The sequence below is a fragment of the Bubalus kerabau genome, chromosome X (assembly GCF_029407905.1).
Source record: "Bubalus kerabau isolate K-KA32 ecotype Philippines breed swamp buffalo chromosome X, PCC_UOA_SB_1v2, whole genome shotgun sequence".
In the NCBI taxonomy this organism is placed as follows: Eukaryota; Metazoa; Chordata; class Mammalia; order Artiodactyla; family Bovidae; genus Bubalus; species Bubalus kerabau.
In genome coordinates this window covers 21,077,394-21,317,770 of record NC_073647.1, presented here as the reverse complement: position 1 = coordinate 21,317,770, position 240,377 = coordinate 21,077,394, and the positions used below count along the sequence as shown (strand labels likewise).

Here is a 240,377-nt window from a genome sequence, read left to right as displayed (position 1 = left end):
AAGATGCTTACTCCTTGGAAGGAAAGTTATGTCTAACCTAGATAGCATATTGAAAAGCAGAGACATTACTTTGCCAACAAAGGTCCATCTAGTCAAGGCTATGGTTTTTCTAGTGGTCACGTATGGATGTGAGAGTTGGACTATGAAGAAAGCTGAGCGCTGAAGAATTGATGCTTTTGAACTGTGGTGTTGGAGAAGACTCTTGAGAGTCCCTTGGACTGCAAGGAGATCCAACCAGTCCATTCTGAAGGAGATCAGTCCTGGGTGTTCATGGGAAGGAATGATGCTGAAGCTGAAACTCCAGTACTTTGGCTACCTCATGCGAAGAGTTGACTCATTGGAAAAGATTCTGATGCTGGGAAGGATTGGGGGCATGAGGAGCAGGGGACGACAGAGGATGAGATGGCTGGATGGCATCACTGACTCGATGGACGTGAGTCTGGGTGAACTCCGGGAGTTGGTGATGGACAGGGAAGCCTGGTGTGCTGCGCTTCATGGGGTCGCAAAGAGTCAGACACGACTGAGTGACTGAACTGAACTGAACTGAACTGAAGCAATATAAAGTATGCCAGCGTTTTCATTATAGGAGTCTCTAAAGGAGAAGAGAGAAAAAGGTGAAAAATATACTTTATGAAATTGGAATGGAAGAAATAAAACTGTCACTATTTGCAGATGAACTGATACTACATATATAAAACCCTACCATAAAACTACACAAATCAGCCATAATTATACATATGGCTGATTTGTGTTTTTGTACAGAAGAAACCAATACGGCACTGTAAAGCAATTTTCCCCTGATTAAAAATAAATTTAAAAATAAATAAAAGTTGAGAAAAATAAAATTAACAGTTAACAAAAAAGAGAAAATCCTAAAGTCTTCACCAGAAAGAGAAATCAAAGAAAAAAAAAATCCTGTTTAAGACTACATCAAAAAGAGTAATCTACCTAGATATAAAATTAACCAAGGATGCAAAAGGCCTATTCTCTGAAAACTATAAAACACTGATGAAGGAAATTGAGGACAATACAAAGAAATGGAAAGATATACCCTGGGTTCACTGATTGGAAGAATTAATATTGTTAAAATGTCCATATGCCCAAAGCAATCTATAGACTTAATGCAATCCCTTTAAAAAAATTTTCATATTTTTCAGAATTACAAATAACCCTAAAATTTATACAGAACCACAAAAGAGCCAAGATTTCCAATGCAACCTTGAGAGGAAAAAAAAAACAACAACAACAAAACTGGACGTATCATGCTCCCTAACTTAGACTATACAACAAAGCTACAGTAATTAAAACAGCATGGTACTGGCATAAAAACAGACACATAGATCAGTGAAACCAATAACCCAAAAATAAATCGACTCATCTATGATCAATTAATCTACAACAAAGGAGGCAAGAATATACAAAGGGGAAAAGATAATTTCTTCAACAAGAAATTTCTTGAACAATTTCTACTGAGAAAACTGGACAGCCACATGTAAAACAATGAGATTCAAACATACTCTCATACCATATACAAAAATAAACTCAAAAGGCTTTAAAGACTTAAATGCAAGAGGGAAACCATAAAACTCCTAGAAGAGAACAGAGGCAGACTACTCATTGACATAAACTGTAGCAATATTTTCTTGGATCAGTCTCCTAAGGTAAAAGAAATAAAAGCAAAAATAAATAAATGGGACCTAATTAAACATTAAAGGTTTAGCACAGAAAAGGAAACCACTGACAATACAAAAAGACAACCTATGGAATGACAGAATATTTGCAGGTCATGTGATGAACAAGAAGTTAATATACAAAATATACAAATAGCACAGACAACTCAATATGTAAAAAAAAACACACACACTATCAAAAAATGGACAGAAGGCCCAAATAGACATTTTTCCAAAATAGACATACAGATGGCCAACAGACACATGAAAAAATGCTCAACATCACTAATTATTAGAGAAATGCAAATCCAAATCACAATGCGATATCACCTCACACCTGTCAGAATGGCTATCATCAAAAAGTCGACAAATAACAAATGTTGGAGAGGATGTGGAGAAAAGGGAATATTGATACACTACTGGTGGGGATGTAAATTGGTACAGCCACTATGGAAAATAGTATTTAATATGAAGGTTCCTCAAAATAATAAAAATAGAACTACCATAGGATCAAGCAATTCCAATCCTGGCAATATATACCCCCTAAAATGAAGACACTAATTTGAAAAGATAAATGCACCCCAATGTTCATTGCAGCATTATTCACCATAATCATGACATGGAAGCAATCCCTGCTCTCATGGGGATTCACATCTATTGGGGGAGACAAGAAATTACAACACAATATAAACATTAGAATAGAAGTATACACAGGATGTGAGGGAGAGCATAGAATGGGGAACATATTATGGTCAATGTCACTTTCTTCAAGGGATATAACCCTTGAAGAAAGTGTAGAAGAAAGCACAGAAATTTACATATGGCTGATTTGTGTTTTTGTGTGGAAGAAACCAATACGGCATTGTAAGGCAATTTTCCCCTGATTAAAAATGATGTAGAAACTGTAGAAATGCTCCAGATCACAGAGGAGACAGAGTGCCTTCGGCAGAGCAGTATGACACAGGTCCATAGTGGACCATGCACACAGCTATTGCATTATTGGCCATTGTGGGGCCCCGTGGGACTCCAGGGTGCATGCAAGGATGGGCACAATAAAGGACAGAAATGGTAGGAACCTAACAGAAGCAGAAGAGATTAAGAAGATATGGCAAGAATATACAGAACTGTACAAAAAAGGCCTTAATGACCTGGATAACCACGATGATGTGGTCACTCACCTAGAGCCAGACATTCTGGAGTGTAAAGTCAGATAGGCTATAAACAATGCTAGTGGAGGTGATAGAATTACAGCTGAGCTATTTAAAATCCTAAAAGATGATGTGTCAAAGTGAAAGGAAGTGAAGTCGCTCAGTCGTGTCTGACTCTTTGCGACCCCATGGACTGTAGCCTAGCAGGCTCCTCCATCTATGGGATCTTCCAGGCAAGAATACTGGTTGCCATTTCCTTCTCCAGGAGATCTTCCCGACCCAGGGGTTGAACCTGGGTCTCCCACATTGTAGGCAGATGCTTTGTTACACTAAACATGCCACCAAATTTGGAAAACTCAGCAGTGGCCACAGGACTGGAAAAGGTCAGTTTTCATTCCAATCCCAAAGAAAGACAATGCCAAAAAATGTTCAAACTACAACACAATTGTGCTTGTTTCACATGCTAGCAAGGTAATACTCAAAATCCTTCATGCTAGGCTTCAACAGTATGTGAACTGAGAACTTCCAGATGTATAAGCTGTGTTTAGGAAAAGCAGAGGAACCAGAGATAAAATTGCTAACATCTGCTGGATCCTAGACAAGGCAAAGGAATTCCCGAGAAACATCTACTTCTGTTTCATTGACTATGCTAAAGCCTTTGGCTGTGTGGATCACAACAAACTGTGGGAAATTATTCAAGAGATGGGAATACCAGACCACCTTACCTGCCTCCAAAAAAACCTGTATGCAGGTCAGGAAGCAACAGTTAGGACTGGACATGGAACAACAGACTGGTTCCAAAATGGGAAAGGAGTACGTCAAGGGTACATGTTGTCACCATGTTTATTTAACTTTTATGCAGCGTACATCATGTGAAATTCCAGGTTGGATGACTCACAAGCTGGAATCAAAATTGCTGGGAGAAATATCAACAAACTCAGATAAATAGATGATACAACTCTAATGGCAGAAAGTGAAGAGGAACTAAAGAGCCTCTTGATGAGGGTGAAATGAGAGTGAAAAGTTTGGCTTAAAATTCAACATTCAAAAACTAAAATCATGGCATCCGGTCTTATTACTTCATGGCAAATAGATGGGAAGGGGGGAAATGGAAACAGTGGCAGATTTTATTTTCTTGGGCTCCAAAATCACTGCAGATGGTGACTGCAACTATGAAATTAAAAGATGCTTGCTACTTGGAAGAAAAGGCATGACAAACCTAGACAGAGTATTAAAAAACAGAGATATCACTGCCAACAAAGGTCCGTATAGTCAAAGTTATGATTTTTCTAGTAGTCATGTATGGATGTGAGAGTTGGACCATAAAGAAGGCTGAGTGCCAAAGAATTGATCCTTTCAAACTGTGGTGCTCAAGAAGACTCTTGAGATTCCTTTGGACACCAAGGAGGTCAAACCAGTCAGTCCTAAAGGAAATTAACCCTGAATACTCATTGGAAGGACTGATGCTGAAGCTGAAGCTCCAATACTTCGGCCACCTGATGCGAAGAGCCAACTCATTGGAAACGACCCTGATGCTGGGAAAGATTGAAGGCAGGAGGAGAAGGGGACGACAGAGGATGAGATGGTTGATGGTATCTCCGACTCAATGGACATGAGTTTGAGCAAGCTCTGGGAGATAGTGAAGGACAGGGAAGCCTGGCGTGCTGCAGTCCGTGGGGCTGCATAGAGTCAGACGTGACTTAGTGACTGAACGACCCAGAGCACCACATAGTGGTTAGAAGCAATGAGAAGTATTCACAGCCAGCAGGATGAGTCTATCTCAAAAGCACAATATGGGCAAAAAAGCAAGACACCGAATGGACTATATCACATCTAACCTTTGCAATGAATGAAGATATATTCACAGAAGACAATACACATTTTACAAAAAAAGTACACACTAAAAAGCATACACTGAGCACGTTAGAATGGTTGCCTTTGTATGGAGGGGAGTGGGCTTTGGGAATAAAAAGGAATAAATAAGTCAAACGGAGCAAGAAAAAGAGCCTTGTCTTGACCAACTCTGATGATATACAGTGAACTGAGAAGGCTCTTGACATTCCCTTGGACTGCAAGGAGATCCAACCAGTCCATCCTAAAGGAGATCAGCCCTGGGATTTCTTTGGAAGGAATGATGCTGAAGCTGAAACTCCAGTACTTTGGCCACCTCATGCGAAGAGTTGACTCATTGGAAAAGACTCTGATGCTGGGAGGGATTGGGGGCAGGAGGAGAAGGGGACGGCAGAGGATGAGATGGCTGGATGGCATCCCTGACTCGATGGATGTGAGTCTGGGTGAACTCCGGGAGTTGGTGATGGACAGGGAGGCCTGGCGTGCTGCGATTCATGGGGTCGCAAAGAGTCGGACATGACTGAGCGACTGAACTGAACTGAACTGAGCAGTTATCTTTAACTCAACCTTTTGTACCAGAGGTCACAAACAAAACCAAACTTGAAGAAGAGAGGAAAAGAGGGAGGCTTAGAATTTTGGGAGAAACATCTTTTCTCCAAGGCCTGGCATAGAGTAGGTGCTCAGTAAATATATATTGAGAGAATGAACAAATGAGCAGTCCACACGTTCTACCTCAGGTCACTTGAAAGTATTGGCTAAGCAAATGCGCTTTCAATCATGTGGCGTGTGGAGATGATTCAGAAGTGACCCATAGAATCCCCAAAGTTTCAGTTTGAGACAATATATTTAAGAGCTCCTTCAGACAGATAATTATTGCTTTCTTTTGGGGTGAAAATCCTATTTCCAATACCCTTAGGCAATGGAACTGTAATACTTATTCTGCTTTATTAGAGTCTTGAACTCATAGAGATAGATGATGAACATTAACTCCCTCATTTTACCAATGTAGAAACGGAGGCCCAGAGAGGCTAGGGGACATGCATAAAGTCACACAGCAAGGTAAGTGCAAAGTCAGTACTGACTCAACCAGAGCCTCTCCCATCACATTATATATACCCTGTCACCTGGAAAGAGCAGAATTAACAAATGGTTACACTGGAGAGCTAGAGTCAAGGCTGAAGTTTCCTGAAATCTGTGTGCATACAGAGTTAGTTATACTGATCTTCATTTTGATCCTACTGTGAGTTTAAAAAAAAAAAATCTCTTATCTAACAAAACACATTGCCCTTCCAAATGAATGCGTTCAAGCCAGGGCCTGCTTCTAGACGCTTTGTGTTGCCCTTACAAATTGGAACCTGGGGTGCGGGAATTCCATCCTCCTCAGGAAGACTCCCTGGCACAACGGCTCCATTGTTCTCCTCTCTCACACTGTTTGGTTTCGTGCCTTTGCTGTAAGATGTTAGGTATTTATTTTGTTTTGTTGGCGCTTTTGTAATCAGTCTAGACATGGGCCTACATGGAACCATCCAGGAGGCAGATAAATCTCCCACGGTGGAATTGGGGAACCCCCTTGGTGCTGTTCTCTCAGGGAAGGAAGGGCAGCAGCTCCTGGTCACCCAGCTCCCCAGCCAAAAATTCATGAAAACGACCGCAGGATGGACTGAATTCACTAACAGAGGAGGTAGGAAGTGTTCCATCTCTGAAAATATTCCCAGTCCCGTAGTAACCCTCACTTAGTCCTTGGGATGAATTTGCTGCCCACATTTTTGTCTTAGCCAGAGCACTAAACACTGTTTCACTGGAGATGAAAAGTCTCTTTTTCCATGGATCACAGAGACTGTGTTCTTACATGTCTCCACAATGGAGGATCTCAAGATCTGACTTAACCCTAGATAAGCAAAGATACATATTAAGACAAAAATACAGGGGGAGGGCAAAGCTGACTCAGATTGAATAGAGGTGGGTTTTATTTCGACTCTCTTGATGCAAACTGCTTTGGATTCTTATACTATCACAGAACAAATAGAAGCATGACAACTGTTTCACAATTTACAGGGCTGACTACTTTTGCCATTAGGATACAGTGCTGATAGATAATAACAATTTTTTACCCTTCTGGAAATTAAAAAAATGTACACCCTTCTCCTATGGCCTCCCCCAACACCACACTGCCAACAGGAGAAGCTTCTAGAGAATTCCAAATAAAAATGTGTCTTAGGCTTGCAGTCAATAAAATCATTTAGCCTGGGATCTGCCACCGCACTGAGGTCCACCTCTTACACACGGCAGCACCGTAGATGTTTGTGGCATGAACATCAATTTGAGTGGCCAGATCCCTGGCAGATAACGTGGAAACTATTCACTTTCCCTCGGACAACAGTACCACAGATTCCCATGTTTATACAGCAAGGCCACCAAGCACCAGCCACATGGAACATTGACCATAAGCTTCAAGTCTGACCTGCTACTGATGGGTCCGTGTATCAGTAACCTAGGGCACACTTAACTTGGAATAATATTGTCTTGTGTTCTGCCCTTTTACCAACAAGAAAGTTTTATTCTCCCACAGTTTTCTAGAACTTGTTTATGGTTACAGTTGCAAAACTACTACAGGGCAAAAGTATTGTTTAGGAGCAACACCAAAAATATGGCTACTTCCAAATGGCCATGGGACTGTCTAAACTTCTCTTTATGCCCTATTTAGAGTGATCAGAGTCCTCAACCATCAAAGAGTCAATGCTTTCTCCATATGCCTTCCTTCAGTGTGTTTCACTGTATTTTAATTCTGGGAATATCAGGAAGCTGTGTATATACATACACAAAACAAAAATGGCATATTTAGTTTTGCCAAATCTATAATTATAAAGAGTTTACCACATTATAACTTGTTCAGTCTAGAAGCTGCTAGTTAAAGGTTGTCTTTCCATTATAATGAATATTTAAAACACAGTTCTGGCTCCCAACAAATTAGAATCTGTCCGAAATATATTGCCACACCCCTCCTTTCCAAGGGTAAACTTCCATCTCTTTAGTTCCTTAAATTTGCTGACAAACTTTGGTATTCCCTGTGCCATCAAAATGGTTATATCTAGTGTTGATGAGCTAAGTCCCTGTGATTTCAGATGCCCCTTTAGTCCTACCTCACTGGATCATATAAAATCTATGACTCCCCAGCATGGGTCCCTCACCTGGTTTTGAGAAACCTATAGAAAACTGAAGAAGTTTTAGTTAGCAACTTCTCACTGCCTATCATCAGGTCAGCCAAAGAGTATCAACAAAAACATTTTGGTAGATTTTTAAAGTTCTCATAAGGGACAAAAATGTAACTTTAGGAGCTGATGGATGTTATCTAAACGTATTGTGATCACTCATTTATTTACACATATATTCATCACGCTGTACACCTTAAACGTGGCCAATGTCATATGTCAACTAGAACTCAATAAAACTGGGCTAAAAAGAATAGTAATTATTACTTCAAGCCCTGTACTGCTTACTGCCAGGCTCGTCCTGAGGGTCACATAGGGAAATGGACAGGAAAGTCTTTTAAATGGCTTGACACATCCATCAGAGGTTTTTGAAAAAAGAACTACCACATTTTTGGTGGGAAGAGAGCACTATGGTTGCCCCATGACAGCAGGAAGCTGTCAGCTCTCTTAGGCCTTTGTAACTGCCTAGCGTCACCTGACTTACGCAGGCCCCTACCTGTCAGGATGAGAGCTCTCCTCGGCCTCAAATGGGCAGTGGTCCTCATATCAAAAGAATCTCTTAGAGACATCACTTGAAAAGGCTTACCGCTTCAGAACCTTTGCCCTCCTCATCCTCTTCCGAGCATTTCACACTTGAAGTTGAGAGGACACCTTCAGAAGGAAGAGAACAAGATGGATATGAAGAACTGAACACTCTGGCTTCTTTTGATCCCAAGAATCAATGTTCCTTTTGAAGGAAACATTATTGAAAACTCAGGAATGACCAAAGCCAAGAGCCTGTATGACCACTGCAAAACATTGTTCTTAATCAATCCTGCCTTATCTCTTGTTTTATTTCTCCTGAAAGAGCCTTTTTAAAGCCTCACCAGTGGTCTTATTCCACCTGACAATGCAGTAAAAATTCAGTCCCCTATCTTTTGTATTTAGGGGCTCAGGTCCTGCGAGGTATTTTCCAACATCTCTCTCACTGGTCACTCTTGTGTTACCCCCTAGCTAGGGCTGGAGGAAAGGCCCAAGGGGCTGCCTATCCATGACAGTCACCCGAAGGAGATAGGCAAATCCACTTGTCACCAGTCAACTCTAGTCATGGTCTAGGTTTTTCAGAATGCTTATGTTCATTATAAAGCCATCAACGGTTCAGGGATGTGTGTGTACAGCAGGACTTTGGGAGGGGAATGAGGAGCCTCTAAAGATAAGGTAAGAAAGAGCCAAACTGTGAGGAAAGCTTAGGCTTCCCAAGAATTGACTAGAACCGTTGAAGCCTGTGCTCTGAGATGGCCACAGACACAAGGACAAAGGTATTCATATTTTCCAAGTGCCTGTCAGATCTTCAGTTCAGTTCAGTTGCTCAGTAGTGTCTGACCCTTTGCGACCCCATGGACTGCAGCACGCAGGGTTCCCTGTCCATCACCAACTCCTGGAGTTTACTCAAACTCATGTTCATTGAGTCAGTGATGCCATCCAACCATCTCATCCTCAGTCATCCCCTTCTCCTCCCACTTTCAATCTTTCCCAGCATCAGGGTCTTTTCAAATGAGTCAGTTCTGCACATCAGGTGGCCAAACTATTGGACTTTCAGCTTCAACATCAGTCCTTCCAATGAATATTCAGGACTGATTTCCTTTAGCATGGACTGGTTGGATCTCCTTGCAGTCCAAGGGACTCTCAAGAGTCTTTTCCAACACCACACTTCAAAAGCATTAATTCTTCAGCACTCAGCTTTCTTTATGGTCCAACTCTCACATCCATACATGACTACTGGAAAAACCATAGCCTTGACTAGATGGACCTTTGTTGGCAAAGTAATATCTCTGCTTTTTAATATGCTGTCTAGGTTGGTGATAACTTTCCTTCCAAGGAGTAAGGGTCTTTTAATTTCATGGCTGCAATCACCATCTGCAGTGATTTTGGAGCCCAGAAAAATAAAGTCAGCCACTGTTTCCACTGTTTCCCCATCTATTTGCCATGAAGTGATAGGACCGGAGGCCATGATCTTAGTTTTCTGAATGTTGAGTTTTAAGCCAGCTTTTTCATTTTCATCAAGAGGCTCTTTAGTTCTTCTTCCCTTTCTGCCATAAGGGTGGTGTCATCTGCATATCTGAGGTTATTGATATTTCTCCCTGCAATCTTGATTCCAGCTTGTGCTTCATCCAGTCCAGCATTTCTCATGATGTACTCTGCATAGAAGTTAAATAAGCAGGGTGACAATATACAGCCTTGACGTACTCCTTTCCCAATTTGGAACCAGTCTGTTGTTCCATGTCCAGTTCTAACTCTTGCTTCTTGACCTGCATACAGATTTCTCAGGAGGCAGGCCAGGTGGTCTGGTATTCCCATCTCTTGAAGAATTTTCCACAGTTTATTGTGATCTACACAGTCAAAGGCTTTGGCATAGTCAATAAAGCAGAAGTAGATGTTTTTCTGGAACTCTCTTGCTTTTTGATGATCCAATGGATGTTGTCAATTTGATCTCTGGTTCCTCTGCCTTTTCTAAATTCAGCTTGAACATGTGGAAGCTCACAGTTCATGTACTACTGAAGCCTGGCTTGGAGAATTTTGAGCATTACTTTGCTAACGTGTGAGATGAGTGCAATTGTGCGGTAGTTTGAGCATTCTTTGGCATTGCCTTTCTTTGGGATTGGAATGAAAACTGACCTTTTCCAGTCCTGTGGCCACTGCTGAGTTTTCCAAATTTGCTGGCATACTGAGTGCAGCACTTTCACAGCATTATCTTTCAGGATTTGAAATAGCTCAGCTGGAATTCCATCACTTCCACTAGCTTTGTTCATAGTGATGCTTTCTAAGGCCCACTTGACTTCACATTCCAGGATATTTGGCTCTAGGAGAGTGATCACACCATCATGATTATCTGGGTCGTGAAGATCTTTTTTGTATAGTTCTGTGTATTCTTGCCACCTCTTCTTAATATCTTCTACTTCTGTTAGGTCCATACCATTTCTGTCCTTTATTGAGCCCATCTTTGCATGAAATGTTCCCTTGGTATCTCTACTTTTCTTGAAGAGATCTCTAGTCTTTCCCATTCTATTGTTTTCCTCTATTTCTTTGCATTGATCACTGAGGAAGGCTTTCTTATCTCTCCTTGCTATTCTTTGGAACTCTGCATTCAAATTGGTATATCTTTGCTTTTCTCCTTTGCCTTTTGCTTCTCTTCTTTTCATAGCTATTTGTAAGGCCTCCTCAGACAACCATTTTGCCTTTTTGCATTTCTTTTTCTTGGGGATGGTCTTGATCACTGCCTCCTGTACAATGTCACAAACCTCTGTCCATAGTTCATCAGGCACTCTATCAGCTCTTGTCCCTTAAATCTATTTCTCACTTCTACTGTATAATTGTAAGGGATTTGATTTAGGTCATACCTGAATGATCTAGTGGTTTTCCCTATTTCTTCAATTTAAGTCTGAATTTGGCAATAAGGAGTTCATGATCTGAGCCACAGCCATCTCCCGGTCTTGCTTTTGCTGACTGTATAGAGCTTCTCCATCTCTGGCTGCAAAGAATATAATCAATCTGATTTCAGTACTGACCATCTCATGTTGTCCATGTGTGGAGTGTTGTTGGAAGAAGGTGTTTGCAATGACCAGTGTGTTCTCTTGGCAGAACTCTATTAGCCTTTGCCCTGTTTCATTCTGTACTCCAAGGCCAAATTTGCCTGCTACTCCAGGTATTTCTTGACTTCCTACTTTGGAATTCCAGTCCCCTATAATGAAAACAATATCTTTTTTTTTTTTTTTTTTTTTGGTGTTTAGTTATAGAAGGTCTTGTAGGTCTTCATAGAACTGTTCAGCTTCTTCAGTGTTGCTGGTTGGGGCATAGACTTGGATTACTGTGATATTGAATGGCTTGCCTTGGAAACAAACAGAGATCATTCTGTCGTTTTTGCTATTGCACCCAAGTACTGCATTTTAGACTCTTTTGTTGACCATGATGGCTACTCCATTTCTTCTAAGGGATTCCTGCCCACAGCAGTAGATATAATGGTCATCTGAGTTAAATTCACCCATTCCAGTCCATTTGAGTTCGCTGATTCCTAGAATGTCGACGTTCACTCTTGCCATCTCCTGTTTGACCACTTCCAATTTGCCTTGATTCATGGACCTAACATTCCAGGTTCCTATGCAATATTACTCTTTACAACATCGGACCTTGCTTCCGTCACCAGTCACATCCACAACTGGGTGTTGTTTTTGCTTTGGCTCCATCTCTTCATTCTTTCTGGAGTTATTTCTCCACTGATCTCCAATAGCATATTGGGCATCTACCAACTGGGGATATTCATCTTTCAGTGCCCTATCTTTTTGCCTTTTCATACTGTTCATGGGGTTCTCAAGTAAGAATACTGAAGTGGTTTACCATTCCCTTCTCCAGTGGACCACGTTTTGTCAGAACTCTCCACCGTGACCTGTTCGTCTTGGGTGGCCCTACACGGCATGGCTCATAGTTTCATTGAGTTAGACAAGGCTGTGGTCCATGTGAGCAGATTGGTTAGTTTTCTGTGACTGTGGTTTTCAGTCTGTCTGCCCTTTGATGGAGAAGGATAAGAGGCTTGTAGAAGCTTCCTGGTGGGAGAGACTGACTGAGGGGGAAACTGGGTCTTGTTCTGATGGGCGGGGCCATGCTCAGTAAATCTTTAATCCAATTTTCTGTTGAAGGGTGGGGTTGTGTTCCTCTCTATTATTTGACCTGAGGCCAAACTATGGTGGAGGTAATTAAGATAATGGTGACCTCCTTCCAAAAGTCCCATGCAGGCACTGTTACACTCAGTGCCCCCAACCCTGCAGCAGGCCATTGCCGACTGAGGCCTCTGCCGAGACTCCTGGATACTCATGGCCAAGTCTGGGTCAGTCTCTTGTGGGGTCACTGCTCCTTTCTCCTGGGTCCTGGTGTACAGAAGGTTCTGTTTGTGCCCTCCAAGAGTCTGTTTCCCCAGTCCTCTGTAAGTTCTGGCGACTCTATGGTGGGGTTAATGGCAACCTCCTCCAAGAGGGCTTATGCCACACCCAAGTCTGCTGCACCCAGAGCCCCTGCCCCTGCAGCAGTCCACTGCTGACCCGTACCTCCGCAGGAGACACTCAAACATGGTTCTGTCTCAGTCTCTGTGAGGTCTCTGGGTCCGGGTGCACACAAGGTTTGTTTGAGCCCTCTGAGCGTCTCTGGGGCTATGGGGTTTGATTCTAAACATGATTTCGCCCCTCCTACCATCTTAATGGGGCTTCTCCTTTGCCCTTCAACATGGGGTATCTCCTCAAAGTCGCTCCAGCACTGCGCAGCTGCCATTCCAGCGCCTGCTGTCTTGCTGGGGCTTCTCTGCCTTTAGACCTGGGGTATCTCCTCACAGCCGCTCCAGTGCCATGCAGCTGCCACTCCAGCACCGCGCAGCCACTGCTCCAGGTCTAGCCACCCACTGAATTCAAATGATAGCTTCAGGTACAGAGTCGCTTTGCCCAGCAGTGAGGTAGGACATCCACCTGCCACCAGAAGGAGCCTGCAGCTCACACAACAAAGCTCCGTGGTGACTCCCTCCTCCCTGCTTGGCTCTGCTGATCGCTGGTTCCCCTTCCTGGCTGGCAGCCCATAGGCCCTGCCCCTGTGGCTTCAGAGAACACTTTTAGGCCTGGTCTGTGCCCTGAAGGAGGGATTCACAGATCTTCTCACATGGTCTGGCCCAGGCCCTTCCAGAAGCTATACTCCCAGGTGGGATGGAGTCCATCCACCAATGCAGCTCAGCCCAATGGTCTTCTGAGGGTCCCATTTTGCTTTTGACCTTAAGCTCTAAAAGGCAAGGTAGAGTACTAGAACCTGACATCCTCAGAGGCGCCATCCATCACGTCCCTGTAAGTCCAGATGAAACCGAAGTCTTTGGAGCCGGCAGCCAGCCAGGCTTGGTTTCATGTGCTTCCACATTCTTCTTCTCTAAGATGTTTCAGGAAGCTGCAGAGCTTAGTGTTTCTGATCCAAAAATCTTCTGGCATTTTTTATTTGTAATAATTCCAAACCCACTGAACATTCTTGTAACAACTGAGATTTGGGAGTGAGAGTGGAAAAAAAGGATCAGTGAAATGATGAGGGGCCTACTCACTGTTAGATGCTAGATTTCAAAGGGAAAGGAATTTGATGGCCCTGTTTGAGCTCCCAGGAAGTGTTGATCTCCTGCCTGAGGCCCCACAAGGGCTTTTTATTGTGGATCAGGGTAGCGGCAGGTATGGGACTCAGGGCTATGATCCAGCAAGTTTGGCAGGTCTGGGAGGAAGTGCCCGGATGTCTCTCAAACCTGGGTACCTTATTCTCAGCCTGTCCTCCTCTACACGTTGCAGCCAGGGGCAGAGCAGGCAGGCCCTTGAGGCCAACTAGTCCAGTCCCCTCAGCTAATAGAGGGGGAAAGTAAGGCCTTGGGGTGAGGGACCTTGGGATTGTTCTAGAGCCTAGGGCCTCCTGGCCCCAGTCCAAGGCTCTCTTGGTCCTAGCCCGTGAGTAGGATCAAAACCAAAATCACATCTGCCAAGTTACAGTCTAGAGCTTTCTCCATCTTACGAGTCCCTGACTTCTAATTTCTAACCCCTCCTATCACCAGTCCTTGTGACAAGAATCAGACCAATAAACACCTTGTAGAATCCTTAAATTGCCTGGAAACTGGAAGACAGGTGCAAGGGCAGTGAATAGAGAGCTTATTAGAATCGGTGTTTCCTACGAGTCCTAACAGACATGAATTTTCCTTAGAGAAACAGATGGAGATTCATTTCAAGGGCCATGAAGAAAAAAAACACATTTGCTCAAATGGCATGGTCTTTTTCTTCCGCAATGACTCAAGCTCATGCTCCTGCCCCATCCCCTGAGAGCTCACAAATGCGCATGTCTGTAGATCTGCCTTTCCCATTGCTCAGCCCTTATTATAGGGAGGGAGGATTCAACTGCTGATTCCAAAAACTATTTTCCAAGAATAACAGCATAGCTGGCCCAGCACAAGGCTTTCACTTCCACTTGCTGGCAAAATATGGAGGCTGGGCATTCCCTTTTATCCATCCCTGTCACTGAGGCTTGGCCCAGGCCCTTTGGAAATCTCAGCTCTAGGAGGGGTTCACACATTCAGTTCTTAGAACCAAAAGGAGAGGTTGACAAAAGCAGGGCAGTGTAAGTGAAGAGAAACCAATACCCTCCCTACAGTAGGAGCTAATTGGATTGGAAACATAACTCTGGCAAGACTAAGTCATGGAGCCACAAGGATTTGGCTCAACTAGGGCCTCAGGAAACCTTCTCCAGAGGCCTGCTGGCTCCTGGAGTATAGAGAAGCCTGCCTGAGAGGTTGTGGGGAGAAACTGAGCTCCTCCAGACACTGTAAAACCATCTGACCTAGGGCAATCTATATTTGCATCTTAAATGTATTGTCACAGAATACCACGGAGCTATCTACCAGGCCTTTCTGAGAGGTGAATTCCCATAGGGGGAACACATAATATTAGCAGCTCAGAAAATCTAATGGGTCTGGGGGGAGGGTGACGTGGAACAGACCTTGCAATCATTTCGCTTAAGTAAACTTTGAGTTTTTAATCCTACATGGGTCCCTTTCCTTACATTTCTTTAAACATGAGAAAGAGGTTAGATCTTATATTTAACTTTGAAATTTTGGAACAAAATCTCTTCCTTAGTCAAAATCTCCATTTCAGTTTCCTCCAAACTAGTTCTTTAACTGTCTAGGGGCAAGAGTGGGTGTTGAGGGTGGTATAAGACTTCTCTGCAAATCATATGAAGGCTTAGATTTCTCTATTAAAAAAATAGCATAGATACACTGTGATAGGCAACCTCTCTGATGGCTCCCTAATAATCCCTTGATAGTCACATCCTTCAGTAACTGTTTCCCCTTGAGTGGAGACTGAACTTAGTGATTTGTTTCTAATGAGTAGGATATGACAAAAGCGGTGGGATTAGGTTAGAAATAGATTGTGGCTTCCTTATATATATTTTCCCACAATAATAATAATAAAGGACTGTTGAGTCCATCTTCCTGCTCACTCTCTTGCTCACTCACTGAAGAAGCCAACTGCCATGTTGCAAGATACACTATGGAGAAATTCACATGGCAAAAAATGAATGTCTCTGGACAGTAGGTAGCAAAGAACTGAGACTTGCCAAAAATCATGTGAGTGACTGTAGAAGCAGACAAGCCTTGAGATGAATGCAGCACTGGCCAATACTTGGTTGCAGCCTATGAAAGAACCTAAGCCATGCCTGTGTTCCTGACACATAGAATCATGTGATAATAAACTGTTGATTTTTAAGCTGCTAAATATGAATATAGGGCTTCCCTGGTGGCTCAGCTGGTAAAGAATCTGCCTGCAAGTGGGAGACCTGGGTTCGATCCCTGGGTTGAGAAGATCCCCTGGAGGAGGGCATGGCAACCCACTCCAGTATCCTTGCCTAGAGAACTCCATGGACAGAAGAGCCTGGCAGGCTACAGTCCATGGGGTCGCAAAGAGTCAGACACGACTGAGCGACTAAGCATAGCACAAAACATGGATATTACTTGTTACACAGCAATAAATAGCTAATGCATAGCAATGCACAAAGATTTTGCACAGATGTTCAGGGGATTTCAGAACATCCTAAATCTCACGCCATGGCCCTTCTAAGTTAACTCCTTGTTAAGAACCCCTTGACCAGTGATGACCAACAGAAATGCAATACAACCCACACAGATATTTAAAATTTTCTAGGAGCCATGTTTAAAAAGTAAAAACAAATAGGTAAAAAAAATTTCAATAGCACATTTAGTTAAAACTAGTATGCCTCAAATATCATCATTTTAGCATATAATCAATATTATTAGTGAAGTTTTTTCCTTTTGTTCCAAATGTTTGAAATCAGATATGTCTCCTCAATTGGGACTAGCAACATTTCAAGTGCTCAGTAGCCACACGTGGTCAGTGGCTTCTGTAAATGGACAGTACAGCCCAGGACTAATATGAAATTCACATAATGAACAAATACTGGCCTCTTTGGTCATTACAGCACCTGCTGCCCTAAATGCCTGGCACTGATAGGGAAGTTAGCAGGGCTTACTGCTATTGAAAAAGCCCAAGGGGGTAAAAATGGAAATATTTTCCAAATTGCTCTATAGATCCAAAACAATTCTTGTCAAATTCCAGCTAGCCTTTTTTGGCAGAAATTAACAAGTTGATCTGAAAAATCATATGAAATCATGAGGACACATGATAGCTTAAAAATATTGAAAAAGAACAAAGCTGTATGAATCACATTTCCCCATTTTAAAACTGAAGATAAAGCAACCAAAATCAAGACAGTATAGTACTGGAATTGGAGTAACATATAAACTAATGGATACTGTTTGGTGGTGCAAGTGGTAAAGAATCCGCCTGCCAATGCAGGAGATGCAAGAGAGGTGGGTTCAATCCCTGGGTAGGAAAATCCCCTGGAGTAAGAAATGGCAACCTGCTCCAGTATTCTTGCCTGGAAAACTTCTATGGACAGAGGAGCCTGGCAGGCTACAGTCCATGGGGCTCACAAAGAGTTGGACACGACTGAACACATATAGACCAATGGAACAGAATTGAGAGTCCAGAAATCAACCTATACACTGATTTTTGACAAGAGTGCCAAGATCATTCAATGGGGAAAGAATAGTCTCTTTCAATAAAAGGTGCTAGGAAAGCTGGATAGCCACATGCACAAGGGTGAAGCTAGACCCTCCCCCCACCTTGCACCATATATAAAAATTAACTGAAAATAGATCAAAGACTTAAACATGAGAGCTAAAGTGAAAGTGAAGTCCCTCAGTCGTGTCTGACTCTTTGCAACTCCGTGGACTGTAGCCTACCAGGCTCCTCCGTCCATGGGATTTTCCAGGCAAGAATACTGGAGTGGGGTGCCATTTCCTTCTCCAGGAGATCTTCCCCACCCAGGGACTGAACCCGGGTCTCCCGCATTGTAGGCAGATGCTTTACCATCTGACCCATCAGGGAAGTCCTTAGAAGAAAACGTAAGAGTGAATCCTATGACATTTGATTTGGCAATTGTTACTTAGATACATCATCAAAAGCACATGCAACAACAACAACAAAAAAGATAAATCGGACATCACATCAAAATTTTAAAGATTGTACTTTAAAGGAAACCATTAAGAAAATGAAAAGGCAACTCACAGAATGGGAAAATAAATTTTCAAAACATATATCTCATAAGGGATATGTATCTAAAACATATAAAGAATTCTTACAACTCAATAAAAAAGGCAAACAACTCAATTTTTTAATGGGCAAAGGATCTGAATAAGCATTCCTTTAAAAATATACAAATGACCCATAAATTCTTTAAAAGATGCTCAATACCACCATTAGACATTAGGGAAATCCAAATCAAAACCACAATGACATCCTACTTCATGCCAATTAGGATGACTACAGTTTTTTTAAAAAAAAGGAAAAAAATAAGTGATGGCAAGAATGTAAAGAAATTGGAACTCCTCTACATTGCTGATGGGAATGTAAACTTGTGCAACTATTTTGGAAAACAATCTGGCAGTTCCTCAAAATGTTAAACATCATATGACTCAACAATTTGACTCTTAGGTATATAGCTAAGAAATTGAAAACATATGTCCACATAAAAAACTTGTTCATGATTTGGCAGTTTCTCAAAAGCCAAACATAGAATTACCATATAATCTAATCTAACAATTCCACTTCTGGGTATATATTCAAAAGAATTAAAAGTAGGGACACAACAGGTATTCGTACACCAATGTCTATTTCAGCATTATTCAGAACAGCCAAAAGGTGGGAACAATACATGCCCATCAGTGGATGAATGGATGAATGAAAATGGTATATCCATACAATGGAATATTATTCAGTCACAAAAAAGAATGAAGTAATGATATGTGCAATAACTTCAATAAACTTTAAAAGAAGTAAAGGCAGCCAGTCACAAAAGGTTATGTATTAGTTGATTCCATTTTAATAAAATGTCCAGAACCAGGGAAATCAAGACTGAAAGTAAATAGTTTAATTTTAAAAAATTTTTAACTTTTAACTTTTATTTAGTAAGCTAATATATGTTTCACATGTAAATGTTCAGATTCTTTTCCATGATAAGTTATTATAAGATATTGAATATAGTTCCCTGTGCTATACAGTAAAACCTTGCTGTTTAGCTACTTTATATACAGTAGTGTATATCTGTTAATCCTAAACTCCTGGTTTATCCCTCTCCCTCTCCTTTTCCCTTTGGTAATCATAAGTTTGTTTTCTATGTCTGTCTGTCTGTTTCTTTTTGTAAATAAGTTGATTTGTATTGTTTTAGATTCCATATATAAGTGACCTCATGTAATATTTATCTTTCTCTGACTTACTTCACTTAGTATGACAATCTCTAGGTCCATCCATGTTGGTGCAAATAGCATTATTTCATTCTCTTTTGTGGGTGATGCCCATGCCCTTCCATCTACACAAGGCAGAAGTGGGTTTTTCCCTGCCGGCTCTGCACACTCACATAAACACATCAAGTCTGCTCCTGAGAGACTGATTCCTCTTAGGGCCTTCCCCTGTGGCCCCTGGAAGCATGGACTAGAAAGAGGTACCATCCACTTATAGGCATTGCCTCCTCCCCTCTCCCTGCACAGAGCCCCATCTCCGTTTACAGAATTGTCTAGAACAAACTTGTTGGTCTTCACTTCTGACCTCCATTTAACTCTGTACCCTAGCTCTTCACCCAGCCTTTGACAACCTCTTTGGAATATACACCTATGCCAGCACCAGCTTACCCTCTCAGTGCCATCCTCTCTTGCCTTTAGGAGATACAGTAGGATGATGTATGGCCCCTTGAAAGATATCTGTATCCTAATCCCCAGAACCTGTGAATATATCCTTAGATGGAAACAGAATTTTGCTGGTATGGTTAAAGTAAAGGTTTTATAGATAAGCAACAAGGAATTTACTATATAGCACAGCAAACTATATTTGATAATCTGAAAAAAAAATATATATATATATAACTGAATCACTTTGCTTTATACCTGAAATTAACACAATATTGTAAATCAACTATACATCAATTTAAAAATAAAATAATAATAAAGTGAAACTTGTTCAGTTGTATCTGACTCTTTGTGACCCCATGGACTGTAGCCGCCAGGCTCCTCTGTACATAGAATTCTCCAGGCAGGAATACTGGAAAGGGTAGCCATTCCCTTCTCCAGGGGATCTTTCTGATCCAAGGATTGAACCTGGCTCTCCCACATTGCATGCAGAGTCTTTCCCATCTGAGCCACCAGGGGAAGGGTCCTAAAATAGGGAAATTATCTTGGATTATCTGAGTGGACTCTAAATGCAATTATAAGTGTCCTTAAGAAAGTGAGGAGACTTCCCTCGTGGTCCAGTGACGAAGACTCTGAGCTCCCAATACAAGGGGCGAAGATTCAATTCCTGGCCAGGGAGCTAGATCCCACATGCCTCAGCTAAAGATTCCTCATGCTGCTACTAAAAGATCTGGCATGCCACAATAAAGATTGAAGGTCATACAGACCCTGCACAGCCAAATACATAAGCAATAAATATTTTTTTAAAGAAGGAGATAAGTGAGATTTGATAGATGGAAGAGGAGGCAATGTGACCTACCAGAGAGGAAGATATTGGAATGATGCAGTCACAAGCCAAGGAATGCTGGCAGACACCAGAAGCAGAAAGAGGCTAGGAAGGAACTAGAGACTCTGGAGGTAGGACAGTGCTGCTGGCCCCTGATTTTGGACTTCTGGCTTCCAGAACTATGAAAGTAGAAATTGTGTGGCTTTCAACCACCAAGTTTATATTAACCTGCTGCAGCACACACAGGAAACTAATACAGGAGGGATGCGCCTCAGCTTCAGGCGAGACTCCTTCCTGCTTGAGGATGTCACTTGGCCCCTAAGGCAAAGTCTATTCCCTGTGTGACAAACCAAAGAGGGGAGACCAACAGGGCCAACACAGGCCTCGGTTCCTTCGAGTGAGATTTTGAGGCCCAGGAATCCTGGGGAAGCCCAGGGAAGAAAGTGGATTACTTTATTTCAAATCACAGAAATTTAGAGCTTACAGAGGACACAAGAGTGGTGAAATGCTTTGTAACAGCACTGAGAACTCCAAGCTAACTCACTGGCAAGGCCTAACTGTGGGGATCTTGGTTCTGATGCTTCCCAAATCTTCCTGGCAAGTGGTTCAGAAAGTGCTAACCAGAAAGTATTTTGCATAAACTTATTTATTAAATACAAACTCTTCCTCTTGGCCTTGGTTGTATCCTGGTGTCACCTGGGGAGCTGTGAAAAATCCCAACACACAAGTCACAACCTAAACCAACTAGATCAGAATCTCTGGGGATGAGACCCAGGAATCAGTATTATTAAAGCTCTCCAGATGGTGCCAACGTGCAGCCAAGGTTGAGGACTGCTGCCTAAGTCTTAACCTTCAGCCTGTTCCACCACCTTGTATAGTGCAACCCTGGGAGGTCAGGATAGAAGAAGACAAAGGCAAAGGCTCGTTGAAGATCTCACCTCCAACCTAGCTAGAAAGAGGGAGAGAGAGGCAAAAAGTAAGTGGAACCAAGAGATCTTCAGAGGCTCCTCCAAACACCTCTACACGAGAACCCCAGGACTGCCTGCAGACTGGAGAACCTCTCTCTCTGGGGGGCATTACAGAAGCATCTAATGGTTCCCTTGGATTGGAAGTGAACCTAGAGTCATGGGACTGGCTTGATTTAAGATGACACAAGCCCTAGACCAGATAGGGGCATCCCTGGGCTCATTTATCCTGATAGGAAGCTGCTGTAGGGTGTTGTCAGGGGCATGACTTACCTCCTCCAGCAGAAAAGACTAAAGACAACAAACTCTCCTTCCTTCTCTGTTTCCAGAGTTTTCTTCCTAGAATAATTATGGTGACTATACAGAATGAGTATTCACTGCCATTTCTGTGAGCTATCTATCATTTACACTTGGTTATAATGTCCTGTTCTTGCCTTGAGAATCCCAGGGACAGGGGAGCCTGGCGTGCTGCCGTCTCTGGGGTCACACCAAGTCGGACACAACTGAAGTGACTTAGCATAGCATAGCATAGATCATGTCCTGTAGAGCTGAGTGTAAAAACTGTCACATGATCTGCTTGGGTTGTGAGGTTTGATCAACACTAAACTTTGTTTGCATGCATGCTAAGTCACTTCAGTCATGTCTGGGACTCTTTGAGACCCCATGGACTGTAGCCTGCCAGGCTTCTCTGTCCATGGGGATTCTCTAGGCAAGAATACTGGAGTGGGTTGCCATTTCCTTTTCTTCCTGGCTCTTGGCTTTGTTGAGTAATGAATGCTATCCACTAAGTAACTGACGTTCATAGCAGAGTTTCATGCCTGAGAAATTTGTGACCTTGGCAAATACCAGTCTAGCTTCAGAGGTGAGGAAGATGAGCCCTTAAGGAGATCTATCTGAAAAAAAAAAACATGACCAAATCTGCTCCTTTCTTGTCTGTGTTTTATAGCTACCTGATCCACGGTACCAACAGCGCTGGTTTATCATGGAAAATATAAATGCAGTAGAGCAGCTTGGAGTCCAAATAATGAAAAGGTGGATTTGAGTCTTCTGTAGGCAGCCAAGAATAATGGAGCTGAAGCAGTCCTTGGAGAGAAAGGGGGCTCAGTCAGGAATGTGTGGGAAAATCAAACTCCTCTGTGTCTCTCCAGCCCAACTTGAGAGGAGAGAATGTGTCAGCAAAGACAAACGTTTCAGGACTCTCCCAGGGAGCTCAGTGCGAGCCAAGGGATCTGCTTGGAAGTCATTGACCAAGAAGGAACACCAGGGCTTTGAAGATGGAGAAAATCATAGGATCTGGCCTGGCTCCGTCCAGCTCCTGACTAGATACAGCAAGTACAGCCACCTTGGGCCCACTGCTGTGTCCTGGGAGACATGGATCAGAAAAAAAGGATCCCATGGGGGAGCAGGGGCAGGGGGAGGCTGGGGGTGATATCAGCAGGCAGAGAAGCAGAGCATGTAAGAAGCACTCATCTCTTTGGGTTACAACTTTCTGGCATTCCCCTCAGCTGAGGTAAGGGGCTTCATCTTAGAAGCAGATGAACAGCTCCTGGCATGTTTATACAACTAGCGATTTTGTTGTTGAAGAAAGTTTCTGTTAATCAAATGGAGTATATTTTGCTCAGAGTTTAGATCCTTTGGAAAATAAACATCTGATCTTATTTCACTAGAAATCCGCTGGTTGCTGTCTATGGGGAATCTCTTGGGAGTTTTTCTCTCTTTAAATGCCACATCAAATAGATTTTATTTGGGAATTTTTATCCTCTTCCCCAAAAACATTTCATTAAAAAAAAAATCCAAACTGCAGCCCCAAACCCTGAACTGAATGAGAATCGGGGGTTCATGTCTGCTGGTAGGACTCATTGGAGCTTTGGAGTCACATTATATTTGATCCCCATTATTTTTCCTCCTGAAACTTGAGGTTTGGGGAGCTTGACATACCACATTTCCTTTGAAATTCAAGGGTGTACACATTAACAGTAAATCTTTCCTCATGGACATAACCAATTTTAACTGATTTGTTTTGTACCCGTGAAAGAGAAATCAACTCAAAGTTCCCAGAACCTAAATAAATAGAAGTGGAATTGGTACATGCATTTTTCAAATGTTTCAAACACTTCAATAACTATGGAAATATCAACAATACAATTCAAAATAACAGTGAAGGAAAATATAATCTGAATAGGTTTGTGTTTAAACTAACAGAGCCCTAATACACCCGAGAGAAACATTATAATGAAGTTAATTAAGAATTACAGAAGTTTACTAACTAGCAATTAATAAAGCTCTCACAATGTGATACCTGACATTTAGTTCCATGATTTCTTTTTTCTGGTTCCAGATGTTTTTTAACTATAAAAACAGCACCAGCCTCATAAATGATGTTCCTCTCTCTTTTTAGCAGTCATTATTGATCAATGGGCATTTTCTCCCACTCTGTGACTCCTAGTAAATGTCATTTTTCTTATTCCTTTGATGTTTGCAGATACATTTACATTCAAACAAGTACACAAAATCCCAGAGATCACTACAGGAAGACATACTTCTTTGGGAATACGTATCAGCTGTGGGAGGTTTTCAAAAATGCTAACATGTAAGTCAGTCTAGCCTAACATGGAGCTTCATTCAGCCTCATATTCAGTCTTAGACATAAACATGGGGGCAACAAAATGCCTGGCTTGACTGCAGTGATCAGAGTTCCAAAACACAACAAATTAGTTTCACACCAAGGGAAAGGTCATTGCTTTAATCCATGTCTTTGGGGAATGTACACAAATGTCATTCTTCCCAACCTACGTAATTCAACAGTTTAACTGGTGTGGCCACTCACTGTTTATTTTCCCATTGGGTAATGGAAGGAGTTAGCATCACATGACAAGGAGAGGATACAGGCAGTTGCAAATGTGTTGATGATTCTCCCTCTCTTTCCCCATCTCTCCCTCTTTCTGTGCCAAGTGGCTTTCCTTCTCTCTAAGGAATCCAGAAAAGGCTTGCCTCAGCCCCCAGGGCAAGATTCAATATCATAGAGCCTCTTTGCCAGTGAGGATTGGCTGCCCTGGCTTTCTTACCCCCCTACCAGTGTGGCCGGCCACTGCATTTAGCTCTGTGACAATTGCTAAATTCACAAAGTCAGGCATCCTCCTAGATAGGGAACTATTCGGAACTCAACTGGGAGGTACAGCATATGGGAGGGTGGGGGAAGAAAACACAGGATTGGAGGTAAAATCCACTAGGGTGACAGTCATGACTCCAGCAGCATGTGACCTTGAAGACATTTTCATGCCCTTCGGAAGTCCATTTGCTGCATCTCTAACATGGGAATGGGTGGTGGTGGTGGTTTAGTCGCTCAGTCGTGTCTGACTCTTGCGACCCCGTGGACTGTAGCCCGCCGGGCTCCTCTGTCCATGGGATTTTCCAGGCAAGGATACTGGAGTGGGTTGCCATTTCCTTCTCCAGGGGATCTTCCCAACACAGGATCAAACCCAGGTCTCCTGCGTTGCAGGCAGATTACCGACTGAGCTACAAGCGAAGCCCAACATGGGAATAATAGTACCTAATTCATAGAGTAGCTGTACTGATTAAATGAGAGATCATACATGAAGTGTGCTTAGTACAGCCCTAACAGGAATGAAGTGCTCAATACATGGAAACTCTGTCTCTCTGTACAAAGGAAGATTCCAGTGGTTGCATTTTCACCGAAGGAGGGGCTGTGATTGGCACAGGGCGTGTGGAAAGACTTCTGGAGTGGTGGGCAAATTGCTGTTTTGTGTCCTAGGTGGTGGTGACAAGGCTACCAAATTTAGTAGCTACTCACTGAGCCATCCCTTCATTTTATGTGATTTTCTGTATCTGAGTTTCATTTCATAATAAAAAGATTATGATAAAGAGGAACAAATACTTGTTTTGAAAGGAAGGGAGGAAGGAAGAAAACCAACATGTGTGAGGAGAGGGAGATGGGAGAAAAAAATACAGGAAGGGAAAAGGAGTCTCACCACACCCACCTGAGGTCAAAGGGATGCACAGAGCCAGGCAGGTAGGCAGGATCAGAGGGCATCATAGTGGTCCGGCTGCCTGGGAACAGGCATGCAGAGCTCCCCAGTGAGCTGAGGGCCAAGGGCCAACATGGCAGGGATTGCCATGTCCCTGCCCCAATTCCCAAACAGTCCCCACCTTCCGGAACTCCTGTCTCTTATCCTGATGGAGACCTCACATCCACCCTGTAGGGTTCAAGACAGATGTCGCTGTTGTGGTACCAGCCCCTGAAGTCCCTTGAATGAGCCCTGTTCCCTGTTACACCAGATACCTCGCTGCTGCTGCCGCCAAGTCACTTCAGTCGTGGCCAACTCTGTGCGACTCCATAGACGGCAGCTTGCCAGGCTCCCCCGTCCCTGGGATTCTCCAGGCAGGAACCCTGGAGTGAGTTGCCATTTCCTTCTCCAATGCATGAAAGTGAACGTGAAGTTGCTCAGTCATGTCCGACTCTTAGCGACCCCATGGACTGCAGCCTACCAGGCTCCTCTGTCCATGGGATTTTCCAGGCAAGAGTACTGCACTGGGGTGCCATTGCCTTCTCCGATACCTCGCTGGTCCCATCCAAACCAGGTTCTAACGCCAACTGATAAGCTTGGTGCTCTCTTTCTCTTTGCCTAGCCTTCTACAGAACGAATGAGACATCCATCCCACAAAGAGGCACTCTCTGAGGTCAGAGGTCCTGCTGAGATGAGAAGATTATGGGGGACACTATTCAATGCCTTGACTACCTCTTAGTGCTGTGCATCTGGCCTCCACAGTCACAGACTTTAGCTCGGTTTATTCAGAAGGAGGAGAGAAGGGTGCTGTACTAGGGACATACTATCTATGGACACCAGCTGAAAGATGCTCACTCAGAAGAGTAATAGTGCTTCTGTTAAGGAAGATTCTACAGCTGTTACTGAGCAACACCATGGCTTACTGGCTGAAGGGTGATGGGAAAAACCAACAAATCCTAGACACGGCTCTCTTTAATTGTGCGCTACAAAGAGCCAGAGACTGTCTCGAATGCCAGTGGAATGACCAGAGAACCAAATCTGTATGTGGACCCATGTGACAATGGACTCTAGTCCAAGAGGCCCCAGCTCAGGACCCATCCTAAGATCCCATTTTTCTTAACTGTACAGCACCTACTACTAACCTCACACCCGTCCTTCTCGTTTCTGATCCCAGCTGTTCCAAAGTAACACGAGCCTACTCAGCTCTTCTCCCAGCCCTACGCCTGCCACCCACAACCCCTGCCAGGTTCTCTCTAGAACCTCAGACAAAAGAACCGAGACTTACTATTTTCTCTCCTCACTGATGTCTTCCCTTGACCTGTTGAATCGATGGATTTATTTTCGCTTTCCCCACCATCTGTTCTGCACCACCAAATGGCATCCCATCCACTTACTCACATAAACCAACCAAGGCATTATTCGACTGTGAACATTACTGCCATGAACATTCACTTCCAAGGTTTTGTTTGAATACCTGTTTTCAGTTGTCTCAGATGTATTCCTAGAAGAGGGATTGCTAGGTCCCATGGTAATTCTATGTTTACTTACTGAGGAACCAGGGAACTATATTCCATAATGGCCGCACCATTTTACATCCCAAGTGATACCTGAGGGTTCCAATGTCTTCCCAGCTTCACCAACACTTGTTAGTTTCCTATTTTAAAAATTGCAGCCATCCTAGCGGATGTAAAGTGGTACTTCACTGTGATTTTGAGTCACATTTTCCTGATGACTGATGCTACTAAGCATCTTTTCCAGTGCTTCTTGGCCATTAGTAGGCTTATTTCTCCACAAATCTGCCCTCTTCCTTTCTCTTTTTTTCCTCCTACCACTGTCTTGTTCCCCTTCCTCCCTGCTTCTTATTCCCCTTCTTAGTCTCCTTCATGGGCTCCTACCCTTCTGTCTGTCCACCTCTAAATCTGATCTTCCCTGGGGTTCCATCCCAAGTGCTTTTTCCTCCCCACTCCACCCACTGTGTTTGGGTGATTTCATCTGCCCATAGCTTCACCTCTGTCTCCACACTGACAACTTCCAGACCTTCCTCTAGAGCCTAGCCTCTTTCCTAGGCTCCAGGCCCATACCTCCAGCTGCTCCCCCAGTGGCTTCACTTGGACGTCTCACAGTACCTCACACACTTGACTTCTGCTCGGACAGCACTCACCCCATCCCCACCATTCCAGACCTGTTCCTCCTCCACTCAGTGCCGCGGGCCCAAGACCCTGCAGTCTTCTTAGGCTCTTGATCCCAAATTTCTCATCATGCATAACAGCCTATAGATTCAGTTTTGCAAATGTTTCCAAATAGACCAGAAGTCCAACAAAGACTTAAAACTTTGAATTATTTATTGACTTAGCACTCTAGCTGATAAAATACTCAAAGAGATCATGTTCAGAAAATGTTTCCAGTTCAAATGAGTAATTGACTTGCCTGAAATCTACCCCCTAGATCAGGTATGAGAGGTGAGGACCCAATTTCTGGGTTTGATATCACTTCTCTCCAGGCTAGCGACCCCTTCATCCCTGGTCTGGGCCCGCGCTGTCTCTCACCTAGACTATGGCAAGTCTCCTCACTGGTCTCCCCATCTCCAGAGCCCCCAATCCTGAAACTGATTCTCTACACTGACAACAGGGTAACCTTCCAGAAGCACCGCTCTGATGATGCTGCACCTGTTTGAAAGACTCTTCAGTGATTATCCTTTGACCGCACAAACAGGCTAAAATCTAAACTCACAGGCAAGCACTGAAGATGCTGTATGATTTGGTCCATCCTGAGTCTTCCAGACTCATTTACTGTCCCTGCAGCTGCCCCAAACCACCTGCCATGCCAAGAACATACTCGATGACAGCTTGACCCCTTGCACACATTCTGGTTCTGTCTGTCTAGGAGGAGCCAGGCCTCCCTTCTTCCCTTCCTGCTCCACTCCCTCAGCCACTGACCAACTTGGATTCTCCAAGATTCAGTATAAACATAATCTCCTCTGCAAAGCTTTGTTGAATCAGTCACTCGGTTCCATCTCATTCAGCTGACACGCACTCAGCTCCCATTACATGTTATACAGTGCGAGGCACAAGGATACAAAATGAGAACGTCTACAGGTCCTGCCCCAAAGGAACCCACAGAATGGCTAGGGAGGCCAGGTGAGGAAGTCATCACAGGACAGTGCAGTACATGCTGCGGGTTTGCACCAAGGGCCATAGAAACACCCAGGAGGCAGTCAGTAAACCTGCCTGGAGAGGTCAGGATGCAAGGAAACATGAGCTGTGTCTCAAAAGAGACTCCAATGTGAGACTGAAGATGCAGGAGAAGGGGGATCTCCCTGGTGGTCCAGTGATTAAGATTTGAAGCTTCCAGTGCAGGGGAAATGGGTTTGATTCCTAGTCAGGGAACTAAGAACCTGCATGCCACACAGCATGGCCAAAAAATAAAGATACCGAAAGAGTGCAATGAATTGAGTTTGATGTAGGATGTGTTGAGTTTAATGGACCTACAGACCACTCATCCAGGAGGGCATATCAAATGGGCACCTGGAAACACTAAGTGTCTGAAGGTCAGAGAAGAGTTGTGAGGTAGGGGGCGGGGACAGTTCTGGAAGATGTCAGCACTTAATGGTGGTAGATGCCTTGACATCGAATGGATGGTAAGTCTGGGAAGGAGACTGGTTGCAGATGATCCCTTTACCACAGACTGTTGTAGTCTCACCTCTCACTCCTTTAAAAAAATTTTTTTTTTAATTTTTTGGCCATACCAAGCAGCTTGCAGGATCTTAGTTCCCCAGCCAGGAATCGAACCCACGCCCCAGCAGTGAAAGCATGGAGTCCCAACCAGTGGGCCATCAGGAAACTCCCTCTCACCCCCTCTTTGTGTAGCTCAACTGCTAGGTTGAGCGCAACTCAAGGGTAGATGCTGATGTCTGCTTGTGTCAGCACCCCATCTCCCCACACCTACTTACTGCCTGGCATAGAGTAGGTGCCCGATACCTGGTTGTTGAATACTTGTCACTGAAATGAGGGGCAGGTGTCCAGTGACCACAGTCATGAGAGAGGGCTAACAAGACAATGAGACTGGTGGCTGTTTTCAGTGATGCTATTAAGGATCTCAGAGCCTTTGAGATGGGACACAGAATAGGCATGGGGGAAAGGGCAGCAGAGAGAAGAAGGCATCAAGAAACAGAGGTCAAAGTTCCTCCAAAAAGGCTTACAAACAATTAAGGCCAACACTGTCACCTTGTCACCAGCATCATGTTGGAATCAGTTCTGGCACAATCAGAGTGAACATGTTTCTGGAAAAGCATGACAAAACAGGATTTGGTAAATAACATGTGCATTTCACTTCTAGTTATTGGAGTACTGAAGCCGGGCAGGTGGCAAGGAGGGAGTACAGGGGAGATGCTGCTTCTGTGGTTGACATTTGGCTATCAGGTCAGGAGAAGACTGAGGAGACGTACCTGACCTTGCCCAAGCATCTCTCAACTTGTGTCCGATGCACTGGACCAATGGTTTTGACAAACACTGGGAAGCAAAGAGGTGCCCTGCCAGCTGGGTGAGGGCTGATGAGGACCCAGTGTCCTCTATCTTGGTTTGGGGACTCATCACCCAGTGCCTGAGTGAGATGGCAGTGAGGAGAAGACAAGACAGTGCCTCGATGTAAGTCTTAAACCCACCCAGGTGACAACTTCATTTTCAGTTAGTACTTTGCTGTATTTGCTTTCTATCCATTTACCTACCCCTCAATCCATCTTATCTTTTGGATTCACCTCATAATAAGCTGCAGACACGAGTACACTTTACTCCTAAACTCCTAGCATTCATAGCATTAACTAGAGTGTAAAATGTGTTTATTGTTCTTTCTTTGAGGTAAAATGTACACCCAGGAAATGCACAAAGCTTAAAAGAGCCACTTGATGGGTTCATTTTGATGAGTATACACCTATGTATCACAAGCTCCCATCATAGCGGAAAACTTGAGTTATTTCTGCTCCCTTTGGCAGACTCCTCTGTTGACTGTATTCTCAGGACATCTGATTGAGGAGCTAATATGTTTTTGAAGGATGCTAAGGTGACATTTGTAAATGTAGCAGACACCAGGGTGGAAAGAGCCGGTGAGCCTTATGGAGTACAATGGAATTCTAAATGCTCAACAGTGCACAATTTCCTTTAGGGTAGAAGGAACTTGCAGCTTCAGGAAACCTCAGAGGTTGGGGATTGGGAGTAGAGAAAGGGTCTGGGAGTAATCAGTTTGAAAGCATACAGAGTCGAGCTTCATTCCCACTCCAGTAAATCTAGAATTACAATAGTTTTGATAGGCTGTGTAAATGTTGACCTTTGGACTCTCAAGGGGAAAGTGGGGATGAGCCAGAAAAGAATGGCTAGCCATGTGGAGTGTCTCCAGAAGGGAGATCTCCAATCTGGGGACCCTCAGGACTTTGTGAAGCACTTGGTCCCCACCCTCCCAGTGCTGCTCATCCAGGATATGATCTCTGCCCCGAGTCTAACCACTGACTTCCAGAATGTTCTTCCTGCTGCTGCGGTTGTTGTTCAGTTGCTGTCATGTCCGATTCTTTGTGACCCCATGGACTGCAGCACATCAGGCTTCCCTGTCCTTCACTATCTCCTGGAGCTTGCTCAAACTGATGTCCATTGAGTTGGTAATGCCATCCAACCATCTAGTCCTCTGTTGCCCCTTCTCCTGCCCTCAATCTTTCCCATCATCAGGATCTTTTCTTGTGAGTTGGCTCTTTGCATCAGGTGGCCAAAATATTTGAGCTTCAGCTTCAGCATCAGTCCTTCCAATGAATATTTAGGGTTGATTTCCTTTAGGATTGAGTGGTTTGATCTCCTTACTGTCCAAGGGACTCTCAAGAGTCTTCTCCAGTACCACAGTTCAAAAACATCAATTCTTTGGCACTCAGCCTTCTTTAGAGTCCAGTTCTTACATCCATACATGACTACTGGAAAAACCAGAACTTTGACTATACGGACCTTTGTCAGCAAAGTGATGTCTCTCTTTTTTAATATGCTGTCTAGGTTGGTCATAGCTTTTCTTCCAAGGAGCAAGCATCTTTTAATTTCATGGCTGCAGTCACCATCTGCAGTGATTTTTGAATCCAAGAAAATAAAATCTGTCACTGTTTCCACTTGTTCCCCATCTATTTGCCATGAAGAGATGAGAACAGATGCCATGATCTTAGGTTTTTAAATGTTGAGTTTTAAATCATCTTTTTCTCTCTCCTCTTTCACGTTCATCAAGAGGCTCTTTAGCTCCTCTTTACTTTCTACCATTAGAGTGGTATCATCTGCATATCTGAGGTTGTTGATATTTCTCCCAGAAATCTTGATTCCAGCTTGTGAGTCATCCAGCTGGGCATTTCTCATGATGCACTCTGCATATAAGTTAAATAAGTAGGGTGACAATATACAGCCTTGGCGTACTCCTTTCCCAGTTTTGAACCAGTCTGTTGTTCCATGTCTGGTTCTAACAGTTGTTTCTTGATGAGGAGCTTCTAAAAAAGTAGCTGAAAGTATTTTTCAGAAAGTCTATGTACCCTTCCCCCCAAGTTTGAGTGATTCAGGAATTTCTGGGCATCATGGAAGGACTCTTGTCTTCATGAAAACTGAAAGCTGAGATGTGTAAGGCCAGTGCTTGATATAGCAAGCAAGGCACCCCTTCTCTTCTCACAGGTTCATCAAGTCCCAGGCTTCAAATGAGAGGCCCCCACCTGGTCCAGCTATCTTTAGCAATGCCCTGCTGATAGCCTGAGCTAACCAAGTGGGTCAGATGCCACAGTCAAGGGCAGGGAACCTCTCCTCCACGGTGGCTACTGACCCACAAAACCAATGTCGACTGTAGGTCACACACAGTTATCAAAGGCAACTCCTGTTTGCAGTGACTGCTTCTTAAGGAAGGGTAAGGTCCTGGGGCTCTGTTTTTATTTTCAAGCAACCCACAGCAGATAATTGAGAGAATGGACCATAGCACTCAATTCAACACTGAATTCTATTTTCCAAATATGCTTCATTCCTTCCGGTGGCTATTTAAGAAAAAGACAGAGGGCATGTAGGAGAATGGGAATAGCAGTACAGGAAGAAGACAGTTGGGAGGGACATGGAAGATAGAAGGCGACTGAAAACAATGATAAAAGGACGAGTCAGGGGTTGGCAGTGGGGGAGGGGAGTGCTGAGAAAAAGAAAAAAAAAGGCAAGTAGAAAGACAAATCTGTGTAGTACACAAAAGGGACAGAAAGATACAAAACGGGAGAGAAAATGAAATAGAAAATAGAAATAGTATCAGCCAGGCCAACTCCTTAATTTTATTGAGGGGAAAACTGAGGCCCAGAAAGGGGAAGTGATTTGGCCAAAGTTTTGCTGCCAGTTGATTCTTCAGCTGAGGCTAGGACTCCAGTCTCTAGACTCCCAGATCAGGAGCATGGCAGCCTAGGTACCAGGCTTTCTGGGAGAACCAGACATTGTTCACTCAATCAAGAAGTTACATGATGAATCTTAATCTAGGAAGGAAAACAGAAAGCCTCAGATCTCATAAGACCAAGTCAGGCAACTGACAGATCATCAGAACCGGAAGTCCCAGGTCCACAAGGTACTGAACAGTGCCGGGTGCCTAGAAGGGGCTCCTGGAACCACTGGGTTGACTGAGGCCAATGGGCCCAGTCCTCCTAAGTGGCCCGTGGATGGATTCCCTTAGCTACAAGGAGGAAACAAAACAGGCTGGATGTCTGTTCCTCCTCAGAGCTCATCTACATGTCCACTGCCAGTTCTGAGCACAGAGGTGGAAATCAAAAAAAAGTCAGAGGTTCCTGGGAAATTGGAGGCAAGATGGACTAAGTCTCCCCCAGGGCAAGCTGATCCTTGGCTCACTCTGGGCCAGACTCACTCAATCCACTCCACCAACTCTAGACTGAGAGAGATTCAGGCCAACTCCAGGTTTATCTTTCTGTTAGGGCCCCTCAAGGCTGATTGCTCCAGATAGTACTTCATGGTTGCCCCAGAGTACTTGGCAATTCACTAGCAAACTCAATCTAACCTGTCCCCCTCCCACAGATTTACAAACTTTTGACTGAATTTTGCCAGGGCTGGATATAATTAGGCATGGAACCAGAGGTTCCCAAAGTCTGCTATATGCCTACATAATATACCCATATGCATGTGTAGAAAATGCTTTTGATCCACAAATCTTATATAGAAAAGCAGCTTATGATGGAGTTTCTTAAAAACCCTCTTCTATGGAGCATTTATCCTCTTCAGGGATAAATCTGGATTTAATTCCCAGTTAGCCTCATCAAACCACACAGGCAAGTTTCCTCAGTCTTCTAGTGTTCTGGTTTAAAAACCCTATGGGTGTTCCTTTAGTTCCATTCTGTCACCTAGGCTTAGAGTGCGATGATCTGGGGAGGCTGTGGTGAACATGACAAAGAGGAAATGCTGTGAATCAGTAATGTCCTAGGCGGCAGAAATAGCTGAGTACAGTGACTAATACATAGTAGCTGCTCAATAAATATTGTTGCCAGAGTCCTTTGATACCAGCCGTGAAGTAAGTCAGAAAGAGAAAGACAAATACCATATGATTTCACTTATATGTGGAATCTAAAATATAACAAAAAGGAACATATCTATGAAAGAGAAACATTCACAGAGAGCAGACTTATGGTTAGCAATGGGTATTGGGGGTGGGGGAGGGAAGGATTGGGAGTTTGGGATTAGCAAACTACTATATATAGAATGAATAAACAACAAGGTCCTACTCTATAGGACAGAGAACAATATTCGACATCCTGTGATAAACCATAATGGAAAAGAATAGGAAAAAAAAATCTATGTATAACTGAATCTTTGCTGAACAGCAGAAATTAATGCAACATTGTAAATCAACCATCAGATCAGATCAGATCAGTCGCTCAGTCGTGTCTGACTCTTTGCGACCCCATGAATCGCAGCACGCCAGGCCTCCCTGTCCATCACCAACTCCCGGAGTTCACTCAGACTCACATCCATCGAGTCAGTGATGCCATCCAGCCATCTCTTCCTCTGTTGTCCCCTTCTCCTCCTGCCCCCAATCCCTCCCAGCATCAGAGTCTTTTCCACTGAGTCAACTCTTCACATGAGATGGCCAAAGTACTGGAGTTTCAGCTTTAGCATCATTCCTTCCAAAGAAATCCCAGGGCTGATCTCCTTTAGGATGGACTGGTTGGATCTCCTTGCAGTCCAAGGGACTCTCACGAGTCTTCTCCAACACCACAGTTCAAAAGCATCAATTCTTCGGTGCTCAGCCTTCTTCACAGTCCAACTCTCACATCCATACATGACCACAGGAAAAACCATAGCCTTGACTAGATGGACCTTTGCTGGCAAAGTAATGTCTCTGCTTTTGAATATGCTATCTAGGTTGGTCATAACTTTCCTTCCAAGAAGTAAGCGTCTTTTAATTTCATGGCTGCAGTCACCATCTGTAGTGATTTTGGAGCCCAGAAAAATAAAGTCTGACACTGTTTCCACTGTTTCCCCATCTATTTCCCATGAAGTGGTGGGACCGGATGCCATGATCTTCGTTTTCTGAGTGTTGAGCTTTAAATCAACTATACTTCAATAAAATTAAAAAATGTAAGTATTATTTATTCTTATCACTAAAAAAATAAAAGAAATTAGGATGTGGGAATTCCCCAGCCATCCAAGAGAGGTTAGGACTCGGCTCTTTCACTGCCAAGGGCCCAGGTTCAATCCCTGGTCAGGGAACTAAGATCACACAAGCCTCATGGAAGGGCAAAAAAATAAACAAATAGAACACTAAAGAATACATATATATAGTAACCTTCTAGAATCACAGTCTCTCAGAATGACCAGTGTGATCTCCCTGGAGCCAGCATCCAATGATAAGCTAAAAGTGCTCAGAATTACCACCCAGAGATTTTAATCCTGTCCCCTGGTACTACACAAAGCAGCCAAACCCTTCCACTTGATAAGGATTTGAAGACAGTCAATGGAGCCTCTGCAAATCCTTGGTTCCTTCAACCACCCTCCACGTGACACTCCTTCCACTCAGTAACTTCATTGCCCTCCTGTGGATTCACCGAAGTCCCTGTTATGTCCAGAAGTGGGTGCATCCTCTGGAGGGGACTTACTCTGCTCCTTCCTCTGGATGTTATGAGAGCGTGCTGCATCTCTCAGCACTCACATGGCACTGTTTGCCCTTCTTTAATCTGTGGTTAGCTCAGACCCACCCCCAAGATCTTTTTTATATGATCTCTTGTCAAACTGTCTCCTTCATCTGAAAAACGTACAACCAAATATTTATAAACTCTGTACTGCACTTCATGTGGGTCCCACTTTTTAAGGTCTGATTCCTGGAGGAAGATGCCATCAAATTCTTCTAGGCCAGAAAACCTAAGTCTAAATGGTAAACCTTCAGTGAAGTATTCTTCCACAACCTTAGTTTTTTCCTACCTCACATATTTTTATCTATGTGTGCAACCCCATGGACTATGGCCTGCCAGGCTCCTCTGTCCATGGAAATCTCCAGGCAAGAGTACTGGAGTGGGTTGCCATTTCCTCCTCCAGGGGATCTTCCCAACCCAGGGATTGAACCAGTGTCTCTTACATCTCCTGCATTAGCAGGCAGGTTTTTGTTTTATTTTATTTATTTATTTTTTTACCAGTAGCGCCTCATGGGAAGTCCATTTTCATCTACATAAAACTTAAATAAGGATCATTTCTACAAACTATTAGGCTTACTGGTTTAAAGATAGCATACATGTGTTCAGCAGAGTAACATTTATTTAGTGACTATCATGCACTGGACATTGTGAAGGGCTTTGTATACATTTAGCTCATTCCCTCTGACAGCTGGAGGATTGTTCTCCCAAGTTTATAGACAAGGAAACTGAAGCTCGAGAGACTCCACTGTTATTAAGGGGGAGAGGCATGACTTGAACCTAGTTCTGACTAATCCCAAAGACCATGTCCTTTCATTTAAGCCAGTGGCTCTTAACCATGGCTGCACATTAGAATCAGCTGGGGAGCACTCAAGCCTCCCAACACCCAGGCCCCACCCCAGCCAATTAAAGTGGAGTTCCTGGAGGTGGGCTCCAGGCAGGGGTAGGTTGTAAAGGCTCCCCAGGTGAATCTAATATACAGCAGTAAAACCACTGCTTTGTACCATGCTGTTTCCAAGGTATATTAGGCCAGCATAGATGTGAAAACAACTATTAGGCCCTCTGTATATTTGTAGCACTGGTTGCTTCAAAAAGCAAGTTATTTAAAGGCACTAACATCAAACGAATAGTGCTGGAGAGACAAAGCCTGCAGTCCCCTGTTCTGATGAGGGAATGAGGGTAGCCACCTATATTCCCTTGTAACTTCCCACCCCCTTGAAGTTTCCGCAGCTCGTTTTTCTGAGTCATGTGCTTTCCCTGTTCACTGCATTCAGTTCTAGAAGCCCGCCTATCTACTGGGTGAGCAGACTACAGGTGAGTCCTAAACATTCGTAGCTGTGGTGGGGCATTTCTGTGTCTCCTTAATGTATGAGGACAAAAGTCTTGGGTTTTCTGTTTTGCCTTTCCCTTTCTGAGTAGGTTGTCCGAAATGGTGCCTGAGAGGTTTGCCTGGGGAATCAAGACTCTATATTCCTTCCTGTTCCCCTCTGGTGGGTCCTTTTATGATGTTTGCAAAATTAGGAACGGACATGATGCGACGGGGAAAATAATTCGTACATTAGCCGGAGGTGCAAATCCCCAAAGAGCCCATTGCCAAACTAAGAAAACTCCAAGTTACTGGGAAGCTGTAAAACCTAGCACTGCGAGAACAAAGGGCCCAGGCATATGGAACAGCTTATCAGAGGCCGGGCAACAGAGCCCGTGTGAGAACAGCGCTGGCTCGAGAGAGAGACACCTAGGTCTGTTCAAGGAGAGGTCAGGAAGCGTTGGGGATGGAGAGAGGACTGAAAGATGTGATTAAAGTAAATCCTCCAAAGATGGAAAAGCTGGCCTCAATGGCTCCTTCCTGTACTTAATACACTTTCTCGTTTTCCGGGGGGTGGGCGTGGGCACTCTGGGCCATTTGCTTCTTGCTTGTGGCTCCCTGTCCTTCCTCCAGCACTGGAAGACATTCTTTGCAAATCCTGGGTGTGTGTTTCCCCTTTTACAAGCAGTCAGGGCTCTGGGAAGAAAATGGATCTCTCTTCAAAATCATAATACCATCGTATAGGCAAAAAGGGCCTCTTCTCATAGCCTTCCCAGAGACTCCATTGTAATAACCCCTAAGTAGAAAGGGCTTCTGGGACAGTTTCCACACACACACATTGAGCACTGAGGAGAATGAAAGCAGAGACCCAATTTAGGTCTCTAAATACACATGTTCCCATGGACTGTGACGAAAAATGGGACTGAGTGGTTTTTTTTTTTTTTTTCTCTCTTTATCCTGTCTTTCCTTTCCTTTTTATTTTTTTGCCTTGAAGAGTCAGGTAATCTAATCTCCACAGACCTCCATTTTTCCTCAGTTTGCCTGGGCAGCAGACACCACTGAAGAGAGTTTTGGAAGATAAACAGAATGTGTCAACACATCCAAAATGTTTCCCTCACATGGCTCTCAGCTCACACTTCTTTCGAGCATTGGAGCCATGCGACATTTCCATGCAAAGAAAGTCTCAAAATAGCAAGCAGTAAACAGAGCCAGGGAGCCTGATGTAGCCCTGCCCCGTGCCAGCCCTGGGCCCTGCTCCCATCCACAGGGAAGCCAACTCTTTCCCTCCTCAGACAGCCAAGCCAGGCTACACGGTCAGATAATCAATGACAGGTGTCACGCCCCATAATAAACTTGAAGGAAACAGACAGACACATATAGAAACTTCCAGGCTTGACTGCTGCAGGAGCAGCGTTGACTGGCACCTTACAAAGAAGCCCTACACGTGGGCCTGGATCATTCCATCCCAGGTGCCCTTGGATCAGCAAGGAAGGTGAGAGAGCGGAAGGGGCCCCAGGAACTGCTCGACTGGGGAGGCTCTAGCCAGCAGGGACTGGGCCGAGACACCGGCAATGTTTATTCAGCTTACAGCTTTCATTTATCCTAAGTCATTTCAATGAGTTCAAGGAAAGAAATCATTCTACTGGATTGAGTCCATCCCTAAATATTTGGGACACACGCTGAAAGGTTAGAAGCAAACTCCTGCAAAGAAATGATTGCTGGAATGAGGGAGTTGGCTACCAGAGGAGGCCTGGGACGAAGGCCAACCATGACCCGGGAGGGAATCAAGCGCAGTGAAACGATCCATGAAGTTTCTTGGCATTTTCAAGCACTCCTGGAAAGAGAGTGGCTCATCAACTTCACTGAAGAATCTCTGAACAAATAGCTCCACTGTCTCTGGGTTTCCTGGCCTCAGAAATGGGCTGGGCAACTTGACTGAACACTGGGAAATGAACATTTTGAGTCTGGCATCTGAGGCTTTCTACTGGGGTTCAGGGTGCTTCAAACAGCTTGCCGTGATCTTCAAGGTTACCCAAGTGCCAGGCAGAGCCCCAGGAGAACAGGTTTTCTCAGCCCTACCTGGACCTACATCTCTTGGCCTCTCTTGTTGTGTAGGGATGGATTTGAGTCAAGCATGTCCTTTGTCTTGAAAACAACAAAATGAAAAACCAAACCTATCAAAACTACTCCAACGAGGCGGTGAATAATTTTCCAACAAAAACCTTCCTGAGAAAAAGAGAGAAGGGACTAATAGAGTCAGCATCCTATTAGACTTAGGCTTCCCTGGTGGCTCAGATGGTAAAGAATCCACCTGCAATGCAGGCAGACCAGGGTTTGATCCCTGGGTCGGGAAGATCCCCTGGAGAAGGAAATGGCAACCCACTCAAGTACTCTTGCCTGGAGAATTCCATGGACAAAGGAGCCTGGTGGGCTACAGTCCATGGGGTCTTAAGGAGTCAGACATGACTGAGCAACTAACACACACATTGTTAGAATTAAGGGTCAAGAGCAAATTTCCTGTTTTGGAGAGCTTGGGCCACACTTTTGGGCTTCGTTTTCAGAAACTCAGCACCAGCAAGAGGAGGTGGTGAGTACTTGCCGTGGGAGCTCTCCGCCAACAATCAGGGACCCAGGCCCGGACCCTGGATCCAGTCCTGGAGGCCAAGGTGGAGCCTGCTACAAAGAATGGACTGGAGTTGCTACAAAGGGGAACAAAAAAGGGGGTTGGAGAACGAGGACAACCTGGATGCCCACCACAAACCAGGGTAGAGGCCAGGACGTGTGCGAGACACAAAGCTGGAGGGGCTCCACAGACACCGGGCCCTTCAGGCCTGGCTCTGCTTCCCAGGCCCCTGGCCCTGTCTGTGGAGAAAGGGTGCCGTGAAGGAAGGATGCACCCCTGGTGAAGACAGTCACATCACCCGCACATTATAGCACATTGTATTTTTTGAAGCATATACTCCTGCTTCCAAGAAAGAGATCACAGTTTCATTTGTGGGAGCAGTACCCCCAAAGTACCCAACAAAAGACCAGAAACGAAGAGGCAGGCACAAAGACCTCTCACCAACATTCCTTCGAGCAAAGCAAAGCATTACCACGGGGCTATTTTCATGGCAAGAGGCTCATACGCACCTTTAATCCTGAAGAAGCAAGATGAAACACCCTACAATCTCTGTTTCAAATCCATGTTTAAATTTTACTTTAAATGTTTTATGATAAGGGATACAAAGTCTTACTTAATGTACCTTCTAAGGATTTCTTGTCCTGAAGCAATTTGTAAATGTTGCAGGGTGTCAGAAGTCGGTTTCAGTGCAGAGAAGAAGCTGTGTTCTGAAATCCCAAGGGGCACAGGGCTAGGAGGAGGCCCTGGGGCCATCTGATGGGAAGAGGAGGTTTCTCATTGCCCTGGAGTCTCCCCAAGAGTTTATTACTTAAGATTGGGAAACCTTGGGCAACAGGGCTTTGGGATTTCATCTCAAAATCCTCTAGGCAGCAGATTGCTCACTTCGGGATGCTGCTGTGTGTTAACAAGGGATGGGTTAGAGCGTCTGCAGCAGATGCAGGGCGAAGCATGAGCAGGTCCTAGCCTCCTTAGAGGTAAGCTGAGAGTGCTGGGCCCAAATTGGAGTCAGCAAACTTTTTCTGGGAGGGACTAGCTAGTTAACAACAGGAAATATGGATCACATATGGTCCCTAGCATATTCTTTCTTTTCATTTTTTAAACAGCTTTACTGTGATATAATCTGCATATCATGCAATTCAGCCATTTAAAGTATATCATTTAGGGACTTCCCTGGTGGTCCAGTCATTAAGACTACATACTTCCACTGCAGATGGCATGGGTTCGATCCCTGGTCTGAGAACTAAGATCCCACATGCCATGGGGTGTGGCCAAAAATTTAAAAAACAACTATCATTTAGTGGTTTTCTGTGCATTCACTGTGTTGTACAATCATCACTATAATAATTTTCTTTTCATGTTTATCACCACAAAATGAAACAAACCTGTATCCATTAGCCATAATTCCCTTTTCCCCATCATCCTAAGCTCTAGATATGTTGGCCTATTCTGTTCATTTCAGACAAATGGAATCACAAAATATGTGTCTGGCAAATGGCTTCTCTCACATAGTATAGTGTTTCCAAGTTCATAAATGAGGAACATGTATCAGGAATTCATCCCTTTTTTTGACCAAATAATACTCTATTGTATGGATATTCCATACTTTGTAATTCTTTCCTCAATGGACACTTGGATTAGTCCCTCCTTTGGGTTGCTGCTAATAATGCTGCTACGACATTCCTATACAATGTCTGTATGGATCTGTGGATATGTGTATTCAATTCTTCTGGATATATACCTAGGGTTGGAATTGTTATGCCATAACAGTAACTTTATGTGTAATCTTTTGAGGAATTTCTGTATTTACGAATTGATGGCACCATTTTCCCATTGCACTAGCAATATATAAGAGTTCTGATTTATTCACAGTTCTCACCAGCACTTGCATTTGTCTTTTTGATCATTACCATCCTAGTGAGGGGCTTCCCTGGTGGCTCAGTTGGTAAAGAATCTGCCTGCAGTGCAGGAGGCCTGGGTTTGATTCTTGGGTTAGGAAGATCCCCTGGAGGAGGGCATGGCAACCCACCCCAGTATTCTTGCCTGGAGAATCCCCTTGGACAGAGGAGCCTGGCGGGCTGCAGTTCATGGGGTCAAAGAGTCGGATATGACTGAGCGAGTGAGTGTGAAGTATGATCTCGCTGTGGTTTTAATGTGTATTTTCCTAATGACTCTTGATGTCAAGCATCTTTTCAAGTTTTTTTTGCATCAACACTCTATCAAGAGAGTGTAAAAACTACAGCCATACCACCCTGAAGTCACTGAATTTCATCTGATCTACAAAGCTAAGCAGGGTTGGGCCTGGTTGGTACTTCAGTGGGAGACCACCTGAGAATTCCAGATGCTATAGGCTTAAAAAGCAAAACTAGACTTGGCATCTATCCCCAAGCTAATTTTAAAGAATTCTGGACGATCCCTGGTGACCTAGTGGTTAGAATTCTAGATTTTTTACTGTCGTGGCTCAGGTTCAAGCCCTGGTCATGGAACTGAGATCCAGCAAGCCATGTGGCATGGCAAAAAAAAAAGGTGCTCCAATAAGAAATCTGGAACTCTTGACATAAATGGAAAAATAGAAAGTTTCAGTGAAGAAAAAGAAGATGTAAAGAATGAAATAGACATTTAGGGGGGAAAAAAGTGTGGGAAAAAAATAACTCACATATGGGAGAAAACATTTGTAGATCATATATTTGATGAGGGTTTGATATCCTGAAGGATATTAAAACTAATACTCAACAAAAAGACAAACATCCTAATTGAAATGAGCAAAGGACTAGAATAGACATTTCTCCAAGGAAGATATATAAATGGGTTATAAGTACATGAAAAGATGCTCATCAATAGTCATCAGGGAAATGCAATTCAAAACCACAGAAGATACCACATCATACCCAGCAGGATGGCTATAATTTTTAAAATGGAAAATAATAAGTGTTGGCACAGATGTAGAGAAACTGAAACCCTCATAGATTGCTGGTGGGACTATAAAAAGATGGAGCCTCTGTGGAAAATAGTTTGCTGGTTCCTCTAAAGTAGTATTGCCATATGATCCAACAATTCCACTGCCAGGTATATACCCCCAAAGAACTGAAAACAGGAACTCAAACGTATATTTGTACACCCACATTCTTAACAGCATTGTTCGCCATAGCCCAAAGGTGGAAACAACCCAACTGTCCATCAGCAGGTGAATGAATAAAGAAAATCCATACAATGAAACATTGTTCAGTTTTATACAGCAATGAGGTTCTAAAACATAGCTGCAACTTTAGATGAACTTTGAAAACATTATAAATTATATAACCAGACATAAAAAGCTTATATGGTTCTGCTTATATGAAATATCTAGAATACATCAATTCATAGAGACAGATTAGTTTAGAGGTTACCAGGGACTGGAGGGAGTGGGGGATGGGGAGTTATTGCTTAATGGGTACAGAGTTTCTGTTTGGGGTGATGAGATATTTTTAAAATGATAGCTGTATAACCCTGTAAATGTGATTAATGCTATTGAATTGTACACTTAAAATGGCTAAAATGGCAGTCTATGTTATTTTGAATTGCAATAAAATATAGTAAAAAGAAGTACTATCTTTAACCCATATATAGTGAATATAATAGTAAAAATGATTTGGGGGGCTAAGAAGCAAGTCCTTGGGTCAATTGAAATAAGGATTTCCAAACAAAGAAAGGAGAGGAAAGTGACCCTAATTATCAGGAAAACAAGAACTCCATTTGCAGGAGGAGAGAACAGAAGCCTCCTGGCTTGTGTGGGACCCCTGAAGACCGTCAGTCAGGAGGAAATGCTTCAAGCACAAACATGCATGGGGTCTTTCAAGGGCACCCAGTCCGGTGTTTGGGGACCTTGCCCTCAGTCCTTTTGACAGAATGGCACTGCAAAACTTAAAAGTTAAAGCTACCAGGATGCCCAAACATGACTTGTGAGACCAGACCAGTAAAAGCTGGCTGAGAGCTGGCAGTAATCATGGTGGGGGCAGGAGGGGGAGGTTCCTGCTCTTAACTGATCTTAGGAGCTGCACAAGAAAGCATTCTCAGGAATACAGTAAGACAATGGAACTGCGGAGTACAACAAATCCCCATGGCCACACAAAGAGGAATTTGAACCTCTCAGGACCCCGGGACAGTCAGAAGTCCAGGGGTTAGAGATCCAGATCTGAGATTGGGTGGGACTCAGCCATATGCTCTAACCACGCATTGAGTCTATGTACTGGACGAGCCAGCACCTTTGCCAGTAGGCGTTTTGTGAACAAGGTTGGCACCTGGTTACCACTCAGGTCCTGGACTATCCCATAGTCTAAGGTGGCCTGGACAAACAAGAGTTTCTCTATTCATTTTCATCTGTCTCGGATAAAACGTGCACCTTTCCATTGGGCTCATCAGACCAAGTGAATCCGAGTCCGTGTGCTCCTCCCCCTGATCCCTTAGCTTTACCATCAGTCAGACTCCACCACTTAGATGCTCACACCTGTCTATTTTGGGCTGTGCATATCCTGGGGCCAGTTTTTGCAGTACCAATGGATATAAGGCACTTTTGGACAAAATTGATATTTGTTGTACATTCTCTAGGTCTTCTTTTCTTTTTTTTGGCCATGACATGCAGCTTGAAGGATCTTAGTTTCCCGACCAGGGATCAAACCCCAGGCTCTCAGCAGTCAAAGTACCAAGGCCCAACCACTCAACCACCAGGAAATCCCTAGGTCTCCTAATTTGAGTCTTATGCTTGCTGAGTCAAATGCTTGCCTGAATGAGTTCCTGACTTTCTCTCTTGTCCCTACCTTGTGGTCCCCAAGAACTACTTTCCATTTCCTTCTCCTTTTCATTTTGGGAAGGGTTCCAATATACCCCTCTGCTTTTTCTCATGGCTTACCCTCAGCACCAGACTGGTGTGGACCCTGACCCGGGCTCTCTGGGCTTTGCCCCACTGTACATGCTGTCCTGGGCATTTTGAACTCTAGTTCACCCCCCTGCTCCAGCAGCCCAGCTCCAATTCAACTGAAAGTCTGATCTTTCCCAACCCATTCAATGATCAGCAGTTGCCTATGGTCCTAGCTCTGAGAGAAGCTAGTCCGTGACCAGTGATTGAACCCAGGCCCCCTGCAGAGGAAGCACAGAGTCCTAACCACTGGACTGCCAAGGAATTCCCAGTACCTTCTTTCTCTTAATGGCAATGAGACCAAGCTGTAAGCTCAGTCCTTTTAAATAGAAAACAGTTCTCTTAAAGGTTGTTCCAGGAATTATAAAGTGATAATTAACATCCCAAGAACACATTTTACCCCCAGTTACTTTTGGAGCTAAACATGGTGACAAAATATTCATTGGCAACAGAAATGGTTTACCCAATAGACAAATTCATCCCATGCTTAGGGTTCCTATGAAGCTAGGCGCCCCCCAAAAAAGTAGCTGAAAGCATCTGAGGTTTGGTATTTCAGAAATAGAATTGAATTATATAATCATTATGGAAAAAACAACTTTGTTGGGCTTCCTTATACTTATTTTCAATTTAATATTATTTTTCAGTTGATTAACCTATAGCATCAGGAGACACTATAATCTCCTCCATACCTAGGGTCTCCAAACATTTTTATAAAACCCTAGGTGGCTATTTCATTACAGAGTTCTGTGGATTCCCCATAGTCCCTTCGGGACTACCTAGGCAACAGGGACAGGGGAGAAAAATGATTGAGTTCAGTAATGGGTGAGATCCAGGTTGGGACATTTGTTTCAGGCATTCTCTTGGGTACAGAGGCTGAATAATTGAAATTCAAAGCTAAAGCAAGGCTAAGACTAACAGACATCCAGATTCAGGTTTCAGCGAGTCAAGAAAGGCAACTTAAGTTCAAAGAACAGGCATTTGGCTCTATTTTTCCTTTTTATAAAGACCTCTTATGAAAAGAAAGTTAATTTCTGTGACTCATAAACAGAAGATCTCCAAAGCGCCATAAGGTTTCTATGCAATTATGTCAGAAGAACGTGATGAGAAAATAAATAATTCCATGCTTCCTGCCAGTATATCCATGTACACAATGTGCAGTCCATAAGAGCAAGGTTAAGGAATAGTGTTAGTTATCAAGGAAAGAAGAGGGTTCATTCTGGTTAATAACTACAGCCTCTCCATGTGCACCAGGGCACCCAAATTTGATTTTGTCTGTGATTGGCTGCTTAGCCACATGCCAAGAACATCTGTGATCTTGCCACACACCTGGGAAACAGTAGCTCACTCTCCAGCCCACTGGTACCAAGTGGGGTTGCTAAGCAATTACAGAAGTTAAGTTATCTGAGGGTTTCTGGGTTTGGAAAACCTAAGTGACCCTCTGCATCAGAAGCAGATGGGAACAGGTAGTACCCTCCAGGGACCTGACAGCACCAAGATAGAAAATGGAGAATCAGAAAAGAAGACTCAGGCACATGTCCAAGAAAGACTCTAGTATTTATGCACTATTTTACTTGTACGTGTTACTACACCATCACAAGGAAAAAAATCCCTTCTGCAAACATGAGAAATGTAACCTCCAAAGAAGATGTTAATTGTACTTATGGGTTCAAAGAACATACTAACTGCAGTATTCCCAGCACTTTATTCTTGTAAGTTATTTCTGAAATTGATGCCAATAGCCAGTGACCCCAAGGGAACCTCAGGCTGACTGCAACCAACCTGCCCTCCACCCAACTTTGGAGTCTAGCCTGCTCCTTCTTTCCCAGAGCTATAGGAAAAAGACAGTGAGAGGGGCCAAGAGGTGTGGAACTCTGAGCAGCCAAAGTAGTACAAGGAGCCTAGGACCTGAGGAAGACAAACCAATACAAGCCAAGGAAACAGCAAAGGAAGGGAGAATCTCAGCTTTGTCCAAAGATGCATCCTATACCTGATCCAGCTGCAGCCCTGAGAATGGAGTGAAGGAGATAGCTGGGGCCCTGCCTCCATGTAGCTGCCCAGACCCCTATCCTTTGCCAATTAAAGGTCAACTCAGGCCTATTCCATCAATTCCAAGTCCATCTATTCCACTGTCTACTCTACCTTTCCACTTAGATACCAGAGAAGTTTCTCAAATTCAACATGCCAAAACCCCAACATTTGACCTGTGTCTACTTCCTTCCTCAAACCCACTCACAACCTTCTCAATCTCTCTAATGCAACTCTGGTCCTCCAATTGCATAAACCCAAGTCCTGGGCATCATTTTTGATTCCTCCTTTTCTCTTAAGCCCTCAATCCAATCCATCAGCAAATGCTATTGGCTCTACCTTCAAACTCTATGGAGAAGGGAATGGCAGCCCACTCCAATATTCTTGCCTGGAGAATCCCATGAACAGAGGAGTCTGGTGGGCTTTAGTCCATCGGGTCACAAAGAGTTGGACGTGACTGTGTGACTAACATTTTCAACACTTTCAAACTCTATCTGGAATCTGACCACATCTCATCTCCTCCACCTCTGCCATCCTGGCCTGAGCTGCCATCATCTCTACCCCAGGACTATGTCAATAAGCCCCCCCCATGCTTCTACCTTTATTCTCCCACACTCTCATCTAAACGTAGCAGCCAATAATCAAAAAGTCTACAAATAATAAATGCTGGAGAGGGTGTGGAGAAAAGGGAACACTCCTACACTGTTGGTGGGAATGTAAATTGCTGCAGTCACTATGGAAAACAGTATGCAGCTCCTTAAAAAACTAGAGAAACCATGTGACTGAGCAATCTCCCTCCTGAGCATATAACCAGAAAAGATGAAAACTCTAATCTGAAAAGATCCATGCACCCCAATGTTCAGTGAAGCACTATTTACAATAGCCAAGACATGGAAGCAACCCAACTACCCACCAATAGACAACTGGCTTAAGAAGATGTGATACATCACACTACTGTATATATAGCACAGGGAACTCTGCTCAATGTTATGTGGCAGCCTGGATGGGAGGGGAGTTTGGGGGAGAATGGATACATGTATATGTAGCTGAGTCCCTTCTCTGTTCACCTGAAACTATCACAATCTTGTTAATTGGCTATAACCCAATATAAAAGAAGATGTGGTATAGATAGATGTAGATATATAGATATTCAATGGAATATTACTCAGCCATTAAAAAAGAATGAAAATTGCCATTTGCAGCAACATAGATGGACCTAGAGATTATCATACTTAGTGAAGTCAGAGAAAAACATACCATATGATTTCATTTATATGTGGTATCTAAAAAAGTGATACAAATGAACTTATTTGTAAAACATAAATAGACTCCCAGATATAGAAAACAAACTTATGGTTACCAAAGGGTAAGAGGGATGCATAAATTAGGGGTATGGGATTAACAGATACACACTACTACCTATAAACAATAAGGATTTAATTTACTATACAGCACAGAGAACTAGTCAATATCTTATAGTAACCTATAATGGAAAATAACCTGAAAAAATAAATATATATAAAACTGAATCACTTTACTATACACCTGAAACACAATATTGTAAATCAACTATACTTCAATTTTCTTTAAAAAAATAAAAGGAAACATAAAACACAGCATCCAGACTGAACTATTTCAATTGCAGATCAAACCATGTCATTCCTGCTCAACACTTTGCCACAGTTCTTCATTTTATCCCGAGTCAAAGCCAAAGTCTTAACCGTGGTCCACAAGGCCCCACGTGGTCTGGCTTCCCATCATGCCAGCGTATTCTGCTCCCCTCTCACACATTCTGCTCCAGCCACAACTTGTAGATTGTTTCTCAGAAATGCTGGGCACAAGGACTTCCCTGGTGGTCCAGTGGCTAAGACTCCATGCTCCCAATGAAGGGGGCCCAGTTTCAATCCATGGTCAGGGAACTAGATCCCACATGCCACAACTCAGACCTGGTACAGTAAAATAAATAAATAAAAATAAATTTTAAAAAAGATTCACTAATAAAAAGAAAATGCCAGGTACAATCTTACTTTAGAGTCTTTGCTCAGACTGTTCCATCTTTCTGGAATTCTCTCTCCCACCTGAGATCTACGTGGCTCACCTCCTCTCCTCCTTCAGTTTTCCACTGAAATGGAATCTTATTGAAATGACTCCCTGACTCCCCTGTGTAAATTGAGGGTCCTTCCCCCAACACTCCCCTTCCCTTTCCCCTGCTTGATTCCCCCTAGTGATTAGCATTCATCATTTAGTTAGTTTAGTTTTTACTTTCCCTAGTGTATTCGGATCTTGAGATGGGGAAAGTTAGGCTTTCTTCTCTGTGGGAGGCATTTCTGGCCACAGGAGACAGGGGCAGGAAACAGACTTTTCCCCCCAGAAATAGTCCTCAGTGTGAGGGGTCTCCTGTGCCTCCAGGTAGAACCGGCCCTGTCAAGGAGCTTGGGGTGGGATTGGCCCCACTATTCAGGGCAGATCACCACTGAGAAGGACTGAGATGAACAACTTCTGGGCTCCCATTTGGTGGGTTCCACAGGTTGGGTAGGTAAGCTTTGGACTATGGCTCTCCAGGCCCAGCCCCGAACCTCCTTTGTCACCTATTGCCATGAGTCTGTAAATTCTGTTGGAGAAGGGTCCCTCTCTTAATTTATTTGCTGCTGAATCACCAGCACCTAGATCGGGGCTTAGGACACAGTAGATGCTCAATAAATACTTGTTAGCTAAATGCATGAATGAATCAATGAAATGACCAAGTATACCAGGGAGAACTTGCTCCCTGCCAGCCTCCTAATCACTACTCTTTCTCTACCCTTCTCCCCTATCCTGTTGGCTGTCCCTGGCTTGGTTCCCCCAAGTCCTTTCTGTCTGTCTTCTCCCTCATACCACTCTTCTGCATTGCCTCCCTATTTCCAGCCCCTAACCCAAGCCTGCCTGGACCTGCAGCACAGTTGGCAGGGCCACTGACAGCCCTCATCTCCTGCTTGCTCGAGGGCCTACTATGTGCCCGGCATCATACTAAGTACATGCTACACACTTTCTTTATTCCACAGGATGACACATCTGTGACCAAAGCCAGCTATCATCCACCTGCCCTCAGATTGAGCCTCTTCCCTCAGACCAAGGGAAGGGGTGTTTCCCTGCCCTTCACACACTGAATGCTGAACTTGCCCACTGTCCTATCTCAGCCTTGCCTTCCACAGTCCTTCACGAGAAACCTCCCAGCGTCCACCTCACTCCACTCGTTGTAAGCCCCCAGGTCTGACTTCTCAGGATACCTCGCACTGAGGACACCTTGGGGATGACCTACAGAAGAACAAAGGCCTGGATTTCAGCTGCCAATAGTAGCTAATTTTCCCAGAACCTAAATTCTCATCCTGCTGATAATTATTATCATCTGCTGATAATCCAGCCCTAGGGACCCACATCACTATATAGTGCATTCTCTGTATATCTGATCTCTAACCAAAGATTGGAAAATCCTTGCCTGGGAATGGAGTGAAAAGCATTTTTGGAAATATTCAAAACATGCATCTCGGTTCCTCAATGAGAACCAAAGCTGAGGATGTGACGTTTATAGGACATGTCAGTGGAAAAGATTACTTTTCTTAAAATACATTTGTTAAATGATAGGTAAAACAGCAAACGGATGGGAACCTACAACTGGGAGACATCACAGGAAGAGGGAAATATGATTTTTATTATAAACATATGCATTTTATTATTTCTCCCAGTGAGGATCAGGATTGGGAATCTGCAGCTGTGAAAGGGCAAGGAGACAGCAGTATTTTTAGACCTGTCACTTTAAAATATACCTTCTTCTGCTTTGCCGCACTGTTTCTCTAAACAAGGCCCTCTTGCAGCCTGAGCACAGCGAAGATGAATATACATATGAAACAGATGACTAGAAGGCAGTTCCTCTTACCCTGGCAGACGCTGTCTGAAATGACTTGGCTTGCCACCACCCCCACCCAGAACCAGCTCATTCCCCAGGCTCAGGCATCTGGGCCACTGTCCCCCACCCCACCCCACTCCCGTCCCACCATCCCCCACAAGTCTAGTCCTAGCTGGTACCCAGTCCTGCTGGTTCTTTCTCAAAAAGTCTCTTCCAATGAGTATGAACATGTGAAGCCACTGCTTAATAGCCTGTGTGCTAGCGACATATTTCTTTGTATCTAGGCCATTTTCCCATGACGCAAGCAAGAGGGTTTTGCTCCAGCTTACAGAGAAGGAAACTGAGGCTCAAAGAGGTGAGGTTTGTTGCTCAAGTGGTGAATGGGCAGATTGGAACCCAGGTGTGTGGTTTAAGAGTTCTGGCCTATGCCATAGCCATGATGTCTTGCATCCTCCCTGCCTCCCCACCCCAGAGGAGGGAATGGCAACCCACTCCAGTATTCTTGCCTGGAGAATCCCATGGACGGAGGGGCCTGGCGGGCTGCAGTCCGTGGGGTCTCAAAGAGTCAGACACGACTGAAGTGACTTAGCACGCACTCGAGTCTTCCCAGCCCTCAGCCTAGGCTAAGCATTAACCGCTGCGTGGTTGCGATGTCCCCTTCCCACAACTCCAAGTCCTGCACACAGAGCCACAGGCATTTGCCACAAACAATTCTCTCTTTAGGAAGCCCCTGTCTTCCTAAAGAGAGGGCCCCAGGGCCCTCTATATTGCCCAGGTATCACATTCCAAAGGCCTCACTGTGGCACTGAATCCTCCCTGAGCCCAACTCTAACTCCAACCTGTCTCCAACCATTTCCCTCCCTCACTTCATCCTCATCGATCCTGCACATGCCTCATCATCTTTGCTCACACTCTAATCCTCCACTGGACCTCCTTCTACCCTCTTCATCTCCCTCACAAACCTTCACTGGTGACTCCATAAAGCTGTGAACCCTCTCCTGCAGTAAATTCCACTGCTTGGGTCTATGCCCGTCCTAACATTTTCTATGTGTACTGTGTGTCTCTCTTCTCCCCACAGTAAGCAGATGTACTACTTCTCCCCTGTCTGCCTGGCACCATATTGGGTACAGAATATGGGGCTTGTAGTTTCTGACCAGTTTTGACTTGAGTCTGTTTAGCGCCAAGCTAATGGGGTTTCCCCAAAGAGGCGGGCTTATGGGAAGGGATGTGACTCATATAGAAGCCACTACTTTGTCCACAGCGAGGGCCAGCATCTCAAAGACAGCCAGAGCTGGCTGTTCAGAGAGCTGAAAGCACTGGATCAGGCCTTTCAATCAATGGTTCTGTTTGTGCCATTAAGCAGTCCCTTCTTCCCTGTGGCATCCAGAACCAGAGGCCTGACGCAAGTGGGAGTGACAGGCACTTTATTACTGACATGTCATCACCTACATGGGACTGCTCTGCCAACAAGAAGGCGATTTCTCCAGCCACTTCACAAATGACTGAATTATGGGCTTACTCAGTCTTTCATGCTGCCAGGCTCAACATTTTCGTTTACTCCTCTCGTTACCCTTGGCATGGTTTCCACACTGGGGAAGGCAAAGCACTCCCAAGCTCGTGTCTCCTCAAGGACTCTTAAAAAATACGCTGCTTTAAACCGAAGATCTTCCTCAGTTCATAGAGATCGCTCTCCCTCCCTGCCCATGGGCCCAGGCCACTGTTGGGGTCTCAGGCCTGTGGAGAACAGTGGAGAACTTGTCCACCTTTTGGCCCTTGATTTCAAACCATTTCCTAGTGAAATACTGTCATTTTGGGAAACAAGTCTGTCAGGAAGTCATTTCAGGAAAAAATCAAATCCACAGCACTCCACACAAATAACAAACAGCCTGCAAAGCCCTTCAGTGGGACCCCAAGAACTGCCATTTGGAAGGGAGGTCAGGAAGTAGAGCATAAACATCTGGTGTTCCAAAGGGCTGGCCTGGGGGCTGCGTGCAGATGGGAGAAGCCCTGGGCCCTGGGCCTGGCCTCTCAGTACCTTCTCTTTGTTTTTTGTTTTTTTTTCCACAACTGATTTTTGGCCACCAAGGCACTGAGTCACCAGACCCCAATTAACACTGGAAATGCTACTCAAACAGACTGACTGTTTATCAAGGTGATGGGCCATTTTCACTGACTATTTCTAGTATTTATTTTTTAGTTAGCCAAAGTGCTAATTTGCTTACCATTTCTTGGCATCAATTGTCCTGAGAGGTCTTTGAATCTTCAGAGGGTCCCTTTTGTCCTTCATTTCCAAGTCATGCTGGCTCCTTGGGCATTTTGCAGAAATGGATTAACTTGGTCCAATCCTGAAATTAGTGCAAAAACACTCTGACTTCTGGAGTGTCTCAAAAAGAAGACAATGTTAACAATAGTAGACTCTTCTCAAACCACCTTGCATTGAAAAAGCACGACATGTTTCACAAATGTTAACTACTTAAATCACCCAACACACCTGCATCCTGAATAAGAGCCATCCAGATAGCTCTCCCTGGATGAAATGTAGTCCCATCTAGAGTAAAAATTCCCATGTGGAAGCTATAATTGCTGGAGTTGCAAGTTGATGGACAGTTTTTGGTTAACATCCAACATTTTGCTAACACTGTAATGGGATCTTCATTGGAGGTCCCATTGGATCAAGAGCTCCACCCCTCATCTAACTGGAAAGATGATGCCTCTAGGCCTGTGTTTCTCAAGTGTAACCTATGGTCTGTAAGTTGCCTTCACTTTTGCACTAGCTGGTTTAAAATCTAAGAACAGGATGTGCTGATGGCTGGGTGAGAATTCCAGGCAGCACAAAAAGCAAAGACAAGGTGGAGGCAAAGGCTGACTGAATTCATTCTGGCTTGATGGCCCCAAATTCCCCAGGTGTCAACTAAGAAAATTGGGAGTGCTACTATCGGGTTGGCCAAAAAGTTTGCTTGGGAAAACCCTGCACGAATTTTTGGCCAACCGAGTACCTCACTGCTGGCTGCCACCAGGGATGGGCACAAAGGTACGCAGCTGGATCTCAAGACTTAAAGCAAGGTAAGGGAATCCAGCCACAGGCAGGAGAGAGAAGTGACCAGAGCAGAGACAGATGAGAAACCTAGCAGAAAGATATCACACCAGACAGGGCCTCATTTCCTCTTCCCATCACTCAATGACATGTTGAGAATTTCCCCCAGTCCACCTTAATCTCCACTAAAAGCCACTTCTCCTGATACCCCTTCAGCAAAATGGAAGAGTCCTGAAGCTCAGCAGAAAGTGGATTCCTAGGGTGTTGGCCCCAGGAGGGTTATTTGCTTGTTTTTAACCAAGACTCTCCCTGAGTTGGGGAACCTTGACTTACATGGTAGCTGACCTTGTAAAGACTTCAAGGCTACTCTGCAATCTTATTGTTGATAGGAGTCCTCTGTACCTCCCATTCACCACAATGACTAATCCAAACTTTCAGTTCAGTCGCTCAGTCGTGTCCAACTCTTTGTGACCCCATGAACGACAGCACAGTCCATCACCGACTGCCGGAGTCTACACAAATCCATGTCCATTGAGCCGGTGATGCCATCCAACCATCTCATCCTCTGTCACCCCCTTCTTCTCCTGCCCTCAATCTTTCCCAGCATCAGGGTCTTTTCAAATGAGTCAGCTCTTCGCATCAGGTGGCCAAAGTATTGGAGTTTCAGCTTCAACATCAGTCCTTCCAATATAACACCCAGGACTGATCTCCTTTAGGATGGACTGGTTGGATCTCCTTGCAGTCCAAGGGACTCTCAAGAATCTTCTCCAACACCACAGTTCAAAAGCATCAATTCCTCAGTGCTCAGCTTTCTTTATAGTCCAACTCTCACATCCATACATGACTACTGGAAAAACCATAGCCTTGACTAGACGGACCTTTGTTGACAAAATAATGTCTCTGCTTTTTAATATGCTGTCTAGGTTGGTCATAACTTTCCTTCCAAGGAGTAAGCGTCTTTTAATTTCATGGCTGCAATCACCATCTGCAGTGATTTTGGAGCCCTCAAAAATAGTCAGCCACTGTTTCCACTGTTTCCCCATCTATTTGCCATGAAGTGATGGGACCGGATGCCATGATCTTAGTTTTCTGAATGTTGAGTTTTAAGCCAACTTTTTCACTCTCCTCTTTCACTTTCATCAAGAGACTCTTTAGTTTTTCTTCACTTTCTGCCATAATGGTGGTGTCATCTGCATATCTGAGGTTATTGATATTTCTCCTGGCAATCTTGATTCCAGCTTGTGCTTCCTCCAGCCCAGCGTTTCTCATGATGTACTCTGCATATAAGTTAAATAAGCAGGGTGACAATATATAGCCTTGACATACTCCTTTTCCTATTTGGAATCAGTCTGTTGTTCCATGTCCAGTTCTAACTGTTGCTTCCTGACCTGCATACAGGTTTCTCAAGAGGCAGGTCTTAGCACTCCTCAAATCCCAGGCCCCAGCTCTGCCGCCTTCACTCTTAGCAGGACACTGGGCAGATGTCCTCACCAAGATACACGCCATAATGTATGAACTTTTTATTCCTTCCCTTGTCTTCAAACTTATTTATAGGTACATGTTTCCAAACCTACCCTTTCTTCATTTCTTCCCCAGGGTCAGCAACAGGTGTCCCTCCCCACTTCTGAGTCATTGCTCATCATGTCTCCTTCCTGTGTCTTCAGCCTTTCCCTCTGTGCTTGCTTCCTGTCCCCAACCTAGAAGTATGCAGAAGCCTCAATTTGGAGAAGGTCATCTTCTACCATTTGCCTTTTAAAGGTGAGATTCCACAGGGTTCTGTCCTAAGCTTGCTCACAATCTCCCTGTTGATCTCATGCATTCCCATGGTTCAGATACTCCAAAACACCAAATATCCCTCAAATAATATCCACAGCACAGGACTTCCCTGGTGGCCCAGTGGCTAAGACTCTGTCCTCCCAATGCAGGGGGCCCAGATTTGATCCTTGGTCAGGGTGTTCTTGCCTGGAGAATCCCAGGGACGGGGGATCCTGGTGGGCTGCCGTCTATGGGGGTCACACAGAGTCGGACATGACTAAAGTGACTTAGCAGCAGTAGCAGGGACCTAGATCCCACATGCAGCAACTAAAAGTCTCCACATGGGCAATTAAAAAGAAAAAAAAAAAAGATTCCACATGCCACAACTAAGACCCAGTGCAGCCAAGTAAATAATGTTCAAAAATATCCACAGTTCTCTCCCATCACTTTCTTATGAGCTCCAAGCCCCTATGTCCAAATGCCTACTGATGATAGCTCCACCTAGACAGCCCACAGGCCTTTCAAACTCGGCATGTCCAAACTGAAGATATCTTTCCCACCTCCCACTCTCAAGCTCTTTCTTTACCTATAACAATAGCATCCACTCAGACACCTGGATCCAAAACCTGGAGTCGCCATTGATAAGTTTCTGATTTTCCACATTGCACGGGATGTCTCCCTGTCCATTCTGCTTCCTTAATATCACTGTCTGTTAATTCCATCCCCTATTCATTTTTTGAAAGTTGCTCAGTCGTATCTAACTCTTTGCGACCCCATGGACTGTAGCCTACCAGGCTCCTCTGTCTGTGGGATTCTCCAGGCAAGAATGAAGTGAAGTGAAGTGAAAGTCACTCAGTCGTGTCTGATCTTTTGCGACCCCATGGACTATACAGTCCATGGAATTCTCCAGGCCAGAATATTGGAGTGGGTAGCCTTTCCCTTCTCCAGGGGATCTTCCCAACCCAGGGATGGAACCCAGGTCTTCCGCATTGCAGGCCGATTCTTTACCAGCTGAGCCACCAGGAAAGCCCAAGAATACTGGAGTGGGTAGCCTATCCCTTCTCCAGCGGATCTTCCCAACCCAGGAATCAAACTGGGGTCTCCTGCATTGTGGGTGGATTCTTTACCAACTGAGCTATCAGGGAAGCCCCTCCAGGCAAGAATCCTGGAGTGGGTTACCATTTCCTTATCCAGGGGATCTTCCTGACCCAGGGATTGAACCCGGGTCACCTGTGTTACAGGTAGATTCTTTACCTTCTGAGCCACCAGGCAAGCCCATGTCTTAGTAGTCATTTATTTAGTCATGTCATGTCAATTCTAACTACTTGACAGTTCCAGTGGCTTTGTTTTTTTATTCACCTCCCAGTTGTTCTATTTTAATAGTCAACTAACTTGTATCCTTCTTTCTTCTAGGCCCCTCCAGTCTGGGCCTCCAACTGTGAACACAGCCAACTACTTCCTCTATACTAACAAAACACATTATCTTGCCTCCACCCTGGTACTTACAATAGCACATATTTTATGTTGCAATTATTTGTTTACATGTCAGGGAGTCTCCCACTGGATTGAGAGCTGCTTGAGGACAGGCTCTCACTTTAATTTGACTCACTTTTAATTCAGAGCAAATGAATACATTTGATGCTGCTTGGTTGTCTCTAGTAAAAGGGCAGCAAAAGACACTATCAGAATAGCTAAAATTTTAAAAGGCAGATAAGACAAACACCAAGGACCTACTGCACAGCACAGGGAACTGCACTCAATATTTTGTGATAATCTATAAGGGAAAAGAATCTGAAAAAAAGAATATATATTTTTATATAACTGAATCACTGCGCTATACATCTGAAAGTAACACAATATTGTAAATCAACTATAGGTCAATAAAAAATAAAATATTTTAAAAATAAAGATAATTAGATAATATTGGTTTCAATTTTTAAAATTTATTTTTAATTGCAGGATTCTTGCTTTACAATGTTGTGTCAGCTTCTGCCATACTCAGCTGTTTAAATTGGTGGTCCAATGGTTAGGACTTGGCATTTCCACTGCAGAGGCACAAGTTTGATCCCTGGTTGAGGATCTAAGATCCACATGCCACACTGTGTGGCTAAAATAAAATAAAAGGTAGATAATACCAAGTGTTGGAACTGGAATTCTCTTACATTGCTAGGCAGAGTATAAATTGGTACAAATACATTGGATAAGTATATGGCAGTATCATAAATATAGATATATATTGTCCTATGAAACAAGCAAAATTCACTCCTAAATATATTCCTAACATAAATGTATAGACACATGTACCAAAAAGACATATACAAGCATGTTCATATAGCACTATTCATAATAGTTTCCAGTTGGAAACATAAATAATTATAAGCAATAGATTAAATTCTATGTAGCACTGAGAACGGAGAAGGCAATGGCACCCCACTCCAGTACTCTTGCCTGGAAAATCCCATGGACGGAGGAGCCTGATAGGCTGCAGTCTATGAGGTTGCTAAGAGTTGGACACGACTGGGCAACTTCACTTTCACTTTTCACTTTCATGCATTGGAGAAGGAAATGACAACCCACTCCAGTGTTCTTGCCTGGAGAATCCCAGGGACCGGGGAGCCTGGTGGGCTGCCGTCTATGGGGTCGCACAGAATTGGACACGACTGAAGCGACTTAGCAGCAGCACTGAGAAGCAAAGAACTATTTCTATTAAAACAACAACAGCAACACATGTATAAATCTCACCAAAAAAATACTGTTGCATGCAAGAAGCCAGACAAAATAATCTACCCTATAGAATTTCATTTATATGAAGTTAAAAGACAGACAAAATTATTCTATGGCATTAGTTAATGCCAAGGTTAATGACTAACCTTGGAGGGGGACTAAATTACTGGAAGGGGACATTAAGGGGGCTTCTATGGTGCTGGTTATGCGCCGTTTCTTGATCTGGGTAATAGTTACAGAGGTGTGTTCAGATTGTGATAGTTCATCAAGATGACACTTCACTTTTCATGTGTATACTATACTTTCTTTAAAAATGTACTTTAAATAAGTATATCTTGAACTACATTAACCATCTTTTCAACTTTTAAGAGTTCTTCTGGTTTTGAAAATGTTTACATATTTCATTTATGAGTTGCCTCTTGAAATCCTCTCCTCCATGTCACAGTTTCTATTCTCATCTCTTTTGTAGTCTTTTGCTGTTTTCTAAACTGGACTCTCTGCCTTACATCTGTCTCTCCTCCCACCACACATACACGGAGTTCTTTTACATACTATTAATAAAGCCCACAGCTCATCACATCCTACCCTCTACTGAAAAGACTTTAGTGGCTCCACTTCAAGAAATCAAAGTCATTGAGATGCAGCAACTGATTGGAAGATGGAAGCCTGGGAGAGAGGGAAGAGTTAGCAAAGATTCTTGGCAACTGGGTGACCTATGGGTAGTGTCCTAAACAAAAATAGGAAACCCAATAAGCTGAAGGGAAATGATGAGCTCAGATTAGAATACAGTGAGTTTGAAGTCAGTGGCTAACAAAATTGAGTGGAGCTCTGACAATCTAATGAAAAATGGATAAGCAGTGAAGAGTAGTGAGTATCTCAGGTCAAATCGATACAAAGGGAGACTGATTCTAAAGAACAAGGAGTAGATTCTCATCGGATAATTTGAATCTGAAGGAAGTCCACCTCAGCTATAGTTGATAACACCTGAAAATTCTAATCAATGCAGCAAATGTTAGCTCAGCTCCACTAACTCAGAGCCCCACTCCTCATCTCCTCCATGTGCAGTTAGTACTGCATGGTCAGGACCTGCAGCTGGACAGGCCACCCAGGAACTGCGGTGGCTCCCAGTGTCCTACAGATCTGCCTGTGTGGCCTGCCTAATCCACCACAAACTCTAGGGCTGGGACTTCCTCCCATCAGTCTCTAACAGCCAGGAGTCAGCAGAAGAAACCACAGCCCTATCCCAAATCCTCAGCCCCTCCCCAGGTACTTAGGGTTGAGAAAAGACACTGTTCCCTCTATACTATTATGCCTGCAAGGACAGGGTCTTGAGACCCTTCTGTGGACCTCATCCTCAAAAGGTACCACCTCTCAGCACCATGCCCTTTTAGATCAAAGTTCTCATTTTTCAATCTGTCTTCAGTAAGCTCACCAACTCTTTATTCTTAAACCCTAAACAGCTCTTTTTCAGTGTTTATTATATATTGCTATATTGGTTTGGGAGGAGAAGCAGGTTATAATATATCTATAGTATGTTCCTGTTTTAGTTATAAGAAATATACATATTTCTATGCTTAAATAAGCACATTGGATATATATACACATTAAAAAAAACTGGAAGGAAATATACCAAAATGTTAACAGTAGGTTTACTTTCTTCTTTGTGTTTTTCTATGTCATGTCATTTTTAAATGCATGTATATTAATTTTTTAACTAGAGGTAAATTTTCCAATGTCCTTTTTTATTCAAAAATTGAAAAGTTTCCACTTCCAGTATGGTAGAATAAGTCATTAACAGAACCACCTCCCTGAAGATATCAACTATAAACTCTGAGGAAAATGACCAAGAAAAAGAAAAAAAAGAAATCTAGAGATTCTAGAGAGAGAAAAAAGGGGCATATTCTGGATGGAAGCTGAAAAGGAAAGCCTGGGATATGGGGTGAGTTTCCATCTTTACAGCTTGACCTTGAGCACAGACTTCATCAGAAACTCTGCCATCTTTCTGCCCTGAAAAACCAGATGATGTCAGAACCCAGGGTAACTATAGCCATCTGAAAATGCCATGGGAACCCTACAAATTAGAGAAGCAGAATAGGAAGTCCCCATATTCCATGCATAAACTCAGCCAAGGTTTCTGGCTGAACCCTGGGCCTTTGAACCATGCATTCCTGGGGGTAGACTCAAGTCTTTTCACAGTTAAGGCTAAAAGATTTGAACTGCTAATTGAGCTGATAACCTCCATAGGTGAGGCAGAGTTTGCAGTCTGAGGCTAACTAAGTTAATTGCTTACTAAAACAAAAAAGTGTCAACCCTTTTTGGAGGAATATAGTATAATCCAGAGTATCCACAAGCTAACAATTACAATGCGTGGTATACAATATGAAATTACACAACATACAAAAAAAAAAAAAAAAAAAAAAAACCAGGAAAATGTGACCCATTGATTCTCAAGAGAAAAGATAACCCATTGAGTTCAACACAGAGATGACCTAGATGCTGAAATTATCAGACAAGAACTTTAAAAGAGCTATTTTAACTACAGTCAATGGGGTAAAGGAAAATATGTTCATGAGTGAGGAAAAGAAGGAAATCAAGAAAGAAAATAGAAACTATGTTTTTTAATCTAAGAAATTCTAAAACTGAAACTAGAAAGAAACCTCAATGCACTCAAAAGCAGAATGGAAAGACAGAGAAAGAGTCAGTGAATGGGAAGATTAGGAGAAATTCTCCAATCCAAAGGAGAATAAAGGTCAGAAAATAAAATGAGCAAAGCCTCAGGGATCTGTGGGACATTATCAAAAGATCTAATATACAGGTAATTAGCCCAGGAGAGAAGAAAAAAATTTAGTAATGACCAGAAACTTCCAATTTGGTGAATCTCAAACAGAATAAATATGAAGAAACTTATGTCTAATCCAGCATAATCAAGTGGATGAAAGCCAAGGATAAAAAGTAAATCTTATGTGTAGCCAGAGAGAAACAAAATATTATATATGGGGGAATAATTATTCAAACGACCATGGTCTTATCAGAAATCATGAAGGCCAGAAGGCAGTGGCACAACATCTTTAAAGTGCTAAAGACAAAATATTGTCAACCCAGAATTCTGTAACCAGTGAAAGGATCCTTCAAGAGTGAAGATGAGGGACTTCCCTGGTGGTCCAGTGACTTGAGACTCCATGCTCCCAGTGCAAGGGGCCCAGATTCGATCCCATATGCTGCAACTAAGACCCAGAGCAGCCAAATGAAAAAATAAATATTAAAAAAAAGTGAAGAGTGTGAATTACATGAAAGTAGTAAAGTAGTATAGTCACTCAGTCATGTCTGACCCTCTGCGACCCCATGGACTATAGCCAGCCAGGCTCCTCTGTCCATAGAATTCTCCAGGCAAGAATACTGGACTGGATTGCCACTCCCTTCTCCAGGGATCGAACCCAGGTCTCCTGCACTGCAGGCAGATTCCTTACCATCAGAGCTACCAGGGAAGCTCTGAATTACATATAGAACTCAAATTAAATGTACACATTAAATTTTATTGAAATGGGATGGACAAAATGAAAAATGAGATAATATTTGAAAACAATTACAAACATAATTTTAAAACAATACTAAAATAAAAAACCACAATGCTGACAAAATTGTGGTTAAAATTGTCACCTCCATACAAAGTGAATGCAAATTGGTTTAACCTCCTTGAGAAGCAACATGTTACCAAGAACTAAAAAGAAATGTTGATCTCAGTCTTGGAAATTTCATTCACTGCAAAAACTAACAGGTGTATAAAGGTATTCGATTCAGTGTAATTATGAACAGTGTGAGGCTGAAAGCAACCATTGCCATTAACAGGGCAATGATTAGCAAATGACTGTCCATTAATGGAATAGAAAGGACTATTAGGAAACTATTAAAGTATATTATGTGAAAAATAAACAATGTACAAATGTGTACTGTGATGTTAAGAAAAGCAAATTATAAAATTACATGTTTATCATGAGTATGCACATACATGTATTAATTGCTTTGAGAACACTTATTGAACACTTAATATGTCCCAGGTATAGTGCTTTTCACAAAGGGGAAAAGACATGATCCCCTACTTTCAAGGAGATTCAGTCTAAGTGGAAATTTTACAAACAAACTGAAAGGTGTTGTAATTCGTAAAATGCTTTTGTGAGGGGAAAGGAATGTGAAAGCCTGATGAAGAAATAAGGAAATACTTCACAAAGTGGCTAAGACGTTTATAGACCATGACAAAAGAGAACATGAAGAAAAGAAACCACTTGTATTAGGGCAGAGAAATTGGGAGGCATTTATCTCTGTACTTCAAATTTTCTTATGTTAAATGTTTCAATATTTATAGAATTGAAAAAAATTGAAGATATAAAAAGTGAAGCCTTCTATATTTGGCTACTGTGGGAAAGGTTTATGTGAAATAAACCACAAATACATTGTAAAAATAAAGAAAGTAAATTTTTAAAGAAAATAAAAAGACTCTCTGGTCATTTTCCCCCATTCTCACTTTCCTTAGGGACAGGCCACGCAAATCCCCTGAGTGGGCAGCAGCATCTCCTGGCCCCCACCCAAGTTGACACCATACTTAAAATATCCACCCCAGATGGTCATCAACTTACCTCCTTGCACTGGGTTGATTATTAATAGTCTGGAGTCTTTGTGAGGCAGTTTTGTTTGGTTTGTTTTTCTTTTAACCTGAAGTTAGGAAGTGGCCATGCCAGAACTTCTCAGATTCCCATGGCAGAATTCCACAGTAGTGGGTTGAACGGTTCCCCCCGCCTCCAAATATACATCCATGTCCTAACATCCAGAAATTGTGATTGTGACCTTATTTGGAAAAAGGGTCTTTGCAGATGTAATTAGGCTAAGGATCTTGAGATGAATGCATCCCGTATCTAGGAGGAGCCCTCAGTTCAGTGACAGGTGGCCTTATGACAGAGGGAGATTTGGGACACATAGGGGAGAAAGCCATGTGAAGATAGAGGCAGAGATTGGAGCCATGCAGACAAAAGACAATGAATGCTTGAAGCCACCAGAAGCTAGAAGAGGCCAGGAAGGTGTGACAGTTAATTTCATGTGTCAGCTTGGCTGGGCCATGTGATACTCAGATATTTAGCCAAACATTATTCTGGGTATTTTTGTAAGGGTGTTTTGGGTGAGATTAATATGTAAATTGGTGGAATTAGAATAAAACAAGTTGCCTTCCATACTCTAGATGGGCTTCATTTAATCAGCTGAAGGTCTGAATACAGAACAAAAAGACTAGACTCCCTTAACCAAAAGACAGTTCTCTAGGAGATGGCCTTCTGATTTGATCCGAGACCCTGGATCTTCCTGGTTCTAGAGAAGACTGTCTTCAGACTCAAAACTGGGACATTAGCTCTCCTGGGTCTTCAGCTTGCTAGCCCACTTAGCAGACTTTGGACTTGCCAGCCTCCATATTCCTTATAATTAATTGATTGATACAGCAATGGATCAACAGGTCCTATTGGTTCTGTTTCTCTGGAGAACCCCAACACAGGATCTTCCCCAAGAAGCTTCAGAAGGAACATGGCCTTGCTGACACCATGATTTCAGACCCTTGGCCTCCAGAACTGTGAGAAAATACATTTCCATAAAAAAAATGTTGTTTTAAGATATCCAGTTTATAGGAATTTTTTTTATCACAGCCGTAAGACTTCAAGACAGTTACTGTGGCCTCTGACTTTTTAAGGACCTGGGTCAGGGGAACTTTGGAACATTTGCAGAAACATAGACTTCCCTTTTGATATTTTTAAGCCCAACACATGAGTCAGGGGCATGTGAAGAAGTAAGAAAAGCATAGTGTCACAGAATCACACAGACTAGAATTCAAATTCTGGTTCTAGCACTTAATACCTGAATGGATTCAAGAACCTCACGTATTTTACATATAATAGTGTGTGTATGTTAATTCCAAGCTCCTAATTTATCCCTCCCCCCCACCACATTTCCACTTTGGTAATCATAAGTTTGGTTTTCAATATCTGTGAGTCTTTCTGTTTTGTAAATAAGTTCATTTATTATCATTTTTAAAAAATTGAATCCACATATGAGTGATATCCTATGATATTTGTCTTTCTGACTTAGCTTAGTATGATTATCTCTAGTTGCATCCATATTGATGCAAATGGTATTATTTCGTTCTTTATGACTGAGTAGTATTCCATTGTGGGGCTTCCCAGCCAGGGAAACTGACGCTAGTGGTAAAGAACCTCCCAGCCAATGCAAGAGATGTAAGAGACACTGGTTCAATCCCTGGGTCAGGAAGATCCCCTGGAGGAGGAAATGGCAACCCACTCCAGTATTCTTGCCTACAGAATCCCATGGACAGAGGAGCCTGGTGGGCTACAGTCTATAGGGTCACAAAGAGTCAGACACGACTGAAAAAACAGCACAGCAGTATTCCATTGTATATATGTACCACAGGAAAAGAATCAATATATGTATAACTGAGTCACTATGTTGTACACTTGAAACTAACACAACATTGTAAATCAATTACACTCCAATGAAATTTAAAAGAAAAGAAAGTACCTCACTAACCTCTATGAAGCTATTTCCTCATCAAAGCAATACCTCCTATCTTTCTGGGGTCCTATGAGGAATAGAGAAACCCTTGGTAAAGCACCTGGCCCAGAGTACTAATTATAAATTGTTTTTCTTCTCCTATCCACCTCCTTCCTTCCTTCTCTAATTTGAAAGCTCTGCAGACAACGCTTCTTCCAATCCCACCTGGCCTGACATCCCATGACTACAAGGAAAATGCCTTGATCCGATTTTCCCAGCATTCCCCATGAGCCCCCCTCCCCATTCCTGTCTCAGTGCTTTGCGTGCCTTTGCCCCACTTACCAAAATCCTCTTCCTCCTGAAAGGCACAGCTCAAGCTCTCCTACTCTAGGAAGTTTTCTGTCAACACCCAGCCCATGGTCCTCCCTCCCTCCTCCGAACTCCTCTGACTCTCAGTGAGGAATCACTTCACACACTGAGCTTCCTCCCTGTGTAGCCAGTTCCCACATGCCATCAGGCACTGCGGGAATTGAAAAGCATTTCCCATGGAAACGACATTACAGATAGTAGCCAGACTAGCAAAGGCGTGCACAGTACCCTACTGGGCTTTGCGCTTCTGGAAAGCAGGCCCCACATACATTCCAAGTATTATAATTATGATCCATTAGGCATAAAGAGATGTAGTATAGACGGTGCCCCTCTGTTCTGACTGCACCAATCCTCCAGCACCGCCTCCTGGGCTTGTATCCATCCATTCCATCCCAGGAAGGCTGCCTGTCCACCAGGGCCTGCTGCCAGGCCTGCTGTCTGGGACCGGACCACCCTGACAGGTGACGACAGGTGTCCAGAGAGAGGCCACCAGCACAGCTGGGCACCTGGCACAGAGGTGAACTGGCCCGACAGGAAGGAAGTGCTTCCTAGACCCAACAGGGAAGAGGGCGTCCCCGTGCCCTGGTCTGTGGCTAGTGGCAGGGGCTGCAGGGGGCAGAGGCCTGGAGGAAGGGCGGGCCTGGCCCACACAGAGGCCACAGGGAGCCTGGTGGCTTTCCTGGGACACGGCTGCCTTTTTAGCCCCAATCAAAGCCAGACCTAAGTCAACTGCTTGCTTTTCAGTGGGGTGAGGCTCAGAGATGGGCCGTCCCTCCCTCTGGCTGCAGTTCAGCTCTAAGGGGTGCTTCCTTGGGCCCACAGGGAAGTCGAGAGATGCTCACCACTTTGCCTGGGGCTGGAAGGACAAAACTGAGGGCTAGGCAAGCTCATTTAACTCCTTCGTGTCTTCTACCCAATCTGAAACTAACTAGATCAGCATCACCTGGGAACTTATTAGAAATGCAGACTGTCAGCTCCCACCCCTCCACCTACGCATTCAAAATCTGCATTTTAATAAGATCCCCAGGTGATTCCTCCCCACGTCAAAGCTTGAGAAGTACTGCCTTAATTGTTCAAGGCAGAAGGGCAGGAAACCTAGATTTGCAATTTGATGACTGAGGACAGCAATGGTGGATTTCAGCCTTGACCCAAGCAGAAAAACTTGAGTAGTAAGGCTGGTGTGGATAAAAGCCAAATTGCCTACAGCCCAGCCCAGCCTTCCAAAACTCCAGACATGGAGATTCCAGCTGAGATACAGAAGGGACTTGTGATTGTGATGAGTGTCCATAAACCAGTGACTGCCAGTATTTGTATTTGTTTTTTATTTGCATTTCTCATCGTCTCAACTAGACTACAAGGGCTAAAAGGTCAGGAATCACATTGTATGAGTGTGTACATCAGGAGAAAAGTGATATATCATTAATGAGCACAAACTCTAAATTAGGCAGACCTGCCTTGTGGGCTCAGAATTTCCAGTAATTTACAATGTGGTCTTAGCCATAACAAGCCCTTTCAGAGACCTTCAGTGACTTGGTTTCCTCATCTGTAGTACTGAAGTGAAAGTCACTCAGTCCTGTCCAACTCTTTGCTACCCCATGGACTATATAGTCCATGGAATTCTCCAGGCCAGAATACCGGAGTGGGTAACCTTTCCATTCTCTAGGGGATCTTCCCAACCCAGGGATGGAACCCAGGTCTTCCAGTACTAGTGAAAACCTACCTCCCAGGATTCTTGGAGGATGAAAAATTGTACCCAGTAAATAACTGGTCCTCCAGGAAACAGTCACGCCTTCCCCTTTGAATCTCCCTACCCCCAGTGCCTAGCTCCAAGCCATCACATTTTAAATGCTAAATTAAAAAAATGTTAGGTGATTGATCACCCCAATGTTCCTGAATAAAATGCATTTTCAATAAATAACTCTTGCTGTTTTCTTACTGTTTTGCCAAATTTCAAAGCAAATTATCCTTGTTTTGGAAATTTGGGCAAAACACAGGAAGGTCTTAATGAGAAGTCTAGCTCTTTTCCCTACCACCCTCAGTCACCCGAAGGCTCCAGTGAGTTCAAGATTTGGCTCCCCTAGAAACCCAGAGCCATGGCTTTACAAGGGGTGCTGAAGACTGTCCCGTTGGGGATGGCCTAGCAAATGGAATTCAAGAAACTGCTAAAGCCTCCTTTTGTGAGCTTGCATCCAACTGGGATGAGCCTGTGTCTGTCAGCTGATGGAGGCCCTTTGTGCTGAACACCAAAGCAGCCTAATTAAGGCTGCTGAGGACAAGTAACTAGGGGATTGGGTAGACCTGTGTAAAACTGACAAGAGGCAAACCCACCTGGAGTAGCTGGTTGCCGTCGTGTGGTAGTTAAGGACTTGAGCAGAGTTTCAGGCCAAGGATGACGTCAAGGGGGAGAACTTCAAATGCAAGAAATGAACAAATAACAAACTTGGCTTTTGTTCCTTAAAAAAAAAAAAAAAAAAAAAGGAAGAATTTTGCTGTAATACCACCACCCAGCAACGTAACATGTTGATGCTAACATTTTGGAGTATTTCCTTTCAGATACAGAATGAATATGAAGGTCATAATAATTATCTGTTATTTCTGTTGTCTTACACAAAAGTTTGTTGTCTCTGAAGACAATGGGCAAGCTGGATTTCCTTCCTTGCTGAGATGTGGGGGTTCTCGAAACACAGACCTTGAAAGCAGCCCAACTAAGACATTTCCCTGGTCCCATGGCTCGCCTCTGTCACTCAGATCACCAAGTGATATGTGTTGCACAATCATACTTTCAAAGACTCTGTGCACAATAGAAAGTCATGAAATAAAGCTGGGCAGTTTCCACTTTAATTCAGAGAGAGAGGAGGTACTTGAAATTGAGCAGTAGACATTCTCTCACTGATCTAGTGGAGTGGAGAGCCTATTAGGCAAACAAGAATCCTTGCAATCTCACTGGTCCAAAGAGTAGCTGGCATCCCAAATGAGGCAGTGACAAAGCTCTAAGGCACCTGGCCTTCAAATAACTGAGGATTTGGAAATCAGAAGTCTTGTTCAGCCTTGCTCAGTGGCCACCAGGGCCAACGTACTCAGATGCAGCCTGGGATTCTGACAGCTCTGAGCCCCTACTCCTCAAAGAATTTGGAGATGTGAGCCTGACCCCCAGGCTTTCATGATCTGGATAAATGCTGTTTCTCTTCCCTCCTTTGTCCAAATCTTATTCATGATCCTGAAGGAATTAGGTTTGATGTGGAAAGGCATGCTTTCAAACCCTGATTTTGGTCACTCGTAAAATATATGAGGCCTTGGCTGCTGCACTGAACCCCTCAGATCCTCAGTTTCCATATCTGTAAAATGAAGCTAGTGATATGACTTCTCTCCTTGGTTTAGTGTGAGGAGTCATTGAGACAGCTTCTAGAAAGTTCCCTGGGCTCAGGGAATGCGTTCAATCAATGAGAGAGTGGGGGATTCCCTCCTCTCTGTACCTGAGAGACTCCATTATTTCTTCAACTAGTCCAAAATATACTTCTCTTTCATTTCTTCGCCAAATCCTTGATGCTGATTTCATGTCTGGAGTCCAGCCTCTTTTGCTTTCCATTGGTCCAAACCACTGCTACTAACGGAGAAGGCAATGGCACCCCACTCCAGTATTCTTGCCTGGAAAATCCCATGGACAGAGGAGCCTCGTAGGCTGCAGTCCATGAGGTCGCGAAGAGTCAGACACGACTGAGCGACTTCACTTTCACTTTTCACTTTCATGCATTGGAGAAGGAAATGGCAACCCACTCCAGTGTTCTTGCCTGGAGAATCCCAGGGACCGGGGAGCCTGGTGGGCTGCTGTCTATGGGGTCGCACAGAGTCGGACATGACTGAAGCGACTTAGCAGCAGCAGCAGCAGCTGCTACTAAACCGGGTACATCTTTCTCCCACCTGCGGCTAGGACCTGGCTCCACTGTACAGCCCCTCCCAAACTCATGCCTGACTTCCCTGTCCTTTCCTTTCCATGGAGAACTTTCATTCACTTCGCCATTTCTCCTTTAACATCATTACTGGGACAACCTCCCAGTTTCTATTCACTAAGCCATCTTTCTTCATTTAAATCCCACTCACTTCAGAAGGCTTGCTTGAAAAATAAAACCAGAAAAAAACCTAGTAATCAAACTCAAGCGGATTCTTTACCGGCTGAGCCAGGAGGGAAGTCCAGTCAAACTCAAGGGGTAAGGAAGAAAGTGTTTTTTCCTCTCACTGTCAATCAGAGCATAGTTACCCTGAAAAAAAAAAAATCAACATTTTTTTTTAAAAGCTGATAGCCTGTGCTGGGAAGGGTGTGATGAAAAAACTATCACGTGCTGTAGGTCAGAGTATATTATCAGCTCAACCCTTTGGAAAGCAACTGCGCAAGATTTATGGAACCATAAACATGTTCCTGCTCGTTAACCCCGTATTTCAATTTCTAGGAGATGACTTTAAGGAAATAGTAAGAAATTTGAGTGAAAAGGTGCTACACTAATATATATTCATTTCAGTGTTAGTTAAGATAGAGTAACGTTGGAAACCACCTAAGGGGCCAACAAGAAAAGTGTAAAGGAAGTGACAGGGAATCCCCCAGGTGTATTCCACAGGTATTAAAATAATAATTATGAAGTATCTACCTAGAAAAGTGTATAGTATGAAAAGCAAAGTACAACAAAGTGTGTGTGTGTGTGTGTGTAGAAATAAATAGGGAAATATTTAAAATTTAAAAAACAAAACAGGAAAGTACTACCAGTGTCTGCGTTGAAGAGTTATTAATACTGAATAGGGAGGGATTTTCTTTTTCTCTGCTTTTCAAAGGTTCTGTCATGTGGTTATATTACTATTATAAATAAATAAAAATTACATTATGTTACTTTATATGTTACATTATATTTATAATATATAGCTGAAGCTTCCCTGGAATTAAGGTGTTCAGAACCAGAAGTTCCCAAAAAAGGACCACCACAAACAAACCCAAGCCAGGTTGGTCAAACCACCAAGAAACCAGCCCCCCAAGGGACCCTATTTTGGGCTCCACTAAATCGCAAAGCCAGAGCCTGGAAGATGAGCTAGGTCTGTGCTTTCCTCAACGGGAAACACTTGCTACATCTTGGGCTTTGCAAACAGACACCTGGAGGATGGGGAATAGGAGGCCGAGAGGAGCTCAGCCCCGGGGCTGTCCCTTCCCCGCCCCCTTCTCAACGCCTGGGGGCAGGGAATTCCTAGTGGAGTCAGAGAAGAAAAAGCGGTGACTCTACACTCTTAAGAGATGGTGAATTGGGGCAAATACTTCCCAGGAAGAAAGTTTTAGTGGCCATTTGTAAAACTGAAAGAAGCAATTCAGGTGTGTGTGCTCCCGCAGTGATTGGGAATTAGGGCTTTTTCCAAGCCATGGACTGGATTTGGAAGACAAAGGAACTGGATCGGAGCCAGAGTGTTTTAGGGCTGGAAGGGACTTATGCCGGAAAGGAACAAAAGTTTCCTGAATGCTGGCTACTATGTGCCAGACACTTTGAAAACAGTATCTCTTGAATCCTCAGGATAGCTCAGTCAGGAAGGTATTATGGTCCTTGAGTTTCCAGGCAAGGGAACTGAGGCTCAGAGAATGTCCAACGTTAGGCATCGGCCAGTGGCCAAGCCAAGAGGCAGACCTGCAGCTGTCTGACTCCAGAGCTGTGCCCTTTCCTCTAGGTCTAGGCCAACCCCTTTCTTTTGAAGATGAGGAACCTGAAAGTCAGGGAGGGAAAGTGATTATACCTTGTTGGAGAGCTCATCAGAAGGAGGGCAGGACTTGAAGCCCAGTCTTGTGATCCCTAGCTGGCCGGGCGCTCTCCACTCCCCCACCCAGGGCTGCCACCCACCTCTGCCCTTAGGCTTCTGCCCAATCTGCTACTTCTATCCACTTCCCCTTTCCAGGACAATTCCTCCTTGATTGGGAAGCCCAGGTTGACACAATCTCTGGGATCTTTGCAATTTGGGACTTATTAACATTACTATTATTTTTATTTCATTTGATTGTTCACTTCTGTATTTTCTCCCAAATCAGGAGTATTTGTGGCAAAACATTATCTGAGAAGTAAAGAACATGTAACTGAATACAGAAAAGCTGTTTGCCCTGGGGCTTTATGTTTGAAACCAAAGGCAGCACGACCATTGAGTGTATTATCTGGATGATATCTAATACCACCGCTTTAGAGTGTGAGAATGAACCCTTTTCTTAACAGAAAAAAAAATCAGAAAAGAATATTGACCTTCCTAATGTTTCCCAGCACAAAGAAATCCATCTACTGTAGATTCCAAGACAGACCAGACCAATATGTCGACATGCTGGGCTCAGATTTCATTCCTGAAAATCTGGAACCTTATGCTGTATAAATAACATGATCTTTTCCTTCGTTCGAATCACGGGGGAAAACAATTGCTGGCAGATCTCAGAGTTCGCCCTCCCCTCTAACTGTCCCCACAAGTCCTAACTTGCTACCCGCAAGTCATGACTCGCATATTTTCATTTGAAGAGTTTTGAAACATTCTGGAAACCATAGGGGGAAAGAGAACCAAATCCTCCTGAGACATAGAGTAAGGGGCAAATTTTTTTAAGAAAAAAAAAAAAGAACATAAAAGGAAATGTCTTGCATATATAAGGGTATATTAAAACAGTTCATGGGACTTCATGGTACATTTTCTGGCATTGCCTGGTCAGATACAGAAGCACTGTTAGATATGTCCTCATTTTCCAGAAGAACAAACTGGTGTGAAGAGAGGGGATATGTCCAAAGAACTGGCTAACTTTGACTTCTGGTCACATTCTCAGTTCTCTGTGCTAATCAGAAGAGCTAAATACCATACTTTAGTCTTTGTAGAAGAAATTTCTGCCTAAACCAGTATCATTTCCTGGTTAAAGATTTTTATATTACCAAAGTGATTATTAGAAGTTATCATTCTAAACCTGTTTACATGTCTCAGTGTTACATTTGTTCCTGTTTGAATTACAGCCATGGGAATTCCCTGGTGGTCCAGTGCTTCCAATGCAGGTGGCACAAGTTGGATCCCTGGCTGAGGAAATAAAGTCCCACATGCCGTTGGGCATGGCCAAAAGTAAAATAAAATAATAACAAAATAAATTAAAAGTTACAGTCAAACCCTCTGACAAATTTCTAGATTATTCAAATAGCAGAAGAGTTGAGGGGCACTGGCCATGTCTTATTCTTCTCTATAGTCCCAGAGTGCTTAAATAAGGCTTAGTACTGTGCCTTGCACTTTGGGTCATTCATAAAAAATCAGTTGAATGAATGGAAATTAGCTTATTGGCCCATTCCTAGGCTGTTACCTGTGGTACATTTTCAGAGACTATGGAATATACTGTAGAGAAAGAATTTGGTTGGAAGCTGAGTGACCCTGAGTGAGCGATTCCAATAAATATCTTGGGAGTCGAAGCAAGGTCTTTGACACTCTACTGATTTATTCCATGCACACTTACTCCCCTCTAGTCCATTCTCACCAGTATGTATTCCAGTGTGTTCCCCTGGTCATCAAGTCCAAACTCCTAAGGTGCTCTGTGGCCTACCATGACAAGTCTATCACCCAGGTGATGGGTCACCCAACTCCTGCCCACCTCTGCCCCGTGCTGAAGCCACAGCTAACTGCTTTTAGTCTTTTCTCCCCTACCCCCACCATCCAAGGCCAGACTTTTCAACGCCTCAATGCTTCTCCCTTGAACACCCAACTCTCCACTGTTCTTGGCTAGTGAACTTCTACTCATCCTTTATTTCTCGTGTCATCTCCAAGAATCTCCCCTTATGTCTGCATTCAGAGTGCAGCATTCCCTTTCCTGTACTCTCATAGCACCTGCCCACTGACTTGAAATACACTGTTTAGATGTCTGTTTCCCCTGTGAAAGTATGATTTTTTGAGGGCAGGGACCAGATCTTGCTCATTTCTGAGTCCTTGGTGCCTAGCACATGAACCTGGTCAGAGTAGCTTGGACCATTTAATGATGTCTAAACTTGCCTGAGGAGTTTTAGTGGGTGAGACCTCAGCAAGAGTGCAGTAAGGGTGTTCTCTCTTGGTGTAGGAGGGAAAAGAGTAGCATTTCTGGGGCCTCCCCATCTCCTTATAAGGACGATATTTTTATTTTCTTGAAGTGTTAAGATAATAGTCAAATGTCACTGTGCCATTTGGCCCATGGGAACTGAGTTCTCAGACCAAGGATTGAACCTGGGCCATAGCAATGAAAGCCTGGAATCCTAACCATTAGGCCACCGGGGAACTCCCTAAGGCCTAGTTTTCTGTGAGGCGTGAGGGTAATAACTAGCTTTTAAAATCTTAGACATTTCAAGATCTAGGATGGGAGACCTCATCTGTCCTGCAAAACCTCTCAGATGGACCAGTTGTCTTATTGAATGATGGGGAAAGCTGGATCTTTCCATGAGTCATAGTCAGTTACTACCTTAAAAGTGGTAAGAGCATGCTTTCAGGAAATAAAACCTATTACTTTTGACCAAATAGTAACAGTAAGAAAGTGTTCCCCAAAGAGGTTAGGGTCCCCGTTTTAAATGAAAAGAAGGAAGTAAAGTGAAACAATCAGGTTACCATAAGCAAAGGATTCCAAGTAGGTGCTTTTAAGACATTTGGTCTCTTTAGTAGGGCTGGGTACCATTAGCACACATTGGATATGACTTTGACTTTCAACCGTATTTTCATAGATGTTCCAAAGCAGCACTATCCAGTAGAACTTTCAGAAATGATGGAAATATTCTATATTTGTCCAAAATGGCAGTCACTAGCACAAGTGGCTGCTAGGCACTTGAAACGTGGCTGGTGCAACTAAACTGAATTTTAAATTGTTCTTAATTCCAATTAATTTTATTTCTAAATAACTATGCTTAACTAGTGGGTAGCATATTGGACAGTACAATTCCAAAGTAAATCTCAGCCCAATGAAGGCCCCAATCACCTTGCCACCTGCAGATCAATATCAGTTTGCTTCTGGCAAACTTACTTTTAACAAAGCAATTTTTATTTATTTTTATTTTTTTGGCTGTGCCACACAGCTTGTGGGATCTTAGTTCCCACAAGGAGTTTAACCCGGGCCCAGGCAGTGAAAGCACTGAGTCCTAACCACTGGACACCAGGGAATTTCTGTAACAAAGCAATTTTTAGAACCATTAATATAAACGCTTTCCTGAAAATTTGGAAAATAAGGAAAAGGGGAAAACTTCTTATCCCGAATCTCAGCATTTTGGTACATATTTTTCCCACTTTGCCCAGCTTGCTCATTAGCACCTTGAGCCTTTTGGCAGTCAGAAGGTGTGCTCTTCAGTGGAACCTAGGGACCTTTGGGGGCAGCCATGACTGGTAGCCTCACACAAGTACTTCCGGAGGGATAAGCAGAGGGGCCACGGCTGTTGCTTGTGGCAGCAGCAACCATCATGGTGTCCTAGTTTTGACTCTCCAGGTAGAAAGGTCTTCTGTGTGTTCCAGACTCATGTTCTGTCCTATCCAGGTAAACACTGGAATATTGGAGCTTCAAAGCAATGGCAAGGCACTCCAGTACTCTTGCCTAGAAAATTCCATGGATGGAGGAGCCTGGTGGGCTGCATTCCATGGGGTCGCTACCAGTTGGTCGTGACTGAGCGACTTCACTTTCACTTTTCACTTTCACACAATGGAGAAGGAAATGGCAACCCACTCCAGTGTTCTTGCCTGGAGAATCCCAGGGACGGGGGAGCCTGGTGGGCTGCTGTCTATGGGGTCGCACAGAGTCAGACATGACTGAAGCGACTTAGCAGCAGCAAGGTCCCTAGCAATTAGCTAGTCCAACCTAGAGTGTAGATAAAATAGACACAGGACAGAGACTGAAAGAGATTGGACCCCTGACTCTTGATTCCAGTCCAGTGTTCCTTCCTCTCAATCGCCAGTCTTTACAGCAGCTTCCCAAGTCCAGTGACCAGGGCCTCCTCCTCCTGGTAAGCTGCCTTACCACAGCTGCTGAGGAGAAGCAGGAGAAAAACTGAATGTGAGGCACTTGTCTTCTCCCAGATCTCCTCTGTTTTCATTTGCTCGGCAAAGTAGGAGGAAGTGCCCGTAACTACACCTGGCCTCTGTCCTTTGGGTAGCCCCAATCAGATAGCAAGGCCACTGTCACATCTCCTCCAGGCCTGCCATCATTGCCATCATGAAATAAAGCCTTGGTCACCTGTTCCCACCATCCCCTTCTCTCCGGGCCTTCTCAGAATGGCCTGCTTGAAACCTGAGCCCAGTTCTTTCCCACACAGGAAAGAAAGGTTCCCACGATGGAGGCCATATTTTCCAAGACTTCCCTGGCACACCAGAGGGAGGGCCACATTTCTCCAGAAGGCCAGTCCTGGCCTCGGGGAGGGTGATTTGCCCACACAACTCCTGCCTCTTAGGGGGAGTCCCTGAAGCTACGGCACACATTCACCACTCTCTCTATGCCCTCAGAGTTTCTCCACAAGCCCTGGCCATCATGCGGCCTCTAGTAGCTTGGAAGTTGGGACCCCATTGCTACCTTCCAAATCCCCTAGCCCCATTTGCTCCCAGTAAATTTAAACAACTGCATGAGTGGGTCTAAACTCCCCTTTGTGCTATAATTAGGCTGGAACAAGGCTCACCCCAGGACAGAAATACTGTATAGGGCAGGTTATAGACTGCTGCTGGTCCCCACAGTAGGGAAGGAGCGACCTTCTGAATAGGAGGATTAACACATTAGCACATAGATTCCTGCTTCCGGGGAGGGTTGAATTCTAGGATAAGAGCTCCAGTTTGTAGAGAGGGGGAGGGGAAGGGGAAGACAGCGCACTACAGACTGTGTGTTTCCTTCTCGGGGTGCCTGGAGAGTCGGCTCAGGAATAGGCCGACAGGCACCAGTCAGAGGAGCATAGCCTCCCCTGGTCCTCCCCAGTTCGGGGGTGTGCCTGGAAAATGCAGAAATCCAGGAGAGAAAAGTCTCTCCTGCCAGTGCCCCTTTCTCCTTCCCTGTCAGGTAGTGCTGGGGCAGCTGGAAGGCTGCAGAGAAGCTCAGAAAACAGGCACGCTGAAGCTAGCCACACAGGAGTACCCGGAGGAGCAGCTGTGTGGTCTCGGGCAGGTGCGGCACCCATCTGGGCATCGTTTCTTCATCCACACAAAAGGGGATATTAACATTCATCTCACAAGGTTGTTAGGAAGATTACATGAGATAACATAAGAAAGCACCTAGAAATGAATAAGTAACACCTAGCAGGCCCTCAACAAATGATAAGGGCTCCCTCTCCAACATCCTCTCTGCCACCCACGTGGGCAAGAATTTCCTCAGCAGATTTCCCATTGAGTCTTCTGTTTGACTCAGTTTTCAGCTATGCCCCAAGACAGTCGTCCCATGCCTGTCCCCTCTCCTTGCCCATGAGTGCACAGGGCAGAGTAGAGGTGGTCGTGTCCACCCTCCTAGCTCTCCTTCAAAGGGCTCAGCCCTGGAACACGGTCAGCCCAAGTTGGTGATAAGCTCTGCCTTGCTTCTCTTCACAAGAACTCATAGAAAGGAAGCTCTTGATGTCTTCAAGGGCCATAAGGGAGGTGATGGTAGCGGGGAGGGCCCACAGAGTGTCTACAGCCACTTATGACAATGCATTAAAGTGGGCTCCAAGCCAGCAACAGACAAAACCAACAATCAAGGAGCCTTAAAAAAAGTAAAATAATTGTTTTTAATTAAAAATATTTAAAAAAACACAAATAATCAAGGGGCCTAGGTAACAGGTTCATTTAAATGAGAGAGAAGTTGAGGCATTACCAGCTTTCCACTTGTCCCTCTTAAGAAATATGGGGGAAAAAAAGAGAAAAAAACTTAAAAAAAAAAAAAAAGCCCTGGAAAACTTTTGAAAACCAGAGAGCCTGATAATGAAGTTTTTCTCAAATCTAACAAAAACAGCAAAGAAACTCGGCAAAGAAATGCCTGGGTTGTTGAGTTACTAAAATAATGAAAAGCTTTTCCTTTACCTCTAGTGTAAGATTTGAAGGGAGCAAAAGATGTTTCTGTCCCCAGACCTGCTGGATTGCCACGACTCTGCAGCTTAGATGTGAAGGAGGGTGCAGAACAGCACAAAGGTTGGTAACAAAGCACCACTTGCCTGCAGAAGATTTGCCTTCCCCAGAACAGCACGGGGTCAGTACATTTTCATGGCTTCTGCTTGCCCTGTTTAGCTCAAGACTGAGATGGTTGGATGGCACCACTGACTTGATGGACATGAGTTTGAGCAAGCTCTGGGAGTTGGCGATGGACTGGGAAGCCTGGCGTGCTGCAGTCCGTGGGGTTGCAAAGTGTCGCAAAGAGTCAGACATGACCGAAAGGAACTGACTGGCAGATGAGGCCAGAGAATAACCCACTGAATGTCTGTAAGTCTCAGTTTCCTCATCTGTAACTGAGAGTGGGTGACCCTAATCTACCTTCACCCCAGTGGAGCTCTGACATCCAAGTTTTCATCTGAGATCTTAACATTCAGGGAGTGCATATGTTCCTGTGGTAGGCTGAGGCTTTGAAGTCCAGGAAATGAAATGTTTTGTAAACTATAAATTAATACCCACACCCCCCCTTCCCCCATAAAGTATCATGATTGAAAGTAGTACTCAAGAGTCTTGAATGCTTTCTTTAAATTGAATATTCATGTAAGGGCTGAATACACTTAAAACTTAGATGGAACTCAACATACAGGCTCTAAATCTGCCTCTCCAAGTGCACATCTCCAGGTTGAGTCTATCAGGCCTGAATGGCTGAATTCTGCCTATGAAAAACCACTCTTTCAGAGAATGATGATTTGTGTAGGATCAAAGGTCAAGAATGCTAATTTCTCGTCTTTTACTCTTAGAGTACCTTTAAGGCATTGGCAAACTGGTGGAAAATGGTTTGGAGTTTGTAAACATCTTGTATTTACTTGCCAAGCTTGCTTGGTGGTAGCTCTTCATTGGGACAGAAGAATGGACTTGGCTTGGAGAGCGACTGAACAGGTGGGATGCTAGAGCCAGAGGGCCTGCCTGGTGCCCAGAAAGCCCAATAACAGAAGGAAGGTCCAACACCTGGAGGGCCCAGCTCCCTCAGGGTCAAAGCAGGAGCATCTCAACTCACTCCAGGAAGTATTAATACTTGGTCTGGAGCCATGCCCCCTACAGGAGGCAGACTTGGGGGACCCTATTTACATTTCTAAGGGAAGAAATCCTCATTTTACCAGCTGGCACTGGCATTGGCCCTGGACTCAACAGCCACCAAAGTCAGCATGCCAGGATCTCATCTTTAGTCACTTTGAATCATGGGCAGTTAGGGCTTTGGTTTTGCAAATTTGGGCAGAGAAGCAGGATATGTGGTTAGGAGGACTAAATCAGAAACTTAAACACTTACCCACATGGAGAACTCATTACCTTAGCAGGCAACCCATTTAGATTTTAACAGCTCTAGCGGGTTAGAAATCTCTTCCTTATATAGCATTGAAATCTGCATCCTTGTAACTTCCACCCTTTGTTCCCAGTTTCTCATTCAGAAACCACATGGACTAAATCTGTTCTCTTCCCCCAAGAGGCCTTAAGAACATTGTTCCTTGACTCTCAGATTTAGCTGGGCATTGGCTATAGCGATAGGCAGTTGGTTAGATAGATGCCTTTGCATCCTTATGATTCTATGTGGGAAGGAAATAAGGAAATTGATCCTAAAAGGAGACATGACAGTTCCTAAGTTACAAAATTTCTCAGTGGTTTCACTAGGAATCCTTCCTGACTCCAGGTATGCAGTCCTCTACACCCACCCACCCCCCCCACAATAAAAAGGCTCCCCTGAATTTCCATTATCAACCAGAATGTCCTGCTCTGGCTAGTATGATCAATGACTCCTTAGCCAACAGAAGCAAGTATCACACAAATCCCTTTACTGTAGTGGAAGTAGTAGCAGCCAGAAGATATCCGAAGTTTACAGTATTAAACATACCTTAAAAAGTCAGGCTTTTCAATACAGACAACCCAGTCTCCCTACCCCCACCCCTCCTTCCCCTTCCCCACTCCCTTTTGCTTTACCATTTTTAAAATTTTTTAATTTTCTTTTTAATTAGAGGATAATTACAATATTTTGATGGTTTCCATCATACATCAACATGAATCAGCCTTAGATATACAGACTTTTAATAGGCAATTTGGAGACTTCCAAATGGAAGTGGTCCACTGGTTTTAAGACTTGGTGCTTCCACTTCAAAGAGGTGCGGTTTCGATCCTTGGTTGGGGAACCAAGATCCTGGATGCCACACGGTGTGGCCAAAAGTCAAAAATAAATAAATAAAACTTAATTTTAAAAAAATAGGCAGTTTGCTGTCAAAGATTCAATTCCACAGAAGGTAATCTGGGCTCATGTTGGAGAAGTAAGCATATACAATCTACTGAAGGAGATGACTGAGCCATCACGCTGTGCCACATACTGACCCCCTACTCCCGCCCATCTGCTCACAGGCTGGCTTTCTGAACCAAACTGCCTTTGGCATGCTTGCACTTTGTGGTTCCTTGTGCCTTGTCTGAGCCAGCCAGGGTCACCAGTGAATGCCACTTAACACTACTATCGCTGGGGCTTCTACCTAGCGTGTTGATCAAGTCCCCAAAGTCAGACAGTCAGTAACTTCTATTGAGCCTCTGCCCTTTGCTGAGTACAGTTCTAGTCGCCTTGAGAGGGAAACAAAAGAAGTAAAAGCCAGGGCCCTTGTCTCGGATGGATTTACAGGCCCATTATCGACTCTCTTGAGATGAGACTTAAGGACACTTAAAAAACAAGATACAAATGGGTATAATAGGGAGGAGAGTGAGCCAAGCAGAGATTCTAAGTTCCTTGAGGGAAGGGCTCTGCCTTTGTGTCTCCCCAGGAAGGGCCTCTCCACTTCCTCATTAACCTTTTATTTGGAGCAATTAAATAGACCTCAAGGCTGATCAGCCTCCACTTTCTCTCTGGTCTCAGGGTCAATGATCAAGTTAATAACACTGGGGACTTCATTGACTTCAGATGGGGGTATTTCAATATCTTGGTGAAGTGGCTGAATAGGCCTTTGGTGTCTTGTATATCCATGTGGATCTTGGCATTCCATCGAGGAGAGGAATGATAAAGCTTTCCCCTGGAGTATCTTCCCCTACTGGCTCCTGCTTTATAATAATAATAGCAGCTGCTAATTATTGAATACCTACCCTATCCCACTTTACATACGATATTTCATTTAATACAATAGAAAGGATTATTAAGTTTAATGAAAGCAGTACTATCAGTATTTCACTTGTTCAGAAATATTAATCTGCAAAAATAAGAAAGCCTGGGTCCAACCTGGAGTTCTTATGCAGAGCAGTGAAAAATAAATCTGAAGAGGACACAGGAAAAAAAACAAACCACAGGAATAAAACATGCTGAGTATACAGATAAGATTCTCCTATAAAATAAGTCATCCCAGCCACATTTCCCTGTAGCAAAGTGCTGGTTAAAACTCTAGGCAGTGGTACATTTATTAAAGTAATATTTAGATCAATAGAAATTGACATAGATCTTTCATGTTGTTTTGAAATGGATTTTTAAAAAATCGATATGGCGCACTGATGTAAAAACTGAAGGGAACTAATACTTGTCATCTGTATATTATGTTCAAGATACTTTCAAGCTTCACGACCTTTCTTTGAGGAATGCCTCATTTTTATTCCCATTTTTCAGATGAGGAAACTGAAGCCCAAAAGATTAAATATCTTTCCTGAGATCATGTATGAACAAAATGGCAGAGCAAGGATTCAAACACAAGTTTACCTAATTCCAAAAATATCAATAGGATTCTTACCTCTACATCATGTTGCTTCCTAGCAATGAATGAGTTAACCCAGATAATGAGACAACAGAGGAAAAAACTCAGTTGCATGCATCCAGCCCCAGGCTAAGTGCTAAGTGGCTCTCTGCCTCCCTTCGGTCCAAGAAGTGCCCCTAGCCCTGAACTGCAGCCAGAGGGATGGCCCATCTCTGAGTCTCACCCCACTGAAAGGCTAGTGATTGAATGTCCAGGCTTCGGTTGGGGCTGAAAAGGAAGCCAGGAAAGCCACCAGGCTCCCTGTGGCCTCTGTGTGGGCCAGGCCTGCCCTTCCTCCAGGCCTCTGCCCCCTGCAGCCCCTGCCACTAGCCACAGACCAGGGCACGGGGACGCCCTCCTCCCTGTTGGGTCTGGGAAGCACTTCCTTCCTGTCAGGCCAGTTCACCTCTGTGCCAGGTGCCCAGCTGTGCTGGTGGCCTCTCTTTGGACACCTGTCGTCACCTGTCAGGGTGGTCCGGTCCCAGACAGCAGGCCTGGCAGCAGGCCCTGGTGGACAGGCAGCCTTCCTGGGATGGAATAGATGGATACGAGCCCAGGAGGCGGTGCTGGAGGATTGGTGCAGCCAGAACAGAGGGGCACCGTCTATACTGCATCTCTTTATGCCTAATGGATCATAATTATAATACTTGGAATGTATGTGGGGCCTGCTTTCCAGAAGCGCAAAGCCCAGTAGAGTACTTTCGTTTCCCAGTCAGTCTCTCACACACAGAGGCAGGCATGCAAGCACACTTTAAAGAGCAGGCCAAAAAGTGTTATAAATAAAATTCTAGAACATGAGTGGGAGGAATAAACAGGAAAATTTCACTGTAAGAGATGAGAACGCACCAACTACTTGTAGGATGGCTTTGCTCCAACAGCCCACAATTGTGCTGTTAACCAGAAAGCGGGAGAGATCTCTCTCATTGCTTTGCTCAGGTTTTTTCTCCTTCTCCTTGTCAATACACATTAGAGATGGTGTAAATATCGTTGTTTTTCAGGGTTAAGCTAACAGTAAGAAAAAGAAGGCAGTCTTCATTGGTGCAGTGACAGAACAGAACCTGATGGGTCACACTGACATTACAGAGCATCCTTCCCACCCAGCCAGTCTGGACTCCTGGCTGCCAACCCCATGGGCTCAGCTCCCTTGCTCCTCTCCACCTGTATCCACTCTTCCCGCAAGCTGAAATGTCCCTCACAGCCCTCCCTCTGCTCATTCCCAAAGCCTCCACATCCTCTAGCCCTTTGTTCAAGATATTCTGATGATGTGACAAGCCTTCCGCCATCTTTCCATCCCTTTAGGGGTCTTGCTGGTGTGGATAACTAAATCCAGCCCCGGAAGGCCCAGCCACCTGACCCCTCCTCCGACCATGAGGACCACAGGCTATCTGGATCTAATACATGGCCTGTTTTGTGAGTTAATAGCTCAGTCCTCACCAAAAGTGGATGCTCCCAGAGGCCAGGCCAGGGCTGTGGCTTATTCCCTCTTCATAATATATGCTTGACTTTTTTCAAAACTTGAAAAACAGAGAAGTTTTCCAGGGCATGGTCCCTATTTTGATCTCTTTCATCAAAGCATAACTAACTAAATGGCTGAATATATGATTCATAACTCTCCTGACAATTCCTCTATCAGTTCATTCTTCTCTTACTCACAAAACCCCTCCTCTGCCCCAACCCTGGCCTTTGGCTCAGTGGTTGTGATGGGCCAGTAGTTCATATTTTTCAGGCCAGGATAGTATTTTCAAAATAACACAAGAGCCAGCTCCATAGCACTAGAACTTCTTTCAATTCTTATATTGTACAAGCCCAGGAAATACACATATGGAGGTTGCTAGGAAGTAAGAGAGATTTTTTTTTTCCTTTGGGCCTCCATGAATTAGAAATAAAAGAGCCCATGGGGAAAGACGGGTCTGGAAGGCTCAGAAGAACTTTTAGAAAATCTGCTAAATAATATTTCTGTCTGCTGTTTGTAGACGTGACTCGCTTTGAAACCATCTGTCATGCAGTCCTTTGGAGAGAGCTGAGAAGTATTTAAATCTGTGAAAATGAGTATATTTTGGTGTATACCAAAGCAGTGTTTTAATGGGTCCCTGCTGCACATTGTCCAGTGCATTCTTTCAAATGTGATTTTTATCCAATTGTCAAGTAACATTTAGAAGAGAGTTGAAAGAAGGGAGAGGGCAAGGAACGGCCAGGTTGCGGGGCAGTCTATAGCTGTGCTTCTTTGCGGAATGGGCGGAGAGGCTGCCATGCAGGTGGGAGAGCCATATTCCTCAGGGGTCTGGGGTGGAGCTAGAGTGTTCACTGCTTTTCCTTCTGCTTAGTGAAGGGGGAGGGCTGTGGCCAGCTGCTCCTCTTTCCTAGTAAAGGGTTAGCTTTGTGCAGCCAGAATGGGGCATGCTGACAGCCCAGCACTTCAACCTTTGTAACATTTCTGTTTTCACTGTTGCCCTTGGTCCCTCTGGGTAATATCCCAACTTAGAAGTGCCCAAGATGTCTAAATTTCTGGCAGCAGCAGCAGCAGCTGCTGTTGCAATTAAAAAAATATTAATAATTGAAAATCATCAAAAAGGGCTTCTTCATGTTGAGTGGAGAAGGTAGATGGAAATAAAACTCCTTTCTCCCAACACCAGGAAGACTAATTCTTAGTGTTTCACATATGCTGTGGCCTTGTTTGCCCAGTTAAATTGTAAATTTCTTGGGGGCTAGAATCTTGTTTAGAGCAAAAATCAAGCACCAGAACCAGAAGGAACTCCAGAGCTCACATATCAGAGATGAGAAAATTGAAGTTAAAAAAGTGGGCAGTGGATTTCCCTGGCGGTCCAGTGGCTAAGACTCTGCATTCCCAATGCAGGGGCACAGGTGTGATCCCTGATCAGGGAGCTAGACCCCACATGCCACAACTAAAGATCCTACATGCCACAGTGAAGACCAAAGAGCCCATGTGCCACAACTAAGACCCTGAACAGCCAAATAAATGAGTAAATTCTTTTTTAAAAACGTGGCAAAACTGACATAAAAAAAGAAAGTGGGAAGTAGCAAGTTAGGACTTATCAGAGATGTCCAGATTCATGGTCCAATGGCTTCTTACTGTGGCATTCTCCAAAATCTGCCAAATACAGACTCCTCAACTGCTGTGCCACAGAGGGCAGCAGGCTAGAAACTTCTCTTATAATAGCTGGATACAATCCATGATAAAGAAAGTATGTCAATACCCCAAAGAATTGGAAATTGGTATTCAAATACATGTGTGTGCATGTTCATAGCAAAGGATGAATGGATTAACAAATTGCAGTATATATACACAATGGTGCTGCTAAGTCGCTTCAGTCGTGTCTGACTCTATGCGACCCCATAGACGGCAGCCCACCAGGCTCCGCCGTCCCTGGGATTCTCCAGGCAAAAAGACTGGAGTGGGTTGCCATTTCCTTCCCCAATGCATGAAAGTGAAAAGTGAAAGTGAAGTCGCTCAGTTGTGTCCGACTCTAGCGACCCCATGGACTGCAGCCTACCAGGCTCCTCTGTCCATGGGATTTTCTAGGCAAAAGTACTGGAGTGGGGTGCCATTGCCTTCTCTGATATACACAATAAATACCCTTATAAAAATCTCTTTATGCATCTCCCTGCTTATTTATTTAGAATAAATACCTGGGCATGAAAAAATAAATAAAATGTGCATATTCATACGATGGAATATTATTCAGCCATAAAAAAGGAATGAAGTACTGACACATGCTACAGTATGCATAAACCTCAAAAAAATTATGCTAAATTAAATGAGCCAGATAAAAGAACCAATATTGTATGGTCCCACTTATATGAACCATGGGGGTCACAAAGAGTTGGACATGACTTAGGGACTGAACAACAGCTTATATGAAATGTCCAGAATAGGAAAATTAATAGAGGGAATAGATGAGAGGTTATTAGGGCCTAGCAGGAGGGAGAGATGAGGAGTTATTACTTAATGGGTAAAGAGTTTCTTTGTTGGGTGATGAAAAGGACTGGACCTAATTAGAGGTGGTCCTTGTACAACATTGTGAATGCACCATGTCACTCAGCTCTTCACTTTAAAATGGTTAATTTGGGGTCCCCTGGTGGTCCAGTGGTTAAGAATCTGCCTTGCAATCAAGGTCCACTGATTTGATCCCTGGTCTGGGAAGATCCCATAGGCAATTAAGCTCATGTGCTACAACTTCTGAGCCCGAGCTCTAAAGACTGCAAGCCTCAACTACTGACCCACTCACTGCAGCTACTGAAGCCCACGTGCCTAGAGCCTGTGCTCTGCAGTAAGAGAAAGCACCACAATGAGAAGTCCATGCACCACAACGAAGAGTAGCCCCCACTTGCCGCAACTAGAAAAAGTCCACACACAGCAACAAAGACCCACCACAGTCAAAAAATAATCATAAAATAATAATAAATGGATAATTTTATGTTACGTGAATTCCAAGTCAGTTGAAACAAAAAAGGAGGGGGAAAAAAAGCATGTCAGCATCTTAGCTCATAAGTCTGGGCCATATCTGACTGCTGGCTGCCCCCAGCACTGCACATGGTCTCACTGCTATGTAAATAGTGTTGTAAGGATAGCCTGGCAGTCAAGGGCAGGGCTTTACTGTCAGAATCAGGCATAGTTCTCAGCTCTGCCACAGGCCATCTGGGTGCCCTCGGGCAAGTGATTTAATCTCCCTGAGCCTTAGTTTACTTATATGTAAAATGAAGATTCAGAACCTACCTCATGGAGTTGCCACAAAGTCTAAATAACACAGAGCAGGTGCTCAAAAGGTGGTAAATTATATTTTTACGGAGGCTGTAGAGATGAGAAGAATTCAATAGAGTAGCTGTTAGCTAGGGTAGGACAGTAACCTCTTCCACCAGCCTGAAAGAAACAACCAAGGAGCCAAATGAGTATTGGATCTTAAAAGTGCAACATCTAACAGTATTCAGCTCAGAGGATGTGACCATCCTAATATACGTTTAATATTTTTGAGACTGTAAAAGTCACACATATTTACTGTAAAATATGGAGAAGTTTCCAAATTTTATGTATACACACACACACACCTCAACCCATCCACTGAAAAAAATTATAGTTGTGGCTTGTATTCCCCTCTTGCGTAACATACATCTGCAATGTATATATAGCCTGATGAATTTTTACATGTGTATACACTCATGTAATCAGCACATGGATCAAGATATAGAACATTCTGGCACTCCCAGGTTTTCTTGAAACCCTTTTTTCATAAATATTGCCTGTGATGCCTGCTCAGTTGCTTCAGTTGTGTCTGACTCTTTGGGACCATATGGACTGCAGTCCACCAGGCTCCTGTGGCATGAGATTCTCCAGCCAAGAATTCTCTTGCAGTGGGTTGGCATACTCTCCTCCAGGGGATCTTCCTGACCCAGGGATCGAACCCATGTTTCCTGCATCTCCTGTGTTGCAGGTGGATCCTTTACTACTGAGCCACTGGGGCGGGGAAGTCCCAAATATTGGCTAACACCAGCAAATTTTAAAAACCATATCATTTGCATATATGTATTAAAAGTAAAAACATGTACAAATCCATCTCCTTGTGAATCATATGTCATGTTTACTTGGACCTGAGGGGAGAAAAATCCATTAAATGTATTCTTGTATACATTAAAATATAAAAACATGCTCGACCATAAATACACACATATAGTATAGACAGAGGTCTATGTATTTTAAAAGCATGTACTGTCCTTCATCTCATTTCTGTTTTATAATAAAGAAACTTTTAAAATATAAAAAAAAATAAAAGTAGACAATGAATCTGTACTTCAAAGGAAGTAAAGTTAGGAGTCAGAGACATGAGAGCATTTATTTGTAAGTAAATTATTTATTTATTTACTTATCTTTGGCTGTGCTGAGTTTTCATTACTGCATGTGGGCTTTTCTCTAGTTGAGGCAAGCCGGGGCTACTCTCTAGTTGCGGTGCTCAGGCTTCTCATTATGGTGGCTTCTCTTATTGCGGAGCAACGGCTCTGGACACATGGGCTTCAACAGTTGCAGCTCCCGGGCTATAGAGCACAGGCTCAATAGTTGTGGTGCACGGGCTTAGTTGGTCCACGGCATGTGAGATCTTCTAGGACCAGGGATTGAACCCATGTCCCCTGCACTGGCAGGCAGATTCTTAACCACTGGATCACCAGGGAAGTCCCACGTGAGTGCATTTAAATTGGAGATTTGACATGAAAATAAATTTCTCTTGATACATTGTGTAGCTGCCTCCTTACCTTGACCCTGAAGAGTCAAGGGCAGAAAGGACAGGTTCTCTTGGAGGCAGTGAAAGTGGAAGAGCAGGCAAGGGCCTCTTTATCATTTCTACCAGTTCCTGTGCGTCCTCCCCCGACCCCCACCCACCAAGCTGCATGCATGCTGTGTACTCGGAGAATTAAGAAAACAGCCTGGCCGTCTGAATTCTGGAAAGTCAGTCTGGGTGAGGGAAGATGTCAGCAGAGAGGGACATGGGAAAGGCCAACCCCCTGCGCTGCCTGTGCAGCCTGGATTCAGCGAGGGGCTCGGAATGTCTGTCCAGGTTTAATGGTTTCCTTGCTCATTTGAATGCGTTATTGTTAGAGCAGCAGCAACAGCAGCCGTTCTGTAGACTTTACCCATCACTGGTTAGAAAATGACAAATGTCAAACTATGTCTGACCCTGACTCTCTTCAGCTCTTTTTATCTGTGGTATCTCTTTGGAATAAAAATGCCTGCTCCCTGCTGGGTCTTCTTAAAAATGCACATTGTCTCTTCACATAAAAGCAGGGATGATGGTGCTAGGGAAAAAGAAGAAGAGGAGGAGACAAAAAAAAAGAAAGAAAGAAAAGAAAAGGCATTCATTCAGACTTCTCAGGTTTGAAGTGCAAGTCCAAAAACCTGTTGGGCTAAACTGACACTTCATTAAGAATTTCCTTCTGTCCCTTTAAAACATTCTGCAGCTTTCTAATGGGGCCTTGGTTTTGTGGCTCAGTGTCCTGATCCTCACAGAGAAGGAACTGGTTTTAGAATGTTCAGGGCCAGCGTTGGGGAGAGTGCCCTTCAGCACCAGATGCTTTCTCTGTTTTTCCAAGCAAGGTGGAGAATTAATATAAAATGCACTAGGCAGGGTCACATGTCCCTGGGTGTCCTTCTCGCCACGTTGAGCCACAGTGTTCCTTATACCTAGGAGCCTGTGTTCTCAGGTGAATCCTGAGTAGAAGCAGGCAGCTTGGACAAACATCATTACTATGACCACTGTTCTAGTCAGAACCTATGTTTTTGCCTCTGACAGTCTTTTGCTGGCTTGAAACTTCAAACCCAAAAGGAAAGGTCAAGTTTGAGGTGGATTGACTAAACAAATGCCAAGGTCCCTTCCAGATCTCACAGTCTAGAAGCCTCTGCTCAGCCGAGAAGCCTCTGCTGGTTTCCTGCCTCCACTCTACCTTTTTTCTGTGCAATTTTCTCATCAGCTAGGCGAGATGTGGAAGTTATAGAAACAATTTTGAAAAACAAATGCTCCAGAATGCTTTCACAATCTAAGTACCAAACACCGAGTTATTAGTATTTTTATTTAATCAAAGCGATATGAAGAAATAATTTTCTTTCCATGTATGAATCATTTATGTCCAGTGAGTAAATTAGAGACAGAACTCTCCCAATTATATTGAAATACACATTTTATATCTAAAGCTGTAGGTTAACTCATGGTCAACAAGCTAGAGTAATGATTATCTATGGCAACAATTTTGCCATCACATGGAAATGTACCCACTGAAAAATGTACCCACATTTCCCCCAGTAATTAGAAATCCCCTTTATAAATTACACTATAAACAAGAGCTTAGGTGTACAGGACACCAATACCAGAGACCAAAGATCTCTTTCCCATACAACCCCTGGTTTTTGTTCTTCTACAAGCATGAGACATTAGTTGGAATTTATACAGAAGCTACAGACTTTATGAAACTTTTGCCCCAGTAATAAAGTATGAGAAAATATCAATACCAGTGAATATGTGACTATTGCCTAAAAATGTCCATGTTACTCTCTGGGCCTCAGTTGTTTCATCAGGAAAATGGGGATAATAAGAAACATCTTCCCTATAGTGAAAGGGTACTGTATGAAAGTAACTCAGATCCCTCTCTGCTCTACAACTTGTATAATTTATAATTCAATGCTAATTATGGACCAGTACAGTGGTAATTCATGTATCGCAATACAAAATTATTAGACCAATTTATTGCCATGCTAAACAACATTCAATGCTGATAGGGCTGGATCAGAGCAAACTGTGAAGCAGATGGAATTTATAATAACCATTGGGCTTCCCAGGTGACTCAGTGGTAAAGAATCCACCTGCCAATGCAGAAGACACAGGTTCGAAGCCTGGGTCAGGAAGATCCCTTGGAGAAGGAAATGGCAACCCACTCCAATATTTTTGCCTGGGAAATCCCATGGACAGAGGAGCCTATTGGGCAGTAGTCCATAGGGTCGCAAAGAGTCAGACATGAGTGACTGAGCAAACACATAATAACCATAATAACAACAATATTAGCTCATGTTGATTGAGCCCCAACTTTTAGGCTCCATGAGAGAAGAGATGCTGTTTTATTCAAAAAAATATTCCCCAAGACTTAGTGTTGATCTTCTAAAAACAGGTTGAATGAAGGAATGAGTGAATGGACAAATAAACAAATGCTTTATACCAGTCTATGCTAAGTGCTTTCTGATTACTTCAACATATTTGTATTTTATCCTCCATGCCTGGAGCTGAGGGCACTAAAAGGAATCCGACATGCTCCAGGCCAAGAGGAATGCTTTTCATATGTTTTGGTGTGTTTTTTTTTTTTTTCTTTTGTACTCATATGTTTTACTGGCTTTATTCATAATCACCAAAACCTGGAAACAATCTAAATGTCAACTAGGGAATAGGTTAACAAACTGCGGTACATCTACACAAAGGAAGAGTACTCAGCTCTACAAAGGAACACATGATGGTTATGGGAAACCGCATGGAGGCATCCCAAATGCAGTTTCCCGCTGTAATCTTCACAGAGTAGGCGTGACACATGAGAAAAGGGAACCCTGAAGAGGGTAAGTTACTTATCTAGGGACACACAAACAGGCGATAGCAGAGCCAGGATTTAGCTCTCGGGCTGCCTGAACCTTTAGCCTCACCTTCTTCACTGGGCAACACTCTTTCTTCTGTCTTATATTTCTTTTCTGCCCTTCATATAGAATACCCAGATGAGAATTGTTGGGACTTCATCACTTGGTTGAAAAGACTGCCAGGGCCTAACCTGCCTTTTTTCAGTCCATTCTATGCCTCCTCACTTCCTCATTTCAGTCTTTTGAATGCACTACTTGAACCTTTTGACTCAACTTACATTATCTTTTCCCAGGGTATTGTGGCGCCATTATCTGGCACTGTATTTCCTGACAGTCATCCAGATGAGCCTGTACTTGGTCAAAATGTTGTCATCACTGGCCTCAAAATTCCCACTCCTGGGTTTCCCTGGTGGTCCAGTGGTTAAGAGTCCGCCTTGCAATGCAGGGGACACAGGTTTGATCCTTGGTTCAGGAAGATCCCACATGCCACCGGGCAACTAAGCACTGCAACGAAGACCCAACAGAGCCCCCAAAATAAAAATAAATAAATCTTAAAAAAAAAATTCCCACTCCTCTCTGCCTAGTGATTCTTCCCCATCCTTCATGGTCCAAAGGGAGACCTACCTTCTCTACTCATTTGCACATCAGCCTTGCACTGTCTTGGAAGTTTTCCTGGGCATATTTTGGGCTTGGGGCATAGTGAGAAGTGACTGTGTCACTGAACATGGACTCAGAGGGCCTTGATTTAATACTCAGAACCAGTTTCCTCACCCATAAATTATGGAAAATAATGCAGGCTTCACAATAGAGTTCAATATCTGAACTCTGCTGCACTAAACAAATGTGTTATTAGCATGAGATTGCCTTCCCATGGAATTCTTTTTTCACCAAAGAGTGTGACACTTGGAAATCATGCTATAGGAAGGTTAATTTTGTGATAGTCCCTGGATGGATGGAGGGAGGGAGAGGTTGGAGATCTCTTAGGCATTGGCTCTACAGTCCAGACAAGACGTAATGGAACTTGGACAAGAGTTGATGGAGCCTGACTGGAAAGGAAGACTCAGTTTGGGTTTTTAATGAAGAGAGAAGAAGTGTGGCAACTATGGCCCTGGGATAACAGTAGGCAGCACTGGCACAAACAGGGAAGTATGGAGAGGTTCCTGGAGCTGGTGATTCAATCTGTAAACACAAATGAGCTCTCAGAGAGAAGAGAAACTAAGGCGAACTTCAGAGAAGGCAATGGTACCTCACTCCAGTACTCTTGCCTGGAAAATCCCATGGACGGAGGGGCCTGGTGGGCTGCAGTCCATGGGGTCGCTAAGAGTCGGACACGACTGAGCAACTTCACTTTCACTTTTCACTTTCATGCATTGGAGAAGGAAATGGCAACCCACTCCAGTGTTCTTGCCTGGAGAATCCCAGGGACGGCGGAGCCTGGTGGGCTGCCGTCTGTGGGGTCGCACAGAGTCGGACACGACTGAAGTGACTTAGCAGCAGCAGCAGCAAGGCGAACTTCAGACACTAGAGAAAGAATACCGAAGGGAGATAAGGAATAAGGAGACAGGAACAGAGCACATCCATCAGCTTCTTCAAAGGCACTGATCCTTCTATTGCTGGCACTTCTGTAAATTTGCAGAGGGACAAAGAGGAAGAGTGGCATCCATGGAACAAACAGCAAATTGGGATGAGTGTCCTAAGGGCTGTGCATTGTCTTGTGTTTTTTTGCTAGTGTCTTTCTCTACATGGATATGGATCCTACCTCCCCAAGCAGGGTGCCAGCTTCACAAAAGTCTCTGGTCTTTGGAGTTTCTAGGGCCTTTGCAGAACCAACTTTTGCACACAGGAAGTAGTCAGAATACAGCACTTGGTTGGTTGCTTTCTTTTTTTCTTCAAGTTTTCATTCTTTTTAAAAAATTAATTTATTTATGACTGTGCTGGGTCTCTGCTGCTGAAGGGGCTCTTCTCTAGTTGCAGCACATGGACTCAGCTGCTCCACGGCACGTGGGGTCTTCTCAGATCAGGGATTGAACCTGTGTCTCCTGCATTGCAGGCAGATTCTTTACCACTGAGCCACCCAGGAAGTCCACTTGGTTGCTTGAAAAGGGGCAGGGGAGGAAAGTTTCCTGGTGAGATCTAGGCTGAGGACAGGCTTAATTTGTCCAGTAAACTTTTAAGAGTTCTGAAGTAATCATTAACATTTAAGCAACAGGAGATTTCTGGAAATTCCCTCGTGGGAATCCCTAGTGGTCCAGTGGTTAGGATCTGACACTTTCACTGCCGTGGCCCAGGTTCAATCCCTGGTCAGGGAACTGAGATACTGCAAGCTGCACTGTGTGCCCAAAAACAAAAAATAAGATTTCAGATACAATTCTAGGTCTCTTTTCCCCCTGGAAAACTGCCCATCGGGCAAGAGGCATTCAAATGAAAAGCCTAAAGACCTTTTGGAGGCTGCTGGGGGTGGGGTCAAAGAATCCTGAGAGAAATCAGGACCTCTACTAAGGAGCAAGTGTGGTAGTCATTTTGTATAGACAGGGCTCTGGAAGCCTAGAAGCAGGAGCCATCAGCTCTTTTGTGTGGGGGGATGCAGATCCATGAAGGTTTTCCAAGAAGCGGTGCTATCTCAGCTGAGTTCTGTTTTTATTTTTTAATATTTATTTGGTTGCACCTGGTCTTAGTTGCTGCATGCAGGATCTTTAGTTGTGGCATGTGAGCTCTTAAGTTTTGGCATGTGGGATCTAGATCCCTGACCAGGAATTGAACCTGGACTCCCTGCATTGGGAGTGAGGAGTCTTAGCCACTGGACCATCAGGTAAGTCTCCTCAGCTGAATTTTTTTTCTTAGCTGAATTTTGATGGAAAAGTATGAACGACTTTCCAAGGAATGGAGGGGAATGAAAAGTATTCCCAGCAGGGGCAGGGTGAGGATGCAGGCATGATGGAGAATGGTGATGCATTCTTGTGGGGCCAAGCACTAGATACAGGGTAGGGAAGGGCCAGTGAGAAAGCTGGTAATGGAGACTCTGGCCCAACAGCAAAAATCCAGAGCTGTCGAGTGACTTGGCAATTGATCTGGAAAGCAATACGGTACGATGGGGGGAGAGGTGCAAGGTTAAGCAGGGGACGGACATTGTTCAAGTGATGTGAAAGGCTCACTGTGATGGCTGTGGGATGGCTGGGTATGGTAGGGGAGAGACTGGAGGGCTGCAAGACAATCAAGTATTAAGGAAGGAAGCCACATCCTACTCCTCATCCACATATTTGGCAACCAAAGCAGCTCCTCAGCGGGCCATCTCTTGGCCATCTCGTCCCAAAGCTGAGAGAGTGAACGGGGTTTGAGTAGTTTCTGGCTTGGAAGTCAGCAGCAGTGAGTATATACTTTGTTCTCTCTGCCTGCCAGCGAGCGACCACAGTGCCACCTCAGGAGAAATACCTCACCTGGAAAAACCAGCTCTACCGAATACAAGCCAAATACATTTTGGCTTGTATATCTCTCCTCCCTCTCAGGCTGGGTAGCATCTGGCATGCAGTAGATGCTCAATGAGCATTTATTAATCTGAAATAGGGACATTCATATGGGATTCGGGCTTCCCAGGTGGCGCTAGTGGGAAAAAACCCATCTGCCAACACAGGAGACATAAGAGATAAGGATTCAATCCCTGGGTCAAGAAGATCCCCTGGGGTAGGGAATGGCAACCCACTCCAGTACTCTTGCCTGGAGAATCCCAAGGACAGAGGAGCCTGGTGGGCTACTGTCCATAGGGTTGCAAAGAGTCAGACATGACTGAAGCGACTTAGCATGCAGGCACGCATATGACTATAAAAGCTGGCTTAAAACTCAACATTAAAAAAAACTAAGATCATGGCATCCAGTCCTATCACTTCATGGCAAATAGATGGGGAAACAGTGGAAACAGTGGCAAACTTTATTTTTGGGGCTCCAAAATCACTGCAGATGGTGACTGCAGCCATGAAATTAAAAGATGCTTGCTTCTTGGAAGAAAAGCTATGAACAACCTGGAGAGCATGTTAAAAAGCAAAGACATTACTTTGCCGACAAAGGTCCGTCTAGTCAAAGCTATGGTTTTTCCAGTAGTCACGTATGGATGTGAGAGTTGGAGTATAAAGAAAACTGAGCACTGAAGAATTGATGTTTTTGAACTGTGGTGTTGGAGAAGACTCCTGAGTCCCTTGGACAGCGAGGAGATCAAACCAGTCAATCCCAAAGAAAATCAGTCCTGAATATTCATTGGAAGGACTGATGCTGAAGCTCCAATACTTGTGGCTACCTGATGCAAAGAACTGACTCATTGGAAAAGATCCTGATGCTGGGAAAGATTGAAGGCAGGAGAAGGGGACGACAGAGGATGAGATGGTTGGATGGCTCAAACATGAGTTTGAGCCAGGAGTTGATGATGATCCAGGAGTTGATGATGGACAGGGAAGCCTGCCATGTTCATGGGGTCACAAAGAGTCAGACACGACTGAGCAACTGAACTGAACACATATGGGATTCAGCCAAAGGCCTTACATTTTTTTCAGTCTTGGTTCAGCTACTTAAGAGCTCTGTGGCTGTGGATAAGCCACATAACTTCAGTGAGACTCAGTTTGCTGATCTATTTTCAAAATCACTAAAATTTTCTATGAGAGTGTGCCTAGAAGCACTTTGTAAACTCGGAAGTACTCTATGACCCAAAGTTGGAGAAGGCAATGGCAATCCACTCCAGTACTCTTGCCTGGAAAATCCCATGGACTGAGGAGTCTGGTAGGCTGCAGTCCATGGGGTCACTAGGAATCGAACACAACTGAGTGACTTCACTTTCACTTTTCACTTTTATGCATTGGAGAAGGAAATGGCAACCCACTCCAGTGTTCTTGCCTGGAGAATCCCAGGGACGGCGGAGCCTGGTGGGCTGCCATCTATGGAGTCGCACAGAGTTGGACACGACTGAAGCGAAAGTGGTGTATCCATAAAATGGGATACTATCCATCCACAAAAAGGAAATGCTGACACATGCCACTACATGGGTGGATCTTAAAAGAAAAAAAAAAAAACATGATGCTAGACACAAAAGGCCACATATGACATGATTCCTTTTATGCAAAATGTCCAGAATTGGCAAATCTATAGAGACAGAAAAAAGATGAGTGGTTGCTAGGGGTTAGGGGGGGGAGAAGGGAATGTACTTTAATTGCTTAATGTGTTTTCTTTTGAGATGCTGAAAATATTCTGGAACTAGTTAGTGGTAATGGCTGCACACCATGGTGAATGAATTAAATGCCACCAAATTGTACACCTTTTTTTTTGGCCACACTAGGTGACTTGCAGGATCATATCTGCCTGACCTGGGATGGAACCCAGCCCCATGAGTAAAAGCAAAGTCCTAATCACTGAACCACCAGGCAATTCCTGGTTAGTGTATTTTATCTCAATTTAAAAACCAAACCCAAAAGGCAATATGAAAGTTGATCATCCTGAGAAGTTGTTGATTCCTGCACTCTACCCGCAGCCCCCAGTCCATTTTTTGGCATTCAGAGAACTTAGAGAGTAGGTGCATCTCCACTAAGGAGTGCAGAAAAACTGGAATGGGAGTGAGGGGGATGGGGAGGAGGAGAGCTACAGGCCATCAGAAAAGGGAAGCTAGATGGTATTTGTTTCGCAGATTGCCAGTTGTTCACCCTGTTTGTATTTAAATGAAAGGAGGCTTTGAAGTGGGAGCTGCCTCTGAGCAGGGTTTGGGGTTCCTGCCTTGTGTGGTAAAGTTCAGACTTGTCCAGATTCGTTTCTAGCCAGAGGTTACTGTTTCTGGTGGAAAAGGCTCAGGTTTTGGTTAATAATATATGAACAGGAAGAGCTGGAGTAAAATGGGGGACAAGGAATGAGTTCACCCTGTGCTTGATGTGAAAGGAAGTTTTCTCTGATTTGGGCTGCATAGTTTGGGAGTATCTTTTTCTCATTTTAAGGAGGTTGGGTTTCATTTTATTATTAACGTTGGTCCCATCTCAGATCGTATTCTCTTTGGGAAAGAACATCTTTAAGCAAATGCATCAGTGAATGAAAGTTAAAATTGCTGGGCTAAGTTCTAGCAATGCCTTGAGGACCTGATGATTATCAGTTTAAGGAAAACCTGGACCATTTGCAAGTCCCTCGAAAATGGCAGGAAATTCATTTGTACTGGAGTTTGCATGTTTAGAAAGAGTCCTCTCACAGTTGCAGAGTAAACCATTCTGCCAACCCACAGAAACTGAAGTCCCACTTACAGATGGGTCACAATCCGTCTGTTTATGCTGATGATCTCTAAGAGTTAATAAAATGTAGAAGAGTCTATAGTGAGCTTTCAAAACAACAGCTAGCTACTTTCTACAGCTTCTCACAGCCAACCACATCAACCAGGTTTACGAACAACAGTGTGTGTGTGTGTGTGGGGGGAGTCTCAACAAACCCTATGAGGGTGATAATTGTAATGATGGTTCCTATCTTCACCCTATGTAATTTTATGGGAATTGAGAGTCTAGCCAAATAATAAGTTCCAGCCCCTTTTATCTGCCCAGTTCCCAGCACACTCCCGAGGTGTCTGAGGCACTTCTCACCCTAACCTCTTACAGCAGACTGTAACAATAACAAGGGTAATGACAAGTTCCCAATCTGCACAGTTCCCTTCATTAAGGAGCCCTGGGAGCTTCAAAAACATTCATTAATGGAATCTGACGAAGCTTAGAAGGTGGGAAGACTCACCCATTTCCAGTTTTCAGGTGGCTACGTGGAGACGGGGTCCTAGAGAGGTCTGGGTTTCTGTCAAGAGGCTTAGGGGGTCCTTGGCTACCTTTATTCCATGTGACCTGGGAGTTATCTCTGGATCTGGGGGCACCCCCCAGCTGCATGCCAAGTGACTTTCCTTCTCTGGGCCTCAGTTTCCCTTTGTGCAGAAGGAGATTTGGGGCCAGAAAGTTAGTTTGGGCCAGAAGATTTCCAAGGTCAACCCTGAATCTGCCAGCGCGCCGCCCCCCCCCCCCTGCCCCGCTCACGCGGCAGTTGGGGGTGGGGGTGGGGGTCCAGAACCTCCCGGTTTAGGGTTTGATTAGACTTGTAGCAGAACCAGCTTGGGGGTGTGGGGGTGTGGGTGGGCTGAGAATGCCTGCCAGGTTTCCAAACAGGTGAGCACCGTTTGATGGAAAGCAAGTCTGAGGAGGCCAGGTGAGGCTCTAGGGCCAGCTCGTAGTCACAAGTCCCTAGGCTGCCTGCAGCAAACAATGAGATTAATGCCAGCGTTTTCCATTCCCAGCCCAGGAGCTGGGCGGTGAGGAGCGTCCTCCTGGCTGCGGGGCGCAGCGGCAGGGGTGGGGTGGGGGGGATGGATTGCGGGGGTAGGTATCGAGACCAGAGGGCTCGGTCCGGCTTTGGCCCGCGGGCAGCGGGTCAGGGGGCGACGCGCAGAAGGCCTAGGACTCGGACGTGGGTTTCAAGTCCCAGCCTCCCGGCCCGGTCCCCAGGGACTTGGGCCTTTCAACCCGGAGAAGTTAGCCGGTCCTCTCCGGGTGGGGGGCGGCGGGCAAGCTCCCCGCCTCCCGGGAGGAGGGGAGGAGGGAGGAGTCCTGCGGGGCGTGTCGCGCGAGGGAGCGCCGCGCACCCGGTGCGGCCCCCTAGGAAGTGGATTTGGTTGCTCCGGATCCAACCCCGCTTCCAGGTTTTCTCCCGTCCCGGCCCTGCGTGCTCCCGCCCGTCTCCGGCACTCCCCCCCACCCACCCCGCCGCCCGCCCCCTCCCCCTGAGTACCGCCCGCTGGGCCAAGTTTGTCGAGCGTCGCCGCGCACGCCGGCCAGTCAATCAGCGGTAAAGCTGAAGAGGGCACAGACGCGCGGCCGAGGGCAGAGCGAGCCGAGCCGAGTCGAGCCAGCGGAGCGGACCAGCGCCGGGCAGCCCGAGCCGCGCGCCGCGAGCGCCCGCCGCCGCCCACGCCCTCCTCGGCCCCCGCGGCGCCTGCCACCTTCCCCTCCTTCCCCGCGCCCCTGTCCCGCTGCCGACCGGCTCGCCCGGGTCGCTGCCCCCGTGGAGCCCGGAGGTCACCGGCCCGCGCCTCCGCTCCCTCTGGGCCGCGCAGCGCCTCCACGCATTCCTCCTCCTCCTGCTCCCCGGGCCGGGCGCCTGGCACCGGGGACCGTTGCCTGACGCGCGAGGCCCAGCTCCACTTTTCGCCCCGCGTCTCCTCCTCCTGTTCTCCTTCTCCAACTCCTCCAACTCCCTCGCTCTCTGGCTCCGCTCTCGAGCCCCTGTCTCCGAGCCCGCCCGCCCGCCACTTTCCGTCCGGTCCCAAAGGTGGGAGCGCGTCCGCCCCGGCCCGCACCATGGCACGGTTCGGCTTGCCCGCGCTGTTCTGCACCCTGGCCGCGCTCAGCGCCGCACTGCTGGCTGCCGAGCCCAAGTCGAAAAGTTGCTCGGAAGTGCGACGTCTCTACGTGTCCAAAGGATTCGACAAGAACGATGCCCCCATGCACGAGATCAACGGTAGGTGGGAGCCCCCGGGAGGCGAGCTCCGAGACGGGCACCCCGGAGAAGGGGCCGCGGCAGCCCCCTTCCCCGCCGGTCTCCGCGCCGCCGGACGCAGGTAGCCGAGACGGAGAAATGGACGGGCGCGCTGGAGCGAGCCCCGGCGCAGAGCGTGCCCCGCGGCGCGGCGGCCCCCGGTGCGCCGCGGGCGGAGGGGCATCCTGGAGTTGCCCGGTGTCACTTTCGCGCTCTGCTTTCATCCCCCAACCCCCTCCCACGGTCTCCCGGGTCCCAGGAAGCCCCAGAGGACTCTGGCCCGCAAAGTGCGTGTCACCGGCTCCCTCGCCTTTTCCGGGTTGAACTCCTTACTGGGCTCCCCGCTTTGTTGTCGGGGTGACTAGAGGTCGGGTGGGGGTGGGGGCCGCCAGTGAGGGGGTTTCTAGAACTTGCCAGATTCCCGGGGGCGCGAAACGTGGAATTTGAGTTGATGTTTCATTGATTTTCTTTAAAATCTCCCCGCCTCTCTCCACTCCCCGCCTCTCCCACCCCTGACATGGATTAGGACTTTTAGTAGCTCCAGCGGCTTTATAAGTGGCCTTTAAAAAGAAAAACGACTCTCCAGCCCTCCAAACCCTGACTTTTGGGAACTCTCCTGCTTTCCGGAAGGTGTTGGACGAGAAGGGTATCCCCCCCCTTTCTTTTTTTCTCACCTCATTTTAAGGGTTAATTGCACTTTCAATTACAAACCTTTGAAAGGACTGATTACAGGAAACCTGAATCTCAGTTTGGATACGGTTATGCAAATAGAGACGGTTTAGCCAGTGAAAAAGTTACCCGGATTTCGGCGCTGGGGATGCGTGGGGTGTTTATGAAAGCCCTTCTCCGAGCGCCGGGGAGGCAGCTTTGCGTCGGGTGCCCTTCGGCCCTCCTCGCCAGGCGAGCGGCGGTGGCCGGGCCGGTCCCCTCTGGGTGGCACTCAAGCATTCGCAGAGAGGCCAACTGTTCCGCGCAGCCCCGCGGGCCGCGCCGGGGCAGGTAGCCTGTTCGCCCTGAGGGTTCAGAAAGAATCACGAATCTAGCTGGCCGATGGCCAGCTTAACCTAACGGAGAAGTGAGCGATTCGAGCCCCGGGGGCCAAGCTCCATTCCGAACCTTTCATGGAAGTGAGCAGAGCGCGCCTTTGCCTCGCGGTGTTGGTCACACGGGTGGGGCGTGCAGGGGGGCGGCAGCCCCAGAGGAAATACTGTAATTTCAACCAGGCGCTTCCAAAGGCTTAGGAAGACTCGGGGGTCATTTTTTGGAAAGGGCTATTAATACCCTTGGAGATTAAGTGCAGTCATCAATTACACATAAATTACAAAGGTAATTGAGGGAAGTTGCTGGACACTTTTTAAGAGTGTGACCGGCATCTATCTAGAAATAGAACCCAAGAAATCGGTGGAGCAGCCTAGGAGCCCACGGCACCTGGGCAGTTATCAAGTAACTAGCACATTACTGATTAGAGACTGTTTGCCCTTGAGCTGCTTGTCTTTTGGGGAGGTCAAGTCGGTCTTCTCAGCGGCACGAGTTTATTGGCTGGAGTGTCCTAAAAAAGCCCTCTTTCTTTCCCCTCTCCCTTCCGCCCCTCCTGAAAAAGTAAAGTTAAGCCAGCAGCCACTGAAGCTGGGAGGCTGCACAGGTCAGACCTAGGGTCTTTGTGCCCTGCACGGTTTGGGCCCCGGGGCCCAGCGGAGATGATTGGCGTGAAGGTTACAGTTGTCATTCCCACGTTTTGAAGGGATAGATGCAGCGATGCACTTAATGGGAATGTGACAAGTTTTCATCTTCTGCCCATGCAAAACAGTATGTGCCTTTGAGGTGCCCTGGAGGCGTTGGGGGAGTGGGTGCTGAAATTGCCCTCCCCACCTTCTCCAGCTTTGCTCTGTGCAGCCTTGCCAGGGAGGGACATCTTTCCCAGCCAGCATCTCAGGAAAAAGGAAGTTTTCAGAGTGCTCAAGGACAGTGCTAGGTGTTCCCTTCAATTGTCATGGTCCCCAGAAAACACCTGAGGAATATTTTTTTGCATAAGTGTTCCTCTGGACATATCCCCCCTAAAGATAGGAGCGTTATTAGTGACCAGCAGCAGGAAATGGAAGCTAATGTGCTCACACCCAAAACATTTTATTCTTTTTGTCTTGTCCTTCATCTCCCTCCCAGGGCTGCTGCTTTTATTTCCCCTTTTGAATGACCTACTGGACTGCATTCTCCCGAGGAACAAAGGAAGTGCCTTTTTAGTTGGAATCCTTGGAAGACCACCAAGGACTTTAGCTCATGCAGTGCAATTTCGCACCACTTTCAACAATAACAAAAATGCATGACTGAATGGCTCAAAAATGTGGAGTGTTAGAGGCATTCATTTGAGTCTAGGACACTGTCACAACACAGACAGACCCAAGTAAATACCTTTAGATGGTCAGTATAGAAACAGGGGTAATCTTTACTATCACCCTGGCCTCTCCAGATGCCTACATTGTCCTTGTCTCCCCTATGCTCCACTCAGATAATTTTGGTCATTTGGGAGAGCATAGTCAATGGGGTGGTTTGAACGAATTAATTGCCAGGCACTTTCCTTGGTTGAGGCGGGAGGTGTGTGTATTTTCTTAAGTGCAAAAAGTCCGCGATTGTTTTCCAGGCAAAGGGTCACGGTGTCTGAGTGCCTAGCCCCAGGCTTAGCCCAAGTTGAAGGTTTGATTCCCAGCGGCCTTGCACTTGCCTTCTAGAGGTTTGAACAGGCTTTGAGACTACTCCACGTTCTTAAGGACTCTCAGTCTTTTAAGATCATAATTAAGATAATTTGATGTGCTCTCAAGGGTGTCAGGGAATACATCAGGCTGACAGGGCCTCCAACCTAGGTCTTTCTTGCACTGCCTATCCACTTGACCCCTGTACTTACCAAATAATGGGCAGCTCAGATGCCATGATCAAAAGGCATCTTTAACACAAAATATAGATTTTTATTCAGCTTTCAATGGGCATACCTTCTGGAACACGTCGTATGTGCAGTTTTCCTGGAGGCACTCAGCATCGTGGAGGCAACAAAGAGGACAGGAGGGCTCTGCCACTAGGACCTTCCCAGGTAATAGGGAGATAAGCTGTGTATACACATGATGGGAATACAACATGGTGTGTGATAAGTACCATATGAGTGGTGCAGGTGAGGAGAAAGGAGGGCCTGGGGAGTTCAGGGGAGAAGGGATTTGGGACTAGGGTATTAACTCACTAATGGTAGTTCAGTAGTTAAAGAAAATAATATTTATGGTGAAAAATTGTAAAATCTTAGCATTCTCATTGTGCCTCCCTCCAGAAGGACAGGATAAAGGACATGCAACAGTTGGCATTTTATTACTCATCTAATCTTTGCTTCAAATTATCTTGAGGAGTGAGCCAGTTTGGTTAGAAACCTTAAGCTTGCCAAGGCGAGATCGAAGGCTACCAAGGAGAACTTGGCATCATAGTTGTGATTTGGGAGTTTGTTTTCCCGTTCCCATTTACGTTTATGACCAGTGGACCTGTGAGTGTGCTTGCATGCTCATGTGTGTATCTCCAAGGGAATCGCATAAGCTATGCTAGGATTATGTGGGAGAATGTGTGTGGGAGAAGTAGGAATACTTTCTGCTATTGCATTGATTATTACATGTAAGACACACAGCATGTCTTCAAGGTTGTATTCCCTCTTACATACTTTAACTCTGTAGATTAGATTTTGCTGAGAACTTGTGATTTTTCTCACCTGTCAGTATAGAAATTGTCCCAAGTTTCCTGGACATGCTCAGAGAAGAATTTAGGAAAAGTTCTAGCTTACGCAGCCCAGTCTCTAGTTAGAACATACAAATATAAAATGTTTGATTCAGCATAATTACTATTTTCCTTTTTGATTTGACTCACATTGGGTTGCATGCAATTTCAGGATTAGCTGGAGACTAGACTGAGGAATGAAAAAGGAAGTTTTCTTTTGTTGTCTCAACAAGGGAAACAGCATCAGTGTTCATCTAAGTCAGTTGGCTCCTGAATAACATCATCTGTTTTAGCACTGAATTGGTTGGCAGTATATGTTTTCCAAAAATGCATTTTGGTCGCGGTGAAAAGATGGGTGGCTATTAAGTGCTTTCTCTGGGCCTGGTCCTAAACATGATCGTCCCAACTCCCGTAGAGGGCTGGTTTTGGAAACATAGGCTATGAGAGAACCTATACTTGTGCACTCAGTGGTGTTTGACTCTCTGTGACCCCAGGAGCCCACTAGGCTCCTCTGTCCATGGGATTATCCCAGCAAGAATACTGAAGTGGGTTTCCACTTCAGTGGAAGTGAAGATTCCCCCCTCCGGGAGATCTTCCTGATCCAGGGATCAATCCTGTGTCTCCTGCATTGGCAGGCAGATTCTTTACCACTGAACCACCTGGGAAGCCCATGAAAGAAACAGTAACTAACTAGTTAAAGACCATCATCACAGCACTATGCTGATGCTGTACCCTAATGGAGACAATCTAATGTTAACTGTAAATTGTATTTCCTGGGCCATGGGGAGCCAAAGATAGTTTCTGAGGAGGGGAATGTTACTAGTCATACTGTTTCTGGAAGATAACTAGTGGCACTGGGAGTTCAGGGTTGGTGAGGCAAGGGGGATAAAGGTAGGGAGGCTGTTTTAAATAGTTCTTAACTGGTCTACCTGCCTCTTGTCTGTCCCCCTCCCCCATTCCATCCTGAGTATCACCAGCTTCCTTTCCCTTCAGCAGTGCTGTGAGTGGAGTCATTCCTCCGCTTTGAGCTTCCCTGGCTTCAAGCATCTCAAATGATAATTTCATTGAGTCACTTCTGAACCCCCCAGGGTTATGTGCCTTCTTCTGAAACCCTGGCTTGAATCAGATCCATGGTCTTTGCACCCAGCTGTCTTCTGTCGTAGTTCATCGTGTGCTCAGGCACATGTGTGTCTTCTTGCCTCAGCTGTAAGTAAACCGAGGGCACGAGCTCCTGGTGTGTTGCGTGCCCAGTGGTCCCAGGTACAGGAGTGCAATGCAATACTTGTTAAACAGGTGTGTGTATGGTGGGAGGGGGGGGGGAAGGAGTCACACAGACAATTAGATCGTGTTGTCTGGCAGGACTCCAGTGCTATCTCGGATTATGCTGCTTTGATAATAGATCGTCATCCCATGGTCTCTTGCTCTCCTGGGAAACTTTCAGGTCTAAACATTCTGAAAAGCAGTAAATTTAGAGTAAACCTCCTAGAAACGTTATTATAACTTGGAGACTGTTTTTATTCTTTGATGGGACTACTCGTCTTTACCACTTCATTAATAACTGAGTGTCATACGAATTTTTCAGAAGGATTCGGAATTCTGATTTTCCTCCTGGTTTCTTTAAGAAACAAACAATTGGGACTTTTGTGATTAGGCAGTTTAAAGCAAATGGAGAAGAGTAATTTAACACCTTAGATTCAGCATATAGAGCTGTTTGATGCACATCAGTGGCCTTTTAAAAAAATCTTGTTTGTTGTCTTTACCAAGGTGAACAACACAGGCTTCAGGATATCACTAGTTTATATAAGCAGGGACTTCCCTGGTGGGCCAGTGGTTAGGACTCCATGCTTTCATTGCCAAGGGCCTGGGTTCAATCCCTGGTCAGGGCACTAAGATCCCACAAGCAATGCAGTGTGACCAAAAAAAAAAAAATGTTCTTTTATATAAGCAGACACACTAAAATGGGAACAGGTAAAAACTAGCATTTTCAATTCCACTTGGTTAAACATCTGTTTCTTACTATAGAGAACATGAAAGTGCAGAAAATTCATGAAGCGATTCCATCCTGGAGGTAATTTGAAATATTATATTTAATTTCTGATGCATTTAATTCAGCAATCTGGTGGGAGGGAAAAATCAAAGAGATCCATCAGCCAGGTATTCAACTTTTGAAAAAGAAACTCTAACAAATGTTAGAAATTAGGAAAAAATTGAATGGAAGAGTTAAAAAAAAAAGTCAATAACCTGCAGGAAGCCTGGAAACTATGTAAAAACATCTTATTGGAAGCCCAGATAAATGTGTGCCAAACATCAAAAAGACCAGCTGCTTGGGGGAAGAAAAAAGAACCCGGCATGACTAACTGGCAGAGTAAAAGAGGCTGCTTCAGGGGAAAAGGCATCTTTCACAAAATGGGAAGAGTTGAGGAAGTCCATGAGGTGTAGCAGGGCAGGTACAAACTAGAAATTAAGTGAGCTGAAAGAGAATCGGAGGTGAGCCTTGCCAGGGACTTGAAAGAGGGCCCAGGTGATGATAATGGTGAAAAAGGTGGGCTTAGTGAGTCCAGCCTCTCAGAGGAAAAGCAATATGGCTTCTTTAAGGGGCAGCCATGCCTGATTAACCTCCCAGAGTTCTTTGAGAGAAAAGAACCAAGTGCATACAGGGAAACAGACCTCGTTTAGACTGTCAAGAATTAGGCAATGGGATTCCAAGGCAGAGTATATGCAGGAAATTCATTTACTTTGGGATAGGTGAGAATGTTTGTTTATTGCAGAAAGGAAAAGGGAAGGGAGGGGGAGAGGGAAGAAATCCCACTGTCCTAGGTGGAGTAGTTTACATGGAAAGACCATGGTTTCTTAGAAAGAGCGGGTCTAGCCCAGCTCTGTGACGAAGTAGTTATTTGATCCCTTTGGTCAGGTTCTTTCGCCTCCATTTGAAAAATGGGTGTGGGGTTGTTAGAAGACTGGATTACATCAGGGATTCTCAACCCTGGCCATGCTTTAGAACCACCTGGAGAACTTTTAAAATCTACTAGTGCCTGGGGCACTACCCCAGGCCAATTAAATCATACTTTTTGGCAGTAGGGCTAGGTAAGTTTTCAATTTTTCTTTTCTTTTCTTCCTTTGGCCATGCTGCCCGGCACGTGGGATCTTAGTTCCCCTACCAGGGGTTGAACCCTCACCCCCTGCGTTTGAAGTCCCTTGTAATTTTTTCAAAGCTCCTCAGTGGTTCTGATGAGCAGCCATGGTTGAGAAACAGTGCCCTAGATGATCTGAGGTCCCTTTCACCTCAGATTCTGTGATATTGAATAAATAAATTTCATCACAAACTTATCTCAGAAGAACGCTTTGATTGAGATCCAGTGCATGCTTGTTTTGATTTTGGTTAACTTGGTTTTAAGAGAAGGATCTGTTAAACTTGGGAAAAATATTTTGTAGTCAAGATGCAAGTACATGCCATCACCAGTGATGCTTTGCTGATGGTTGAGAAATAAAGACTAGGACATTGAAAGTACTTTGGAGAGATTTAGACAGGAATCCAGCCTTGCTGTTGTTTATTGATTAAGTGTCAGTGTGCTGGGTGATACTTCTTCCCTTTATCTTTATTGGTAAAATAAAAAAATCGCTTTATCCCTTACTTTAATGTCCTCTTTGCCATGTGTTTATTCTCTTCAAGTATCTTATCAAGAAATAGAAGTACAGTAAATCCCTAGGCTTCTGGCCGGCATAGTCATCCAGAACGCAGCTGGGAATGTGGAAGTAAGCAGAAAAGCTAAATGATGGAAACAGCTGTCATAAAGCCCATGCATTCTACTTGGAGAAAAAGGCCTTTGGAAATTTATCATCCCCATTGATTGAATGCCTTTTGTATCGAGCAGAATGCTAGGTGCTGGGGATTCAAAGATTTTGTTCAAAACCAGAATCCAGCTTTTTGGAGGCTGCTGCTGCTGCTAAGTCACTTCAGTCGTGTCCGACTCTGTGTGACCCCATAGACGGCAGCCCACCAGGCTCCCCCGTCCCTGGGATCCTCCAGGCAAGAACACTGGAGTGGGTTGCCATTTCCTTCTCCAATGCATGAAAGTGAAAAGTAAAAGTGAAGTCGCTCAGTCGTGTCCGACTCTTAGCGACCCCATGGATGGAGGCCCACCAGGCTCCTCCATCCATGGGATTTTCCAGGCAAGAGTACTGGAGTGGGGTGCCATTGCCTTCTCCGTTTTTGGAGGCACTTATATTCAAATTTGGTAGATAGGGTTTATAGGTAAGAAGATAAAAAGCTTAAGTCACCTGGCTTCCCAGTCCAAAACTGATTAGGAGTAGGCATAGGAGTAGCCAGTAGTGCCAGTTGGAGAATGGATGGGTCAGAGGAATGGGTAGATTCAGAGGCTTGACATCTGGGAGGAGTGAGAGATGACTGTGAAACAGGTTGGGCAGCCAGAGGCTGAATAGCAGACCCAGAACTTGCTGATCCTTGGCAGTTGGAGCCCTATTAGGATGGGCAAATACTCAGAGACACCTCTCTAACCATTGAGGGCACTGGTATATTTCAGGGCAGTATTAAATGTGTTTGGAATATTCTGATTTAAAACTTAAGAAAGTGTGTGTGTGTGTATGTTTGACTATACCTCATAGCTTATGGAATCTTAGTTCCCTGACCAGGGATCGAACCCACATCTCCCTGCAGTAAAAGCACAGTCTTAATCACTGGACTGCCAGAAAAGTCCCAGAAAGTAGATTTTAGAAAAAGTGGACGCCTTCAAAATACAGACATTGCCCTTGAAGGCATATTGCCTTTTTAGAGCACCTAGTTTCCCGACAGAGCTGGGTCAATAAGGAGTCAATTCCGTGTGTCACTTTGTCATTTTCTAGGGGGGGAAAAAAAGTTAAAGGCTGTGTATCTTTCTGACCCAGGGATAAAACCTGGGTCTCCTGCATTGCACACAGATTCTTTACCATCTCAGCCACCAGGCAATCCCATTAGTAATTCAGGGGTTTACTCATGGTCAGAACTTTTGGTTGGTGATTTTGTTGCTCTGAACTTTGTCTTCTAAGCCCCCTAGAACGTCCCAGGTAGATTTTGTTCTTATACTCTCACCACCTGCTAAACTCACCTTGGGAAACTGACATTCTGACCTAAAGTCATTAAAGGCAAGGGTTGGTTTTGAGTTAGAGGTGACAGTTTTTTGTTTTTTGTTTTTTAATTGAGTGTGATATTCCTTTTTCATCAGCCAGGTTTTCTTTCTTTCTTTTAACAAATTTATTCTTATTTATTTTTGGCTACGCTGGGTCTTCATTGCTGCACAGACTTTCTGTAGTTGGAGCGATCGGGGGCTACTCTTTAGTTGTGGAGTTCAGGCTCTAGGGCACGTAGGCTTCAGTAGTTGTGACACACCAGCTTAGTTGCCCCCATGGCATATAAGATCTTCCCAGACCAGGGATCGAACTCATGTCCCCTGCATTGGCAGGTGGATTCTTAACCACTGGACCACCAAGGAAACCCGTGACAGGTTTAAATATGTGTATGTTGGTTTCCCTTGTAAACATTTACCAAACTAAGTAAATGGATAATCATATATAAAGAAACAGTAGAAGTTAAGGACAGGGGTACTATATTAAAAGTGAGGACACATTTGAGGATGCCCATCTCTGATGAGGTGGCTGTTTGAACCTTTAAAGAAAAAGAAGCCATTCTTGACGGATCACTCATGCTCTGAGAGGCTGTGTAGCTCCAGGTTCTATCACACTGCCTGGCACATGATAGGTGTTAGAAATGTTTGTGGTTGACAAATAAGTTCAAGCATGATTTGTGACTTTGGTAAATTCCTTCGAGGAATGAATATTTCTATTCATCCATCCCTTTTAATTCAATTAATTTTAACTATTTTAAAATTTCAAATATATTCAGTACTAGATGCTTAAGTGAGAAAAATAAATAACCTTTTAAAAAAAAAAACAAAAACCAACTTGTAGTGTTTATTTTTCAGTTCGTCCAGAGATGGGAGCTAAGTATTTCACGTGCTTTGTTTTCATCCTGGTGGACAAATGGTTGCTGCTTCTTACATTGTCTGTTCCAGACGTTAACAGCAACTCCACTGTACCTGCCGAGGTGCTTCTAGAGAGAAAGAACCATTGCTCCTGTTCTTGCTTCGGCTTCTCAGCCTGGTGTTCATGTCCTTCCCCTTCTTCAGGCAGCTCAGGTTGGGCCCCAGGCAGGATCGCCTGTCTTTGTCTAGTCTAGCTCAAGGTCACCTGGTTCCCGCCAACCCCGCGGCCATTCTTTTCATGCCTGTCCTTTCTCCTCCCAGCTACTTTGTCCGTTGGCTTTTGCAAGCCTCTTTAAGCCTGGCTTCTTCTTGATGTTGGGCTTCTGTCTACAGGAGCAGCCTGGGAAGTGGTTTCTCTTGGACTGCAGAGGTTTCCTTAGTTCTCCAAACCCTTGACGTCGGCATCCCAGCAAGCATCAAGCCACAGGAAAAATTTTTTCCCTTCAGTTATTGTTTCTATTCCACCACCCGGGTTTGTCTCCATTGAGTTTTCAGTCTGGTGTTTGGTTAGAGATGAAAACAAAGCACTGTGTCCTTGCAAACTGCAGTGTGAAGCATGTGGTTAACAGTTACTACTTGCAATGGTCCAGCCTGAGTGGGAGTATCATTTTTCTTGGCAGTCACTTCACAGAAAGTCCTGCCTCTTTGGTGCCAGAATAAGCAGTCATTACATTCCTTACAATTTATAGTCAAATTATTATCTACTATTGTTAAAATTGCCTTAATTATAGAATATTTCCCCATGCGAAGATTTTAAAAAGCAATGCAAGACAACTTTTCACTGGTGTACTTCAGAAATGGTCCTTAAAAATCACTCGCTGACTAGGATGTCAGAAGCTATGATGAGGAATAGTTTTTTTGTGTGTTTATGGGGAGACTTTTTTTTTTAAGGGGAGGCGTGTGGTGGGTTCACTTTAAACTGAATCTGAGCTAAATGCCCTCAGCTGGCTGGTTCGTTAATATTCTGCCTTGTTTATCCTCAGTTTGGAACTAATTTTTTTTCCCCCTGCCCCTTCAGGTCCCATGGGCCTGGATACATTCTGGGAAGAAGGCTCTACTGGTGGGAGGTGGATTGATCATTAAGCCGTGTGGTGATGGGAGAAGATGGTCTTGTATCTTTCAGTTGGGAGGGCAAATGAAGAAACCAGAACTTTCCAAAATAAGAGACTGTCCATTTTCTTGTGATCAACACACAGATTGAGATGACTGTGGGAAATGTTTCTGTTTGGATTCTTCCAGAATCTCTGCCTTTGGGCTCTGCTTTCAAGATGTATCCAAGAATCTGTCTTCCTCTTTACCACCCCGATAACTACAGTCCTGATCTCATCCCCCATCACTTCTTCCCTGGATTATCACAGTTGGCTCTGACACATCTCTGGTCTGGCTCTCACTCCCTCCTCCTCCCCATCAGTCTATTCCCAGCACATCAGCCAGTGTGATACTATTCTGTTAAACCTCACTGGGATCTTATCACTTTTGCTCAAAGAGCTCCAGTGACTCCCCTTGCCACCCAGACGGAAAGCCAGAGCTTAGGGAGCCTTACAGGGTCTGCCTCTTGCCCCCTCCCATGCCAGATGGTACTGTCTTCTTTGTGTTTTTTTTTTATTGTTGTCTCCACATGCTGGTCTATCTTCCTTCTGGGTTTTGCTTACCTGTCACCTTCATGGGGAAGTCTTTCCTGACTTCTGTGTGAACTAGAATGCCCACCTCCACATAAACTTTGTCTCTTTCCCTCACTGCTCTATTCGGATCTCACAGTCTGACCCGAGGGCAGGGACTTTGCCTCTTTAGTCACTGTCCTATCTACACCTGGTGTCTAGCGCATTGCCTGGTACTTGGGTGTTCACTGAATGAATGAATGCATGAGTGAGTACTCCTGGCAAGTAGCATGCGGTTTACCCTCCAAAAGCCTTTTCCTAAGAACATCCTACTTGTCAGTGTGAGGCTACATACCTTACCCTCCCTTTGTAGAAAGAGGGTGCCTAGGCTGAAGGTTTATTTAACAACTGTTTACCAAGTGCCTCTGAATTGAGGGGCATCATCCTGGGCACTGGGGGTAAGGCAGCCTTACTAGTGCCTTATACAGGCCTGGCCTCACATGCATGGGGCTCACGGTCTCAATGAGGAGACTGATATTGACTTGACAAATCTCCAAATCAGTATTTAGTGACAGCTGTGATAACTTCTTCCAAGGAGAAGCCCTTGAGCTTGGGTGAATGATGATCAGAGTGAAGCAGAGTGTTTTGGGACTTTAGAACCTGCACTTAGGCCCATAGGGCTCTTCTCACTTCCTAGGAGGTGTGCGTTTTACACCATCACACCCCGCCCCCCGCCCCCCACATACACTTGAATGGCAGGGTCTTGAAATGTAAGTCTGCAGCACTTGGGGCAGCACAGGGGAGATGGGCCTGCGTTAGCACTCTTCTCTCGTTTTGTCCCTTGGCCATCACTTTCGAGTCGGGGCTTCCGTAGGCACCGGGAAATGCAGAGAACTTTTGTGTCACTTTGCAGCGTTGTCTTCTGTCCTCGGAGTGCTCTGCAGAGGAACCACTAGACACTCTTGAGTCCTGAACCCTCCAGGTTTCTGTGAAAGCTCAGTGTCCATTCTTAATCCTGTAGAGACCACAGAAGTGCAAGTTAAAAGCATTTATTGAAGTATAGTCGATTTACAGTGTTGTATTTAATTTCTGTTGTGCGGCAAAGTGACTCAGTTATACATATTCTTTCCCAGTATGGATTATCACAGGATGTTGAATCTAGTTCCCTGTGCTATACAGTAGGGCCTTGTTGTTTATCCATCCTACATGTGATAGTTTGCATCTTGTTTTTGTTGTTCAGTCTCTCAGTTGTGTCCGACTCTGTGACTCCGTGTACTCCACCACGCCAGGCTTCCCTGTCCTTTACTGTCACCCAGAGTTTGCTCAAACTCATGTCCATTGAGTCAGTGATGATATCTAACCATCTCATCCTCTGTTGTCCCCTTCTCCTCCTGCCTTCAATCTTTCCCAGCATCAGGGTCTTTCCCAATAAGTCAGCTCTTCACATCAGGTGGCCGAAGTGTTGGAGCTTCAGCCTCAGTCTTTCTAATGAATATTCAGGGTTGGCTTCCTTTAGGATTGACTGGTTTAATATTATCTAAGCTTTTTTGACATTATCTGTGTCTCATTGTGCCTCCGTCACGTCTGACTCTTTGTGACCCCATGGACTGCAGCTTGCCAGGATTCCCTGTCCTTCACTATCTCTCAGAGTTTTCTCCGATTCATGTCCATTGAGTCAATGATGCCATCCAACCATCTGCTAATCCCCAACTCCCAATTCTTCCCTCAGCCATCCCTCCTCCTTGACTCCCAATTCTTCCCTCAGAAACCCCTCCCCCCTGACAAGTCTATTCTCTATATTTGTGTTTGCTTTTGTTTTGCATATATGTTCATTTGTGTTGTACTTTAGATTCTACATATAAATGATATCTTATGGTATTTGTCTTTGTCTGGCTTATCTCAGTATGATAACCTCTAGGTCCATCCATGTTGCTGCCAATGGCATTATTTCATTCTTTTTAATGGTTGAGTAATATTCTGTGTGTGTGGGCAGGGGGGGTGGTGCTTCCCCTGTGGTTCAGTTGGTAAAGAATCCTTCTGCCAAGCAGGAGACGTAGGTTTGATCCCTGGGTCAGGAAGATCCCCTGGAGAAAGAAATGGCAATCCACTCCAGTATTCTTGCCTGGGAAATTCCATGGACAGAGGGGCCTGGTGGGCTACAGTCCATGGCGTTGCAAAAGAGTTGGACATGACTTAACAACTAAAGCAACAACAAATGTGTGTATGTGTGTACACGTATGTGTATACAGCACATCTGCTTTATCCATTCATCTGTTGATGGTTAGATATCTTGGCTATTGTAAACGGTGCTGCAGTGAATATAGGGGTACATGTATCTTTTCAAATTAGTATACTGTTGTCTGGGTATATGCCCAGGCATGGCATTATAGGATTATATGGCAACTCTGGGGCTTCCCTGGCAGCTTAGATGGTAAAGAACCTGCCTACAATGTGAGAGACCCAGGTTCGATCCCTGGGTCGGGAAGATCTCCTAGAGAAGAAAATGGCAGCCCACCCCAGTATTCTCGCCTGAAGAATTCCATGGACTGACCATGGGATTGCAAAGAGTCAGACACCACTGAGCGACTAACACTTTTCACTTTTTCATGGCAACTCTACTAGTTTAAGGAACCTCCAGACTGTTTTTCCATAGTGGCTGTACCAATTTACATTCCAGTCAACAGTGTATGTGGGTTCCCTTTTTTCCACACCCTCCTCAGTATTTATTATTTGTAGACTTTTAAATGATGGCCATTCTGACTGGTGTGAGGTGGTGCCTCATTTTAGTTTTGAATTGCCTTTCTGTAGTAATTGAAATGCTAGGGTTTTTTTTGACCAAGTGGCTCAGAACAAAGCCCTCTGGCCCCATGGAGACTGTTCCAGTAGAATCCTGGTTCAGCAGAAATGGATCTGATGCTCCTGCCAGTCGGCAGCAGGATTCCTTACCTCTCCAAGCTTTTATGAATGGCAACCAAGTGTGCATGTCTCCCTGGCTGTGTGTGTGTGGGGGGGGGGGGGGCGGTGAGCATGGAGGCTGGCCAGGAAGATGGGATTGTAAGCAAATGCAGTCTGAGTGATAAGTGTTCCCGCAGTTATCAAGGGAACAGAATGGGAAAGAGCCTTTCCTGCCATACACTGTGCCCCTCAGAACAGGGTTGACTCCATTTCAGAGTTTGATACTATTTTATTTTTTAAAAAATTGCAATAGGATTGATAGTTTTCAGAATTTTGGATGAGTGCTCTGGATAAAAATAGGGCCTTATTTTTGTTAGTATGTTCAGAAATTCCAGGCTCTAATGAGGGACCCTGAGGCTGAATTATGCATAGGCAGCACCTTGCATGCTTGGCAGGTTTACGTACTGGTACACAAGTAGTCATGAGATCCCAGGATTACCAGTGTTTTGCAGTGTTGAAGGCTGGAGTCCCAAGTTCTTGACTTAATGCAGTGAACTGACTGCATCTATAGTAAATAGGTTGTATGCAAGGACTAAATCTTGTTTAGATACGCAGATTTACATGTGCCCTATTTTATATATGGATTAAAATATAAAGCTTTTGGTATATGTCCTATTCTAAATAATATAGGCTTGCACTGTCATTATATAAGGATAAGTTGCCTGATTAAAAATAAACATAAGTGTTTTGTTTCTTGTTGTCCAAACAAGCAAATGGTTCATATGCTATGAAGTACTCATGGTGAGGACTAAGATATGTAGGTTCATGCTGAGGCAAACCAATCATTAGCTCTCTAAGCATAGCTTTACCTTTAGAGAGAAGTGATTAATTGTCTCTGCTTTTATTTTAAAACAGACACAGCATGGACCGTTTTCGCCAATAACCTAGTGTTTCTCTTGGAGCCCGGAGATTTTCTCTTCATATCTTCTAAGTTTTAGAATGAGAGATTTCTGGGATGAAGGAAGCTGAGGCTAAGCTTGTTTATCTCTGCTGGGTCTGTAATAAAAGGGTTTGCTAAGCAAATGAATAAGTACATTAGGAGATGTTTGACACCTGCATAGGGGAAGGGAGTTATCACCAAACACCTTAAGGACAGCCATTTTCATTGAGACCATTGTGTTCGTTACAAATATGTCTGTTTATTGAAGTAGGTCTCTAAATTGCTTTAAAGCTTTGGCGGGGGGTATGGGGAGAAGTCACTTTGTGTTTAAAAAGTGAGAAGTCTGCGTTTCTTTAAAATATTGTATAATTCAACCCATATTCCCTCCAATTAGTCAAATTTATAGAAGGCATTTCTATAATTGACCATAGCAACATGAGTGACTAATGGCAGTTCTGCTGTTAGGGTAGGATATTTGTTTTCTTTCTTGAAATCCCAGCAGCTGTTGTATCCTCAGAGTTTGCAGGAGGGAAAAACAGCCCCCCAAATTGAGATGTGTTTTTCGTGTGAGAGGAATGCAAGCTGATCACTAAGAATAAAGGGAAATGATTGCATTGGCATAGTTATTAATTTCAGAAATGTCTTTGAATCTGTGCTATATGCTGGAGTGCTATGCCAGTGCTTTGTGGCTTCCTGGGGTGACATTTCAGAAATGTAAGACTTAGATTGTGTATCTTGCCAAATATAAATTGCCTCTAATATTAAGTGTTTTTCTTAACAAAAATTGGTTGTAAAGGAATTTTTCACCATTTTCAATTTACTTGATGTGTGATCAAACCCTCAATTTTCATCATAGTGTATATTTAGTAGTGGACACTCTTGTGGGAGAAAGAATGCCAACTGTGGACAGCCTCCTTAAGGTATGTCACTTATGAGAGTCATTCTTGGAAATGAAGGACAATCTTGATTGTTAATTTTAAAAAGGAAGAATAGGGACTGCCCTGGTAGTCCAGTGGTTAGGACTTTGCTTCTGCTGCAGGGGGCATGGGTTCAGTCCCTGGTTGGGAAACTAAGATCCTGCAATGCTGCACAGAGTGGCCAAATAAATAAATAAAAACTTTAAAAAAAAGGAAGTATAGGGCATTTTACTCCAGCTAAATGTAAAATGCTGGCAATTTCTTTAGATACCGCATCACTCTGGTATGTTTCTTGGTTATATTGGATTCTGTCCACTGAAGCAGTTGGCTTTGTGCTTTTGTTCCTTTTTAAACAGTTTATTGTAACCTTGATGGGACCTTTCTGACCTCCTTTCTCTTCTCTTCCTTTCCTAATATTTGTTTTGTTTAATCAGTCAATATTGATATATTTTTCCCATTAAAAAAAAAAAACAGCCGAGAAGAGGCTAACATGATTTCATCAGCTTTCTAATTGCTTTACTAATGGGAATCTGTTGGTCCCTTCAACATCAAGGGTGAAGTTTTAAAAGGAGCTGGTGACCGAGTCTTCAGCCATATGTCTTTAATTTTTAAAAATCTGGCAGGGTCTGAAATTTTGAGAAGTCACGTCATTTTCTTCCAAGGCTTTAAAAGTTTAATTGTAAAATAAACCCTACCTACTTAAGATCATTAATCCATATTCAGTAAGATTCCTACAAGCATAGTGATCATTATTATTTTAGTTACAATAGATAGTGTATACTGAGTACTCGCCTTGGGTCTTTTGGGAAAGCATTATGTAGATTAACCCATTTTATATAAACAAAATAAAAAGACACATGGAAGGAGAGAGGAATGAGGAATTCTAAAAGAGAGGCTTATGCCAGTGAATGGGCAAGCCAGTAGGCTTTCTAGGTAGCTTTTATCAGCCAATGGGAATTTGCTGTATGACTCAGGGAGCTGAAACCCGGGCTCTGTGACAACTTAGAGGAGTGGGATGGGGTGGGATGTGGGAAGGAGATTCAAGAGGGAGGGGACAGATGTATACCTATGGCTGATTCATGTTGATGTGTGGCAGAAACCAACACATAGTGTGAAGCAATTGTCCTGCAATTAAAAATAAATAAATTAAAAACAAGAAAAGAAAAAATATAAATCAAATCACATTGAAAAAAAGAAACCTGACAGTTCTTAAGACAAGACATTTCCTTGTTACTAAACCTAGAAAGAATTTATGATATAGGTTCTTAAGTAAAAGACATCAAACAGTGTAATAATCAGTGTCGTCAACATGATTTCATTTCTTGTACTGATCTCCCATAAAACCCCAAGAAACAGCATTTGAGAAATTCAGTCTGGCTTTTGATCCATGGGATTATCTTTAGTCGAAAGAATTCAACCCCTCTATCATTCTAGATAACTGCTTCCTTTTCGTGTATGAATTTATATCTCTTGGTTTCTGAGTCAGAGCTCTCCTGTAATGGCCCCCTGATAGCAGCCATTACAGCCACCTGCAATGTTCAGAAAACCAGGAAGAGTTACACACCAAGGGAAGTGAGAGCCTGTGGACTGAAGCCACTTTAGATCTAGGGATTGAAACCATTTGAGGGAAGCTGGACAGCATCTTTGATTCTTCAGCCATTTTCCTTCTCCCTGTCCTGATTAACTCTGCTCTCAGGACTTTGTACCTGGCCCTCAGAATTGTCACAGTGTCATTTGGTCTCCAGAAGTGAAAGTGTTAGTCACTCAGACGTGACTGACTCTTTGTGACACCATGGACTATAGCCTGCCAGGCTTCCCCTGTCCATAGGCTTCTCCAGGCAAGAATACTGGAGTGGGGTGCCATGCCCTCCTCCTCCAGGGAATCTTCCCAACCCAGGGATCGAACCCAGGTCTCCCTCATTGCGGGCAGATTCTTTACTGTCTGAGCCACCATGGAAGCCCATTGGTCTCCAGAGTTACTGTTTATAGTAGGCTAAATTTTTTCCAATTGAAAAGATGATATGACAATAATAAAGAGTAACTTTTATGTCCTTTTCACATCATAGTTCAAACCCTATTCACATGAACACGTTTTTATGTGATTGAAATTATAGTGCTTAGTGTATCTGCTGTTTTTCTTCCAGTTTTATTGAGGTATCTTTGACATACAGCATAATGATGTGATTTACATATACCATGAAGTGATTATCACAAGTTTAGTGAACATTCATCATCTCGTGTAGATACAACATTAAAGAAATAGAAAAGAACTTTTTCTTATAATGAGAACACTTAGGATTTACTCTTTTAACAACTTTTATATATAACATACAGCTATCATGCTGTCCATTACATCTTTAGTACTTACCTTATAACTGGACATTTGTACATTTTGACCACCTTCATCCAATTCCTCCTGTATCTGCTATTTGAAACAGAATATGAGAAGTGCTTCTGTAGTTCTATACAGTGCAGATATTCTAATGGCCACATAGATGTCTGTGAAGTTGATGCACTAGAATCTATTTTACCTATGTCATATGACTAGTTATTTTTGGTGGTTTGTGGATGCACGTGTTTATGTGTGTTGGGTAGTACATTGAGCGCAACAGTGATCATCTACACACCTATGTGTTTGGCTTCTGTTGAAGAACTTCCTTCAGTTCAATTTTATGTAAATCTGTTTTTTTTAAAAAAAAACTTTCAGAAAGCTTGGGGGAAAAAACCCTGACACATTCCTCTGGTGTTTAAAGCCTGTTGGCGGCACACACCAGACTCCTCTGTTTCAGGTGTGCAGGGAAGAGAGAGGAAATCTGAGGTTTAACCTAGGGACTTGGTCAGCTCTAAGAGTTCAGTTTTTTCCAGCATTTCCCACATGCACTCTCTCTCAGCTCTTGCCAGGAACCTACACGTACTTTGCTTCCTAAGAACGTAGTTCAGCAGTATTTCGAGAAACAGCTCAAATGTTGGCTGGTGGGGGGATGGCGATTAAACCTGAAGGAGAGTATGGATTTTTTGCTTGCAGGGCCTTTTTCTGTGGTTCTTATGCCCTTTGGAGGAAAGTTTCCCACATGTTTGTGTGTCCTATTTAAAAAAAAAGGTGTGTGTGGGGGAACCCGAACAAAACCTGTCCTAAAAACATTTATCATCTAAACAGAACTTCCTAGAAAGCAGTGCCATTGTTTCTCAAAGGAGGGGCTAGTAATAACCCTCCTTCTCACTCCTCTCTCAGTTTTTGACAATGAAAAGATTTTATGACTATTAGTTGTGAAATGGCTTAATTCAGCTTCTTATTCTTTATGGAAAATAACATTGCTATGCCTAGTGTCTGTCTCTGGTCAAAGGGCGTTTCCTCTGTCATTGGCTTCCACGGTTTGTCTGCTTTCAGCTTTGTGATCGGGAGGGTACAGTCTCGCCTTTTAAATTGTCCGCTTCATCTTTTATCTTTCAACAGGTCCTAGAAGAAAAATCGTCCAACGGCTTCTTTCCAGGGTCAGTTTTTGAAAGATCCGGGGCTTGCTTTATTTTGACAGGTGGCTGGTGAAAGAGGCGCTTACAGGGTGGGGTAAAGAAGGAGGGACATCTGAGTGCAGGAAGAGGAGAATGGTTGGCTGTTGCTTCTGGGGCTTTCTGACACAACGGCAAGTAATTATGATGCTCTTTCTCCTCAATGGGGTGTTGAAGGAGGAGTTTGCCAACAAGTCCTCCAGTTGGAAGACAGCTGTACCCTTTTTAGAACCATTTTGGGGTTTTTGGGAACAGAATTAAGATCTGTAGAAGATGCAACTGTGTAGATTAATTGGCTGCAATGATGCACAGGAGTGATGAATCATTCAAAAGGTGTCCTTCTCCCGAGGACCTGTCACTTTGGATCAGTCCCAGAGGCCAGGCCAGCGTGGTATCTCAGGTGGTCTCAACGACCCTGGTGTTCCAGGATATCTTCCAGCAGTCCTGACTTGCTTTAGCCACGGTTGCTTTAGTTTATAGCACCCCTGGGGATGGCTAATTACTGACTGCTTACTGGATAAGGTAGTGCCTCTTTGTTATAACTGAAGCAACTCTCGAGGTCATTTAAATTTGGGTTATTTGTAGCTTCCAGAGATTGCCACTTGTAGGGTTCATGGGTCTTTGTGATGTTTGAAGCATTAGAACAACATGTGGATTCCTTACATCTTCTCTCCTGTACCAGACTGCCCTCACCCCTCTTCCCACTCTACATCCGACTCTTTATCACTTCAGCTTCTCTTTCCTGAGCTGTCGGTTCAGTTTATGTCTTGTTTCATTCGCACAACTCAGAATTATACAACAATATTCCAGGTGGTTGGAAGAAAAGGAGGAGAATATTTTCTTTTTTGATTCCTACAGCCTCCCTAGGTTCAGGAATAGTTTTATTTATGGTGTTTTCGACTACGTTTAATAGATTAAGTCCTGTTAATAATTAAGAACAAGATGTAAGATGTAAACTGGTCTAAAAAATTAACTAGTAAAACAAGTGAAGCTCAGACAGTTCAGAACTGAAAGGATTCGAGATCCAGGAGGTTCTTTTTCAGACCCCCTTTTCTTGCTCTAGGCCAGTTCGGGCTTCCAAGTGGCTTCGTGGGAGGATACAGAGTGATCAGTTAGGGTGAAAGCAGGGAGCAGAAGATGGTCCATGTTGCCTTTTTGTACTAGAATACCGTAATAACAAAGGCATCTTGGAAAGAGGGCCATCTGCTGAGGCAGCACAAGCCTTCTATCATGAAGGAGGATGCTTGTTACCTGGGGTTTTAGGAATTCACTGTAAATTAAAGAGCCTTGATATCAAAGAAGATGGCTCAGTTTCCTAAGTGAAGGCAGGTGCTGGCAACAGTAATTTATTAATTTTTTTATGGAGGGGTTTCAAGAAACTTGACAGTATGCTTTTAATAGCTTTTAATTCCTTTCCTGACCTTTTCCGAAGTTCTGAGGTATTTCGTTATGCTATTCAATTTCAATGTTTACATTAGGCTTTAAGCCAATTTGTTTGGTTTGGTTTTTCCCCTAAGTGGACACAAGCTATAACATAAGCACAGAAATATAGCACTGCCAGGCAGGAGAGAGCCTTCCTTGGACCATGTGTGACTCAGGAAGCCTGGGTCCTGTGCCCTGTTTGGCCCCTGACCAGCAGGGTGATGGGCGTTCAATAACTCATCATATCAGGGTCTTGTTTGTCCCTGGTGTTCATTAAAGGAGGGCATTTAACTAGATCATCCCTAAGATCCTTTCCAACTCTGATACTCTGTATTTCACTGCAAATGTGTTGAGAGCTGATGAGATGATCTGGAAAGATGAGAGGAATATGAGGAAAGCCCTTTCCTCATTGCATATGTATTCTTGAGTACAATAAAACCTTGAAATGAGCAGTTCTGGGTAACTGAGCTTTCTGAATGGTTTTTGTCTCCTTGCTCGCTGTCAGCTGTCATTCTGTACCGCTGTCAGCATGCCCGCTTTTAGCAACTCCTGTCCGTCCCCCCCACCCACCCACCCCAACCCCCGTCTTGGCTGCTTCCCTTGTGGTCTTAGGAACCGTAGCATTACGCTCATCAGGACTCTGTGCCAAGTAAGCATACAGAAGCCATGGGGGGAGGGCCTCTCCTATGACCCTTTGGCCGATCAGAGCCTTTGGAGGCTTATTTTTAGGTTCCAGATAGGCTGTGTGTCACTCTATCCCTGTTTGTCTCAGGCTAGACATTAGTGTAGTTAATAATAAGCACATTTCTTCTCTAAGCTAACTAGTAAGAGTAGGTGGATGAGAGGAGGTTAGGATGCACTGAGACTGGAAAGGGGCTGGGAAGGCAGTGTGTATCGCAGGGCCTAGCCAGACGGCTCATCTTGTAAAAGATCAAGAAAGTGGTTTGGAGAGTGAAGTAAGTCACAAAGAGAAAAACAAATTGTGTATATAAACACATATATATGGAATCTAGAAAAATAGTACTGATAAACCTGTTTGCTGGGCAGGAATAGAGACGCAGACGTCGAGAACTGACTTGTGGCAAGACACACAGCAGGGGAAGGAGAGGGTGGGACGAACTGAGAGATTAGCAATGATATATATATACTGCCATGTGTAAAATAGATAGCTGCTATATAGGTTGGAAGCTGCTGTATAGTACTCTGTGACGAACTGGGGTGAGGGCAATGGAGAGGTAGGAAGGAGGCTCAAGAGGGAGGGTATATATGTATGCGTGAGTGTGTGCTAAGTTGCTTCAGTCGTGTCTACCTCTGTGACCCTGTGGACTGTAGCTTGCCAGGCTCCACTGTCCATTGATATTCTCCAGGCAAGAATTCTGGAGTGGGTTGCCGTGCTGTCCTCCAGGGGACCTTCCTGACCCAGGGATTGAACACTGTATCTCCTGCAGCTCCTGCATTGCAGGCAGATTCTTGACTGCTGATTCACTGGGAAGCCCCGTAAAGTAATTACCCTCCAATTAAAAAACTTAAAAAAATTTTTTAAAAGATAAAAAAAGTGGTTTGGGGTGAAGAGCTAGGCTGAGGAGCTATTTGAGAAAGTTGGAGTCACACTGTAGCTTGGATGCTTGGATTCTAAAGAGAAACGTGCCCCGGGCGTGCCTCTCTGCTTGAAGCAGGATGCTGGCAAGCGCAGGCTGCCCCAGCAAATGTGTGTATGTTCAGGGTTTGCTTGTCTGGCTGGTGCCTGGAATGTTTCATGTGAGCTTCTGAAAGGCCACAGACATCTTGCTCCCTGTGACTCAGGGCGTAGTCCCAGAGTGGGAATTTGAATCGAGTTAACCCTTCAGCAAGGGAGAAGGAAATGGCAACCCACTCCAGTGTTCTTGCCTGGTGAATCCCATGGACAGAGAAGCCTGGTAGGCTGCAGTCCATGGGGTCGCACAGAGTCGGACACAACTGAAGCGACTTAGCAGCAACCCTTCAGCAAGTTCAATGGCTAGGCATTAACATCCCGATATGCTTCCTTATTCTGAAGTCAAAGGATTCATCATTATGGCACAGTAGTCTCTCTGGCCATCAGGCCAATAAGCAGTACATAACCAACAGTCGAGGGCGCTGGCCACACAGTGTATTTTGTGGTCACTGTTTCTGCCCAATGAAGTCTCTGCATCTCTCTCAGACCTTTGCATCCATTTTCTCTGATACCCACAGTTGGACAGCTCTTCTGCTTACCCGTAGCATTTTGCGAGGAAGGAATAGAAGGACGAATGAGTGGACATTAGAATAATTAATATTCATTCACTTATTCTGTAAGTGTTTATGCAACATCGTCTATGTGCCCAACTAAGTGGCAGTTGCTAGGAATATAAAAAGACCGCATCTCAGTCCTCAAGGAAATAATCCTCACCTATTAAAACTGGCTATCAGTTTTATTACTTCTCCAGGTCTGGAAGCTCCTTGAAGTCAGGCACCCTGTCTTGCTCAGTTCTGTAATCCCCCACATCGTGCCTTGCACACAGTACAGGGGCTCCATAAGTGTTTATTAGCCTGATCTGAAAAACACCCAACTTTCTGCCCATGAAAAAAAAAAAAAAAAAAAAAACGGGCTTACATTCCCAGAAGCTTTTTCCAGACCATCATCTTTGGCTCGATGCTTTCTTTGATCTAACAACAGCAGGCATGTTAGTCTTTGAAGCACATAGTGCCCTCGACATCAAGTGGACTGAAAACACTGGTCACTGTCAGCCAGGTACCGAAAGGGTCTTCTTTTTATTGTGAAGCCTTCAAAGAAAGGACTTGTGCCCATTCGTACTCCTGGATAAGTGCACATTCCAGCCCACCACCAATCTTGTTATGCCCAGAGTTTCTGAAGTGCTTTAGCTACAAATATATGCATCTATTGAAAAGATTTGATGCCATCTACTCAGCTGTAGGAAAGCCCAGCAGAAGAATTGTCCCAGGAAGAATAAGGCTTTTAGACCACACAGCAGTGTTGGAAAAAACAACGTCTAATCATCTAGTTCTTGAGCTTAAGTCTAGCGTGAAAATAATATAGCTAGGGATAATTTACGCTGAGGGTAAATGGGTGTTCAGAGTTAGCAACTGAAGAACTTACTGGGGGAATTCAATTCAAGCATTGGAGCCCTTTAATTCAAGCATAAGTGCTGCATGGAATTTGAAGGGCTGCTACCTCACAGGTCACATGATTAATAATCAGCAAGCCTTTCGAAGTACAATGATAAAATTAAATCCAGCTCTCATTTACAGGAAATGCTGCCTCTAGTACAGATTATAGACTTATTAGGTTTATCTGGCAAGGCCTGTCCTTTAAGTGCTATATAATTATTCCTAAACCTTTCAGGAAAGAATTTGAGAAATAATATTTGAAACCCATAAGCTATAATTCACTAACAAGGTGGAAATTTCATTTAGTCGTCTGTGCTTGCTTGCTTATTTATTTATTTTATTGTTCAAAAATTAACCTTTACTCACCAGAATTGCTTCCAGTTCTCTGCTGTTTCCATTCTGGCAGACAACTATAAATAACACAGAATTAATATCACTACAAAATGCTTTATTTGCAGCATATAATTGAAACCCACTGCTGTTTGCACGGGGCATGACTGCAATAACAGGAAATGCTGGGAGACCAAAGGAGACACGCTCAGCCCACCCCAAGGATAACTGGAGGCCTTCTCCCATAAAGCTACTTGGCCCTCGTGAATGGAGGCCGGTGTGTTTTGGCCAAGGATGATTTAGCAGACATCTGTGCAAACAGGCTCCTGTCAGGACACAGTTGGTCAGAAGTCACATAGCAGACTTGAACAGCCCTTTGGCCAGCCGCGCAGGTATCTGCCTTTGTGGGCTGCAGGTCCCAACCTCTGCTACCACTAGCAGGCCGCAGTGCATGAAATTTCTTGATTGAGCCCTCAGAGGGAGGTGCTGGGGGCTTCTGGCTGCTGCCCCTCTTCAAGGCTTACGACAGAATCTGCTCTCTAATCGCCATGAGAATTAGCTTGGGGTCCAGAAGCACCGGGTGTGAGTTCTTTCTTCCTAAAATCAAATTTCTGCATAAAACGAGCCCTCGTCTGAAACACATAAACTAAACGGAGTAGAAACTGGGCGGTGGGGAGGGGGTGTCCTTTGTACTCAGAGAATAGGTACTTTTACTTCAAATGTGTCAGCGTGAATTAGCACTATTAATGCTTTCACAACTCAGCTAGTTATTGAGCCGGCCCTTAAAACAAGGGAGGCGAGGGGGATTTGAATAGACAGATCTCTGACTTAATAGCCACTTCTCAGGTTGTTCTTTAGGCTCTGAGCATGTGCACCTGCCTCCCATTTCCATTAACGTCATTAAGAGCTGCGTATCGTGTGTGATACAGGACCATCAGGGTTCTTTATGGCTGTTCTTTGAAAGGGAATAAAATCATGTTCTTTTCATTCTCCTTAAAACATGACGTGTTAAAATTAAGAGCCGTGGTGCTTTTGCCCAATTACTTTTGCAGATAAAGTTTCTTGATAATCGCCTAGAAGTGAATTTTAATTTAAACAAGCAAGTTGTGTATTCTTTGTTTAAACATTTTCCAATTCCATTTGTGTCCCTGGTAGAATCCTCTGAAAGACTGCTGAGATTTAGAAAAAAAAAAAAAAAAATTAAAAAACACCCCTCCACCACCAAACACAAGTGAAATGGATGCCAGTGCCCTTACTGCTATTTCACAGCCCACTACCTCCCCATGGGGCCCCCATATCGAAAGCTGCTGCACAAAGCTGAAACCCCCATCCTATCCCCTCTGCCCAACTATTATTATTTTAGATATAGCCCTTAATTTTAGCATAAGCTTAATAAGATAAGCCAGCCACAAATCAAACATGAGGGAGTTTTGGTTCCCTCACTTTTGGAGATGTAGGTCAGAGCAGAAGAAGGACCTCAGCAGTTAAATGACCTGCATTGTGACTAGTACTGAGCACCTGTTCTGGGATAAGCCTCAGGGAATCTTTCATCAACTTCATAAGCATCTTAGAAGATGATTATTTTTTTCTTCATTTTTCTGATCAGAAACTGAGCATCAGTTTTTCTAACTGTAAAATAGGATACTATTTTCAGGGCTTCTGGTGATGACAGAATAAAACAGTATATGGAAAGATGCTTCAAGAACCATATGAACCATACCAGGTGCCATTATTGAGACAACTACTTCTGATTACGCATAGGTGCTTGGAGTAAAAAATGAAGCAGGGCAAAGGCTAACAGTTTTTTCAAGAGAACACACTGGTTATAGCAAAACCCTCTTCCAACAACACAAGAGATGACTCTCTACATGGACATCTCCAGATGGTCAATACCAAAATCAGATTGATTATATTCTTTGCAGCCAAAGATGGAAAGGCTCTATACAGTCAGCAAAAAACAAGACCAGGAGCTGACTGTGACTCAGATCATGAGCTCTTTATTGCCAAATTCAGACTTAAATTGAAGAAAGTAGGGGAAACCACTAGACCATTCAGGTATGACTTTAGGATTATACAGTGGAGGTGACAAATAGATTCAAGGGATTATATCTGGTAGATAGAATGCCTGAAGAACTATGGACGGAGGTTTGTAGCATTGTACAGAAAACAGGGACCAAAACTATCCCAAAGCAAAAAGGCAAGATGGCAAAGTGGTTGTCTAAAGAGGAAAATAGCTGAGGAAAGAGGAAAGGCAAGGGAGAAAGGAAAGATATGCTTAACTGAATGCAGAGTTCCAGAGATTAGCAGGGAGAGATGTGGTTGAGTTGCTAAGTTATGTATGACTCTTGCAACCCCATGGACCATAGCCTGCCAGGTTCCTCTGTCCATGGGATTTCCCAGACAGGAATACTGGAGTGAGTTGCCATTTCCTCAAGGAGAGATAAGAAAACCTTATTAAGTGAAAAAGTGAAAAGTGTTAGTCGCTCAGTGGTGTCTGACTCTTTGCAATCCCATGGTCAGTCCATTGAATTCTTCAGGCGAGAATACTGGAGTGGGTAGCCTATCCCTTCTCCAGCTGATCTTCCTGACCCAGGAATCAAACCAGGGTCTCCTGCATTGTAGGTGGATTCTTTCCCAGCTGAGCTACCAGGAAATCCCAGGATCTTCTTAGGGCTCCTGGTTACTGGTAAGGTCTTTGATGACACCCCCGGGGAGTGATGTCTGACCTAGGACCTTTCAAGGTTCTTGCTTGTACGTGTAGCCCAAGGTCTCAAGCCTTCCAGAAACACTTTACATGTGCCAAAGACAAGGGCCAGAGTCTGCTTTTGGCTTGGGCTCTCCCTCCCACTCAGGTAATTGTGCATCCTTAAGTAACCTTTCAAACTGAACACTGAGACATTTATAGCAACCCTAAAGTTCCTCTCATCTTATCCTCTGTCTTTCCCCTTTCAAAGTTTGAACTTTGAGATCCAGGGTAGGGGTGGGGTTGTGTGTTTTTTTTTTTGTTTGTTTGTTTGTTTTTTAAGAAATGAGTTTAATTCACTAAAGATTTAACAACTGGGTATGGCTCTGCTCCCAGCTTCAGCTGAAGGACATGGCCTTTGTTTGACAAAGATCCTTAAGACTTATTAACTTGTAAAAAACTGATAGCATGATCCCTTCCAGGAAAAAGGAGAAAGATTGTATGGGTCCTTCTCATAAAGGAGTCAGAATTGTCCCAATCAGTTAGGGCTTTTTTATTTTGTGCATGGCCATTTGCTGTAGGTGGTGGGTTCCTATGGACACATTAAAGTGCAATTCTTTGTGCATTTTTAGTTCTCTGAAGAAAATTCTCATGTTGCATGATCACAATACTAAGCTACATGTTTTTGAAAGGGCTTTTTAACTTTAAGAGCACCTCATAATATTTTTAATGGACTTTGTTTTTTAGAGCAAGTTTAGGCTCCGAGCAAATTTGAGCACAGAGTACAAAGAGTTCCCATATAGCTCCTGCCTGCCCACATGCACAGCCTCCCCCACTATCAACATCTTGCACCAGGGTCGTACATCTGTTGCAATCTGAACCTACGTTGCTATATCAGTGAGCCTGCCTCATCAGCCAAAGCCCATCCTTTCTTTACATTAGGGTTCTCTGGTACATTCTGTGGGTTTTTGACAAATGTATAATGACAGGGATCCACCGTTACAATATCACATGGAATAGTGTCACTGCCCTAAAAATCCTCTGTGCTCTGCGTATTCATCCTTCCCTCCTCCCTGCCACCCACCTACCCCACCCCCAACCCCTGGCAAGCCCTGCTCTTCCAGCTGTCTCCATAGTTTCGCTTTTTCCAGAATGTCCTATAATTGATATCAGATAGTATGTGGTCTTTTGAGATTGGCTTCTTTCAGTTAGTAACGTGCATTTAAGCTTCCTTCATGTCTTTTCATGGCTTGATAGCTCATTTCTTTTTAGCACTGAGGAATATTTCGTTGTCTGGATGGACCACAGTTTGCTTATCCATCCACCTACCAAAGGATGTGTTGGCTACTTCTAAATTTTGGTAATCATGAATAAATCTATAAACATCCTTGTGCAGGCTTTTGAGTGGACATAGTTTGCAGCTCACGGATAAATACCATCTAGCATGTTTAGTTTTATAGGAAACTTCCAAACTGTTCCCGAGTGACTGTGCTGTTCTGTATTCCTGTCAGCAATGAATGAGAGTTATTTTTGTTCCACATCCTCACCAGCATTTGGTGTTGTCAGCGTTTTGGATTTTAGCCATTCTGCTAGGTGTGTAGTGGTATCTTATTGTTCTTTTAATTTGCAGTTCTCCAGTGATGACATGGAACATTTTTTCAAATGTGTTTTTGCCATCTATGTGTCTTTGGTGAGGTGTCTTCTTAAGTCTCATGTTTTTAATCAGGTTGTTCATTTTCTCATTAATATTTTTTCATCCTATGATGTTCATTTGTTCTCTTCTAACTGTCAGCTGGGCATTTTGATTTTGGTTACATATCTCACCTAAGATATGTAGACTTTAAGGCAGATCATGCCTGGTAAATGTTCCCCCTGGGTTTGCTGAAGGATTCACTTTTATTACCACGATTCTGGTGAAAGGGCAAGTAAAAAGTTAGTGATCAACTCAGTGTGCAGCTGCCAGTTAACCTGTTGAATGTATAAACTTGTTGAATGTATAAGCCCAGTTGGTTCTGCTATATATAACACAATGTATTCCTTCTTAAAAATCACTGTGCTATGCAAAATCGTGCAGTAAAACCAGAGGCCTTAATGGGAATATTGGGGTTAGGGTACAACACTAAGTATCTTCACCAGTGGCACATTTAAATAGCAAGAAACCTAATAAAAACAATAACCTAGTTTTGTACATTCTAAGTGGTCTAAAAATATATACAAACTACAATAAATATGACACTTTAAAGAACCACCTCAAGTTTGCATGGGGGTTCAGAAGGGTTCAGCCTGTGAGTTATGGTAAAGTGGTGAATGGAAGGTTATCTGAAATCAGATGTAAATGAATGTGAATGGGTGTGACTCAGCACAGTGAACTGAGGGAACTGGTCGATGTTTGTGTGTTTATGTGTGTGCTTCCATACACGTTTTGTGGATTCCTACATGATTTGTTTCAGCTGGTGGAATTGTTTGCTTTATTTTGTTGTTGTTGTTTTTTTTACCTAGGGTTTCTTGATGAAATCACCAGTGAAGGAACCATGTGGGAGCTGTGAAATTCACATTATGCCCAAATTGTTTCCTAATATAACAGTCTCAAGTAGAAGAAATTTACATTTTCAAAATAAGCATTGTACCCTATTAGACTAGTCAGTTTCTTGAACAGGGTGTGTGGGGGGTTAATTTCATCCTCAGAGTAACTGCTCACATATGACCTTCTTTGTCCAGCTGCTCTTGAGGGCCCACCGACCAGGGCTCTTATCACCAGTCAGTCCCTCCACGAGGGGCCTCTCGTGCTGCCTGGGGAAGCTGGTTAGCATGCAAAGAGTGATTTCTGGTTTTATATTGATGGGAGAATGCTAGGTTGTTTAAGACCTCTAGCTTACTCAAATTGCTGGTGTGGATGAGGCATTGGCCAGCACTGAGTGGCGAACAGGCTTTGCTGGAGCTGGTCTAAGTAAGGCTGGCTGCATATTTGAGCCCTCAAATGGACTGTCTTCCTAGAGTAATTAAAAGCATATTGAAAGTTGGTCTTCTTTGCAGTCTCTGGCATGGATTGTAACAGGACTGGATTCCAAGTGTCTTTTTTCTGTGCACTTTTCCCCTTATGGATTATAGAAACCATCTCTTGCTAAGGAGAACTTTCAATCATGTTAAAACCTCGTTTTCCAAGGGAAAACAACACCTTAGAGAGGAATTTATTTTCAAAAATAGACATTGACTTTGCATATAGACAAGTGCTCTAACAACACCACCATGTTGCCCTTCTGTTCTGGGGAATAAATACATTATTGTTTGGAGGGAGGGATTCTCCATAAAAGACAGATGCTCTGCTCTATGTGTATTTCCAGTGATCCCCCTCACTAAAGATGTCATGGCTCTATCATTCTTGGGAAACTTTGGGGTTTCCTGTAGATTGGCTGAGACAGATGGGTCTGTAGCCTTAAAACTTCTTGCTACCTGGGATCTACATCAAAGGTATGGCACCACTCTGCTTGATTGGGAATGGGTCCTTGGAATTAGGAGTTAACATTTTAAAAAGGTTTTGTGAACAAAATTTAGGACCATCCCATCTCCGGGTCAAAGCTATGTAGTTCTCCTGGAGCCCCATATTTGGCTGTTATTACTTGCTCTTTAGAACCACTCTCTTCTCTACAGAAGCTCCATTTCAGCCCTGCTTTTCATGTGCTTCTCCTTTCATCCTCACAAAACATTGTAAAATTACTCTTCTCTCCACAATTGCCACTTACGGGACTTAGCTCCAGGTCCCTTGCACTGGATCAAGCAACATGCAGTTTGAACCCAAAACTTTTGTTTTTAACTCTTTGTTGGTGTTGCATTAGATTTCATATAATAGGGAATCTACCATTTTTCACCCATTTCCTTCTTTTTTTCTTTTTTGGCCATACCATGCGGCTTGTGGGATTTTAGTTCCCTAACCAGGGATCATGGAGAAGGCAATGGCAACCCACTCCAGTACTCTTGCCTGGAAAATCTCATGGACGGAGGAGCCTAGTAGGCTGCAGTCCATGGGGTCGCACAGAGTCGGACACGACTGAAGTGACTTAGCAGCAGCAACCAGGGATCAAACCCACGCCCTCAGCAATAAAAACGAAGAGTTCTAACCACTTCACCAGTTTAAAATGTCGCAGTTCAGTGACATTTAGTACATTCCACAATGTTGTGCAACAGTCAACACTCTAATTCTTTTCTCACGTCAAAAATTCATCTGCCGGGTGCCCCCCAACCCTTGGCAGTCATTCATCTGCCTTCTGTCTGTAAGCATCTTGTCTCTTCTGGATATTTCCTATAAATGAAGTCATACAATGTTGGGACTTTTGTGTCCAACTTCTTCACTTAGCAAAGTTTATCCACACGGTTGCATCTATTGGTATTCTGTTCTTTATACAGCCAAATAATAGTCCGTTGTACGGACATACCACATTTGTAATCCATTCCTCGTTTGATAGATGACCTGTGGGTTTATTGTAGCTTTTGGCAATTTCAATAGTGGTACTATGAACATTCATGTACATGTTTCTGTCTGAACACCTGTTTTCATTTTTCTTGAGTCTATATGGAGGAGTGGAGTTTCAGGTCATATGGTAATTCTATGTTTCACTTTTTGTGGAGCTGCCAAACTTTTCCACAGTGGCTGCGTTGTTTCACACTCCCATCAGCAGGTGTGAGGTGCACGCAGGTCTTTCTGAAGCCAGAGGCTGTGTTCATTTTCTTAGGCCATACCATCTCATAATAAGTCCCCAAAGGTTCCAGCAGCCCCTTGCCAGGTGTCCCCTCCAGCCAACAACAGAAGCAGGTTTCAGGAGGTCTTGTGTTGTGAGGGGAAGTTGTTGGTAATTACAACTTGGGCTTGGGGAAAAGAACAGGTGTTTGCCATCCTCCTCTTCCTCCGTGTCAGATAGTGAAGAGTGTAGGTGCCGGAACCACACACTGTGTGAGCTGCCAGGGAAGCCCAAGAAATACCCAGAATGGGCAAATCAGTTACTACCTAGGATTTAGGGAGTGATAACTGTGGTATCTTCCTTGGTGGCTTAGATGGTAAAGAATCTGCCTGTAATGTGGGAGACCCGAGTTCAGTCCCTGGGTGGGGAAGATCCCCTGGAGAGGGAAATAGCAACCCACTCCAGTATTCTTGCCTGGAGAACTCCATGGACTGAGGAGCCTGGTGGGCTACAGTCCATGGGATCACAAGGAGTCAGACACGACTGAGCAACTAACTAACTGAGCAACAACTGTTGTATGGAGTTTTTAGGAGTCACAAAAATATTTTGATCTTGACTGTGCTGATGGTTGCAGTAATTATACTAAAAACCATTGTGTTTCCTGGCTATTGTAAACAGCACTGCGATGAACATTGGGGTACATGTGTCTCTTTCAATTCTGGTTTCCTTGGTGTGTATGCCCAGCAGTGGGATTGCTGGGTCATAAGGCAGTTCTACGGAGAAGGCACTGGCACCCCACTCCAGTACTGTTGCCCAGAAAATCCCATGGGTGGAGGAGCCTGGTGGGCTGTAGTCCATGGGGTCGCTGGGAGTGGACATGACTGAAAGACTTCACTTTCACTTTCCACTTTCATGCACTGGAGAAGGAAATGGCAACCCACTCCAGTGTTCTTGCCTGGAGAATCCCAGGGACGGAGAAGCCTGGTGGGCTGTAGTCCATGGGGTCGCACAGAGTCGGACACGACTGAAGCGACTTAGTAGTAGTAGTAGTAGTAAGGCAGTTCTATTTCCAGTTTTTTAAGGAATCTCCACAAAACGAATCGCCAGTCCAGGTTCGATGCAGGATACAGGATGCTCGGGGCTGGTGCACTGGGATGACCCAGAGGGATGGTGCGGGGAGGGAGGTGGGAGGGGGGTTCAGGATGGGGAGCATGTGTACACCCATGGCAGATGCATGTTGATGTATGGCAAAACCAATACAATATTATAAAGAAATTAACCTCCAATTAAAATAAATAAATTTAATTAAAAAAGCAAAAAAAAAAACCCAAAAAACCATTGTGTGGTATATATTTTTTTGCCACACTGTTCAGCTTGGTTCCCTGAGCAGGGATTGAACCTGCATTCACAGCGGTGAAAGCGCTGGACCACCAGCAAATTCCCTGTGTTTTACTTTAAATGGATACATATTATATTAACATCTCATTAAAACATTAAAAACCAGAGTTGGCTCTGGAGCCTTACTGCTGCTTATTAGCTCTGGCCTGAGACAAGTTCATTAGTGCCTCTGTTCCAGGGTTCGTATGTGTAAAAGGTGGTAAAATAATAGGTTGTACCTACCTCATAGAGTTGTGAAGATCAAAGAGGCTAATATACATAATACAGTGCTTGGCATGGTGCCTGACACAGAACCAGTGCTCGGTGCATGCTGGTAACTATTAATATTAGCATCATAAAATAGTTTCTGAAGATCCAACTGATAGATGGTGTTCATGATGGGACAATTAGGACAGGAAATAGGTAAAATTCCTCTTAAAATTTGAATTCTTAGTTCAACCCTACTGCTGAGGGCAATCAGCAACACAGGACCGTGTAATGAGGCAATAATTCGGATAGTAATGGGAGATGAGGTCATGTGGCAGGGGGTGTTGGGTAGACCTAAGGGCTAGAAAAAGAATATTGGTACTGATGTGGGAGAGGAAATTGTATTAAAAAGGCTGCTCTGCCTTCACTGACAACAGATGTTGGGAGGTCTCGGGCCCTGGGCTCCAGGGCCTCTGACCCCCTTGGAATTCTCTCCAGTTCCTTTGGAGGTCACGATCTGATAGTTGGAGGAGTCCTCGTGTGGAGGAGTCGTGGTATAGAGTAGCTCCTTTGGATAGGTTTTCCTCTCGCTTCGCCTAATGTATCCCATCCCCAGGAACCTGGGAGGTGGTAAGTGCTCGTGCTAGCAAAGAAAGCAGCCACTTTTCAAGAGCAACAGAGGAAAAGGCTGGAATGGGATGGAAGGCAGGCACCTAACGGACAGAGAAGGATCTGTGAGTGAAAAAGAAAGCTGAACAAAATGCCGAGCTGCTCCTGCTGGTCCAGTTGCTCTCAGGCTGAAGGGCCTCCAGAGAGAGCCGAGCCATCATCTGTGTTCACACATGCAGACTCCAGGCATGGGACAGCCTCCCGCAGGAGGGGCACACACGAGCCAAGACAGCCACCCTCCCCCTAGTACTTGAGAGAGACTCAGAGAAAACACATAAAGGGACTGAAGATCACGTCCAGAGAACAAGCTCGCAAGTGCCACAGGCTGGCCGTAACCGAGTGTATCAAGTGCCCACAGAGTCAGTATGGTTGTGTTTAGGTTCACCGGGTGCTTTTCTTCTATCTCTGTGCCTCCTTTCCATAACCCGGTGTCCTGCATGGACTGATCATGTTTTACAGCTGGGAACACCCTGGGTTCCCGACCTGCCAAGTGATTTGTCACCAAGAGATGGTTCAGCATTGCTGTCTGCTTCTGCGAGGGTATTTGTGTTGGATTCCATCATCGGGGTAGATTGCCTCTGCCAGCTGAAGCCACACACGCACACACCGTGCCCGAGCCCAGGCCCTGGGCCGTCACGGCAGCTACATTGCCAGGATGCCGGCAAGTGTGAAATGCCATTGGCAAGGACTGGGGGCTGGAGCGTGCAGCCCTGTTCCCCTGGGGGAGGTGGTTGTGGGCTCAGATGTACAGCTTCTTCCTGCCTGCTCACCAGCCCCTCCCCAGTCTGCTGTCTGTCCGTCAGCTGCAGGACCGCTGGCCGGTGCCCGCGGGCTGCTCCTTGGCACCAAGCCAGTGGCGAGCTAGGAACCTGTGACTTTGAGACTTGGCCCTTTTCAGTTCTCTTTGTTCCGAAAGAAGTTTCATCCTGGCTCTCTTCAGTGGCTGCAGAGGATTAGGAGAACCCCGGGGAGACTTGGCTATAGGACAGCTCTCAATGCTGTGCTGGGAAATTTGAAGAGGGGCCATCTCTCTCTGTCTTAGTTCAAGTGACATTCTTCTCTACTTTCCTAAATGGGTTTTTACTGTTGCAAACCCTGCAGCATAATCCCCGCGTGTACTTTTGTGATTTTGCAGCTATGGAGGGGATTAGACCAGTATCTGGACCAATAAAATATGGTAAGGACTGTTGAAATGGACAATATGAAGGAAAATTAAAATCTCAGTACTTGTTTTTAACAGTTGGACTAGTAAGAATCAGTGCTAACTTTTCCAGGTTAGGATTTCTCTCTTTTTTTTTTTTTTTTAAAGAAAATGAGAAGTCTGCTTTTCAGTGCCTTGATAAAAGAAGGGAGGCTTTGCTCCCCTGAACAGAGCTTGACACTATCGGATCACTAAATGGCCAAAGGCTATGGTATCCCCAAATACAAGTGGGCCATTTTCAAGAATGTGTAACTACTTGTACTTTTCCCGGTTTAATATTCGTAAGAAATGGAAATAGCCTCAGTTGTAAAGAGGTTTCGTATTAAGCTTTTTTATTAGTGTTAATGGGTTTTAGCTTTTTTAAAAAAATGCTATTTACTCCATGACTATGAAGAACTTGTTTTCTGAGCATCTGATTATTAAAATAGATGGACAGATCTTTCCATTTTCCATAAACTGCCCTTTGGTGTAAATATGAGATAAATGCCTCTATCCATCTTGTTAACCATGTTTCTTGTGGTATCTTGGGGAGAACTTAACTGTGAGCTGCTTCTGTTAGATTTATTACCTTGAGGACACATTAACAAATCAAAAAGCTATAACCGACTGCATATATACATACCAGAGGTGTGGAGTTCAGTTTCTGTAATCCCACAATACACAAATGTTGGCAGAATTTCCATGATTGTATTAATCCTGTGAGCTACTCCGTCATGCATGGTAGCTGATATTTACAAATTGAGGTCTAGAATGGTCAGAAGCTTTGAAGATGTTTTATTATGCAGTATGTGAAAGTGGAAGTGTTTTAGACTCTATTGGCTAACCGGGCAGCAAAAAATACAGTCTCCTAACAGGCTGCAGCAATCTCCTAACAAACCTGAAGGCTCCTGGAGAGTTTTTATAGCCTAAACCAACAATGTTTTGTCAAAGGTTTCACCAAGGTCTTACTCCCTGTGGATGGGTTTTTGATATCTGCTGTGAAATGTTAGTTCATTTCTGTCACCCACCTACCTGTTGATTGACTTCCTTAGTCAGTTTCTGTATTGTGGAATAGGATAGCCCTGCTACAAGGAGCTCCTGGGTCTTTAAGGGCTTCTCTTGATTAATGGGAGAGGATTTGAGCATAATTAGGAATCACATTGTGTTTGAAGACTGGAAGTGGAAGCCCAAGAAGGGTCACTGATTTGTCCTCAAGGTCATAGAGTTAGATTGAATCAGCCTTGCTTCCTTGCAACATATGTAACAGTCTGTATAGAGGTTGCTTTTGCCCGGGGCCCCCCACGCCTTGGATACTTTCAACCCTTTTGAAGGTTTCTGTGATCAAAGAAAGCCTTGGCTCACCCTGGCCACCTTCTTTGTGACTTCCCACATTTCTCTTCCTCCATTCACCTTCCTCCAGTTGTCTTTTTCTCCCATCTGCCTTCTCCCTTCTTGTTCCTTTCATTTTGTTGTTGTTGCCCTTCTCTAGAAAGTCTCTGGATAGTGTTCAGTAGTTTCAGAACAGCAGATGATATTCCAGAAACAAATGAATTACCCTTTGGTTTGTCTAAAGAGTAGGACTTTCTTTTTCCTTTGGTGGCTATGAGGGGAGTGTTTGTTCTGGTTTCTCAAAGCCTTCCCCAACCACAGCAGTCTCATGGATTGGAGTATTTTTCCCCCAGCTCTACAAGGCATACTATGAAAGTCACCATGTTAAAGTGTACAATTCAGTGGTTTTTAATATAGTCACAGAGTTGTGTGAGCATCACTATTTTAGAACATTTTTGTCACCCTCCCCAAAGAAACCCCTTTAGCAATCAGTCTCCCTTTAGCCCCTGCTTAGTCCTAGGTAACCACACATCTGCTTTCTGTGGACAGAGGGGCGTCCTGAGAGCCCTGTCTCGGGTCCTTTCCCTGTGATAAGAGGAGTCGTGGACAGTGGCCTTCCTGATTTTTGCCCGTTTTCCCTCAATAACTTCGAGATGAGTGTGCCCTGTATTCCAATTCCTCTTCTATAGGCTCCACAGTTGGACTTCGCAGAGCCTCCCTTTCTGATGTCTGACTTCCTGCAACCTTGTTGTCAGATGATGGCATCCCCTTTGCCTCGGTGCCCTGGTAATGGGAAAGCCCAAGACTGGAAGGTTCCTTAAGGCAGGGACTTCCCCGGCTCTGAGCCCAGTGCATGCCTGCCACATGGGAGATGCTCAGTGTTGGCTAAATAAGTGAACATGGCACCCCACTCCAGTACTCTTGCCTGGAAAATCCCATGGACGGAGGAGCCTGGTGGGCTGTAGTCCATAGGGTCGCTAAGAGTCAGACACGACTTAGCGACTTCCCTTTCACTTTTCACTTTCATGCATTGGAGAAGGAAATGGCAACCCACTCCAGTGTTCTTGCCTGGAGAATCCCAGGGACGGGGGAGCCTGGTGGGCTGCCGTCTATGGGGTCGCACAGAGTCGGACATGACTGAAGTAACTTAGCATGCGCTGATATTAACGAAGATGAATGCCATTGTGTGTGTGTGTGTTTTCTTTAAATAACCCAACTTTGGAATCATTTTTAAAATAGCATGTAAAGCTGTTGTCAGAACAAATTTGAAATGTATCTCATTTTGTGTACTAGTGAGACATGGGTGCTTTTCTCTCAGCCGTTTTGTGTATTGTTGTGAGTCTGGTGCTCTGTCTGTTTGAAGGGAAAAAACAGAAGGTTTAGAGGATACAGTCGGACTAGTGCTATAGATATACTCCATGTAGCTGCTTTGGTTCCTTTTAGCATTGTTCTCCTTTATCTGAGGATGAGCATCTGGTAAGGAATGCTTTTACTTGCCATTGAGGACATGCATGTTGTGCATTCAGAAAATAAGTGGTATTCAGAGATTCTATCTCAAATTCCTCTGAGTACCGTAACAGGGGGCCTGGCGTCCAAGTTGAGGTGTCGATAAAACATTAATGGGGAGAGTGCAGGAGTTTAGGGCATTTTGAAGCTCAGCACATGTTCACATCCCTCTAAAATTGGTGAAGACTCCAAAGTGAAACCTGTAGGATCATGTGGTTTTAATGTTGTCCTGCAATAAGATATGAAAAGCCACACACTACGGAGCACAATATTGAAAATTGCTTTGAACTTGCAAACCCTGCTATCTCAGCTGTCCCGGCAACTTTCAAAACGTGATAAGCAGGAATGTAGCAGTTCCAAAGACATGTGCTTGCTCTTAAGCAAACGCCTCAAATGCTCCTAATTTGTACCAGAGACCTTATCAAAGGCCTTGGCAAAACTTCCAGTTTGGCAATTATGAGTATTAGTTGAGCTTAACCTCTGAGGCATGGGGTAGGGGTGGGGAATGAGCATTTCATGTAACTCTCATCAAATCAGGTGGACAGAGAGTGGAAAAGGAATTGAGAAGCAAAGGGGCAGGAATTTGAGAGGACCCTCTTTTTTGAGCCACCAGAACTTTCCCTCCAAGAGCACTGTCCCCACTGGGCAGGCTGTGAGAGCTCATAATTTATGAATAACAATGTTAACCCCATCGGTGAACACTTGGCTTCATGTTAAGCTTTGGATTGTTGCTGCTCCACCTTATGCTCCATTTAGGAGCCTGATAACGCTAGGAATCAAGCCTTTCTAAAGAAATTGCTTTCATTGTTCATTCTTATTAAGGACTTTTTAACAGTCCAGAAGACAAATTTTGTGTTAGGAAAATAAGTGACGCATATCTGGGTGTGTGTGACCTTGAAGTAATGACTGGTTTTCCTAGAATTAGGATCTGTATTTCTTGAGAAGCTTTTAAGTAGATTGTAAAAGAGCAGGTCAGAGGAATGTTTTCAGAGATGCGAAGTATCTATAACTTTGCAAATACAATGGTCAGCAACAAGAATTTTGAAATAACTCCATCTTCCTCAGGAAGGCTGAACAAATAGTGTTTATCAGTAAATGGAGGCCACAGCTGTTTTTCTCTAACATGTGACAGGGGAATAAAAATCTTTTACTATATTTTGGAATTTAGGAAAATGTTATAATTTGCTTTTTGGGGGAGTGGGGAGTGTGTGTGTGTGCGCATGTGTGTGTGTGAGGAGGGGGAACACATTTTCCTTTATACCATGTGTTTCAATCTTTATTCATTTTCAGAAAATGCAAGAAACGGAAAGAATTTTGAAGGAACTAGTAAGTTAGGTGTTACTGTTGAACCAGAAACCACATTTGCTGATATTTTCTCCATGAACATCTGAGAGTTTTGGTTGTCAGGAGTAGTCCTGAAGCTGGCTGACTGTTGGTGGCGGGGGCGGGTTGGGGGTCGTTGGTCACAAGTAGGGGTAGATGACTTGGAAGAGAGGGGCCTGAGTGTTAAGCTTGAGAATGGTTCAGGAGGTTTCGTTCCAGAAAATGAACACCAGCATGTTATGATTGCCCTTAATTTATACCCTTAGGGCCTCTTTAAAAAACAAAAAGACATAAATTGAAAAGCCAAAGTTGGGCTTCGTGGAGACGCCTCAAACTGTTGAGCCAGGGTCTGGGTGGAGTGGCTTGGTATTGGCCTTGGGTGTTCAATGAAGGAGGCGCTTATTTAGGGTAGGTGGCCTCATTCATTGCTTTGAAAACACCTGCAGCCCTTGGCTCAATCTTAGAATGACTTGTAGAATGTCCTGGAAAGCAAATTATCTTGCAGCCTCAGTTTCTGTTGGGTCAGTGAATTGCCTCTCCCTGTGAGAAACCTTGTAATTCATATAATGGCCTAAAGGTTTTCTTATATTTATATGAACCAATTTGGAAAAAGAGAAATCAACTCAAGCTTGTTTTTTTTCTATCAAAGAAAGGGTATGCCCATTAAAGACAAGCTTTGTGTATGAAGATGGCTTTATTTATATTTAGAAATGATGGCTACAGGCTTCTCTTTGAGTTGATTTAGATTCCAAAACCTGAGCATGTTTCAGCACTGGGAGGACACTGACACTTCCCCGCAAAAGACAGTAGTGATTTGAGTAAAGCAGAAGTTTGAGGTGTGTGTGTGTGTGTTTAGTCCTGCAACTGAAAGTTATTTAAAATAATGAACACCGTGATTCAAAGGACTGCATATTTGCCTTAAGAATATCAGTGAGTATGAGTTGCTTCTTAGCAATTTTTGTAGTTCTGCCCTGTCTTGTTTGTTGTGGGGGTCATGATAGACTCTGAGAGAAGAAATATTGAGGCTAGTTTAGGCCTGGAAGTCAAGAATAAAGTAGGCTTTTAATGAACAGTTTCAAAATTTGCCATAGTTTCCAATTACATTTATTATTTGAACATGAAGATGGCTTAGGACTTTTAGGAAAAATGATGTTCATAAAACACACTGAAGGGGAACTTGCTGAAAGATTAATTTCATATATGTGTGTACACACACACACAGCAGCTAAATTGGGATGCCACAGCTTGATGAATTTTTCAAATATTTTAGCAAAGGTTTCAGAGCACTCATGAAACAAGCTAAGGATTGCTTGTCATAGCTAATAAAGTTTGCTTGGATCTCACTTAATTTTTCTGCTTCACTTCACAAAGTAATTGAAACTTCCTTTTTGCTTCGAAACCCCCGCCCCAAGAGCTAGTCTTAAAAGAACCTCTCTTTTGGTTAGCAGTTCTATGGAATTTTTCTGAATGTAGGACTAGGTCCTTAAATAGTTACTGAGCTAGTGGTCATTCAGTCCTCAAAAGGGAAATTAGTTAAATCTGTACGTGGCTTCTGGAGGCTGAAGAACATCCAAGGAGGAAAGAATGGCTTATTACAACTGGAGCATTTAAAGCATCTCTTGGGGAAGACTGGAAGTATGACCCAAGTCGAAAAGTGGAGGAGTTGTCCACCTGGAACAATGAAGGTATGAAGAAAGGATCTCCAAGCAACCTGAAAAACTTAGGTATGGGAACTCTGAATTGATGAAGATGAGTCCAGATGATGAGCTTTCCCAGTGTTCCAGTGTCTGCTTGTTGGCTTTTTATTTCAAGTGGTTCTCTAGAAAATTGCTTTTTTCCATCAAATAAACCAGCCCAGAACCCTTAACCAACTCTTGCAAAATAGCCTCTCCCTCCCTCCCTTCCACCCATGGTTTGTTTTGGGTTGACAGTAAAAGACAAGACAGACTGTTAACTTTACCAGAAAATTGGGCCGGGGGGAGCGCTGCAGACAGGTTTTGCTGCTGTGAGGTGAACAAAAACCTCAGATTGCATGTCCCATATTCTCAGGGCAAAAACACTTATTTTGGGAGCAATGTGGGTGGCTTTTGAGGCGCTTTTCTGTTTTTGTTTTAAAGCATTTGGTAAGAAGACACTTGACTTTGAAATTTTATTTTCATATGTACTGGCTTGAGAACTCTGACCTCCCACCTCTGCTCAATCCACCGTGTCAGCTTTCATTTTTAACTAAGTAATCAACTGGTCGACATAACTTGCTTATTTTAAAAGCAATCATATGGGAGTAATTTGGCCTTTTTTTTTTATCAAGTCGAGTGTTAATTATTTTGATCTGCCTCTTGAATGGTGGGTTGTTAATAGTAATATTAGTCACAGCTGGGCTGTGAGTGCTTGATTCCAGATTCCTTGGTTGAATGTTTCATAGGTCACTAAACAATTTTATGATGAAAATGATTTATTTAAAGCCTAATTCTTGACCTCTCTTTTCCCCCAGTGCCTTAGGATAATTAAATGCTCAGTACTGTACCTCTAGTTACTTGCTGTTCAAGAATTCCTCATTTCAGTGTTCATATCATATGCAGAAAGAATTATGTATCCTGGAAGGAAAGCTTTGTAAATACTGGGGTGTTGAATTCAATTTAAATTCATTTAGGAGAGACTAGTACCATGGATGGAGTGACTGCATTATAATTCACCATGCAAACAAAGCATTTGAAAAAAATTGACATTCTTGACTAGGTTTCTTGTCATTCATAATAGTATATTAGGTTTCTTAGCTTAGCTCCAATGGTCTAATGTGTATACATTTAATATCATTTAAGACAGACTCTGGTTATCTCATGTAAGTGACAGTGGCTCTGTGAGAACTAGAACTTCACAGAAATATAAGAAAAAAACAGGAACTAGGGTCAAAAGCCCCACAGGGTATAAAAAGGTCATAACCTTTCTCAGAGGAGGCAAATGTAACTGATAAACTAGTGTTTGAAGAGCACTTGATTAACAGGGCTGTTTAGTAACAGGGCTGAAAGCGAACATAGCAGTAGTGAAGGTGAAATCAGTTGTGTGTCCTGCTTTGGGGGGACATTAAAGGATGCAGTTTTATGTAAAATTATTTAATTATAAGTAGGCTAAAAATGTTCTGTTTTTGCATATCAAAAGGTACAGATCTTCTCAATCTAGTTGAAAATGGATTGAATGCACCTAACCTACAGAGCATCATAGCTTAGCCTAGTCTACCTTAAACACGCTCAGAACACTTAAAAATAGCCTATAGCTGGGCAAAATCATCTAGCACAAAGCCTATTTTATGATAGTGCTGAAAAAATCATGTAGTTTATTAAATACTGTCCCCAAAGTGGAAAACAGAATGGTGGTCTGGGTACAGTGGTGTATGGATGGTTTCCCTCGTGAATCCCTGGATGACAAGAGCTTCAGTGGCAGCCACCGCCCAGCATCACCTACCACATATCCCTAGCCCAGGAAAAGATCAACATTCAAAGTTTTGAAGTGTGGTTTCAAGTGGAAGAATGGTAAGTTGAACCACTGTAAGTTGGGAACGGTCTTTACTGTATTTTATGACATCTTGCACATATACATCTATGTATAAGTAGGATTTGGGCTTCCTGGTAGCTTCTCAAGGAAGAAGAAAGGACAAACTTTTTCTTTCTCCACATTCCTTAAGATTATATAACAATAATGTATCCTGCCTAAGGACAGTCTCTGGATTAAACCTTCTGTTGTCTTAAAATGTAAATTATGGGAGTAGACCTGGTCTTTACAAGGATGTGGAGAAGGCAATGGCGCCCCACTCCAGTACTCTTGCCTGGAAAATCCCATGGACGGAGGGGCCTGGTGGGCTGCAGTCCATGGGGTCGCTAAGAGTCGGACACGACTGAGCGACTTCACTTTCACTTTTCACTTTCATGCATTGGAGAAGGAAATAGCAACCCACTCCAGTGTTCTTGCCTGGAGAATCCCAGGGACGGGAGAGCCTGATGGGCTGCCGTCTATGGGGTCGCACAGAGTCGGACACAACTGAAGCGACTTAGCAGGTAGCTCAGATCGTAAAGAATCTGCCTGCAATGCAGGAGACCCCGGTTGGATCCCTGGGTCGGCAAGATCCCCTGGAGAAGGGAATGGCTACTCACTCCAGTATTCTCGCCTGGAGAATTCCATGGACAGAGGAGCCTGGTGGACTGCAGTCCCTGGGTCGCAGAGAGTCGGACACGACTGAGCAACTAAGCACACATAAGTAGGATTTACACTTGGATATGTGAGCAAAATCAAGAAACCATGTTAAAGTCTAAAGATCCAATTTTTTTTTTCTTGCCACACCAGTTCTCCAGACCAGAGCTCGAACCCCTGCCCCCTGCATTGGAAGTGCAGAGTCTTAACCGCTAGCTTGCCATGGATGTTTTCTCTTATATCCCTTAATATTGAAGTAATGTTGTCAATATTTTCTTAGATGACAAAATTACCATCTTATTGAAGATCTTGAGGATGAAGCTCTAAGTGAATCAATAAAGTCTTTTAGATGATAAGTAATGAGAGGACAAAAGATGTTGAAACGTGAATACTTTTCTTAATAGTGCTTTTGTGAAATGAAGACATTCCGTTAGACTTTGGTGTGGTGGCTGGAAAGAATGTGATGTATTCAGCATGGATGTTGGAAGTTCTGCAACTTCCAAAATATGCTGCATCACTGGCCCTGGGGCTTCCAGGTGGCCCAGTGGTGAACGCCTGCCATGCAGGAGATGCCTGTTCGATCCCTGAGTCAGGAAGATGTCTTGGAGAAGGAAATGGCAACCCGCTCCAGTATTTTTGCCTGGAAAATTCCATGGACAGAGGAGCCTGGTGGGCTACAGTCCATGGGATGATAAAGAGTCAGACATGACTTAGTGACTGAGCACGCACACATCCTTATCAAAGGGTTTGGTTTGACCATTCAGATAATTGAGATTGAAGGATGGTTTGGCCATCCAGATAATTGAGATAATTGAGATTAAATTAAGACTTCAGATGCTGCCAGGAAAAGTAATAGCATATACATATCATCCCCAGTTCCGTTTCAAGATGATTCACAGCTGGAAGATAGACAGCATAGAGTTTAACCACTAGGCATTTTTTTACCCCTTTTATTTGAAAATCTCAGCAAATACTTTACTTGAAATATTATAGGTGAGGGAGGGGCTCATTTTTTCAGTTTGCCCAACACAGTCCAGCCAGGTTTACACCTGTTGCCAGCGTGATTGTTAATAGTACCTCTTTTCACTCTCTTAATGTGTCCTGGTGTGGACTGTAATTTACGGTCACCTTAAGGACAGGAAATGGTATATTCACAAAAAGAACTCGATAATTTAAAATGATTTAAAAGAGTCTTGCTCCAAAAAAAAAAAACAGTGGGTAAGTGAACTTGCAAATCTTTTCTAGACATGACTTAGTGTAAGGTTGAGGAATGAAGCAGCAGCAGATTGATGTCCTGGCGGGTTCTGTGTATGTAGGAAGAACACTAGAGGCAAGAAAGCCATCTAGATGATGTCTAGAAAGAATCACTCAGAATTGATTCTGATGACATTCCAAGGCCACCATTGTGAATAGCACTCTGTTGCTGGTTGCGCACGCAGGTGCAGTAGGCGCAGAACAGTCAGGGCTTCTGTCCTGGGAGGGGTTTTGTGGGCTCTCAAGTGTCTTCCTCCCTCCATGGTGCTTCTGCCTGAGAGTTGAATATGCAACTGCCTTCCTCCAGGGCTTGCCAGTGTTTTTGTTTTTGAAATGACCAATAAAGGGAATCTTTTCTTCTTTGTGAACCTCTTTCCAGGGAACAACAAAGAACGGCAAAGAAGTGCTCTTTGCTGTTTTGTTTGTGCATAAAAAAAAAAAAAAAAAAAAAAAAACTGGTTACAATAGTATAGGGCGAAACTATGAATTATGGTTTTGTGCCCAGTGATCAAATATCCTCAGCCTAGGGAACACCATAATACCCAAGTTGTACAGAAATATCCTAACAGTGCAGAGGAGGTGTTTTTTGGATCAGATTTATGTGTTTTTTTATGATGGCATGTAGTTTAGTGGACTTCGAGCTGGGAGACTGATTTCCAGGCTACACTGGATGACCTTGGATAAGTCACTTAATCCCTCTGTGCTTTAGGTCCCTTTTCTATTTCTTGAGGCTTAACAAGGCTACAGAAATCCTCTTCTGGGGTTGAAGGAGTGAAGTGCTGGCTTCCAGTAGATGTATTCACTCACTCAGCCTTGTGTCTCACTTGCTAAAACAGGAGAGGTCATGGAGGGCTTTGTAAGTGCCTTCAGCTCTAACCCTTGCCCCAAGCAGAATGAGATTCCGAATGCGGAAAGTTCCCCGGACAGGAATGTGCAACCTAAGTGCGGTGGGAGGTAAGAGGGCCTGGAACTGGCCTGCCTGCAGGACTATTTTTAGTTCTGGGGCACTAGGGTGGGTCAGCTCCTTTTCCAGGGCAGTGTTTTAAACTAGAGCCTTGAGTGGCAGGCCCCTCTGGGGAAGCTTTAAATTGGGCCAGGATGGGGTCCCAGTCCAGCCCTGGCTGACTGTAGGAAAACTTAGTTTGGTAGGCAGTGGTAGGGCAGTTAACAAGTTATTTACGAGTAGAGTATCTCAGTTGAGAAACCTGGATTACCTTGGAGCAATCAGAAAGTGCTGCTTAAGCAGCGTGGTTCAGAGAGACATGACAGAGAGAATAGGGCAAGGAGCAAGGACAGACCCACAGATCCCCATGTTTTAAAAGCACCTTCGTTCATTAAATCCAGATTCGGACCATCTCAGCCTGCTTTCTGTGGAGCCCTGTCCCCTTGGAGTTCATTGTCAGAGAGCTTCACCTGTGGACCTTTATGGTCATGGGCACAGGTTATGTTCATCCTGCTGACTGTCAGTGGTGATTAGAACATTTTTTAGGCTTTTCTTACCTTAATCAATTGTAAGCGATTTGGCCTCGATTCTTTTCAATATTCAATAGAGAAAGACCGTAGTATATTAGACCTGGAGCTAGCCAAAAACTTAAAGTTTGTTGCTTGGACACAGTTTATGAAGTTGGTCCTAGGGACTTACCTCTGTCCTGCTAGGCTGGCAGTGAGAGTAGATTAGTCTGGCAGTGTTCCTGGGAAGAATGCTTTGCTTTAGTTTACTACCGTTTAACTCATCACTGCTTTTCAGTCCTCTACCCTTTGATAGAATGGGAATCATTTTCTGTTTGTTTGTGGTAGAAGTTTAAAATTCGTTTCCAAAGCACAAGTCTGCAAAGGGGCTCCATTTATTTGTCTAGAAATGTTCCCCCCATTAGCCTTGGCAGGCGTCCAGCCTTGCAGACGTAATGGACCGAAAAGTCTGCTAGTTCCCAGATTTTGGCATTCGTACATTAGAATGTACGAACTGAACCACCCCCACAGAGGTAGACAAAACTGTAGTCTCAGAATTTACAAAAATACAGCTACTCTGTTTGGCCTGCTACTATATGCAGAATGTAGAAGTTGCCTTTGAACTCGAGGGCTTGGAGAAGAGAAAGTACACTGCAGAAAGAATTCAAAGTGATCAGGAGATCTACCTAAGAACCTCTAAGGACTTCCGTTGACTGAGAAATCAGAGGTTTGGTCTGGAGGCCGTTCCCAGCCCTCCTATTCATTCACTCATTTATTGAGAACTCAGCCAGGTACTGCGGCCCTAAGGACACTCAGGAAAATAAAAGAAACTGTTGACTGCGAGAGGAGCATTAAGTCTAGGAGCTCATTTGGGGGCCGATGTTCCTCAGCTCTGCCCTCCACTGGAAGTCTCCGGGTGCCCCTGAGAAGCAGAATCGTGGGAACATAAGATCTTAGAGCTCTTTTGAACGTTAGAGCCAGAGGGGAGGTCAAAAGTCATTTAACATACGAGGTCATTGAGACTAAGACAGCCAGTTACTTGCCACACTTCATCCAGCTGCCTTGTTGCAGAGCCAGGTCTCTTGTTGACAGACCAAGGCTTCTCATCTTTATTGCTCTTTAAATGATACCGTGCCACTTGTGCTCTCTTTTTGGCCTCAATAGAACTTGGGAGACTTATAAATCCATAGATGTTTGGGAACGTCTCTTAAGACCAACAGGTTGGGAACCACTGAACTGAACCATTGAAAGCATGTGTGTGTGCTTGAATGTAATGATAACATTTGGTGCTTTGGTCTTGGGACTTCATGTTATGATCTGAAATGCTTTTAAACTTGAGTCACCTTGGTGCATACCTGATCCATGCATGCCTTCATTACATACTTTTGACCTGAAATACATAAAGCTGATAAGGACTTGAGAAGGCTGCTCTGATAGCATGTAAACACTTGGAGGGCTGATGAATGTCCTGCTGTGTCCTTGTTGTCCAGCTCTTGAGGGATTGCTTCTTAACATTTCATCAGCCAGTCATTTGCCATTTCTGATCTTACTGTCTAAAAAGCACACCCTCTAACCTAACATCCAGTAGAGGATGTTGCTCCATCTTTTTGCAGGGAAAAAGCATGTGAAACAGCTGCAACTATTTAGGAAAGATGAGTAATGCAGAAAATAGTGCATATTTGCAGGTTTTAACAGACTTGTTTCTTTTTCTAACAAAAAATAAAGGAAAATAATCAGTCTGTAGGTTTGGAAGACTTTTGAAAATAAAATCACTTTAACTTTTGTTTATTAAATGATGGAAATGCTTAAGACTTTCATGTTCTGAAGAGATTTACCACTCAGTGTTTCTATTGAACATCAGAATAAAAATGGAGTAATTTGAGTATGAGAGATCAGTAAGTCAGAGGATATTCTGGCAAGAAACCTCAAATTCAACAGGCTTTCTAACAGATGGTTTTGACATGGAATCTTGGTAGGCTATTGTTATAACTGCAATGGAAATGGAAATGGGTGGGGTGGGTTGGTGGGATAATCCATACTAGACTCCGAGCTCCTTTAGGTCAGAGAGTATGCTCATTTTTTTTCCTCACCATCTGGCACCATGCCTGACATATACTGGGTCCCCAGTAAATGTTCATTGAGTGACTAGAGAAAGAAAACTGGTGGAGATAGGTACAGCAAGCAAGGTAGTAGTAAATCACTAATGATACTGGGATCAAAAAGGGAAGTTTTAAAAATTAGGTGGAAGCCGCAGGTTGTATCTATAGGCAGTCACCAAAACTACAGTTGAAATAGAATGAAAGATTAAGAAAAAACAAGTTGGAGGTGTTGAAAAAATTACTTAGTTGTCTTTGGGGCTAAAATTCTGCAGCTGTGATCAGAGAAAAAGCTCAGCTCAGCAGCCTGAGTAATGAATAAAAAGAATTTTTCTGAATGAAAATAAATAAACAAGCTCTGTGACTCTCCATTGAAAGGCCAATTGCTGCCTCCCAGCATCTTTAAGAATGACATTTTACCATACATCAACATGAATCCGCCAAAAATCAATACAATACTGTAAAGTAATTAACCTGCAATTAAAATAAATAAATTTATATTTAAAAAAAAATGACATTTTACCCACCCAAGCCATTCTCCTCTAAAATGAATTGATAATGTTTGCCTTAGTAGTATCTCTTGTTAGAGAATGAGACTGTCTTAAATTTCTTACTCAGGTTTTAGCTGTGTCAGAAGCAGTGGATATTCTTAGATTTTCAACAGCATTTATATCTGGATATCTTTGGGATAATTTGTTGTATTCTGATCCAGAAAGTTGATTATGTGTTCCTTTTACCATTTCTGAAAGATGTGATTCACATAAGAGTTATTAAAAAACGAGGAGAGTGGTATCTGATTCTTATTTACTATTTCATTGCAGTTTTACAAGTGTGTGTGTGTGTGTGTGTGTGTGTGTGTGTGTGTGTGTATGGAAGTTCAGAATGCTCTGGCTAAATTCTAGGATGAAAACAGGAAGTAGTGACTATATTTAAGTGTTTTCTTATTTGAGGGATTAAAACCCATGTTTTGGAGTTTGTTTTGGTCATCACTCCCAATTTAAATGGCATTGTTGTTTTCTGGTGGCCAGAGCAGCTTGTGGAGACCAATAACTTGTGTTAAACTTGTATGTGAGGCCATTTCAGATGGTATTCTTAACTCTAAGATGTCCCTGGGTGGCATTCAGCATACTCTTTGGCCTATCTGATTGACTCCGTAATTCCACTCCTAGGTACATACTTAAGAGAAATGAAGCCTTTTGGGCAGAAAAAAGAAAAACAAAACATGTAAATTTGGGGATTGCTGAGATTTTAGTGTTGTAAAGATGACTTCCTATTTAATGTTTGTGTCCAGTATCAAAAGAAAAGCCTAATTTAATGTTTGTGACAACACTGCCCACAGTTGGTTGTCAGCAGGTGGAAGCAAGCCGAGTGTCCATCAACTGATGAACGCACAAACAAAACACAGGCCTGCCTCAGTTTATTGTGCTTTGCTTTATTACACTTCACAGATACTTGCGCGCGCACGCGCGCGTGTGTCTTTTAAACAAATGGAAGGTTGTGGCAACCCCGCATGTTGACTAATGTGTCAGTGCCATTCTCTTGACATTAGTTGCTCACTCCATGTCTCTGTGTCACATTTTGGTAATTCTCACACTATTTCAGACTTTATATTTGTTATGGTCGGGAGTCTTTGTTACTATTGTAATTGGTTCTGGCATTTTTTAGCAGTAAAGTATTTTAAAATTAAGGTCTGTATTAAAGAAGGAATGTAAAATTAAGTTGTAGTGCAGTGTAAACACGGGGTTCCTGGTGGCTCAGGCGGTAATTCAGTTTATTGTGGTGGTCTGGCACCAAACCTGCAGTATTTCTGAGATATTCTTCTTTGCTGTGTCCATACAATGAAAATTATATAGCCACAAAGAGGAAGGAAGCACTGATACATGTTATAACACAGATGAACCTTGAAATCTTCATGCTTTGTGAGAAAAGCCAGTACAGAAAGACTGTATATTGTATGATTCCTTCCATATGAAATGTCCAGAATAGGTAGATCCATAGAGTCAGGAAATAGATGACTGGTTGCCTGCGGCTTCCCTGGTGGCTTAGACGGTAAAGCGTCTGCCTGCAATGCGGGAGACCTGGGTTCGATTCCTGAGTCGGGAAGATCCCCTGGAGAAGGAAATGGCAATCCACTCCAGCACTCTTGCCTGGAAAATCTCATGGACGGAGGAGCCTGATAGGCTACAGTCCATGGGGCCGCAAAGAGTCGGACACGACTGAGCGACTTTCACTTCACTGCCTGCGGCTGATGTGTGTAGGCAGTTGGACGGGGGAGAGTGATGGTGACTGCTAATAGGCATGAGATTTCTCTTGGGGGCGAGGGAAATGTTTTAGAATTAGATAGTTGTGATGGTTGCAAAACTCTATGAACATACCAGAACCCAGTGAATTGTACACTTTAAATGGGCAAAGTGTATAGTATGTGAATTATATTAGGATTTTTAGAAGTTGGTGGGATGGGTATGGAAAGAAGCATGTTAGTGTCATTTCTGATGTCTCAAATGGCTAATGTCAGGGTTCACCTAACTGATGGGATTCAAGAATTACAACCTGGACCACAAGAGACCAGAGTTCTGCTGCTGCTGCTGCTGCTGCTGCTGCTGCTGCTGCTAAGTTGCTTCATTCGTGTTCAACTCTGTGCGACCCCAGAGACGGCAGCCCACCAGGCTCCTCCATAACCAAATAAGTTGTGCCACCTTGCACAAATTCATCCACATTGGCAGGGAACTTCATTTTCTCTTCTATAGACCGAGGAAACACGATCTCAAGATCATTAAGTCCCTTCTGGGTTTTAGTACTTGGAAACTTTGATGGCATTACTAACATACAAGCTTATTTCACCATTTTCCATTCCCAGAGAATGAAGGGTGATGTTGGGAAATGAGCAGTGGGAAAAACAGCATATCCTTTTTCATAACAGAAGGATTGAGGATGTCTGGAGAAGGGTGAAAGAAAGAAAAAGAACTTGACTTAGTCTCTTTGAGCTGCTATAACAAAAATGCCATAGATTCGGTGACTTAACAGAATTTTTTTCTCACAGTTCTGGAGTCCAGACCAGCAGAGTCTAGTGAGTGTCTAGAGGCAGTGTCTTGGAGAAGGAAATGGCAGCCCACTCCAGTACTCTTGCCTGGAGAATCCTGTGGATGGAGCAGCCTGGTGGGCTGCTGTCCAGAGGGTGGCACAGAGTTGGACATGACTGAGGCGACTTAGCATGCAAGCACGCATTGGAGAAGGAAATGGCAACCCACTCCAGTGTTCTTGCCTGGAGATTCCCAGGGATGGAGGAGCCTGGTGGGCTGCCGTCTATGGGGTCGCACAGAGTCGGACGCGAGTGAAACGACTTAACAGAGTCACTGTCTAGTGAGAGCCCCTGGAGTATTTTTATAAGGTCCCTTATCCCATTCACGAGGGCTCCACCCTCATGACCTAATCACCTCCCAAAGGCCCCACCTCCAGATACCATCACACTGGGGGGTTAGGTTTCAACATAGGAGTTTGGAAGGTGGAGGTACACAAACATTCAGCCGATAGCAGAGCTATAGGTTTAAAAAAACAAATATGGTTTTTCAGACTGTTAGGCAAGGGCACGAATGTCAGGGTAATTCGTATTAGTGATCCAGGCCAGGAATTGACAATAATTTACCCATGCACCCCTTGGCCTCTCTGTCATGGCATTCTCAGCTCTCAGTCATTCCTCAGTTTTCTGTCCCTCATAACCATTTTTTACCAATAGGAGCATCATCTCTGGGACCCACCCCCCCCACCCCCCCGCCCCCCCGCCAGACTCCTTCTGTCCTTAGGCTGGCTTGCCTGACTTGACTTACCTGTTATTTGTTTTATTTATTTATTTTTGGCCAAGGGGCCTGTGGGATCTTAGTTCCCCCACCAGGGATGGAACCCGCACCCCCTGCAGTGGAAGCACAGTCTTAACCACTGGACTGCCAGGGAAGTCCCTGACTTCCCTGTACTTTGTAGTGGGAGGCAGCTGTGCAGATCCACAGCAGCACCCATTCATGGCTCTGAGAGGAAGCAAGGAGTGTACGAGCTTTTTCTGAAAAGTCATCATCGTGGAGGTTTTCAGGAAATAAAGGTTGTGTGCGCGAGCCATCCCAGAGGAGTGTTTTCAGGACATCTCTCATTGAGGAGGCTCGTTCCCCTCAGAAATGCTGGCAGCATGTAGGCTTTCCATACCTTCTTTAGCAAGGCATTACTCAGTATCCAAATCAGGGTCCTTTAAAATTGTAAAACCGTTCTGAACTTGTTCTTACCAGTGTAGAACATTTGTATTGTGTTTGTGTTACATGTAGGGTACAGGTATGGCAAGTGACATTTGGTCCTGGCAGTTTTAGAATGAGAAATAGTGAGTTACTGTTTGCTCCAGCTTCTTCCCTTCTCTGTCCTTTTTCTTCATGGTTTTGGTTTGTGTTTTGTTTCCCTTGTGGTTCAGCTGGTAAAGAACCACCTGCAATGCGGGAGACCTGGGTTCCATCCCTGGGTTGGGAAGATCCCCTGGAGAAGGGAAAGGCTACCCACTCCAGTATTCTGGCCTGGAGAATTCCATGGACTGTATAGTCCATGGGGTCGACTGAGTGACTTTTAAATTGTATTTAATTTGTTTAGGGGTCTTTTCCTTGCTGAGTCCTGCCTTGTTGCTTGTTCTCTTTTGGGAGAGATGAGCAACTTTTGCATGTGTACTGTAAAATGAACGAATGAGAAAACTTATGCAATTTTGTTTTCCAGAAACTTTGGTTATTTTGCTCTTAGATATTACCCAGGTTTTCTTCCATTTCATTTCCCCGGAGTACTTCAGACAGCAGTGGTGTTTTTCCTGATGTGTTCTTCTTCTAAAGGCATGTGGTTTGAGAGATTACTCCACTTCAGGATCTTATTTTTGCTTTCTTCTTGGATGTTTCAGATCAATTTCCTTCACTAAGATCGGGTTGCCTTGAGAGAAATAAAGAACAATCTGAAGGGCAGATAGCAGAGTGTCTCTCCCCAGATGAGAAAGTAGGTGTTTGAAGAAATAAGCCCACTTTGAGAAATAAACCTTATTTTCATGTTTAACTCTTCTCTCTTAAATCTTCTGGGATTAATATTTTTGGTAATATGAATCAGCCGTTTGATGTCCTTTGAAAGGAAAAAACAGCACTCTGGTCAGTTGTATCTCTTGTATGGACACCACACTCAGGTGAGAGGAAGAGGAATGTTTTGTTGAAACAAAAAAAACCTAAGGATTTAAATGTATACGAAAGAAGCCAGTTTTCCCTAATGAATTGCCCCATTGATCTCTCTCTGAACACATCTAGAACTTTTTGTGAAGCTCTTGAGTTGTAGCCTCAGACAACTGTTGACCTTACCCTTGTGACATTAAAATGTTATGTGTTGGTTGTGTTGCTTCCTCTGAAAAGGAAATATTTGGGGTAACAGATTTTTCTAGATAATTATTCTCTTACAGATCAAACAAACTTATAAAATGTTCTAAACATCTCTGTGAAAATATCTTGGAAATATTTATTCTCTTGCCTAATTAAATAGAATGATAAAAAATCATAATGAACTAGTTAAAGAAGACCCAGGGCCATCATGAAAATCATGTAATAAATGATTCTCTAACGTAGTCCTGTCCTTAGGGCTTTTTGAAGGACGGGAACTCTTTGCCCCTAAGCTAAATGGCCCCATACAGTTCTGCCTCTGTTGCTTCTGCCTCCCTTTTCAGCGGTCACTTGAGCTGTCATTGATTTGGGTTCACTCTTTGTCCTTTTTCACCCAAGGCAGAACTGAATGTCTAGAAATCAGACAGCAGCAGCAGAGTGGGTTAAATAGGCAACTGGAATATTTGTGTGCAAAATAAAGGCTATGTCCCAGAGGGTGGCTCCAATATTCTACAGTAAATTTCACAGACTTTCTCCCTGCACCCCACCTCCACCCCCCGTTGTTGTGGTTAAAGTCAGGCTTCTCTTGCTCATTGGGTTGTCTCAAAAGTTGAAGCAGTGTGTAAGTGAGAGGTTGCTATGCTTCTGGGCTTATTTATTGAATGAGTTTAATATATGAGGAGTCAATAAAAAGAATACTCTTAAAGCCTCTTTTAAAACTTTGGAATTCTGCTTATCTCTTTTGTATCTTTTAAAGTTCAGTGGCAGTATATGGGAGCACGGGTACACGATAATGCTTTCTGTTAGCACCCTCCGTAAATTGTATATTCAGGGTCCCATTTATTCAAATGCATATTCTCCTTGCCTCACCAACCCTGCAAGCTCTGGTTTATTAGATGAACAGGAGTTTTCTCCTTTGCCAAAATATTTGTTGTTCTGTCTCCTCCATAGGGTTTATTTTTGTAAATATGCAGTGATTTCACCTTTATCATAAAATTGGCCAGCCTACTTGATTGGGAGATGAGCCCTACTGGTTTCTACTTCCCAGGGTCCCCTTCGGAACCCTTCTTATGAATAGGAATTGCATTGACAAGCACCAGTTTCTCGGGCAGCGGCTGTTTGTAAAGATGGCCTACACATGTTGGTCAAAACAGTTTCACCCTTGAGTTACTTCAAAACTGACTGGTGGATACCATCTGGTCCCAGTGATTTATCTACTCCTGGTTTGTGATTAGATGCATAGCATCGTGTTTACCACTATTTGATCTAGTACCTCTGACCTGCCGAGTTCAGTGTTCTGGTTTGGTAATGCGAACCTCCAAGACAAAGAATTCATTCAGTCTCTCGACCCGTCTCCTTTTTAGCTCTGTGACTGTGATTAAGTGAGTCCTTGGATGCTCTAAATGGCTTCCTCCCTTTGATAGAGAGAAAGAGCCTCTTACTCTGTTGACTTGGCAATCTCTTGCAACTTGCTCCTGCCTAATTTTGATTTTGTGTCTAACGTGCATGCCTTTTGGGCTTTTCTTTATACCCAGTCTGGGATTAGCTTTTTATTTCATCAAAGATACCTTCACTTCTTTTTCACTCTGGCCTTTTAGCTGTGCTGAAGTTTCTCTCTCCCCTCTCTCTCTCCAGCCCTCTTTCAAAATATAAGTGCTTGGGAGCACTTATCTCTGAAGTAACAGGTAAAGGACTCTTCCCCTCACCCCGGATTTTCAAACTAGCCTCCAGATATCTTGCATGCTGTTTACTTTTTGAACCCTTTTTTTCCCTCCCTCAATGATGCCTGGTTTTGTCATAGCTTCTTACTCTAAAATGGGCGGTGGGGCGGGGGGGGGGGGGGAATCCATGCATTGTGTTTTGCACTTTTCTTTTCCTCCCCCGATGAGTTGCTGAATTGCACAGGGCTGTGCTCCCCATCACATACTCTCTATCCTGTTCCTCAGTGCCTGAGTTCTGTATACCACTCAGGATCAAGGCCAGGGCATCTCAGGCCCTTGTTCTCCCCTCCCTCCTTGCACACTCCTCCTCCCCCAACGTAAAAACACTTGTTCAGGAAGCATTTTTTGTCTCTCCAAACTTTGCCTACACATCCTGGCAAGTAAGTATTATGGTGATTAATTTTCCTTTTCTCACTCATGTCCATAAATCTTAGGCACAATTGTGAGGCATAATGGAGAGAAATCTATGGTCCCAGTCTAAAACCTGGTAGAGGAAGACCTGTTTGACAGAAATAGCAAAGAAATAAAGCAAGTAGAAGGAGGTGATCAGGTAATAAACTGACAGACGCTCTGAGGTCAATATACTCTCTCTCATCAGCAACATCAAAAAATCAGCACTTAAATGCACCACAATTGTGCAGGGAGCTGTCATTTCCATCTTTGTTCTCCCTTCCTTTGATGTGATAGGGAACGAATTCCCTTCATCTCAGGGTGAGTGGTTTTTTTTTTTTTTTTCTGTTTTTTTGACACACATTTATTCTTAGATATTCTAAATTTCTGAATCATCCACCTTTATCTTATAGAGCAGAGTGTTCTTTCAACAAAATGATTGGCTAGTGAGAAAGAACTGATCATTTGTCAGCATAGTGCAGTTAACATGGTACGTACTCAAGACATGCGTTTGCTTTTTTTAAAGTAAGATGCTTATTTAAGTAAGTAAATAGGAGTGTCTTATTTCAACCTTTTGTATTTGTGAGTGCAGGAGTCTTAGAATGCAAATGCTTCATACTTTACATGTAAGAATACTTAGATATTGATGCAGAGTTGATTCCTCAAAATATTAGGCTAGGCTGTTGCTGGTATTTCACCCTTTTGACCTGAAATAACGGCAGCTTCATATGAATCAACCTTTCTTCTTCTTATTATTTTTAATCTCCCAACAGTATACCAGAGTCATTTTAAAACTAAAGGAAAGGTTCTCTAACCTGTAATCCCAAAGTGATATTGCTGTAGCCTGAATTTTTACCAAGGGACAGTCTGTGTTTTGGCTAAATAAAGCTAAATTCCTGTTTTTCTGTAATTTTTAGAAATAATGGTTCCTAAGCCTAATAATAGTACCTGTAGTAGTAGTAGCAGCAGTAATAATCACAACAGGAAAATACTCTTCCTTTAACTAAATATAGTTGAACCCCAAGGTATAGAAAGGATCCCCCTTCTGAGAAATATACAGCCATTCCTTGGGGTGGGGGGTTTATGGTTACAAGATCCCCCAGAAAACCAAAATCCACAACACATCCTGGCACATCGTTCCATATGCTTTAACTCATCTGTAGATTATTTATAATACCTAACACAATGTAAATATTCTATAAATCGTTGCTGGACATTGAGTGGGCTTCAGCTATTGAAATGGCCTTTCCTCACTACATTGAAATCTATTCCAGAATATGATTGAAAATCTTGAACTGTGGCAATGCAGAAACTGAAGCTCCAATACTTTGGCCACCTGATGTGAAGAGCTGACCCATTGGAAAACACCCTGATGCTGGGAAAGATTGAGGGCAGGAGAGAAGGGGGCAACAGAGGATGAGATGGTTGGATGGCATCACGGACTCAATGGACATGAGTTTGGGCAAGCTCTGGGAGATGGTGAAGGACAGGGAAGCCTGGCGTGCTGCAGTCCTTGGGGTCACAAAGAGTCAGACACGACTTAGCGAATGAACAACAACAATGCATGTGCTCCTGTAACGTTGGCTGTAGTTTGGGATCATGCTACCTTGACTCAGAACGTAAGGTTAAATAGATTTTATTTTTCAAGTGAAAAGTAAAAATAAAATCTTTCAAGTGCACAATTTATGGTTCAATGAAAAGGGACAAAGAAAGCTATTTTCTGTTCATTATTTCTAGTTACCAATACTCATTTAAGTACACTAAAATGTTTTCTAATTCAAACAGATAAGCACAGTGTTATCTTTAAAAGAGGTGGACATTTAATGTCACTTGGCATTTGTTTTCATCCTCAAAGACAGTTTTAAAAATTGTCTCTTGGGTTACTGTGGGATCCGGAAAAACTATGAACTTGCACAAATATATGTGTGTCTGCAAGGAGAAGGTTACTTTAGTTTTATTTTTCTTTGAAGTACCTTTAAGTATCTTCTTAAAATATATCCTGAACCACATACCATTGTTCGTTCTTCACATAGGATAAAACATCTTCAAGGAGAGGAGCCAAAAACAAGTATATTAAAGTGACATACTCTTTTCTGGCATATGATACTGGGTCCTTGAATTTTCCAAAGGAGACTGTATTTATTGCCCTTCTTTTCTAAGAGGAGCCATTTTAATAATTTTGCTATCACTTCAAAGACTTTTCACAATAATTATAGTCAATAATTGCAGTAGTAATGCAGTATGCCGTCTGCAGGCTCTGTGTAATGGAAACTAAAGAGAAAAACACGTCCCTCTGCTTGATGGGAGTTGCCGTGAACTTGAGGCCCTGGTGCCAGATTGCCAGTAGCATCAGCTTTAGGTGGCCCTCCCAGTCCTCAGCCCTGGGTCCTCTAGCAGTTTCCTTTTCTTTGTCTTTCCCTGGACCCATTTCTCTTTAGTTCTTGCTGTCTCTCTCTCCCTCCCCCTGCCACCAGCACCTCCCCCATCCCCCTAAGCTGATAGGTCACCTTCTCAGACTGGAGGAGTAATCGGAACTTCTTTGGGATCAGATATTTGACCAGATCATTTGCTTTATGAGTGAGTAGTTGGCCCATGGCCCCAAAGATTGAAGGAAAGCAAGTTGGATATTGAAATAATGAAACAGATGCTTATGCTCCCATTGCTCCAAGCCGTGGAAAGCTGTTTGATGATTTGAATTTGTGAACAGCAGGCCTCCAGACTGTGTCCTGGCCAGATTCAGGTTCTGATGCTCTGGTGGCTCTCTCAGGTCCTGTGACAGGGGCTCCAATGGCAGCTCTAGGGCAGGAACCTTCCTGTCTTCTTTGAGGCTCAAACCAGAATGGCCTCTCTCCTTTTATCCCCACCCAAAGCGAAAAATGGGAACAGGAAACCCCATTATACCTAGTTTTCTGACAGTTCTATAGGAAACAGGGCCAGGCCACCTCCAATATACTAGTTGCTTTCTGGAACATTCATATCTATCTCTGTGGCCTTGGATCTGGCAGGCCTATATCTGAGGATGGTCAGGAATTGAATAGGCCTGTGGGGACTTGAACACAGAGCAAACGACTGGTTTTTCTCTTTTCCTTGTCACTTGCTGGCGAGGGCAATCACTTTTCCATCTTTTCTGTAAGGAAGTAAATTTTTGTTTGTGTCATAAATAAGTAATCATGTTAATCCGTTAATTTAGTGCCCAAGATCTGCCCTTATTTTTCCCTTCTCTGTGATACTTAAACCAGAGGAAAATGGTAGGTGACTGGCATGGCAGCCCAGCCGAAAAATTTCCTAATTGATACCTTACATTTAAGTACCTTTTTATTGGAGTTTCAGAGCCCAGAACAAACAGGGATTTTTCCTAGCATAGTAGAGAGAAATTGTGGACTATCTCAGTTCCTTTGCTGTTTGGTGCGTCAGTCACTTGAGGGCATAGAAGCTCCTCTCCTGAGACCACAGCAGCAAAACTTGAATGGGGTGTCACACCAGTGATTTACTGACTGTTGGATATTAAGTTTAGGGAAGTTCATCATCAAGGGATCAGGTTTAGATTCACAGACTTTTCAAAAATCAAAGCATGAACATTGTCTGAAAGATGGGGTTTTAAAATTAATTTGAGTGGTTAGTGACCTGATTTGGCAAGCCGAATAGCTAAAGCATTTGTGTGAAGCTTTTCCTTTGTGGATTTTGCTTTATTGACCAAGAAAGGCAGCAGAACTATATCCTTCAGGAATTTGCTCATTGCAAGATTTTGCTTTGAGTCTAAACTAATATCTTCTGTTACTGTTGAGGACTCAAAAAAAAATGGTCACAGCGTATCTGGCAATGTATTATATATGAATATGTAACTTTCTCCCAGCTTGTCCAAAGGACCTACTATAAGGCACATCTCTTGAAACCTCAGTGTAAGATGCATGAGTTGTGGATTTACCTGGGATAGAATCACCTCTTCTCCTGTCTTTTGAACTTGAGTTGTTTCGAGATAAGATCAGAAGACCACAGAGATCTTTTGGGGAGGGGATGGAGGAGTGGAGTAATTCAGAATATACAGTAAGAGGGAGAGAGAAAAAGCCTATAGAACAGCAATAAAGTCCACGTCAGATAATCTTGTCATTTTCAAGAGGGTGGAGCCCAAGCATTTTTGCCTTCTCTGCACTGAGTGGCATCTAGCATGTAAGACACACTGGGTGAAAATACTAGATTAAGCACCCCAAATTTTTTGTGTTGCCAAATTGAGCCAAAAGTTAGTTTTGGAGAAGTGAATTAATACTTTGATATAGACTTGGGAAAATTTTTAGGACAGGGTTTCATCTCTTGAGGTGGACTGGTTGAAGTAGTAAACACACTGAATTTTCTAATTCTAATGAACAAACAAAATATAATTGATCAACAAGTCTGAGCCTAAAGGAGAGATTCTGAAAAGTGAGATTGGGGATTGGATGGTGTCGAGGAGACAGTCATTAGAATAAATAGGGAGATGGCCATTAAATCCCAGTTAGACCTGGGATGCCTCACTTATAAAGACAAGCAGGTAGAAGATATAATAAAGAATGGGACCATGGAAAGTTAAGCAAATTTAATCTTCTAGGAAGGCCAAGATCATTTCTATAAGTGGAGTCTCTGCTTGACTAATGACCTTGTGTTTTACCAGAGACTAAAGCATATGTGGATGAAGGGAAACCAGTGAACTTGATCTATCTAGGCTTTCAAAAAGCTTCTCTTGGGATTGCACGGCAAGCCAAGGCAACGTAAAGTAACTGGCATCACCATACAATTGTGAGACTGTTTCACCAACTTCTACGACTGGCTTAGAGACAGGATGCAGAGGGTGAGGGATAAGTCAAGTCTCTGTATAGCTACATTAAAGTGGCATTCTCTCCAAAATTAGGATGGAGAAAATTTTGCGTAAAACTCTAGTAAATGGCCTAGGAAAGGAAGTGTACTTTACTTTTGGCAACAAAATGGTAATGAATTCCAGGGGTCTGTCCCAGGGGTGGCAGGCCCAGGTGTTAGGATACTTGATAATGGTGAAGAGAGCTTTTTTGAGGGTTGGGGAAAACCCTCAAAACGAGGGCTCTGCCTTTCTTCCATCTGTCTGTGCTAAGATGTGCTGAGGCTGAGTTTTTCTCTCATGTTATAAAAATGAACCCCTATTGAACTGTGGTCCATGGACGTGGGCATCTGTAGTGTTGTTCAGTCGCTCAGGCATGTCTGACTCTTTGCGACCCCATGGACTGCAGCTTGCCAGGCTTCCCTGTCCATCACCATCTCCTGGAGCTTGCTCAAACTCATGTTCATTGAGTTGGTGATGCTATCCAACCATCTCATCCTCTGTCAGCCCCTTCTCCTCCTGCCCTCAGTCTTTTCCAGCATCAGGGTCTTTTCCAATGAGTTGGCTCTTCATACCAGGTAGCCAAAGTATTGGAGCTTCAGCATCAGTCTTTCCAATGAATATTCAGGGTTGATTTCCTTTAGCATTGATGGGTTTGATCTCCTTGCTGTCCAAGAGACTCTCAAGAGTCTTCTCCAGTATCACAGTCTGAAAGCATCAATTCTGTATTAGGGTAACCTGTAACTTACTGTGACCCTTAACAAGAATTTTGTGGAAGTGGATTTTAAGGGTTGTAATGAAGTGCAAACTAATCTATTTCATTGATATCTGGCTAGAATTTTCAGTGTATTTATTTATTTATTTGCCTGCATCAGGTCTTAGTTGTGGCATGTGGGATCAGTTTTCCTGGCCAGGGATTGAACCTGGCCCCCCTTCACTGGGGAAAGTCTCCTGGCTAGAATTTTAAAGACTGGTTCATGTGGCTTGAAATCTGTTGTTAGAGAATCATTTCTCTTTATGTGAGTCAGTGAACTTTGTTATCATTCAAAGTAAAAGCATTCTAAATAGCCATTTGGAGAAATATCTTTGGGAGAATTCCTAAGGAATGACCATTTTGTTCTTTAGGTATATTTTCACTAGAAAGCAGATTCACTGAAAACCTATTCTCACACTATTCCGGAGAGAGGAATTTTAGGTATGTCTTGAAAGGGGGTGAGTAAAGAGAAGCTTAGGAGGGTTTTTATTTTTCTAGTTACCAAAGCTGAAAAGAAGCATGGAAAAAAAGAGAGAAAATAATGTTAAAAATATTCATGACCCACACAACCTGTAACATGTCTATAAAACAAAAGGTATTAATATTTGTATTAGATCAAGTGTCTGGTATTGATAAGCCTCCCCACCAACTACATTTTTTAAAATAAACTTTTAATTTTGTATTGGGGTATAGCTGATCAGGGTTTCCCAGGTGGCTCTAGTGGTAAAGAATCCACCTGCCAGTGCAGGAGACAAAAGAGACATGGGTTCAATCCTGGGTCCAGAAGATCCCTGGAGGGGAGAGCATGGCAACCCACTCCAGTATTCTTGCCTGGAGAATCCCATGTTTCTGGCGGGCTACACAGGAGCCTGGCGGGCTACACAGTCTATAGTGTCGCACAGAGTTGTATACGACTGAAGCGACTTAGTGTGCATGCGCGCGCGCGCACACACACACACACACAGCTGATCAACAAACAATGTTGTGATAGTTTCAGGTGAACAGAGAAGGGACTCAGTCATATATATACATGTATCCATTCTCCCCCAAACCCCGTTCCCATCCAGGTCGCCACATAACATTGAGTGCTATACAGTAGGTAATTGTTGGTTATCCATTTTACATATAGCAGTGTGTACCTGTCCATCCCAAACTGCCTAACTATCCATTCCCCCCATCTTTCCCGCCAGCAACCATAAGTTCAGTCTCTAAGTCTGAGTCTCTTTCTGTTTTGTAAGTAAGTTCATTTGTATCATTTCTTTTTAGATCCCACCATATAAGGGATGCCCACCAACTGCCTTTTTCTCCGACACATGGAATAAAGTTGGTGCCCAGATGTTGACCCTTTCTCATCTTGCTGTGAAACCTCAATGGCTGTGGCAGATTATTTTAGAATGAGGCTCTTGGGGGTTTCTTTAGAGATGAGTGGGAAATAATAAGGAAAATAGCTCCCTATTAGAAGTGTGGTGTTCAATCAGCCCCTGGGAGGAGGGGGAAAGGAACATAGCCAGTGTTTTTTCTGAGGATGCCTTCTTCCTTGCCTTTCTCTGAGGTCTGATGTGCTTGCCTGCAGGAAACTGCTCACAGAGACCATCTTAAGACTTACACTAGGGGTGCAGAGAAAGGACAAAATGTTGGTGGCCAGCATGGCCCCATCCTGAGAATCCCATCCTGAGACTCCTCTGAGCCTGGTCTTAGAGATGTCTGAGACCTTTGAACTGTCTTAGAAATGGCCCTCCCGAGGCCTTGGTCTACCAGGAATTCGGACACATGGTGTGGGTACATAGGTTCCATAAAGAAGTACCACTGGGCACCAAAGAAAAAAATGTTGTAGCCAGTAGTGTTTCCTCTCTAGGCTACTTTTTATTTGTAGTTGAATATGAAATAGACATATTTGGTCTCAGGCATTCTGTTAAATGATGAGCCCAATGGAAATCATAGATTAGTATTTGCAAGAAACTCTGAAATGCTACCCTTGGTATGTGCACCTGACTCATTGACATGAAAGTTCTTTGTTACTTGCAAAACGAGTGAGAGACCTTCTTTTCCTGCCTCCTGCTCCCCCTCCCCTGATCCAAGATCCCCAATACATTTCAGTGAGCCTTTTATTAGAAACGACTGTTTATGTGGTATTTACTGGATCCTCAGAATTGTTGAAGAGATTTGGGTTAATTGCCAGTATTATTATTCCTGTTGAGTCCTAGATCTGGATGAAGTGGTTGGAAATGTGCAAAATAGATGCAGTCACTCTGGCTGCTCTAAAGTAATGGTAACATAGGTCAAAGTATGCATTTCAGGCCATTCACTCAGTTTGGTTGATGTGCCTTACTTTAGTAAACCTTTGGTACAGTTAAAATGGGGTTTTTAGATTGTCGGATAAAACCTTAGGTTCATAATTTGCTTATCAGTATAAAGCAATAAAAAGCCCTGCTTGATTTCAATCTGGAGTGGGTTTTAAAGCTGTTGCAAGCTCCCTGAAATGAAGTGTGGAGTTTGAAAGTAGCAACCCTAACTCTTCCAACTACCCTTACATGAAGTATTCTTAGAAAAATATAATAAAACTGACGTTTGAAATGTATGTGTTTCTGATTGGCCTTCTAGAGTACCTTGCAGGATTAGTGGACCTAAAAATAATTGGCAGCTAAGCCCTCCAGAGCTATATTTTGGCAAGGTTTTGCAAAATGCTCACTAGCTGCATTTCTCCTACTGATTGGTAGGTGATCTCAAATCATACATGTCCATAATGACTATAATTTATGTGCTTTATTATTAAGGTTTAGGCCGAGTGACTTCAGGCTTTGGATGTGCACAGCGCTTTACTTGCGGCCATTTCACTGCTGCTTTGCAAGGGAGGAAGGATGGATTAATAGATACATTCCCCCACCCCCCTGGGATCATTAAAACCTTTAGAGATTTTGTTTCTTTGTTCCCATGAAGCAGAGCATTGTATATTCCTCCTGGGGTTCTTAGGTAGCCTGGAGGGGCTGGAGTTATACAGCAACCTGTGTTTTAGCTCACTTTGTGGCTCCATGAATTTAGATCGAGAAAGGGAACAGAAACTATTTTGGTAACCCTTGAGACCAATGGCTAGGAATTGTTTACTTCAGAACAAATAAAAATTAGGAAAAGAGTAAAGTAGCAATTGAGGGATTAGGAAAATTACCCCAGCAAATAATAGCTTGATGTGATTCCCCAATATTAGGATTAAATCAAGTGTTTGATGTAATACTGATGAAAGGCAACTCCCCCACATATTTATCCTTTTTACTTTGAAAACTGAAGCTTGCTTTTTAAAAAAAAAAAAAAAAAGAAAAAAACTTTATCCTAGAAGTGTTAGATTTACAGAATTTGGGAAGATAGAGCCCAGAGTTTTCCTGTACCCCACATCCAGTTTCTCCCATTATTAACATCATATGTTTCTGTGGTATCTTGACACAATCGATAAACCAATATTGATGCATTATTAACAAGCAGCAGATTTTTTACATTAATGGTTTCATTGAGATATGATTTATTACCCAAACAATTCACCCATTTAAAGTATACAATGGCTTTTAATATACTCACAGAATTGTGTTTATTACCAACATCAATTAGAACATTTTCATTATCCCAGAGAGAAATCATACCTTGAAGCTTTAACCCCTTCCTTCTCACCCCTGACCGCCACCATCCCACCTCAGCTCCATGCAACCACTTTCTGTCTCTATAGATTGACCTAGGCTGGACATTTCACATAAATGGCATCATACAATATATGGACTTTTGCAAGTGGCTCATTCACTTAATATAGTATTTTCAAGAGTTCACCATATTGAAACACATTTCAGAACTTCTTTCCTTCTTGTGGCTGAATAATATTTCATTGTTCAGATACATCCCATTGTGTTTATCCATCCGTTGTGGGACATTTGGCTATTATGAATAATGCTGCTATTAACATTTGCATGTAAGTCTTTGTATTATTGCACTGTATTCATAATGTTTCCTTCTTTACAAAGGGCTCAGCCTCCAGGGGGTAAGTGATTTTTCCTAGAGCTTACAGTGAATCATGTAGGTCTGAGATTCATACCCATATTTCCCTATATCAGTCTTCTTATCCCCAGACTACCATTAGACCTGAAGAATGAAAGACTCAGATAGTATCAAGTATTTGGAGGTTTTTAAAATTCACTTCTTTAAAACTGCTTGTCAAGAGCTAAGTTTTCATAAGCCTCACCAAGGAGGTGAAAGAATTATACACTGAGAAATATAAAACATTAGTAAAGGAAATTGAAGATGATTCAAGGAATTGGAAAGATATTCCATGCTCTTGGATTTAAAAAATTAATGTTGTTAAACTGGCCAAAAAGCGATCTATAGATTTAATGCAATCACTATCAAATTACCCATGAAATTTTTCACAGAACTAGAACAAATAATCTTAAAATTTATATGGAAGCACAAAAGATCCAGAATTGCCAGTGGAATTCTGAGGAAAATGCACAAAGCAGGAGGCATAACCCTTTCACACTTCAGACAATTCTACAAAGCTACACCTATCAAAACAGTGTGGTATTGGCACAAAAGCAGACATCTAGATCAGTGGAGCAGAATAGAGAGCCTGGAAATAAACCCACACACTTAGAGACAATTAATCTTCAACAAGGGAGGCAAGAATACACAGTGGGGAAAAGATTCTCTTCAGTGGTGCTGGGGAAGTTGGGCAGTACATTGTAAATCAGTGAAGCTAGAATACACTCTTAAAATATACACAAAAATGACAAGATACCATAAAACGCCTGTAAGAAAATATAGGCAAAAGATTGTCTGTCATAAATTGTGCCATTGTTAGATCACTCTACCAAGGCAATAGAAATAAAGAAAAACACACGGGACCTAATCAAATTTACAAGCTTTTGCACAGCAAAAGAAACCATAAACAAAACAAAAAGACAACCTACAGACTGGGATGTAATATTTGCAAATGATGCAACCTACAAGGGCCTAATTTTCAAAATATACAAATACCTCCCACAATTCAATAACAAAACCCCCAAACAACCAAAGTTTTTTAAAAATGGACAATACCTAAATAGACATTTCTTCAAAGAAGATATACAGATGGCCAATATGTACATGAAAAGGTAGTCCACATTGCTAATTATTGGGTAAATGCAAATCAAAATTACAATGAGGTCTCACCCCACACCAGTCAGAATGGCCATCATCAAAAAATCTACAAACAATAAATGCTGGAGAGGGTGTGGAGAAAAGGGAACCCTCCTACACTATTGGTGGGAATGTAAATTGTTATAGCTACTATGGAGAATAGTATGAGGGTTCCTCAAAAAACTAAAAAAACTACCATATGACCCAGCACACCTACTCCTGGGCATATATTCAGAAAAGATTAAAAACTCCTAAAATGATACATGCACCCCAATGTTTATTGCACCATTATTTACAATAGCCAAGACATGGAAGCAAAGTGAGCATCAATAGACTGTTGGTTTAAGAAGTTGTGGTATTTATATATAATGAAATATTACTCAGCCATTAAAAAGAATGAAGCAATGCCATTAGCCACAAATGGACCTAGAGATTAACACACTAAGCCAGAAAGAGAAAGATAAATACCATATGATGTCACTTATATGTGGAGTCTTAATACAGTACACATGAACATATCTATGAAACAAAAAGAGACACAGATGGAGAACAAACTTGTTACATTCAAGGGGGAAGGAAGGACTGGGAATTTGGGATTAGCAGATGTGAACTATTATATGTAAAATGGATAAATAACAAGGTTGTTCCCTATATTGCACAGGGAACTATATTCAGTGTCCTGTGATAAATTATAATGGAAAAGAATATACATGTATGTTTGAGTGTGTGTGTGTGTGTGTATAACTGAGTAACTTTGCTCAATAGCAGAAATTAAAAAGAACATTGTAAATTAACCATACTTCAGTAAAATTAATAAAGCAAAAACCCAGAAACAAAGCTGAGTTTTCTCCAAATTCCTTTCTGCCTGAAAGGCTTTTGCAAAATCAGAACCTCTTACATTGGCAGTTTTTCTAAGGACTTTCCAGTCAGTTCTTCTCAAATGCCCCTCACTGCAATGCTCACCCTTAGGGTGCAGTTTGTATATTTGTTATTTACCAAAGGCATTTGGTTTGCATTTTGAGTAAAATCAGTTGGGCATCAGAGAATGTCTGCCTTCCAAATTGTGCTGGCGCAGGCAAGCCTGCGTTTTCTGCATTGTGTCCCATACACTGGCTGCTGTTTCCTCCATTTAGGACTCTGACAGAGGAATCCTGAATAGACGTATTCTGTCTCCTACAGGTACAGAAAGCTGACACCCTAGTAGTAATTACAAGTATTCCTGTATAACCATCTCCCTCCAAATGTGTGAGAATCTGAGAGACCTTTTCTTGCCTTCTAGTTGGAGTTCAAAATGAAATTACAATTAGCAGTACTTAGGTTTGTAGTAAATAGGCTGGGAACTGGCTAAGAAACTCACCACCATTTTTAACATTTTAATATAACATTTGGGTTATGAGTAACTAGAAGTAAATGGACGTTAGCTGCACCTCATCTGTACATCAGAGCCAGCTTTGGTGGGAGGAGTAAATGAAATAAAATGAGAAAGCCCAGTTCTGCAGATTGCCCGCTGCAGAGCCATGTTAAAGGATGGACTGGATTCCTCATATTCAATGCCTGCTTCTTTAACCATTGATTTGAAGTGCTACAGGGGAAAAAAAAAAAAAGAGCCAATCCACACTCTGCAGGATTGAGTAGTAATTTATTGTGATTGTCTTTGTTCAGCTTTGAAAAACGAAGGCATTGATATTAGGACTAAGGAGAAATTACATCGAGCTGGTGTGATTGAAAAAAGTTTGGCTCTTTCGAGTGATTTTTTTGTTTTTAATGCCGCAGAGTTAGGCTTTAAAAGCACGCTTCATTGACTCTCATCCAAGCCTCTGAGGACAAGGCTAAGGGACCTTTTTTCTTTTGAGGGCCACTGACCCACAAAGAAAAAAACCTAATCAAGGGCCATGTACAAAAAGCAACTTAATTTAGGTGCTTCCTTAGAAATCCATAAAGCCTTCAATACACCTGCTTTTGAACTTACGAACAGGGAACTCTCAACAAGTATAACAAATACAAAAAGTCCTCCAGTTTCTCATTATGTGCTGTTAAAAGAGGCGGAGTGGGTTAAGAGAGAATAGGATGAGAAGAGTGAAAAGGGGTGAAAAGGTAAGGGACCCGAAGAAGGCTATGAAGAACTCAGCCAGGGTCCCAGGAGCAGGAGGTTGAGTTAGGGACGTAGAGGAGGCAAATGACGGTTGTAGATCATAACCATGTTTACTCGAACTGTTGGATGAACTAAGACTCCCAAGGCTTCCGTGGCCCTAATGCTTCAGGCTTTGAAGCTAGAATTCTTCAGAAAGGGCGTGTGTCAGAAGCTCCTCACATGCCCTCACCCCCGGCCCAGCAGTGGCTGTTGTCTACCTGTCGACACTGGATCCTGTTGTGCCTGTCCTCTGCTCTTTCAGCCTAAAGACCCAATTGTGACATCCTTCTTAAATGAGAAGTACATAGGATCACCAAGTTCAGAGGAGATCTCCAGAAACAAAAGGCATTTCTCATTCAGACCCAGCATTGTAGAAGCAACCTCCAACAAAGTGGAATGTCTTTCATCGATACGTATGGCCTGGCTTTGAATCATAGAAATTGTTTTTTGGTGTTAAAGTAGAACTATTTATGTTTTAAAAATCAAACGAGTTGCTTGAGTTCTTACCAGTGTGCAGGGCCATAATTTCTTCTTCAGATGCACCAAGACTTGTCCCTTTTCCTCCCTTTGAACTTCTCATCAGCCAAAACTGGTTATGGCACCAAATCCCTAGTAGCCCAAGTATGGTTTGGGATTTAATTCACAAGTGTGTCTTGGACAGGGCTTCTGGCAAGAATGTCACATTACATTTTCAAGTAACACTTTTTAGAAATGCAGACAGATTATGTGGTGTAGTCAGGGCTCAAATGAGCAGAAGTGGCTCTGTGATGATTTTTAGCCTGTGAAAATCTTAAAAAGTAGCTACTCTCTTATTATAATTCATTTATGTAGTTTTGTACATCCTAAGTTCTCATTGTATTTCAGTTCATTTTCTATGTGGGGTATGAGTGTGATATGGATTTCTTTTTAAACACAGTTACAGCAAGTACTGTAACTTGTAGTTGCTGTAGTAGTTGGGGACCTTCGCATTATTTTTTGCATGAAGATTGTGTTGAGGGAGGAATCCTCCACCCTGAAACCAGGAGACAACTGGGTATCTCTCTGCTAATTAGATGTCTCAGTACCAAAAGACCTGCTGTGAACTTGATAAGCCAGTGAGGAGGCAGTTTTGTTTTTGGTTGGTAACAAGGTGTTTCCAGAAAACTGGGCTTCTTCCACTAATGAGATCTAAGATGTTCGGCAACCTCACAGCTCTAAACTCGCTCACATCCTTCCTTAGCCCCCACCCGACCCCATCCCCACCCCAAAGATTTCAAAATGGCAAAAGAAGCATTTTTTAGTTTCTGGATGAGGAAGTTATTTGAAGATTGTTTCCCTTCTCTTCTTCTTTAAATAGCCCTTTACTGCTGCAAACCCATTTTTGTCTGGCAGTAACACTCTCCCTACTTTTTAATTGCCAGGAAGGAAGAATGATCAGGAATATATCTGATTATGTAATTATTTGCATCTGTGCAGTTGACAACACTAGTGTTAGTCAAATAAATTGCCAACACCATGTAATCTAAAGTCTGCCCCTGCCACAAGGCTACTTTGCCATCTGTCCGAGGTGAAGACTTACTTCTTCTAAGCACCCACAGCCAAGAAGCAGCAGTGGTCAGCTCCTGGCCCAGTTCATGTCCATGATTAGTGCTGTTACACAGATTTTACTCTCCATTCCTCATCCCTTGATTTATTATTCACACTTAACCATTGAAAGGTTCATATGTCTTCAGCATACGCCTTCCTGAGTTCCTGAGGCCTTAGGTCTTTTCAGAACCCTTTTGTCTATCATGGAACATGAACTGCAACAACAGGAGGAACAGTGAAGGTAGATCCTTGTAAACATCAGTAGAAAATTATACAAGGGTACCTATACTAAACAATTAATATTGGCAGAACTAATGTGATGGTACCTGGTAGGATTATTTTTGAGTGGTGCTGTATCTCTTGGTCATTATGAGAGAGAGGCATGGTCTGTTCGAAGGGTAAATTTTGGTCTGTGACAGAGGAGGAACAAGGCGGGAGTGAAGTTTGGGGTTTATAAAAAAGCAGCTTTCTAGACTCTGATGTCAAAACCACAAACAGAATGCTGTTGGTGTAGGGGAGGCAGATGGTTTGTGCATTGAGCTGCTATGAAGTGAATGTGTCTTGGACATTTTCCTTGACTCTGAGCTACCTGAAGATTACGTTTATTGAGAGCCATTAGTCTATTTGGATGAATGAGTGACTATACCACACACAGTCATAAAGTCAATCTTCTAGTGTCTTAACACCTGTACAGAAGATGCTGGACAAGAAAATCTTGACATCTGGGCTTTTGCAGGAATATCACAGACAGATAAAGCCAAGCATGGGCACCTAAATCAACCTCTTCCCTCTTGAACTTGATGACTTATGGTGGAGATTGATTGTTGTTCATTTTATCTTCCAGGTGATCATTTGAAAATCTGTCTCCAGGGTTATACCTGCTGCTCTCAAGAGATGGAGGAGAAGTACAGCCTACAAAGTAAGGAGGATTTCAAAAGTGTGGTCAGCGAACAGTGCAATCATTTACAAGCTGTCTTTGCCTCCCGCTACAAGAAGTTTGATGGTATGTATTAGAACTTTGGTCTCAGTAAGTGTAGTCATTTGCTTATTTATTTATTTATTTTTCGCCATGTTGCTTGTAGGATCTTATTTCCCTGACCAGGCATTGAACCTGGACCACGGCAGCAAAGTGCTGAGTCCTAACCACTGGATGGCCAGGGAACTCCCTTGAATTCATTTTATACCTTTTAGTCAAGTCACATCCATGAGCTGCCAGTGAAATTTGTACAGTTGCTTCTCCCTGAGCGCCCTTCTCTCAGTGCTCGTTTTCTCTCAAGATGCTCTCCTTCCTGGGTCCCAGGGGCAAGTGAGCCTTACAGCTTTAGTGCTAGAATCCTTCCAGATACACTAGGATCTGTATGGTCTGGTAGCCATTATGGAAATATGGTCACAAGAAGCCAAGGAAGAGATTAAAGTAGTTTAAATGCTTTCGTTTATTTTCGTTTATTCAATAGTGTTGTTGACGCAAGTCACTTAAAAAAAACTTTCTAATAAAAAACAGGCATTTGAAAACGTAGCCAAAATAGCCATAGATATTCTGCAGATGCTGGACTTCAAATTTAATTTCAAAATGGCTCCCCCAAAGCCAACCAGAATTCCTAGAAACCCTGTAGAACACAGGAATAAAGCTCAGCTCTCGAGTGTCCATCCAGCGGCAACCCAGAGATAGCTCCTGGGCTCTAGTCTTCAGTATACTGGGCTCCATCCAGAGCCTCATTTTAGCTGGAGCTTCAGTAGCTCAGATGGTAAAGAATCTGCCTGCAGTGCAGGAGACCTGGGTTTGATCCCTGAGTTGGGAAATCCCCTGGAGTAGGACATGGCAGCCCACTCCAGTGTCCTGCCTGGAGAATCCCCGTAGACAGAGGAGCCTGGTGGGCTGTAGTCCATGGGGTCGCAAAGAGCTGGACACAACTGAGTGACTAACACTTTCAGTTTCACACTTGGTCTATCTATGTGACACTTGATCTTAGCCAAAAGGCCAAGAAGCAATGGTCTATCCATGTTAAAGTCACAAACAAACCCATTTCATAATGTCCCCTGTGCCAAATACGGATTCTCAGATGCACACTTCATCTTTTCAGAGTGAAGAAATAGCCAATCTGAGTTAGATGAGACTTCAACATATCTGAAGCAATGTAATAGATAACAGACTTTCAAAACTAGAGTTATGTGGTCCCAAACACCTCAGGATTCCTTTCTCTGGTGCTGTTCACTCAATCTGAAGATTGTTGTGAAGTAGATTTAATTTTAATAGAAATGATTTCCTTTGTGCCTGTTGTAAAGGCCATTCTAATTACATAGTACCTTTGAAGCATGCTTTTCCTGACATTCTGTGTGGTGAAGAAGTACAAGGCAAATTTTCAAGATGTGAAATGTCTTTGAGCATTTCTGCAAAGGGCTCATTACCATGGTGAGAAGTGGGACTAAATTAGATTTGATCTAGCTGATAAGGCAGCCCCCAGTTAGAACAGGTTGTATTTCAAATGTTGGCTTTGAGATTCGTTATTTGAAACTGATAACTGATTTAATAAGTGTTAGTAGGTTCCCAGGCTACATGACAAATGGATAATTAAACTGTAATGTAGGTGAACTAAATTTTTCTATGTACCAATTTTTGTGCCACTTTCCCCAACACTTTGTATGAGGAATTATGCTTAGTCTGTATCTCCTTTCTCTAAATAGATGGAAATAATTTATATATTTCTGTATCCTGTTGACACCACGTGGAGATGAGTGTTATTGGCAAAAGACATCATTAGACCACCTGTGTCTCCTGGTCACTAAATTTATCAGTATGATCATTGAAAAGAATGGTATTCCCTTGACTATGGCATTTCCCATTCAAGACAATAACTGAGAAAAACTTAGGAAGATAGTCAGATGCTCATCTTTCAAAACATGAGATGCTGATAATTAAAAATTACTACTTGGGGGTTTACTAATGGGACTTAAAAGGAAAAATTCCAGCTCTTTAGAAGTGGCTAGAGAAGGCAGTGGCACCCCACTCCAGTACTCTTGCCTGGAAAATCCCATGGATGGAGGAGCCTGGTAGGCTGCAGTCCATGGGGTCGCTAAGAGTCGGACACGACTGAGTGACTTCACATTCACTTTTCACTTTCATGCATTGGAGAAGGAAATGGCAACCCACTCCAGTGTTGTTTCCTGGAGAATCCCAGGGACGGGGGAGCCTGGTGGGCTGCCGTCTATGGGGTCACACAGAGTCGGACACGACTGAAGTGACTTAGCAGCAGCAGCCTGTTTGTAGCCTGCTGGAGTGGAGATGAAGCTGTTAACTTCCAAGGTCACCACCTCCAGATCACCCCATTTCTTATTAGACATGTGTCCTCCTGGTGTGGAGCACAGACATAGTGATTTCTCTTGCCGATGGGCCTGCTGGTTTTCCTGTTCTCTCCCCTTCACATTCCCCATGGTTTTATAGCATAATTCGTATGACTCCAGTGTGTAGTTTTTAAAAAGCCATACAAAGAAACTTTATCAGTAAGTGTTAACATATGTTTTTTAAAAAGGTAGAGAAAAACAGTTTCTCTTGCCCATCCCTACCAGGCTTCACCTTCAATATATGTGTTTAGCACTGTTTCTTTATCAGTTTCAAAACTGGCCATGAAAAATTATTATGAAACTCCAGCTTGTTTTTTCTGACTTCACATTAGACTATGGCATAGACAATAAAGGTAGGCAGCATAGATTTAAATTATTTTGAAGGTGTAGTAGCTAAAATGTGTTTGACCTGCAAATCAGAACAGAGCTTGGATATTTTGCTTCCCCCCCACCCCCAAGTTAGGTTTTCTGAGACAATTAACTGCTTCTATATGGTAAAAATTGAATGGTAGCCAAGAAACAATCATCCTCTGGTGGGTGCTGCATTTATTGATTGATTTTTAAGGTTGGCAATTATGACCTGCCAGTACTCCACCAGGCCTAAAGATTATGTTGAGTGAAGTTGTACAGGGGCTGTTGTGACTCTCAGAAATTCAAGGGTGGGGTGATTTGGTCACCACCTTTGTAAAAGCCAAACCAAGGGTTATTGATGTGAATGGAAGGCAGGAAATTGAGCAGAGTAACAAGATGGCAACTGGAGAGAGAAAATGGGGCAGCAAGGTGGCACAAAGAAGGCTAGCGATAAGTACTGAGAAAACAGTGAGGGACACATGGGAACAGAGGAGGTCAGACTACTTCAAAGAAGCATCTTTGGCCATCTCCAAGCTTATAGTATACATTCAAAGTGGCTATCCTGAGCTCAGGCAACTTCCTCTATCATCAAAACCTCAGTCATGTTTATGAGATACCATGTTTTTCTAAGGCAGGAACAAGTACTTTTTTTTAAAATAAAATTTCAAATAAAAACAAGGTTTTTTGAGGCTTTTCAGGAATTCCCCCTTTTTAACCAGAAAGCATCCCATTATCATACTGCCTCAATGAGCTCTGGGCAGAGTCCGAGCGCCAGCTCTGGTGTTTTGGAATCAGTTAGTCCCCTTATCTCTAAGGTCCATTGTTCTACACGTTTAATTTTCTGTTCTTTGCACCTGTACAGTGTATAAACCAGTTTTTAAGTTGTGAAACACGTGTGTGTTTTGAGACCCGACTGAAGTATAGAACTTCCTTAGGCATCAGTCCCCCCAACCACACCTCTCATTCTCAGATATCCCATATATTAAAGCCATACCTCTGAATTTAGGACTCACTTTTGTATTCTCCTATACTTTAATCTACTCTTTGACTTACAATGTTCAATACCAAAAATCTTCTATCCTGGGCTAGAGACATGGAGCCAGACAGAGTTAGCTGCTCCCCCTCTTGGTCAGTTCTGGGAATTTTTCTTTCTTTCTTTCTTTTTTTGAAGTATAGAACTGCTAATTAACATAGCTGAATCAGTTGTCTCATAAATATGCTAATCAGATACTCCGTTCAGGGGGCTTTGAAAGAATTGCTTGGCAAAAGGACTAGAAATAATAGAAGTAGGGCATAATCCGTGTTTGGGGACCACAACATAAAGACCCGCCCCCAAATGTCACATTTTGTGAGGCTAGTTGTTTTTAAAAGAATCAGAGCTAAATCAAACAACCCAAATAGATTAAGAAGATTAGAGCTGCCATGTTAAGTGTATTTCCAAGTGACATAGTAAAAATGATGGTAACAACCACAAAGATAGATTCTTGCTTACAGACTCTCTAAATCAAATTATTTGCACGTTGTTTTGCAGGTTCAAAAAGACTTTTTAAGGAAATTGCAGTGTTGTCCGACGGTAGTCCATTGGGGAAACTGCTTTCATTTGCCATTGTGGGAGCAAATGTAGCAACTTTGGGCAGGAGGTGGAGCCTACGGAGTTATCAGCCTGCTTCTGCTGTGAACCCACTGTGACCTGGGGCAATTAACTGGTCTCAGTTTTCCCATCCATAAAATGAAGGGGTTGAGTTGGATGCTCTCTAAAGACCCTTTCAATTCTACAAATTCTGTGAATCTTCTAAACATGTGACCAGACCAGCTGCTTCAGTGAAAGGTCTTACAAGATGTTAATTAGGCGTCTGCATGGTCCCCTCTATTTTCCTCCTATCATTTCTTAACCCTCTGCTACTTTCACCAGGTCTTTGAAAACCCTCTCATGGGCCTGAAGCTTGTTAACTCGAATAATAGTAGAAATGTTCTGAATTAGCTTAAAACGCACATAAAAGAAATAATTGTCTGTCCCATCTATCTGAAGAGTGCTTCATGTCCTGCTTTTGTGAAATGATAGAAAACAAGAGGGCTGGAGAGCTTAAGTGAAGGGTGGCCACTCTTCAGATTGAGCCAAATTTGTGTTTTAATCACTGACTAAAAATTTTCCATGGTTCATCCTTGCCATTACTTCATTAGGCCAATAGGCAAAGCAGTGTGGAGATTCAGCGAGTTGAAGGCATTCGAATTCACATGCCCATGAAAAATATATAGCCAACTAAACTTCATGGCCATTAGCTAAGCTGAAATTTCTGGAATTTTCCTGACCCCTGACCATAAGTATTTTTCAACTGTATAGTTCTCTTACTGTCCTTTGCAAGGCCCTACCAACTTACTAAAGACTTCCTGGGTCTTTAGTTTAAGTCTTAGACATCCTTAAGATACATGTGTCATAGAAATGTGTAACATACACAAAACATAGTGTTGTTTTTAAGCCTTACCTCGGGTTTCATTCATTAAGATGTCTTTTTAAAATTTGTTGCTTCTTAAAACTTCTAGAAAAGCACAGCAGGCAAGATGTAGCCACAAAAAGTATAGAAAAAGACATGAGGCCTCTGGCTTTCCTGCAAATGCAGTGTTCCTTTCAGATCATACTGTGCTTGGAAAGCACTGCTACTCTGTGTTTTACAATTCTGTTTTCTTTCTTTTGTTTTTTCTCTCCATGCAAAAGAGACTGAAAAGCTGGGTATTTTTTCTAATTCTTTGATAATCTCCCTGTGAAACGTGACTAGAATGAGCCACTACCAGTTTACTGTAATCAAATCAAGAGCTCAGACAAAACGCACACGTTTCTGTATTGACAGAGGTTTTCTGCCTGTTGAGTTGTTATCTCAGGTGTGACCAATTGTGGCTGTGGCGTTGGCTCATTGAAAATCCTGTGCCGCTTTCAGCGCGCCCTGAGCACTCTCTCTTTGGGTCTCTGCTATTAGCTGTGGCTTCAAGAAGCAGCTGATCTGTTTGGAGGCAAGTAAATACACAGAAGAGCTTGAGCCAAACTGCTTTTATCTGTTTTTGTTGGTTCATTGTGCTTTGAGCCTGGGAGTTGAGAACCTTGTTGATCATCTCTGCTCACCCTTTTTTTCCATGCGTCTGTCTGTCCTGGCGAAGAAAAGGGCTTATTTGATCTAGCAGTTACTCTGATTGACGGAGAGAATTCCCAAGCCATTCAGGCCTTTCTTGTTCATTGTCCTGGCCCATCTCCACCTCTCTCTCTCTGTCTCTCTCATAATAAAGGGGACTCAAGCAGGGAGTGATACATGGGCACACCTTTTCTGTAGGTCACTTTGGCAGTATGTCAGATGTGTCACATAGGTTCATTCTTACCCTTTGATTCAATAATTCTGCTTCTAAGTATTGATCACCAGGAAAGAAAAATCTGCATACAGGTTTATGTACAGGAATGTGCAGCACAGTGTTATCTGTCATTAATGAAAAATAGGAAATCAGTCTAAACATCCCATAGTGATTACATTATGATTTGGCCATATAGTGTCATAGTATGCAGTTGCTAAAAATGATATTTCTGGAAGCCTTTTAATCAAATCGGAAGTGCTAACCATACAATGTTACATGAGAACAGGGTATAAATACAGTATGACTTCAACCGTGTGACAACACATTCCTTCATAGAAAAGACAGGAAAGAAATTCAATAAACCATTGTTGTTGTCTCTTAATGGTGGGATTATGGGTAATTTTTATTTTCTTCATACCTTGCCATATTTTCCACATTGCTACGACTTCAAAGGAATAGTTTGTAGGAAAAAACAGTATTTTTTAACAAAAAATGTAAGAACTGCTCTGGTGTTTTGCCACTTTTGGGTTATTTTCAGCATCATGATACTTACTGTAGACAATTAGGAAAAAGTAGAAAAAAATGCATTGAAGCATTTAAATTGGATGAATATGATAAGGGAAAAAGTCATTTTTGAAAGCATGAGGTGGATTACTTTTCTGATTATGTCACTGCAAAATTGGAGTGAGCAAAATTGGAGTGAACAAAATTGAGAATCATATTGAAAAACATCACGCTGATTCCCCAATACCCCACCATCACCACTGTATGCCTCATCCTTTTTTGCTCAGGTAGATAATGTATGTATGTACATAGAAATCAGAATCATAACTGATTATGCTACTCTGCATCCTCATTTTTCATTTTATATTAGATCATGAACAGATAGACTGTATATGAGGTTTGTGTATAAGGTCATATCATATAATAGATAGACGTGGAGGTTAGTATATGGAGCACTTGGAACAGTACTCGAGCCTCTTTCTTTTTTTTGTTGGAGGTTTCTTAAACCTGCCCCCATGGGCCATTCTCAGTGAGAAGGGATACAGCTGTGCTAAGGTGACTTGGCTAGCTGGTGCCGGGAGGATCATTACTAGAAATGGAACAAGGTCCAGGGGAAGGGCTTACAGCAGTGAGCCTTGTGTCCTGGGCCAAGTTGCCTGGGAGAGAGAAAGGAAAGGAGCTTTAGCATTCAACATGCATTAACTACTGAAAGCAACCTTGGGAAGAAAGGGCTGCTCCTACTGTGGCTGGATCCCCCAGCCCCTTTCATATGTTAACAGCCCCTAATAAGGGCCGCAGCTGGCAATGGCCTTGTCAGCCTAGGAGAGGTCCATTGTTGGGCGATAGCTGAGGAACATTAGTCAAGTACAAGTCCTTTTAGTGCACCATGCCCTCCCTAGCAGGCACTCCTGAGGAGGGACATTATGCCAAGCTGGAGGACAGTGCCTGTTAAAAACTTAACATGGATTTGGCCAGAAAAGCAAGACAGAGGAGATAGTCAGAAGCCCAAGTTTCAGTCTGCTTTGGTCAGTAAAATGCTTGTTTAATTTCCTCCCCCCTGCCTCCATTTATAGATGCCTGTGTTAGCTGTTCTTCATCAAATACTTAAGACCTTGGGTGAAAGCATGGATAGCTATAATTCTCTGAGTTTTCTTAACTGTGAGAAGTATGATTTGTAGCATTTACCAGGAGGTTTCTTTCTCAGGAATTTTGTGGATGTGGTAACTTACTGTTTGCACACCACACCAGGGCTGTGAAATAAGGCCTTTACAGTAAAGAGGAAATTAATCCTTATATGTAAAAGGCAGCTTCCTAATAACATAAATACAAGGGGGTAATTTATAGCACCAAGCAAATGGATTGAATAGAAAGGGCTCCCAGTCTCTTCAGGTCACGGGTTAATTCTAGAATGCATTCTAACTCATTAATCAATAGCCGGTCGATTGTTTATAAAGTAGTAACTAATGGCATTTAATAGCAGAACTGAAGGCCTTTTGACCCATTTCAAGAATTTTGAATGTTTATTTGATGCAAGACAAGTGGCAGTGGATAGAAGTTCCAAAAGCACATGATGTTCTTTTTGTAAAAGACAGGATATTTACATAAAAAACTTTTATATGGAAAAGTTTTGCCTTTTCACTCTGGTAGTTTTTCCCATCTTGAATGGGTACTACTGACAAGAAGAATAATCACCTTTACAAAAAGGAATAATCACATGGTAAAGCTGGAAAATAGTCCCAGTCTCTTAGCTCAACCCTTGCATTGAGCTGCTTCTGGCAAAGAACGTAGGTGAAATACATGGGGGTGGAGTATTGACCTACTGTTTCTGAATTCCTCATTTTCCTTTCCCTAATTCTTTGCCTTGATCTTTTTGTATTGGGTTAACCAAAAAATTTATTCAGGTCTCTCCATACTGTCTTACAGGAAAGCCTGAATGACGTTTTTGGCCAACGCAATATATATATATATATATATATATCTGTATGTGTGTGTATGCTATATATGATATTCTGTTGTAATATCATGTGTAATCTCTTCCTTGGATTTCTCCATCCCATGTTTTTCACTCAGGAGTTGCTCCACCCTTGTGGATGTCTGGGACATTTTACAGCATTGGAAGCTGCAGCCATTAAGCATCTTTATCTTTGGGTAAATTGCTCCCAGTTTTATAAGGTCTTGGGTCTTAACTGTTCTCCAGCAGCTTTGGCTTAATTTATGTTCACCCAAGATCGATAATATTTGACTCTGCCAAGAAAGATAAAAACCAGCCTTGAAAGTTTTTTTTTTTAATGATTGTATATATAAAGAAACTCTAAAGGTGACAGTATCATTTCATGTATCACGTATGGTGTGCATTTATTGAGCAGCTCTTATGCGTGAGGCATGATCCATAATGAGGGGAGCAGTGATAGTCCCATTTAATGGAGGAAGAAGCAACAGAGGCTCGGTGAGGTTTAGATCCTCTGTCCCATGAAGGTCACATAGCTCATAAATGAGAGGTCTCATGCCTTTCCCACTGTGTGATGCTGCTTTAGATCCTGGCATGTTACACTGTTTATTTCCATTGCTATGTTAAGTGGTCATTCATGAGCCCTAGGTGTAGCAGCTGTTTGATCCTTAGAACATAAACCCTTAAGCCCCCAAACTGAAAATTGAAAGAGAAATAAACCCTGATCAGAGACACCATATTTCAAATGCTTATAAACTGTCTCCTCTCTGATTCTTCTTTCAGACACCAATGGCATCACTTAAAACTGACTCCCTGAACAGCATTTTTCATGAACACAAGCAGTTCTTACAAGGGAGATCTGATTTCCAATTAATTCAGCTTCTGATTGTGGTGGAACTCTGGTTGACACTGCCCCTGACTGGTTCTGTTTTAGCCACCAACTGTCTTACAATTGGCTTTAGGCATAATGTTTATGAAGGAATGATTGCTAGGTATCTCAGGCCCACTCGGTTTTTCTTCGGGAGTTAAGATCTGATTTTGAATAATGGGGTATAAAGTAGAGATGAGCTTTGCAGCAATGAATGAAATTGCTATTGATGGCTGGGGACCGTGTCCTGAATGTCTAGTTTGTGTTCTGTACCCCACTGTAGAAGGAAATGTAGGAAGAGAGGGGGATGGGGATGTGAAGAAATCTACAAGAACATATGAGAGCTGCCAGTTTGGTAAGAGGAACAGATGCAAAAGCTTTCCTCCCCCCTTTTTTCCTTACAGCAAATTGTTATGCTTTGATTGGTATTGTACCCAATTGGTATGGATTTTAGAATCTAAATTATGTCTGCCATATCCTTAAAAGATCTCTTTGAGACAAAAAACATAGGTGGAATAGTCCCATTTACCAGGCTGATAACAACATGTCGGGGAGGGGGGTGTCCCAGGTGGTGCTAGTGATAAAGAACCTGCCTGCCAATGCAGGAGACAGAAGAGGTGCAGGTTCGATCACTGGGTTGGGAAGATTCCCTGGAGGAGGACACCACAACCCACTCCAGTATTCTTGCCTAAAGAACCCCTTGGACAGAGGAGCCTGGTGGGGCTCCTCCATGGGGTCGTAAAGAGTCAGACACGACTAAAACGACTGATCAAGAGCATGTCTAAGGAAGGACCCCTGGTGGTCCAGTGGCTAAGACTCCATACTAACAATCCTGCATTTGATCCCTGGTCAGGGCACTCGATCCCACATGTTCATCTAGAGAGCCCACATGCCACAACTAAGACCAAACACGGCCAGATAAAAAACTAAATATTTTTTAGAAAAGAACACATCTAAGGAGAAATGAGATTGAGTCTCTTGGATCACTTGACTTTTGTTCTGTTGACTTTGTAGGTGAGAAATAGATGAATATTAAAAAAAAACTTGCTATATGAAATGAAAGATTAAGGATTTTATAGACGCTTTAAAAATCCGGTGCCTCCATAAAGGCATGTGCGGAAAGTAGCAGGATAGTAAAGGTGAATTGGATGGAGAAAATTCATCTTCCTAGAAATTTTCATTACAGTCTGCTTGGGCAGGAATGTTAAGATGCATGGCAAAACCATGTGCTTTGATTTGAGCACATAGCAACCACTTGGTACGTACTTGTGAAATTGCATAGTTTGGAGAGAGAAAATTACCAGATTTCTAACTCCTTATATCAGTGTTATAGAATTTCTATGTATAATCCACTCAGCCTTTATATTTGCAAGTTATGGCCACACTAAAGAATCTTTAAAAATGTGAAGAAAAGGAAATCAATTTTCTGAATGGTTAAATGAATTAGAGCCTAATATGTATGTAGCACCAAAGTAAACTCTGAAAAATATAAGCTAACATCACACACATATGTGCATGCACACACACACACACACACACAAAACCTTCCTAGACAGAATTTGAGTCCTGGGAAATAAAGTCCATTGTGGTATTAGGCAGAGAACATGCTGTGTTAAAATCAGATCTGTTCTTCATTGGATCATTGATCTTGTACCTCAGTGTAGCTATATAAATATATCTGTACCGACCCACGGGCTTTTGACACAAATGAGGAAGTCTTGAGAATGTTTTATTTTTACCATAAAATTTGCAGTGTCTTAGTGATTCTTTGACCTCGAACACCTTTAAGCCTAAAAAAATAAACTCTGACCTTTCATAGTGGTATTCAGTTAAAACCAAGCTATCCATATCATTCTGCCCCCACCTTTAAAAACCAAGGTTTTAAAACCATTAAAAACCATTCATTAGAAATGTGAGTATTCAGAATTATTTAAAGAGTCGTGAAAACACAAGTCAAATCATTCTCAACTTCCCATTTCTACAGTAAATGATGTGTGCCAATTTTATGAGCAATATAGTAAAGATCCAGCATAGGGAAGGATCTGTGGTCGTCTTTGCCATCCGCTCTTTTGGATGGTGAAATATTAGTACCACTGGGTTGACACAAGTTTCCCATATTGATATCAGTGACCAGGCTTTATTTTTCCAGTATGTGAGAGCCAGCACCACTTGGCAAGGATGCTAATAACTCAAGGCCGGTATGGCAAGTGGACCAGCTGACGTTTAACGTCTTTTCTTACCCCAACTTTCCCCAACTCTGAAGTCTTAGAAAAATGCTACCTCCATCCTGACTCTTAGTTTCAAGATACTTCCACATGAGGAAATTCACCCCCAACCACCTTCAAGAAATGACCCCCAAGAATGCAACAAAAAAAGCTAAAACCCAATTTATTGGAAATGTATTTTCTTCTAATTAAAGCATTAACCCTTACCCTGAATGCTTCACATTCAGCACAGTTCCTAAACTGGTGGTGACTGCTAGTGAGAGGCAAAATGGAACAAGTTTCATTGAGAGTCTTTTTTTTTTTTTAATTTTTTAATTGAAGGATAATTGCTCTACAGAATTTTGTTGTTCTCTGTCAAACCTCAACATGAATCAGCCATAGGTATACATATGTCCCCTCCTTCTTGAACCCCTCCATCTCCCTCCCCATCCCACCCCTCATTGAGAGTCTTGATTCTCAAACTGTAGGGTGTAGCAGAGTCCCAGATGGCTGCCCCCTCCCTCCAGGGTTGCCGATCCAGTAGGTTTAAGGTGGGATCCAGGAACTTATGACCCAGTGATGTCAATGCATGTCTATACCATGGGACCACAGTTAAGAACCACTTGGGATCTTGCTGAGAATGAGAGCCTCTTCCCAGGTACCTGATAACTGTAACTCTTTTCATATGGTTCCCCTAGCTCCTTCTGTACTTTATGTCCTTTCAGGGAGAGAATTTTGGTAAAAATGCCAGGCTGTACAGTATAATGGGGGTTTCCCTTTCTCTCACTGAAGAAAACTCAGGAAATAAAAGGCAAGCAGTAGAGAAGGGTTTTGTAGCGCTAGTCCATTTTGATAAGCTCACTAACGTTCTTCTAGCTTTGAAGGAGTTGTCTTATTTTTCTTTTGCTCCATGTTCACTTGGAGGCAGCTTCTTTCTTGATGCAGTCCTTATATTTTGCTTTGGTATTTATTACATTTCCTGCTTATAAACGTGATACCATGAGGTGTTTATTTTTATACCAGACATAGATTCTTTGCTGCTAAGTCACTTCAGTCATGTCCGACTCTGTGCAACCCCATAGACGGCAGCCCACCAGGCTCCCCCGTCCCTGGGATTCTCCAGGCAAGAACACTGGAGTGGGTTGCCATTTCCTTCTCCAATGCATGAAAGTGAAAAGTGAAAGTGAAGATGCTCAGTCATATCCGACTTTTAGCGACCCCATGGACTGCAGCCTACCAGGCTCCTCCGTCCATGAGATTTTCCAGGCAAAAGTACTGGAGTGGGGTGCCATTGCCTTCTAAGAATGATTAATGTTGCAGAAGACTGTTAACTTCTCTTTTCAGTGAACTTCCTGAGAAAAGATTCAGGAGAAACTAATTTACTATTTGTATTTAAGAGATTAAGTCTTTAACATGTAGGCTGTGGGAGTATGTGATGCTACTCCAGTACTCTTGCCTGGAAAATCCCATGGACGGAGGAGCCTGGTGGGCTGCAGTCCATGGGGTCGCTAAGAGTCGGACATGACTGAGCTACTTCACTTTCACTTTTCACTTTCATGCATTGGAGAAGGAAATGGCAACCCACTCCAGTGTTCTTGCTTGGAGAATCCCAGGGGCGGGGGAGCCTGGTGGGCTGCCATCTATGGGGTCGCACAGAGTTGGACATAACTGAAGCGATTTAGCAGTAGGGGCAGTATGTGATGGCCAAAAAGTAAATCTGGGAGGCAGGGGGGACAGGTATTCTTTTTTCCCTATTTATTTTCCCGTGTTATCTTATAAATATACCAGATCTATGGTTGAATCTGTTATGCATTTCATTTCTGTCTTTCTGGACTGGAAAGAATCTCATGGTGTTACTGTATGAATCCTTTAGGAACCCAAGGCCACCTGGGTTACCCCGATTTATACTGATGTCACAGGGAATACCTGAGAACTTCTTTTCTTGCTTATGTGGGGTGTTTCATTATGTTTCTTGGCCTCAAGCATTTCCTAGGCAGTTTTCTTATATGTCATGTAGATGTAAGGAGGAGAAAGGCGGTTAAAATCATGTCTAAGTAAACAGCACATCTTGACAACACCTGCCCCGGTGTCAGGTTACAATGAGGAGCCATTATTCACTTCAGTTTAGATTCTTACAGTAAAAAATTCAGGGAAACTTTATGTATTCATTTTTGTCCAGTTCTTTATTTACCTTGTGATTGACTGAGAAAAGGAGGGAGGGAGGGATACAGTTTTATATTGAGTCCTGAGAAATTGGGTTTAAGTTTCTTTTTTTATGTAGGTGTCTTTGTGACATAGATTTCCCTTCAGTGAAAAACAATCAGAGATGCCAAATTCCCCCAAAGAAATCCACCCTATATACAAGCATGTTTTCCAATTTTAATATCAGGATTTGTTTTTTCAGTTTTCAGATTTACCTGAAAAGCACTCCCATTATTTAATTATTGAGAACCCTTTCCGTTTTGGTTTTGTGTTTAGAATTCTTCAAAGAACTACTTGAAAATGCGGAAAAGTCCCTGAATGACATGTTTGTGAAGACATACGGCCACTTGTACATGCAGAATTCTGAGCTATTTAAAGATCTCTTCGAAGAGTTGAAGCGCTACTATGTGGCAGGGAACGTGAACCTGGAAGAAATGCTGAATGACTTCTGGGCCCGCCTCCTGGAGCGCATGTTTCGCCTGGTGAACTCCCAGTACCACTTCACAGACGAGTATCTGGAGTGTGTGAGCAAGTACACAGAGCAGCTGAAGCCCTTTGGAGATGTCCCTCGGAAACTGAAGCTCCAGGTCACTCGTGCATTTGTGGCAGCCCGCACTTTTGCTCAGGGCTTAGCAGTTGCAAGAGATGTGGTGAGCAAAGTCTCAGTGGTAAGTACTGTTTACAGTCCATGATCTTGTTTTGTTTCATGTTAAAGTTTGGGAGGTATGGAAAAATAAACAACTAGAATTCCATTGTCTTAATAACAGTCATCTTCTCTTTCTCTCCCCTCTTGTCACCTACACTTTGTCCTGATATGAGCACTGTATCGCTATAAACAATACAGCGATGAACATCTTCATGTATCGTCATCATTCTTTTCATGGTTTTCTTGGTAGCCATTCTTAGAAATGGCACTACCTGCTCTTGACTTAATGGCTTTGCAGAATTATCAGGAAAGAGAATGAAATTGTAGTATGCAGGAAAGAACAGATGCAATGAACCATGTTTTCCTCATTTGTAAATTACAAGAATCAGATGAGACCAGTATTTTTCAGACTGTTCTTTGGAGCCTGCTAAGGGGGTACCTCAGGGGCCTCCTTGACAGGAGACAAGGGAGATGCAGACTTAGTGGGCAAGACTCTGCATCTGTGCCTTTACCTCCTAGCTGCCCTAGGAAACCTTTGCTCTCCTCAGTTTTATGTAGTAGGGTTTTTTGGTTGGTTGGGTTTTGTTTTTGTTTATTATTTTTGGCTGCACCAGGTGGAGTCTTCGTTCCCGAATCAGGGATCAAATCCATGACCCCTGCAATTGGAAGCATGGAGGCTTAACCACTGGGCCACTGAAAATCCCTGTAGTAGGATTTTGAGCAAGATTTCAAGGAGGGAAAAATGCTATGCCTTCTTCACCCATCCCCTCCCCACGGTGAAATTTGAGAATGTTTTGAAGGCCTTTCCGCCTCTACCTTTCTGTGACTCAGTGCCAGTGAAGACGGACTCTTCCAGAGCAAAGTTATCTATGCAGGACTGATCTTAGTGTTATTACCATTAGACCCTCAAAGGGTCATACCCAGACAACATGGGCAGACCAGGATTCATGGCCCCCCTGAGTATAGACGAAACTTAATTTAACAGAGTGAAGGTAAAGAATTATGTATTGTGAAAATTAGGTGCTTATCAGATGTTTCATTTTAGCGTTGCATGGTGTATTAGTTGATGGGTTGCATTCATTTTTACATTTGTGTGTGTTCACATTTCCCAGCCAGGAAATGACAGGAAACAATTCTTTACAGCACATTTTGTTCACTCCTTTTCCTCCTGATATTTTCATCATAAATTGCAAAAAGAAAAAAAAAAGAAATGCTGGGGCATAGGAGAGTTGGGTGGGAGCAAGTATGGAGATGATGGTTATAATTAAAGGAATAGCCTGGTTCTTGAACTTCTGCCCACCCCAGCACTCATTATTAATTTTGGAGATGCTCATGTCAGAGTCCCTAAACAATGCATAGTGAGTCCAGATCAAAGTTATTGACATCATAGTTCCCCTCACACATCTGCCCTCTTTCAGCAATTCCTTGCATTTATCCTAAGCTGTGGAGAAGGCAGTGGCACCCCACTCCAGTACTCTTGCCTGGAAAAGCCCATGGACGGAGGAGCCTGGTGGGCCACGCAGTCCATGGGGTCACTAAGAGTCAGACACGACCAAGCGACTTCACTTTCACTTTTCACTTTCATGCGTTGGAGAAGGAAATGGCAACCCACTCCAGTGTTCTTGCCTGGAGAATCCCAGGGACGGGGGAGCCTGGTGGGCTGCCGTCTATGGGGTCACACAGAGTTGGACACGACTGAAGCGACGCAGCAGCAGCATCCTTGGCTGAGTAGCCAGTAAGGCACTGCTGTGTGATTTTGAATGTCGGTGTGCATGTGCATGTGCATGCCAGAGAGAAAAGCAAGGACTAGAAAACCCTTTGCAAGTGTTTTAAAGTGGTTTCTTTACATTAACCTCCCCCTTCCCTTTGAGTTTATTCTTGGGAAGAAGGACCAGGCTGACACAAGCCTGCTGTGGTGTTAGCCTCACTTAGCAAGGTTGGGGCCCCTTTAGAGAACTGAGATTCCAGAATCCCTAACTGGAGTAGGAAGGTGGTGGTCAGAACAAGGAAGCAGGTTAGAAGCTTGAGGGCTAGAAGGCTAGTCTTCGTCACGCCACCTCCCAGAGGGGAGAGAAATGAACACTTGCAGCTTCCCTGTGTTGCATTCGTCTTGACATGGTTTTCAGAATTAACTGTGGGCAATCAGTAAGACTGACCATTCACCCTTACTTACCTATGCTGTAAAGAGTATGTGACCCAAAAGGAAATAATCACAATTTCCAATGTTGCTTTTGATATGAATTTTTTTAAGCAAGAAAGAAACTTCTGTGTACCTTACTTTTGACAAGTTGTATAAGAAAGTTACTTTCCAAATATGACCCTAGATTTTTTCAGAATTGATCCCTATTCTGTATTCTCATGTCTGCCTAAGAGATATTTGCATCATTATGTGAGAATGCAATGAATACAAGCTATAGAGCTCAGTTTACTTTGAGTAAAACATTACTTGCCAATTGTTTAGTGGAAAATACTGTTATGACTTAAAACATTTTAAATTAAAACATAGTTTATTTCCAATGTTAGTTTCTCATGTACAACCAAGTGATTCAGTTTTTATATATATATATACACACACACACACATATTTTTCATATTCTTTTCCATTATTATTTATCCCAGGATTTGAATATAGTTCCTTGTGCTATACAGTAAGACCTTGTTGTTTATATATAGTGGTATGTATCTGTTAATCCCAAACTCTTAACTTCTCCCTCCGCCATTCCCTTTTCCCTTTGCTAAGCATAATTTTGTTTTCTATGTCTGTGCGTCTGTTTCTGTTTTGTAAATACATTCATTTGCATCATCTTTTAGATTCTGTGTATAAATACTGCCATATGGTATTTGTCTGACGTACTTTACTTAATGTGACACTCTCGCTCCATCCATGTTGCTGTAAATGGCATTATTTCATTCTTTTTTATAACAGAATAGTATTCCATTGAACAGGTACCATGTGTTCTTTATCCATTTGTCTATTGATGAGCATTTAGGTTGCTGCCATTTCATGGCTATTGTAAATAATGCTGCTATGAACATTGGAGTGCCTGTATTTTTCCAAATTAGTTTTTGCCATAAATAAGCCAAGGAATGAGATTGCAAAATCATGTGGTAACTGTTTTTAGTTTTGTAAGGAACCTCCATATGGGGCTTCCTTGATAGCTCAGTTGGTAAAGAATCTGCCTGCAATGCAGGAGACCCTGGTTCGATTCCTGGGTCAGGAAGATCCCCTGGAGAAGGGAGCCGCTACCCACCCCAGTATTCTGGCCTGGAGAACTCCATGGACTGTATAGTCCCTGGGGTCGCAAAGAGTCGGAGACAACTGAACGACTTTCACTTTCCATATGGTTCTTCATAGTGGCTGTACCAATTTACACTCGCACCAGCAATGTAGTGGGGTTCCTTTTTCTCCACATCCTCTCCAGCATTTATTATTTGTAGACTTTTTAATGATGGCCAATCTGACTGGACTGAGGTGGTACCTTATTATAGTTTTGATTTGCATTTCTCTTAACGATTATTGAAGGTGAGCATCTTTTCGTGTGCTTATTGGCCATCTGTATGTCTTGCTTAGAGAAATGTGATTATTCTAAATGTTATGTTTATAATTAGAAACCTTAAAAAATAATAATTTGCTTTGCTACTGAGCATCTTCTCAACCTAAGGACTGATTTGAAATCCAACTCTTCAACTAGGTTGAGTTGTATCTAAATTATGTAATAATAAGACACTCAAGTATGAAATCAGTTTCTAAAACTGCCAAAAGACAAATTATGTAAAAATTCTATCATCTATGTAATGTTACTTTTTAGAAGGTTGTAAATTCATTACATTTGTGTTTGGACTATGACTACCAGTTCAACAGATTTTAATTTAAGGTGTAGTGTGTATTTAAAATTGAAGATGTTGAAGAAACTACATTTGATTAATAAAATAAGAAAGCTCTAACAGTTTGGGGACTCAGGGAATGTTTTTTCGTATAGATTCCCACCCCTGCCAACTGTTATCCAATTGTATTTTACAGGTGGACTAGAACAACCCAAGAAATAAATATTTCCTTCTTTTAGTATCCAGTAGAATTAATTATCTTTTTAAAAAGACCCACCTCACCCACTTCATCTAACAAGAGGTTGGTAAAGTCAAATATGAAGACCATTGCGGTCTTGGGGCTAGTTATTGCTTACTTAACTCAGAGATGTTCCCACTTTCTCTTCATGAGCATATGCCCTGCTTTTCCAGTTTACTTGTGCAACAAAAGGGTTGCGGTTACGTGTTGAGCAATGATTGGATTGTCACTAAGCCTTTTAAAGGCCATTAGCACCAGCAGGCTTAACTGACAGCAAGAGAAGTCACTTCTTAAAGTATACTTGCCTTGCTTCAGTTTTTCTGGGCACAGACATCCAGAGATTTCAGCTTACTCCATTGAGCTTTGCAATTCAAACTGCAGAAAAGTTCCTTTAATTAGGAACAGATGGTTCAAGAATACCCTGGTGCTCCACATCTTTGTATTACTTATTCCATCTTTACTTGTCATGGTTCATGATACATTTCTTATTTACCTGCTTGCAGCAGCAGTTTTGCCTGGAAGGGTGAAGTCTGTTGTGGTCTTTCAAAAATGCACAAGTGGTTACATGCACCATGAAAATCAATAGCTCCTATGCCAAAGAGAGTTGCATTCTCATGGTTTCAATTAACACTGACATAATGGGGCTATGTCTACACCCCCACCCCAAACCACGGGGACTATAATTAGAAATCAGTGCCTTAGCATTGTGATGTCTAAATGACTATCCTGCCTTGAAAATGAGATCCATTGATCCCTCTTCCATTTCTATTTGCAATGCACCAACACCTACAAGAGTACTATACAAATTATTTTTCCGTTTTCCCAAATTGTTATAAATGTAAATTTTAAAAATGAGCAATACAAAAAAGCTTTTGAGCATACATATATATTCAGCCCTTAAGATTCTTTTTCCGTCACAAAGACTAGAATTGCAAAGAGGAAGGAGGGAGGTATATATATTCTCTACACTATAATATATACAGAGGTAGAGATGAAGAAGGTAGGGGTATGGGAAGTGTCACGGAGTGAAGATTCTCAAAACAGTAATAGAGCCCTCTACAAGGTGGGAATACAAGGATGCTTCGATTTAATCACTAAGTCGTGTCTGACTCTTTGTGACCCCGTGGACTATAGCCTGCCAGGCTCCTCTGTCCATGGGATTCTCCAGGCAAGATTCCTGGAGTGGGTTGCCGTTTCCTTATCCAGGGGATCTTCCAGACCCCAGAATTGAACCTGCCTGGCGGGCGGATTCTTTAACCACTGAGCGACCTGGGAAGCCCCTTGACTTATCATTAACAAGTCTACTTAAAAACACAACACTTATTTTCAAGCATTTATGTAGTTTCAGTTCTACCTACCATGGCCCTACATACTCCTGACTGAATCCTAGCTGATTTCATGTTTTTTTGTTACATCTTGGAAATTCTATTATTAGGGAAATAGGAGCGTCTTTGCCTTCTTTCTTTGCACGTGTGCGTATTGAATCCAAAACTAGTTGGGAAATTGTTGAATAAACCCTTCACATCTCACAGTGTGTTTGGGTTCCCTATCTTTTTCTTTAACCGTAATTTGGAAAACGATTTCCTGTTATTTTTATTGGGTGCTTATGTTACCAAGCAACAGATAAAAATCTAGACCCTTTCTGTTTGTTCAGTACTATTGGCAGCACAGGGGAAAAAATGTTGTAGTGAATGTGTGTTAGGAACTAGAAGAAACTAGGAGGAAATGTGTTTTTAACTTGAGTGCCGCATGTTGACTGCCATCACTGTGTAATGTGGCTGAAGGCTCGTTCTGAATTACTGAAATGAAATCCAGGCTGTGTGAAGAGCTTGGCTCCAGCATTTCTCTTTTTTCAGGCAGCTTGCAGTAGTTTTTAATATGGTGTTTTGAAAATGCAGGTTATTTGGTAGAAAGTCCTGATCTATATTAAGAGAATCTTTGCAGAGAAAAGGACATTTCTGCAAAAGCTTTTTATAGTAGAAATGGCATGCAGCTGTCATGTTAAATGTATATTCTGAGGAAGGTAGGAACGAGTATTTTCAAGAGTCTTTACTAAGTTAAAGAGTCTTTACTAGTTAAAAAGGGAAAAGAGGACCCCCCCCCCACCCTGACGGACTTTTACCATAAAACATAAACTAGCAGCTAAGATCTAAATGCTTGTTTATCTTACCATTTAGAAACACCTTAGTCAGTCTTGAGGGGCTTCCCTGGTAGCTCTGTTGGTAAAGAATCCACGTGCAATGCAGGAGACCCTGGATCAATTCCTGGGTCGGGAAGATCCCCTGGAGAAGGACATGACACCCCACTCCAGTATTCTTGCCTAGAGAATCCCATGGACAGAGGAGCCTGGTGGGCTACAGTCCATGGGGTCACAAAGAGTCAGACACGACTGAGAGACTAAGCACAGCATAGTCAGTCTTGAGGATTTCATAAGGCTTGTAATTTGGCTATTAATGTATTGTCATTATGCTCAGTAGCTCAAATTGATTTTGATTTGCATTAATAAAGAAATATTGAGTCCAGATGATGTTGCCTTTCTATCTTTTAGGTCTCCCAAAATAAACACACTAAGCCATCCCATTCTTCTATAAATAATGTCCAAAACTTCTTCTTATGCTCAGCCAGTAAAGAATCCACCTGCAATGTGGGAGACCTGGGTTCAATCCCAGGATTGGGAAGATCCCTGGAGGAGGGCATGGCAACCCACTCCAGTATTCTTGCCTGGAGAATCCTCATGGACAGAGGAGTCTGATGAGCTACAGCCCATGGGTCACAAAGAGTTGGACATGACTGAGTGACTAAGCACATGTAAATGATATGTCATGTTCTAGTAGAGATTGATCATCTCTGCTACATTTGGCTGCAAGTTTTTCAAAATGTGAAAAGTTCAGCAAAATATATATATATTTTTTTAATTTAAATTTATTTATTTTAATTAGAGGCTAATTACTTTACACTGTTGTATTGGTTTTGCCATACATCAACATGAATCCGCCACGGGTGTACACGTGTTCCCTATCCTGAACCCCCCTCCCACCTCCCTCCCCGTACCATCCCTCTGGGTCATCCCAGTGCACCAGCCCCAAGCTTCCTGTATCCTGCATCAAACCTGGACTGGCGATTCATTTCTTGTATTATACATGTTTCAATGCCATTCTCTTGGTTTTGTTCAAGTAACCTCTTTACTCTCCATGTCTACCAGTGTTTACTTGAGCTTTTGAGTTCTTTGTATCTCTACTGATGGTGAATATTTTCTTTCTTACCCTGTAGCACCTTGAAGCATTCTAACGATATAGCATTGAGTGCATGTGTCATTAATCTTTGTTACAAACTGTGTCATCTCATCCATAGTTGTCCAGTCATATACTGTTCCATGTAGAACAGTTGCATCCTAACTTGCTCTCCCACCTTAAAAACTGGTGAATAAAAAGTAAAATAAATAAATAAATAAAAAATAAAAAAACAAACTGGTGAATAAATTTGAAGCCTGAAAATTCTCATTAGAAAATATCCAGCCCCAGAGCTGAGATAGTCACTGTGTGTGGATACCCTATACTAGATCATGGAGCCGTGGAGAAGAGCCAGCCCTGTGGGCTTCCCTCAAGGTTCCTATGTAATCTGTTACTCAAAAGAAACACATTAAGGAAATTCAATGTACCTGCTCCCAGACAAAATGCCCGAGTTCAAATCTTGGGTATTTACTGGAACATCTTGTGTCTGTTCCTTAATCTCTTTGGGCCTCTGCTTCCTCATCTGTGAAATGAAATGATAATATTCATCTCCTACAATTATTCTGAAGCTTAAATGAGTTAATATGCATAAAGTACTTTGAACGGACCCTGGCACACATAGTAAGTACTCAATATCATATAAATCTGTGAAATCCAATAAAAGGTATCAGAAAATGAATTCTGACATTGAAGAGAATATTTTTCTCTTGAATGTTTATATCTCAACCTTCATGATCATGGTGGTTTAGTCGCTAAGTGCTGTCCGACTCTTGCCATCCCATGGACTGGAGCCCAGGTTCTGAATTCCCTTCATGTAGAATACTGCATGGTGGTCTGAGTAGTGTTTGGAAGAAGAAAGACAGGTTTTCTCTAAGTTTGGTGTTTCAAATGTCCTTTCTCATCCTAGCTTTCTTATAATTTCCCCATCTCTCTTCTTAGTCTGGTATTTAGTGTTTCCCATAGCATATTATAGCTGAGTTACTTGTGATCATTTTTAGTAGTTATACAACAAATCATGTGCAGGACATGAGCCAATACTTAGCCAAAGTATGAAATGGAAAAACTCTGCCAAACCCAGCTTCATAATCTTCCTTTCATAAAACTCTACTGTGTCACTTGGTTTGATCTCTCTTTTTAAAACTTCAGCCTCCATCAACCTATTTAAGGAAAGGATAGTACTACAAGGCCTACTGCCTAAATGATTTAGCTTATAGTTGAACCAAGGATACGGTGAACCCATCCTAGAGTTATCTTTGACCAAAGTGTTTCTTGAGCACGGTTACGGAGTTTAAATTTTTGCCTATTTCCTAATGGTCTATACCATTTTGAAATTTCTTTTGTGTTTTCTAGAACAAGTCTCATAGTCTAGAAATTCCTACTTGCCTTGCTACCTAATCAGAAATGCATTTCAGAAAAATCTCTGGCCCATAGTAGGTGCCCAGTAACTACTTGTTGACATTTTAACTCTTTCTACCTTGTTTTCTGCTCCAAGTCCTTTTTTTCCCTAATAAGCATTGTAATGAAAAAATGTCATGCCCTAGCCTGCTTTTCACAGACATTTTTTATAATAATCTTTACCTCTCCAAAATCCAGCCGTTTTAGCAGTCTCACCAGTGTGGAACCTAATTAAAGATCAGAAAACAAGCAATGTTTAACATGTAAGCTTCATATTGTTCTCTTTAAAGAGGCAGCAACATGACAGATGTGGGAAATGATTTCAGTGTTTGCTGAGGCGCAGTGCTAGAGTCAGATGCGGCCAAGTGGCAAGTCCACAAGTCAGTTGTTCTCTCTGGCTTTGGTTTTTTCATCTCTTAAATGTGAGAGCTATACTTGGTGATCTCTAGGGTCTCCTCCAACTCTAAGACTTCTATGATTCTCTGACCACCTTCTCTCCTCCCTCCAGGCCTGTTTGTTCCTTTGTCAAATGAGAGGGTGAGAAAGTATCCAAGTCCTAAGTCTCTGTAACTTTAAAGGCATGCTCTTGTTTTTTTTTGTCCAGAAAACCTAGCTTTCCAGCATGGCTATTCCTTAAGGGTATTGGTTAGCCAAGATTTTACTGTACATTAATACGTGGTTAAAAGGACCAGTTTAGTGCCTAGGAAAATATTTGGCACTGGTTAAAACTGTGGAAAAGTCCTAATTCTTCCTAGGGAGCCTTGACTTCAGTGTATACAATTACATCCTGCTGGACAGTCGTCCCCCTTTACACTTGAGTTCTGTTTGAGATAAGAGAGTGTGTGTGTACATCAGATAGGAGCCTAACAGTGTGAAGTTTTTCTCCTGACAGTGTTAATCCCCCATTCCTGTTCCTAAGGCTACTGTTGATAAGTGGTATCCAAAGTTACACTCCAGAGCAGGTGAAGCACACTGCTGCACTGCCCTGTGTCCCAGCATCTGTTCCCTGCGGTGGTATCTGCTTTCACAAGTCTGTTTGCAGAACTGGTTAGTACTGATAGAGAGGAATGCAGTAATCCTCTGATACTGACTCCAAAAGGGGAGGGTGGGGCCGAGAGACTGAGAAGACAGGACCTCTTGGGGAGCTGCCAGCTCGTGATCCTGGCCATGATCCTTTCTAAGCATTGATGGAAATGAATGGCAGGATGGGATCAGCTCTTCTATGCCCAAGACAATTGCATCCTATAGAAGTAGAAAGATGAAACTAAGTCTCATTTATCTGCAGAGGCCATCGAGCCGCATCTGACTTCGGTGCCGCCTTCATCCTTGCTGCTTCCCTTGCTCATGAACTTTTAGTAGCTCTCTGTGTCCTGCCATATGGTGTCTTGGTTTCTGCCTGGTGTCTAAGCCCCTTAATAGCCTGGTCACATACGCGGTCCATCCTATACGCGGGCAACTGTATTTCCCAGAATTCCTCAACCCCATCCACAATCTGCTCCGTACCATGTATGCTTTTGTTGATTTCATTCTCCCTTAACTGCAGTGTTCTCCCTTCATTTGATCATTTCAATCTAAACCGCTTGTGATCAGCTGATGCAAACTGTTGTATATAGAATGGATAAACAACAAGGTCCTACTATATGGCATAGGGAACTATATTCAACACCCTGTTATAAAACATAATGGAAAAGAATCTGAAAAATATAAATACATGCACAACTGAGTCCCGCTGCTGTACAACAGAAATGAAGCACAACATGGTAAATCAACTGTACATCAATAAAATTTAAGATATAAATAAATCAACCCCTTCTTTGGAATGTAACTAAGTCCTACATCTTCTATCAAGTGCGCCCTGAGCACTCCATGCTTTGCTGCTCCCAAGCCTCAGACAGCCTTCACATAACCCCAAGTTCAAATTTATTCATATTCTTCCATGTAGGATATATCCATTTTGCCTTCTGTGCAGCTGTGGGCACAGAAAGGAGTACACACGAGCTACCTTTCTAAACCTTGACTGGGGGGCTTACATTTGAAAGGGCTCTCTAGCAGTTTGCAAAGAAGACATGCTCAGATTACAGTCTGCCATGGCACACACAGTGATGACCATCTAAAATGAGTGGGAGTAGTTGAGTGTGTGTGTCATATACAGCTGAGTGGCTGAATGTTCATTCCTACCTCCCCATGCCTTCCTAGCATACCCTTTTTCTTTATCTAATCTTGCTGTAATTCACCTCTTTGGTAAGCACACCAGGCCGTGCTACATGTGATCCATTGTGACTCATACGTGAAATTCATGGCCAAGCCTTCAAAGTCAAGTTGATAGATTCGCAATAGATATGTAGTTGCTGTCTCTATCTTGGTCCCACCATTGTCTATTTCTTCTTCCAAATTAGGTGAATCCCACCACCCAGTGTACCCATGCCCTGGTGAAGATGATGTACTGCTCCCACTGCCAAGGTCTCGTGACTGTGAAACCCTGTTACAACTATTGCTCCAACATCATGAGAGGCTGTTTGGCCAACCAAGGGGATCTTGATCTCGAATGGAACAATTTCATAGGTGAGCAGGCGATTAATGTGTTTGTGTCACTCCCGGGCTTCCCAGGTGGCCCACTGGTCAAGAACTCACCTGCCAATGCAGGAGACATGGATTCGACCCCTGGGTTGGGAAGATCCCCTGGAGGAGAGCATGGTAACCCACTTCAGTATTCTTGCCTGGGGAATCCCATGGACAGAGGAGTCTTGTGGGCTGCAGTCCATGGGGTTGCCAGAGTCAGACACGACTGAGCGACTAAGCACCCACGCATGCACATCACTCATTAGAGATAGCTCACCTTCCAGCCACAAGAAATGTTTAATTTTTTAATTAAAAAAAATTTTTTTTGGCTGTGCTGCATGGCTTGTGGGATCTTAGTTCCTTGACCAGGGATTGAATTCCTAGCCCCAGTAGTGAAAGTGCCAAGTCCTACCCACTGGACCAGCAGGGAATTCCCCAAGGGATGTTTTAATTGTCAGCGATGGAATTTCTGTTCATTATATAGTGATTCCTGGAGTTCTGATGATACTCAAAGTTCATACCACTCTACAAGTAAATGTTCCCTTGAACTAATGGTGGCATTTCTGAAGACAGTGGACACCAAGCAAATACCAAGTTTCAATAATGAGAAAGTGCCTTTTTGACATTTTCCCCCAAAGGTTACTTTTAGTTCTACATCGTAGGCTTGTACTCATGTAAACGCTGGAGTACAGCCATCACTCATCTGTGGAAGGAGCTTTTCAAATGTTACATTTGTGACATGGCAACTGAATCTTCTGCATACCTGCCAGATACCACTTAGATATTTGGGTCAAGTGCAATCTGACTGTGGAAATTTAAGTTATATTTCTATAGAGGATTTAACAATCACAGACTGCTCTGGTGAGAGTGGAAGGACTTTTGCCCTGAGAATTTCAGAGGTCAGTGTTCTCACCTACAACCTGAAACCTAGAAAACCTATTACTGGAACCCAGACAGCGATGGAAGTGACCTAGCCAGCTTCCAAGAGGGTTAAGTATGATTTGTGGGAAATGACAAATTAGGGATAATTGAAATATCCAGTCATCAACTCCCTGGATGCCTGCTTAATGCATATGGGAATCCTGGAATGTTAGTGGCAGGTGTTGAAGCTGCTAGCGGTGTGGCTGCACACATAGACTCTCAGGACCCCAAAACAAACTCTCTCCCATCCCCCAGTTGCATTTGCATAATTGCAGATTTTGAGTGTCTTTGTAAGCACCTATTTTTCACTTATTTGTCCACATCATGGGAACATGTATGCAATTTGCTGAGGGTTTTTTGTGGGGAGGGGAATGGGGGGATTGGAGCTGGGGAATGCTTTTTAGTCTGCATGAGATCTAATTATATTAACTCTGAAAGTGCATCAATAAATTGGCTCCAACAGATTCTTGAGAATACTGACACAAGGAAAAAAAGATGTGAATATTAAACACCGTAGCACAATTGTAGGCTAAATAGTTCAAAGCTAGAAGACCTGAAAAAAAGTCCACACACAGAAAAGCAGGATCCCATGAAAGAAGACCAGACACACACACACCAGTGCCACATCATGCCCAGAAAGTAGCCATGGGAGAAACTGTTACTTGAAGACATTTCCAGATCTAAATTAAAGTTGATATACTTTTTCTTTTCTATCTTTTTTTACTCACCTTCTCACCTCCACCCGCAAATGTCATGTTTGCAATTCACTTTTGCTTAATTCATTTTTAAGAAACAAGATGGTTTGCCTTTTCATGTTTCCCTGTAGCACCGAATGCACTAGTTCTCTGGGCAAAGCAGTAACACCCGCACACAGTGATCTAGGTTGGCTAACTTTTCTACAGGCACGTCATGAATAGTGTAAACTATTCTGTTATTCTGACGTGTCTGGGAGAAAGTGTAACTCATAAATTTGTCTTAAAATACAAATTCTAGGGACTCCCCTGGTGGTCCAGTGGCTAAGACTCTGAGCTTTCAATGCTGGGGCCCTGGGTTTGATCCCTGGTTGGGGAACTAGATCCCACATGTCACAGCTGAGACCCTGTGCAGCCAGATAAATTAGTAAAAATCAACATTTAAAAAAGCAAATTCTATATATTTTTCCAAGAGCTTACAGGTCCATATCAAAACCATACTCTGGCTTCCTTAATTTATGTCTTCAGCCACGTACTCTAAATCAAGGAGGACTTCCATGGCTGCTGTTCTTGCTGTGTGTTTTACAAATTACATTTGTTATCTTGAGAAACAAAATTAAACTCAAGTGGAAATTGGTAGGATTTCAGAATCAGTTTTCCTCATTTATTTTAAATATTTTTTTTGGAGGGAGGAGGAATATAATTCTATCTAAACTGAATTTTTAATGGGTATTTTATTCTTTATTTCTAATAAGCTGATATAAAAGGCCAGGAGTAACAGACATTGTTAATCTCCAGTGCTTTTTCATGGATTTTCACAAGGGTTTAATTAATTTGCTCTGTGGTTGTCGAATTCAGTCCCAATTTACATGCCTCTGCCATAAGTTCAGTGTTTTTTTGTTGTTGTTCCTTCACAAGGAATTTTTCCTCCTTTAAATGACTGCAGTTAATGAATGGTCAAGGAGGGCTTTTCCCCCCTGCTTCTTTAAATCAGATCATGGGGTTAAGTCGGAAAACTGCCTTTTGTTCATCCAGTCTGGTCGTGAGGCTAAAGATGTGGGTTCGTGATTATCAGCAGCACAGAGCAAAAGGAATCACTTTTTCTTGTGAGAAGGGGCTGCTTTGTTGCAGGGTGGGAGGGAGCTATCATGAACACTGAAATGCTGCAGTTGGACTCGAACCTTTAAGGAGACTAAGGATGTGTTTTTCAGTCTGCCTTACCATTGTGCCCTCCTCTCTCTCTTGAACTGCACCTATTAAATGTCACCCACCTTGATAAAGATGGATCCAAATAGTTAAAACACCTTGGACTAGGTTTATAAGCGGTTATAGGAAACCCTCTTTTTGAAAAATAGTGCCCCCACAACAAAAGTCAGTTTCTGGCGAATCATAAATTATGTGTAGGTACAACTTGCTCTCCATCATACTACCATTGTGCTAACATTCATTTGACTCCCAGCCAACCTTATTCACAGCACGTGTCGCTGCCACTGGGGATTTAGTATGAGGGGGTTGGGATTGCTGGCTAGGCCATTAGCCAGTTCCTGGCAGGAGGCAGGAGCTGGTCAGCTATCCTGCAAAGGGAGACCTGCAGCCTAGATTCATCAGAAGCAATGACACTGGATCTGACATCATCAGATCATGGAGGCGCGCCCAGTGGATGGCTTAGCAGGACCTGTCCCAGGACTGAGCAGGGACTTTGGCTCCCGGGCTGCAGGCTCTGGGCAAAACACAGCCTCACTCACATTCTTCAGCGACACCACATGCAACCCTGGTATGACAGTTCCAGCCCCACTCCCTTCTCAGGCCTTTGTGCATGGCCAGCTGGCCTGGAGTTGACAGATGCCAAATAGCCAGAAGAATCGGGGTTTGTGTTCCCTTTCACAAGCACGTTCGTGATCTGGCCTTTCCTCACCCGTAGGGAAATAAGTAGTGACGAGATGCACTGTTTCCTTCCTATGTAAACCTCTGTATTTGGGGTTTTTCTCTGGAGCTGGCGACTTCTTGGCTCTGAAGGTCTGTGCTCTGTGGACATGGTGGTGCTGATGCTTTGAGAGTGATGAACACATTTAGGTTTTGCTCCACTTGTTGACAGAACTCCCCTTTCATTAGCACATCAAACGCATTTTTCCTCTCCTGGAAAAATGGTATATTCATGCCGGCAGGCTTTCCTTAGAGGTTGGGAGCGTCAGTTTTTGGTGATTACCACAATGTGACCTGCAACTTCATTCATTATGACTTTCCCCCCAAATTTGCATTGCTTGGAAGTCTACTCGTGGTTTGTGACATGTGGTTGAGAGAAGTGAGCTCGAGCTTTAAAATGTTGGGCCACATTTGTTCTTGGGGGAGGTGAAAGGTTGCTGACCACCTGCGAGCTTAGGTAGAAGTTCAGCTGTGGCTTATGCTTTGAGAGGGACTCACTATGTTCTAGAACCTTGCCCTTCTTTCCAGCAGCCGTCCTTGGACTACCTGAAGGCTGTGGAGTATGTGGACCTAACTCTCCTTTAAGGGGAAAGAACACATGGAAAAGTTCACTGCTTGTCATAAATGAGGCATCCTTTTTCTCATTTGTATATGACCTTTCCAGTTTCTTCTAATTTTGCACAATGAGTATCAGGGAAAACTACTAACTAAATCCCAAGAACCATGGATGACAAGAAAACCAGTACAGGGGGTGGTTTTCTTTAAGAGATTCAATGTGTCCTAAAAAAATTCTAGACTTTTCCAAAATGTAGAAATGATTTGCTGAGTAGTGAAGGACACAAATTGTAAACACAGATTTTGTGCCCTGTCTGTTTTTTTTCATTTGAATAAAAAGTGGCACATGTTTTTTGCTTTAAAATAACTCAGGACCCTTGTATTTGAAATTGGAAGTTTATCTTAATACAAAAATTGGATTTTACAAAATGCCATTATTTGTCAAGTCCTTAGAATTCTTAAGGAGGCGCCTAAAATTCCTAGGAACACTTTCATTTATATTTTCTAACTGCGTACCCAAGGATCTGAAAGGGTTTCATTTAAGAAAATGAAAGAAAAGAATTGGTATGCCAGGATTTGAGGTGGTTTATGTTTTTGACTCTGGTAAATCGAACATGAAATGGGAAGAGCCGTGGAAGTCCCTGGGCGAGCCGGCATGTTATTCTATTCCCAGCCTTAGGTGTGTCAGGCAGGAGCGAGGTCAGAGCTATGCAGTGACAGCTACTGACACGTGGAGGGATGAATTATCAGTGTAATAGAAGGTTCCCAATTGTGTGCTTTCTTGCTGGGGGAATAAAGGCTTCATCTGGCCACTTCCCACTCTAGAGAGCTGGTGGTACATAGCGACTGAATGCAGTTTTGTGTCATAGAAAAAGATAGGAAAGTATGAATTAATGATAATCATGTCTTCCCTCCAACACCCCCCCACAAGGGAAACAAAGACAGTAAAATAATCAGACTGATCACTCAAGGCCAAGCTAATGATTTACTTTGTATGCTGTATTGTTCTGCCCTAAACCTCATGTTAGATGCTATGCTGATGGTGGCTGAGAGGCTGGAGGGTCCTTTCAACATTGAGTCAGTCATGGATCCCATCGATGTGAAGATATCAGATGCTATTATGAACATGCAGGAGAACAGTGTGCAGGTATCTCAGAAGGTAAGGAAGGCAGGTCCTGGACTGGAGAGGTGGGGCCCACTCTAGCCTGCTATGCCTCATGTGGCCACGTTTATGCCCATGCAGGTTTTCCAGGGATGTGGACCCCCCAAGCCCCTCCCAGCTGGTCGGATTTCCCGTTCCATCTCAGAAGGCACCTTCAGTGCCCGCTTCAGGCCCTTCCATCCCGAGGAGCGCCCCACCACAGCAGCTGGCACCAGTTTGGACCGATTGGTGAGCCCTGGGGCAGCAATGGCTATGTTTAAGGGCAAAAACCTGAAAACATTTGCTCAAAATGCAGTTTGATTTGGAGGATTCCAAGCACAGGGTCTTTTCAGGTGAAACTTTTCCAGCAAATTGCACAGCGATGTCAGTGAACCTGCTTCTCTGATTTCCTCGCTCAGAAAGTTCATCCATAGAGCTAGGAAGTGGGGTGCTCGGAGGCTTATCTGAACACCTACGTTTTATGTCACGGTGCGGGTAACTCATAGGCTGGGTCCTGAGTCATCAAAGCCCTGCCAGAAGATACTGTGTTTTTCCAGTGTATCTCTGGGGCGTGGGACCTGGTAGGCCCCAGATGGTAGTTCTAATGAAGAACAGGAATGGACAGGGTGCAGGCACTAGGCAGCTTTTTTTTTTTAAATGGCAACTTAATCCAGAGCTTGCATTTCATCTGTTAATTCTTGTGCTGATTTTATACATTTTACATAGAAGTATTGGGGTGACCAGAAAGGTCATTCGGGTTTTCCCACCAACCTGAACAAATTTTTGGCCAAGCCAAAAATCTGCATTTTTCTCTTCAGACTACAGAGAGACTCTGGAGATACTTTAGACATGATCTGAAGGCACATGTGTAGATAGTTTGGGGTTTTTACAGAGGTTTTTGTGTTCTCTCTCTCTCTCTCTCTTAATGAGGTTACTGATGTCAAGGAGAAACTGAAGCAGGCCAAGAAGTTCTGGTCCTCTCTTCCTAGCAGTGTCTGCAACGATGAGAGGATGGCTGCAGGGAGCGGCAATGAGGATGATTGCTGGAACGGAAAAGGCCAAAGCAGGTGAGCCGTTGTTGGCCAAGTGTGCCGTTTCTCCCTCCATGATGGGGAACTTTCAGAGAAGGTTTGCTTGGTCGTTTCATCGAGGCATTGTGAAGCCTTTCACAAGCACGTGGCAACACGTGGAAGATTTCTAAGCACCCTTAGGAATTGGCGTAGAAGTGTCGGGAAGGCCGCCAGCTACTTGCAGAGAGTCTTGGGGCAAAGGTTTATGCCCGTGGTTATATGATAGCGTTACTGCTGCAACCAAGGATTGAGTTGTTCTAACAGTGTCATTATTTTTCATATTTAATACCTGTGTTCCTGTGCCTGATGGCGTGGCCTCATCAAGTACCAATTCTCAAAAGGTCTCATTGTCTTCCCTGATGATGCTCTGTGTCCCTCCCCTACATACCCAGTAACTTAGACAAGTGTCCACTTAACTCTGCCCCACCAACCTCCACAAAATGGGTAGTTTTCAAAAAGGTCCCAGAGTGGAGGAACATGTGTATCCCCAGGAAGAGGAGAGATTCCGAGTTATTCAAAAGGCAAGCACTTGCAGTTCACTGCAAGTGGCAAATACCAGAACCTAGCAAGAATCTTTGCCAATCTTCGGCAGCTTTTGTTTTACTGATCCTCTTAACGAGGTCATTTCTCATTGCAGGTACTTGTTTGCTGTGACAGGAAATGGTCTAGCCAACCAGGGCAATAATCCAGAGGTGCAGGTTGACACCAGCAAGCCGGACATACTGATCCTTCGTCAAGTCATGGCTCTTCGAGTTATGACCAGTAAGATGAAGAATGCTTACAATGGGAATGATGTGGACTTCTTTGATATCAGTAAGCATGTGTGCTTCTGAAGAACAAATTGTTACATGTTTGTTTGTACAACTTGAGATGAGAAAGAGCAGAATAAACATTCCTTTTTCCCCCCGCCCCAAAATAGGTGACGAAAGCAGTGGAGAAGGAAGTGGTAGCGGATGTGAGTCTCAGCAGTGTCCTTCGGAGTTTGAGTATAATGCAACTGACCACTCTGGGAAGACTGCCAATGATAAAGCCAGCAGCACTGGGGTCCCCGCTGCGGCCTGGCCCTACCTCCTCCCTGTCTTCTGCATCTTATCCCTGGTTATGCAGAGAGAGTGGAGATAATTCTCAACCTTAGAGAACAAGTGTTCATCGTCAGTTACAAAGGCACTGGTTATCACTTTTATACCATCCTAGTGACTTTGCTTTTTAAATGAATGGACAACAATGTACAGTTTTTACTATGTGGCCACTGGTTTAAAAGATGCTGACTTTGTTTTTGCATTCAGTTTTGTGGGAGAAGGGGATTGTACGTAAGGTCAGTCCGGCCTCCTCAGTCATGTTAAATGTGGCTAACAGTGTAGGTACAGAGCGTAGTTAGTTGTGCATTTGTGATTTTTATCACTCTGTCTGTTTGTTTTCTTTCTGTTTGTGGGGTTTTTTCCTTTCAATATGATCTCACCTTGTTTATTACAAGAAAACCAGGGTCCTTTCTTGGCATGTAACATGTACGTATTTCTGAAATATTAAATAGCTGTACAGAAGCAGGTTTTATTTATCACGTTATCTTATTAAAAGAAAAAGCCCAACAAGCAGTACAATTGCCATCTATCCCTGTTGTTTTAGTTGCCTTATCTGGAGAGAAGAGGAGGTGTTGTATCTTTTTTCTGCAATGTGAGGGCACGAGGGGGCTTCCAAGCCATTGTCAGGCTGTGTTCAGGCATCAATACAAGAAGAAAGTTGTACTTCATTTATAGCTGGTGGCTGGAGGAGGCTGCAGACTACCCATTTTGCTTGAGCTGGGTTGTATAATCTTCCATCACAGATCAGTCCGTTTCTGGAAGCCGCTTATCCGTCTAGAAGATTCTTGATCTCCCTCGAAAGATATAAGGCATTCAGGCTATCCCAGGGTATCACACTTATTTTGGGGGTGGGTTTGGTTTGGTGGTGTGTTTTTTTTTAATACAGGCACGTTAGCAAGCCACTGTGCTGGTCTTCGTGTCCACACTTGACCCTCTTTGACAAGATCAGGTGTGTTCAGGGTGGTATGGCCATAGACCACCCTCTTTGAAGTGATATCCCACCAGCAGAAGTAAGTGGCTAGCAATCTCACTTGGTCCCTCTTGGTCCAGATTCCAAACCCAATCATAGCCATCTGGGGGGCTAGCCAGAATTGGGGTACAGCCTGGGCTCAGGCAGTAAGTATCAATACTCTAAAGTTTTTGTCCATGCGTGTGTATTTGCATTTATTTGGTTTTGGATCCAGTGTTTTGTTTTTTAAAAAAGAGATTCTAAAGTGTCTTATTGAGTCTTTTTCTTGCCCAGTCCTGCCCCATCTGAAAGCCAAAGGTCTTGCCATGGTTCACAGCTGTGTGCTACCCTATCAGCCAAGCACCCCAGTTGGGGAGCTCTGAGTGTCCAGATTTTTCTTCTCATGTTGTTGGGCGTTTGAGTGGGGGGCAGGGAGGAATGGGAGTAGGTAAAACTGAGAAGATCACATCTTCGGGGTGACCTTTAACCACGCAGGTGAACTGACAAAGGCCATTAATTCTTGTCCCAAACCAAAGAGTAACCACTGCCTTGGCCCCTTTGGGGCCGTTTCCTTGTGTCTTTACCAAATGACAGCTCATAAAACTGTGAGAATGTAACAAATCACATTAAAAGGAGTTCCAGAAGTCTTCAGAAAGAATCACTCTGCAAAGGCTCTTCTTGCTTTAGACAGCCATTCAGATCCCAACCAATTCCCCAAAAGCTGAAACCCACAGAGAGGTTGTTTGTGTTACTGTTCAATCTTCAGTTATAAGAGTAATTCTCTATTTTTATATTGAAACGTAATTACTTGATAGCTCAGGGTCTACATTTCATTCAGCTTTTTACACCAAATTCTGCAGAATGGACAAAATGAAATATTGGGGCTGTTATAAACAGAGGCTTAATTTTATTAGAAGTAGCCAGTTATTTATTGAAGCATGATGTTAATAAAATAGGCATATTCTGGCTCATGTGTATAAGTTTTGTTTCTTTTAAACAAATCACAGAAGACGTAAAATTGAGAAGGCGCTCCATTTATGTATGAGGAAAAATTGATTGTAAATAGCTAAGCTGCCTTTTGAGAACTTGGAATATGTGCTGATACTTAGTAACTACCTCAGTTGTGAGGAATTTCCTTTTTAGCTTAGACTGCTATTACTTTTACTTGGTAGAAATGAATCTGGTCTCCAAAATGTGGCTCAGAGAGTTATCCCCATAGACCTTGTTAGATTGTTTTTAATTTAAAACCTTGATCTCTGCCCAGCTGTTTTCTTTCAGTCAAGTTCTCGAAACCAATAACATTTTCCGAATTAAATATTCTTGAAGGTTCTTCTGGAGTCTAAATGATTTGTTTTCTTTCTTTGCAATTTTTCCTGTTACTCTTTTATTATTTAAATTGTCTCTTGCCTTTGAACTTGAACTATGAAATAAACAAATCATAGATTTTTCCATTGAGGTCTGACTGGATAACTGTTGGCTTCCAACCAGCTGGCAGGCTCACACCCCTACTCTCCCCAAAACAGAAATAAAGGCAAGTTGAATATTTTAAAAATCTTAAGAGTTCCATATATGAGATAGAAGGAAAGCTTTGTGAGGAGACCTTACTTTTCCAAAGCCTCAGTTAATAGCATGTGAAGAGTTTGTGCTTTACAAAGTCATTGATTAATTACTGGTTACTTTCAAACACTTCACCCACTCTGTACCTTAAGAAACATGTTAGGACTCTTAGATTGTATTTTCTTTCAAAACTAGTAATTAGCACCTGTTATTTTGCTAAAACTGTACAAACAATGGACTTAGATTTTTGAACTTTAGTTTCCTGGGTGTTAGAAACCTAACAATACACACATAATTTTTTACGAAAATTAACAGTTAACAATCTTTAAAGTAAAACTTACTGTATGTGATTACAAAACCACAATAAAAATAGGTATAGATGGTGCTATACAAAATTCTACTTCCCCTTTTGTGTTGGTAGAATATGTCTATTTGCATAGCTAAAAGGTAGTATGTTAATAACAGTATCTACTACAGGAAGCCCCCGTGTGTGTGTGTGTGTGTGTGTGTGTGTGTGTGTGTGTGTGTGTGTGCACTCGCTCTCAAGCAAATACCACACTATCAAATACAACTTTCTTTTTGAAATAAAACACTGAGAAGAATCTTCTAATTAGAACTTAGTGGGAAAAATATAATTTGGCATTCCGTGATATACTTTAAAAATTCAGTTTCTACCTTTAAACTCCTGATTGTTTAATTTTAAAAATCCTTTTTATATGTGTGAAAAATACCTGAAAGAGAACATGGTAATACAGGAATTCAAGCCCATCAGTAAGGCTAATGGCCATGTAAGAATTGCTTGTCTAATTGAGGTTTTAAGTAGGTCGTATATTGACTGGGTTTAAAAACAAAAACCTATACTACAAAAGTACAAAGTGAAAGTTTCTATCCTGTTCCTGCATTCATCTGCTCAGTTATCCCTACACCGTAAATAAACTTATTAGTTATTTCTATATGTTTTCTTCCAAAATTCCTTTATACAAATACAAGCAAATATGAATAGAAGCTTTTCTTTTTTGTCTGTTTACCTGAAATGTAGAATATTATGCCCAATCATCTCATGAATAGAGGCTTTTCTTTTTTGTCTCTTTACCTGAAATGTAGAATATTATGCCCAATCATCTCATATTTGTTTAGGTTTCTCATAACGTTCAAAAGTATTGAGAGGAAGAGGAGACCCTAAAGGACTCCTGTTCAAAAGGCATGGCTTCTCTGCCACCACAATTTGCATTTTTATTGCACTTTGGCCCAGATTAATCGGAGTAATTTTTCGAGAAATAAACATGGAATTGAGGAGCAGTTTGGCATTGTAGTACTATAATCCCAGAGTGCACAATTAGGATGCTGTCTGTGCTTCATTAAGGTTCATTTTTGGCACTTTGTTTCTGTATCATCACCAGCAAAGACAACCTTGGGCAGCACGACTGGATAGATCCTCTTAGAGCACAGCACATTAATACCACTGTTAATGCTTGGAAATGGTTCAAGAAGGAAATGTCATGGCCTAGAGTGGACTCATATTCTATTAAAGTACTCTTAATGTTTCCTCAAGCTCAAATGCCTTGAAATAGCAGCAGCCACCACACAGGAAGGAGATGAGAGTGTTAGGAAAATGTGTAACTAGATTGTCTGGGATACCACATGAATTATCTGTCTCGTGGTCAAAGAATCATTAGGATATGCATGTGTCCAAGTTCAGTTTTCATGTAAAATTAAGTTTTTACTCATCAGGGCATGAAGTGACTTCTAAATTCAGAAGTAATCAGAAAAATTTCGAAATTCATTTTTCAGCTTGAGGGTCCATGTGTGGAATTAAATGCCCAATTTTACTCTACTTTTGGTATTTCTTAAAGAAATATTAGGAATTCTGGGGGGGAAAGTATAGGATCATTGGAAAGAAAAAGATTCTCATGCATCAATCCTGCCAGATGCACGCTGATAAAAGGTGAAGAAACAACACGTGTGTGATGACACAAGATGCTTTTCTAAAGGGTTCATGGTCTGGGACTTCACTGGCGGTCCAGTGGTTGGGACTCCACACAGGAGGCATGGGTTCAGTCCCGAGTCAGGGAACTAAGATCCCATATGCCTCTTTGGCACAGCCAGAAAAAATAAAAATCATTAAAGGAAATAAAGAGCTTGTGGTCTTATAGACTGATTTAAGTTCCCTGCACTTTGGGGAAGTTTTGCAACAACTTTCTTGCCCTACTATGTGTTGCTGTGTTTCTTACCAGAGAGAGTTGGAAGTCCTGTGTGTTTGTGAGTGTGTATCTACACACAGAGGTGTATCTGTGTATTTTCAAACAATCCCAGTTAGACTTTACCCTGTCACTTAGGGCTGCCTTCTCCCTGCTGGCAGTGGTGTATGCTTGGGGAACGCAGACAAATTTTAATAATAGCCTAAGGGAAACATAATTAGGAAGGTAAGTCTCCTGCCAAGGGGGAAAAAAATACATGCACATATAAAATGCATTCCAGATAGAATTTCTTAGATTAACCACTGCCTGGGATTTGCTTTTCTGCCTCACCATCGATAGCCTCAAGCTGCCCATAACCCTCTCTTCTTGGTGACTTGCTGCATGAGGCAGTTTGTGCCAAGTTGGCCAGAAGGAAATAAATCATGGTCAGCAGGTGGTTTTCTGAACACACCCTAGGATCTCAACTCTGACTACAGTTGACTTAAATTTAAAAGTCTTCAGTGGCCCTGCTCTCACTTCTCTTGTTGTTGTTGTTCGGTCACTAAGTTGTGTCCGACTATGACCCCATGGACTGCAGCACACCAGGCTTCTCTGTTCTTCCACATCTCCCAGAGCTTGCTCATACTCATGTCCATTGAGTCAGGTGGCCAAAGTATTGCAGCATCAGCTTCAGTGTTGCTCCTCCCCATGAGTATTAAGAGTTGATTTCCTTTAGGATTGACTGGGTTGATCCCCTTGCAGTCCAAGGGACTCAAGAGTCTTCTACAACACCACAGTTCAAAAGCATCAATTCTTCAGCGCTCCAAGGGACTCAAGAGTCTTCTACAACACCACAGTTCAAAAGCATCAATTCTTCAGCGCTCAACCTTTATGTTCCTACTCACATCCGTACGTGACTACTGAAAAACCATAGCTTTTTCTATATGGACCCTTGTCGGCAAAGTAGTGTCTTTGCTTTCTAATATGCTGTCCAGGTTTGTCAGAGCTTTCCTTGCAAGGAGCAAGCATTCATGGCTGAAGTCACTATCCACAGTGATTTTGGAGTCCCAGAAAATAAAATCTCACTGCTTCTACTTTCTCCCTTTCTACTTGCCATGAAGTGATGGGACCAGATGCCATGATCTTAGTTTTTTGAATGCTGAGTTTTCAGCCAGCACTTTCACTTCTCATTTAAGTATAAGGGAAAATTGTTACTCTGTTGTTGGAGTTCTGAATACTTTGCAACAAGTTTTGGCAGTAGCAATGAACAGAAAAACAGCACATTGACTAAAAAACAGTCATTCCTTTGTACTTCTGTTAATTCACCTGCAGTGAGGCAGGATGAACCTGTGTGCCTGGCACTAAAGCTGGGCCACGGCCATGATCTCACAGGGTCTTGCAGAGTAGAAACCCTTCCATTTTGCAGATGTGTCAAAGGGATAAGTTGGGTGACTTGTCCAAGGGGTGACAGGTAAGAAATGCAAAAACAAGAGTTGGAACAGGGCTTGGTCTGCCACAAGGGCCTGCTTATCTTGGGCGCTATTTTTCCTTCTATTACCCTTTCCCCGTTATTTCATGTGTGAATCAGCAGGAAGGGATGGTGCTTGTCAGGCTTGCTGCATGAAGAGCTCTCCCGGTCCTGTGGAAGGGCCAGGGTAAGGGTCATGGCAGACCTTGGCTGCAGACTTTGGCTGGCCCGAGGACAAGGTGAAGAGTCAAGGACCACCTGGAGACAAATCTTGAAGTGAACATTTTTCTAACCACACACACTGGCTCCTTGCTCAGCTGACTTCAAATCAGAAAGAGCTTTGATGATAGTGCAAGGGGACCACGTGTTCTTTGCCTTTTGGTTTTACGGAACCGGCATTAAGTCATGTGACCTTGTCTGTCTGCCCCAGGACAGCATCATGTGACCATGTATGAACTGGCACTGGGGGTGCTAGACAGATGCCTTGCTGAGAAAGGCGACTCACTGAATACCATGGTAGTGAAAAGAATACCATGATTTATGTTGGAAAAATTCACACCTGTTTAATCAACTGGAGTTTAGTGAGGAGGTAAATACATCTTGCAATAAATAAGGCACAGTGAATATTATCTGAGCTTCTTAAAGAACCCTTGAGAAGATTTCAAAGTCATACCCGGGTTAGAGAGAGGGCACAACCGAGCTTACAGGCACTGTTCCAGCCTGGGGAGTGTAACAAAAGCTGCCTCCTGCTGTACTGGTCTTCATGCTGCTTAGAAATGATAACATCTGAAGACAAAATCTGTGCTTTAGCGTCCAGAGATTTTGACTCACCTTTTGCTACCTAGGGCAAGGTGGGGTGGGCAGGGGAGAGAACCTGGGAGCTTTGATTGGTTTCCTGAATACATGTCCAAGCGTGCCCATCAAGCAGTATGTGCTGTAAAGCTTGGGAAGGGTCCTGCTCTAGAGGTATTCTGACTCTGGTGTTTAATCTCAACCTTGATGCAAGGTCCAGAGAGATGTCATTGAAATCCAGCAGGGACCAAGGGCTCTGCCTCCAAAAGAAAGGCAAGTGAAGGCCTCACTGGTCTACGGAGACAGGTGCTGAGAGGCCATGTGACCCGCACCCCCAGATGTTGTGGGAAGAGCAAATTCCTAGGACTCAAGGCAAACCGTCTTCTTAGAATGTGTAAATGGTCCGATTTGAAGAAAGAGGAGTTCTTCCTCTACTCAGTGAATAGTGACTTCTGTAATTGGTTAAACCGAAGGTGCTGTAGGCTGATGATGAACAAAATGGTGGACAGGAGTGGTGTAGAGGCAGTGACCGTGGGGGCTGCCAGAGGTTGGTGTTCACCTTGCCCCTTGCGCCACTGGCCCACACACAAGGCAGAGCTGGATGGACCCTTATGTGCCCCGCATTGTGTAATTTGTCCTCTAAGTTCCCTTTTGGAGAACTGTAATTTATGTGCAACCAAAGTATTTGAAATTCCTTGTAATATTGAAACAGACTACAAAGATGAAATACCTAGAGATGTTCGCCTTTGGTGAGCAGAGGTCTCTAATGGCTCTGGGTATATGGGCCTCCCAAATTACATGGGATTTGAGGCAATAATGTGATCTCTGACACGTCTGGCCTTGCTCTGTGTTGGAGGACAAGAGGGAGGATGTAAGATGGAGTCGTCGTCAGAAAGCCCCTGGGGAGACACAGGGATGTAGGACTAACTGGTCTGAGCATGGTAGTGTGGTAGGTATGGGTACTGAGCAGGTGGAAAGGAAAGGTGTGTAAAGCGCAGAGGCCACAGTTTTGCTAGTACAGGGTGGGGCAGGGGTGGGGTCTCAGGAGCCAAGCAAGGGAATTTTCAATTCAAGGGGGTGGGGACTTCCCTGGCGGTCCAGTGGCTAAGACTCAAGCTCCTAGGTTCAATTCCTGGTCAGGGAACTGCAAGGAACCACATGCTGCAATGAAGGTCAAAGATTGCATGTGCCACAACCAAGACCTAGTGCAGCTAAATAAATAAATGTTTATCAAATTCAAGGATCTATCTAATGCAAATTATTGAAAGGACTTGACCTGTTGCCCAGTGTGTATAAAGAAGATAGACTAAGTGTGAGGTCGCCCTTGGGTTTGACCACATGCTTAGCACTATATAGCCTGAAAGGGCTATAGTATGAAAGGGCTCATTTCCCTCCATAACTCATACACTCTGGCCTCCCCCAAATGATCTTGATTTGGAACTCTCTGGTAATGACAACCCAGTTCCACTCAAAGAGTACTTTTTGGACGTCCAGGCTCAGAATGCAGTCAGACACATTCAAAGTGCTCCTCCCAGCCCATCAGACATTTGCATTCTGGCCACCCACCTGCACACGTCTTCTCCATTTCTTTGAGCACTGCCTCAGGCTCACCTGCACAGCCCTGCCCCCACAGGCCCTCCAGAGCTCCCAGGTATATTCGGCTACACCCTTCTGCTATGGCCTCCTGGCTCTGGAGAAAAACACAGAGAAGGATCCCAGGAGTCTGGTTCCCCAGACAGCATCCTGCGCAGACCTGGGATTACAAGGGAGTGAGGAAACATCCTGAAACATTAGACAGCCGGTGAGGGGGATGAATGGGCCAAATATCTTTCAGGTTAAAGGAGGAGCCCCGCCTGCTTGCCTCCTGCCATCCCAGGTGGCTTATTTCACTTTACCACTGGGGTAGTCAATCACAGTTTGCAGACTACAAAGCCTCCACTTCACTTCTTTCTGGGCTTTTCGCATCTAGACTTCGGGTGCTGGAAACACAGTGGTGTTCCAAGAGTAAGGAGTGTTCCTCTAAGGGATGAGGAATCAGGAGCTGCTTCATCCATCACAGGCCTTTGCCCAGAACAGTGGCAATTTTACAAAAGCTTGCTCACCAGGTTCTATGGCCACCAAGGCCCTGGAGGCGGGATGACCGCCTTCCCAAGGCCTGCACAGAGCCCTACCTCTGGAAGGGGTCCCAGGTTAGAGCCTGTACAGGAAGGAGCCCCAGCTGCAGGACCTCTCAGATCCTGGCTCTGTCTGCCCTCTTGGCACCCTCTTTGTGGGCTGTACACTATCCACATTTAGAACGGAGCTGGCCTGGACACCGACCATTGCTGAGTGATAGCAGGAAAGCTGCATTTAGATCAAAGCCTTGGGCTGAGGTTTTCTGGAAAATGAGCAAGGAGAATGAAGCCTTGTTCTTGAAGGCAAGAAAAGATTCTGACTTTCTAACAATGTTGTTCAGTCGCTAAGTCATATCTGACTCTCTGCGACCCCGTGGACTGCCGAATGCCAGGTTCTTCTGTCCTTCACAATCTCCCAGAGTTTGCTCAAATTCATGTCCACTGAGTCAGTGATGCCATCCAACCATCTCATCCTCTGTTGCCCCCTTCTCCTTTTGCCTTCATATTCTGATTTGAGGGTTCAAAACAGATGAAGATCCAAAATGTCCCTTGACCTCCCATCACCCTGACCTTTTACTGTTCTCCATCCTCAAAACATGCCTCATCTCTACTCTTTTCTACCAGGACCCCTAGAGGAGAATTCCACGTGCTAAGCCTTCTATCTAGGAGGCAGGCAGACAGAAAACTTAGGCGAGCACCTGTCCAGCCTCTTAATTAGCCATCCCCACCCCACTTCTCTCCACCTTTCTCCCCAGTTTCCCACCAAACTGAGTTCCTTGAGAGTTGCCATCTCCTTTGTAAAGGGCTTCCCTGGTGGCTCAGCGGTAAAGAATCTGCCTGCCAATGTAGGAGATGCAGGTTCAAACCCTGGGTTGGGAAGATCCCCTGGAGAAAAACCCACTACAGTAGTCTTGCCTGGAGAATCCCACGGACAGAGGAGCCTGGTGGGCTACAGTCCATAGGGTCGCACAGAGTCAGACACGACTGAACAACAGCAACAATCCTGTTGTAAAGAAATGCTTTTCTCTCCTTGTCACATAATGAAGCTTCCCCAGCTTCTTTGATTCCAGAATTGACAGGGAGAAAGGAAAAAGCTGTGCAGAAGTGTTTCCCAGGATCAAAGTCCCATCTGTATCTCCCTGAAGAATTCAAGCTGCTCTTGGAAGACCAGTATGGGAGGGAATGGGTGATGCTGAGTAATCCCCTGTTCTGTCTTTCCTGTAATCTTCTGGCCCAGACCATGTGGATTAAAGAGTGGTTTCGCCATATCTCTATAAGATGTTAAGAGGACAAGATCCCATCAAAGACTGTGGTATTAGTTAAGCCCATCCTGGCTTAGGTAAGAATAAATCCAACTCAAAATGATCTAAACAACAAGGGATTTATCATCTCATGTAACAAGAAGCCATGATGTAGGGAAGCTCCAGGAATGCTTATTTCTCAACATTATTATCAAGGATCCACAGCCTTTCCATCTTTTAACTTTGAGCTGTTGAGTAAGAAAGCTAAGCTAATCAAGATTCGTGCCCTGGGCAGAGTCTAGTCTTATCTGAAAGGCATGGCCACAGGGAAGAGGATGAACACTAAACTACCCTGAACAAATTAGGGGCTGATCAGCAAGGAAGAAGAGAGGAATGGCTATTGGGTAGGCAGATAACTGGGTTGGTTACACCAGTAGGCACATAGGGCGCTCTTGCTGCATCCGGGATGGTGAAGTGCATGGTTGTTGTTCGGTTGCTAAGTTGTGTCCGACTCTGCGATCCCGTGGACAGCAGCAAGCCAGGCTCCCCTGTCCTCCACTATCTCCACTATCAGACTCATGTCCATTGAGTCAGTGATGCCATCCAACCATCTCATCCTCTGTCGTCCCCTTCTCCTCCTGCCTTCAATCTTTTCCAGCATCAGGGTCTTTTCCAAGGAGTTGGCTCTTCGCATCAGGTGGCCAAAGTATTGGCGCTTCAGATTCAAAAGTGCATTAGGCATCAGCAGCTTTGACAGGGATAGAAAACTTCATGGAGCTTCAGGGATTCCAGAATGCAGAGCTACACAGGCATAAATTCACCTTCTAGACATACCAGCTCAACTCAATTCCCAGGGTCTCTTCAAGGACTTCCAGGTCAATCTTGAATCCTTAGTGATTGGTTGTCCTCTACAACAGTCCTGCCAAGCGGTTGCCCAACCACTGCTGGAACAGCTCCAGTGACAGGGAACTCACCGCTTCACAAATGGTGTTATCTCTAGGCAGCTCTAAGTATTAGAAAGGCTTTTCTGCCGACTCCAGAGTGTCCACATGTGTACTGTTAGCTCAGTGATTAGGTGGCAAAGCCTTTGAAGTTGCTGTCAGTGTTTACTGGAAATGGAAGTTTTCAGATGTTTCTAACTAAAATTTCCTTGCAGATTCATAAGTGTTTCCAAGAGATATTTTAAAAAATAAACAATTGAGTAACTCTGGGAAAATTTTGGCTTGTCTGCATTAAGATCAGTAGATATTTTTCATAATTCAAACCCATTTTTGGCTTGACTGGTTTAAATCTTAACAAGAGATTAGACCATAGCATAACCTAATAACTAACATTTTGGGGGGAAATGTTTTAAGGAAATGCCTTGTGGCATTAGCTTTGAAAGTAGTCATTGTATGTGAGTCCCACATAGCTCCTGCCCCAGTTAGATTGGAGAAGCCTAGCTGAACTCCTGGTTGTCCCTGTGGGAAGAGGAGGTCATTTCCCCTGGTACCATCTCTTGCTGTGAGAGTCAGTGTATTTGGTGTGTTCACATGAATCCAGATGAATGGGAAATAGCAATCAATGGCTTCAGCCTTGGCCATGGACTTGGTAGCGTTGATGGCTGTGCTGCAGCGGGTGGAAGTTGGGGACGATGTCTCAAGGGGATTCTAGGGTAGAGATTAAGGTATGTTTTGTCCCCTAATAACTGTTCTTCTCTGACTACATGGATCGCCACTCCCTGATCAAACCAAAGGAAGTTGCCCAGGCTCACCAGAGTCATAAATTCTAGTCAATTGTTTTTAAATCTCAATATGATGTTATGGAAAGATTTTCTCTATGTCCAGCTGGGAAGATTGCCCATAAGTGTGCCTGCATTGTCAGAAACATATTACTTTTTAAAAAAACTGAAGTATAGTCAATGTACAGTAATATTATATAAGTTATAGGTGTACAATAGAGTGATTTATAATTTTTAAAGGTTATACTTCATTTATAGTTGTTATAAAATATTGGCTGTATTCCCTGTGTTGCACAATATGTCCATATAGCTTATTTTATACTTCATTCCCTCCCCCTTCATTGCCCCTCCCCCTCCCCTCACCCCACTGGTCACCACTGGTTTGCTTTCTATATCCTTGAGTCTGCATCTTTCTTTTTAAATTATATTCACTAGCTTGTAGTATTTTTTCAGATCTACATTTAAGTGATAATCATACAGTATCTGTCTTTCTCTGACTTATTTCACTTAACATAATGCCTTTCCAATCTATCCATGTTGTTGCAAAATTTCATTCTTTTTCATGGCTGAGTAGTAGTCCATCCTATATATGTACCGCATATTCTTTATCCATTCATCTGTTTATGAACACTTAGGTTGTTTCCATGTCTTGGCTATGAACATTGGGGTGCATGTATCTCTTCAAATTAGAGTTTTTATTATGAAATAAAAAGTAATATTTCAAGGTTGATTCCCCAGTGAGTCACAGGAGCAGTGAGTGGCTAGCCTCTTGAGGGAACAGCCTGAACAGACACCATTGGAAAAATGAGAACATGTCTGTTAAAGGAGAACAGCCACCTGTGACTACTGGGAATTGGGAGCAATCTTCTGAAGGTTGGCTCCACAGGCTATGTCAAGCTCTCATGTTACCCCCTCTTTTCACCACTCTGCAGGTCCATGTTCATTCCCTCCACCACCAATTCTGAAGCGACTATCCTTGCAGCAACCCTACGTCCTTCCACCTCCCTTCTTTGGCATTGGCCACCCCATGCTCAGCTATGGGATTTGGGTTTGGTTTCAGCTTTGTAGAAATATGATTAAGGCAGAGTCATACTTCTCTAACAGTGACCAAGAGCTTGACATAGCCTGTGGAACCAACCTTCAGAAGATTGCTCCCAATTCCCAGTAGTCACAGATGGCCATTCTCCTTTAACAGACATGTCCTCATTTTTCCAATGGTGTCTTCCTAGGCTGTGGCACACTTAGGGGCCCATCTCCTAACTCTGATGATGGATATACATTTTTTTAATAGCCAGAAGTTGGTAAAGGCCAAGTCTGATGCCCTGACCAAAGGACTCGGTCACTAACCAGATCCTTCTGCATATTATATGGGTGCCAAGGAAGCCAAGTACTCGTAGGGTGACCTCAGTGTCAAGGTAAGTAATTTTGCTCAGAAATAAGATGTGATTATGAAAGGAGAGAGATTTTCTCATATGGCTCTCAGAAACAGGTTCTGAAGGCAGGTCACATGAACAGTTGCTTCAAGTCAGTACTCGAGAGGAGCCGGCATGCCTGGAAATGTAAATCCTGCTCTCTTGTTAAAAGTCACAGATTTCATGACCATATGGACACATGGTGGCTGGTGTGAGGCTGTGTCAGGAGGTCCTATCAACTGGGTGGTCTTATCCAGCTCACTTTAAGGTTGGCCGTTGTCATCTTGTCACCCATGACCTGCTTCTCTGGCAGTTACCACTGGTGTGATCAGTGCTCAGACCCATCAGAGCCTCAATCTGTGTGATCTCTCAGGGACAAATTCTGAAACTCAAAAAAAATAGTGGGAGAAGCCAGGTTTGTCCCAGGCCCCCTCTGCCTCCCAAGTATCAGTCTCTTCCTACCCTAGGGGCTCTGACATTGACAGGGAACAGTATCTTCAGTGGAAGCAATGACATTGTCATTGAGGGATTTGAGGCGAGGGTGGCGAGGAAGGGCAGGGCCCTGGAGGCTGCTTCCAAGTTCCCTAAATCACTCATTAGCTCTGAAAAACACCAGCCACTGTGCTGTTTCCCATCCTCAAGAGAACATGCCACCAAGATGGTCTCCAGAACCTTGTAATGCCTGGCCAAGAGAAAGATGGTTTCCATTTAGTCTATACTTTCAGCTGCTTCCCCCGAGGGAAGGCCTGGCCCATCCACTTCACTGTGTAAATAACAGGCAGGAGGAGCCTGTCTGGTGACATGGGCCAGACTTCTCAGGTTCCTCCACGGATTGCAGATAAACTGAGTGAGGACTCAGGGTGGAGGGCACCATGAGTGGATACCAGCCAGACCACCATGGCCCAGGCAGGTTGGTTATACAGGCGGATCCTTGCTCTGGAGAGGGCTGGGCTGATGAGGAATTGGAGGCTGTTTCAACAGTCAATGTAATTTGAGGCCTAAGTAAAAATGTGTGTTTGGTAATAGAGACACTCATATTGGAAACAGGTGGGGTTTGGGCTTTTGCCTATGCTCAAAAATGGATTGTCTGAGGCCCACAGTGCTTTTCTGGCTCCAGAGTCTGCCTGTTTGGGGCTTGGAGCTTCACTAAGGATGAGGCCTGCTTGAGCCTCTGTTCTGAAGGGGGCTCCTTGAAGGTTACCAAGGATATGGGGTTTTCGTCAAGTTACAGACCTTGCCCCACAGTGAAGAGCAGCAGGAAGCCCAGTTTCTGTCCTGTGGGTCATCACGTGTGCCTGTGCTTCCTGGGGGCAAGTGAATAAGCAGCTGCAAAACTTACTTGGAGGGGACTTCCTTGGTGGTCCATTGGTTAAGATTCTGAGCTTCCAATGCAAGGGGCACAGGTTCCATCCCTGATGAGGGAACTAAGATCCCATATGCCACGAGGCATGGCCAAAAATAAACTTACTTGAAGCCCTGGCTGTTCACCAGGTACAGTGTAAGTATGTAGGAGAGAAAGATGGGGTTTACATGATAATACAAGGCATAATATGCACAGAAAATGCTAACAGTAGAAGGTAACACAACTGCCAATCAAGCACTCAGGCTCTCCAGACTGTTCTCTCTGCTGCTGCTGCTGCTGCTAAGTCGCTTCAGTTGTGTCCGACTCTGTGCAACCCCATAGACGGCAGCCCACCAGGCTCCCCTGTCCCCGGGATTCTCCAGGCAACACTGGAGTGGGGTGCCATTGCCTTCTCCAGACTGTTCTCTCAAAGCTTACTATAGTGCACTGGGAGTGTTTTATAAGTAGGGTTGATTCATTAGTGTGCCTTGATGCATTTATTAATTCAATCCATAAACTCTTCTTCCATGGAAAGAGAGGTCATTCATACAAGAGTGTGTGTGTGTGTGTTTTAAGTGAGGGGTCCTGGTTATTATTTAAATAATGAATTTCCTTTCTTTTCTCTCTGCAAACCATACTCTCATCTTCACCCTGTAGTGAGTGTATATTCAAGTGCAGGCCAGAATCAGTCAGAAAGTGATCTGTCCAAGTGTTGCTATGTAGAAACAGAAAGCTGTTTCCATCCATATGCCCAATCATCTGTAATACCCTGCATCTCATCTCATCTTTAATATTTTATCATTTTTAAGGAGAAACAACACTCATCATTGTATATTAGTTACAAGTGGGCAAAGTAGGGCTTAATTGGAATTTTTGTGGGTTGGTGCAATTGATGTGCTGGTTCCATGAATGTGAAGGTGGAGCTCAGACAGGTTGGACAGAGGGCATAGTGGGGCTCCCACCACCACCACCAGCCCACTCTGGCAACTTCCTGTGGATCAAAAGGACCATTATGTTTAAGTGACTCTTGGCTGTTTGAATGCAATTTCTAAAGTACTACCTGTTCTAAATATCAGTGTTTTGAAGACAACTTAATGGATTACCTTAGCTGGGATTACCTTACCCACAGCTGGGGAGGGTAGCCAAGGGCTTGAGGTGGCCCTTGTTAGCATCACTTTTGATTGTAGCTTATATTAAAAGACTACGAATACAATGAAGAAAATAAATTTAATGTGAGATTTTCCAATGTGTTGGGCCACATTTGTCCATCTATGGATTTACTGGGGAAATTACCTGCAAGATTTTACACAGTGATCTCAAATATTTACTGGAATGCGGTGAATACAGACTCACCGACATATACAAATCCCAATGAATTTGCAGGTGGGTATCTGCTGGGTTTTCATCAGCAAGCTAGACGATTCTCTGAATTCAGTTCCCAACTCGGAAGTTCCATCCTAGCACTTTGTTTCATGTGAAAACAGGAACAAACTTGCTGTGGCTTTCTGGCTCTCACTAAAACGCCCTGGAGCCTTTCTGCCTCTCTGCAGTCTGTGGGGCTGAGCCTCAAGTCGGACTGCAGGGCTCTGGAGCCAAAGGCGACCTGAGATTGGAGGCCATTTAGTTTATGACCATTTGGGGGTCTTAAACCCTCATGAAACTGAATGGGTCTTTTTAATTTTGTTGCTGAGTTAGTGGGGTAATTGCTTCAAATTCCATTTCATTCTGGCTGGGGTCTCGTGCTCTTGTTTTGGTTTCTTGAGGATTGTACTTGATTTTCTCACTTGAATCCCATAAAGGTGCTGTCCACAGTGCTCTTAGGGGACCATTCTTTGGCCATTTTCTCTGATACCTGGTAAGCAACTAAAAAGTGCTGCTCCTAATCAGTGACTGGATGGAGCAGGAGCAGGGAATTTTGATCCCAGTTGTGAATCTTTCAAAGGACTCTCCTGTGAAGCTCATTCTTGGAGGACACTTCCTTCTTAAGGGAGGACTACGGATCTGAAGGTAGTCTGCACTGATTGTGACCAGAGGGAGGGAAAACAGAGTGTTAAGTGCTTCGTATACCTTTTGAAAAGATTTCTCTTTGCATATATGTGTGGGTAAAAATATACATGTGAATATGCTTTTGTTAGCATGAAGTCACCAAAGTTAACCTAAGTAATGAACTTAGAGACCCTTCAAAACCTTTTCTGGTCTCTTTATGCTATACTGAAATCCCCATATAATTAGCCATTCATTTTTAAATCAGAAGAAATGAGTCATATTTGTAGGTAAAAATGTTGAGAAATAAAGAGGAAAGGGAGAGGGTAGAAAAAGATCAGGTACAGGCACAGTGCATGTGCTTCAAATTTTTTTTTTCCTGAGACTCTGAAAAGAGAAATGCAGTTTTGAATTTACCAAGTCTAATTGGACATGGAACAACAGACTGGTTCCAAATAGGAAAAGGAGTACGTCAAGGCTGTATATTGTCACCCTGCTTATTTAACTTATATGCAGAGTACATCGTGAGAAACGCTGGGCTGGATGAAGCACAAGCTGGAATCAAGATTGCTGGGAGAAATATCAATAACCTCAGAGATGCAGATGATACCACCTTTATGGCAGAAAGTGAAAAAGAACTAAAGAGCCTCTTGATGAAAGTGAAAGAGGAGAGTGAAAAAGTTGGCTTGAAGCTCAACATTCAGAAAACTAAGATCATGGCATCTGGTCCCATCACTTCATGGCAAATAGATGGGCAAACAGTGGAAACAGTGGCTGACTTTATTTTGGGGGCTCCAAAATCACTGCAGATGGTGACTGCAGCCATGAAATTAAGACGCTTACTCCTTGGAAGGACAGTTATGACCAACCTAGATAGCATATTAAAAAGCAGAGACATTACTTTGTCAACAAAGGTCCATCTAGTCAAGGCTATGGTTTTTCCAGTAGTCATGTATGGATGTGAGAGTTGGACTATAAAGAAAGCTGAGTGTTGAAGAATTGATGCTTTTGAACTGTGGTGTTGGATAAGATTCTTGAGAGTCTTCTGGACTGCAAGGAGATCCAACCAGTCCATCCTGAAGGAGATCAGTCCTGGGTGTTCATTGGAATGACTGATGTTGAAGCTGAAACTCCAATACTTTGGCCACCTGATGTGAAGAGCTGACTCATTTGAAAAGACCCTGATGCTGGGAAAGATTGAGGGCAGGAGAAGAAGGGGGCAACAGAGGATGAGATGGTTCGATGGCATCACTGACTCAATGGACATGAGTTTGGGTGAACTCTGGGAGTTGGTGATGGACAGGGAGGCCTGGCTTGCTGCAGCTCATGGGGTCGCAAAGAGTTGGACACGACTGAGCGACAGAACTGAACTGAACTGAATTAGGTTTTCCGATTTCAGAACAGGTTAAAGTGGGGTTTCCTTTCCCAACTGTAAGCTAGAATTGAAATTGAGGCCAACTTTGTCTTCTTAGACTTAGAAAATATTTTCCAGGCAGAGTATTTTAAGGCACAACTTTCCTCATAACTAATCAGTATATACAGAAATGTTTGAACAAATGCCTTCTTCATTCCATAGCAAATAAGGTGCTGATAAGATACAGGAGTAAAAATATAACCACCTGTTCAATAAGGAGTTCCAGAGGGGAGAGAGAGGGGAGAAGAATGTGTGTGTTCCTGTGTCCTCAACCCAGGGACTTTCCTAGTGACCCAAGTTACTAAAAGAGAAGTGGGTGAGTCCAAACCAACCTTTCATAACATTTGCTGGTTTCTTAGAAATAAGCTGCAACCAAGCATCAGGTAATGTTCCTTGGGCATTGTTTGAGGGCTAGTTTGCAAAAGTCAAGTGGAGGAGTTGTTTGAATTTTCTTTGAAAAGCATCGTGTAGCTTTTAGGAGATTTATCAAAGTCATTGAAGTAGCTTCTGAAACAAAGCGGGGAATGTAATATCTTTTTTTTTTCTTGGCCACATAGTGTTTGGGGATCTCAGTCCCCCAACCAGGGATGGAACCCATGCCCCCTGCAGTGGAAGCTCAGAGTCCTAACGACTGGACCACCAGGGAAGTCCCATGGTTTATCTAAATTGTATAAACCTAAGTCATTTGGGGGCTAGAAGGCAGCTGAAGGTGAGGCAGCTTTAGAGGAGCCAGCATTTTGCATTCACATTCCCTTCGTCTTCCTTGCCTGCTGTTTAGTCACTCAGTCATGTCCAACTCTTTGTGACCCCATGGACTATAGCCACAAGGCTCCTCTGTCCATAGGATTCTCCAGGCAACAATACAGGAGTGGGTTGCCATTTCGTCCTTGCCTACTTTCTCAGTAATGGATTTGTCAACAACAGGATTGACCTGAAGAATTCCCTGAGAGCAACGCTTTGTTATTGAGCAAACAATTATAGTAAGAATGTTGAGATTTGGGCTCAAATTGTATTTTGTTAAACCGACTTCCTAGACCTCAGGTGAGTATGGTATGTAGGGCTTTAACGTGAAATGATCTCTATGAAGAATTTCATTTTCCCAGGATCTTTGAATGAAATGAATACTGATCCACTATTGTTTTCTCCCAGGGCTTATCTGGAGGGAGAACAGAGGGGCTATAGAAGTATGTACTCCTCTCTTTCTTTGGGGCAGAGATCAAGCAGATAAGAGCGAGGGATCTTCAGCCAGCAGGGACTCCCCTTCAAAGCAGGAATGTGAGCAGGTCAACTCTTCCAGCTCTTGAAGGATTTGGGTGAGAATTTGTGTGTATTTACGTATATAGAATTGGACAACTAGCCCTCTCAGCTTGGGCTCATACATCAATTTGATCAAGGGCTTCTACTTAAACTTGTCTTGACAAGGAAGGTTCATCCACACAGAGCTAGAGGGTCCCACTCTTCCCCCAAACCCATGCTGCCATCAACCAATTCCCTGGAAGAGTAAGGCACCAGGTGCAAGCCTCCTTAACTGTTATCGTCCACCCACATTTCACCCTTTTATTGATGAGAGTATCATGAAAGACAGTACAGTTTAGAACACACAGAAGATCAGCAGATCTTTGAACATGCAGGTAAAGAAGAGTACTCACTGAACCAGAATATCTGGAGCAGGGGCTTTGCTGTTGTGTGAGTGATGAAGGAATTAACAGAAGTCAGCATCAGAAATGCACTTTAAGCTATTCTAGGCTGTTGGTTTTATTTTTGTTTAAGAAAGCTCTTGCCAAATATAATCCATGCTGTAGGTTCAGTCGTTCTCAGTACTTTCCATGATCTTCGTGATGTCCTGTGTTTAACGCCCCCTCCACGTGTTGTTATAGAAACACGAACACTATGGCCCTTCCTGCTTCCCGTCATCAAATACTGCTCTTTGACTAGAGCTGCTCAGAGGTTTCCTCTTTAACCTTTTCAAGCCCAGTGGTGTGTGGGCTCCACATTCTTTTCTAAATATGCAGAAGCCACCTGTTTGAGAATGTGGGCCAGAATATTGCTGGGGCTCAGTGTCAGGTTCACCACTTTGCTGTTTCCGGAATCCACCCATATGTGTGTCTATATTTAGTCACCACCATCAACATTTTCCATCTCTTACATGTTTAGCCAACTTTTGTGTGGGCTGTTGCTTTGACCTTGCAGTGAAGTTCTAACTGTGTATGGGACCCAAAATAAATAATTAAAAGATCATCTGTTCACCGCAGTCCGCAACCTCCTCAACCTATTTCATTTCAGCTACAGCTGGGACCCGAGCCAGGCATACTAGAGGGACGAACAACTCCTCTCAATGGCTTTGGGTCGCTGAGGGTCTTATACCTGCAACTTGGGTTTTGCCCTTTAGCAGAAATGCTTGCCCACAGATGCACAGCAGGACCCCCATCCTCTCTAAGAGGGATGCAAGTGACATGATGGGGACTGGTCACAGATGCCTAGGCCACAGCATTCTAGAAAAAGCCCAACCCTCTACCCGTTTGAGTGGAACATAGATTGGTGACAGAGACTATTCTGGGAAATCCATAAGGGGAAGGAAATTACACAGTGTAGATTGCTTTTATTTAATAATTTCCTCCATAAAATCTGCTTCAAATGAACACCCTGGTGGTCCAGTGGTTAGGACTCCATGCTTCCACCGAAGGGGGCATATGTTCGATCCCTGGTCAGAGAACTAAGATCCTGCATGCCTCATGGTGTGGCCAAAATAAAAATGAATTAGCCCTTTCTTAAAAAAAAAAAAAATGGAACAGCCAGGAAAGATGAGCAAGGAGAGGGGATGTGACAAGTTGAGCCTCCAAAATCAGGGGAGTGTTCTGGGAAGGGCCTGAGGAAGACTCCATGATGCTGCAATCCTCAGCTTATTTCTGGAGCTCTGCATATGGCTGGTCATATGTTAGCCTCCAGTGAAATATACCCTGTTTAACAGCAGAATGGGAAAGCGGATTAGAGAGTAAGCTGTGGATGGTCAGCTCCACGAGGGAGGGGCCCAGGTTTGTCTTGTTCAGGCACTTGTCCTGGAACAATGCCTGACACAGACTAGGAGACCAATAATTATTTAAGCCCATAACTATACATAGTATCATAATGTAGTTTAAAGAACAAAACATTAATAAACTCATTGGTCCCCTTTGAAGATGTTAGGTAACTAAATCATTTGGAAAATGGTGAATAGTAAGAAAGAATCAAGCATTTATCTTTCTTTTCTATATAAACCATACTCCCAGGGGAACAATATTATGAGGGGAAGATTTGTTTTACTGAAAGCATTCCAGCTAATACATGAGGAGAGATGGACAGAATTGAGGTGTCAAGATTTTGTATCCACTAATAAATCGATGAATCCAAGCCTTGATCATCAGTTGTATTAGCATCATAAGAAGAATGCCCAGGCGTCAAGTGCTTGCTGATGAACTTCAAGCCACCACTTATGAAGGACTCGATCAAAAGAATCAAATGTGAACCTGATCATTCTTCTAATTCTAACTTTCAATTGACAGGAAATCTAGGAAACAAAGCAGTACATTGCCATGAGTAAAATCTAGACTGGGAAACTGGACAAGACAAATGCAAGAGGAAAAAAAATGAGAAGAGGGGAATCTGAGAGGTTTTAAAAGTCTTCAGAAATTTATTGATTAATTGCCATGAATGAATTGGAGGTTGATCTTGATTTGAACAAATAAATTGTTTTAAAATCTTTTTAAGTGAGTTCCCTGGGCTTCCCTGGTGGCTCAGATGGTAAAGAATCTGCCTGAAATGCAGGAGACCTGGGTTTGATCCCTGGGTTGAGAAGATCCTCTAGAGAAGGGAATGGCAACCCACTCCAGTATTCTTGCCTGGAGAATTTCATGGATAGAGGAGCCTGGCAGGCTACAGTCCATGGATTGCAACTGACTGATTAACAGACACACACAAGGGAGTTCCCTAGCAATCCGGTGGTTAGGACTTGGCACTTTTGCTGCCGAGGGCCCAAGTTTGATCCCTGTTTGGGGAACTAAGATTCCACAAGCCTCGTGGAGTGGCCAAAAATAAATAAACAAATCTAATATTTTTTAAAAGAAAGAAACAATCATTGATGGGTGAATGATGGCAAGTTGAAGCAGGAAACTGCAGCTTGACAAGCTTGTCTGTGCTCAGTGGCTAGCCCAAGCCACAGGGCAGTGGGACTAATTTTAGTTCCCACCTGCTGGTGGAAACAGGGTTCTGAAGATTCTACCAGGCTTGACTGGAATTAGTATATGCTCCATTTCAAGACCAGTTATCAAATCAGCCAGATAAAAATATTTGTAACTTCCAAGGGTTCTGTTTTAGGATGTAGGAGCCCCCTGTACCAAGGCTGGGGGAAGCTGCAGCCTGGTGAGTGGCTCAGAGCTGGACACTGTTGGCATCTTTGAAAGTTAAGGGCAGTTAGAATTGTTAATCTAAACGGGAATATTAAAGTGGAAAAAGGTGTCAACAAGAGGTGGCCAAGCTCATTGGAGAGCTCATTCAGGGTGAGGAGAGAGAAAATGAAATTTGCCCACGAGACAGCCATCCTGACTTACTCCATTGATGGAGGTGTAACTTCGATAAGGGTTACTGTCTAGTTTGGTGATGGTGCATCCCATGATTTTCTGAATTGTACTGGTTCCAAGTCAATTTTTTACCTCACTGGCTTATTTATCATTTGGTTTCTAGCCCCTATCTGCTTCCCCCAAAGGATCGGAGGCGGCTTTCTTCCCTAGTGAATTTTCAAACAGGACCATTTTGAAAGACCTTTTCACACTGCCAGCAGCAGCGGGAGCCGGCGGGGCTGCAGGAGGCAGGCTGGGCCCCCAGTTCTGGTTACTGAACTATTCAATATGCCAAGTATTTACAGGGCACCTGTGTGCATAGTTCTCTGGCTACAAAAGAGAAAGAAAGGCTGTTTCTGTCCTTTCTACTTGGCTCAATCCACTCCCAAGGACTCGGGAACTTGAAGGGGTGGGGAGCAAAGGTGAGAACCCTGGAACAAAAGGGAACATGTGGCAATTAAGAACTCAGGAGCCTCCTATAGACAGTAAAAGATGGCCGGGCCTTTTCAGACATCGCCGCCCATGCTTCCCAAACTGAGGACCGCAGACCCTTAGGGCTCCAAGACATTGTGCTGGCCGCAGGGTAGGACTTGACACCAGCGGAGAAAACATATGTCTTCTTTTTTATATATTTATTTATTTTAATTGAAGATTAATTAGTTTACAATATTGTGGTGGTTTTGCCATACATTGACATGAATCAGCCGTGGGTGTACATGTTTTCCCCATCCTGAACCCCTCTCCCACCTCCCTCCCCACCCCATCCCTTTGGGTCATCCCAGTGCACCAGCCCCGAGCACCCTGTCTCTTGCTTAAAGATATTAATTAGAAAGTGAAGGCAGGGAGAGAACTTTGTTTTTCTTTTTTTAGACTTGTTATTTCTATATTAAAACAAACACATGCTAAGCTGCTAAGTCGCTTCAGTCGTGTCCGACTCTGTGCGACCCCAGAGACGGCAGCCCACCAGGCTCCGCCGTCCCTGGGATTCTCCAGGCAAGAACACTGGAGTGGGTTGCCATTTCCTTCTCCAATGCATGAAAGTGAAAAGTGAAAGTGAAGTCGCTCAGTCGTGCCTGACTCTTAGCGACCCCATGGACTGCAGCCCACCAGGCTCCTCTGTCCATGGGATTTTCCAGGCAAGAGTACTGGAGTGGGGTGCCATTGCCTTCTCCAAAAACAAACACATAGGCATTTATAAAATGAAAACGTGAGATTTCAAAGAAACTCCCTGCTTATGGCAGACTGCTTCAGATTATGCTCTGAGCCAGCCTCCCCCAAACCCCTCCCTTCGGTGGGACTTGTATTGGGTGATATTTCTGTGGGGAATTTTAAGGGCCTCTAAGAATTGTGACTGTAATCCCAGCGCTGCCTGTGCCATACAATGTGCACCACATCTGTAATTTCAACTTTCTAGGAGCCACGTTCAAAAGAGAAATGGGACAGGTGAACTTGATTCTGGGAATAGATTTGCCTCAAGGTGACACACCCCAAATATTGTTATCTCAACTTGTAATCAATATTTTAAAAATTAGTAATAAGATATTTCACTTTCTTTTTTTTTCACATTAAGTCTCCGAAATCTGGTGTGTATTTTCCACTTACCACACATCTCAATCCAGACCAGCCACCTTCCCAGGGTTCAACAGCCACACGTTACCAGTGACAACTTTGACCCCACTGACCCTGGGCTGACCCCCTGCCAGAGCAGAGGAGCCTGACTGCCAAGAATGGACTGCGCGGGCCACACCTTCTCATTTTGCCAGGACCGGAAGGTACAGTTTCTAGTCTGCCTTCCTAAACTTTCCCAGAAAACTTTGTATTCTTATGTCAGATCCTTACCATTTTCTTCCTTGACAGTGTGACTATTCTCTTGCTTGGAGAGCAGACACACACACACACACATATACACCCACAGAGTATTTGCTCACATGCGTTGCCTTTTGCTTTCCACATTCCCTTCCTAGCCCCACACAAACCAAACTGCTCTCTCCTGTGGCCTGTTGCCCCCAGGTCCAGCCTTCCAGACAGAAAAAGCAGACACTCCAACCCCAGGTCAGAAGTTCATAAGTGCTAGTGACTTCACGTGCAAAACCCTCTCCATCCCCACCCTGACTAGCTCCACACACATTCCCACATTTTCAAAGAGGCCTTCTGGAACTCATGCCTTATCATCACTTTGTGGGTAACAATGTATCAGGGTTGGGGCCTTTTGGGGTGGGGTGGTGAAATGCTATTCCAGGAGCCTGTACAGTCATTGTTACAATCAATGAAAAAAATCCAGTGACTCTAAAGAAGAAAAGGAACTCACCCACAAGCCCTCTCCCCAAGCATAAGCACTGCTCGTAGGATTTCCTTCCTGCACGGGGCTTTTTGATGGGCCTGAGACACTTCGGAGGAGGGCCAGCTGGGACCGGGACCACAGTGGCCGTAACCTTGTCTCAGTGAGTTTCCCACAGCTTGGCTGCTCGCAAGGGCTTCCTAAGGAAGGGGAGTCCCAGCCCCTCCCCCCAGGCAGCCCCTCCTTTAGCCGTGCACTTGCCAGGGACTGGCCCACTCCGTCCCCAGCGCAGCCTGAAGCTGTCAGTTGTGCACACAGGAGCCCAAGCAGCCTGTGGAGGTTCCTTGACCCCACTGGCCCCGGGCTGACCCCCTGCCAGAGCAGAGGAGCCCGACTGCCAAGAATGCACTGGAATCCCGCTGAGGCTGGAGCCGAGGCCGCGAAAATGCGCGGAATGCCATTTGTTCAGACACACTGGCCTTTGCACAGAAAAGCTCTTTGGGTTTCAACAAAGGTAGGATGCATTGTTTCAGGACTAAGGGTCTGATCCAAGTTCACTTCAGTCGGTCTTAAAAGGAGGACGCCAGCTCATTAAAAACAGAGCAAAGCAGCGGTGCTGCAGAGATGACTTGAACTTGACAAAGTTCCCACCCGGTCTCAATTTTGAGACTGATGTCAGATCTCGTGTTAAAAAGAAAAACCCAAAGGAGAGGAAAAAAAAGCCCCTGGGCTGTTCACAAAATGGGTACTCTCATAAAGATAATTCCACTGTTATCTACAGTGTAAGGAAAAGATTTAGAAGTGACTATGATTTAGAAAATGATTTTTGTAATTTAAAAATTATCATTAGAATTCATTTTCATTAACTTGACGGGATTCCATTTTGGTCGTGGTGGAGGAGTGTGTGCTGTTGAGAGGCATGTGGTAAAGTAACATCAGTACTAGGCTGGGGCTGCCTAACATTTACCTAATACTTTCCATTTGACACACCTTTTTTAAAAAGTCTTTTTTCCACATAATTAAAATATAACCTTCAAGGTAAGCAAACGGGTGTGGGCTGCTACTATGGTGAGATGAGGAAACTGAGGCAGCTCGCCAGAAGGTGAGTAACTAGGTGACAAGGCTGACAAGGCTTATCCATTAAAAATAATGTTAATAATACAATCATCATTTTAACGTTCTTTTTACTGGGTTAATAATACAATCATCAGGGACTTCCCTGGTGGTCCAGAGGCTGAGATTCCACACTCCCAATTCAGGGAACCTGAGTTTGACTCTTGGTCAGGGAACTAGATCCCAGGTGAAACAATGAAGATTGAAGATCCCATGTGCTGCAACTAAGACTGGGTGCAGCCAAATACATAAATATTTTAAAAACATCTCACTCTTTAAAAAAATCATTATATCACATATTATAGCTTACTGGAATGCAAAAGTAGAAAGTCAAGAAATGCCTGGAGTAACAGGCAAATTTGGCCTTGGAGTATAGAATGAAGCAGGGCAAAGGCTAATAGAGTTCTGCCAAGAGAATGCACTGGTCATAGGAAACACCCTCTTCCAACAACACAAGAGAAGACTCTACACATGGACATCACCAGATGGTCAACACCGAAATCAGATTGATTATATTCTTTGCAGCCAAAGATGGAGAAGCTCTACACAGTCAACAAAAACAAGACCAGGAGCTGACTGTGGCTCAGATCATGAACTGCTTATTGCCAAATTCAGACTTAAATTGAAGAAAGTAGGGAAAACCACTAGACCATTCAGGTATGACCTAAATCAAATCCCTTATGATTATACAGTGGAAGTGAGAAATAGATTTAAGGGCCTAGATCTGATAGATAGAGTGCCTGATGAACTATGGACAGAGGTTCGTTACACTGTACAGGAGACAGGGGTCAAGACCATCCCCATGGAAAAGAAATGCAAAAAAGCAAAATGGCTGTCTGGGGAGGCCTTACAAATAGCTGTGAAAAGAAGAGAAGCGAAAAGCAAAGGAGAAAAGGAAAGATATACCCATTTGAATGCAGAGTTCCAAAGAAGAGCAAGGAGAGATAAGAAAGCCTTCCTCAGTGATCAGTGCAAAGAAATAGGGGAAAACAATAGAATGGGAAAGACTAGAGATGTCTTCAAGAAAATTAGAGATACCAAGGGAACATTTCATGCAAAGATGGGCTCAATAAAGGACAGAAATGGTAAGGATCTAACAGAGGCAGAAGATATTAAGAAGAGGTGGCAAGAATACACAGAAGAGCTGTACAAAAAAGATCTTCATAACCCAGATAATCATGATGGTGTGATCACTCACACTCACCTAGAGCCAGACATCCTGGAATGTGAACTCAAGTGGGCCTCAGGAAGCATCCCTACGAACAAAGCTAGTGGAACTGATGGAATTCCAGTTGAGCTATTTCAAATCCTAAAGATGATGCTGTGAAAGTGCTGCACTGAATATGTCAGCAAATTTGGAAAACTCAGCAGTGGCCACAGGACTGGAAAAGGTCAGTTTTCATTCCAATCCCAAAGAAAGGCAATGCCAAAGAATGTTCAAACTACTGCACAATTGCACTCATCTCACATGCTAGGAAAGTAATGCTGAAAATTCTCCAAGCCGGGCTTCAGCAATACATGAACCGTGAATTTCCAGATGTTCAGGCTGGTTTTAGAAAAGGCAGAGGAACCAGAGATCAAATTGCCAACATCTGCTGGATCATCGAAAAAATAAGAGAGTTCCAGAAAAACATCTATTTCTGCTTTATTGACTATGCCAAAGCCTTTGACTGTGTGGATCACCATAAACTGTGGAAAATTCTGAAGGAGAGGGGAATACCAGACCACCTGACCTGCCTCTTGAGAAACCTGTATACAGGTCAGGAAGCCAACAGTTAGAACTGGACATGGAACAACCGACTGGTTCCAAATAGGAAAAGGAGTACATCAAGGCTGTATATCGTCACCCTGCTTATTTAACTTATATGCAGAGTACTTCGTGAGAAATGCTGGGCTGGAGGAAGCACAAGCTGGAATCAAGATTGCTGGGAGAAATCTCAATAACCTCAGATATGCAGATGACACCACCCTTACAGCAGAAAGGGAAGAAGAACTAAAGAGCCTCTTGATGAAAGTGAAAGAGGAGAGTGAAAAAGCTGGCTTAAAGCTCAACATTTAAAAACTAAGTTCCTTGCATCCGGTCCCATCACTTCATGGCAAATAGATGGGGAAACAATGGAAACAGTGACAGACTATATTTTCTTGGGCTCCAAAATCACTGCAGATGGTGACTGCAGCCATGAAATTAAAAGACACCTGCTCCTTGGAAGCAAAGCTATGAACAACCTAGACAGCATGTTAAAAAGCAGAGACGTTACTTTGCCAACAAAGGTGCGTCTAGTCAAAGCTATGGCTTTTCCAGTAGTCATGTATGGATGTGAGAGCTGGACAATAAAAAAGGCTGAGCACCGAAGAATTGATGCTTTCAAGCTGTGGTGCTCGAGAAGACTCTTGAGGGTCCCTTGGCAGCAAGGAGATCAAACCAGTCAATCCTAAAGGAAATAAACCCTGAATATTCATTGGAAGGACTGATGCTGAAGCTGAAGCTCCAATACTTTGGCCACCTGATGTGAAAAACTCATTTATTGGAAAAGACCCTGATGCTGGGAAAGATTGAAGGCAGGAGAAGGGGACAACAGAGGATGAGATGTTGTCTCATCCAGACATCGATGGCATCACCGACTCGATGGACATGAGTTTGAGCAAGCTCCGGGAGTTGGTGATGGACAGGGAAGCCTGGCGTGCTGCAGTCCATGGGGTCACAAAGAGTTGGACACAACTGAGCGACTGAATTGAACTGAACTGAAGACTTTTTTCCTGATATTTGAGGAAACTCTGATGGAGACACCATATGGGCCATACGTTCATTTGGATTTTTCCATAAGACGTTACAGAAAAATCTAAAGAACTTTGTAGGCAATCCAGTATAATGCTTCCTACAGGAGGATGCTATGCTTGGGTTGGTTCCCAGAGGGCTGCAATTACTGAGGTAAATCTTTGGACCAAAGTAGGACTGCCCTTGCCCTCAGTAAAGTGAAAGTCACTCAGTCGTGTCCGACTCTTTGTGACCCCATGGACTGTAGCCTGCCAAGCTCCTCTGTCCATGGAATTCTCCAGGCCAGAATACTTGAGTGGGGTGGCTGTTCCCTTCTCCAGGGGATCTTCCAAACCCAGGGATCGAACCCAGGTCTCCTGCACTGCAGGCGGATTCTTTACCGCCTGAGCCACCAGGGAAGCCCACCCCTGACCTCAGAGTTCCTGTAAAATTTGTTCTCAAAAACCACCTTGCACAGGAGCCTGGGAGCTGGCATTCCCTGCCCAGCCCTGCAGCTGTCACAGGCAGCGAGGAGTTCACACGGTTCCTGGGAGCAATTCAGCAGTGCTGTAGCCCAGGAGGACTGTGAGGTCTTGTTATCCAGGGGATTCGGGGACTGCAAACTAGTTTTCTTGTTTCACCTAAGGAAGATCAAATAGAAAAGCTAAATGAGATGATGAAAAGAAAAATTCACTGTCTCTCTGCATGAGGGCAAAGCGCTTTTAGCACTCCATGTGAACCCTTCCCATCTTGTGAGGAGGTTAATCAAGAGCTGTCTGGATACATATCTTGACTGTGTGCTGGCCCCTCTGATGGAAACCCCATCCATCTGAATTTCAGACAAGGGTTGAGTTAAAGCTTTTTTTTCCATGGCTATGAATAAATGAGCAAAAGCATGGTGTAAACTAGAATGCCTGGATGAATGAAAGAGAACAAATGTCTCAGTCCCCCACAGCACCGCAGATGTGTACACTGACAAAAATATAATATGCTGATTAAAAATCATTCTGTAACTGTGAAAACTGACAACAAATTGATCATATGCTATTGACAAAGCATCAACCTGTGAGGAACTAAAACCTTATACTGCTGTTTAAAGTCTCCTTTGGCCACATAGCAATACACGTGTATCAGTAATTTACTGGACACATTTCTGAATACTTTTGCCACTCTCAGAATATGTTTAACTTTGACAACATTGGTTGCCAGTGGAGAACATAGCTTCTTGAGATTAAAATGGATCCTATCCAGAACCAGGACCAGAGTGTGCCCATTGGGTTTGTCAAAAGGATATTAAAACACGAAGACAGAAAATAACAAAGGAAAGATGCCACGTAAGAAAAGGGAGATTGGCAGTATAAAACCGTATAAAAAACCAATTGGTCAAATAAACATGGATTTTACATTTAAAAAATTGATTCAGTGGATCCTTCAAAGAGTTCCATTTAATCGTTTTGTTAGGCTGAACCTGATGGCTGGATGAAAATAATCTTGGAACCAGCTTGTGGTGTCTGGCACACCCCATCTCTGCTTTGGATCACTTTGTGTATGCATAGAATAAGCTTTAGGGCTTTAGCATTCCTTGATGTTCAGTTTACTTATTTTATCAACTGCTTTCAAAGGGAACTTTAAAAGACTTCTTTTCCCACTCCACACACCACCCAACCCCGGCCTGTTTCATGGCATTATTATTATTTGAGCTAAGTGTGTTTTGAATATATTGCAGCTGCTGCTGCTGCTGCTAAGTCGCTTCAGTCGTGTCCGACTCTGTGTGACCCCATAGACAGCAGCCCACCAGGCTCCCCCGTCCCTGGGATTCTCCAGGCAAGAACACTGGAGTGGGTTGCCATTTCCTTCTCCAGTGCATGAAAGTGAAAAGTGAAAGTGAAGTCACTCAGTCATGTCCGACTCAGCGACCCCACGGACTGCAGCCTACCAGGCTCCTCTGTCCATGGGATTTTCCAGGCAAGAGTACTGGAGTGGGTCGCCATTGCCTTCTCCGATATTGCAGCTGAGCCTCTGGAAATAAAATGGAAGGTTTTGAGTGATGTAGTGTCCGGGGTCTAGACTAGCCTCCCCCAGACAAATACCTATTGATCTCCGGAGTCAGCTGCCCAATGGCCATTGCCCAGGAGGAACGGGCCTTCCCTCTGTCCCCGCCCTGTGACTTCTCCCACAGCCCCCATCACACCACCTGGCACATGATTTGTGTACCTGTCTCTCTTCTTCAGAGACACTTAATGCCTCCAAGGCTCCAAGGCCTTCTCTAATTTTTTTTTCTAAAACTTTTAACAATCACACAAGTAATACCTCGAAACGGTTTCATTGTAAAAAAAAAAAAGTGTAAATAAATAAATAGAGATAAAATAACATTTCTGTTCATTCCCCTATTCCCATTCCTTTCACAGCTGTCCAAATCTTTCTATTTTGTTTTTAATTTTAATTTTATCATTAATTGTGCTTATAAGCACCTGACATTAAATTTACCATCTTAATCATTAAGTCAGAGAAGGCAATGGCAACCCACTCCAGTACTCTTGCCTGGAAAATCCCATGGACGGAGGAGCCTGGTAGGCTGCAGTCCATGGGGTCGCTAAGAGTCGGGCACAACTGAGCGACTTCACTTTCACTTTTCACTTTCATGCATTGGAGAAGGAAATGGCAACCCACTCCAATATTCTTGCCTGGAGAATCCCAGGGACACAGGAGCCTAGTGGGCTGCTGTCTATGGGGTCACACAGAGTCGGACACAACTGAAGCGACTTAGCAGCAGCAGCAATCATTAAGTATAAACTTAAGTATAAAGTGGTAAGTATATTCATATTGTTGTACAACAGAGCTCTACAACATTTTATTCCTGCAAAACTGAAATGCTATGCCTATTTAACACTGTCTCTCCCCCACTGCCACCCAGGCCTAGGCACCTTTCTCCTTTCTGTCTCTGTGAATGTCATTACTTAAGTACCATATATAAATAGAGTCATACAATATTTGTCCATTTGTGACTGGCTTATATCACTTAGCATAATGATGTCAAGGTCCATCCATGGTATACCATGTGTCAGAATTTCCTTCCTTTTTAAAAAATTTAATTATTTTTGGCCATGCTGTGTGACATGTAGGATCTTAGTTCCCTGACCCGAGATCAAACTTGAACCCCCTGCATTGAAAGTGCAGAGGCTTAACCGCTGGACCACCACAAAAGTCCTAGAATTTAAGGCTGGATAATATTCCATTATTCCATCATATGGCTGTATATTTTGTTGATCCATTCATTCATCAATGGACATTTGGGAAGCTTCCATTTCTTGGCTATTGTGAATAATAAAGCAGTGAACATGAGCATGCAAATATCTCTTTGATCTGCCTTGAATTATTTTCTATATCTACCCAGAAGTGGGACTACTGGATTACTAGATCATATTTCTAATTTTTTGAGGAACCATCATATTGTTTTCCATAACAGCTGGCACCATTTTACATTCCCACCAATAGCAAACAAGTGTTCCCTTTTCTCTGCATCCTTGCCAACACTTGTTGTCTGTTCTTTTGGTAGTTGCCCTTCTCATCCGTGGTGGTGGTTTAGTCGCTAAGTCATGTCCGACTCTTGCGACCGCATGGTCAGTAGCCTGCCAGGCCCCTCTGTTCATGGGATTCTCCAGGCAAGAATACCAGAGTGGGTTGCCATTTCCTTCTCCAGTTCTCATGGGTATGAGGTGGTATTTCACGATGGCTTTAGAGAAAAAAATTCTCTAATGATTACTGATGTTGAGCATCTTTTTGATGTTGGTCATTTGTATATCTTCTTTAGAGAATTGTCTGATGAAGTACTTTGCCCATTTTTAATCAGCTTAGCTTGTGTGGTTGAGTTGTGTTAGATGTATGACTTTCAAATATTCTCTCACATTACACAGGTTGTCATTTGAGTCTGTCAATTGTTTCCTTTGATGCATAAACAGTTTTAAGTTAGCTGTGGTCCCATTTGTCTTTTTTTTTGCTTTTGTTGCCTCTGCTTTTGGTGTCATATCCATCCAACAAAGCATTGTCACATCCAATTTGTTGAAATGTTTCCTCTATGTTTTATAGTTTTAGGTCTTAAGTTTAGGTATTTAATCCATTTTGAGTTAATTTTTGTATGTGGTGTGAAGAAAGGGTCAACCTCATTCTTTTGCATGTGGACATCCAGTTTTCCCTACACCATTTGTTGAAGGAAGTATTCTTTCCCTGTTGTGTTTCCTTGGCACCTTTGTTGAAGATCATTTGACCAATACATGCAAGGACTTATTTGTTGGCTCTCTACTCCATTGGTCTATATGTCTTTATGCCAGTGGCACGCTGTAACGATTACTATTGCTTTGTAATAGGTTTTGAAATCAGGAAGCATGAGGCCTCTAGCTTGTCCTTTTCTCTAAGATCACTCTGGATATTCTAAGTCTCTTGAGATCCCATATGACGTCTAATGGCAATTTTTGTATAAATAGAAAAATCTAGCATTCATATGTAATCTGTAGTTTTCTTTAGAATATTTTTTTAAAAACTGAAATGAAATCAGACCAGGCAGACTTCTCTGCTTTTGCCATGCAACGGCCTCAGCCTCATAGTGGTGCCTGTTGAGCCCTCCCAATTCTTTTAAGCTGTTGCACAGTCTTCAGATATGTAACTGTCTCCTATACGTCTCAAGTGGCTTCCCACATGGGTCAGAGATAAAGAACCTGCCTGCCAGTGCAGTAGACATAAAAGATGAGGATTCTATCCCTGGGTCAGGAAGACCCCCCAAGGAGGGCATAACAACCCACTCCTTTAATCTTGCCTGAAAAATCCCACGGGCAGAGGAGTCCGTCAGGCTACAGTGCATGGAGTTGCAAAGAGCCGGACATGACTGAGCGACTGAGCACAAAAACATGTTTGGTAGTGGTTTGATAGTAAGAGGTACTGTGCTAACCTCGAGGTGTCAGAAGGGAAAACAGGTAATAGGATACAGCTGTGAACAGGACAGCCAGGACATCTGTCCTCAGAGTGTTTACATTCTAGTTGGAAGAGAGAGATAGTAACCCAAACTGGAAGATAATTTCTGATTATGGTAAATGCAATGAGATAAATCAAAAGATCACATGATGACATTGTCTAAAGGTCGGAGGGATCTTGAATTAGTCATGGGTCATGAAAGGCTTCAAGGAGCCATCGTGTGGCATGTAAATGTTTGTTGAATGACTGAATGAATGAACAAGCAAATGAAATACTGAATAAATAGAAGTAAGTTGGTTTCTGGTATGAATAGATGTTTATCATTCCATACTATATGTAACTCTGTATAGCTATAGCTGTTCTGTAGAGACTTAACTGTCTTCTAAGAATAGATCAGGGGGGTGGGTAAGTCCAGAAGTCCCCAGGTTAGATGATGCTCTAACTCAAGAAGGGGCCTAGCAGAGTCAATAATGAAGATCGAGATTTTTAACCTGAGGCTTTGAAGCTCCTAGGCCGACACCCTTTTCCTTGGGGGAAGGTTTGAGAGATGAGGTGCCATGAGTTTAGTGTGGATACTATCAGTTGTCTAGCAGCTCCTGGCACAGGCAATTACAGGCTGTGCACCTACAAGGAAATTTGAATTTGGAAAGAGGAAAGAGTTCACAGGAACAGGAAACAGTGAGGAGGAGCTGGGGTGGCATCAGATCTTCCCAGAGCAAGGAGGCAGAGCTGATGCCAGAGCCAGAGACACTGTCCTCAGTGACACCATTGCCTTTTCAGTGCTGTACTCAGAGGGGTGGCAATAGACCTTGGGTGCCAGGCCAGAGGATGTTCTATGGCTTTTTCCCTAGAAGGGTGATAGTAGGGACTTTTGGCCATAGATGAGACTTCTCCCTTGATAAGGTTTTGTGTGACAGCACCCATGGGGATTTGGCTGGGTTTTCATGCATCACTAGCCTGACAGGGAATTCCTGGATGTCTGCTTATATCCTAAATGGAAGTTTCATGTCCATGGACATAGACATATATATTCTCTGAAAGTCCATTGCATGACAATGGCCCTTTATGTGTGTTTCCCAATACAGTAGATCCTCTACATGTGAACCTTCAAGTTTCAAGCTTCCAGTGATGTGAACGTGCATTTGAATGTGCAGTCACGTAAGTTAGTTCCCGTGTCTGGCATATATTGTCACATGCGTGCATCCTCTACAAGTGGTTGTACTTTAGTGTACTTTACTGTAAAGTACTGTAAACAGCACAGTAGTACAGTATTTTTATTTCAAGCCCAGCATGTCTGGAAGCAAGCATAAAAGCAGCAGTGACATAGCTGATATTACTGTACTTTTCAAGGTACTATACTGTAAGATGGGCTTCCCTGGTGGCTCAGGCAGTAAAGAGCCTGCCTGCAGTGTAGGAGACCCAGGTTCAATCCTTGGGTCGGGAAGATCCCCTGGAGAAGGAAATGGTAACCCACTCCAGTATTCTTGCCTGGAACATCCCATGGATGGAGGAGCCTGGCGGGCTACAGTCCATGGGGTCACCAAGAATCGGACATGACTGAGTAACTTCACTATGTATTATTTGTGTGAAAAGCATTATAAACCTATTACAATACATTACTATATAGCCAACTGTGTTATTAATAGTTGGGTATTAGGCTAACTTTGTTGGACTTACAAACAAATCGGACTTAGGAATGGGCTCTTGGAATGGCACTTGTTTGTATGTAGGGACTTATTGTAGTCAGGCACAGATTCAAACCACTTAAAGGAAGATGCCATTAAAAGACCTGTATTGGGGATTACGAGTCCTAGGTCTCAGCCTATGACATTTCACGTGCTGCCCAGCCTCCCTGGACTGCAGTTACCTCATCTAGAAAATGACTACATGATTCCAGCTGCTCCTTTCAGCATGAGATTCAATGATGATATAACTCTTGCAAGTGTAGATATTCCCCTGGGACCCATGGTGATTTTTGTGCAAACCGCAGAGGTCAAATGGGCCCAAGCCTCTTGGGTATGGAGGAGGAAAAATAGTACATTATTTACAAGATTCCCTAGATTCTGAAGTAGTTGGGTTTGTCAAATATGCAACGATGAAGGAAATTAGAAACATAAGGTTAAAAGTGAAGGGATGACAGTCTCCCCTGGTGGTCCAGTGATTAAGACTCTGTGCTTCTGATGCAGGGGACTCTGGCTGGTCCCTTATCAGCGAACTAAGATCCCACAGACAGCCGAAAGGAAAAAACAAACAAACCACAAGAAAAACAAATGTCAAAGAACAAGAAGGAAAGATCAAAAGATCAAAACATTGGAGTTTTATCCCCAAGTTGCAAAGTACAGCTGTCAGGAATGTCCCCCATCCTCCTCATCCCCCAGCTCCCTGTACCCCTGCCTCCACTGCCCCCACCCCTGGGGCACTTCCTACCCTTTAGAGACTGTGCAAGCAAGTCAGCTGGATCCTTGCACCCAAGTAAGCCCCTCATCTGTTTGCCCCATTTCCTGATTCTGGAGGACCATACTTCACTCCAGAATCCCATGGAATAGCTCAGTGACTGCAGTGGTCAAAGTTTCGGATATATTGAGTTTTTCCATTTGGGGTTCATGTGCTTCTGATGGTTTGAAAATCTACTTTCAATGAATCTTTCCATTGAATGTTCTGTTCAGATGGCTACAGAGTTAGATCTGGTTCTTTTCACTCCAGATGCATCTGCAGTAACATTTAATAAAATTCTTTTGTCAACGTAATGAGGCAGAAAAACTAGAAGGATCGATAGCCCCCACCTGTAGGGGGAAGTTATGTACAGGGAATAGAAGTTTCAGAAATAGTGTTTTAGAGGGTTTTCATCTTTGCAATATGTATTTTTTTAAAAGAATGACAGTTGAGAATGTTCTGCTTGCTATTTTGATGTCATCTAGGCTAGTGCAGATGGTGATTGCAGCCATGAAATTAAAAGACGCTTACTCCTTGGAAGGACAGTTATGACCAACCTAGACAGCATATTAAAAAGCAGAGACATTACTTTGTCAACAAAGGTCCATCTAGTCAAGGCTATGGTTTTTCCAGTGGTCATGTATGGATGTGAGAGTTGGACTGTGAAGAAGGCTGAGCGCCGAAGAACTGATGCTTTTGAACTGTGGTGTTGGAGAAGACTCTTGAGAGTCCCTTGGACTGTAAGGAGATCCAACCAGTCCATCCTAAAGGAGATAAGTCCTGGGTGTTCATTGGAAGGACTGATGCTAAAGCTGAAACTCCAATACTTTGGCCACCTCATGCGAAGAGTTGACTCAGAGAAAAGACTCTGATGCTGGGAGGGATTGGGGGCAGGAGGAGAAGGGGATGACAGAGGATGAGATGGCTGGATGGCATCACCGACTCGATGGACATGAGTTTGAGTGAACTCCAGGAGTTGGTGATGGACAGGGAGGCCTGGCATGCTGTGGTTCATGGGGTTGCAGAGAGTCGGATATGACTGAGCGACTGAACTGAACTGAACTGAGGCTAGAGTATGCAGCCAGTGGTGGGGGCCCTAAGCAGGACCCTCGTTCCACGTAGGTCACGGTGTTGACACTGAAATTGAGGAGGGGGACAGAAACCCCGGGTTGTGGAGCTGTAGATCTTGATGCCATCCAAGTGGGAGGCCTGAAACCCCAGATGACAGTGAGACCCAGAGGATTGAGTCCTGCCAGAGCCACGTGTACTCACCAGCTGGAACTCTCTACAGGGGAGGCCCTGCTGTCCAGGGCATGGCAGCCACAGGAAAGGTGAGGCCAAGGGAAGGAAGTGGGTCCTGTCTCCAGGAGCAGCTGTGAGGTCAGGTGTGCACAATCCCGAGGCAATAAGGAAGTGGTGACTGGCGACGGGAAACCCTATGGATCAGAAAGTTCTG

General features: G+C 43.4%; 1 protein-coding gene, 2 long non-coding RNA genes and 1 pseudogene across 35 annotated transcripts; 3 read left to right on the top strand and 1 right to left on the bottom strand.

Moving 5' to 3' along the window:
• The first annotated feature begins 41,795 nt into the window (after positions 1 to 41,795).
• On the top strand, positions 41,796 to 41,914 carry LOC129640442 (uncharacterized; annotated as a pseudogene).
• A 5,979-nt stretch (positions 41,915 to 47,893) lies between these two features.
• Positions 47,894 to 85,365, bottom strand: LOC129638447 (uncharacterized). Of its 33 annotated transcripts, none has more exons than XR_008707817.1 (7): positions 69,536 to 69,729; positions 68,950 to 69,038; positions 67,111 to 67,235; positions 64,441 to 64,501; positions 62,505 to 63,479; positions 52,583 to 52,705; positions 47,894 to 48,423 (listed from the first exon to the last, which is right to left on the bottom strand). It is a non-coding gene; the product is annotated as an uncharacterized LOC129638447 (long non-coding RNA). The 33 variants fall into 33 exon arrangements; XR_008707812.1 differs by having other exon boundaries at positions 64,450 to 64,501; positions 69,536 to 69,728; XR_008707809.1 differs by lacking the exon at positions 62,505 to 63,479 and adding an exon at positions 54,969 to 55,091 and having other exon boundaries at positions 64,450 to 64,501; positions 69,536 to 69,696.
• Positions 70,006 to 71,268, top strand: LOC129638449 (uncharacterized). Its single transcript, XR_008707834.1, has 2 exons — positions 70,006 to 70,129; positions 70,832 to 71,268. It is a non-coding gene; the product is annotated as an uncharacterized LOC129638449 (long non-coding RNA).
• Positions 85,366 to 97,580: 12,215 nt separating the features above from the next.
• On the top strand, positions 97,581 to 204,894 carry GPC4 (glypican 4). The gene is made up of 9 exons (XM_055565670.1): positions 97,581 to 98,226; positions 169,435 to 169,593; positions 183,619 to 184,010; positions 195,073 to 195,238; positions 200,355 to 200,485; positions 200,570 to 200,716; positions 201,398 to 201,534; positions 202,175 to 202,350; positions 202,457 to 204,894. Exons 1-9 carry the CDS (start codon positions 98,067 to 98,069, stop codon positions 202,657 to 202,659), a joined length of 1,671 nt encoding a protein of 556 aa, XP_055421645.1. The 5' UTR covers positions 97,581 to 98,066; the 3' UTR covers positions 202,660 to 204,894.
• The last annotated feature ends 35,483 nt before the right edge of the window (positions 204,895 to 240,377 follow it).

Bases quoted from the DNA above. Each gene is read 5' to 3' on its own strand.
- GPC4 (XM_055565670.1), top strand. From the start codon at position 98,067: ATGGCACGGTTCGGCTTGCCCGCGCTGTTCTGCACCCTGGCCGCGCTC. The intron at 169,594-183,618 runs GTATGTATTAGA...TTTTGTGTTTAG, and splicing joins CCGCTACAAGAAGTTTGATG to AATTCTTCAAAGAACTACTT. The intron at 201,535-202,174 runs GTGAGCCGTTGT...TTCTCATTGCAG, and splicing joins AACGGAAAAGGCCAAAGCAG to GTACTTGTTTGCTGTGACAG.